The sequence below is a fragment of the Cupressus sempervirens genome, chromosome 4 (genome assembly GCF_028749045.1).
Source record: "Cupressus sempervirens isolate cs-2001-9-10 chromosome 4, ASM2874904v1, whole genome shotgun sequence".
In the NCBI taxonomy this organism is placed as follows: domain Eukaryota; kingdom Viridiplantae; phylum Streptophyta; class Pinopsida; order Cupressales; family Cupressaceae; genus Cupressus; species Cupressus sempervirens.
In genome coordinates, this window is record NC_143121.1 from 464,827,808 (window position 1) to 465,116,165 (window position 288,358).

The following is a 288,358-nucleotide window of genomic DNA, read 5'->3' on the forward strand; positions in this document are numbered from 1 at the left end:
AATATTTAAACTATGTGAGATTATTGCAAGAATCAAAGCTAAACTAACATGCAACTATGCTAAGAATGCCATATGATCTTATGCTAATATGATGGAATGAGAGAATGAGACAAGAAATGAGAAGTTCTCCACAAAGCTCCAAAGAAACCTATTAGAAAAACCTGCAGCATAACAATATTCAAAAGATGAATTTTTTGAGGGGGAAAGCTCTCTCCCTTTTAAAGTTCTACAGACGGTAGAGATCAAGATGAAGATGGTGGATGATCAACGGTGGAATTTGAAAAGAGGAGTGATCCATGTGCACACACAAGTCAACCAATAGAATATAAGTTGACTTGTCATATAAGACAAAAGTCACAAAGCCTTTTTTTTTAATTGCACAATAGAAAAAAGACTTTATGTGTGCACTTTAAGTGGGTTAGAAGAATGGGGTCTTTTATTTAATTAAAAGGGGACATGTTCTTTTAATCAAATAATGAACTTAGGATAGCATAGTCAAACTATAGGTTATAATCAAATAAATTGATTATTAGCAATTTGGTCTAGGTAAATGATTAAATTAATTTAGCCAAAATGTTGAAAAGGGGGCTAATAGTCTAGATGACCATTTTTAGGTGATTACACTGTCTATGATGATTTATTTACTATATGTTCCATCCCTAATAGTCTTTCAAGGATGTCATTGACTAGAAGACTGGGGGCATGGGGCATGTTTTCTTGATTTCTGCTTGTGGGTATACTTTGTTTGTCTATAGTGTTGTAAGCATTCATGTTTGTCCTATTCAACACTTTGACTTATAAATGTATCATCCTTGACTGTTTCGCAAGACCGCACTTGGGGTTTATCCTAGTGCTTATGCCTTGATACAGGTGTAATCTTGCTAAATTAAACTTAGAAAATCTAATCACGTAGTTATCTTGACTTACATGTCTCTGATGCTTAGATTGGATTTCCACATACCTATCTGATATCGATCATATTCATATCCTCATAGTTATACTGGTGATGGTTGTATGATCTCATGATGTCCCTAATAAATGCTCAGTGATGAAATTAAGAGTCTAAATGTTATGCACTTCTTTCTGGTAAACCACTTTTCATATTAGCTTGCATTTTAGGTTCATTTTCTAGCTTAGTCTTCCATTCTTGCATATGGGGAGAGCTCTCTCTTCATCTTTTTGTGGACATATCAGCTAACTCCTTTCATATATTTCTTTATTTTCTTCTTGTTCATGTATTTTCACCTTCTTAATCTTTCACTTAATCTCTTTTCTATCTTATCATCACATTATATAAAGTTTTGACCTCTTAAATAATTTCAATGTCCTAGATTCATTTTCGGGATCAAAATCCAAATTTGAGTTCATCTTGATGGTCAAAATTGTCTTTTACAATTATACTTTCTTCTGAGCAGTTAGCTGACCTTTTGAGGTCTAATCTTTGAATCATCACTGGGGCATCTTCATATCTTCATGTCTTCATCATTTCCATACTTCATATCTACTTCAATTCACTGTTTCATGTCTAAAATCACCTTTCTACTCGTTTCGACCTAATTTTTATGCTATATCCTTCAAGGTCAACTCTAGTCAAACTGGGGCATTTTATCAGTTTTTTTATAGTCATTCTTGGGTTCTAATCATCTATCTTTCATCTTGGACATTGCTATATTCTAATTTTCTCATGTCTAGCCAGTTTTTGCATCCCCTTACCTCATTTCAATTTCGATCCCGAGGGGGCAGAAATACTCTATCACTGATTGCTACAACTATCTATTTCTTAGGAGCATTTGTTTGATCTTCTCACTTGTTCTCGATCTATCTACTTTGCTAAGTGTTAGCATTCTTCTTGAATTATGACGTCATCTTTTCCTAGTGTTTAGTACTACCACTATCAGGCTGTACATTTAGGACTTGCTATCTTTTTCTATATTTCGTTCTTCAAAATTAGATATCTATATCTATCACCACCTACTTGGCTTTCTATTTTCTTTGACATAATGTGTTCCCAGATCGATCACACATTATTCAAAGAGGGGAAAATGAAATCACCTAAAAATGGTCATCCTATTAGCCCCCTTTTCAACATTTTGGCTAAATTAATTTAATCATTTACCTAGACCAAATTGCTAATAATCAATTTATTTGATTATAACCTATAGTTTGACTATGCTATCCTAAGTTCATTATTTGATTAAAAGAACATGTCCCCTTTTAATTAACTAAAACACCCCATTCTTCTAACCCACTTAAAGTGCACACATAAAATCCTTTTTCTATTTTACAATTAAAAGAAAAGGCTTGTGAGACTTTTGTCTTATATGACAAGTCAACTTATATTCTATTGGTTGACTTGTGTGTGCACATGGATCACACCTATTTTCGAATAACATCGTTGATCATCCACCATCTTCATCTTGATCTCTACCGTTCGTACAACTTTAAAAGGGAGAGAGCTTCCCCCTTCAAAGAATCCATCCTCATTTTGAATATTGTTATGTTGCAGGTTTTCTAACAGGTTTCTTTGGAGCTTTGTGGAGAACTTCTATTTTTTGTCTACATTCTCTCATCCATGGCATCATGGCATTCTAGCTTAGCTTAGCTTTCATTTTTACATGTAGCTTAATCTCACATAGCTTAATAATGGTATTGTAACACTCTCATACATGTTTTAGCATAGCTCCACTTTGCATCTCATTCTAGCTTAATTTTCATTTGCATTGCATTCTTGAGGAACTCCTTGGGACATTTTCATTCTTGCATCTTGTCTTTGGAACCTCCCATTGCATGGTTTACTAGCAAGAAGAGTATCTCTAAGGTTCATCTGAGAGCCCTTGAACTTGAAATACACTCTCTTGCACTCCGTGGATAGGGAGCTCTAAGCTGGCATCCAAGCATTCTGAACTCATGGAATCGTTTGGATAGAAGGGTTTAGAGTGGGACACTTTCGAGTGTACATTTTAGAGTGGGACACTTTTGAGTGTATCATTCCAATATCCTTCAAGGTGTGTGTCAATTTTGATCTTGTACAATATTTCAACTACCCTCATGAAATCCTCTAAAGCTTACACTAACTTTCTATACATGAACTGTTATCCTCCATATACTCTTCCTACTACCATTTCTCTTTCATCACCCTATCAACATCTTTGAGCATACCTTTCTATGGTCTTGGCTTATCATGACTTATCTTTTCTATAGGAGCATTATCCACATTCAAACAGCTTCAGCTCTTTCTAAAAATTCAAAAAAATTCAAAAAAAAAATGAAAAAATGAAAAAAAAAATGAAAATGTGCCTTGGTGAAAACCACATCTTGTGGCACCTTGGTAGCAAAAGTAAAGAAAAATAAATTTATCCTATGGTGAAAACTACTTCTTGTGGCACCTTGGATAAGTACCATGATGAAAACTTAGCAAATAGGTGTCATGCATAATTCTTCCATCATCCATCTATCCCCTCTTCTCTCTTTGATCTTGACAATGTTGAGCTATCTTTGTATATTGGCCATCTTATCCATGAGATTTTCTATGGTGCTCTCCCATTCACTCATAGCCTCCATCTTGAGCTTTATTCTTATTGCTCTATCCCATTTCTATCCTATCTAGTTGACCCCTTAGTCTTGATCATAATAAATCAAACATGGTTCTCATAGGCCTCTTGACATGTCTACTCTCTTGGATTGCATGCTTTCATGCTATCTCTCTCATTGTCTTCCACTACTTATCCTACATGTTATCTTACTCATTGGCTTCCATCGCTTATCTTATATGCTATCACACTTGTTGGCTTCACCGCTTATCCTACACGCTATTTGTCTCATTTCTTCCATTGCCTATCCAAAACCTACTTTATATGGCTATCTTTCCCTAGCTTGGGTACTCTTGAGGAGTTCATCTTTGAGGATCACTTTCACTTGCTTCATACTAGTTTCTTATCCATCTTTGTCTATCTACCAACTTTCTGCTCCATCATGTCCTACACCTTGCTAGACATTGGGAGAAAATGATATGATCTTGCTTGAGAACTAGTGATCTCTAAAACCTTCTAAAAATTTCAAAAAATCATATATGATGCTGAAAAAATCCTAAAAATAAAAAAAAAGTCCTAAAAAAATCTGTCAAGTGGTGAAAACTTGGCAACATGCGCTTCTTGAAACCCTCGCACCTATGTCTATCAATCTCAATCATCCACTTCGCTACACATTTCCTGGCTTGGAATTGTTTCTTGTCTTTTTCTCGGGCGCATAGTTACTTAGCCTATTGAGGTATTCTTGTGCATTAGGGTTTCTTTGACAACTCACAAAATAGTGTTTCTCAACACTTCCCCCACCTTGACATCAAGTGTTTTTCAACACTTTTCAGATAGTTTGCTTACGATCTCCAATGTCGCAATATTTCTCACTATCAGAATCAAGTCTTGAAGAAATTGCCAAGTGACTTACATGCACTTTAACACTTAAACATCTAAGCTATGCTGATCTTTATCTACTTTGTGTGTTGTCTATGACGATTTATTTACTATATGTTCCATCCCTAATAGTCTTTCAAGGATGTCATTGACTAGAAGACTGGGGGCATGGGGCATGTTTTCTTGATTTCTGCTTGTGGGTATACTTTATTTGTCTATAGTGTTGTAAGCATTTGTGCTTGTCCTATTCAACACTTTGACTTATAAATGTATCATCCTTGACTGTTTCACAAGATTGCACTTGGGGTTTATCCTAGCGCTTATGCCTTGATATAGGTGTAATCTTGCTAAATTGAACTTAGAGAATCTAATCGCGTAGTCATCTTGACTTACATGTCTCTGATGCTTAGATTGGATTTCCACATACCTATTTGATATCGATCATATTCATATCCTCATAGTTATACTAGTGATGGTTGTATGATCTCATGATGTCCCTAATAAATGCTCAATGATGAAATTAAGAGTCTAAATGTTATGCACTTCTTGCTGGTAAACCACTTTTCATATTAGCTTGCATTTTAGGTTCATTTTCTAGCTTAGTCTTGCATTATTGCATATGGGGAGAGCTCTCTCTTCATCTTTTCATAGACATATCGACTAACTCCTTTCATATATTTCTTTACTTTCTTCTTGTTCATGTCCTTTACCTTCTTAATCTTTCACTTCATCTCTCTTCTATCTTATCATCACATTATATAAAGTTTTGACCTCTTAAATAATTTCAACGTCCTAGATTCATTTTCAGGATCGAAATCCAAATTGGAGTTCATCTTGATGGTCAAAGTTGTCTTTTAAAATTCTACTTTCTTCTGAGCAGTTAGCTGACCTTTTGAGGTCTAATCTCTGAATCATCACTGGGGCATCTTCATATCTTCATGTCTTCATCATTTCCATACTTCATATCTACTTCAATTCACTGTTTTATGTCTAAAATCACCTTTCTACTCATTTTGACCTAATTTTTATGCTATATCCTTCAAGGTCAACTCTAGTCAAACTGGGGCATTTTATCAATTATTTTATAGTCATTCTTGGGTTCTAATCATCTATCTGTCATCTTGGACATTGCTATATTCTAATTTTCTCATGTCCAACCAGTTTTTGCATCCCCTTACCTCATTTCAATTTCGATCCCGAGGGGGCAGAAATACTCTATCACTGATTGCTACAACTATCTATTTCTTAGGAACATTTGTTTGATCTTCTCACTTGTTCTCGATCTATCTACTTTGCTAAGTGTTAGCATTCTTCTTGAATTATGACATCATCTTTTCCTAGTGTTTAGTACTACCACTATCAAGCTGTACATTTAGGACTTGCTATCTTTTTCTACATTTCGTTCTCAAAATCAGATATCTATATCTATCACTACCTACTTGGCTTTCTATTTTCTTTGACATAATGTGTTCCCAAATCAATCACGCATTAGTCAAAGAGGGGCAAATTTAATCACCTAAAAATGGTCATCTAGACTATTAGCCCCCTTTTCAACATTTTGGCTAAATTAATTTAATCATTTACCTAGACCAAATTGTTAATAATCAATTTATTTGATTATAACCTATAGTTTGACTATGCTATCCTAAGTTTTTTTTTTTTGATTAAAAGAACATGTCCCCATTTAATTAAATAGAAGACCCCATTCTTCTAACCCACTTAAAGTGCACACATAAAGTCCTTTTTCTATTTTACAATTAAAAGAAAAGGCTTGTGAGACTTTTGTCTTATGTGACAAGTCAACTTATATTCTATTGGTTGACTTGTGTGTGCACATGGATCACTCCTCTTTTCGAATTCCACCGTTGATCATCCACCGTCTTCATCTTGATCTCTACCATCTGTACGACTTTAAAAGGGAGAGAGCTTTCCCCCTCAAATCATCCATCCATCATTTTGAATATTGTTATGCTGCAGGTTTTCTAATAGGCTTCTTTGGAGCTTTGTGGAGAACTTCTATTTCTTGTCTACATTCTCTCATACCATAGCATTTTAGTTTAGATTCATGTTGCATGTTAGTTTAGCTTCTATTTTGCAATAATCTATCTCACATAGCTTAATATTTGGATTGTAACACTCTCACCCATGCTTAGGATAGCTGCACTTTTCATATTCATTCTAGCTTAATCTTTATTTGCATTGCATCCTTGAGGAACTCCTTGGGACATTTGCATTCTTGCATCTTGTCTTTCGAACCTCCCATTGCATGGTTTACTAGCAAGAAGAGTATCTCTAAGGCTCATCTAAGAGCCTTCTTATTCTTGAAATATACTCTCTTGCACTACATGGATAGGGAACTCTAAGCTGGCATTCGAACATTCCAAACTCATGGAATCATTTGGATAGAAGGGTTTAGAGTGGGACACTTTTGAGTGTACAACTACACCTAGTTTCAAAAGATTCTTTAAACTCATGTGATATCTCATAGGATATGGCAATCAAGACTGGATGACTAAGGCTTGGGTTCCTTTTCTCAGTCTTGGGTTTTGTTTCGGTATTCAATGCCCCCTTTTCTTTTTGTGTTTTCCTAGTTTTTGAACTACCTCCTAATTTGTTTTTAACAAATCTTAATTGACTATCTCTAGGTCTATTCATGCACCGAAATGATTTATGTAGAGAAAACCTAAGGAATTAGACTAGACAAGGTCAACGTTTGACTAGACACTCTTGAAGGTGCACTGTTCCTAACTTGGCTTACTATGGTTTCATGGCTTTAATATCTCTCCTCAACTATAATGCCAAAAATATAGGGTAAAGGTGAGGTCTGTTTTGATGATTTGTTTCAAGATATAAATTGGACTTGAAATTGTTGGAAATATGGCTAAGTACAATAAGTTGGAATAGTATTAAAGTTGTCATTTATGGAAACATATAATTTGTGTAAAGATGATATTATGTTTATATGAAGTTTTCACAGACAAACATGAAATATTGTCTAAGTATCATATAGTTATCCAACAGAACAAAGATAGTTTTGATGTGTATGGATGACAGAGGTATTATTAACATGTGCATAGTTGGGTATGGATAGTACACAATGTCAAGATGACATATGTAAGTGCATGAGCTAGTACGGAACAAGCTATGAATTAAATATGAGTAAAGGCAATGTACATGTAGAATAGAGTATAACAGAACAGTGTGAGTTATGGGTTAAGGAATTATTTTGGTAACAAAATAATTACTTAACTAATTAGGGATGAAAGAGAGTAAGAATTAATTTTGTATTTTTTCATGTGTGTGAATGCTTGAAGGCCGACTAGATAGTTTTGTAAAAAGTAAAGGTATAAAGGAAAGATGGTGATATACAAAGTTATGTGTATTATGTAAGTGATAAATGAACTCATATGCAAACTATATGATGTGAATTCTAATGTATGATCAGAGGTATGCAAAGAGTAGAAAAGGAAAGATTAGATATCAAAGATATCAACATTACAAAGAGGTTTTTATATCTATCTCTTTTATATAAAGAATTGCATGTTTGGGAAATGGGCTTATCTTGCATACATTTTGTAATTGTATGTATCAACTCTTAACATGGTTGAGTCCTTTAATAAGGCCTAGTCCTCTAATAGGGACTAAGACACTTTATGTATGTAATAGACTCCTAACAAGGTCAACATCCTTAACATGATACTTTTGTTTAGTGGATCATTTTGTGTGTACTATCTCTAGGACGGTTTTCCCTTGACCAAGGTTCCCCTAATTAAAAAAATATGGTGTTATGAGTTCTCTCTATGTATGCTTATTCTTACTATTCATCATTATTAGTTTACTTTAATATGCATGTTATAAATTAATTAATAATATCTGGTTTTGGGCAAAGTTTTGTAGAATACCGATCCCCCCTCTTAGTATTCCCTATTTCTAACAATTGGTTTTAGATCCTAGTTACTCTGAAGAAGCTTAACAAATTGAGTAAGATCCCTATGGATATGTGACAGTTGTGGAAGAATCTTGAAGAAGCTCTTTAGAAGATTGATCTTCTTATAGAAGAAAGAGATAACCTGAAAGAAAGATATGAAGATGCAAAATACTACATTGGAAAATTGAAAGACAAGATTGATCATCTCAAATTTAAAAAAGGAACCTAAAGAGAAGACAAAAGATAGTGATGAGGTATCAACATTAAAGAAGGAAAATGAGATTTTGAAACATAAGTTGAAGATTATTGAACTAAAGCTAAACCTAAAGAAAGATGATAGCAAGATTGAATCATATCTAAAATATGAGAATGCATATCTAAGGTCCCATCTTACTAAAGTGGCATCTAAACTTGAATCTATCAAGATAGAGCATGCAAAACTTGAGAAGCACAACACTATTGTAAAAGGAGAGCTAACCCAGACCAAGCAATAATTATGAAAGTTATATTCCAATAGTGAGAAAATTGATTAACAGCTATATTTTTAGAGACCTTCCTATAATAAGTCTGGTCTTGGATATTTTATTGGAGAAAAGTTAGCAAAGAGATCTAAAGCAAGAAAGGAACTAGATCTAGTTATTCAACACCTTGAACCAAAGAAGATTGATCAAGATGAGATTGAATCTATTCAATCTAAAGATGCACCAAAAGAAGTTGAGAAAGCAAGTCAACCTAAAAAAAGTGATGAACCCAAGCAGACAGAGCAAGTTGAATCACCTAAGGATGTAAGGTATGAATTCAAAGGTAGATGCTTTTTATGTAATGAAGTTGGTCATATGAACCTATTACTAATATGTATTGTTATAATTATCATGGTTTTGGTCATAAATTAGAAATTGATTGTAAATAGTAGAATGTTTAGAGATACTAACCCTACAGGTAATGAAAGAAGGAGATCTAGAGAAAGGACATCATGGGGGAGAAATACCTAATGGATCAAGGATCATATTGTGTTTTACGAGTGTAATAACTTTGGACACATCACCAAAAATTGTAGAACACCAATTAATCACAATGGACCTAATTAGAGAAGAAGTGCCCCAGTATGTCAGCTATGCAACAATTTTGGTCATATAGTAAGATTTTACAAATGGATATGAGAAACATTAATAGGAATCCAAATTTAAGAGGGAACAATAACATAAATTCCAGAATTAATAATAGCAACAACAACTGTCGAAAAGATGAAATAAGAGAACATGTGGAGGAATTCAAAGAGGTATTTGTCAAAGAAAAAGATTCATCAAGTTCACATGCAGTATTCGAGGAACAAGAGTTAGCTATTGTATGTGAGTCATCCTATTTGAATTAAGCACCTTCTATTGGAGATCAGGTATCAAAAAGATATAACTAAGGTTAGAGATTGTGTTACGAGTTGTGAAGTTAATATGAGGTAGAAGATTATATGTGGAAGTTATGGTTAAGAGTGCATGTCATTTGGAGATTGCATGTGTGAGCGCAAATGAAATCAAGTTTTCTACTAATCAGGAATAGATTTTTGTGAATTGCATACTTGCACAATTAATACAGAGATCAATTTGGTAAGACATAAGCCATGCGAGAAAGATTATATGTAAAATAGGAGCATGTGAAGAGTTAAGAAGTAGTTAAGAGTGATTTGAAAATGAACTTGAAGGAGAATTTAAGTGTTTCAAGTGTAAAGATCATAAAGCCCTAAGTTAAGCATCAAAATGAGGTATTTTACTCTTAAGAAAAGATTTGATTAGTGAATTATGTTAACAAATCAAGTGTTAAAATAGATAAGTCGTTGATTCGAAATGTTGATGAGGTAGCAAGACCTAAGATGAAGATAAACCCTTTGAAACAAGTAGTTGATGATCCTAGCACTGTGTTACAAAAAAATGCTTGAAAACGTTATTCATCTTTAAGATGTGAGTAGTTGCCTAAGAAGAAAATTTAAAATTGTAGGAGAGGAACACATTTCAAAGGAATTTAGTTAGATTTACAACCAGGACATGAGTTATCAACAAGGATTTGAATACCTAAAAGATAATGACCTAGTCAAGTTTCTATTTTACTAGGAGTTTGATAATGAGGAATGGACTAAAGTAATATTCAGTAGAATCCATAATGAGAAGTTTTGGTTAGGAGATAGTATGATTGAAATCTCAGCTAACCTTATACATGAAGTTACTAGATTATACAATGAAAATAGTATACCAATAAGTGAAAAGAATGTTAAGTTAGTGCTTGATAACACTAAAAAAATTTATAATGGTAGAGGAATAGTCATCAGTAAGATTAAGCATGATGATAAGATTCTTAAGTAGAATTATTGTAGCAAGGGTGTGTTATAGCTCTAGAGAGGATGATATGGAAATTGGATTTATTCAAGCAGCCTACAAGATTTGTATTGATAGAGAAAAGGTCAATTTGTGTGAGATCCTTAGAGCACAACTGATAGAAAACCTGGAAAGAATCAAGAAAGTCAAGAACAACCAGTTTAGATTTTAATCCTTGATCACTCATATGTTTTTCCATTTGATTAAGAGATTTCCATTTTTGCAAGCTTCAATTTTAATGAGCAGTGATAGATGCACTATGGAAAAGATCTCAGAGGTATATAATGAACACCTTATCAAGAAATTCAATAATAGTGTAGATTTGATTATAAAGACTTATCAGAATAGGATAAGGGAAAGATTTAGGATCACACCATCCATGACAAAAAAAAGTATAAAAATGATATTTTCTTTATGGTGGACATAGAATAATCATACATTGAGGCAGTGGTACCTAGAATGTTGTATGTTGAGCCATTGGCTATGAAATCACTAAGGAGGAAATTGAAGGTTATGCAAAGATAATCCTTGAATTTGATAAGGACGAAGAATTTGACAGAATAGGAACCTATGAAGAGATGATTCAATTAGCTAGCCAAGCACAGCTAGAAAAGATAGCCAGGAAAAAGGTTGAGTCTATCATGAGAAAAATTATGCAACAAGCTGGGATGATAGAAAAAGATGCAAGTGAAGTGAGGAAAATAATTACTGGAATGAGATAGATTGGTCAACAAGGGATGATGTATATTCCACCCTTGGCATCTACAGGACTATCTAAAGGAGCGGCAGTGGTTGTACTAGCTACTACAATACCAATTGCACCATATGTAGCAGTGTCCCAACAATAGGCACCTATTACACTTGCAATCCCTCAAACACAAGTAGCGAAAGAAATATAAGTAGTTAAGGTGAAGAGAAAGTCAGTTAGATTGGTTAAGGTCAAGCAAGAATCACCTAACTCTCCTAGAAAGAAGAGAATGAAAGTAATGGAAACTAGACCATGCAAGAGGCATAAATAAATTATGCCAAGCATTCCAATGAAGAAGATGTGAGGTCGAGTAGAGCTTGAGAAGAAAGCAGAAAAGTAACCATAAGTTGTGCCCTCAGGAAGAAAGGCATGGAAGCCCAAAATTTAAAAGTTGAATACTGTAATCATCAATGAAGGTAATTTTGTTCAGTTGAATAAGTATTATTACTTATATATAGGAATTGATAGATTGGAGTTATAAAATGCTACTATTAGACACCTGATACTGTCTAATAAAAAGTTTAAAGACTTAAAGTATGAGATCTCAAAAGATCTTTATGAGAGATTAATAAATAGAAGGAAGAGGATAGTTGATGAGGATAAGAGCATTAGACATAATCAAATAAGGAAACTATGCCAAGTAGGTCGTAATGAGCATATGGCTAACTTGATGAAGAATCCTCAACCTTATCTTAGGAACAAGACAAGAGCCATACTAATAATGGAAGACAATTATCAAAAAGTCAATGAAGAAATAGAAAGGAGCATTATAAAAATTATGGAAAATCTGAATAAGGTAGCAGTAGCACCTTAGATTATCATTAGAACAGACACAATGCAAATTGATGACACAAAGGTCATGGTTAACACAACTAAAAATCCTTTTAAGGAATATGGTAAGAACATTGTTGGCAATATTACTAGCTACTTAGGTACAAAAGAGGAAGCAAATGAAGAAGAGGAGAAAAGAAAGATTGAGGAAGAAGAGAAAAAGAAAGGAGAAAAGGAGAAAAGGAAGAAATAAGAAGAGAAAAGGAAGAAAGAAGAGGAGAAAGAAGGAAGAAGAAGAGAGAAAGAAGAAGAAAAAAAACATAAAAGAAAAAGAAGTAGAAGAGAAGAAAAGAAAAGAGGAGGAAGAAAAGAAGAAAAAGGAGGAAGATGAAAAGAAGGTAAATGTACCTAGCTCATCTAGGCCCTTGTAGTCCTAACAAAATTAGATGATGATGATCAGACAAAGTTGATATCATCTTTGAGCAAGATAATAAAAGGGAACAAACAAGTGAACAGTTTCCAAAAATCTCTCATGAATATAACAAAAAATTTGCATGGTACACTTGCAATACAATTGACAGCTTCTAATTGAGAGGACAGAGTAGAGGTTGTGATTCAAGAATTTCATGTTGAATTCACTAACTTATCAGATGTAGCAATAGTCCAAGCCCAAATCAAGCATGATGCTCAAATGTTTGACAACATGTGTCAAAATATCAGGAATGATTTAGGAGCTCTTGATGCATGCATCAAGGAGCTAAGGAGATGTGAACAAGAAGGGAAGGAATTGCATGCCAAATGTACTATGTCATTCAATTTCACAAAGGATGGTGATAATGAGTTACAAAAGAAGCATGATGAAGTAAAGGAACTAACAGATTCACTTCTATAGTCGAGTATGAAGATTGAAGACATTGAAGGAAAGATAAGGAACACTTATAGAATTAAACATAATTAAATAGATAAAGGAAAACAAAAAAGTTCACTTCTGAGAGAACATTTATCATTAAAAATAAATACACTTGAACAACATTGGAGGATTTTCTAAAAGAAAAGACATCCTTTGACAAATTTGTATATTTAGATTTGAATGCAGTGGAGATAACATCCTATGTGTTGTGCACTTTCCTCAATATTTTTGAGGGAGTAAAGGACACATGGGAGAAGAACCTGAAGAATCTGAAAGCAAGCTTTGATGACTACATTACACACCTATGTATCTAAATGCATAAGTAAAGATCTATAATTTTGATTGTGTATAGATAAAGACACCTTTGTCACTGATGTCAAAGGGGGAGTAATATAAGAAAATTGTATAAAGTATAATGTAAGGGGGAGAAATAATAACAGATTAATAGTATGGTGTATGTAGAAAGGGGGAGTAGTAAATATATTAGGTATTATAATAGGAGATATAATGAAAGACAGTTATAAAGGTAATGATCCAAAAATATTGAAGTTTTTTTAAATTTTGCAAAAGCCAAGTTTTGTAAAGTTTTTCAACAACATTTTGGGACTTAGCCAATTTTTCCATGTGTTTCCATCGATTCCAAAGGGGGAGATTGTTGGAAATATGGCTAAGTTGGGTAAGTTGGAATAGTATTAGAGTTTTCATTTATGGAAACATATACTTTGTGTAAAGAAGATATTATGTTCAGATGAAGTTTCTACATGTAGACATGAAAAATTATCTAAGTATCAGATAGTTATTTAGTAGAACAGAGATAGTTTTTATGTATACAAATGATAGAGGTATTATTGGCATGTGCACAGTTGGGTATAGATGGTGGACAATGTTAGGATGATGTATGTAAGTGCGTGAGTCAATACAAAACAAGTTATGAATTAAATGCCAGTAAAGGCAGTGTATAGGAAGAACAAAGTATAACTAAAAAGTATTAATTATGGGTTAAGTAATTATTTTGGTTATGAAATAATTACTTAACTAATTAGGTTCAACATCCTAGATGTTATTTGGCTAATTTTTGCATCTCCTCTATCTCATTTTGATTTCAATCTTGATGGGGCACGAATATTCTATGGCTATCTTTTTCTCAAGAGAATATGCTTGACCTTTCCATTTTCTCTTGATATGTCTACTTGCTCTTACTTTGACACATTAGTGTTTTTCTTGAGTATTGATGTTGTCTATCTCTCTCTTAATGTTCAATACTGCCACTAATAGGCTACACATTCAAGATCTGTTATCTTTCTATACTTCATTCTTCAAAGTCAAATCTCTTTGCTACTTGATTGATTTCTTCATTCTTTGACTTAATGTGTTCCCAGATTGATCACACATTAGTCAAAGAGGGGCAAATGTAATCACCTAAAAAAGGGTCATCTAGACTATAGGCCCCCTTTCTAGCATTTTTGCTTAATTTATTAATCACTTATTCTTGATCAAGTCATCAAACCAATCTATTTATTTGATTATAGTATATGGTTTAACCACCTTATCCTAAGTTCTTATTTAATTAAAAGGAAAATTCTCCCCTTTAATTAAATAAAAGTTCCCACTTCCCACTTATCCTAAGGTGTGCACACATAAAACATTTTCCCTATTTAAAAAATAAAAGAAAAGGCTTTTTCTTTCATGTGAGGGACACAAAAGTTAATTCTTGATTGTGATTGGTTGAAACACTTGTGCACATGGATCACTTAGCATTCACCCTCCACCCTTGATTAGATCACTTTTACTTTGAGGGATGAGCACCTATATTGCTTTCATTTCTATGATTGAATAAGATTTAGAAACAAGTGACCGCCATAACCATAGAACCATTATAGGGATAGGGTGCACATGCCCTACAATTCTAAGCCCACCCCATTGTTTCCATAGGCTATAGGCCCTTAGAATTATAGGATAGACCCTAGGAGAGTCTCGTTCGCTCTATGCCTAACAAGATCACATAGGATTCAAGATCTTTATCATCTGTCTATCTTTAAAAGAGAGAGCTCTCTCCTCATCTCTTCATCTCATGTTTTTCATACTAATATTATGTTGTGCGATTTTAGGTACTCTTTGGAGATTTGAAGAGATTGTGGCATCATTTCATCTACATTTGTATCTCATAGTATCATATTGGCATTAGTGTATCTTTCCTTTCATGCTTTAGATTAACTCATGTAGCTTAAGTACAAGAATTTGTAACAATTCATGCTTGTTAGTTTAGCTTGCATTTGATATTCTTTTAGCTTAGTTTTAGCATTTTGTATTGCATGTTGGTTCTTAGAAATTAGCATTTTTGCTCTTGTCTTTGAATCTCGTGTTTCATGGTGCAACTTGCAAGGGGCTACATGTCTAAGCTCATTTGAGAGACACTACACTTATTTTGCACCTTTTACATATCATGAATAGGGAGCTCTAAGTCACCATTCAAGGTTCCTAAGCTACTAGATCCCTTGGATAGAAGGTCTTAGAGAATCATACCTTTTTTGTATACATGCCCAATATTTTTTATGGATAGCTACCATTTTGTTCAAAATGGCTTCAATTTCCGTATTGGTAATTTCTACTTAGCCAGTGGCTTGATGATGATAAGGGGAATATGTGCCAACTCTAATGGTATATTCATTAAGGAGGGCATTAATCAAATTGGAAGTGAATTGTGCACCCTAATCAATTACTATTTCCTTGGGGACACCAAATCTAGTGAATATAGCCTCATACAAAAACTTTGCAACATTTTTGTCCCTAGCATGTTTCATAGGTTTAACCTCTACCCATTTAGTAATGTAATGAGTACAAACTAAAATATATAATTTCCCATTTGATGAAGGTTTTATGGGTCCAAAAAAATCAATCCCCCATTTGTCAAAAGGTGTAACAATTAGCTATGGCTGTAGGGGCATTTCATCAGACTTAGTAGGCCTTCCCATTCTTTGGCATCTATTATACTTTTTAGTATACCTTACTACATGCTTGTGGAGAGTGGGCTAGCAGTAACCAGTCGTCATAATTTTGATTTTTTCTCTCTTGGATACAAAATGTCCTCCACATGTCTCATCATGACATGTTGTTAAGATGACATATATCTCATCTTCCCTAATACATTTGTGCATCATTTGGTCAGGTCCAGTGTAAAACATACAACCAGCAATCAAAGAAAAGTTGAAACATTTCTCTACTAACAATCTATGCTCCTTAGGAGAGAGATAGGTTGGTGTCCTTCTAGTAGTAAGGTAATTCTCAATATTAGCATACCATGGGTTTCGTGCTGATATAGAGAACATATGTTCATCTAGAAAGGTATCAATAATTATTGTATTGTCTTTTGGAACATGTAATCGTGAAAGAAAAATAGCTATTACATTAGCTTTCCCTAGCTTGTCCACTATGGTCAAATCAAATTCTTGCATGATAAATAACCAATGAGCCAATATTCTAGAAATAGCATGATTATTCATCAAATAATTAATAGTAGAGTGATCTGTATACACAAATATTTCATAACAAATTATATAGTATCTGAACTTGTTAAGTGCATAGATAACTGCAAGTAGCTCCTTCTTAGTGACTGTATAATTTAACTCTACTCCTTGAAAATTCTTACTAATATAATAGATTGCATGTTCAAAAACTCCTTCCTTCTACTCCAAGACAACTCCTATAGCATAATCAGAGGTATCTATATGGATATGGAATGGTAGGCTCCAATTAGGATCACGCAACACATGTATTGTAGTCAATACTTCCTTTAAATTGTTAAATGATTTGTCACACTCTAAATTCCATGAAAAATAAACATCCTTTTTCAAGAGATTGTATAATGGAGTTGCAAGTTGACTAAAGTCTTTGATGAATCTCTTGTAGTAACCACCATGCCTAAGGAATCTTCTAACATCTTTTTTTCTTTTTAGGAGTTGGCAATGTGTTGATTACTTCAATCTTATCTAGATCAACTTGAATACCCAAGGAGGAAATAACTCCTTCCTCCATCACCATGTAACACTTTTCACTATTTATAGAAATATATAATCTTGACATCTTTTAAGAACCTTTTCCCAGTTAGCTTGTGTCTCCTCAAAGGTATAGCCATATACAATAAAGTCATCCATATAAATTTTTATGCAATCAGAAGATATGTCATAAAATATACTAATGATAACTCTTTGAAAAGTGGTTGGTGCATTGCATAGACCAAAAGGTAGAATTGAATAAGAAAAGGTTCCCCAAGGGAAGGGGAAAGTAGACTTATCTTGATCCTCAAGTGCTATTTTTATTTGATTATGACCACAAAAACCCATCTAAAAAGGAAAAATATTTCTTACCAGCCAAGGTATTAAGGACTTGATCAATGAAAGATAAGGGGAAATGGTCCTTCTTAGTTGTTGAGTTTAGATCCCCATAGTCCACAAAACCTCCATTTATCTCACTTTTTAGGTATTATAACTAGAGGAGAAACCCATTAAATATTAGAGAATGGATAAATGAGCCTTGTGTTTAACAACTTTTGTAGTTAAATTTTCATTATATCTCCTAAGACTAGATTAATTCTTCTTTGAGGTTGTCTAACTAGTTTGCATTATGGACCAATGTAGGTCCTATGAGTACAAAGTTTAGGATCAAGACCTTTCATGACAATATAGTCCCATGCAAATTCTTGTTGATTTTCCTATAGCAACTTGAGAAGACTTTGTTAGTGGATTGGGGAAAGGCATTTCCTAGCATTTCATTCTTTTCCTAGATTGACTTCAACCTTAGATATATTTTTAACATGGCCACTTCAGAAAAAGTAGGTGAATGAATCCCATTAGGTACCAATGTATGAAGGCACTGAGATGTCTCAAAAAGGTAAGGTGCATTTGGAGGTGGATTGAATTCTTCTAAGGAACAATATTTGTCTTGACATGGAGAAAAGTCAAACCATACTCATTTTCTGAAATAAATATAATGATATAATCATTCTCTTATGATACCATGAATGGATTCCTTTCAATTACCATGAGTTGACTAGCTGAGTTAACTTCTAGTTCATTGTCTCCTAAATCAATTCATACAACTTTATCATCCTAGAGAAGTGGTTGAGCAGGGGAATACAAAGTTAATTTCTTTGTATTTGTTCCATTGGAGATTGTCATTTTTCTAGACTGAAAAACTACTATAAAGGCATTAGCAATGATGAGCCATGGGTCTTCCTACGCTAATAGGATAGCCAGCCAAGGTAGATTTATGTCATAAAATGATAAAGTCCACTAAATGTTTCCAAGAATCTAATGTAACCATTACATCTTCAACCATTCCATCATGTTTCATAGTAGAGTTATTGACAAGCTAAAGGATTGCAGGGGTTTCTCAAAGGCCAATGATATTAAGGTGAGATAAAACTTCCCTTATCATGACACTAACAGATGCCCCCAAGTCAACTAAGGCTTTTTGAACCTGGACTCCATTGATAAAAATAGTAACCATGGGGATTCTACGGTATAATTATTTGGGAATTGATAAATTATCCAACATCAAGTTAGATGATTGACCCATAACATATATTGTTTGAGAAACATTTTTATTCCTATCATGTTGTTTAATACAAGCTTCTCTAATGACCTTTGTATATTTTGGGACCTCTTTAATAACATTTGTTAATGGAATTGTAACACTCATCTACCTCAATTGATTAATAAGCTCTAGTACAAATATATTTTTAACAGGAATAAAAGGGTTGGCAAGCCTTTGAGGATTCTTTTCTACAGAAGTGGATAATGGAGTAGGTTGATCCTCATTTTCAATAGGAGAATTATCAATATTCACCTCAATAATGACATGACCCTTGGGTGTAGGAAGAGAATTCTCTAACCATAGGTAAATCTCATTAAGAGTAATAGAATACATTTTTGTTGATTGGATTGATTATTATTAGGATTAGGATTAGGTTGAGTAGGAAGTTGGACTTTCTTTGGTTGTAGGAGGTAGTACAACCTACTACTGAGGTTGTGGTACTATGGCTTGCTAGTTAGGCTAATTAGTTCCCTACTAAGGTGATTGTTTCTAGTTTCCTTGTGGAGGCTATTATTGATTAGATTGCTAAGGTTGCTTCCATTAGTTATTTTCCCAATTTGGATAAGGTTGATGCCATTTTGGTTAGATCAGTTCCATTGATTGGATGGTGATTTTTGCCACTAGTTAGTCCATTAAGCTTGGGACTAACTAGACCAACTATTATTCCAATTAGGACCTTGAAGTCTAGGATTGGGGTAATATTAGTTTTCCATTGATTACTATTATAAACAAAATTATGCAAAGGGTCTTGAGTCATAACTTGTCTTTGGGCCCAAGGCTTCCATTGAGAAATGTAGAGAACATCCCCAGGCTCATCTATGGATTTGAATTTAGTTGGCATTGGATGGACCTCCAGATTGGCCAATGTCTTGAACTCATAATTTCTCTTCTTTTCTCTACAACGTGGAAAAAATTCAATGAGTATTGCTTCAGCTTCATCATGCTTCTTTTTGCTCGCACGATGTCCAGTTGTGTAATAACATTATTTATAATATCTCGGTTGAAATCAAATAATAGATTAGAAATCTTGACTTTTGATACTCTAGAACCATTAATTTTACCAGGTGTAGTTCTAACTTTTCTTCCTTTCTTCACAATTTCCCTTGAGTAGTTAAGGTATATTGTCTTAATATCTTGCTAACTTCTGTGAGTGATATCACCTCCTGCCATAAGGTCCAATGCTTCAATACTTTCATCATTAACTCCTTTAAGGAAAATATTTTTTTGTGATTCCTCATTCAACTGATGTTGAGTATTCCTTTGTAGATTGACATGAACCTAGAGACATAGTCTTCTAACGTCTCATTCTCTTTCTATGACATCTTACAAATACCATCCCATTTCATATCATAACCTTTGTAATACTCCTTATACTTTGTATGAACCAAGTTCTTCATTGCATCCCAGTCAACTACAACATTTGCACCCAACCTCATTAACCATCTTAAAGTTGCCTCCTTTAGAGTAGATGGGAACAACTTTAACTTGTGGGAATTAATTGTGCAGTCATAACTCCACCATAGGATATCAAACTCAAAAAAGAAGGTTTCAAGGTGTTCAGTAATAAGGACATTGAATTTTGGTAATGCAGAAGAAGGAATGTTCTTCAAGTTATTGTTATCATGTAGGTTAGGTATAAGAAATGGAAAAGGTAGGTTGAGATTATTGAGCCATCCTTGGTGGTGGAGGTGGTATTGCTTATCTTGGTTGGTAGATTACAAGAGCTAGATGATTGTCTTGATATCCAAGTTCAAAAAAAAGGTCATTCAGGTGTGATGATGCTCCAGATGATGGTGGAGAAGGTTTAGATTGACACCATACTTGGCAAAGGCACAAAAAATTCTTGGGCAATTGATTGGTCTGGAAACTAGAGCATACACTTATGACCTATGGATTTGACATCCTTAAGTAGCATCCAAATATCCCATTGAACTCATTTAATTTATCAACCAGGGATGTAGACTTGAAATGGTATCTGCAAAGTATATTCTCTAAACCTCCTAGTTTCCATCACTAATCTATAAGAATATAAATGCTAAACTTAAGTATAGAGTTGATAAGCTTATCTAGTACACAGGAATTGAAATAAAAATAGGATTCTCCATTGTTTCCCTTTGTTTCATGAACAACCAATGGTTTAGTTACCAAAGGTTGTGGGAGCAACATAGTTATATCTATTCTAGAAAGCAATGAAAGACTACTCCTACTAATTAGATTCACTCACCAAATGGGACCCCTTGGATGAGTGAATGAATATAAACTCAAGATAAAGTGTTGAGAAGTAATAATATCATTTATATTAATATTGAACCATAAGAAATACAAACTAGAAATGAAAAATTGTATATTGAATGTTGTTGTGAATTACAATCACTTCTGAACTAACTCCAAGAGTGTGAATCAACATCTTATTTATAACATCTAGGGAAAACCAACTTCCCTAAATCTAGGATCCTTCAATCAACAAGGATTTAGAATCATCATTAATGAAATACATCAATGTAGAACACATTCTTCTTAATTGAACAAGTCTTCATCAAATGTAGCATGTCGTAACTTTGAATTTGTTCATGAGCTATTTATGGTTATATTGATCTGATCTTCTATTAAACTATTTATATAACTTGTCACATGAATTTCTCATTACTTCCCTTGACTGTGCTCCTTCTATTTCTCTTTGTCTTGTTCCTACAAAAGATTAGTACACATGCCAAATATCAAAACATACATTCATCTCAATAACTCATAGAAAGTATTAAATGTACAAATGGACTAATACTTTCTCACAACATATAGATATAGGTGTTTAACATAATAGTCCACCAAGATAACTAAGGGGGGTGGGGGGGTGAATCAGTTATCCAATCAAAACATTTATCAACCTTAATTAATCTTAACCATTCAATCAAAGTAAACAAAAACCATAACAAAATGCAGATAAGAAATTACACCAGATTTGTTAAGTAGGGAAACCCTTAATCAAAGGAAAAACTTTGGTGGGAATGATGTCCACAAAAATATTGATATATATGTTCTTTGGTAGAGAATGGACCCTGTTAGGAGTCTATAAACACATTCAATACATGAGAGTCCTTATTAGGAGACTTTCAATCCTTGTGAGGAGATTCCAACCCTATTAGGAGTTGTAGAAAGTAGAAGGACCCACTGTCCAAACAACTTATGGGGCAAAACCACTGAACTTCACTGTCCAACTGATCTCTCAACTATTCCTTGCAGAATAATTGTTTGCACTATATTTTAACCTTTTTCTTCTATCCTGTCAACTAGACCAATCACTGTAAGACCTTGTAGACTAGGTTAGAGACCTTAGATCTAAATATAAAACCTTGAATCTCAAAATAAAACCTCGGCAATAAAGTTTTCTCCGACTTCACTCTGCTCTACTTATCCTCGCATATCAACTTATTTTTCTTCTATTCCACTCTTCGTGCTTCTTGCAATCTTTCATTCATAACAAAGGAAAATGTCCTTCCTTTATACCAAATTCATAAAATAATTCCCTGAGTTAGCTATTACACCTTCTCAATTAATTATTATAGGACCTCATTAAGAACATGTTATGCTTAGCGATAACATCAAATTGTCGCCTTGTAACTTGAATAACTTTTTGTATGTTTAATATTATGATGAGCAAGCTTAGCCATGTCATCTCCAACATGTCTTCTACACACCTTTAACCTTGCATCTCAAAATAAAAAATTTGCTAAGAGATATTACAAGTTTACCAGAACATGCTTTTGTAAACTCTATCTCAGAATGATCTTCACCAAAACTTACATAACTTCTTCTGGACTTAATATCTTTTTCTCCCAAGGTTATCTACATATACTAGACACTTAGTAGTATCTCCCTTTAACCTTTCCAGTGAAAATACTCAATGATCTGTCAGTACCAACTTGATCTTTATTGATGTTCTTCTGTCAAATACCACAGAAAATTGGTAAGTTGACATCAATAACAAACACAGTCATGAATGTAACATATCATCAAACTAATGTTTCTACCATACTGCCCCATAGGAATATCATCAAAATTCATGTTTCCCATAATCTCCCCCTTTGGCATTGATGGCAACGTGGATGAAAAACATCTAGTTTCAAGAATACCAACAATTTAAGAATGTTATCTTTTCTTTTTAAATCCTCTTCATCAATCATTCTCCCCCATTGATATATGTCAATATGCTCTATATCAAAATGTTTTTCATGCTGTAATCTCTCCCCCATTGACATCAATGTCAAAGGTTTCAGCAACCATCTATCATTGCATCATGTCAATCTCTACAACAACTGTCTCTAACCTACTCAAGTATTCAAAGACATTGTTCAAAACAACATCTATCAAGAGTCCTAGATGATTCTATCCATCACAAATACTCCCCCATATAGGAAGCATCAACATTGTGTCCAAAAAAATAATAGTGCTCTGTATCACTAGACCGATGCACTCTTGCATCATCTACTCTTATGTAGGTAGGGGCATAACCCCTAGCATACCTCGCAAATACTCAAAAGTCTCTTTGGGAAGAGGCTTGGTGAAAATATCTACAATCTTCTCTTTGGTGCTTACACACTCCAATCTAATTTCCTTTTCTGCAACTTTCTCTCTCAACATGTGATATTTGAGAGAAATTTGCTTAGTCTTGAAATGCAACATTGGATTCTTAGACATATTCACTATATTTGTGTTATTGCAATGTAGGACAATAGTTCATTAAATTATATCCTTATATCCTTTAGTATCTGCTTCATTTAAATAACTTTGTTACAATTGTTTGTTGCTACAATATATTTTGCCTTTGCTATACTCTGTGAGATACAGTCTTGCTTCTTGCTTAACCAAGAAACTAACCTTCCTCCAAGAAAGAATACTCCACCGCTGGTGCTCTTTCTGTCATCCATACTACCTGCCCAATCAGCATCAATATAAGCATATAAAGTGAAATCATTAGATCTGTCATACCACAGTCTGAACTCTAGTGTTCCATTTAGATATCTAAATATCCTTTTAACTATTGCATAATGTGCTTCTCTGGGATCATCTTGAAATCTTTCAATAATTCCAATTATATTTGCTATATTTGTCCTTATGTGAGTTAGATATTGCAATCCTCCAATCATAGATCTGTACTTCTTCTACTCAATAGTAGGTGTCTAATCCTTTGTAGATAACTTATGTCCAGTTATCATAGGTTTTCCAATTGGTTTACATGTTTCCAAACCAAACCTTTTTAATAGATCTTTCAAATACTTAGTCTAAGAAATAAATATTCCTTCTTTATCCTACACAATCTGAAATCCTAGGAAGTATTTCATCTCTCCTATCATACTCATTTCAAATTCCTTCTTCATTTCTTTTGCAAACTTGTCACTTTCATTATCATCTTGTCCAAATATGAAATCATCAAGAAATATTACCAAAATCATCAATCCATCATTAATTTGTTTCTAGTATAGATTACTGTCTATCATACCTTTGCTAAATCCAAGTTTTGTCAAATGCTTGTCCAACCTTGCATACCAGGTTTTGGGTGCTTGTTTTAAGCCATACAATGCTTTCTTTAATCTGCATACCATGTCCTTATCATCTGTTAAAGGAAAACCTTCAAGTTGTTCTATGTATACCTCTTCTTCAAGTTCTCCATTCAGAAATGTTGACTTGACATCCATCTAATACACTTTGAATTTCTTATGTGTTGCATAGGCTAAGAATAACATTACTGCTTCAATTCTTTCCATATGAGTATAGGTTTTATCATAGTCATTCCTTCTTGCTGTGAGTAACCTTTACATACCAATCTTGCTTTGTTCCTTACAACTTCACCTTGTCCATTCATCTTGTTCCTGAATACCCATTTTGTTCCTATCATATTTTTGTCTACTGGTCTAGAGACCAATTCCCATGTCTCATTCTTCACCATCTGATCCAATTCTTCTTTCATAGCATGCTTCTAATAGTCATCTTTGCATGCCTCATATGCATTCTTTGGTTCTACTTGAGATATTAGACATAGTTCTTCATTGTTTTTGCTTCTTGTCATCATACCTTTATTTTTGTTGCTAATGATCTACTCTGGTGAATGACTCTTTGTCATATTCTTACCAAAAGTAGGAGTTGTCATCTCAACTCTTGGCTTAGTTCTAGGTTCTAAACTTTGTTCCTACCTTTGCTCACCTTCATTTTGTAAATCATTTTTAGTCTCAAAAAGAACTTCAACATTTTTTCTATCAATTCCAGAATTATCCTCTTCTTCGTCATCATCAATAATAGTTACCAAAGCTATCTCTTTTACTACTTTCTTTTCCATAACCAATTTAGGCTCATTATCTTTAACATCATGGTCATTAAAAAATATTTCCATACTAGCTTTAAATTCTTCATCTTCATTAGAAAGCAAACTTTTTCTAGTCTTTCTTACTCTCTTAAGGCATGTAGATGAAAAATGACCAAACTCTTTACATGTCCAGCAAGCAAAAATTTCCATACCTTCTTTCTCTCTTTTCATGAGGAGATCAATACCTTCCTTGATCTTCATGTCTTCTTCGGATCTCGATCTATCTTTACTTATGCCTCTATCCAAAAACTCGGCACTCAAATCTGTACACAATTTTAATTTCTTACCAAGAAGCCCCATCTTGTGGGTGTCCAAATTTCCTCTATCAGACTCAAGACTATCTTTTCTGAAATAACTTGCCACTAATCTCCTAAAGTTGTTAAGCTTATCCTTCAAAGACTTAATGCCAAATGTTATAAATAATAGTCCATTAAGATAACTAAGAGGTGGGGGGTGAATCAGTTATCCAATTAAAACATTTATCAACCTTAATTAATCTTAACCATTCAATCAAAGTAAATAGAAACCATAACAAGATGCACATACACAATTACACTAGATTTGTTAACTAAGAAAACCTCGGTGAAAATGATGAACACAAAGATATGTGTGTGTGTGTGTGTGTATACATACATATGTATATATATATATATATATATATATATATATATATATATATATATATATATATATATATATATATACATATACATATATATACATATATATACATATACATATACATATATATACATATATATATATATATATGTATATATATGTATATATATATATATACATATATATACATATATATATATATATGTATATATATGTATATATATGTATATGTATATGTATATATATGTATATATATGTATATGTATATATATATATATATATATATATATATATATAGATATATACATATATAGATATAGATGTATATATATACATGTATCGATATACATGTATGCATATATATCTATACATGTATGCATATGTATATACATGTATACATATAGATATATATGTATACATCTATATGTATACATGTATTCATATAGATGTATATGTATACATCTATATGTATACATGTATACATATAAATGTATATGTATACATGTATACATATAGATGTATACGTATACGTATACATATATATATACACACATATATATATGCATATATATGTATACATATATATACGTATATATGTATACATATATATACATATATATACGTATATATGTATACATATATATACATATATACATATATATGTATGTATACATATATATGTATACATACATACATATATATATATATATGTATATATATGTATATGTATATATATATATATATGTATGTATATATATGTGTGTGTATATATATATATGTATGTATATATGTGTGTATGTGTGTGTATGTATACATACATATATATATATATATATATATATATTCTTTGTTAGAGGATGAACTCTGTTATAATAGTCTTTGTTAGGAGACTTTGAATTCATGTTAGGAGATTTCAACCCTACTAAGATTTTTGCTAACCTTGTTAGGAGTCGTAGAAGGCAGAAGGACCCATGATCCAAACAACTTCTGGGGCAAGACCATTGAACTTCATTGTCCAATTGATCTCTCAACTATTCCTTGTAGAATAATTGTTCTCACAATGCTTTAACCTCTTTCCTATGTCCTATCAACTATACCAATCACTGTCAGACCTTGTAGACTAGGTTACAAACCTCAGATCTCACAATAAAACCTTGACAACAAAGTTTTCTCCAATTTCGCTTTGCTCTTCTTATCCTTGCATATCAACTTGTTTTTCTTCTATTCTGCTTTTCTTAGTTCTTGCAATCGTTCATTCATAACAAAGGAAAATATGTCCTTCCTTTATACTAAATCCATAAAATAATTCCCTGAGTTATCTATTACATCTTCTCAATTAATTATTATAGGACCTGATTAAGAACACGTTATACTTAGCAATAATATCAATCTATTGCCTTGTAACTTGAATGACTTTGCGTATGTATAACAAGTGAGCTTAGCCACATCATCTCCAACATGTCTTCTACATGCCTTTATACTAAATCCATAAAATAATTCCTTGAGTCAACTATTACACCTCAATTAATTATTATAGGACCTCATTAAGAACACGTTATACTTAGCGATAATATCAATCTATCACCTTGTAACTTGAATAACTTTTCATATGTATAACAAGTGAGCTTAGCCACATCATCTCCAACATGCCTTTAACCTTGCATCTTAGAATAACAACTCTACTAAGAGATATAACAAGTTTACCAGAACATGCTTCTGTAAACTCTAATCTCAGAATGGTCTTCACCAAAACTTGCATAACTTCTTCTAGACTTAATATCTTTTGCTCCTAAGGTTAGCTGCATTTACTAGACACTTAGTAGTATCTCCCTTTAGCCTTTCTAGTGAAAACTTTAACCTTTCTAGTGAAAATACTCAATGATCTATCTGTACCAACTTGATCTTTATTGTTGTTCTTTTGTCAGATACCACAGAAAAATGCTATGTTGACATCAATGACAAACACAGTCATGAATGTAACATATCATCAAAATTATGTTTCTACCATACTCCCCCATGGGAATATTATTAGCATTCATGCTTCCAACAATAGGAACCTACTCAATAAAAGTTTGAAGGAAGAAAGTAAAATTTACTAATATACACACATGATCTCATTTATCACGCACAAGTTCTAACTATAGCATTATATTTAGGAAACCATATTATGTCTTTAAAAACCATAACAAAGCATAGTACTTATAGATTTATACAATAAATTTGATAAAAAGTCTTTTGAACTTAAAGGAAAAGACCCTTCCAAGTAACTATAAAACCCATAAAACTATACAATTCTATATCCCTATCAATCTTGATGGAAAAGAAGAACTTTTGGATAGATTCTATGCAACAAGAGTACATAATGGAGCTTTATATCTTGTCCCAGGTACTTGGAAACTATTCCTGATAGATAGCTTTGAATCAAGATTTTGATTTCGATAAGAGGAGGAGATGCCTAATTGGAAAGAAGATGGAAAGGGGAGCCGCCTATGAGGGAGGACATAAGTGTTAGTAGGGGAAAACTTGTACAAAGGTTTAGGTTTATTTAGTAGAACTAGATGAGGATTAGATTATGTGGTGGGAGAAGATCTAGAAAAGCTAGGGTTAGAGACTTTGGGTTTAGGGAGACTATTTAATCTATCGCTTCTTCTCTTAATCACTGGGATCCAATTGCCCCCATCTTGATCTATTTTTGAGCTTAAAATTTAGGGCATTCTTGAAGGTGTACCTTTTCTATCTAATGTTTGTATTGAACTTTGGTTTCCATAGATATTTTTTGAGCTTGTGTTTCTCTTTGAAGATGTGAGGAGACTCCTTGAATCAACCTTGAATATTTTTTTCTTCGAGCTTTTAGTTTTTGATGCTCAATTAGATCCTTTGATGGAAAATCCAAGGAGGAGGATGCCTTGATGATTTCTTGGTGCTAAGGATTTCCCTTAGTTTCAATAGAGTCCTCCAAAATTTCTTGGAGAACTTAATTTTTTTTAAGGTGGGTAGTGAGAAACGATGGGCCTATCTATTTTTAGCATAGTAAGATTTTGTGCCTTTCGTTGTATTCGTCAAGTTCACAAGTTTCATAGAGCTCGCCATTTTTTTGGGGGCAAAACTCTTTTTTTAATGGTGGAGATAACTTTATTAACTAATGGAATAATTATAAAATTAAAAACTATCTTTATTTGTACATGTTTGAGTTAACTAAGAAGAGAATTAATAAATTAAAATAATTATTATATTATTTTGAGCTAAGTTTTCCTTTTTAAATTTTGCATGCTAAAAACTCTAGAGGGATAGGTTTTCTTTATTATTGTTATTTTGGTATTTTTAGAAGTTAGGTAATTTAGGGAGCCATCATGGAGAATTAAAATTAATATGTTTACACAAAGGTTTTTAGAGTCAGTACTTACAAGTTTATGATGATTTGACATTGAAGTTAAAGAATAAATTCAAATCTAAGGAGTATTTTGGATCACATGTTTTGGCTCGTGTTGTCTTAGATTTCAGCTAGAGGATTGGAGGTAAGATTTAGAAAACCTTTCAAATATTCCCTTCTAAAAAGATTATCTTCTTCATGTTTGTCAAGCAAGGTTTGGTTTGATTGTTGGAATCTATGAATTGTTTGTGGAATTTAAAGAGAATTTGAACATGGGGTTTTATTTGTTATGAGAAATGGGGAGAAAAAAATTGTTGTATTTTGTTGTATAAAAATCTGATGGCGATTCCGATCCAGAAACCCTTGTATTCAAATTAGAGAAAATTATGTTTCATAGAACTTGTCAACACCTAAGTTCTTCTTGAGAAAACTTATAGGAAAAATAATTTAAAAATATGAATATTCATCCAATCCAAGGTTTGGTTAAACTTATTTATAAATAATTTATGATATTAAACATAATTAAAAATCACAAACCAGTTGAACGCTACTATGCAAATCATAAATTAAATTCAATATTTAGAAAAAAAAAATATAGTCAGGAAAATTATATGTCAAAATATATTTATATATTGTATAAGTAAAATAAAATATATTGTATAGAGAAAAGAGTAGTTTTTTTGATACTCATGTATATAAATATGCATATAAATCAATGTAGATGTTTATGTAAAGGAATATATATGCATGTGAAAATGAACACATGGATGTTAGGAAAATAGATGTATTAATCTTGTATATATATAAAAGAATGTAGTCATGTGAAAATAATATATATAGGCTTTTATTTTTAATATATATTAATTTTCCAAATTATAAAAAAATTAAAAATTATTCAATAAACTTAGTAACATATTTAGGTTAATTTCTTTTGCATTCCCTCATAGGGGGTTATACATTAGAAGAGATGCATTTTATTTTCATTAGCATGTTTGCTTAAGTTTGCCTCACTTTTATTCTTAAACTATAAAAACATTTAGGAAGTCTACAATGAGACTCTACCCTTTTGGAGCTAGCTCAATAATATCTATGCTAGTTTTCTTTCATTTATTTTCCTTTCAAAATATTATTTTGTTGTTAGCCATCTATATCACTTTTGTCACCTTGGAGGCTTAAACTCCATGTGAGAACTTTAATCTTGAATGGCTTTGTTCCACCTATAATGCCTTTCCTATATACATTTTATTATTTCCTAAAGGATCTAAGCCAAGCTTAGAGCCCAACTCATCATCTGAATCAATAAATTCTGGATCCTTTTTTTCATTTTATTTTCTAATCAAAATATTTTAGAGAGAGCCAAGTTGCTAATATGAGTAAGGTTATTGTACATGGTAGATTCACCAATAGATTGACCTTTGGAATCATCATTATGATCGCCCACCATCTCCATAATAATGACATAATTTTGTTAAACTTGAGACTAATATATCAACTTTGAATTCACTTCAAATCTAATGACTAAGTCCTTTGGTTCTACATTAGTTTAAACGGAGTTGAGTAGGGGACTCTCTTTGTGCCTATGGGGATTATGTTCAAGCCTAATGTTGATATTGAGGATCCCTCTATTGCCAAGTTCACCAATCTAAACAAATGGGACAATAGACTTAAGTAGGGATCTACTATTTGACTCATTATTCTTTGGGTCTTTATCACTAACCTTGTCAATAATGCTCAACTCAATGCATCCTTTTATACTTTATTTGGATGTTATTTTATCTCCTAGGTTAGCATCTACACATATTTTACTACTTCTCTATGCAATATTTAGTTTAATGTTCTCAAGAACTAATCATTGGGAATTGTTAGCACCCTTGCAAGGGATAATACTAGATGCATCCAAGTTAGGAAAATTTGGAGGTCACAAGGGCTTAGTTTTGTGTACTTACTATTTGTGGTAAGTGGAGTATTGATTGAGATGGACCCTTTCTATTTTTGGAAAGTGCATTTGGTCACATGGAGAAATAATAGGTATGACTCCTATTTCAAACAACATATTTAAATGATGAGTATTTTGGGAGTTATTATATTTGTAGTGGCCACATTATTTTTAATTATTAAATGGCTTATTATAAAGTTATAATTTCACTTAAGTTAAGAGTTGAACTATCATTGGAAGGAGTCATTTATTAATTAGTTAAGCCAAGTTAAGTGAAAGTATCTAATGGAAGCTTCTAATTAATGTTGTGTAGTGAAGCTTCTTGAGTGAACTTAAATTTTGGCAAAAAAAAAGGGGCATCTGGAGGTTAGAAATACAAGCCCATTTGTTGAGAAGAATGCTTGAATATTTATTTGTTTTTGTTGCCTCTGTGGCTTTTTTTGAGATTCTGATTTTCAATACCCTTGCTAGTGTATAAGGGTCTGAATTTTGAGTTGTTATATTGGATCTACAATTGAAGAATTGTAGATTTAAATTAGAGATTTTGTTCAAGATTGCTTTGCAAATAGTTGTTGAAGTAAAACTATTTGCTAATTTCTCCTACTCTTCTAACTGTATCTAAGGAGAATTATTGTTGAGGAAATTTGTTTCATGCAAGTGAATTAGACTAGTTTGGAGGGGTTTGAAGGCAGGGATTAGAATCTACATATCTATGATTTTGTTTGGGAATAGTTGCATTTATTTGCTGGGGGTTTTCCCAACATTTTCCCAACCTGTGATTACAATTTTAGAGGCCATGAGTCTATTGTTTGGGCATGTGTTTCACCTACTTAGCCTGGTTTTTGGCATAAATCTTGCATTGCCCATTGAAAGAGGTGTCAATACTAAGAGGAGAATATAAGGGGCAATTTGGCATTTACAATTTGCATTCATAAGTGGAGATAAATCGACTATACCAGGTCTTCAAATTTAATGTGCTTGAATAATAAAGTGGTTTCTTAGTAGTAGCTAGTTGGCACAAACTAAGATATTCATTTGTTCCTTGATAAAGTTTTCTTGCATTCTCAATAGAGGATTATTGTACAAGTGCCTTATTGTTGTCTTCATATTGAACTAAGCAAATATCATTAAATAAATAGAGAAATGACTTATGGAATATCAATAGCTAGATTTATATGCAATTTGTGATAAATTATATATGACCAATTGTAATCAATTATTTCCATATTCCAATATTGTGTTTGAAATTAGTAATAACAAATAATTGGCATAGTGTATGGGAAGGGGTCATCACAGTGGTATCAGAGCAGTTTCTTGCTAGCCTGTAAGAATTGGGCTCAGTTATTATTTTGATCAGTGCTTACTTTGAAGATTGTCAGATTGATTTTTTGATTTGATTTTTAGCATTATGGATGGTGACAAGAGTTTTGGTATTCATTATACCCACAGAGGGCGTACTTCTCCACCTAGGGATGGATAATCTAAAATACAGGTATTGTGAAATAGTTGGATGTACTAGTGGATGAGCTTAATCAAAATCACAAATAGATTATCCAATTGATTTCAAATCCTGGATTTGAGCAGAGCATGATATCACTTTTTTGAAGAGAAAAATGTGATGATATAGTTATGACTATAGATGTGCGGTACATTTGTTATGAGACATTGCATGAGTTGGGCACAATTGTGGTGGAATGTGATGAGAATTCATGTCAAGTTGAGTCAAATGATGCAAATGTTGGCATGAGTTCCTAAGACAATGTATTTGATGGTGATGCAACAATAGTGGGAGTAGGAGCATACGAGGATATTGTCATATCGATAACCGCTTTTGTGTTGGTTGAGCCATCTAGCAAGGTGTTTAGTAGTATGCATACAATTGTTGATGTGTGCCTTGATGATAGTACACATGTCATTGATGATGAGGTGAGTAGTGTCGAGGCAGAGTTATGTTATAGTTTAGATCAACAAAGTGGTGAGGTTTGCTTTGTGGACAATCCTATGTTTGACATGGATGCAACATGGTATTATGATAGTCCACTATTTGAGGTTGATGTTGATCACTTATCTGAGAGGAGTTGGACTTAGTTTACACCAACTTCATATTGATTCAATTTTCTATTGCAGTAGTTGGTGATGTTCATGCTTCCACATATTTTGATGTGGCTACACCTATTGTTGATACATTTGGCATGAGTGCATATGGTTCTCCTGTAGTTGCATATTTTTTAGGGATTGTTGGAGATGATTAGGATTCCAGTTTAGTATATATTATATGGGTAGTGACCAAGAAGAACATTGTGTTGAGATTTCCTGTGGAGTTGTCTTCTGGTGATGCCCTGACTTTTACATTAATAACACAAGGTACTAGGTGCTACATTGTAGGTGATGTTGATGGTCCCGATGATATTGGCATGTAGTTGGTTCAATGTTGATAGGGATGCCACACACTTTTTTATTTGGGATCCAGGTGGAGGTTGGAGTTCACTGTGTTGCCAGACTGCTCGAGGACAAGCAATCTTGGGGAGGGAGGACTGTAATGTCTCCATTTTTGCCAACATTAGAGTTTCAAGGATTAACCTATTATTGTGATCCTCATATGCTAAATTATTGTGGATAGGGGGTCTTCTAAGGCACTGACTTGGCTTGGGAGGGTCTTGTCTTCTCCATAATTTAGTAAGCTACAAGTTAGTCTTTGTTTGGCTCATATTGGACTTTTTAAGACTTAGTTTTGTGTACTTACTATTTGTGGTAAGTTAGGTGTTGATTGAGATTGACCCTTTCTATTTTTGGAAAGTGCATTTGGTCACATGGAGAAATAATAGGTATGACTCATATTTCAAACAACATATTTAAATGATGAGTATTTTGGGATTTATTATATTTTTAGTGGCCAAATTATTATTAATTATTAAATGGCTTATTATAATGTTATAATTTAACTTTATAATTTTTCTTAAGTTGAGAGTTGAGTTATCATTGGAAAGAGTCATTTGTTAATTAGTTAAGCCAAATCAAGTGAAACTATCTAATGGAAGCTTCTAATTAATGTTGTGTGGTGAAGCTTCTTGAGTGAAGTTACATTTTGGCAACAAAAAGGGCATCTAGAGGTTATAAATACAAGCCCATTTGTTGAGAAAAAGCATGCTTGAATATTCATTTGCTTGTGTTGCCTTTGTGGTTTTTCTGAGATTATGATTTTCAATGCCCTTGCTGAAGTATAAGGGTTTGAATTCTGAGTTGTTATATTGGATCCACAGCTCAAGAATTGTAGATTTAAATTAGAGATTTTATTCAGGGATTGATTTAAAAATAGTTGCTGAGGTAAAACTATTTGCTAATTTCTCCTATTGTTCCAACTATATCTAAGGAGAAATGTTGTTGAGGAAAGTCATTTCATGCTTGAGTGAATTAGACTAGTTTGGAGAGGTTTGAAGGCAGTGATTAGAATCTATAGATTTGTGATTCTATTTTGGAATTGTTGTGTTTGTTTGTTGGGGGTCTGGCTGACACTTTCCCAACCTGTGATTATGATTTTAGAGGTCATAAGTCTGTTGCTTGGGCTTGCATTTCACCCAATTAGCCTAGTTTTTGGAATACAGTTTGCATTGTCCATTGAAAGAGGCATTAGTACTAAGAGGGGATTATAAGAGGTGGTTTTGCATTTACATTTTGCATTCACAAGTGGGGATAAATCAACTATACCATGTTCTTCAAATTTAATTTTATTGAATAATAAAGTGGTTTATTAGTAGTAGCTAGTTGACATAAACTGAGAAATTCATTTTTTCCTTGATAGAGTTTTTTTGCATCCTCAAGAGAGGATTATTGTACAAGTACCTTATTGTTGTCTTCATATTGAAATAAGATAAACTCATTAAATAAATAGAGAAATGGCTTGTGAAATCTCAATAGCTAGATTTGTAAGCAATTTTGTGATAAATTATATATGACCAGCTGTAATAAGTTATTTCCATATTCCAATATTGTGTTTGAAATTAGTAATAAAAAATAATTGGCAGAGCGTGCCAGAAGGGGTCATTACAGTTGTAATAACTTGTCTAGTTATAGGTAAATCAAGCATCAATTTCTTTCACTTTTCAATGGTTTGAAATTTTGTCAAACACTTGGCAAGCAATCTAATGACCACTAAATATATGATGTCTTAAATTTTCAAACACAATAGCAAGATGTACAAAAAACTGACCACAAATTTATTTAATTTTGGCTTAATAAGTTTTGCATATATAAATACCAAATGCTAATAAACAATTCTGAAATGATTCACATCAGCCTCTAAATTCATTCATTTGCAAACCATACAACAACATAATGAAAATGGAAAATTCTTTTTTGATTAAGTCAAAATAGGTTTTAAAGGACCCGAAACTGTATACAAAGTATCCGAAAGAAACAACTAAGAAAGCCCACAAGGAACAATGCAGCACCGAAACTACAAAATAACCTAAGACAAAAGCCTTAAAGCAAAAAATAGGGAAAAAATAGCAAAAAGACAACACCTAGATAGTTATAGGCTCTTCAGTATATCAGGGGCCTGATCAACAAGGATATTCATATTCATTGTAGAGGCTTTTAGCTCTTTGATTTCTTTGTCTTTCACCACCTCTATCTTCTTAGAATTAGCTCTAGTACGTTTATTAGAGCCCTAATCTTAAGTCCTATCCTTACAATCATGAATACTCCCCTAATCTAGTTTGTCCAACAGAGAATTGATTTTGTCTACAACAGTCTTCAATATGGAACAATTCTGGTCATCAAGTTTTTTAATAGCCTTTTCCATATGTCAACTCTATTACCCATGGCATCCATCTTTTTTTGCATATCCTTAATCAATTGTTCATTATCGATGTTCTTCACTTCCAATGGTGAAACTCTCTTCATTAAAATTTTTACTTCTTTCACATTACCATAAACCTCATAGAGTTTGTCTAGATGCTAACCAAGAGTACTCTCCCCTCTATTAGTCTTGCAAAGCTGCACAAAATCCCTCCTAGTATCTTGAATCTATTCCTTCATGGTGGAAATATCCTTTTCCATCACCCTTAGGTTACCCAATTTCCCCTTCATATACCCTTATTCCTCACAATCCTTACTCTGAATAAGGAAATCCACATCCATATCCATAGTATTTCTCTCAATATATGCTTCCTTGATGCCAATGTCATCAAACTTCCCTTGAAATCTCCCTTTCTTACCCCTTTGCATCATTTGAGTAAGAGGCTCATTATCAGAGGGAATGTTCAAGGTTTTGTTAGTCTTTTTCCCCTTGGTTTTGGTATAAGTACCATCTTTGCCTTTGAAATACTTCCTTATAACCTTCTCAGAGTCCTCAGAATCTATATCGTTCTCATAATCCACATCCTTCCCCTTAATTTTTTTGGCAAATGAGCTCCCTAGTGAGAGGTTTTTCCTATTCTTGCCAACAATCTCTACCTCATCGTCCTTTGTTTCATCCTCATAACCCTCATCCTGATCACTCCCTTCAGTATCACACTCCAAGTTTTTTTTACTAAAATGGAGCTTATCCACTTTTTTGGCTTTAAGGAGATTCATGATCAGCATCATCAAACCCTCATGGCAAGCATGATCCCCATCAGGGTCATTCTAAATAGCCAAAATGGTGTTATCCAAAGACTGCCTCAGGTAGAAGAGGAAACTAATTCTAACCTTATGCCTGAAATGATTGACCAACATAAAATGGTGCCCAAAGATTTTGGTGAAATGACCATCAAGGGTAAGGTATTCAATCATAACAAACATCACAAACTACCAAGGTCTAAAAATGGAATGCGAATTAAAATATGAATTACTAATTCTCACCAACTTGTTTCTCTCCTTGGTCATCTCTGCAAACTCATCGATAATCCAATTAGACAGCTTCCTATCCCTATAGAAATTGATCCCATCTAGCTCAAGACTCATGGCTTCAACTATAATATCCTCTGTAACTTTCATTCTCTTGTTTCTCACCAAGATACTACCATCCTTTCAAATATTGATAAACTAACAAGTAATAGATAGGTTACTGCCCTTTAACTTCTCCATGAAGCCTGTAAAATGCCCATGTTCAACGATATCCCAAATGTCAGACTTCTTCTTCTATTCCTTGCGGCTTGCAGGTTCAACCCTCTTTCTCTTACTACCCATCTTTAAACTACAACAAATCCTTACTTTCCTAATGCTCTCAAGCAAAATGGAAGACTATTTCAAAAAAAAACCCAGAGAAAACTCTTATGCCAAAAAACCCAGAATCTGCATGGTAATGAATGAGTTGTCTCATCAAGTATAATCGTTAACTAGAACTCCTCATTCTAGTGTAACTCATAATTATTTCTTAATGTCATTTTCATCATTTGATAAGTAGGAGATGATTTCCACAGCTATTCAAATTGTGATGTGAATATCAGGATTTAATCACATGGTTAAATCTTGATATTCACATCACAATTTTCATCATTGTTAAAACTCTTTGCAAACTTTTGATTTTATTGTACTCTATCAACAATAGGTCATCAATAGGGATAAGGTCACCATAATTCCATATCATCTTAGTATGGCTTTTGCATGCGACATTCACAACCTAGTTAGCCACAACATTAGTTTCTCTATAGTTATACATGGCGACACAATTCGCAAAGGAATTAATCAAGTTGCTACTAGTTTTGCAAATAATATTACAAATGGTCAAAGAAGGGCTATTAACATTAGACAATTAATAATATTAAGGGAATCCCCTTCTAACCATATTTATTCCAAATTCATACTCTTTGAAAATAAGAAGCAATAGAGAGTCGTACTAGCTTCTACAACATGATTGGTTTGCTCCCCAATCAAAATAGACATAACCCCCATACTAACCTGTTTGTCATTTATGATAATAATACCATAGCCAACAATCCCTGGGTTGCCCTTTGAGGCCCCATAAAAGTTAATCTTGAACCACCCCTGAGGTGGACAATCCCACCTAGCCAAATTTCTAAGGTTACTAACATGCTCAGAGAGTCTTATGCCTTCCAAATTCCAAATTTGAATCACTTTAGCTTCCCAATCATCTTGAGGCTCTTGACCTTTCCTCATTATCCTAATATTCTCAATTTACAAATGTTTAATCTTACAAAATAAGTGATTGGATGAAGTCTCCTTACCCCTAAAAACCCTATCATTTCTTTCCTTCCAGACACCCCAACAAACATATAGAAGGATGAAGTCCCATAAATTAGAAAGAAAAGCATTATGGGAAGGGGACTTCCAAGCTAAGAATAACTCTTGGATACTAGGGGGCAAGACCAAATTCACTTCTAGAAGTCTACAATCCTCTCCCATAACCTTCTTGTATAAGAGCAATGAATGGTTAGATGGTCAACCAACTCTTCGTCTTCCTTACAAAGGTAACACCTGCTAACAAGACACGTACCTTTCTTCATTAAGTTATTAGTAGTAAGAATTTTATTCTGAAGTAAAATCCAAAAAGATATGTTAACTTTGGGTGTCAAGCCTTTGAACCAAGCTTTAGTCCAACAAGATGCATGATAATATTCAAAAGAATTACCATACAAAGAAGAGATAGAAAACTTTCCATTTGGATTGTATTTCCAAATTAAAGAATCCTCCTCATGGACTAAAATGACAACATTCAACATTTTTTTAAGGTCATTAAGAACCTCGTCCACCCTAGATAGGTTCACCCATTTATCTTCATCCAATAATCAACAACAAAAGTCCCAAACATAGTCTTGCATTGTTCCATATACCCATTAAATTTATGGTCCTAACACAAAGCATGATCCATAATCCATATATCTTCCTAAAAATGAATAGTCCTACCATTTTCAACCTTCCGGCTTACCCCTTTATTAATATTCTTCTTTTTTTTTTAGCATGCTTCCAAACCACAGCGTCCCCTTGAGTATCCTCACTGCCTAGGAAAAGATTAAAGCCATGATCCTCCCTATTATATTTATCATTCCATATATCTTTCCATTTTGCATCTTCATTATGAAATCTCCAAATAAGCATGGCAAGTAAAAAATCATTCATGCTAATAATCTTTCTAAGACCCAAGCCTCCTTTTATGATGGGCATACAAACCTCATCCCAAGCAATCAAAGCCAATATTATCTTCTTTTCCATACCAAAGCATAAGAAAATTTTATAAAAAATTTCAATGGTTGTAACATACTTCCTAAGAATCTTAAAGACACTCAAAGCATATAAAGGCATGTTCTGTAAAGTAGATTTGAGAACGATGACCTTACTAGACTGGCTAAGGAGAGATACTTTCCAATTAGCTAACTTTGAGTGGAATTTGTCAATCAGGAAACTCCAGAAGGAATTAGGCGGGTCCAAACTAGGAGGTAATCCAAGATAAGACTCTAGAAGGTTGCCAATCTCAGACCCCATAATGTTTTTATTTCTATTCTACCTATTCTCATTAACATTAATGAAATAGATTGAGCTTTTGGTCCAATTAATAATCTGTCACGTAGCCTGCCCGTAATCCTTAAGAGCCTTTTTTATATTTCTTGCATTTTTGACTAAAGCTTCTCCCATCACAATGGAATCATCCACAAATTGATTATGGGAGCAAGTCAAATTCTTAGAAGAAGGTCATAAACCCACAAAAGGGAATGTAATTGTTGACTAATTGTTATAAATCAAAATTTGAAGTCAGTCTGTTATACTTTCACTATGTAATATAAATTGGATTTTACAAATTAAGAACCTGATCTTTATCATTTAATGTAATTACAAAGTCAAACTGAAAGTGCTTGGTCCAATTTCAATCTAGCATTTACAGTCTACCCTTACAAATGGTTACCAAAATTGATATAGAAATCATGCCAAATATAAGAACCCTTGGCATTCAAATTGTAAATCCAACACACTAAGTTGGATGCAAATCGAACAAACTGGGATATCCAGAATTAGCAAACTCCAATTTGTAGACTAAACCCTCATCCAATAACAAAGAAATTCTAATATTCAATTGTATAAATGCTCCTCAACCACAGTTAATACAGAAAGAGGAGATGATAATAAAACTCAAAAGTTCACAATACCTTAGTTGTGGATTCTCATAATTAAATCTATAATACTTTAGTTGTAGATCCCAAGCGCTTATACTTCAGCAAGGGCACAAACTTCATACTCAGAAATGTCACAAAGACAACAAGAGAAAAATGAGATAATCAAATAATTGACTAGTTTAATCATCAAATGGGATCATATTTATAATTTCCAAATGGCACAACATTTCCCAAATAAACCTCACTTAAAAAACTTCCCACAGACAACATTAAAATATAATAAAGTGTCATTATAATCTAATTTATTAATTGCTTTTGGCTCCAAAAATGACCTTTTCCACCATAACTTAATATTATTACACGTAAGGCCATTGTTTCTCATTCCCACAATTTAGAACTTTTCATCCTAGTTCCAAGGAGCTATGATATTCAAGTGACCAACAAACAACACCAATACAGATGGCAACCTCAACGTATTTAGATGAATAATAATAATAATTCACTCGTCTTATGAAAACAACTAAAGAAGCATCAAAATCAAAATTTGACAACACTAAAGTAATCCTAATGATGTAAGATGATGATGAACTTGATGGGCTGACTTACTATAAATAGACACTCCCTCCAAGATTCTTGGAGCTCAAACTAGAAGCCCAAAATCAAAACTAAGAGCATCACCCAACTCCTCTAACTCAACTAAGCTCATCAGAACCAACAAATTGACTTGCTATAAATAGTAAGTCCCTCAAATAGAGCCAAAATACACCATAGGCTATTGGAAAGCCTATAACCACACAACTAAGACCCTCAAATCCCATTGTCAGCTTAGGAGGGTCACAATGGTGAACTAGCCTGGCCAACTCTAGGAACCTACTAAAAATGGGGACATTACAGTCCTCCCTCCCTAAGATTGTTTATCCCCAAGCAATCTTCAAGCAAAATGAACATCGCAGTCCACTTGGATCCCATATGTAGAACTGCATACTATCCTTGTTGTGTACAAGAAACTCCTATGGTACCAACACCCAAATAATAGACATCAACATCTGAATCATCTAAAAATTGACCATAGGTGTTGATGAATGCAATAACTCATCGAAACTTAACCCAACTGCTATACCAACTCTATCCACACCTAAGTCTCCATCAAATTAATACTCACACCCAACTGCACTATGGAGATGGTAACAACCATAGGGACTTGAAATACTACCACCAACTCCAACCTCTATCAAATTGTCCTGGGTTTGTAGATACTGCAAGGGGTCAAACTTGCAGTTGTCAATCCCATCTACAAAAGATGGTGCTAATCCATCCCATAATAGATGGTATAAAATTGGAGCCAACCCACATCGACATGAGACCAAATCCTCTACCTATGGATCAAAAGAAAAGTGATGAGCACTCCTCATAGTGTAATGCCAATAAAAACTCCCAATCTTTGTCAAGGGCTCATCATCATCAAACTGGGAATCAAAAGACGGATCCATTCTCTAAGTCCAAACTATTGGTCAGGCAGGATCCTAGGTAATTCTCTTAGCAAACTCGACCTCAAAATCCCTGTGGGGAAGCATAGTAGACAAAGTCTCTACAATATTTCCCACCAACCTTTGAATAGCATTAAAGCCTCATATGAGAGTACCCTTAGACACTCAATATGAATCCTCCCACACATCCAAACTCTCCAAAAGATACTCCATGAAAGACACTAGATGTAGTAGATGGAAGCATCAACCCACTCCCCCATGAGCCACAACTGATCTCTCTAAAAATATGGCACTGCCAACTGTCTAATGGTACAATTGTATGAAATGAAGAAATAGATCTGCTTCAAATAGAAGGAAGTAAATCACCTTGAGAACTCGTCTCCACTGATACTCTCACCTCCTTTATACCTACTGCACCCATATGTTGAATGAATGTGTCAGCCATATTATCACATCCATCATTCCCAACTATAAAAGAAAACTCACCACCAACTACGTAATTGAATAGGGTTTGGGGTTGGTGTCGATTGTACTCACTCTAACTCCATGGTAACCTCATCTAGCTATGACTATGACTCATGAAGAGCCAACTTAGTATGCCAAAGAGAGTCCACAGTCTCCACAAGCTCTTGGGTGAGCTCAACTACCTCCTCCTCTTTCCCTAGCAATGTCTCATAATAGGTGTTATCCCACTCTAGAAGGTAATCCTTGTCAGGAACTAACTGAGAGTAACTATACTTCAAGATCCTAACATGGTCTTAAAGCACATGAAGCAGATGTAGATAGCATCTAACAAATAACATCATAATGCTCAAGAGCTGAAGAAATATCACTATCACTTACATTCAGCTGACAATTCACATGATGTCTCTGTAACCCTTGACTCCTATGCAAGCTCCCTATCTCACTAATTTCATTGTGATAGGAAATTGAATCAAAATTGCCCACCACAAGATCACTCACCACATGTGTGCTATTGTCCTCACACACCTATACATCTAAGATAAAACTATTGGGTACCTCAACCAACACCTCATCCAAAGAAATGGAAGCCCTTGCAGTATTAATCTCCTTATAGTATTAATCTCCTCACACACCTCAACTTCCACCTTAATAGTAAAATCCTATAAACACAGATCTTGAGATGCATCCAAAACCTCCTCAAAGTCATCAATTAATACTTGGCAAGGGATATTATACCTGGTGCAACTCATAGCATCATCAAATGGATCATTAGATGTGTCCATACTATCTGCATCGACATCTCCCAATAAAGCCTCAACTCTTAACACTTGACTCTGCACACATGATTCAATGTCAGGTTGTAAATTAATAATACTAGAGCATGAATGCACATCTACTAACTCTGCTATAACACCTAGATCACGACATTACAGTTGGGTGACTTCATATGAGCCTTGGTCCCACATAAGGAAGCAACTGCCTCCTACATGAGAGCAACACTATGATAGCTGACTTATAAGTCTCCAATAGTCAGTGGTAACTATGACATCAACTACCTCTGAACTAACCATAGCGACTACTTTGTGAGCCTCAACATGTTGAAGCTCAGTGTTGTTGTCCTCCACTGCCATTGATACAACCACCTATCCCTATGAAATAAATCCATCATCAACACTATGGATAGGACTAGTAGGTGTCGAACTAAATATAGGTCCATCTGCATCATGGACACTTGTCAGGGAAAACTCAAGCCTCCTTCCCGCTGACTTCCTAAAAGAGGAAACCATATACCTCATTACCGTCTCAACCATCTCTATATTTTGCAAGCTCTCTACCATCCTTTGTTGATGAAGCTTAAGTTCCTCTATACTCTCTCTCTCAAGAAATTTAATCTCTTGCTATCATCCTCACTACTCCGCCAACCCTTGGAACTACCTGGCCTCCTACTTTTGTCCATAGCTAAAAAATGCTAGAGTGTTGGTCACTCCCAAAACAATAGCAGATCTGAAATTAAAAAATATTTTCCTACTCCATAGGATGGCAGGGAAGCTGGCTTTGACACCACTATAATAAACCTGTCTAGTTATAACTAAATCAAGCATCAATTTCTTTCACTTTTCAATGGTTTGACATTTTGTCAAACACTTGGCAAGCAACCCAATTACCACTGAATATATAATATCTTAAATTTTCAAAAACAATATCATGATATACAACAAACTAATAACACGTTTACTTAATTTTAGCCTAATAAGTTTTGTATAAATAAATACCAAATGCCAATAAACAATTATGAAATGATTCACATCACCCTCTGAATTCATTCATTGACAAACCATACAACAATATAATGAAAAGGGAATTTAATTGTTGACTAATTGCTATAAATAAGAATTTGAAGCCAACTTTTTATACTTTCAACCTATGTAATATAAACTAGATTTTACAAATTAAGAACTTGGTCTTTGTCATAGAATGCAATTGCAAAGTCAAACTAAAAGTCACTTGGTCCAATTTTAATCTGGCATTCATCGTCTAACCTTGCAAATGCTACCCAAAACTGATATAAAAATCATGCCAAATACAAGAAACCTTGGTATTCAAGCTGTAAATCCAACACACTAAGTTTGATGCAAATTGAACAAACTGGGATATCTAGAATTACCAAACTCCAATTTGCAGACTAAACCCTCGCCCAAAAACAAAGAAATTATAATATTCAATTGTATAAATACTCCTCAACCATAGTTGATACAAAAAGAGGAGATGATAAAAAAACTCAAAAGTCCACAATACCTTAACTGTGGATTCTCATAATTAAAACTACAATACTTCAATTGTAGATCCCAAACCCTTATACTTCAGCAAGGGCACAAACTTCAGACTCAGAAATGTCACAAAGACAATAAAAGAAAAATAAGATAATCAAACAATTGGATGCTTTAATCATCAAAGGGGCTCATATTTATAATCTTCAAATGGCACAAAGTTTCCCAAATGAACTTCACTTAAGAAGCTTCCCCCGCACAACATTACAATATTTATAATCTAATTTATTGATTGCTTTTGGCTCCGAAAATGACCTTTTCCACCATAACTTAATATCATGACTCGTAAGGCCATTGTTTCTTATTCCCACAATTTAAAACTTTTCATCTTTGTTCCAACAAGCTATGATACTGAGGTGACCAACAAATAACACCAACAAAAATAACAACCTCAACATATTTAGATGAATAATAATAATAATTCACTCATCTTGCAAAAACAACTGAAGAAGCATTAGAATTAAAATCTGACAACACCAACGTGATCTTGATAATGAAAGATGATGAATGAACCTGATGGGGTGACTTACTATAAATAGATGCTCCCTCCAAGATTCTTGAAGCTCAAACTAGAAGCCCGAAATATGAACTAAGATCATCACCCAACTCCTCTAACTCAACCAAGCTCATCAGAACCAACAGATTGTCTTACTGTAAATAGTAAGTCCCTCAAGCGGAGCCAAAACACAACATAGGCTACTAGAAAGCCTACAAACACACAACTGAGATTGTCAAATCCCACTGTTAGTTCACGAGGGTCATGATGGTGAATTGACCTAGCCAACTGCAGGAACCTGCTAAAAGTCAGTGTTCCTTCTTAGGTTTCCCCCCTTTCTACACATGATACATAAGGCCCATAGGACTTCAATGGACAATATTACATTAACACACCATAATTGATATTCAAAATATCAATCCTTAGAGTGAGGGAAACCAAACCCCTAAAGTCTAAATATGGAAGACTTGATTTGGTTTCCTTCACCTAAGAGTATTTATAAATGGAGCAAGGGATTGGGACAAAAAAACCTAGAGAATGGAGGAACATTTTTTTATAGTTAACCATTTAGTTCTTTAAATGACACTAATCTCCTTGATAATGGCTCTCGAAGACTAATCTTGGACACAAAATACATGCAACTACCCACCAAAAAAAGTAATTCTTAATCACATTGGATGACATTTCATGTCTTTTAAAAAAAGAGGGGGCATAACCCCTTTTGAATCATAATACAAAAAAAACATAAAATTTGAACTATTTTGCCTAAACATTCAAAATCTACTTATCATGAAACTTGCGAAAATACATTCTAGAAGAGTGAAATGTTGCAAAGAAAGATGCCACATTATTTAATTGATTAATTCAAATAAAAGTACTTTAGTGGTTTCATTGTCAAGGAAAATGGTGAGAGATTTAGTGGGGGTAGAATGCACGTACCTTTTCTTTTACCATATGTCTACCCTCATTGTTCATTTTATAGTTGAACACACAAATTTTTGCATAAGCCAAGATAATTCTTTCCTCGCTAGATAAGACCTCATGAAGTAATTTTGTTTAGCATGCTTTAAATCTATACTATTAACTTGTCCATTGATAGGGATGTCATGAGGGGTAAAACAATTTTCCATGACTTCACATGAGTATAATAGTCAATTGTAGCCCTATATGATACAAGTTGGATATAACAAAGGAAAGAAATTCAAAATACAACGCAAAACATTTGGGAGACAAGAACAACGAGAAATAAAAGAGAAAAGAAGGATTCATTAAATCTTCATTTTGAGGTTTCCTCACAATTTGTGCTAAAATAATCATTAACACTTTAAAAAATAACAAAGTTGAAACTTGGAAAAGAAGGAAGAATTAAGTTGGAAGAAAAAACTTACTCAAGAAGGCAACCCACATATTAGATAAAAACAAGGCACATGTTAGACCTAATATGCACATACTTAGATTGATTGAAAAATGGGACGTGAAATGTCTCTTAGAATAAGTATTAAAGTACAAATATCTTTGGACAAGACCTAATAATAAGATTAATTGAGAGACATGTAGAAGGGAGAGAGTTTTGGAAGGTTAAAGAATATTTTTTTAAATTACAAAATAGAATCAAAGAGGTTGAGCTATAAGGTTGGAAATCCATATGGGTTTTATTTGGGATATTAGTGGTTTAGATGATGTTTATTGGGTTTTAAGTACTATTAATACATCAAAAGTAAAATGAAGATAAATATATGGAATTGATAAGGGCTTGATTATAAGAAAAAAAAATCAAAATAAAAGCTTTAGTTCCATATGAGGCACTTCTAATAGAAATATGTTTTTCTCTACTAAGTTAACTAATATAGTTTGACTCCTAGGAAATCTGAAAAAATAAAGCATATAAATATGAACACGCAAGCTTCTCAATATTTTCATGATAGAGATTTTAAACAAGCGAAAGAAGGTTTTGATGAAACAAAACAAAAAATAGATGAAAAAATAGAATATCAACTTGGAATAATGCTTAACAATATCAATGATAGAAAAACACTCATTACAGATAAATTTCACACAATTATGTGGAAAAATACTGTAACGCCCTGCCTAGGAACCCAAAAGAAATTAACCTAAAGTTTCACTAAGTTTACCAATTTTTTTTTTTGAAAGATAATAAACAACAAGAGATAACATAGCAGAAGCAATAACTCGCATACATACAACCATCCATAAATATATTACATCTCCTAAGAGTGGACCATGAGGTTGAATCACATATATAGGTTTATTAATACTACAACTAATACATGTCCAACAACCACATCATAGATAAGCCACAAGTATAAATCCATTTAAATAATATATAATTACATAAGATGCCACTTGGCATCACCATAATGCATAATCATCGTACAAGTTACAGGGTATGAAAAGCTCCAAGAATATACATCATCAATAAAATACATCATCTCATGAGATCTCTCATAATCAAGTATAATACAATAGAATATTATCATCCAACAGAAATAGAAGATCAGAAAGAAAGGAATAACTGCACAAGTAAATCTAGCAACGACATCTAGTTGTTAGATCTCAATGGTATAAGAAACATTACCACTCGACCTCGTGGAACCTAAATGGCCCACTCCCACCATGCTAAGGAGATAATATCAAGTCCCAAATGAAAATTAATCCATAATCCATAACCCATATATAGGTCAAGGAAAACCTGATAGCAATCTATCTCAAATGTACCAAGATACAATTAACATCTAAACCCAAAGGCAACAAAGACATGTAGGAAATCTACTATGTAATTGGGAAAGTGTCATCACATGAGCCAACTCTAAGGTTACCATGGTAGCCTCTTTGGAATTCGACCCCATAGTGTCTCTATGCAGCATCAATATCATTTCATACAGACAAGGCATACTAATGAGGTAAGGTCACAACCAAGCATCCTCTCTACTCCCATCCTAGCTTGTACTAGCACTCAAGGCATGGGCAAGGAAAAACACTAACCCTTATTAATTTATTTTACTCTCATTTAATGAATTATTATCACTTATTAAAACAACTTACAATGGGTTACCCAAGCAACCTCTTTAGGGCTCCGACCTCCATTGTAAGCCACTTTCCAACATACACATAAATTACCTACCCTGGGCTCATAAAAAGTACAACTCATAAAATTAAAATTTTCACCTCAGTCCTTTAAAGAAACTAGAAAGCACCTATAGATAAAACATAATATTCACCTTAGTCCTTTACAAGCAATTAGAAAGCACCCAAAGATAAAACATAGCATTCACCTTAGTCCTTTACAAGCAACTGGAAAGCACCTTAAGACCAATCACAATAATCACATCAATCCTAAACAAACAAATGGAAAGCACCAAAAGATAATTCATTGAAAACTCAAAGGTTACACTAGGAAAATCATACCATTCACCTAAGCTTTAAACAAGTAATTGGAAAGCACTAACAAGAACTGATTAAAAATCATCATAGAAATATGCGAATACATCACCATGGTCAAGTATAAATGGTCATGACCAAAATATACATAACATCATCACAAAACAAAACTCCTTAAGCCTCTGGTAAACATCTTGGCTGGTCAATGTACTAAGTCAAACCCAAAACCCAACATGAAATACAACATACATCTCACCAGAATTTAACAACTATTTTCATAGTTTATTTTGTTTTCAAAATACAAGGGTTCAATATACAAACAGGGTTTTAGTTTTCATTTCCAAAATGTCATAATTACTAAGGTTTTTGAATTATCAAAAGTAATAAAACTTTCCTAGTATTAAAAATCATTTTCATATAAAATTGAACCGTCAAGCAAAACTCGGGTTTGTAAAAAAAAAATCACTTTCTCCATTTACAATGATCAAATCTACTTTCCAATATGTTTTAATAATTAAATTCTTCAATTTAAATATTATTAAAAATTCAACAATAATCAATGAAGTATTAATGATAATAATTATTTATTATTAATAACATAATTTAGATTAAATTATTAATAAAATAATTTCTTATCTATTAATATAAAGATAATAATAATAGGCAAGAGCCTACAACACAATGGCAAATTGTGAGCCTCTTAATTGGGAGGTATTGAGTTCAAATCTACTTGAGACTAACTAATAATTGAAATAATTAATCACAACAAATAATAATTATTAACCTTGGCTTCGGCCTCTTACCGATCAAAAAAAGAAATTAAATAATTAATAATAAAAATATTTAATAACAAAATATTTAATATATATAAAAATAAACTATATTTAAAATTTATATATTTTTAAAATATTTTTAAAAATTAAAAAAACTAAAAAAAAAAAACTTACCTCATATATATTTAAAAGCTCATAGGCATTGCTATCGCAGTAGCCTGTTGATGCAGCAGGACTATCACTCGCAACCCCTTAAAAGGGAGCTAATGGTATGGAAAAAGGGAGGAGGGGAGGTGGGGGTGGTGGCCCGCCTCCCACTTAATATAAATTTTGTTTTTTTTTAAATATAAAATCCAAACCAATTTTAATGCCTCCCCCCCCCCCAAAACACCATTTTCAATTTAAGAAAAAATTATTATATATTCTTATAATTATCACAGTAATTACCAACTATGGTAATTACATATACATATATGATAATTTTACAACCTAGATCTGATAGGGCAACAAAATTTAAATAATCAAACTTAAGTCTAGTTTTCTTTTCCAAACCCTATCTCGATTCACAATTTTCTAACTCGATCCAAATTTATGAATAATGAGATTTCTCACACACATAATTCAACAATGAAGAACAATAATTACTCAATGAGGGTTTCAAATCTTAAATTATTTCATAGATGTTTTTCAATAACGATTAATTTCAACCCTAATTAAGTTCCAAAAAATAGATCTATTCAAACATAGAGAAGACATAAAGATTCCAGAGAGGAAACTACTGCACAAAGCTCACAAGATCCTACCTTAAATATGATGCTAATTGATCGAATGCTTAGAGCTTGCAAGAAAATTTCCTTCCTTTTGAAACCCTTCTCTCTCGGAAATTGGCTCCTCCAAACCCATGTGTGGAGAAATGAGCTCTAATTTATTAATAAAGAGCTTTCTCCCTTTAGTGTTTCAATTTTGCAATCATGTGAAATATTTTTTCTTAATTATTTTATTATTTTTAATTTCATGTGCACCCTTTTTGCATTTTAATTAAAATAAACTTTATTAAATTAATTCATTCTCTCGCTTATTAATTCTAAGATAATTCTAACAAAATATTTATTAATTTAACTAATAATAATATTTAGAGTTTATTATAAAAATAAAACTCCTAAATAAATTATTATTAAATTAAATAAATATAATTATGCAAAAATTAAAACTCTAATTAAATCCTTAAATTTAATTCTTTAATTTAATTAATTTCTCAATTAGTTAAATATAATTAAATTAAAATTTTCAAGCATTTTTTATTAAATTAAATCATTAAATAATCTTTTAATTTGATTTAATAATAATTGAAAATCACAACATACCCACAAAACTAAATAAGAAAACCCATTATAAAGGACATATTACTAAACTAAACTCAAGGGTCAAAATCACGAGTTCACGTCGCTTGACGAATTTGGAAGGGTAAATAATTGGCTTAGAGTTAGGATTTGGACTCAAGAATTATCTCTCCTATTTTACCATTGAGATACTGCTATATAGGGCACACTCATCCTAGCAATTCAAGGAAGTCGATGCTTGATACCTGTAATCTGCATAAAATTTGAGCATGTACATTCACGTATAATCTAAACTAAACAGACAATGGTAGAGATTGGTGCATTGTGTAGATCTCGACTAGCAGGTGACTAAGACTCCCTCCCTCAACAACATTGGAAACACCAATCATAAAGCAAAACATACAAGTACACCATACGCATGCAAGTATGGAGTAACCATAGAAACTACATATAAATCATCTATCTAATAATCATCATGAGATAACTGGAATCACTATATGAACACACATGTATCATCATCAAAATAATCATGAATGCATGAAATAACTAAGTATCAAGTAGCTCATCACATATATAAACTGAGTCGAAAATAACATTCAATCAAATTTGGTAATCAAGTGCCACTAATCATAGAACATAACCATAAAACAGGCCTAAAAGAATTAGGAAATAAAACATGAAAAGTAAACTAGGGGTAGGCATTACATCCACCCCCCACACTTAGTCTTACTCCTAGAAGCCTACAAGAAAGATAAAACTCTAGAACTCATCGTGCAGGTCCCATTCAACCCTTTCCCCTTGTAGGAGGATAAGACTCCACTGAAAATACCCTCTGATATCTACTAATATCTCCAATTGTGGGTTATGAAGCTATAGGTCTTTGATTCAAGAATTGTGATTTCCATTGAGGACAATGGGACAACTTGTGTCTGTGTTGTCTACATGAAAAAATTCTCCATCAAAACTCCTTTGCACTCTAGGTACACTGGACTATTGAAAACTACCGCCACTAGCATAAGGTGTACTTTGTGATGGTTGGTCATTCTGATTGCAGTTATTGCCTGAGAGTACTAAGAATACCTAGAGTGTGAACCACTACCACCACTTTGTGCTGGAGGATAAGATCCTCCCTATTGTTGCTATTGATCGCCTCAAGAGGAAGAAGGCATTCTACTACTACTTGTTCCTTGATTACCTTTGGACCCTAATGCTCTAGGTGCTCCCATAAAACCACCATGTCCTAAAGTGGTGTTGTGCTCTACAAGGATAGCTTGATGTACCACATCCTTGAGGGTTTTATGTTGGAAAACTTTTACACTTGCAATAAGACAATTGTTCAGACCCTGAATGAAGTGTTGAACCATCAACGGTGAGCTATCATTGATTCTTACATAAGGCATGAGCTCGTAGAATTTCTGCCCATACTCTAACACAATCATATTACACTACCTCAAATCATGGAACTCATTTGTCCTCTATTGGTGCCATTCCTCTAGTAGGAAGTATTCACAAAAGTTCTCAAGGAATAACTCCCATGTAACAATATTAATGTTCACTCCCAGTTTCTTCTCCTCAATGTTCCACCATGTAGCCCCAAAGAGCTCTAGATGGGTGATGATGTACCTTGCTTTGACATTAGAGTGGAAGTCTTGCATCACATAACATCTATCTAATGCAATTAAGTATTGCTCTACCACATATCTTGTACCAACCCTATTGAAAGGTTTGATCTTGGACCTCTATAGGTCCTTCATTTGAGCGGTCTTAGCTGACCTCTATCTATCATCATCAAGGTCTCTCCAAGGACTCCTAGATCTCTTCCTTTCTTCATTCCCAGTATGATGCGATCCCTCCTAATCAGCACCCCTTGGAGGAGGTAGGCGCTCTAAGATCATCCTCATCATCTGTCTCAAATTAGTCTCCCCTAAGTCAACATGCTCTTCTTTATGTCTCTCCTTTCTATCCTCCTCCTGCACAGGACTCTCTCTATGAGTCAAAAGAGGACTATCATGTCTATCTCTCCCATGACCTCTTCCTCTGCTTGGACTGCAACCCCCAATAACAGATCTAGTCTTAGACACCATCCTCCTACAAAACCCAAGCAAGAACAACAAAAATGCTCATAAGGTCAACAAAAGCATACCACCATAAAGCACAATCATAAGAAAATATGTTTGCAATCCAACTCAAGAGTTATCCAAGTTTGTTCCTTTTTCTATGTTTTGAGTAATTGAGTTCGAAATTCGAAGTGTTCAAGTTGCAATAGATACATAAACTGTTTAAGTTTCATTTCAATTTAACTAGTTGACATCTAGTGGTGTTCCAATATATCCAGAGCTCCCAATGTAGAAACTTGGCTCTAATACTAGATGTAACGGCTCACCGAGGAACCTAAAATAAATTAACTTAAAGTTTCACTAAGTTTACCAAACAATTTTTTTTGAAAGATAATAAACAACAAGAGATAGCATAGTGGAAGTAATAACTCACATACACACAACCATTCGTAAACATACTACATCTCCTAAGGGTCCCATGACGTTGAATCACATATATAAATTTATTAATACCAAAACTTATACATAACCAATAACCACATCATGGATGAACCACAAGTACGAATCCATTTAAATAATATATAATCACATAAGATGCTACTTGGCATAACCAGAATGCATAATCATCCACTGTGCAAGTCACGTGGTATGAAAAACTCAAAGAATATACATCATGAATAAAATACATCATCTCAAAATATCTCTTATAATTATGTACAGTACAACAGAATATAATCATCCAACAAAAATACAAGATTAGAGAGAAAGGAATAACTGCACAAGTACATCCAGCAACGACATCTAATCGTTGGATCTCAATGGTATAAGAAACACTACAACCCAACCTTGTGGAACCTAAATGGCTAACTCCCACCATGCTAAGGAGATAATCTCAAGTCTCGAAAGGAAATCAATCCACAAGCCATAACCTACATCTAGGTTAGGGAAAACTTGATAGCAGCCTACCTCAAAGGTACCAAGACACAAGTAACATCTAAACTCATAGGCAACAAAGACATGTAGGAAATCTACTATGAAGTGGGCAAGTGTCATTGCATGAGCCAACTCTAAGGTTACCCCGGAAGCCTCTCTAGACTCTAACCCCCTAGTGTCTCTATGAGGCATCAGTATTCTTTCATATAGATAAGGCATACTAACAAGGCAAGGTCGCAACCAAACATCCTCTCCACTCCCATCCTAGCCTGTACTAGCACTCAAAGCATGGGCGATGAAAAACATTGACTCTTATTAATTTATTTTATTCTCATTTAATGAAATATTATCACCTATTAAAAAAACTTACAATGGGTTACCTAGGCAACCTCTTTAGGGATCCGACCTCCATTGTAAGCCACTTCCCAACATACACACATATTACCTACCCTAGATTCATAAAAAGTACAACTCATAAATTCATAATTTTCACCTTAGTCCTTTACAAGCAACTGGAAAGCAACTATAGATAAAACATAGTTTTCACCTTAGTCCTTTACAAGCAACTGGAAAGCATCTAAGATAAAACATAATATTCACCTCAGTCCTTTACAAGAAACTAGAAAGCACCAAAAGATAATCGATCAAAAACTCAAAAGTTACACTATGAAAATCATATTGTTCACCTTAGTTCTAAAAAAGTAACTGGAAAGCACTAACAAGCGCTGATCAATACTCATCATAGAAATACGTGAATACATCACCAAAATATACATAACATCACCACAGAATAAAACTCCCCAGGCCTCTAGTAAACATCTTGATTGGTCAACATACTAAGTCAAACCCGAAACCCAACATGAAATACAACATACATCTCATCAGAATTTAACAACTGTTTTCATAGTTCATTTTGTTTTCAAAACATAAAGGTTTGGTATACAAATAAGGTTTCATTTTTCATTTCTAAAATGTCATTATTACTAAGGTTTTCAAATTATCAAAAATAATAAAATTTCCTTAGTATTAGAAATCATTTTCATATAAAATTGAACTATCAAGCAAAACAAAGTTTGTAAAAATAATCACTTCCCCATTTACAATTATCAAATCTACTTTCCAATATGTTTTAATAATAAAAATTTTCAATTTAAATATTATTAAAATTTTAACAATAATCAATAAATTACTAATGATAATAATAAATTATTATTAATAACATAATTTAGATTAAATTATTAATAAAACAATTTCTTATCTATTAATAAAATAACAGTTAGTAATAATAACATTTATAACATTAAATAATTAATAATAAAAATATTCAATAATTATTAATATTTAATATATATAAACTATATTTAAAATTTATATATATTAAAAATATTAATAAAAATTTAAAAAACTTTAAAAAACAACTTACCTCACATATATTTAAAAGCCCTCAGGCTTTGCTGCTGTGGTAGCTTACTATCGCAAAGGGAGCTGTCAGCGTGGAGAAAGGGAGGAGGGGAGGTGGGGGTGGTGGCCCACCTCCCACTTAATATAGATTTTTTTTTTTTTTAATAAAATCCAAACCAATTTTAATGTCCCCCTAAAACCAATTTCATTTTTTTAAAATTATTATTTATTTTTATAATTATCACAGTAATTACTAATTATTGTGGTAATTATATTTATATATATAATTTTTTGATAATTTTATATTCTAGATCTAATAGGGCAACAAAATTTAAACAATCAAAATTAAATCTAATTTTTTTTTCCAAACCCTATCCCGATTCACAATTTTCTAAATCAATCCAAACTTACGAATAACAAGATTTCTCACACAAACAATTCAACAACGAAGAACAATAATTACTCAATGAGGGTTTCAAATCTTAAATTCTTTCACTGTTGTTTTTCAAGAATAATTATTTTCAACACAAGGGTTTCAACTTGAATTAAGTTTCGAAAAATAGATCTATTTGGATAGAGAGAAGACAAACCTTAAATATTATGTTAATCGATCGGATGCTCAAAGCTTGCAAGAAAATTCTCTTCCTTTCAAAGCCCTTATTTCTCAAAAATTGGCTCCTCCAAACTTGTGTGTGGAGAAATGAGCTCTAATTTCTTAATAAAGAGCTTTCACTCTTTAGGATTTCAGTTTTGCAATCATGCAAAACTTTTTTTCCTTAATTATTTTATTATATTTTAATTTCATGTGCTTTTTGCATTTTAATTAAAATAAACTTTATTAAATTATTCCTTCTCTCTCTTATTAATTCACAAGACAATTTTAATAAAATATTTATTAATTTAACTAATAATGATATTTAGAGTTTAATATAAAAATGGAACTCCTAAATAAATTATTATTAAATTAAATAAATAAAATTATGCCAAAATTAGAAGTTTAATTAAATCCTTAAATTAAATTCTTTTAATTAATTAATTTCTCAATTAATTAAATATAATTAAATATTGATTTTTCTTTATAATTTTTTAAATTAAATTAAATCATTTAATTATCTTTTAATTTGATTTAACTATAAGTGAAAATCACAACAAACCCACAAAACTAAATAAGAAAACCCATTATAAAGGATAGAGTACTAAATTAAACTCAAGGGTCAAAATCATGAATTCATGTCACTTGACTAATTCAGAAGGGTAAATAACTTAGATATTTGTCTTACTTTCTAGGACATTTGACTTAGAGTTGGGATTTGGACTCAAGAATTATTTCCCCTCTTTTACCATTGAGATATTGCGATATAGGGCACACTCATCCTGACAATTTAGGGAAGTTGATGCCCGGTACCTGCAATCTGCATAAAATTTGAGCATGTACATACACGTATAATCTAAAATAAATAGGCAATGGCAGAGAGTGGTGCATCGTGTGGATCCCGACTAGCAGGTGACTATGACTCCCTCCCTCAACGACATCAAAAACACCAATCACAAAGTAAAACATACAAGTACACTATACACATGCAAGTATGGAGTAAGTAACCATATAAACTGCTTATAAATCATCTATCTAACTATCATCATGAAATAACTGAAATCACTATATGAACATACATGTAGAACACATGAAATAATTGAGTATCAAGTAGCTCATCACATATATAACCTGAGTCTAAAATAACATTCAATCAAATCCGGTAATCAAGTGCCGTTAATTATAGAACATATCCATAAAACTGGCCTAAAGGAATTTGGCAATAAAACATGAAAAGTAAACTAGGGGTAGGCATTATAAATACATTAAGGATAAAGGGAAAGCATCATCCAAGTGAATTTAATCCTACATATTACAACCACCATAAAGTCTATGCAAGGGCAAAAAGACTTGGAGAGCATATACACTCATAGTTCAATTGAGGATTAACATATAATCTTCAATGTGAACTAGGTAGATGGAAGAGACTGAAAGAAGAATGAGAGAAGTGGGTATGCATATTTTGTATAGCTAAGGCAAACGAGTTAAAGTAACATTATGTGTTGGAGCATGAAGCTTATAATGGTATTTAGCTATATATGTGGTGCTATTAGTAACTATTTCTTTACAACATTTGTTCAAGAGAAAAAATGTAACATTTGAATTAAATGTCTATGATTACCTTTAGTCTCACGACCTATTCTATTTCGTTCAATAACTATGTAATTTGTTTGAGATAAATAATAAGAAATTACCTAAAGTAACTCAAATTCTTTATAACATTATACATGAACTGAACTCTACAAAATACACTTTAAACTCTCTCTAATAATTTTGAAAAAAAATTAATCCATTTAAACTAATTTAAAAAGATACACTTTACAAAATAGAAAATACTTAAATATGATCATCAACCCTGCATATTAAATAAACTTTTTGATTTATTAGTCCCTGCCTTATATAAGGCAGGGAACTAATGTTCTCGTTAGCGCCCGCCCGCCCCCCCCCCCCCCCCGCCCCCAACTTCGATTGCGTTAATTTTATGATGGCAAAAAGCTATTCGAAGCTAAGGTTTTGGAAATTGTATTTTTAAATTTATTTCTTACATTCTAATTTCTTAATTGTCATTGGCCCCAAGCTAATTTCCTGGGGAAAATTCTCATTTTTTGAAACAAAAAAATATTGAAAAATTGCCAGCGACCTGCCCAATCTCGCATCTTTCTGCCATGGCAAAGGACTTGTAAACCTCACAGTGGGTAGTGGACATTCAAATTGGGCGATCTTGATCCTGACCAACTTGACTCAATTATCCTCTTCGAGTGTTCGGTGTGTAGGAAATTGGTGGGGTGAGCAAACTTCTACAGCACAGTGGTAGCTTCTGCAACCACGAAAGGCACTTTGTGACTCAATTGCTTCACTAGAGGCTTACTGATTTTGCTCTCCCTAGCTAGGAATGTGCAAGCCAAGCACCCAATGACCTAGAGTCCTGTAATCTACAAGTTAGGAGTTCCCTCCTCTGCCACACACAGCAGCTGCTCCACCGTGGCCTTTGCAGCAGGAGAACTGGTTTCAAACGTTGCTCTCCACAAATTTGAATTATGCTCCACCGTGGTAACCATCTCCATCAAGGCCTTAAGGAAATTCTCCTACACTTCATCCTCTTCAATTATTTTTTAATTCATTTACAATGTTTAATTTCTGAAGTATGATTGGCCGACCACCAACTTCTTAGGCAAAAAATTAAATTTTTAAAAATCGAAAAAGCTATAAAATCGAAATGGTGATAACAATGTAGTAAATGTCTACCAACAAACATATCCGCTCCCAGACAACGTGTCGACCCTAAAAATTGATCATTCATCCCAAGGTCTCACAGAAAAAAATGCTCAATTTTTTTTTAATTGGTTAGGTTGAGTGTCATGTGTTGATTATTTTAATGAAAATAACACATTTCATTATTATTGTATTGTTTATTTATTGTATAGTGGATTAAAGTGTAAGGGCATATGAACCGTCATTTTAAAAACATGCTAACAAATTCTTTAAAAAATCATTTTAGTAGTCACTAGTATTAGCAAATTATTTAAATTACCTATATAATAATAAATGGTATTCTTAAAAATTTATTGGAAGAAAAAAATGAATACAAAGTAAAAGAAAAAAATGCCTAAATGTAAGAAAAGAAAAAATATAACTCTATTTTTCAAATAAATTTTTTTTTTCCATCCACTTGTTATATCCATTAATTTTTCATTAGATCACAATAACAAAACATTTCGATAAAGAATTTTAATATATTCAAATAAATATTTTAATTTTCTTTAATTATAAATATTACAGATTATAGAGACATGATTTATATATTTGAATTACTTTGAACATATTTTTCTATTTTTTAATTTTTTTATAATAATCTTCTTTCTAAGCTCAACTAGAGCTCTTGTTTATAATAATTACTTATAGTCTAAATTATCTTTTAATTTCTAAAATATAACAGACTTTCTATATAAATAGATAGATCGTAAAAGGTACCCTTCAATTTCTGCCCGAAGTAGTAGAATAGACTCGAATAGAATAGAATCGAAAGCTCCTTTTCCTATAGATAGAATAAATTTCCTAGAATAAATTTCCTATCGGAAGAAACAATTCCGGGAAGAACGGATCAAATACGGCCATGCGGTCATCAATTTTAGATCAAGGCGGGAAGGTTTGAAAGCAAAGTTTTCTTCCCCAAAAGTCCACGCGAGGAATAATCGAGATGCTGGGATTTTGCAGCCTCATCAGAAAAGTAAAATGCAAGCGTGGAGAATCTCGAAATTGTGAACTCAAAAGCTAAAACGCCCCCTTCTCCAAATCAGTAAAATCATAAATACCCTGTTTTTGATGTTGGGTATTTTAAGAAACGCAGGCTAGCGGTGTTGACTGTTAGCGGTCGAGAAAAACCCGCGAAGTCGCTGCAGCGCGGTTGGCGGCACACAGTTTGCGTGAAGGCATGCATTTGCAGCTGGATTCTGTTTCTTTAGCTTATTTCGTACCAGATCGACTCTATTTCTATAAAATATTTTGCACCAGATAGATTCATCAGGTTAGCTTATGTAGTTTTATTCTTTCTTCTTTCTTTCTTACGACTGTGCCTAGTACAGTTAGCTTATGTTGCACAATTTTACAGGCCTTAAACCTTCGCTTTACTTGCCAAATTTACATATCTTTGAATTTGCATTCTCGTGCAGTTTGGAATACTACTATTTCGTTTTTGAGAAATTTATAATTCTTTAATGATTTGGGATCTTGCCTAAAGCATTTTGGCCTTAGATTTGAAGAATTGTTGTGTGGACCTTTTTCGTCCTTGGATTCGATTAGCTTTTGTTATGTCATGTGGCGTAGTAGATTGAATATGCGTTGGAAGGTCAATATGGACAGTAGGAAGAAAAATAGAACGTATGAAGAGCCAGTAGCTCAGTTGTGGATGTCCAGTGGTTGTGCGCTTCCTTGTCCATGCTTTTCAACAATATTTGGTTCCAAAGATAACAATATGGTCTCAAGATGGTTTCGAACACATTATCTTGTAGGACTTACTTGCTAAGAATTCATCCGGGACTGAGTTTGATTAGATAGGAGGAGCTTTGGGATATGTGCATTAGATGGTTACTAAGGTCAATAATTTTTGTTTCCCCGATGATGAGTGAGGAAGTTTTTTTGAAACGTTGGACAAAGGCTTAGTAGTTTCTATGCAGTTTCCAAAAATTTTTCAGCAATATGTAGATTGATCAAGAGTTCAGGTATTCTTTGAACCTTGCTATTTCTCTTTGTTTTATCTGGATATTTGATTGGTGTTATATTTCGGGATTTTGTAAGTCTGCGCGGGCTGGTTGAAACGTATGCATCACACCCCTAAGATGTTTCGTACCCCTCTATGGCTCCAGGTTTTTTAGTTTATTTAATAGATGGTGCATACATATTAGTGAAATCGTTGCTTTCATGCATTTCTCCGTGTCACTTGGCCAAGTTCTTTACTTATTAGTTTTGATCTTTAGTTGACCTGCTTGCTTTGGAGAGTTAATTTTCACCAACCTCCAAGACTGTCTTTTATTAGTTAATGCTTTATCTTAAGAACTTGGGATTTCTTTTCGTTCGAAGACAAGTTCACAGTTTTATTTTAGAAAGCAGAATAAAGGAATTGAAAGGCCTGTCTTTAAAGCCTCTATTCGAACATGTCATCTGACTTGAAGCAACAAGGGTATATATGCAGTCCACGAAATTAAAAGCGAGCTTAAAAATTGTGTTTTCTTTGATAGCATAGCATAGTTGTTTAAATTCTAAAAGGGCCAATATTGAAACAAAATATTCTCACTTTCCAGAGTCTGAAAGGGCCAATTCTGAAATAAAATTCTCTTAGAGACTCTGTAACCCTTTATTTTCTTGTGGAATGTAGTAGCTTGAAGATCAAAAGAACATAGACTCATTACCGATTTATAAACGAACCATATGTGAAAGTTATGGCATTCTGTGATAGTGATTTCTAAAGGGTGATTATGAGCTTCAAATTCCTGATCGCCATCTGCTCCAGCGTATAGGTTCACTCCATGCCAGTTAACTTCTCGTGATTGATAATGCATTAATTATTGGTACTTCTATTTTTTAAATGCTATGAGTCAAGTTTAGATCTAAATGGGAGGTGACCTTGTCAAAACATTTGTTAAATTACAAATCAAAGTAATCAGCAGCTGGCCAGAAGGTGATAGAAAAAGAGCAAAAGGGCAAGCTGGTTTCAGTCCTAGACATTCCACCATTGCATTGATCATTGCATCACCCTTTGACATTTGATAGAGAAAATATGGGACAACCAAGGGGAAACGCATATTGCTGTTTTGTGGACTTCAAGAAAGCCTTTCACATGGTGCCTAGAGATAATCTAGGGAACAAAATGGAAGAATTAGGTATTTCTGATGCATATAGAGTGGTTGTGCATAGACTGTATGAGAGATTTAGAGCCAAAATTAGAACTAGTGAAGGAATGTCCAAATGTTTTGACAGTGACATTGGTGTTAAGCAAGGATGTCCTTTATCTCCAGCTTTGTTATGTTTAAACATTGATCAATTAGAAGCTTGGTTAAACGAAATAGGTGGAGAAGGGGTCCAACTGGCAGGATATGTGGTGAAGCTACTTTTATATGCTAACAATTTTATTTCAATATAAAAAACAGCTAATGGATTAAAAGATTATTTAAGAGCCTTAGAATACTTTTGTCAGAAGGCAGGGATGCAGATGAAAATTACCAAATAAAAGATCACGATCTTTTCTTTAGAAAGGAAAGAAAACAAATTAACTTCCTTTTTTGAAGTTAGCCTGTTAGAAATTGGGAAAGAATACAAATATCTTGGGATTGACTTCCACTATAAGCTCAATTGGGAGACTTGTAGAGCAAAAAGGATACAAAGGGATGTAAAGCATCATATCTACTCCAAAATAGGTGCAAAAATATTAAACTTTGGGACTGGAAAACCAGGAAAATTCAGTTTAGTTTGCTGGTCATGCTAGTTGTTCTTTGTAGAGTGAAAAGGATGCAAAAGGATAGAAAGCATCATATCTACTTCAAAATAGGTGCAAATATGTTGAACTTTGGGACTGGAAAAACATGAAATCTTGGTTTGGTTCGCTGGTCATGCTAATTGTTCCTTGTGGTTGTGTGAAGTTTGGGAAGGCAGCATGACAAAATGCAGATGGAAACAATTAGAGAGAATTCAGAAACACCTAATCACAAGCAGCCTCAAAGTCAAAGCATTAGTAACATATGAAATTCATTTAGTAAAAGTAGGTACTTTTCCATTGGAGGCGTTGGCAATAACCTAGTTAGTAAGCTATTTAAAGAAGGCTGAAAACATGGATAACCAACATTGGCCCAAAATCGTGATGAAAGAGGGTCTTGACTGTAGGAAGAAAACTTGTATAAAAATAAAACAAAAATTGGCAGAGCAAATGAAACATCAAGTTGCAAGACTACCCTAATAATGAAGAATAAAAAAGTTTGTCATAGAAAAGTTTCAGATTGCCATGTGGACTAATCACATTGGTCAAAAAAAGGCTTATTACATCTAATAGTTTATCCCAACTTGAGAACATTGGGAGAAATTATATATAGGGGCAGTTATTAAAGGGAAAATAAGGCTGTTAGTAGCACAATTGAGGACAGGTTCATATTATCATGTGCCAGATAGGTAGGTGGAAGAGGCCCAAAGAGGTATGGGAAGAGAGACCTTGCATGTTTTGTAGGATTGATGCAATTGAGATAGAATGACACTTTCTCATTGAATGTGCAGCATATGAAGATATCCATGATGAGCATGAGATCATCTTGAAATTCGACAACATGCACAATTTATTTGAGGAGGATAAGATCAACCAAACCGCTAGCTTTCTAGTCAAGATCCATGGCAGGAGATTAGGCTTTGAAAGGAATATGGAGACGGTTTAAAGCTGTGAACCCTTGGTCCCTTAGGCTGATTAGTCTCGCAGATGTCATGAAAATCCTTCATTCATTCATTTAGCAAATGGGGAATGTCTAATTCTAGACAGGACTTGCAATGGTTTGGTAATTTTTTAAAAGAGTGAGTGACAAAGGCCTCTTGCAATTCAAAGTCTTGCACTTTGGTGCTAGTTTACCTTAACAGATTTGGGTAAAAATATAGATGTTGGGTTTGCTGCTTTTGGACCTCAGACATGCTCCCATCTAGGTAATTTTGCATGACAAAACAACAAAACAAAAAAAACCAAACAATATGGTCAAACTTAATAAATTAAATTAAATTATAGCCAATAGTACACCCAACTTGTGGAAATGACCCAAAAGCATTGAAATCAAAATTTATAGCACAAGAGTTATCCCAATGATGAAAGATTATAAATGAGTTTGACTGGGTGACTTATCAAAAATAGACGCTCCCTCCAAACCATCCAGTTCATTGGAAAAATTGAAACTCCCCTTGAATCATGTTGACACAAATTTAGAATGTCAGCAACATAGTTCCAAGAATCACGGCGATTCATGCGATTCACGCGATTCGGCGATTCGATTCAAGCCAAACGATTTTTTGTGAATTGGTGAATCGAATCAGCGATAAAGGGTTTATGAAATAAGTTACTCACTAAATTTCAAGGGTTTTTAAAATTTTCCGATTCATGGCCAATTCGATTCCGATTCATGGCCGATTCACGATTTGATTCGGCCTTGCCGATTCCGATCCGATTCCGATTCTTGTTACTTTGGTCAGCAACAACTGCCTAGAGGACCCGAAAATGGGGACATTATAGTCCTCCTTTCCCATAGATTGCTTGTTTCAAGAAATGCCGACACATCTCCATAACCACCAAGTAGGTCCATATTGTAGCCAAGAATGATACTTGGGTCCCAAATCATCTTGGAAGGCTTGTAGTACCATCTTTTGAAAACAATATTCTTTATGGTACCCAAACAAGAGACCTCTTGAAAACTTCCTGAAGAAAGAGAAATTAAATATTGTACCAACTTTGTCAACTCTTCAGTGAACCGTTCTCTATAAGAACCAATTTGGAACACCATAGGAGATAGTTCAAGTAAGCTGACATTGACTTCCTCACCCTCAAATGCTGAACTAAAACCCCAAGTGATTTGTGGGTTCCAAACCAGTCTTAGAAAGAACCCAACAGTATGATTTTGTGGTACTCTTATAATAGCTATGAACTTGTCTTACCAAATCTATGCTCCTATCTCCTAAGACTCAATAATAATTGAAAGGGCTGAAATCTATACCATGAAACATTTCTCGCCAATGCATGTTAGTGAGGTCCAAAACGGCAATCCTTGCACCTGATACAATTTTGGCAACAAAAAAAAATCACATAGACCTTGAGATCTCTTCTCACGATGACTTAAATGTGAGGTAGATGAATCCCTGACAAGGGGCTGATTTAGAAGATGTCAGTAATCTCAACTTTGAAGTTACCTATCTTGGAAATGCCTTGAGGTGGCAATCTAATACATCTGAGTATAGGGAGCTAAAGTTATATGTGGGCTGATTGGGAAACGGACACAATACCAATTCAAAAACTCTGTCCACAACTCCAATCTGGAGTATACAGCTGAAATCTTCACTTGGGTCCCTTCTCAAAATACAAATCTGCCATATGAAATGAAGTAATTTAATATCAAAGAATCATCAACAGGCATCCAACTCCATATGTAGACCAACCAAGGGATGTGGTAAGCAACTCTCACATGCCCAAAAATCAACATACTTGGTCGCCACATATTGTTGTTGTATCTCAGATCAGCGATTCAAATAGGATGGTAGTGATGTCATCATACCAAAACAAAAGTAGAAGAAAAATCTCATAAGGATTACCCTTTGAGTAATCACGTTTCCACATGCTACAATGTGTACCCAAGGTTGATGTAGGTCCACAAGATTTTGAAAATGTAGTGAACAGCACTGTAGGACAGGCCACTTGTCACTAAATAACCCATGTCATTTGGCTCTAATGCCAACAAATAAGCAGCTGCACTGTCATAAGGATTAGGCCCCAACATTAAATTTGCAATGTAGATGTCTTCCTCAACACCCAAAAGCAATTCATGAGTGGCTGATCCACTAAGAGTAGCACCCATAAAATCACTATGCTCATTCATGAACTGTAACATTGTCAACTTCATCTATAAACTCAGTATTAGAGAAGTCTGCTTCTTATTTTGTATGGAAAGGTGTGTTTCACGAATTTCTTTGGATTGATTTATTGCTGTTGTTCCAAAATAACCAAATTCAGTCCTTAATCATGTAAATGAAAGAGTATAATGCTACTGTCCTTAATCGCAGATTTAGAACTGATTGTACCATTTCTTTCATAACCTTGGAAAGCTTCAATGCAAGAGCACACTTGCCTAGTCTTGGCAGCCCAATCTTGTTGCACGTCAAATCTAGAAACTATGGATTTCCTTATACTCAATCTAGAAAATGGGATATACGTAATTGGTCTGCAAAAGTTCAATTGAAAAATTAAAGTTAAAATTATGTAAGAGCCTGACAGTGGACATTACAAATGGTATCAAAGCTAACATCCTGCCAGCCTGTGAATTGTGAAGGCAATTTTGTGAAGTCAAAAAAATAGATATTATAAAAAAAGCTAAGTCAAGCTATAATTGGAAAAAAACATCATTAAACTTTGGGCAAAATATGGAAGGAATTGATTGGGTTAATGACAAAACAATGTGATTTTAGAGACGTTGGAATTACAATAGGAAAGAATAGAAGTGAACAAAAATAATAATAATGTAGGGGAAGACATTCAATAGGAAATGAATAAAATACCTTGAATCAGAAAGGATAGCAGTGTCAGCTGAAACCCATACTGATAACCATTAGCAGAAGAAGAGATATATATGTTATATCAAGTACATATTATGGTACAAGGCATGCTGTCATGTAAATAAAAAATTAGAAGACACTTTCAGGTCTTTTCCTATTAGAGGCACTATCACAAATAAAAATGGTTATCGTGCTGATAAATAGATTGTCACCTTAGTTTCACTCGCTCTTTTGTTATACTATAAATTCTGTAATGCCACATATTAGTCATTTAAATAGAAAATCGATAGATAGTTAAGCAATCAATTTGGAAAAGAATATCCAAAGATCTCCAAATATACAGTAGTCATCTGAATCAGGAAAAGGCATCCAAATCATATTTAGTCTATCAAGAAGATCCACCATATTGTTATGCATACCCTTATCAAGGAAACTACGCATATATTTGGTGTCATAGAAAAAATGACAATAATAGAGTACGCTAATAATAGCAGTAAAGTCCGTTGACCACAAGGAGAATCCTACACATTTGCAGGGAGTAAGGAGGATTATTGACAGTTTGAAGAAGGTATTAAGGTCTGCGACAATTACAGAATCCTGGAAGAAGGCTGTTATCTGTCATAATAATTGAAACAAGCATGTGATGATAAATATTCCTATGCTTGGCCATAATTATCAATGAAAAACAGATACACATTAGTAATTGTCAACGAGAAAGTCAAATAAACGAGAAACATAACAAATAACACTAGGAAGATTTTATTCGAATTATGGAAATATGAGTTGGCACGATCTTGGATTTTGGTTGATTACCAATAGCAAATATAGGAAGCACAGTCCACCAAAATGATATCTGATCATCATCATACATCATATAAAATATTTAGCAACATTGTTAGTGCCCTGCCCCCCATAAAGATTAGCAAACGAATTTTGGACTGTTGACATGTATGAGAAGTGTCAGAGAAATTTAATTTTAAAATAACAAAAAAATATAAAAGAAATATAGTGACAGTCCTAAAGAGTGCGATAGAGACTGCAAACGAATTTTGGACTGTTGACATTTATGAGAAGTTTCAGTGAAATTTAATTTTAAAATAACAAAAAAATATAAAAGAAATATAGTGACAGTCCTAAAGAGTGCGATAGAGACTATATTGTAATCACTTTAACAAGGGAGAATTTACAGAAGGAGAGAGAACGGTAACAACAAACAAGAAGATATATAATCCATGGAAGGTAGAACATATAAGACTCGGACACAATAAATATCAAGAAGAGCTATATGTTTTTTCCAGCAATGGTAAGACCAAATAAGGAGATAAAAGAAATGAAATATGGATTGCGATGGCTGATAGAGATTCACAGTGATGGATACACAAAGAAGGAAGGAAAATAATGATAAAGAATGAATAAGATTCATAAATAGCTACAGCATTCGTGTTTAGTCAGTAACTAATAATGGTGGGTTAATTGGAAGTGGATACTAGCATGGGAGATTTTTCTTTCTTTTTCCATTTTGTATCCTTGATGGATATTCAAAAGAAAGAAACAGTTATGATAGTTGATAACATATGAAGCAGAAAGGGCACACATTGGAAAATTAACATTGAACCAGCATTAATATTCAACATTTTTCAATGTAATTTGCAGTTTATAAATCTAAAGGGAAATAAGAATATCATACAACCGCTCTAGCAGTATCGAGCAACAAACCAAAGTCATAGGCATACCAAAGGTGTCGATGGCAGTAAGTTTAAGGAAAAATGGTATGTACAGTATTGTTTATTTTGATTATGCATAATGACAAAGTGTTACCATTATTTAAAAATATATGCTCAAGGATAGTTGTTATTTCTAAGTTTAAAAGGAAAAGCAGATATGCGTTCTAGGAGAGGCCTATGTAAATCCAGCCAATTGGTTGTTCGAAGACATGATAGTGATCAATGATCCTGAGGGCCTTATGGACACGTCCAAGAAATGCTTAAGGGCTTGGATCCATAATACCTTGAGGGAAGCTGTTGAGTTTGGTGTCTAAGCTACCTGTTGCATCCCAACATTCTCATAAGAGTGGAATAATAACCAAGATAGCATGATCTTTTCAATTCACATATTGTGAATTACTGATTTATCTATAGGGGTAGTCTGAGGAGAGAGACAAAGGTGTATTCAGGGAGAGGCTAGTGTAAATCCAGCTAATTGGTTATTTCCAAGATAGGGTAGGGATCAACAACCCCGAGCGCCTTGCGGGCAAGTCCCAAGTGTTAATTTTGTAACATTGAAATCATACTGGTCTGATGAAACAGATCGTACAGATCTGATTATGCATATGATGCCTTTGTAAAGAAAGACATAAATATAATTGTTTAGTTCTCAAGTATGATTGACATCTCCCTTAGGGTAATCTTGTTTTAGTTTAACTATGAACAAAATAGTTAGTTTAATTACTAATTATTGTATGTCCTAATGGGCGCTGATTTTGAGAGAGCAATTTTGGCTGACCTAGAGAGGGACATGTCCCTTCTAGGGACATGCCTCGTGGGTGCCATATTTATGGAGGTTATGTTTGTGGATAAAGGACACACAACACAATCTAAGTCTTCTTCTTTCGCATACATTACCTAATACGAATTATAGCAGGATATACACATTATTGAAGAATTTTTAAGTTCTGAAAGAAGAACCAATATTCAATCTGAAATCGATCAAGACAATCTCAAGCACCTAGAAGGTATTATATCAGTTTGAATTAGTTGCAGAATTTGCAAAATATTTACATGGTATCAGAGCTCTGGTATTCGAACCTAGGCTTTGCAAATTAAGTAATCAGACCTTATACATATCTAGCATCATTCTCCTATCTTCAATAGCATATACAATCAGACCCGAGGATAGGTCTGATGAGAAAGAACACTTTGATGCCTGGAAATTTAGAATCATGATGATTCTTGAAGAAAATGATGTAAAACAATTTGTTGAATCAGCATCCAGACAACCTACAGTTGAACCTCATAAATCCTTCTGGATTAAAGGAAATAGGAAAGCCATTTAGATCATATTAGATGGAGTGAAAAATGATACCTTACCTATGCTAACAAAACATCAAACAACATTTGCTATGATGAATGCACTACTAAATGCATATGAGGTCAACAATGCAACTAGAGTTCTTGCACTAAAAAGACAACTAAATCACATACAAATAAAGAAAGGAGAATCAATGAATTCTTTCTTCCTAAGGGTTGCCAGTCTAAGAGATGAACTTACAAGTATAGGAACCATCATTAGTGACACGGAACTAACACTAATGGCTATAGACGGATTACTAGATTCGTGCGAAACATTCGCACAAGGAGTAAGTGCCAGAGACAAACTTCTTGACTTCAATAGAGTTAAAGGAGATTGCCTTCAAGAAGAATCTAAAAAACTTAAGAAAGGAGGAAAACTAAAAACAGAAGAAGAACTTCACGTTCTTAATACAAATTCCTATAAAGGTAAAGAGAAGCATTTCAAGAAGAAAAGGGGTAATCAAAAGATTGACAAACCTAAGAACGATCTATCCAAAATAAAATGCTTCAGATGCGAAAAGTTTAAACACTACAAATCTAATTACTCAGAATATTCTAAACAAGCACCGAACTGTACATACATTACTAGGGAAGAAGATAACTATGATCTTGAGAATCCTGTATTATATTTGTCACTATCAAATGAAGTCTCAAGTAAAGCATGGGTGATTGGTAGTGGATCATCTAGACATATTATAGGATACAAAGAAGCACTAGACTATATTAGAAAAAGTTAAAGGCAAAGTCACCATTTGTGATAATTCAACACATTCCGTTAAAGGAATTAGAAATTGCACCTTGAGACTAAAATCAAGAAATTCTCTTCTTCTCATAGGAGTACTCTATGTACCAAGAAGAAAAATAAATCTAATCTCGGTTACAACACTTGAAGATAATGGACATAATATTGCATTCATAGACGGTAAAGTAATAACCTAAGCTAAGAACTCAATTAAGAAAGCAAAATTGATTGGTTAGAGAGAAGGGTATTCGTATGAATTAAATTCAGAACCTAGTCGACCTATTCAAGCCTTAATTCACGAAGCTGCGAACATAAATGAAATATGGCACAGAAGGTTAGGACATCTAAATTTCAAAATCTTATCAACTATGGAGAAGATGGTTGCTAGTTTACCTAAACTTAATAAAGACCACTCAAGCATATGCAAAGGGTGCGCTCTGGGTAAGAACTCCAAAAGTCCATTTCATGATAGCACTAGAAAAGCCAACAATGTTTTGGAATTAATCCATTCAAATTTTTGTGGACCTATGTCTGTTCTTTCTCTTGGAGGATTCTGGTACTATATTCTATTTATAGATGACTTCTCTAGGAAAACGTGGATTTATTTCTTAAAATGAAAAGAATCAGAAGAAATCATAAAGAGATTTAAAGAATTTAAAACATTAACTGAAAAGTTATTAGGACATAAAATTAAAACTCTTAGAACTGATAATGGAGGGGAATCCACCTCAAATTTGTTTAAAAGGTTTTGTAAAGAAACAAGAATTAAGAGGGAGTATACTGTTCTTTATAACCCAGAACAAAAATGGGGTAGCAGAAAGAAATAATAGAACAATTATAGAAGCTGCTAGAGCTGTGATATTTGATCAAAATCTAGAATACTATATTTGGGCAGAAGACTCTTGTATTGCTGTCTATATTTAAAACAAAAGCCCTCACTCCTACCTTAGAGATAAAACTCTTGAAGAAGTCTTTACTAAGGTTAAACCCAATATAAGTCATCTTAGGATTTTTGGGTGCCTTGTATAAATCCATGTTCCAAAGAAAAGAGAACTACGTTAGAACCCTCCGAGAGGAAAGGTATTTTTGTAGGGTATAGCAAAACATCTAAAGCATATAGGATTTTCATACTTGGACAAAAAATATTGAACTTAGTAGGGATGTAATTTTTGAAGAAGATCTAGCATTCAAAAGAGCCCTAAGTTTTGAAAAACCTTCTCCTTTACCTAGTTTTGAAAGAAATATTGAAACTAAGTCTTAGAGGGAGAACATTGAAGAAATTGAAGATGAAATTCAAAATCTTAATCTTGAAGAAACTCAAAATTCTAAGAAAAGACCACTTTGGGCCATTAAGAAAGTAGAGGAAGCACAAGACTTTGCTACACCATCTAGAACAATCAGAGAAAGCAAAAGACCCAAAAGACTTTTTGGTTATATAGCAAACACGAATGATTTGTCTAAATCTAAGCCAACCAATGTTTTAGATGCTATTAAACATACAACTTGGAAAGATGCTATGACGGAAAAATACCGATCTATTATGAAAAATGATGTTTGGGAAATTGTTCCAAGACCTGAAAGAAAATCTATTGTTTCTTCAAATTGGATTTTTAAAATAAAGCATGCTGCAGACAGTAGTATTGAAAAATATAAAGCCACATTTGTAGCAAGGGGATTCTCTCAAAAAGAGGGGATTGATTATGAAAAAACTTTTGCTCCTATTGCCGAATACACTTCTGTAAGAGCAGTCCTAGCAATTGCAGCATCGAAGGGATGGAAAGTACATCAGATGGATGTAAAAAACATTATTCCTAAATGGAAAGATTATAGATGAAGTATATTTGGAGCAACCTGAAGGATTTGAAACTCATGATCCTAATGTTTTTGTTTGCAAGCGCAAGAAAGCTCTCCATGGGCTTAAGCAAGCTCCAAGGGCTTGGTATGAAAGAATTGATAAAGTATCTCACCGGCTTAGGATTCTCCAAAAATGAAGCTGATCCAAATCTATATTATAAAAGGGATAAAGATGATATGGTAATTCTGATACTGTACATTGATGATTTACTAATAACAGGTGATGATCATTTTATAGAGCAATGCAAGAAAGATCTAATTAGAGAATTCGAGATGAAAGACTTGAGACTCCTTCATTACTTCCTAGGACTGGAAGTACGGCTGAATTTTGACAAGATTTAGATATTTTGAAGAGATTTGGAATGTGGAATTGTGAGTCTATGTCTTCTCCAATGGAGACTAATCTACATAAACTTAAAGAAACAACAATTGAATCACCTTCCATAGATTCTACTCTCTATAGGCAGATGATTGGGTCCTTGATGTACTTGGTAAATACAAGACCTGATATTTGCTATGCTGTTAATGCCTTAAGTCAGTTTATGTGTGAGCCAAAGGAGATTCACCTCGTTGCAGTCAAATATATTATGAGATACTTACAAGGCACTCTTAATCTTGGGCTCAAATATGAGAAAGTTGGTTTAGATTTACATGGATTCACTGACTCAGATTGGGGTGGAAGTGTTAAAGACCAAAAAAGTACTTCAAGATGTTGTTTTAGTTTATGATCAGCAATGATAGCTTGGATATGCTGAAAACAGTCTTCAGCAGCACAGAGTTCCACAAAAGCTGAATACATTGCAGCAGTGATGGCCTCTCGGGAAGTAGTTTGGTTTAGAAAGTTACTTGTGGGATTATTTGGGCAAGCCATGAATCCTACGAATATTCATTGTGATAATTAGAGTTCCATCAAGCTTTTGGTGAATTCAATTTTTCATGAGAGGTCCAAGCATATCAAAATTTCTTACCATTATGTAAGAGATATGGTAGATAGGAATACTATAAAATTGGAATACATTTGCATTGCAGATCAGACAACAAATATTCTCACCAAACTTCTCTCGAGAGTGAAGATAGACCACTTCAAGAAAAGACTTGGTATGGTTGAATTGTAATTCATTTGTATTCATTAAATTATTAATAAAATAATTTTATTCTCAGGCTATTGATTGTTATGGGCTCCACCATTTCTATTCATTATTTAAGAGGTGACGATCTCTGAGATAATGAACACTTGTATAAAAGACATTATGAGAGATGACGATCTCTTAGATAATGTGCTAAACAATAGAAATCTACTGTTAGATCTAGATGAGTTCATGATCACATTGTGATATATACATTTCTATGCTTATGAGTTACAACTTGGATAAAGAAAGAATTTCATTATTCTCCAGAGTTTATCCTGTGTACAGGTAGATCTTAACTCATGATCATGTTGTGATATAGGAAATCCAGTACCTATGAATCACAACTTGGATAAATGAAGAATATAATTATTCTCCGAAATTTATCTTGTATATTGCATTCCATGCAATATCATTATCACTAGTGTAAGTAATAAGTCATATCATAGGTATAGTAATATGACATAGTATCATGTGTTCAATGATACCTCATGCTTAGAAGATTCAAATAGATATAGAGTATCAATCCATGCTTATTCATATTAATTGATGACGCTAGATATGTTATCTCTCAGTATGATTATCAATTTAAGAGGGAATGTTAATTCTGTAACATCGAAATCATATTGGTCTGATGAAACAGATCGTACAGATCTAATTATGCATATGATGCCTTTGTAAAGAAAGGCCTATAGATATAATTGTTTAGTTCTCAAGTATGATCGGCATCTCCCTTAGGGTAATCTTGTTTTAGTTTAACTATGAACAAAATAGTTAGTTTAATTACTAATTATTTTATTTCATAATGGGCGCTGATTTTGAGAGAGCAATTCTGGCCTACTTAGAGAGAGACATGTCCCCCTTGGGTGCCATATTTATGGAGGTTATGTTTGTGGATAAAGAATACAACAAAATCTAAGTCTGCTTCTTTAGCATACATTACCTCATACGAATTATAGCAGGATATACATATTATTGCAGAACAATTATCTCTGAAAGAAGAACCAGTATTCAATCTGAAATTGATCAAGACAATCTCCAGCACCTAGAAGGTATTATATCAGTTTGAATTAGTTGTAGAATTTGCAGAATATTTACACCAAGAAAGGCTAAGGGCTTTGATTTGTAAACTGAGGGAAACTATTGAGTTTGGTGCCTAAGCAATCTGTTAACATCCTAAGTGTTCTTATTGACTAAGAATAATAATAAGAATAAAACAAAATAAGCATCCCGCTAAGAAGGCCACCTCGTGTGGAAAACACCTGTCACTGAGGCCAAGGGGGTCCAAGCTCTGCTCTTGGGCTTAATATGGGATTGGCTTGGAATAATTCCTCATGACTTACATTTTATTTGAAACTAATATAGACACGTATGTACTAATGGTCACTTGTTTTCGCATGATTCTATTGAAGAAATAAATTTTGTAAATTTTTTTCTTGGCCCTAGCTTATTACAAATTGTAAATTGTAAAGCATCAATCAAGAATGCATGCATTATATGTCTGCACCTTGTCTACATTGTATATTCATGTATTAATGTGTCTATTTTGTGTTTTCATGCACTTACATATGTACTTCATGTATGCTTCGTGTTTTTAGGCACTAAAATGTATACTCCACGAATCTTTTATGCTTTCTTGCATCTAATTTTATGCTTTGTATGTGGCCTCTTCAAGAAAGGTTATGTATAAATCTATTTTGCTTGAGGACAAGCAAAATCTGAGAGGTGAGGATTGTAATATCCCTGTCAAAATAAGCTCTATATAATTAAAATATAAATAAAAGATTAGCAAATAATAAATAAAAGATTAGCAAATAATAAATAAATAAAATAATTATAATTTATAATTTATAATTATATTATAATATCGCATAATATGTTACGTTAATGATAAAATATGAGAATTAAATATTATCATATAAAAGGATAAAATATAGTCTTATATAGTGATTAGATTAATAAATTGAAGTGTATATATCATAGTTAAAAAATTTGGTTTCGGCAATATCTCGGTTGGTCCAAAATTTTTGAAAATCTCAAAATCGGCAAAAACTCGGCAAAAAATTTGGCAAAAAATTGACACTTTTATCGAACATTTAAAAATATACAATTTCTTAAAATATTCTTAAAAATGCATACATACACACCAAATTTGTAGAACATATAGATATCCACCATATATTAATCGGAGTTTCGAATTAAACAATGCTTAGCAGATTAACTAGTGATAGAATCATATACAATCTAGCAAAACAACAAACAAATTATAATTATAATGCATATAATAAGTAACTATTTAGTACAATTTGTGTAAAGACCTTGTCTTGGCTACTATGAACAATTTCCAATTTCACCAATTTCTTATATGATTTGGATGGTTTGGCATTTTATTAAGCTTTGCTGAGTATATAAGCAGTTTTGAAGTAACTAACACAATTTAATTTTATACCAATATTTGAAATGATTTATAATTCCAGCAAGATTTTTGTTTGTTTTTCTACACAACCTTGAACTTGCAATACCAAAGATATAGATAGGTGAAATAGATATATACATATATTGTTTAATATTCTCTCTTTTGAATTTTGGATGCGAGAAACTATAAAGAAATGACCAACATTTACCACCCAAAGTAATTGAAACACCACTTATTTAATTTATTTGCTTACATAATCAAATGAGCAAATTTAAGAACCTAGTCATGATTTTCAGAAGCTGATGCCAGTTGACTAATCTCTTGGTGCAGGCACAAATCGCAAGGTTGAGAATGCTAGAACAATTCTGTAGTATGTGATTTAATCCTTCCTTGCTCCACGTCAATTGCCAAAGAACCCTTGGACACAATTTGCAACTAATCTTTAACGGAGCCAACCTGTTCAAGCAAATTGTTCGCGCTGACACAAGCTGCAGATTCTTATTGCAAGACGTTATGCTTGAATTACCCACGTGAGTGATAGCCGGGTCCCCACACGACTGATAGAAAAACCCAAACCCTAAGAAGTATGCCGCCCAACTCTGTATTTAGTTGTGTTTGGTCAAAACTCACCCAAGAACAATTGCAATGACAAAACGTTGTCTTTAGACGTCAATCGACAACTTCAGTTGCTCCAATTTCAAATTTCTCAAATCGCAATCAGTAGGGTAAGAAAGCAATCCGATTCCTCTCTCAAATCATTAAATGATCAATCCAATCTCCAGCTACAGTGTAAACAGAAGGAGGATATGCCCATCATTATACCTCAGCAACGATTTGCAGGTGCCCTTTAGGCAATTCTTCATAATTCTCCCAAAAAAATTCTTAAAACCCTCAACCAGTATTCACAATAGAAAATGTATAATTCAAGATCCTTCTCCTCAGCCATAGAAATATAGTATGAGTATGTCGGCCAATTGTATACTTCAGCACAATTGCCAAGAATTTCTCAAATGAGACCCTTATACTCAGCAAGGGCTCACAGGTTAGAAATTAGGAAAGCCACAGAGGCACAAAAGAAAATATCTTTTTCAAGCGTGCTTTTCTCAATGAAATGAGCTCTTATTTATAACCTTTCGTTGGCAAAAGTTTCCTAAAAAAGTCCACTTCAAAAATTGTGGAAGTTTCCCAAAAGAACTCAACACTAGAAACTTTCCAACATGCTTTTTTAGAAATATCTTTTAAAATCATTATTATAATAATATAAACATTATTATAATAATGCAACTTAATGAAAATAAACTAAATAAGAGCTCATGTAATTATTAACCTGATCAATTGTAGGTGACAACGAACTACTAGAGCCATCCATTTCACGCCAAAAATAACAATTGCCAAAAATAAACTTACGAAAAATAGTAAGTTCATAATTGGGACCACCAAAACACCCTGTCAGCTCATGAGGGTCGCTATGATGAGCGAACTCCATCATCTGCGTAGACTTGCCAAAAACGGGGACATTATAGTCCTCCTTCTCTGAGATTGCTTGTTCTCATGCCATCCAGCATCGTGCAAAAACCTCCATCGGGATCCCACAAGAAGCAACTGATGTCCATGTCCTCACTGAACCAACTGAATGCCAATACAATCATCAGACCCAATAACATGACTTGCAATATAGCACCAAATACTTGTGCTGGTGAGGTAAAACTTGGAACATCACTAACAGACAAATCCATAGGAGATCTCAACACACTCTCCTTCATTGTGGCTACCCAATCATTTTGCAAACAATCCAACGTAGGCTAAGACCAACATGGGCCTTTGCAGCCTATCATGAGTGCCAATATGAATGTCAGTTCTGTCAGCTAATCCAACATGATCTTCGACTCGAAATCTATGAGAACCAACAGAAACATCTCGAACTCTTTCCCTACTCCAACCTCGAGGAAGCGCTATCTGCTGTAGAGTATTAGACAACTGTTGTAGTACACTTGTCATTTGCTGTTGTCCGGCTGCCAGGTTCCTAGATGTTTGCATTGCCTCTTTGTCAACATCAACATCTCTAACTCCGCACTCGCTTGAACTGCCTGGACTACCAACAGATGCAAACTGTATCTCAGGTTCACCTTCCCTAGGTGGAGAAGTACGTCCTCTTCGGGTGTCGTGCATACCTGGCAGAAACCTCCTATCATCAGCCATGATAGAAATATCAAATCAAATACTGATTGCACTTCAAACCAAGCATTGACCAAATTGAGCCCAATTCCCAGAGGCTGGCAAGAAATCGCTCTGATACCACTGTAAAGACCCTGTCTTGGCTATACTATGAACAATTTTTGATTTCACCAATTTCTTATATCATTTGGATGGTTTGGCATTTTATTAAGCTTTGGTGAGTATACAACCAGTTTCGAAGTAAATAACACAATTCAATTTATACCAATATTTGAAATGATTTATAGTTCCAACAAGATTTTCGTTTGTTTTTCTTCACAACCCTCAACTTGCAATACCAAAGATATAGATAGGTGAATTAGATATATACATATATTATTTAATATTCTCTCTTTTGAATTTTGGATGTGAGAAATTTTAAAGAAATGACCAACATTTACCACCCAAAGTAATTGAATCACCACTGATTTAATTTATTTGCTTACATAATCAAATGAGCAAATTCAAGAACTTGGTCATGATTTTCATAAGCTGATGCCAGTTGACTAATCTCTTGGTTGAGGCCCAAATCGCAAGGTTGAGAATGCTAGAACAGTTTTGTAGTATGCGATTTAATCCTTCTTTGCTCCACGGTAATTGCCAAAGAACCCTTGGACGCAATTTGCAACTGATCTTTACTGAAGCTGACTTGTTCAAGCAATTTGTTCACATAGGCACAAGCCGCAGGTTCTTATTACAAGACAGTATGCTTGAATTGCCCACGTGAGTGATAACTGGGTCCCCACACGATTGGTAGAAAAATGCAGACCCTAAGAAGTATGCCTCTCAGCTCTGTATTCAGTTGTGTTTGGTTTGAAACTCACCCAAGAACAGTTGCAAGGACAAAATACTGTCTTCAGACATCAATCAACAACTTCAGTTGCCCCAATTTTGAATTTCTCAGATTGCAATCAGCAGGGTAAGAAAGCAATCGGATTCCTCTCTCAAATTAGTAAATGATCAATCCAATCTCCAGCTATAGTGCAAACAGAAGGAGGATATGCCCATCATTATACCTCAACAATGATTTGTAGGTGCCCTTTAGGCAATTCTTCAGAATTTTCCGAAAAAAACTTCTTAAAACCCTTAGTCAGTATTCACAATAGAAAATATATAATTCAAGATCCTTCTCCTTAGCCACAAAAATACAGTAGGAGTATGTTGGTGAATTGTATACTTGAACACAATTGCTAAGAATTTCTCAAACGAGACCCTTATACTTTAGCAAGGGCTCACAAGTCAGAAATCAGGAAAGCTGCAGAGGCACAAAAGAAAAAATATTTTTCAAGCATGCTTTTCCCAATGAAATGAGCTCTTATTTATAACCTTTCGTTGGCCAAAGTATCCTAAAAAAGTCCACTTCAGAAATTGTGGAAGTTTCCCAAAAGAACTCAACACTAGAAACTTTCCAACACACTTTTTTAGTAATATCTTTTAAAGTCATTATAATGATATAAACATTATTATAATACTGCAACTCAATGAAAAATAACTAAATAAGAGCTCTTGCAATTATTAACCCGATCAATTGTAGGTGACAATCAACTGCCAAAGCCACCCACTGCACTGCCAAAAATAAACTTACTAAAAATAGTAAGTTTACAACTGAGATGTCCAAAACACCTTGTCAGCTCACAAGGATCGCTATGTGTAATGTCCCCTTTTTCTGGGACATTATATTTCTGTGTTGTCGGCTCACTTCGCCTAGGTTTTGGGGGCGAAAAGGTTCTTTACGGGGTTCAGTTCGAGATTTGGCCTAGAAATTTCTAGTTTTAGACCCATCAGAGCAGTTTTGGCAGGTTGTCCGAATGCTTACTATTTTTAGTAAGTAAATAGATCACAGTATTTTCGGTACCTCAGTGTTGGTTTGGAAGCGTCTTGTCGAGAGCTTTTCGACAAGTTATTTCACGTGCTTATTTGAGTTCATTGGGTTAGTTATTTTAATGCCGGATGATTATATGGTTTATTGACTAAGTGATCATTAAAGTTCATTTAACTTGTCACTTTATTTAAAAAGATACTATGTTCACTAAAGTGACTAAAGGACAAGGTGCTTTATCCCATATTGCTTAAAAGAGCGTGCATCACATTGGGAAAAGTGATAAAGGTACAACAAGCTCCACATGGAAAGTTATGAAGATTATAATATTTAAAACAAATATTAATTTGAGAGCTGGAAACAGTTATTGGTTATATCTTCGAGGATGCAAACCTTTGAAGAAGTTTTTGGAGGTTGGACGCAAACTTATTCTTCTTATAGGTTTTATCTATATTGCCAATCTGACTATTATTTCTGTTTATAAGATTGGATTTTCAGAATTGTTGCGTGTTATTGTATTGCTGTTGTATAATACAGTAACGTTATTTGGCAACTATTTGTATTAATTGCTGGTTTAAATATGTACTTCTGAATATTCGAGGAAATAAACACACTTTTCTGAGTTTTCTCGTATGCATATTTGCTGGTTATAAATCGATTAACGTTCTAGAATTTATATCAAATATTGGTTTACTGTTTGGATTTATACTTGCAAGTTTTGTATCAAGGGTTTTTGGTAAATATTCGAAAAGGGATATTACAGTGGTATCAGAGCCAAAGATCTTGCCATCTTGTGGAAGTTTATTCAGAGAGAAAAAAATCCTTTGAAGTTACGAGCTTATTATAGGCAAAAGATTTGCACACAATGAATGAATATATTATGATATAAAATTCTGAACGGTTACTTTGTGACTGGACTGCCGTAGGATGAAATCCCTAGACATTGGACAGTGGGACGTAGCCCCTAGCTGTTCTAGAAATCAATCTTTGCATGGAAAGTTAGTATCTGTACAATGAGTTCGATAGCCTTCTAATTGGCAGAGAAGTTTGTATTTTCTTCAGGTAATATTTAAGGAGGAAATAACAAGGATAGGACGTGGAAGTGGGACTGCCGTATAAGAGAAGAAGATAAGTCCCAGTCGGGTTACACAGGGAAGTTACGAGCTTTACTTCTCCAACAACTTGCAGGTGTTTGGAAGAAAGCTACATTAACACCATAGCGTCTCACTTGGGTGGCACATCTCAGACATTGTGCGGGTGACATCTCATACAGGCACGGGAGTTTATGTAGATAGCTTGCAATAACAGTATCGACCAGTGGAAAATAAAAAGGTGTGCAGCAGCAGGAGTCAAGCTTTTTGGAGAATCACGATAGTATGCTGTAGCTTGTATGACCTTTTCGACTTCAGTAGTATGTGGACTTCTACTGCGGCCTTCATCTTGAGTTAATGCCATAGGCAATGACGAGCACTCTCACACCATATCTGCAGGATTTGGAGTTGACTTCAGAGGCTTTGAATATATGAAGGAAGTTGGGGATAGACAGATAGAAGGCAGGTTGGTATAATGTCCAAAATACCAGTAGTGGTTCAGGTTGGGTGCCAAACAGAGAAGTGTTGCATTTTCGCCCAAGGTAAGATGTCACATCTGAAGTTCATTTCCTTAATACCAGTTTATACTGCCGACGCCTGTGCTGGTTTTATTACGGAGCGGAGTTTCATGGAATACGACATACTGGATTGCTAGATGGGTTTGCTATCAGTGGACATACTATTTTGAACCGTAGCATATTAGAACCGGCCTGCATGATACATACTGCTCATGATGTCGTCTTCCAAGTTGAAAGTTGGGTGTGGTCATTTGCAAAAAAAGAGACCCCGATATATGTCAATCTTCAACATTACAGAAATTTTGGTGTAGTGTTCTGTTTCCTTTCAAACTTAAGCAATGACTCTATGAGCACCTTTCCTTTAGCTCAGTCGGATTTAATAGCAGGGAGCATCGCGGGAGGATCATAGTAGAGACAACTTTTTGGAGACATTATACTACAAATAGGCAGGAGCATATGCGATAAATGTTGGTCACTCGCTGGTAGACAAAGGCAAACATTTATCACAAGAGGAGGCCAGATCAAACCTTGGGGTTAAAGTAGATGAGCTTGTTATTGCATTGGTTCCAGCTTCACGAGCTCAAGAATTAAGGTATGTTTGGCCACTGATTGTTTGAGCTGCAAAATATATCTCTAATGTTTCTAAATCTGATAGAAGGTACCTCAAGTCGTTCTGCATAGAAATACTGGAATATCAAACTGGATTGGTACTACATTTAAAAAAATTTTTCCTCCAGAGTTTATCTCTCTTGTAAATGTCATTCTTGGATACAAGTTGGTGCTTGAGTTTATCCAAGATGAAGCTAAGCCTGAAAAGATTGCAGAGGCAGCAACAAAACTACTGCCACTTATAGGAACTGTTAATTTGGAGCATAAGAGGATCTCCAATAGGCGTTGTTGGATGGGATAACAACATGTATTCCTCTTGAGGGTGCCGTATTTTTGAAAAGAGTGGTCACGTTGGGAAGCATTAAGAGTATAATAGCTGGAGACTGAAATGCCATTTCCATCCGCCCAGTCATAGTTTCGTATTCCAGCTGTGAGAGTAACAGTGGAAATGTGTTGAATGAGCATGAACAGTCAAGTTCAACAGGTGTTAAGTTGCAAAGTGCATTTGGAGTAATTTAGGAGTTGAACCAGTCCTACCATTAAGACTCATTCCAACATTATGATTGACTTGATTTCATGGTAAATGTTTGACGAAATACCTTAAGCCCAAATCATAACTCTTTGATCAGAATTTGCGAAGTTTATTATAGTGTTTGGCATTGAGTCGGAAGTAGATTCAGGAAGTTGGACAGTGCCACCTATATTTCGCAGGGTCATATCTCAGTGCAAGTTATCGGTAGGTGACAATTCAGTAGCCATTTAATACAAGTAGTAGTACAAAGCAAATTTTGATCAGTCTTTCAATACAAGTATAGAAAGACAGGAAATTGTGAAGACACAAAACATGGCTACAACAGACCTTCAAAAAATTAAGAATTCAAGGTACACTCGGGATGGGCAAGTCAAAGACCCTTATGAATGTAAAATTGAAGTAAGGAGATTGTACGATGATTATAACAAATTTCCGTCAAAGCTTCAAAAATAATTTCTTTTCATTAATTATGTAGACTTTCAGCTATAGTTGCAAAACAAGACGGATATGGTAAGGAACAAATAATATGAATTGGCTCGAGATCTCCTTGCAAAGGACAGTTACAAAAATTTGCACAAGGAAGATATCAATCAACTTGATAGTAGTACTAATAAGGGCACAAGTATACTAATAGGTAATTGGGAGACAAAAGTATCTTATAGAGCTGTTGACACTAGTCCTTCTGATGAGCATATTGATGGCCTAGGTAGAAGAGTTGACCAAACCACCAATGTTGGCAATTCCCCATCTTATTTAGACATGGAAAACACTAGCATTTTATTTGGTGACATGGAAATTAACTTGGATGAATTTTATGGTGAAACTAGGTTGGAAATTATGTCAAATATTGAGGAGAAGCAAATGGACCGCAATGTTGGCAGGATAGATGATCTAGCACACGTTGAGTTAGAGGATATATCTGAAAATGTTGTTCCCCTAGGTGATGAAAAATCAGAAAATTCTATGGAGAATAGCCCACTTGTGTTTGAAGGAGATGGTCAAAAACCATTATCATTCCTTGACTTATTGGATATGCTTTTGGTCAAAGAGGACAAGATTGTCCAAGTGTTGACGAGGATGGATGATTCTTCCAATTTGATTGAGGATCTCATGCGGAAGATTGTGATAGAAAAGAAGCATGGGAATGTATGTGGTTCACAAGTCCTCTTTTACATACTATTTTTGAAAACTTGAAAATGATAAAATATGAGTACTTGCAACTATTAATGGATAGAGATCTAGCAATAAAATTTGGAAGGGACAAGGAGAGTGAGGTAGATGAGCTATGCCTTCAATTGAGCTTAACACATTATTCTATCCACAAAGGTGAAAATAAAATGAGTGGGGCAGCCACTTATGAAGATGATAACCGTGGTTCAAGGGCACAAGAAATCTCACAAATCATTGAAGAAATTCATAAAGTGGGTAGATGTGAAGGCAAACTATGTAAGTCAATCACGTGTTCCTTGTCTGAGACTTTCTATGATGAGAAAAATTCTATGGATCAACAATTTGACGAGTTTGGAAATCCAGATTTTTATGACAGCAATTGTACATCATCACATGAGCACGTGGATAGTGATACAACAAGTGCGGATAATTTAGAAATTTCAATTAATGGTGAACCTTCCTTTTATGAAGACCTTAACATAAGCGAGGGTACTTGTGGTGAAGTAGGAAGTTCAAATTTATCCTTAGCATGCTCTGAGGGATTCTTCAGCTTTCCCAGAGATTTATCACCCAGCTCTTGTGAGATGGCCACGGCCTACTTGTTGATTGGTGATTTTTCTTTTTGGTATATTCCAGCTATTAGTGATTTGCTTGTGTATGTTGGTAGTATATTTGCTGATTCTATTTGGCCTTCAGGGGTCAATGAGTTATTTGCAGATGAGTGGGGAGAACATACACTACCCTACATTCCACATGAGGTGTCTACATTTTTTATTCAGCAATATATTGAAGTTAGGGTGAGCATTTATGATGTTGGTGATTCACCAACCACTCCTTTAATCTAGCATCATGTTGATTGGGTGATTGGCGATCTAGGTGTTAATAGTATCTTACATTTGGTGGATTATATTGTGTTGTTACAGAGTCATAGGATTATGATCTGTTTGTTTCAGCCTTTTGACAAATCAGAGTTCCAGAGATTAGGATTACTCCGGTTTTACCAGGATGATATAGTGGTGGAGTCAGATTGGTCGGATCTGTTAGTGTCATCGGTACAAATATTACAGGAGTGGTACAGCGGTATAGTGGTACAGGTATTACAGGAGCTAGTCAGTGGTATCATAGATAGGGGACGAGTTCTCATTTGGGATCCAGGTATGTATTGCCTTTTATTGGGGAGTTAGATGGGGAGTTTGGTTGCTATCATCTTGGGGTGGATATTGGTATATTGTTGAGCTCCCATCTTCACTTGACAGTAGAGACTCGCAGGGTCACTCATGGAGTGAGGCATTCATTTTGATTGAGGGTATTGGCACACATGGCAGCAACACATGGTAGTTGGTGTCTCTTTTTGGTGAGACTTGGGATCTTGACATTCAGTTATGCGGCACATTGATTCCTATTGTACTGTTTCACCATTTTGGATTTGGGAAGATGCATGCCGGGTTACGTCGGTTGAGGAGTAGAACATTGTTCTCGAGGCGATTATGGGATCCTGGCATTTGGTTTCTACAGGTATGAGCGGATTTCTTGTGGGCAAGCAATCTTTGAGAAGGGAGGCTTTGTAATGTCCTCTTTTTCTAGGACATTATATTTCTGTGTTGCCGGCTCACTTCGCCTAGGTTTCGGGGGTGAAAAGGTTCTTTACGGGGTTTAGTTCGAGATTTGGCTTAGACATTTCTAGTTTTAGACCCATTAGAGCGGTTTTGGCAGGTTGTCCGGATGCTTACTATTTTTAGTAAGTAAATAGATCATAGTATTTTCGGTACCTTAGTGTTGGTTTGGAAGCGTCTTGCCGAGAGCTTTTCGATGAGCTACTGCATGTGCTTATCTGAGTTCATTGGGTTAGTTATTTTAATGCCAAATGATTATATGGTTTACTAATTGACTATTAAAGTTCATTTAACTTGTCACTTTATTTAAAAAGGTACTATGTTCACTTAAGTGACTAAAGGAAAAAAAATGTGCTTTATCCCACATTGCTTAAAAGAGCGTGTATCACATTGGGAAAATTGATAAAGGTACAATAGGCTCCACATGGGAAGTTATGAAGATTATAATATTTAAAACAAATATTAATTTGGGAGCTGGAAGCAGTTATTGGTTATCTCTTCGAGGACGCAAACCTTTAAAGAAGTTTTTGAAGGTTGGACGCAAACCTAGTCTTCTTACAGGATTTATCTATATTGCCAATCCGATTGTTATTTCAGTTTATAAGATTTGATTTTTTGGATTGTTGCTTGTTATTGTATAGCTGTTGTACAATACAGTAACGTTATTTGGCAACTATTTGTGTTAATTACTGGTTTAAATATGTACTTTTGAATATTGGAGGAAATAAACACACTTTTTTGGGTTTCTCGTATGCATCTCTATTGGTTATAAATCGATTAACGTTCTGGAATTTATATCAATTATTGGTTTATTGTTCGGATTTAAACTTGCAAGTTTTATATCAAAGGTTTTTAGTAAATATCTCGAAAGGGATATTACACTATGATGAGCTAACTCTATCAACTGCATAGACTTGTCAAAAATGAGGACATTACAATTCTCGAGAGTTTGATCATCTCAGCAAACAAGGGGAAGAATATGGACAAGGTTTCAAACATATCTATTGATGATGAACCTCTGAATAAGACGATGGAGCAGAAAGGGAAGAATGTGCTTTCACAAGGGAAAGTTGTTGAGAAAGGGCCTAAGGAGGCGGATAATCAAAGAGACAATTTGGGCAGCGATGAGGATTACTTGATTCATAACAAGGACAATGATGACCGTGGTTATTTGAAGGCGATCTTTGGTAATCCAGGGCTAATGTAGAAGGACATTAGTAGTTTGAAGCAGCAAATGCAAGACATTTCGAGAGAGTTTGATCAGCTCAACAAAACTACTAGAGGGGAGAGAACTTTGGGACAATATATTGATAGACTTTCTGAGGTGATTGGTAATGCTAAAGAGGTTAAGAATCTTATGAAATGAGTTCCACCCTTGGAAGCCAAGAATAAAGCTTTGGATCAACTGATTAAAGATTTCCAAAAAAGGTTGGATGGTATGGATAACAGAGTGGTCAATATGGAGAAGACAGTCAAGAAACTTGTTGACCAGAATTGTTCTATTCTGAAGACCGTGACAACATTAATACTTTGTTGAACAAATTTGAATAGGGGAAAGGTCAAGGCTCCAATGACATGAAAGATGACCACAGATCCAACAAGCGTACAAGGGCTAACTCAAAAAAGATTGAGGTTGTGAGGCCAAAGAAATAGATGATCTAAAGGCCTCTGTGGATAATGTGAACATCCTTGCAGACCAGGCAGTTGATTTACTGAAGACCTTGTAGTTGTCTTTGTGCTGTCTTTTTGTTGTTTTTTCGTGTTGGTTGTTTTAAGGCTTCTTGTCTTAGTTCTGTTCTTAGGTGCTGATGCACAGTTCTTCTGGGCTTCTCCACTCTTGTTGTTATGTTCCTATGTAAAAGGTTTTGAGTCCTTTAAAACTTGTTTTTACTTAATCAAAACTATCTAGTACAATTATAAACCTATAAAAATCAAAGAATTGAATGCATATTTTTTTGATAATAAACAAATATTCTAAATAAATAATAAGTATAATATTATGAATTTATACTATTGTCAATAATTAATAGTTATTATAAATTATAATATATTATTAATAATTTAATAGAATATAAAATTATAAATACATTTATAAATTTATTAATAGTAAATGTATATGTGTGATTATAAATTTGTGTCTAATATCTATAAATACAGTATCTAAAATTTACATTATGAAATACTCTATATAGTATACACTGAGATAGTATAACTATATATATAATAAAATATGTATAATTGTATTTATAAATTATTAAGCACAATCTATAAATGCAATTTAAATTTTCTAATATACTATATAATAATATTATGGACACCATTAGATAGCAAGAAGATGTTTTCAGTCAAAACTCTCAGTCTGGCTTTTATATCAGCAATGGCCCATGTGACATTAAGTCCGAATGTGTTGTGGATAGAGTAATGGATGATAGTGTGCATGTTATTGATGATATTGAGGAAGATAACATGAATATTGATAGTCATGCCATTCTGATTTGTATGACAACAATGAGGATTTTTTACATCATGATGATACTGTGGTAGTTACAGATGTGCAAGACATTCCTTTTGAGTTACCATACGACATTGCTTAAGTGTTGGACACATTGGATGTGGATTGTGATTGGAATTCTTGTCAGGTTGAGAGATGATGCAGTTGTTGGCATGAGTTCCCAGGGTGTGCATCTGATGGCGGTGCAATGATAGTGGAAATGAGAGCTTGCGGTGATACTGTAAGATAAGTAGCTATTTTCGTCCCAATTGAACCATTGTTGAGGTGTTTAGCAATATGCATGCAGTTATTGATGTATACATTGATGATAACACACATGTTGATGATGAGGTGAGCAATGTAGAGATGTCATGTTATAGTATAGATCAACACAATGGCAAGGTTCACTTTGTAGACAATCCTATGTTTGAGATGGATGCAACATTGTCTTATGACAATCTGCTTTTTGAGGTTGATTTTGATCACTCACCTGAGTGGAGCTAGATACAATTTACACCATTTGTAGACACAATTCAATTTCCTATAGAAACAATTGGTGATATTCCAGTATCGACAAATTATGACGTGGCTACATCCATTGTAGTTACATGTGTTGATACATTTGGGATTGTGCATTTTAGAGAACAACGAGAACCCACATGTTGTATTGGGTTTTCCACTAGTTACATCCATTGTAGATGTTGTTGGCGATGAGCTGGATGACAGGGGTTACATTTAGAGCTATGACAGTTAGTGTTTGACCGAGGTGGGAGCTTTTTATCGTGAGTGAATAGGGAAGAGTATTCTTCATGCCCTGCTAGATCCACACATAGAGTACTTGATGATGCGTTAGTGTGGATTGGTTTTGAGGGTGTACTATCCTTTGGGGGTTTAGTATTTGCCATCTATAGTAGATGGAATCAGTGGTTGCAAGTTGGATTTCTTGCAGAGTGAGCACATCCATGGGAGCCTTGCAGAGGATGTTTCGAGCTTTTGTCCAGTATTTGGGATCCATCTAGTACTAGGGCTTCAAATAGGGCCCTTAGAGAAGTTTTGGGATGTATACATGGTGCCGAGTATATATGGTCTTACTTTTGACTCTCATGTGTTTGATCTTTTTTAGGTGCATAGTTAATTGTGCATGTGTCAAATAGTGTGTGTGTTAGCTCCCCTTGTGCAATTCAAGGAAGCAAGCTTTGTCAGCTTTCTGAGTTGCTTGTCTATGAGATATTCTCTCCCATGGCATCTACAATCAGATTCATTTTAGTTTGGCAAGTTTTGTTAGTTAGATTGGTTATGATGCCACAGGCACTAGTTCGTGATCACAGGGACGTTACACAATTCTACCCTTGGGTCCTGGGTGGACTATTGTTTTATTTGTTTTTGAGGTTGCTTGGGGACATACAATCTTAGGGAGGGCGGATTGTAATGTCCCTATTTTTGCCAGCATCAGAGTTTGAGAAATTAGCCTATTATTGTGATTTTCATAGGCTAATTATTGTGGATAGAGGGTCTCCCGAGGTAGAGGCTTGGCTATGGGAGAGTCTTGTCTTCTTCACAATTCAGTGTGTTCCAGTTTGGTTTTCCTTTGACTTAGATTGGACTTTGTTTGGGCTTAGTTTCATGCACCTGCTATTTATGACAAGTCTGGTGATGATTGAGAGGGACCCTTTCAATTTTAGGAAAATACATTTGATCACATGGGGAAATAATAGGTGTGACTCCTATTTCAAATGATATATTTAAAGGATAAGTATTTTGGGAGGTATTATTATTTTAGTGGCCAAATTATCATTTAATTATTAAATGAGAGCTTCTAATGGAAAGGTGTATTGATGTAGGCTCTTTAATGAAAAGTGTGAGGAAGAAGCCAAGTTGCATTGTAAAAGAAACTTTATGGAGAAAAGAATTCATTCTTGTCAATTTCTTTTTAATGACTTGTGAAGATTCTTGAGGGTTTGAAGGTTGAGAATTCTTGAGGACTGATTCCTCTTGATTTGTGCATCAATTGCTGTTGTTGTAAAGCAATTGAATCAGCATTCTAGATCTGTTTCGAGCATCTAATTCACTGCTGTTGCATAGTGAATTGTTTTGTGTCATCCAAGTAGGAGGGTTTCTTATGCATGATACATTGCTGAAGCTGAAGTTTATTTGATGATGTTTATTCTACATTGCTCGGCATCCCTTTCCCATTGATTAGTGACCTATATTACTGCCATTGGAGTGCAAATTGAATGGCTGCGTTCATTCTAACTGGGCAGTGTTTGAGTTTCTTGGCTGGAGCAATCTGCTAAAGGGTGAGATGTAGAGTCCCCTAGCAGCTTAATACTGAATTAGCTGCGCTTCATATGAGGGTTGTCTCCTATTGAGTTGGTGTGGAAATTATCGCTGCAATATATACGAATGTCAAATGCCCTACATGTTCTTTTAATTAGTTGCTTGTCTATTTATGATTGTAATAATTGCCATAATTCATTTAGCTTGCATGCCAAGTCTTTGTAGAAATGTCTACTGGCTGCAGATGCACATTTCACGTGTAAATCATATGTATGCATTTGAATGGTAAAAAAAGATTGCATTTGTACTTCAGTTCTTTGCTTGGATATTTAATAACCTTTTGCAAGCATCTAAACTAAATTTGAATCTATTAAGAGCAAGCAGAAGTAATCTGAAAATGAAGGACAGCAAGATAGAGGTTTCATGCAAAGTGTTTGACAAAATGTCAAACATCCAAAGTGAAGTAATTTGATGTTTGTTGGAGTTAGAACTGGTTGGGGGTTCTTACAAAGATAGTCCTAAGCAAGATCATCTAGGAATGACTAAGTATTAGAATCTCCATGTATCCCTATACTTTTTGTCCAAACGGCACTGGGGAGGGGGGTGCTCGATTTGTGAAAAGGCCCACAAAGTGTTATAAACATGACACAAAATGTCACTCTTATGTCATGATCTGCTTGGTAACCCAATCTAGATATCCTTAAGAAGGATTTGGTTTAGGAACAAGTCCTTGGTAACCCAATCTAGATATCCTTGAGAAGGACTTGGTTTAGGAACAAGTCCTAGAGATGGGGCAAAAAACAAAGCCAACACAAGTGCTTTAAGATAACACTTCTCTTTTACTTGTAGCTCTCCCTCTTCAAGAGGAGTACTAAAGGATGAAACAAAAGGCCCATTATGAACTAAGATAGATCACCCCAAACTACATAGGCATGAAACCCCCAACAAAAATTATAACCCCTCAACAAAGTACAAGAGGCACTTTTGTACAATTTTTACAAACTGACTAGCCTATCTCAACTGCTATAATGTTTTTAATACTTTTCAGAGAAAAATGCTTGCCAAAAGGAACATCAGAGGTTACAAACAAGTTCTTTGTTATTTTGGATTTGTTTCTAAAAGAACTTTGCCAATATTTGACTTTCTATTGAAAATATATGCCTGATGCAAGAAAGGGAAAAGTTAACAAATTTGATGCTTCAAGCAGAATCTAGAAAAATGACTGAGACAATAGTGAACTGCTCAGAAAGGTCACTTTTGGGGTGGTGCTAAGGTGATGTTGCTAATTAAGTAGGGTTGATATTGCTAGATTTGGGGTAATGTGTAGGTAGAAATAACTTGCATTTCCTAGTTGGTTGTAGAGTGGTTTGCAGGTGGGACGTGGGTGGAATCTGCCTTTAATAACAGCTTTTAAGTGGTGAGGTTTAAGCCCTCCTAGCTGGGTGTGGCTAGGGGCTTGGTCCTCTATGTCCACATGCTGCAAACTGGGCAGGCAGTCAGTGATAAGACTCTGAGATTTGGCCATTGGGGACTTTGCGCTACTTTTTGATGTCTATGATAGGTGGGACTTCTGCTGATCCACCACCCAATATAATCTTTGCCATACATTGTACCGCATGCTGAAAAACATGCTAACAAAAAATGAAAATGATTGAACTGCCAAAATTTGAACGACTATAGTTGATGTCAATATAGAAGAGAGTATTATCATACATCTGACGCAATTTGTTTTCTATCAAGTATGGATCAGACAATACAAAGAAATTGTATGATGTAAAATGGAGATGTCTACATAAAGAACTTGTACTTGTGATTGCTCTAAAAATGATGGTGTTAATAGTTGATTCATAGATTTTTGAGCCTTTAAAATTCAATAGCAAGGTTTGTTTTACTCTAGGATGCATTCTATGAAAAACATGGTAAAACCTTCCAAAAAGGAGTTACTAAAAGGACTCATAGGTGCATAAAATCTCCTGCATTACCAAATGACCTTCCACACAAGAGAAGAAGCTTGCAGATCTAAAGCTTTGAAACTATGTTGACTGAAAGAACTCATAGGAACAAGAATCTTTTGCAACACCAAATAACCTTCCACATAAGAGAGAAGCAATGAAAGAATGCTATATTGCCAATAATGGTACAATTCATACAAGATATAACATCATAATGCCCAGTGAAAGTAAAATGTCCTAAGAAAACGAGCTAGATGTGAATTGGTCCTAAAAGGGAAATTACTCAGCCGCTAAGCCTTGTTTACACCAACATATCTGATTGACAATTGGAATGACTTTTGAATGGAAAGGTCCTTAGTTCTTTCATGGTTGCGTCTGTAAGACATCTGTAATAACTTATGTAATATTCTATGTTTATATTAGACAATGAGATTATCTTATAAAGATTTTAAAATATTACATGTAAAATTGTTGGGGCAATCAAAATGTTAGTTGGGATTATATTCAATTACAGCACTAACTTGGATACGTATTTATTGCTTGTTTTTATGCTCACTTCCCACTTGCATTACACTTTTCATTCAGAAGTGCTGGTTTCCAATATGTGGGTCTTTTTGCTCTATGGCTCTATTTACTCTGATAGTATTTTCTTTCAATTTTTAATCACGTGTGAGAACTAAGGTTTTATTTACTTAATCTATTGGTTGGAAACTTTCATAATGGATATAATTGCTCAAAACAGGAAAGTCGCAGCAGGTGGAGCTACTGGAACCATGTGGACTAACATCTTTAGAGTTGTATGTACTTGTAATCCTTTTACCCGATCATATATGTTTTTTCGAGATGCAACTTCATTGAGTTGATGAAATTTTTCATATTTTCCGTTTTTGCAAGATATTATGAATGGAAATACCCATATCAAACATTGTTTGCTTGATTAAAAATTAAAATGTTTTATTCCAAGTGGCTGACAATTATAAAATATGCTTGCACATTAATTACCTTTATTAGGATGTCCCATCAGCAACCTGTTGGTTGAACTGTTGTGAAGTTTTTTTTTCATGTCTCCTCAATGAATGATTTGTTCCTAGTGCTGTTTAAGTGATTACTATTCCAGTGCTATACCATACCATTTTAAACACAGTCTTGTCAGGGCATTCATACACCACCTTTTTTATGAGTATGATATACATAATTACTAAATATATATTTTCTGGTAGCTTATTATCAGGGGGTTGAGGCATAACCTTTCATGGCGATACAATGTATTTGGTACTACCGTACTGGGGCTAATCATTTATTGCACTGTTCATCATCAATTCAAAGGGATACATGATTATGAGAATGGCAGTTAGCTTTAAGTAGCAAAATTATGCCAATCTTCCTTTTCCCATCTGCACTAGACAAACAAGTTAAGAATGATATTGTTTGTTGACTTGTGCATCTATCTACGAGTTCATGTGAGCGCACATTTACACTCACACGTCTGAACATGGATTGATGTTTGCACACACATAACATTTATATTCAAAAGGGATCACAAAGCCACATCAAGTCTGGGCACATGTATACTGTAGTTCGTACCAGAACTTTTGAGTTACTGGTAAAAAAATAGCACAACCTGATGTTAAACCATTTGTATGTGGCATATCTTATAGTCTAATGTCAAAATAACAGGTTGAAGGGAAGTTACATACTGCTTCTCTTTAATAATTTAATAAACAGAAACTAGTTATCTAATTGGGTACAGCCGTACAGATACAAGGACTTGAGTATGCTGGTATGACAATATCCGTTTTGGGGCTGGGTAGATTATGGGTAATATATATGTATGTATGTATATATTCACTTTTTAGACCAAAAGCATGAATTAAGTTCAAATAATCACATAACATGCATATAATAGTCAAAAGAAACATATTGTACTACTTTGATGCCAATTTATCTAATTTGGATATCATGATGGACATTGTTGTTCAATAGTAAACAATAAAATGAACAATTATTTATCATCGTAAATGGCATTAGATGATGGGATAGGTTAGGATGACTACAAGAAGTGGCACTGGCTTTTAAACTATGCTGACTATCCTCGTCTCAGAAAACAAATTTCATTGGGCATGCAGTGGTAAGATGCAAGTTAGCTTCCTCTAGCTTTACACCCCACAGCTTTATTGCCATTTCTCTGTAGTTAGTTTGTTTTGTGTGAAAAAAGGTGTTGGTTGGAATGCTTATAAACTAACTTTTCTACCTTTGTTGATGCTAATTGGTTGCACTTTATTGAGCGAACGGAGGAGAATGTACTTGATTCTTCATGAAGATGGACTTGAAACCTATTGAGGCAAAGTTAAAGAGTTACGATCTATAAATTTATAAATCAAATTTCAGGCTTGAAATACATTATTTCAATAATGGGAAGAACTTAAATATAGATGTTTCTATAAATTGAAATAAATCAAATTTCAAACTTGACATAAATTATTTTGATAGTGAGAAGAATTTAAAATTAGATTTTTTTAGTTGAATACAATCTTGATCTGAAGAGGTTATAGATGTCAGATGCTTGGTCATAAAGCAATTGCCAATTGTGGGCATCCTTCTTGTATTTGTCATGAAGAATGGAAATACATTTACCATCAGAGTGTACAAACTCAACAAACTCATTCATAACTACATTGACCACATCATTGTTAGGGAATAGTCTAGCAAACACTATCCTGTACCCTTTATAGAATTCAATATCTTTTTATTATGCAACTCTTTTCAACAAGGAAGTATCCTAATCCCATTATAGACTGGAGTCAATGTAAAGGCAAAAAAAGGGAATTAGGTGGTCATTTTGTTTCAACACTCAACAAGAGTTGTTAATGCCTGTTGGAAGGAAGTTTCTTCAAGATCTTGCTCTCTTATTTATGATAGTTTATATCTTTATCACTTAGTTTGTTTCTGGATTAAATAGCGTGTCTCTTTTATTGCATCACCATTTTGGATCAGACTTGCCGATCCATCAGCAGGATGTAAAAGAGTGCCTAAAGATGTGAAAAATTAAATTGCAGACTTAGACTCACTCAAGGTCATACTTGAAGGCGTGAAGATGAGAAATCACACCTTGAACAAGGAGGACAAGAAACTGAAAAAAAAAAAAAAACTTTTGAAAAAGAAAAAGAAAAAGAGACCAGTTGAGAAAATATACTAATATTAAAACATGTCACATGAAAAGAAATAATGGAATATACAACTAAATAAATATGCATAAGAAATTATAATAGTAATATATAAATATTAAATTTAACCAAAAAATATAGGAATGAATATGATAAAAAATATAATGTAGAAAATAAAGGGAAGATAAATATGAGTAAAATTAAAGCAAAAAGAGTAGAAAAAGAGTGAGGACTGTAATAATGAGATATATTATATAGTAAATGCATAGTAATAGGTGCAAGGTGAAAACAAAAGAAGAAAAATAAGTATTATCCAATAAAAGGCAAGAAAATAGATGGGTGCAATTAATTAGATAAGTAATAAGCAACTAAATGTGACCAAGTGTTAGAAAAAATGTAAATTAATGATATAAAGTTGAAGAGAAAAGGAAATATGCTTTTAATAGAAAATAAATAAATAAACAGAAATGAAAAAAGAAGCAAAAGAAAAAATATTTTGTTATATAAGTCTAATTACAAGAATGATATATGATTATAATGCAATTTAGTGTTTTAAAATTGCATCATAATAATTGTGAAATAACGTAAGAAAATAGGTCAATGATATTGAACACCGCTAGATGCTGGGATGGGGGGTGGGTGGTGGAGGTGAGTTGGTGTAAACAAACTTTTGACAGTTCTGTCATAGTCAATTACTAATTACTTTTCACATTTCTGTCATAGTTTCTCAATTACTAATTATTAATCCAATTAATTATCATTAAAATACATAATTATAAAAGGACATACACATGAACACCAGATTACGTAGAAAATCCAATGTGCGAAAACTATGGTGAGAATTTTACTCACAAAATGAAATAAATGATTGCACTGTTTTAGGCCAAAAGCCTAGAAGCTCATTGTCCCTATTGTTTTTAGGTATACTGCTAGGGAACTCACTGTTCCAAAGAGAAGTTGCACAAGAAATATAGATCTTCACAATGCTACATAGAGAGCGTACTATTTGCAGTAGACAAAGAAAATCTGAAGATGTAGGATCTCCTGATTAGCTTCTTTAACCTTTTTGTGAGATACATCATCGGCATAACTTAGTCTTCACATTCGATCCCCTCATATTTTTCAATAACCTTACACACTATCATACTTCATTCATCCATTTAACCATGCACATATAATAGTTGTCCATCGAAAATATCATCAAAGTCAGCCTTGAGAAAAAAAGCTAATATGAGTGTATGGTTGACCGTTATGAGCAAAAAATTAAATGCGGTCTACCCCAGGAGACAAAGGGGACCCAAACACGTCTCAACAAGTCTTCTCTCAATTACTAATTACTTTTCGCAGTTCTGTCATAGTTTCTCAATTACTAATAATTAATCCAATCAATTATCAATAAAATACGTAATTATAAAAGCACATACACATGAACACCAGATTTACGTGGAAAACCCAATGTGGGAAAACTATGGTGAGAATTTTACTCACAAAATGAAACAAAATGATTGCAGTGTTTTAGGCCAAAAGCCTAGGAACTTCTTGTCCCTGTTGTTTTTAGGTACACTGCCAGGGAACTCACTGTTCCAAAGTGAACTTGCACAAGAAATATAGATCTTCACAATACTACATAGAGAGCATACTGTTTGCAGTAGACAGAAAATCTGAAAATGTAGGATCTCCTGATCAGCTTCTTCAACCTTTTTGTCATATACATCATCGGCATAACTTAGTCTTCACATTCAATCCTTTCATATTTTGCAATAATGTTACACACTCTCATACTTCATTCATCCATTTACCCATGCACATATAGTAGTTGTCCATCAAAAATATAATCAAAGTCAGCCTTGAGAAAAATAGCTAATATTATTGTATAGTTGACCATTATGAGCAAAAAACTAAGTCCAGTCTATTTACCGTATGGGGTAAATGAATTAATGCACACAGACAATAGATAAGAACAACAGTACTCCTTTTATTATTTGCATATGCCAAAGACGTTACATAATGCTTATGATGATGTTACAATGATTCTGAAGGGTGTATAAATACTTTCCGAAGAACCTTCCCCAAGGGGTCCGTTGGCTACATAACAAGAACCTTCCCGAAAGCTCCGTTGGCTTCATAACAATTACCTTCCCGAAGGGACCTGTCGGCTACATAACAATTACCTTCTCGAAGGAACCCGTCGGCTACTCAATATTTACCGACGACATCATCCCCCCAAAAGGAAAAATTGTCTCCAGATGACAATTACAAAATATCTGAGACAGATTAACAAAATGGAATACATTAACTAACTAACTACAACAAGATAAATCTATTTCTGTGACACCACTTTCACATTCGTCTCGCCTGTACCAAACTGGTCTCCAAACCATGTTGCATCTGTAGCCTCTACTAACACAATACTGTTTCTTTAATCAAGCTGGTCTTGATAGCCACCCGTGGCGCGTTCTCTGCTTCCAACTCTTGGTAACTTGAGCCAAGTCTCGCAGTACTGCCTTCAACTGGATGATTAACTCCTCTCGAGTTCTCTATGCATCCCTCAAGACAGCTTCACGTCCAACACCTACTCCAAGTGCTCCAAAGTGTATCACCCCTCTCGAAAGGCTTACTCTGTTGATCTTTCCACCTCTAGCACACTATGCTTGCACAGCTCCAGGTGTCATCAACTGGTTACACTTCCCACGATTGATAACCGCATCAACTGGGGGTCTAGGGGAATTGCCCCCAGCGGGGTTGAGGGGCAGCGCCCTCGCAGGGTCCTGGGGCAGTGCCCCAGGTGTGCTCCCTGTCGTGATACAGGGTGGGGTTGAGGGGCAGTGCCCCCGCAACCAACATCAAATTAACACTCTCAAACCCACACAAAACTCTATGGAACACACCATTTTTGTGATTTTCTTCCAATTCCACACTCTTTCTGGCAACTGCTTGTTTTTTCTACCTGTTTATGTCTTTCCCTTCCCTTCGACATCATACATTATTTATTCTGAACATTTTTGATTCATTGTCGTTTTTATTTATTTATTTATTTTTAGCTCTTCCACTTCCTCTTTCTTGCAGACTCCATTTGTTCCTCTACTGGATTAGGTTAGTTATTTCTCTGTACGAACCAATTGTTCTACAAATTTCTCTGCTTCCCAGGCGGCCGTACAACCCTCTTTGCTGCTCTGCACTAGCCGTATATCACTTGATTTGCCTTACTGGGTGAATGCCATATGTCGTATGGTCTCTTGTTATCTTAACAATTTTCTCCCTTGGTTGTACACCGTGCGATAATAGTTTCCCTCTCTGTCCCTGTACGACTGTACAACACTAAATTTTATACCAACCTTGCTATGCATACAGGTTTTAAACTTGTTGCGCTGCTCACTTTTTCCTCCGTACGGTTCTTTTTCATTTTGTTGAAGATGCCGTAGGGTTCACTTCCTCTTCTTTTTTCATTGAACATCGTACTTCATGCCTTTATAAGCCCGTCACCACCATACGCTTGTCTTGTTGCTTGTTCAAACACCATATGCTATTGGCAATATACAATATGATACCGTACGGTCAAGGCCGTACGAGTGGAGTATGCTCCTTTCTTTTAAATGTTCCTTCATGCCGTACGGTGGTATAGTTGCCTTTGGATGATGTTCTCTTAATCTCCGTACAGTGATTGCATATTGACGTACATATGATGGCCGTACATTGATTCTCTTTCCTTTTTAAAATTTTTTTAAATTTTTTATATAACTTTTTTTTCATCATTTTTTTTTCTTTTTTCTTTTTCCTACAATCTATTTCTCCCTCTGAGTTTTGTCATTCTCCGACGATGAGGGGCCAATTCTGGCATGGTACATCTTTAGCTTCGAACCGTTGATTGCCTCTCGTATTTCTTGTTCGTCTAATGTCCACAACTTTATTGCTTCGTTATCACCTACCTCCTGGATTTGGTATGGCTCGACCCATTTGACTTTAAACTTGCCTTGTTTGATTTCGTTTTGACCGTCATACTTCAACACCAACTGTCCTAGTTGGAACTTTTTCAGTTTTAGGTGTTTATCATGCCATGCTTTGCACTTGTTTTGCGTTACCTACTTGGCCCATTGTGCCTGCAATCATCGCTCATCAAGTTTATTTAAGTGACATGATCTCTCCCTCAAGTTTTCCATATCGCCCAATTTGTTCTCAAAACTCGGTACCATGAATTTCGTCGGCTGCCACTCCTTGCCGTCAATAACTGTATTCTTGATTTTAGAATCTTACTCTGTACTGCTGAAGCTTTAATTAAACCCTTCCTCTTTTTTTCTTGTGCAGGCCATATGATGTGTTTTCCTTGCTGCCGACACGTTTTTGGTAAATTCGTGGTGTGTTGTAACTTTTTCTTTCCGCGCGGTCCGTTCATTGTGTTTCGTACAGTGGAATCTTTCCTTTTTTTGAGTTCTTACTTTATGTTCTTCCCTTCGGCTTATGTTGTAACCGTCTTTCCTTCTTCTACTTCTCTGTATTCCTTCGGACATTTATTTCCCCCTTCTTTCTCACCTTCGTCGACCCTTAACATATTACAACTCAGAAAGAGCTCTTAATCCTCCATCTGCCAGTGGAAAAAGGCCATTCACCGAATCCAAATCATCATCTGTCGATCCACCTTCAAACCATAGGACTATTTCCTCATTGGGTTCCAATCGCTGCTTTTCTTCATCCTCTTCTTCGGAATCAGATGATATAGCTTTTTTGCCCACCATTTGTGTGTGTAAATCAATAGTGAATCGTTGTCCCTTACTTTCCATTGATAGTGAATTCTTCTTCCAGTCATGCTTCATCTTTGCTTGTATGAGCCATCCTCGGCCTAGAATGGCATTATATCCTCTTCTCTTCAATGGGATGACGACAAAGTCGAGTAGGAACAACTGTGTTCCAATAGTCATTGGTTGTGCCATCAGGATTCCCAACGGTTTGATCCCCTGCTGGTCTGCCGTGAGTGACTGGAATGTAGGTGGCCACAACGTCGGCTATCCCAACTTCTTCTAGGTATCTTCTGGTAGGATGTTTACCCCTAAACTTTCGTTCACAATTGTGTCTGTCAGAACAGTTCCTAGAATTCCCATCTCGACAACCGCCGGATGTTGTCCGGATGTGAGGGCTAATAGCATTGGGTTCGCTGCACTTGCTCCGCTTTCCTTCTCCCTTCGGTCCATTGTACTTGCTCCACTTTCCTTCCCCCTTCCATGTTCTCCTGTTAATTTAGTAGTTGGAGCAATGTTTCTGAGTGCTGATCAGAGTTGAGGCATTGTGAACAGCAGATCCTTCCTCTTGACTGGCACTTTGGTTTGTAATATCTGTCGTACAATGTTCTGTTTTGCATAGTTTCTTGCTGAGGTACCAGTAGTGTCCTTCAAGTGTGCTTTGTCCGCCTGTGTTTCCTTCTCGATTTCTACCTTTACTTCCTCTAATCTCTTCTTTTCCTTCGTCGAGTCGGGCTACAGTTTTGCTTGCTTCCGTGTGATTGCTAGAACCTCCTCTTCGTCCATCCCGATGGTGATCAGATTCACTCTTGATTTCAGACACTTGGCATCTTCACAATCTCCAGGACTGCACCATCTACATAACAACTCCGGTGTGTTTGCCATTGTACAGTTTCGGGCAAAGTGGCCCCACAAATTGCATGCTCGGCATTGTACCATTGAGTGATCTTTCACATCGTACTGAATTCGGCTGTGGCTCCCATTATTATTGTTGGCATTGTTGTTGTTTTGGCCTTGTCTATTATTTCTATATCCTCCCGACGTGGCTCCCTCGTTACTGGTGTTTCCACTCCCTCCTAACGCAGAAGCCTCCTGGGTCAGGAGCACTTGTTGAGGTTCTCTTGTTTTTATATTGAAGGGGCATTTTTTTGTAGAATGTCCCATGATCTGGCAAATCTCGCAGAACTGGTTCTTTGGACAGGATCCTTTCGTGTGACTTTCTGTCTTACATTCTGTGCACCAGAGGTTGTTTCCCTTCGTCTCTTTCTGCATGTTTTTAAAAATTTTCATCATTTGAATCATATCCTTCTAGAGAGCTCGGACCTTCTTGCTGCCCTTTTCATCATCGTTGCTCTCTTCTTTCGAAGAAGCTTCGTCATCTGACTCATATGAGCTACTATTCTTCTTCTTTGTTCATTGCTCGATTGTATGCATCATTGTATGACAATGGCGGCACAATCTTCATCTTCTTTCGTAACTTCGGGCGTAGTCTTTCAATGAACCATATCTTTTGCAACCCGTCCGTTGGCTTACTTTCCATCTTGTTTATTAAGTCTTTTAATTTCCTGGCATATACTCGAACTGTTTCATTCTTGCCTTACTTCATGTTGTATATCTCTGCTACGATCTCATTGTCGTCGTGCAATAGTTGAAATTCGGTGGTAAACTCGTTCACGTTGTCCCAATTGGTTAATTTTTGGGGATCCGTATAAGTGAACCAATCAATTGCTACCCCCCTTAGGGTTGCCAGAAATTTTCGAACCCATTCATTTGTATTTGTTATGCCATTCACCCTCTAAATTGTTTTGCATGTCTTACAGTGTCTGATTGGATCAGCTGTTCCATCACCATCAAACTTGGGCAACTTCTCCTTTGGTCTTGCCATTATTACTTGATTTTGTGTATGGGCGCTGGTCGGCACTGCGACACCGACATTGTGCTGCACTTCGACCCCGACGCTTTGTATTCTGACACGATCGCTCTACTCTCTGGTACCAACGCTTTGTATTCCAACACCAACGCTCTGCACTACGACATTGATGTCATTTCGAGCAAACGTCTTATTCCCAACAGTTGCGTTGTTTGGTGAAGAAAGGTCTTCGTTAAGCGAACTTGTCCTTTTCGGAAGTGTATTATAGATGAAGAGTTCACTCCATGCTCGTGCTCCCTTGACACTTCGAGCCATGAGAGTTAATTTCCTTCCGTTTGGATTCTCTTCCCTCGGCGAATACAGGTTCATAAACTCCTCCATTGTTTCTTCCACCAATTCCACCCGCTGTTGAGTTTCCTCCAATAATTCCTCGGTGCTTCGGTGTTCGTCAGTAATGCGCAGAAACCTTCGTCTGCACTCGGCCTGTTGTGCCAAAATTAAATTTTCTTGCGTAGTGCGTATTCCATCTTTTCTCTTTATCTTATTTCGATCCTTTTTAAACTGATTTGGCATTAGTTTTCATTCCTCTTTCGTTCTAGGTCCATCAAGCAACGATGCCAAATGTTTACTGTATGGAGTAAATGAATTAATGCACACAGACAATAGATGAGAACAACAATACTCCTTTTATTATTCGCATATGCCAAAGACATTACATAATGCTTATGATGATGATTACAATGATCCTGAAGGGTTTATAAATACTTTCCGAAGAACCTTTCCGAAGGGGTCCGTCGGCTACATAACAAGAACCTTTCTGAATGGCCCGTTGGCTTCATAACAATTACCTTCCCGAAGGGACCCGTCGGCTACATAACAATTACCTTCTCGAAGGAACCCGTCGGCTACTCAATATTTAGCGACGACACAATCTACCCTAGGAGACAAAGGGGACCCAAACATGTCTCAACAATTCTTCTCCACATGCTATGATAAAAAAACACACATTGCATCATTCTCCAAAGCCACTCTCAAAGATAATGTGTAAAAAAACATGAAAATGTGTTCCCAATCGGCTCCAAAACATTCTTCAACACACATAATGGTACATGGAACACGACATGCCACAACACGGTCATCCTTTACCTCTTAACTCTTTCCTTTTACTATACTTGCTTTAATTTTGTTCAAACTTAGCCATCACTAATAGCTGAGTAGGCCATAGGCAACACAGATAGCATTACTGCACTTGTGACAACAAATCTCCACCTGCGAAGCACCCCACCAAAAGATATCTGAACTGAAAACTCGACAAACCATCCAACCATGTTCACCAAATAATATGTAAACTACTGTATCATTTATTACTTGTAATCCTTCAAATTTGTTCCTTAATTAGATGCCTAATGATTCTCCTTTGATGGACTGATATATATCTTAGATTTTGCTTAATACCTTCATTCCTTTAATACCACATCAAATTGTGTAAGTCTTATAAATAATGTTGAAATATGATAGCTTCGGTCAGATATATGAATGATAATCAACATGCATGATTTATATGCATGTATATATATGAGTATACATTCTGTATACTGATATATATACATACATATTGATATTGCTTGAAATTGTTTATCATTCAAATGCTAGACCATAACATCATAATAGTTCCAAGTATATTAGCAATCTATGCTTGCTGATTAGAAATTACTGATTGTGATTATTTCATGTTCCTCTTAACTTGATCAAGCAGTGGTCATTAAGGATCATCTGAAAGCAGATATCTTATCAGATTGAGTCTGATTATATCACCTTCAAGATTGATGATTTCATATATAAATTTGTTTTTAAGTGCAAAATCATTACAAATCCCGATTAGTGATTGGGCTTCATCTTAATAATGAAATGGTGCATTTGGTGGGGTATGTCATGAGCGTACATGCCTCCACTTTGTGGAGACACGGCCATTTGTGGACCTGTTCCATCATTACAATATATATATTAGATCTGATCTGCCAAGAAGAGCATTGAAATCAATTAATGCTCTGCCTCTTGGAGATCGGTCATTACCAATATCAGGTTCAGATTTGCAAACTAATTTTCAGTATTTTTCAATATTGATTTGGCATCACATGCACATTTGACAAAGATCAAGATCATCAATATATTCTGATCACTACCTGCAAATAAAGATTAGAGATTAGTAATAATCATATTCTGAAAACTGAAAAGACATTCATTGTTCTAATCTAAAATAAATTTAATCACATTTAACATGGTATCAGAGCCTTTCTAAGGAAGATCCAATTAAATTTGGGATATCAGATTACTCTAAACCATATTATCTGTTGAAATTGCAATTACATTCCATTCTTCATAATGTTGAGTGTAATCAGATTTGAGGATCGTCTTGAAGTTGCAAACAACTTTATATTGGAGAAATTTAGAATCATGATGATATTGAAAGAAAATAAGTTAGGCTCATTTGTGAAGAAAATAAAATAGAACCAGAGAATGATCTGGAGAAATTCAATGGATTGAGAACAATTAGAAAGCTATGAAACTTATAGTAGATGCAATTAGGGACCATATAGTACATATTGTCAAAACATAAGATTGCATACCTAAAGTTTAAATCCCTTGAAAGCACTATTGAAATAAACAACACTAGTAGGACCCTTGCTCTAAAGAGGCAACTTAATCATGTAAAAATGAACAAGGGAGAATCCATTAATGCATATTTCATGAGAATCACTGAACTAAGAAATCAACTATCAACAGTTGGAAATCAGTTGATAGCAAGGAGTTAACACTAATAGCTCTAGGTGGCCTACCAAACTCATGGGAGTCATTTATTCAAGGAATAAGTGAAAGATTAAAACTCCCTAAATTTGATAGGCTAACAACAGCTTGCTTACAAGAAGAATCGAGATTGATGACAAAAGGAAACAATCCGAAACCCATGAGTGAGGATATTCATGTATTAAACACAAATTCTCATAAGAAAGGTAAGAAGAAAAACTTCAAGAGAAAGAAGAACACTTATGGAAAGGGATCATCCAAGAAGAGGGAATACATTTCCCAAATACAGTGTTTCAGATGTGATCAATATGAACCCTATGCAATTGAGTGCCCTGATAGAACAAAACAAGAAGCATCCTTTCCTAAAGTTGGAAAGACAAATATAGAACATGATTTTGAGAAATTTGTTTTCTACCTAGCATTATCAAGTCAAGTATCAAACAAATTCAATACTAGGGTGATTGATAGTGGTTCCTCAAGACACACCATAGGGTTCAGAGAATAGTTAGATACTGTGATAGAAGAAACTGACAAAGAAGTAACTATTGAGGATGATTCCGCACATCCAGTAAAGGGGGTTGGAACTTGTACCATAAATTTGATGTCTAGCATCTATCTACAATTCATTGGAGTATTTTTTGTACTGGGAACACAAAGGGACGTAATATTCATTATGTTCTTGAAGACAACGGATATAGGGGTACCTTTATGGATGGAAAGTTTTGGCATGGGCAAAGAACTCCGCCATAGAGAAAGCACAAACTATAGGTATAAGACAAGGATATCTTAACAAAATTTGCATTGACATGAATCAAGCCCTTTTTCAGAGACCTTTGACTCAAATGAAATTTGGCTTCGAAGATTAAGACATTCATTTTCGTGCCCTACCTTCAATAGAAAAGTTGGTGACAAGATTGCCCAAACTAAACAAATTCATGAAGGAGCATGCAAAGGGTGTGCCCTAGGGAAGAACACAAAGGGGACATTCCAAAATAGTTTCAGTAAAACAAAAAATGTACTAGAATTAGTCCACGCTGACTTATGTGGACCCACGTCTGTACCCTCCATGGGATTGTTCTTGTATTATGTAATATTTGTAGATGACTTTTCTAGAAAGACTTGGATATATTTCTTAAGTGTAAAGAGTGGGAAGAGATCCTTAAAAGGTTTAAAGAGTTCAAATCTCTTACAAAATTTTTTTCGGGAAGAAAGTCAAAGTAATGAGAATCGATAATGGGAAAGAATACACCTCATAAATTTGTAAGGAATTTTGTGTAAACGTTTGGATTAAGAGGGAGTTTACTGTACCCTACAATCCACAACAAAATAGTGTTGTTGAGAGAAAAAATAGAACTATTGTACAAGCTGCTAGAGCAATGTTGTATGACCAGAACATAGAAACTTCATTTTGGGCAAAATCTTGCACAACAACTGTCTACATTCAAAATAGATGTCCACAGTCACATTTAGATAAAAAAAACTTCTGAAGAAGCAATCACTAGTGTGAAACCTGATTTAAGTCACACAAGGATTTTTTACTATCTTGTCTAAATTCATGCGCCTAAAGAAAGGAGGTCTAAATTAGAACCCACTAGAAAGAAGGGATATTTTGTGGGCTATGTTGAAACCTAAAAAACCTACAAAATATACATACCTAGACGAAAACAAATTGAACTCAGCAGAGATGTCATTTTGGAGGCAGACATTGCTTTCAAAAGATCAAAGAGTTCTCATGAGATTGAAACACAAGATTCCCCTCAAGATATAGAGGAGGATCCTGTCCCTAAGATTTAGAGGGAGTCTCCTAAAAAAACCATAAATTAAAACCAGACTACTCCAGAAGAAGATCCTAATAACAACAAAAGGAGACCACTTTGGGCTAGAAAGATGATTGAGGAAGCTGAGAAGTATGCAACACCAGATGGAACTCTCAATTTTGGCAAAATTTTGAGTCCCAAATACCATGCCGAAGGAAGAATCATCATGTGTGATTGTGTAAATCTTCATTGTCAAACATACTCCCACCATTCTAAACCCTAAAAACGAATTTGATGCATGCACTCAACAATCAATTTTCAGATCTTACCGACTACTTATGTTCAAACAATATACTGATCAAAAGAATGTCTGAGATTCATGATTAAAAGATTGCTATCAATGTCAAAAGTATGAGCCAGATCACAAGTGTCAGCATCAATATCAAAAGATGACTAGAAGAAATGCAATTCTTGTATTATAACTACGCATGATGAACGATGGGGGATTCATGTTACTCAAGTTTTCGAAAGGGGTGGTCTATTCAAAAATACCTACCAGCACAGTATGGCAACACCATTTACAAGCAAGAGACATGAATTTGGATACATAAAGTCACACTGGGAATGTACAAATTAAACACTTCATCAATAAAAATGGAAGATAGATTCTAAGTTTCAAAGATCAATTCAGAGCAGCATTGATCATCGACAATCTTTCTCAAAACCTGCACCACATCTATATCTAATATAGACTTCCTTCAAATACAGATGTATGGGTGTATTGATTCTCCATGGTGGTTGCCTCTTCTTGAAGATGCTGATGCAGCAACATCATTAAGGAATTTATAGCCATATGATGCAAAAGCAGTCCCAGCAGACCAACATGTATTAATGGGGAGCACATGATGATGGAACAAAGTTGAGCAATGGAAATTATGGAAGTAATCATGGAATGAAAATGATGAAGTACAGTAAACAATTTTTTTCATCAAATTCCATAGTGAAAAAGCATTAGATAGGAGAATAGGCCCCGTGGTAAAAGAATGGAAGCTTCAGATTAAACAGGCAAACCCCTAACAGCTATGAATATGGAGGTCCACATCATTTTTGAAATCCACATCATCTAGGTCAAGGCTATCTCCAAAATATTACCCTAGCCCTAATCCCGATGCTGGAATTCATCGATATTGATACAAATTAAAATTAATGGACGAATCTGTGTTTGAAGACAAGAGTGGTGATGTGCCTGCAAGAATGTAGAGGGAAATAAACTGTATATATGATTGATCATGTCAAAGCCGTATAAAGAGGATATACGATGCAATGAATATAGAGGAAGAAAACCAAATAGAGGAGTTGATTGCCACGATGAAAGGTTTTTTGTGAGACGTGGAAGGAGAATAGGAACGCAGCCTTGTTCCAATGACAAAAATTGGAAACAACGATCCTTCTATTTATCGGGGCAAATAAAGCTATTGTTCACAATAAATTCTGATAAGCAAGATGTAGTGTTAGAGAGTTGGTGACAGGCATAATATTTAGATAGTGTAATCATGTTTAAGAACACAAACATAATACAATTCCAAATAATTATAATCGATAAGCTAGAAGCAAGGAGTAACATTGGCCTTCCAGAGAAGTTCAAAATGCATCTACGCAATTGTCAGTGTGCAAGTATTGGTTCATTTGGATGACTACGATTATTATAAGATCATTGAAAGCTATATTCATAATTGTGTTTAAGAGCCCATTAGTTATCTATGCTCAAGAGATTTAATGTTTTGAAATAGTGCGATGGTTTGTAAAGAATCATCACACCCTTTTATAAATGTATAAATAGGGGATATAATGGAAAAAGAAGAAAAAATATATTTGACAAGAAGATAAGCAGTATTCATTTGTACAGAGGGATAAAGGCTTTGTAATTTGAGTTCAAATATTTTATTCTAATAATAAAATAAAAGGCCCTTCGTTTATTTTTATTGAAGGCGTGGAGATTTAAATTGCAATTGATTCGTCCTTTATAATTATTTTTAAAATTCCATAAACAATTACATGTCAGATATGTGGACATGGTCATTTATGGCATTTTAAACTCGATCATTATACATATAGTGAAATATTGAATTGTTTTCGTGTCTATATCCAATTTGTTTCCCTACCATAGGAGTTAAAGTTCAATCTGGACTAGTTTAAAATTGCGTATATATACTTGATCCATTGTGTCTTATTATTAAATTGTTTATAGTTTAAGTGCATATAACTTTATAAAGTTGTACGTGATAATCTTCATTGTAGTTGACTCTGTTGCTTGGATGAGCAGAGGAACTGGTCTTTTTATTATTGAAGTCATAAATCTATATCTTCCTTGTTACAAGCATCAGATCCATTATTGACAAATATTATACAAAACATTTAATCAATTCAAACATTCAACATTCATGAGCCAAGCAATCAGCGTTTGAGGTGAAGGTCTACCTGCCTGGGTGTAGTAGAGCCTAAAGTGCAGGGGATTCAAGGTCATTCCTATTCGTTGGCCAGAACTGAATGTGGAATCTTGTGGGAGAATTAGCAGGCTCTTGGGTTTCCAATTAGTGGTTTTGGGAACCAACACACCCAAAGGAACCTTTAGATAGAGTAAGAGACCCAACAAAGTTTCCAACTATTTTGCCTCAATGAGTGAGATCATTAGTTTAGAACCAACTAGTGTTACAAATATCCTCTCTTTTCCGCTGACCCTATTCCAGCTGGGTACTCCTTTTGTGACCAACTTGGTATTCAAATATCACACTTGACAAGGCATGGATTGGCTTTGATGACACCATTTTTGTCAGGTTCCTTTTGTTAGCTGATCGGCTTTAGGTTCTTAGAGTGAGGATGAAGCTTTTCCCTCTTCCTACTAAGATCTACCTTGATGAGGATCTCAATAAATCACAGGTGGTAGAGTTGAAACATTCCCAAGGACTTGTTGCGGAGGCTAGACACAACAGGATGTGAGTCGTTATTAGAAACCTCAGAGCTTCTATTCAGGATTCCGCTCCCCCTAGTTGGGAATCGAGGCTGCCTACCAAGGCCAAATGATGGTCTCGATGACAGTTGGGCAGGAGGGAGCCTCACTGTTGTTCCCTGCTTGTCAATTGCTAGAACGATAATGACACTTTATGGCCCTTGTCGAGTCCTTTTCAGGGTGCTATTGGTTCTATTCATATTCTTGTTGTTATAGAGACTCATGAGAGCCCTATCTTCCCTCTTCCTCGTTTCACTGGGTACCAATAGCTATCTATCTTTAAAGATGAGGTCAAGTCTTCTAGTGGGGTTAGAGGGTTGGGTGGTGTTGCTTGTCTAGTTAGTGACTACTTCTTCAGAGCAATTTTTGTGGTTCATACTGACAATTCAGCGAGATTTATGTGGATTCGTATCAATTGTATAACACCACATCATAAAGACATCTTCATTTCGGTTTGCTACTTTCCACCTACCTCCTCGTCTTGCAATTTACATAGTATAGAGTGCGGCAACCCTTACAAGGACAAACATGAGTACATCACTAGGTTCTTGACCATGGGGACATCATTATTCTGGGGGACTTTAATGCATGGACTAGAGACTTTCAAACACCCTTCCACAATTGTGGATTTGATTTGGTTTGTACTTTTGAGTTGGATCTGATCATCTTGGGTTTACAATGCTCCTTCAAGGGCAGTGGGGGACCACTTAAAGATATGGTTGGCATCTTCTCCAGCTCTATGAGTTCTCAAAATTGGTGATTATGAATAGGCTCTCTTATTTTCCTATCTTCGTATTATTCACCTGTTGGCCTCATTGTGATGATGTGAGTGTTGTGGACTACACCCTTTCTTGTACTTATTTCATTCCCTCCATTGCTGCTTCACTGTTTCCCGCTTTCCCCTAGTTGATCACGCCCTCCTCAACCTTTCCATAAAGATCTCCCCGCCTCTCACCCCACCGCCTTCCTCCCCTTTCCGTGTCGACCCTCACTCGCATTTCCTTTTGCTTTTTTGAGAGCGATGGTGATTTCCTTTGTCCTCCATCTAAGACAATTCCTACCCCAAGCTTCCTTCATCGAGTCTGAAGATGCTCCCTCCGTGTTCGACTTACTTGCAACTATGTTTTGGGAGTCCACTGCTCTCCATTTCCTATTGCACCGCCTCCTTTTTCCACAGTCCCAAGTGCAGGAAGACTTGTCCTATGAATCAATGGTTTGACGAGGACTACAACTCTTTCCACCATCCGGTTCGTTCGACCTTCTCCACCCACTCCCCCTTGATGCTCACTCAGCACTGCTTTCTTGGTCATAAGAAGCGGTTGTACTTCACAATACAGTGCAAATCCCTTTGTGGCTCTCTCCTCCAATCCCCCAAGCTTGTCTGACATAATTTGTTCCCTTCCCACCCTCCACCTCCTTCCACCTCGGATCATTGCTCTTTGGTCTAGCACACCTCCACTTTCTACGATATCCCTAGCCAACCCTCTCTCCACCTCACCCCTCTGTCGTGTTCCATCTCTTCACTTTCATTTAGCAGGAGGACAACAAATGAGGAAGGGTTTCAAGCAGAACTCTTCAAGCTTGGTATTATAGTTTTGGGCTCGCTGCTTATAGTGCTTTTCAATATAGTGGTTTGTACTAGTTTTCTTGAGTCTTGGTGGTGTCATATTATCTATCTATTTCATAAGATTGAGTTGGTCTTGGACCTTGAGAATTACAAGACCATCATGGTTGGGCAAACTTCTGCTCAAATTTACGCAACAACATCAAACACTATTTTATCCCGTTTGCTTGTTCACGACATTGCCATGCTAGGGGGCAGGCTGGCTTCCAAATAGATTTTCAGACAATGGACTACATTTTGACCCTGTAGACTATCATTAAGGAGGCTCGACACCACTTAACAAAAGTCTATTGCTTCTTTGTGGATTTCGCAAAGTATTTGTTTTTGTTGCTCGGTGCTCTTTATCAAGGGCTTAGAGACAAGGATTTTCGAGACTTTCCTAATGGCTATCATAAGTTTATATTATAGTGGGGTGGGCAGGTTTAGTATTCCACAAGGTTAATCTGAACCGATCTAAAGCACTATTGGGGTGAAGCAGGGCTTCTCTCTCTCTGCCACATTGTTTGTTACATGCATTGACGAGATTGAGGCTTCTATCCAATATTTCTCACTTGCCAATGATGGTTGTTACTTGCTCTAGTAACTAATCTCCATTCTATTGTTGACCCATGATGTGGTTGATTTGGCCTCCTCCCTGGAGGGTCCTCAATGACTTCTTGATTGTTTGGCTTCCTTCTGTGACTTGTGGTAGTTGGTTGTAAACTTGGGCAAGATCTGGGTGATGGTCTTCAACTACTTGAAGATCTCCCACCTCCACTTCTACATTCAAGGCATGGAGAGGGAGATTTCATCCTCTTACACTTACTAAGGCATTAAGTTCTTCGGACCCTGTTTCAGCTTGAGACCTGCCATGCAACCTTGTGTCAATAAGGGGTTGGATTTCTTGGCCATGCTTGAGAGACAGTGCTTCAACATCACATTTAGGATGCCACATCGAAGTTTGTCCCTCTTGGACTCCTTAGTCAAGTCGATCGAGCTCTGCGATTTTGTCGTGTGGGGGCCCTCTTTCTTGGAGCTTGGTTGGGCTTTGTTCGAGACAATTCAAACCCTTCTTCTTTGATGCACATCAGATGTCATTGCTCTACTCCTCATTACGTCATTTTGGCCACGTTTGGGGCCTATCCTTTCAAGTTCGGGGTCATGTTCAATTTGGTTTGGTTCCTTCATCATTTTTAGGGGTTTGTAGATTTAGTTGATAGTTCTCATAGATACTCGTACCTAGCCTATTGTATTTCTAAGGTGGTTGCAAGTTTTGACCCTATTGGCAGGGGCTATTGGTATGTCTAGGCCTTTGCTTTGCTTGGTTCAATGTGGATTAAGATGGATTGTCTCCACCCTTTCAGTTCTCTCTGGATGCTCTTGCTTACCTCCTTCCTACTCCATAGGAGTTGAATGGGTACGTCATACTAACATTTATAGACAATATTTTATCACGACATGGAGCAACCCTTCGGGGGGCTTTGTTTGACGATAGCCTTTGATGCAAAGCACTATTTGGATATTCAGGATGGGTTTATTGTGCACCCTTTGTACTTGGCTCGTCACTAGAATCATGCCCTTTGTAGTTCTTTGGGTTCTTTTCGAGTCGGCTCCCACTGGCTTTGTATCCAGACAAACCATCAAATTGATAGTGTGAATTGGATCTACCACCTTTGCACTTTGATGGAGGAAGAAACAAAGATACTATATATTTTACCCCATTTACAATGAGTTTAGAGGGAAGTTTCATTGTCTGTTGAGAGAGTGCAGATCCCTTTCTTCATTTTTGAGATACATCGATGAACAATGTCTTGCACTTCATCTCCAGGAGGTCACGTGGTTATGTAATCATACTTTGCAACTTCAGTTCCTATCGAGCTAGACTTTGGATCAGCTTATCACCACTTGTTTCACTTTGGTGTCCTTGGCTCAAGACAAGAATCAACTGCTTGACCTTCCTACTTTTGGTCACACCAGGTCTGTGAGGCCTCGTAGAGGTTACGCTCAACAACAATACCCCTCCTCCAACGTTATTTCTGAGATGCTTCGTGACTTACTCTTGCCATAGACCGTATCCTTCAGTGTTGGATTACTTCTCATCTAGGAAGGGCTTCTAGTCTTTCTCTTTTGGTTCTTTCGCTTTATTGCTTGTTCTTCCTTGGGCACAATTTGGTGTTCATGTTGTTGGTTATCACCTTGTTGTATGCTTTTAGTCCTTTAGACCCTTTTTGTGGTCTTTTGTTGGATATGAATATATTTAATTTACATTATCTTATCAAATGAATAAGTTAAATTGCCAATATTTTTACAATTTTTCTTGTTTTTATATTGTTGTCTGCTAGAAGGCTTCTCATTGCAAAAACACCATGGAAATAGTCTAAGTCAGAGGGTTGGCCATTTTTTTTTGGCTCCAAGTTCGAAATTCGACAAACCCATAAAAATGTAAAAAATTCACTCAAGTTCATCATAAATTCGTCTGGAACTATTTTCTTGTCGTTTTTAGGAAATGATGTAATATTCAGGTATTGTTTTGGCATCTTCTACTCCATTTTTTGTCATTTGTCTGCTCGAGTTTCGTTAGCTGAAGGTCACATGTCTAGCGTGTCGGGCATTTTTCATTTTCCTCTTCAATTGCGTTTTCCTTTTGCTACATTGATGGCAGACGGTCTGGTGTTTGCTTTAGTGTGGTCTGCGTTTACATTTTTGCTCTAGCATGTAGTCGACAGTTGACATCATAAGGAAGTCCATAATAATATTATTATAATAAATATGATTTGTATTATTAGGTTTTAATATTTTGTAATATTAAAATAATACATATTAAATATTATTTTTATTATTTTTTATCAATTTTTTTTAAATAATAAATAGCATAGTAACAATAAATAACCTCATAAACATATAATAATAATAAATAAACTCATTAACATATAGTGATTTCTTTGGATGAAATCCATAAACATATAATAATAAATAGCATATACTTATATGTTGTCAAAAATTACATAAGACAAATTTAATGTCGATTTTTATTTTTATTTTTTGACTTGTTGAACTTCATCCAGACTTTATAGTTGTCTAACCCGAACATGAACTCGAACCTTGTGACTTAGGAAATAGTAATGAAATTAACGTGAAGGGGCATCTTGTATGTTTCGTACTTTGTGCTTAATTGAAGATGGTTATGTAGTCTCTTTTTACTCAATAATTGAGTTTGTCTTTTCTTGGTAAGTCTACTCATCTTTGGCTGAATTGCATTGAGATGTTTGTGAGTACTCTTTTATTTGTGGTTATTTTAAGTTGTACTTTACATTCTTATATGCTCGTCTTCATGGACATTAATATCTTCTGTTTCTTTTTTGTAAATGCATTGGCTTTTCCAAAATCTTTAATTATGTTTGTCATTTGTTCAATATATTTGAAAATATTTATTGTTATTTAATATTTGGTGATGAATGCTAAACACTGAACTTGGGCCTGGGCGGTTTCTCTCTACTCAGGGTATTCTTTCACATTTTCTTTAGTTTTGAAATGATGCATCATCCTTCTGTTTGCAGGGAGGTCTGCAACAAGTCTCATGGTTCCAGTTTCTGCCCTCAGAGACAGACATTGGCACTTTGAGAGAGAATAGGTGGGTTACTGGACATATTATAAATCATTGATGGGTATTCCAAAAGCATTCACATAATACCAGTGAAAGCATTCTTGAATATGTGCAGTCTCTCTGTATTTGTTTTTCTCTAGCCTTTTAATATTGAGGTCTGAAATATTATATATTTGGGGATGCTTGTTAATCAGTGGAAAAATAGAGGACCGAAAAGATGCTGCTACTTTTCTGGTTCTTTCAGCACATGCCCATTTGCAAAATGATGGATTTTTAAGCACATGGACAAACTCATTTGTGGGGCCATGGGACCCTTCTCAAGGTATCCACAACCCAGGTAGGTATGATAAGGAATGGGCAAGAGATTTCTCACAAGAAGATCTTTTGCTCAATTAAAATTAATGTTGTCAATGTCATACTTACAGATGAGAAGATTAAACTTTGGCTCTTCATGCCTGGACGCCAATCAAATATCAGTACATCTGCCCAGGCTGCCACGAGTGGTCTTAAAGGTGATATATTGTACCTTTATTAGTTGTATTGCATGTTTTATTATAATAAATGTCTGTTTATGGGATAGCAGGTAAGCTTATTTTGATATTTTATTGAGTATGCTAAATAAAGGGTCCAGGGATTAATAATTCAGCTATTAAATTAAAATAAATCCTAATTACGAGAAATCAAAGTAAATATTTGAGGTTTTATCTACTTTTACTTGTGTTTGTTTTTGCAAGCCAGTGGTTGGAGCTGGGTTATGGTCTGCTCCAGGTGATTCTGAAGAGGTGGCAGTTGCCCTTTCCCAAGCATTAAGAAACCGTATTGAAAGGTTTGCTAACCATTTGACTTTTCTGGATGCAATCACGAGTTGTGTTTGATGCTAGAATTTGTTGAAGTTTTTCTCAGTTCTTGACCGTTTTAAGTATTTTGTTTTTGGACATGAACTTATACAATTGCAGAGCTTTTAGAGGACTCAATTACATGAGATATGGAGATACATTTGTTAAATGCCAATCCTTTGGTCAGGATAAATTCAGCTTCAGGTTTGCTTTTATTCCATTGCTTAAGATAGACAGAGGGAAACATCTTTCTGCACTTTCAAGAAATGTGGAACTTTTGATAGCTGATGATATTCACATGTTTGAATTGGACATCTCTTTTGCACTTAGATACTTAATTGTAGCAGTACTGTTTAGGAAAAAAAATATAATTTTTTCTTTTGAAACATGCAGTTTGGACTGGTCAATGCAACAGTTTGAACAAAGACCATTCACCATGAAAATAGGTCATCAATAGATCTGACTGTATACATGTTTTCCTCAAATATAACTCAAATATGAAAAGCTATTGTTAGATGTTAGGCACTATATGCTTTCGGTAATTCACTACCTGCTAGATTGCAAAATTGCGGATGCAATATCTTATGTTATGTTTAGGTCTCAGTGTCTAGTGTCTTGTCCTAACCTAAGGTATTTTTACCCTTTCTTTTATGTAATGTAATGAATGTACTTGCTGAGTCCCGTTCGTCTACTATGGTCATTTGCAGATGTTAATACCATAGATTAAAAAATCTCCTAGAAGTGGCTGATATCTCTGCTTCTCACGAGAACTTTTGCAAAACGAGAAAACTGTAGTATTCTAAGCAATTTCCCACAGCAGTTGCTGATAGTCACTGTAACATTCTGCCCTTAAATTTTGACAAATGCTGTTATGTATTTGAGATGGCAATTTCATCAAACAGTTCACAGGCTCCTGTAGCCACCTAAGAATTTACTATACTGTTCACTGTATTTTGAAAGTCCAGACAGACTATGGAATAACAAAGGGACATTACGTCAAACAGTTGCCTAACAATCATTTAACTGCTCTTCAAGCATGATAATATGGCATTCAAACACTGTCAATGTTAATGCACTAAGACTGATATGGTATATTTACCCAAAATGCAATACCAGTATGGAAAACAGTCAATGTCTTAAGGAGATTTAACATAAAATCCAAACTCAGCCAATACAGAGATTATTACACTGATTGTTAATTCCCAAAATGACAATAATTTTCAGAGCTAGTTTCAACCAAAATAGAACCAGAGCGGAGTTTATTACAGACCCATCATACTGGAGTTGTCCATGGAATTATGACAGAAGTTCAAACTAGTTCTTTGCTGCAAAAGCCCAGTCACTGAATAAGTGCCCCACAAGCAACTGTTACCCGACGTGATTAAAATTTTTGCTCAACTCCATCTGCCGCAGCACACAAGGTGCTCACGTCGACTTAGAAATATCCTGGTTGCTGTGCGGAATATTGTGATAGGATGGCGTGATAAACAATGCCTAAAAACAACTCACGCTAACACAAACTGCCCAGTTGGTTCCCTTTCTCCACGTGTAACTGTCAAGGAGGTGTTTTTTAAAACACAGCCAACTAGTAATCTGGACCATGGGCTGATAGAGACGTCAACACACAATAACTGTTCTGAAAGTGTATTGCCGTGAGGGTCATTGCCAAACTCGAAATGCCATATTTGCCTGTCTTACGCAAGGATTAGTTAGGGCTGTGCAATGTCTGTACCCTATAATAAGCCGTGTCTTCAAACTTGCGAATACCACTTCCAAAGCAGAATAGTGAGCCAGACCCTAGAAGGAATTCAAACCAGCGGCTAGAGAAATAGTGCAACTTCTAATTGTATTCTGACTCAGCGGTATACAGATATCTAGATGCAATTTAATCCACTAAACTGTACTGCAATTTCTCCTGTGTACAACGATTCTTTTCCAGAAATAACAAGCACTGAACTTACCCAGTTTCATGCCATTGCTGACTTGCCCACACCACTGCAAACTGAGAAATAGAGGAAGATTGGGACTACGTCCAACTCCCTTAGTGTTTCCAGACTTGAGGGTTTTCGTCCTCAATGTCTCAGACCAGTCACATTAAAGCAACTAGAACTCAGAATACTTTAGTTTATAAATTCTCTTGTGTGTTGTTAATCCCAATGCAGACCCGTATATATAGCCTTGGAATGAGGGAAAGTACAAAGAGCAAGGAATGTGGGATTAAATTACATTTTTGTCCTATAGTCACTTAAAGCTATTTATAAAGTAAGTAACTTTAAAACAGTAAAAATGACTTAGCTTTGCACATTTTAATAAAGTTCTGGAATAAATTAAATTAAATCCCCATTGTGACTAGAAGGCATCCTATTATAAACAGTTATTAATCTATTCGGATGTGGAGATAGATTAATTCTGTCGCCCGAAACTAAAATTGAGAAGGGGACATGACAAAAACTTAAGCTTTTCTCTTGAGAAATTGATGCCAAGAAGACCTTAAATTCTTAGCGAGAAGTTGGTCACTTCTCTATGATAAATGACACGCGGTAACTTAACTACTTCTTGCGCAAGCGTCCAGTAAAACAGGGATTCCTAGCATCTTGCCCAATCATTGTTTATTTTGCAATTTTGAGTGTTTGGGGGAGAGGAGAAGGATTTTGGTGGAGAGAAAGTCACTGGCAGCCTTGTAGATCTTGCAATTGGATTTGAAATCGGCTAGTTTTTACTTGAGCTACTGGGAAGGGGAAGAGGAAGATGTAGACTAGTTTCATATTGTACTTGACATTTGTATTTTCATATCTTTTTACAAAGGCAATTTGCTATTTTTAGTTTGCTTTAGAGTTCAGAGTGTCTAACTATGGCTGCCAGCCATCGGCATCTCACAAGGATGGAATTTATTACATATTGCATTCACATATATCTAGATCGGCTTGTTTGGTATGTTTATTGACACATTAGATGCATCTCCTTATTGAATTTTGCAAAAAAAAAAAATGCATTTCTAATTAATTTGTCATTTTTGAAATTCCCGATATTTTCCCAAGAAGTTATCGATTTATCTTTGATATTTGCTGGGAACTTTTTTTTGCCTCGCCGATAAGTGGCAGAGAACGATATTTTGAACTATGGTTAATACTATTTCTTTCATACTTTTTGTAACTCTTGTATACCCTTTTCTTTTATCTGCTGAACTGAATGTTTTTCTGGAGTACCATTAGTCAACTATCTTCATTTGCAGATGTCAATACAATTTCTTTCATACTTATTTTAAAACCTTTTATTACATTCCTTACACTTCACATAGGAACTAGAAGTTATTGATTTGCACAATTGGCTGTCTAGAGACACAGTTACACACAAATGACATGGTGGACAGACCATAGACACATTAGGATGACATGGTGGACAGACCACAGGGACATTAGAATATTGTAGAAACCATATTTGCATCATTTGTATAAGGAACAGTGGTTGGAAAATTGTGAAACTGTCAGTAATGGTGTTTATATTATTCTATTATCGGTAATATAGAAACAATGATTAGCTTATTTCGATGAATTTATAATGCATCTCTGTCTGGTGTTATTAAACATTAAAACATGAATATAATCTTGCAAAAGTCTGTCACAAGGGAGTGGGAAAGAGTCTGCAGTTAAGGGTTAACTGCCAAGAGCATTCTGTTCCAGTCACAATCAAGGGAGAACAGTTATTATAGAACCTCATTGCAAGTACCTTCCCAATTCCTATGTCGGGGGACTCTTGATGAATAATAGTAAACTACAACCATGGATGAATGTAGGAGAACTGTATGGAGAGAGAACCGCTGTCTTAGAGCACCTTACCATGTCTCCTTACTCCACATCCTCTATAAGTGGAATTCACATACAATTGAAGGAGAACAATCAACAGCTGTCAATCAGCCAACGGGAATGTATATTCTCTTTATTCGAACCTTTGATTTACTTAATAATGTTGCCTTATGATATAATCTTAACCTTAGGCTTATATATATGAATATGCTATAGATACAAATATCTGTAGGTTAGCATTGTGTTCATGTAGTGGATGCAGGATTCAAGCTACGGATAACATAATTAAACCATTTTTTTGGTAAACCTTAATTTATTGCAATTGTGATTAAGGGCAACTTCTAGGGAAAATTAGTAAGGGGACATTACAATTGTTGATATATGCTCCCAGAATTACAATATTTCTCCCTTGCTCTTTGAGGTTGAAGATGGGATCATAAGGATTTTGTATGAATCCATGTTGGAGGAGATGATTACGAATCTTGATGTACTAGGATTTGGGAGTTTGTTTTAGACCATAGAGTGATTTCAAAAGTTTGCATACTTTGTGTCGCTAACTAGGTTCAATATATATATTATCCCTTAGTTTGAGTAAGAGATTTTTTTTTTGAGATCTCTATTGAGAAAGGCACTCATGACATCCATTTGCTGAATTTGCCAATTGAACTATGCTAACATGCCAAAATATAATGTCCCCATTTGTTGCCAACATCACAATTTCAGGGATTAGCCTAATATTGGATCCTCGTAGGTTAATAAGGATGGTTAGAGGGTTTTCTGAGGATTGATTCGTCTCCAACATTCAGGGATTTATGGATTTGGCTTTCGTTTGATATCTTTTGGACTCCATTTGCCATACTATGTATAGTAAGTCAGAAGTAATAGAGATGGACCTTTTTAATTTTTAGAAAGTGTATTTGGTCAGATGGGGAATTATGAGGAGAGATTCCTATTTCAAACGCCATGACAATCAAACAAGTATTTCAAGAGATATTAAAGTTCAAGTGACTTAAAGTGATTTATTTAAATATTTTGATATTATTATAAAGTTATAAAGTCACTTTATGACAAAATGACTTAAGTGACTAAAAGACGAAATAGTCTTTTATCCCACATTGCTAAGTTGTTCATACCTCTCCTCATTTTAAAGTTATAAAGGAAAGCATTTGCATTGGGATTGTAACAATGAATATATGTTATTTTCTCAAATCCTAAGAGTTGCTTAAATGTGACTAGATAATTTTCCTAAGGACGAAACCCCTTACGGAAAGTAGTGAGGCTGGATGCAAACCGATGTCTCACCCTTTTATATACAGAATTAAGTTGGAAGTAGCATGTTGGGAGTTATCAGTAGACTGGAAACTCAGAGAGCTGATCACAGAACTAATTTTGAGTGGCAGACCAGAGCAATAGGGATGTGCAGATGCTGAGACAGGAAGGCAAGCAAGTCGGCATGACAGACAATTCCAACACATAATAGTAAAGGTAATTTTTGGCGTTAAATATTTTATCAGTTCGAATTCAATCACCAGCAGGGAATAGGTAGTGGAGTAGACACGAGAATGTTGGGAATAGTAGACTGACCCTATGCATGAAGCTTACAGTAGGTAACATACAGTTATTGCAGACCTATTAACTAGAGAATAGTGGCACGGGTATCATAGCGGACACCATCTCCATTCTGAAAGTAACTGGCACTAAGGGTACACGCATCAATAGTGGGTTCGGAAGGTGGCATGTATGAAGTTACAGCTGGGTTGAGCATACCATTGATGGCATTTGGCATATAGGAACAGGTGGCTGGAAGTTAAACTTGGAACAAACACCCACAATACAGTCGAGTTCCGTAGCGAAACTCACCATAACTAATCAGGTTTGTACTACACTTGCCAAAACCACAAACCAGTTGTTGTTTTTCTATATTCATTTTTATTTGAATTCAGAGTTTGTCAATGGTATTTTGTATAATTGATCTGGTGTTTACTGTTACTGTTCTAAATCAACACAATCAACTGATGTTATCATGCCCCTATTAATTGTACTTTTTTGAGGTCACTATTTTATTATTATTCTATCTATCGTATAATATCTATGCAGAGAGTTAATAAAGAGATGGCACAGTAGTACCTTTGCTTAAAATCTGTGATTGCAAAACTGTTTGTTAAAATTCCCTAGACCCAGTTAAAGTTATCAGATCAAACCAAGTAGGGGTTATGACAGTGGTATCAGAGTCTCGAACCTGCCATCTTGTTGGGTAGTCAGAGGCTCGTTCAAAGTTTAGTTCTGGAGTTACAAATGGAGTAATGGTGTTTACAGTTCTTAAATTTCTATCAGATTGGAGTAAATAAAGAAATACAAATATTTGCAAATCTGTAGGATTCTTGATATATTTTGGGCTTCCATAGTATATCTTAGAAGTTTTGAGTGCCTATGTTTGATAAAAGTTTGATCTTCCGGTGCTATTATAAAATCTAAAAATGGTGCTTAAGTTGGTTATGAGCTTGGGGTAAATTTTTGAAGCAGGAAGAAGGAAGTTGGCTATTGATGAGAGCAGTTGTACAGGTCATAGCAGCAGTTGGCGGACAAGAGAATGATCAATTCATAGATGAAATAAGGTAAACTTGGTGTGAACTTAGCTCTCCATTCTCATGGGTTATTTCAGCACAGACAGTTTTTTCCAAGCATTATTCATAGCAGAGATTGATGTGGAGACTAGAAGTTGCAGTAGCATCAAACCCACGTCCCACAACAATCACACAGTATGAAAATCTCTCAGAGCAGAGGTAATGGGCAGTGGAGAATAATAGGAGCGTTTTATATGAACTGGCGGTGGCAGTAGGAAAGTTATTTTATTTTCAGTTTATTGTGCATTTGCAGTGACCGACACTCTAATTTTTTGTTTCCTATGGACAAACATAGGAGGACTGGTAGTTCTAGAAGCCAGTGGAGTAATGAGGAATTGAGCACGAAAATGAATGCTTTGTAGGAGAGTATTTGGCGGAGAGGTTGTTGAATCCAGAGATAGTTGAGAGGACAATGGAGTATATAGTTTTTGCCTTTAGAAGGTCGATATTGAGGTTGCAGGGAAGGAAGCTTTAGTTCCCTCGATAGGTATCATGATGCAAATGTACCAGTATTTAGTACGACACTTGTTAGTCTTATCTACAGTATTGATGATGGACCCATTTCACAGAGATCAATAGATGTGTCAGTCCCCTTGATGGATAGCAGCACTAAGGTTCATCACGTTGAGGCCCCTAGAGTAGTTGTCGTTAGTGCAGAGACAATTGATGCAGTTGTTACTATTGATACTTCAGGCTCTCTTGAGGAGGGAATTATTATGGGAGATTTGTATGTGAGTGGTCATAGTGTTGCTCCAATGCGGGAGCTAGTTGCTGCGTCCTTAGGCGGGACCGATGCATGTATGGAGTCACCTAGGTATGATGTCGGTGATTTGGGTGTTACAGTAGAGTCAGTAGATGTGGGTTCATGCTCTAGCGTTATGGATTCACAACTTGGCATAGAGTCATGTCTACCTAGTCAGGTGATGACAGTTGAGGCTCTATCAGGTGATGGGAATGTAGACACTATGGACACCTCTGATGATTTGTTGGATGATGCTATGAGTTGTACCAGGTATGATACCCCTTGTCAGATATTGGGTGATGACTCTTATGAGATTTTGGATGAGTCTTGGGATCAATGTTTACAGGATCTTACTATTGAGGTGGAAGCTGAGACATGTGGGGAGATTGAGATTGTTCAACATATGCTAGCTACATTTGGTTGGGGTGCCCCAATGTCAGATGAGCACGGTGATAGTAGTCCTTCCCTAGCAGAGGTTCATGCGCTTCAAGAGGCTCTTTGGATCTTGAAAAATAGTTACTCTCAGTTAGTTGATGGCAGAGATTACCTTCTGGAGTGGGGTAGCACGAGCTATGAGGCGTTGTTAGGGAAAGAGGAGGAGGTGGTTGAGCTCACCCGCGAGCTTGAGGTGATGGTGGACTCTCTTCAGTATACTTGGTTCTTCAGGAGTCACAGTCACAATGGGGTGAGGTTACTGTGGAGTTAGAACAGGTACAATCAACACTAGTTGCAGACCTTGTTCAGTTACATATTGTGGTTGGTGGTGAGTTTGCTTCTACGGTTGAGGATGAGGGATGTGATGATGTGGCGAACACATTCGTTTAGGATATGAGTTTAGTATGTACAGAGGAGGCGAGAGCATTAGTGGAGACAGGCTCTCATGGTGATTTTCTTCCTTCTACACTGGAAGTGAATCTATTCCTTCTTTTCGTACAACTGGTAGCATTGGACAGCTGGCATTGTCACATTTTCAGAGAGATCAGCTGTGGATTGCGTGGAGCAGATAGATACTTCCACATATAATTTCTACTGTACTGAGTCATTCATGGAGTATTTTCTTGAGAGCTTGGATTTACGGGAGGTTTCATATAGTATATCTGACGATGCTCTCAGTTGGGGCTCTCGTGCTATTTGACGATTGGCGAGGAAGATTGTAGAGACCTTGGACGCAATGCTTCCCAATAGGGATTTTGTGGTTAGGCTTGATGAGAGGGTTGCCTAGGATCCTGCCCGACCAATAGTTTAGAGTTAGAGATTGGAGCCATCCTCTGATTCCTAATTTGATGATGATGAGCCCTTGACAGAGATTGGGAGTTTTTATCTGCATTACACTGTAAGGAGTGCTTATCACTTTTCTTTTGATCCACAGGTAGAGGACTTGGTTTTTAGCGTTATGGATGGTGACAGAAGGTTTGGTATTCATTACACGCACGGAGGGCGTACTCTCTGCCAATGGAGGGAGATTTTGAGATACAGGGTATTGTGAAACAGTTGGATGTGCTAGGGAATGAGATGAATCAAAATCACAAATGGATGACCCAATTGATATCGAATCCGAGATTTGAGCAGAGCATGATACTGCTTTTTCAAACGGCAAAATGTGATGATACAGTTGCGGCTTTAGATTTGCGAGAGATTTCTTTTGAGACACTGCATGAGTTGGGCACAATTGAGGTGGAATGTGATGAGAATTTATGTCAGGTTAAGTCAGATGATGTAGTTGTTGGCATGAGTTCCTTGGATCATGTTTTTGATGACAATGTAACAATAGTGGGAGTAGGAGCATGCGAGGATACTGTCATATCAGCAGCCACTTCTGTATCAGTTCAACCATCCATTGAGGAGTTTAGCAGTACGCATGTGGTTGTTTATGTGTGCTTTGATGATAGTATACTTGTTATTGTTGATGAGGTGAGCGATGTAGTGATAGAGTCATGTTACACTATCGATCAACAAAGTGTTGATGTTCACTTCATGGATAATCCTATGTTTGACATGGATGCAACATTGGCTTATGACAATCTATTGTTTGAGTTTGAGGTTGATCACTCACCTGAGTAGAGTTGGGTTCAGTTTTCACCATCTGTAAAGATCCAGTGTTGTGTTGCCGCAGTTGGTAATGTTCCTGTGTCCACAGATTTTGACATGGCTACACGTATGTTTGATACAATTGGCATGGGTACATATGTTTCTCCTGTAGCTACGTCTCTTTAAGGGATTGTTGTTGAGGATTCCAGTCCAGTTTATATTATATGGGTGGGGACTAGGATGATGCTATTTCTTGTGGGATATTCTTCTGATGATATTCTGACTTCTACATCATTAGCACAAGTTTTGAGTGTTATACTGCAAGTTATGTTGTTGGTCCTGATGATGTTAGTGGTATGCATTTGGTTCAATGTTAATAGGGGTGCCACATACAACTTCATTTCACTGTGATTGTTGGATTGCTTGAGGGCAAGCAATTTCGAGAAGGGAGGACTGTAATGTCCCCATTTGTTGCGAGCATCAGAATTTCAGGGATTAGCCTAATATTGGATCCTCGTAGGCTAATAAGGATGGTTAGAGAGTTTTTTGAGGATTGATTCGTTTCCAACATTCAGGGATTTATGGGTTTGGCCTTCGTTCAATATCTTTTGGACTCCATTTGCCATACTTACTATGTATAGTGAGTCGGGAGTAATAGAGATGGATCTTTTTTATTTTTAGAAAGTGTATTTGGTCACATGGGAAATTATGAGGAGAGATTCCTATTTCAGATGACATGACAATCAGACAAGTACTTCAAGAGATTAAAGTTCAAGTGACTTAAGTGATTTATTTAAATATTTTTATGTTATTATAAAACTATAAAGTCACTTTATGACAAAATGATTTAAGTGACTAAAAGACGAAATAGTCTTTTATCCCACATTGCTAAGTTGTTCGTACCTCTCCTCATTTCAAAGTTATAAAGGAAAGCATTTGCATTGGGATTGTAACAACGAATTTATGTAATTTTTTCAAATCCTAAGAGTTGCTTAAATGTGATTGGATAATTTTCCTAAGGACAAAACCCCTTACAGAAAGTAGTGAGGCTGGATGCAAAACTGGTGTCTCACCCTTTTATATACAGAATTAAGTTGGAAGTAGCATGTTGGGAGCTATCAGTAGACTGGAAACTCAAAGAGCTGATCACAGAACAGATGTTGAGTGGCAGACCAGGGCAATAGGGAAGTGCAGATGCTCAAACAGGAAGACAAGCAAGTCGGCATTACAGACATTTCCAGCCCAAAACAGTAAAGGTAATTCTTGGGATTAAATATTTTATCAGTTCGGATTTAATCACGAGCAGGGAATAGGTAGCGGAGTAGACAGGGGAATGTTGGGAATAGCAGGCTGACCCTATGCATGAAGCTTACAACAGGTAACACACACAGTTGCTGCAGACCCGTTGACTAGAGAACAGTGGCACGGGTATCATAGCAGACACCATCTCCATTCCGCAACTAACTGGCACTAAGGCTACACGCATCAGCAGTGGGTTCAGAAGGTGGTGTGTATGAAGTTACAGCTGGGTCGAGCATACCGTTGATGACGTTCAGCATTCAGTAACAGGTGGCTGGAAGTTAAACATGGAACAAGCACCCACAGTACAGTCGAGTCCCATAGCGGCACTCACCATAACTAATCAGTTCTGTACTACACTTGCGAAAACCACATACCAGTTGCTGTTTTTTTATATTCATTTTTATTTGAATTCGGAGTTTGGCAATGTTATTTTGTATAAGTGATCTGGTGTTTACTGTTATGTTCTAAATCAACACTATAAACTGATGTTATCATCTCCCTACTAATTGTACTTTTCTGAGGTCACTATTTCATTATTATTCTATCTATCCTATGATATCCATGCTGAGAGTTAATAAAGAGATGATACAGCAGTACCTTTGCTTAAAATCTGTGATTGCATATCAACTGTTTGACAAAATTCCTTAGACCTAGTTAAACTTATCAGATCAAACCAAGTAGGGGTTATTACACAAAACTATGTTGATAGTCTCAACCATTGCAATGGGGGCAAATATTTATATATAGTCATTATCATATTAGCCTAAGTCAGTATTTGTATTTATTGATATGAATATCTATTTTGTATATGATTTTGAAGACCCATTTGCATCTAAATAACTTTTGTAATAACCCTGACCTGGCTATAACTTGAACAACACCGATTTCACCAATTTCCCACACTAATTAGATGGTTTGGCATTTTGTCAAACACTTGGCAAACAAACTCTTCAGCATTGTAATAGCAATTGAAAATATATTTAATGTTTTTAAATTTTTGATGAGGCCAATAATGTATGTGCCTCCCTTATTGTTTGTACTTAATACTTGAATTTTTCCAATACATATGAATGGAATGAAAAACTGGCAGATAAATGGAAAATTCACAGCCATAAGCCAAATACTGAAAATGAATCAAATTACAGTCAACTCAATGAACGTCCACTTACATCCTTTATATCATGACTTCTGAAAATAACAAATTGCTCTTGGAATTGCAAATGGGAAAAATAAACCTGAATAGTTTGACACAATTCACCCAGCAGCAGCTATGACTGTGTATGCCTTTTTACAACAGTTTGCTGCTCCTCAATATGATGGACGGCTATGCAATTTGCTCAACAAAGACCCAAACACACAATATAGACCCTTGGAATTATCACGCAGCCCCTTTAATGCCAAATCACATGTCTGCTATGGAAGTAGCAGGCTCTTCAAGTTGAAATACAGGCCCAGTATATGGTTTGCATCCCCTACTCAAAATGTCTGCAGGGTCAATGGAGACCATACACTGCCTTATGAATCAATGACAGGCTGTGAGGACAAGTCAAACACTGTCCAGAACAAAAAACGGCAGCCTCTTCCAGTCCCACTATGAATTCTCCAGGACTTACAGCTCAACCCTAAAAACTAAATTCAGGCGGTACTATTTGCAAACAGTGAATCACTTCCTCAATGCATGGAATAAACCTCTCCAGCTTGCAATTAAATTAGATGTTCGATTTTGCATATGAATGCCAGATTCAAATTCCTCAAAAACCAGATTGAACTTCATAGATTGCAATTATTTCCCCAGCATTAACGATAACTCCCAGCTACAGACAGCAACAGAAGGGAGATTCAAACAAATAACCAGAATATATTGGAATCATTTTACCTCATCAGTGATCCAAAAACACTTCTCAAGAACAAACCCTTATACTTCAGCGAGGGCGCAAACTTAAAAAATCACCACAAACAACAAAAGCAAATAATCGATTGGATGCATTTCCTATCAAATTGGCTCATATTTATAATCTCGAACTAGTACGAGTTTCCAAAGTGAACTTCACTTAAGAAGCTTCCTCCACACTACATTAAAATATAATAAAGTGTCGTTATAATATAATTTATTAATTGCATTTGGCTCCAAAAATGACCTTTTCCACCATAACATAATATTTTGACACACAAGGCCACTATATCTTGTGTCCGCGATTTAAAACTTTTCATTCTGGTTCCAATGAGCTATGACATTGAGGCGACCAACATATAACACCAACAAAAATAACAACCTCAGCATATTTAGATGAGTAATAATAATAATTCACCTGTCTTGTGAAAACAATTGAAGAAGCATTCGATGTGAAATTTGACAATACCAGAGTGATTTTGATGAAGAAAGATGATAAATGAATTTGATGAGGTGACATACTATAAATAGACAATCCTTCCAAGATTCTTGGAGCCCAAACCGGAAGTCCGAAATAAAAATAGAGAGCATCACTCAACTCCTCTAACTCAATTGAGCTCATCGGAACTAATAATTTGACCTTCAAATAGAGCCAAAACACACCATAGGCTGTTGGAAAGCCTATAACCCCACAACTGAGACTCTCATCCCATTTTCAGCTCACGATGGTTGCGATGATGAACTAACCAAGCCAACTACAGGAGTCTGCTAAAAATGGGGACATTACAGTCTTCCCTCCCTAAAATTGCTTTTCCCCAAGCAATCTTGGAGTAAAGTGAACATCACAGTTTACTCGGATCGCAAGGGTAGAACTGTGTACTAACCCTATAGTGTACAAGCAACTCCTATAGCATCAACACGTAAATAACTGATATCAATGACAGAATCATTTGGAAAATGACTGTAGGTGCTGATGGCAGTAATAACACATCGAAACTCAATCCAATTGAAAGCAACTTTGTCAACTTTTGAGTCCCTATTAAATTGACTTTCACACCCAGTTGCACTGTGGAGATGATAACGACCATAAGTACGCGAATCACTATCACCAACTCCAACCTCTTATAAACTATCCTAGGTGTGTGGATATTGCAAGTGGTCTAACTTGCAGTTGCTAATCCCATCTACAAAAGATGGTGCTAACCCATCCCATAATGGATGGTATGAAATTGGAGGCGACCCATAGCAACACGAAACCAAATCCTCTACCTATGGGTCAAAAGAAAAATGATGAGCAAACCCCAGTGATCCATTGTATAATGCTGGTAGAAAAAAAATGGGAATAAGGAGACAGTTCCAATCTCTATCTCCGAACTGTTGGTCAGGCAAGATCTTGGGCAACTTTCTCAGCAAACCTGACCGCAAGATCCCTATGGGGAAGCATTGTAGAAAAAGTCTCTACAATCTTTTCTACCAACCTATGAATAACATGAGAGCTCCGAATGAGAGTACCCTCAGACACTCTGTATGAATCCTCCAACATACTCGAATTCTCCAAAAGATACTCCATGAAAGACTCTGTGCAATAGAAATTATATGTGGAAGCATCGACCTGCTCCTTGCAACCCATGCCTCTAAGAATGTGGCACTGCCAACTGTCCAATGCTACCAGCTGAATGAGATGAAGAAATAGATTCGATTCTAGCAGAAGGAAGCAAATCGTCTTGAGAGCTCGTCTCCATTGATACTCTCACCTCCTCCCTACCTATTGCACCCATATATTGGACGAATGTGTTAGCCAAATCATCACGTCCATCATCCCTAACTGTAGAAGCGAACTCACCAATGACCACAATATGCAGTTAAACAGTGTTTGGGGTTGGTGTTGATCATACCCGCTCTAACTCCACGGTAACCTCATCCAATTGTGAGTGTGACTCCTGAAGAGCCAATTGAGTACATTGAAAAGAGTCCATAGTGACCTCAAGCTCTTTGGTGAGCTCAAACACTTCGTCCTCTTTCCCTAACAACATTTCATAACATGTGCTATCCCACTTCAGAAGGTAATCCCTGTTAGTAACTAACTGAGAGTAACTATGCTTCAAGATCTTGACAACCTCTCGAAGTGCATGAACCTCAGCTAAGGAAAGACTACTATCACCATGCTCATCTGACATAGGATCACCCCAACCAGATGTGACTAACATTTGACGAATAGCATCATAATGCTCAAGAGTTGAGGAGATGTCACTATCACTCACCTTCAATTGACTAGCCACATGATGCCTTTATAATTCTTGACTCCTATGCAAGCTCTTCGTTTCACTAACTGCATTGTGATAGGAAATTGAATCAAAACTGCTCACCACAAGATCACTCACCGCATGTGTGCTATCGACCTCGCACACATTTGTAATTGAGGTACAACTACTCAGTACCTCAACCAACACCTCCTTTGAAGAAGCAGTAGCCCTTGCTACATCGTACTCCTCACATGACTCCCCTTCGTCCTCAACATAAAGTCTCTATAAATCCTGATCACGAGACCTGTCCAAAACCTTCTTGGAGTCATCACCCAATAACTGTCAAGGGGTATCATACCCACTGTAGCTCATAACATCATCAAATGGATCATCATACGTGTCCATACACCATACTATCTACATCCACATCTCCTAACAAAGCCTCAACTATTGACACCTGACTTTGCACACGACTCAATGTGAGACTGTGAATCAATAATGCAAGATTGGGTACATACATCTATTGACTTTGTTGTAACACCCAAATCACCAACATTACAGTTGGGTGACTCCATACATGCATCGGTCGCACCTGAGGAAGCATGTGATATCCCCAATCTCAGAGATCAAATTAATTAAATGACACAATATTTAAATAATAAATATAATATCTAAATGATTAATAAATAGTAACTAAGCAAATTTAATTCACTATATTAAATAATAATAAATAGTAACCAAGCAAATATATAAACATAATATAATTTATTATAAATAATTCTTACATCGAATTGACATAATATGATATTAAGTCAATCGATATAAGAATACTATAATAGTAAGCCATTATAACATATTAATATTATATTATATTTTAAATATAATGTTCTATCGATATAATACAATATAATAAAGAATATATGAGCACAAATAAAATAACAGGTATACATAATAAACTAATACATAATCTTCTATAACACTTATTATTTTCAAGACACATATATGGATAACAACAAAATCTTATTATATAATCGAAACTATTCCTATGGTTTCCATACACAATGGGAATATATGTATGAGAATGGAATTAAGTAATACACTGAAATATTTTTAATAATAATATTGGATAGAATGATCTGCTAAATTAGATTCCATTTTATTTAACCATGTTGCTAGGGATGTCGACATTATCCTCCATTCATATTTTGGTGACATTGACATCTTATAATCACTGCATTATATAATAGCGATCTATATACTTATCCGCGGGAAACCAGCTCGCCATGGACTATGCCATACAAATCATTATATAATATGGACATTGGAAGTGTAATTGAATATGGTTGCCGCCCAAACAGATTATATATTATAACCCTTCATTAGAAAATAATTAAAAGTCAAAGAAGATGACTCTTCATTGATTGAAAGGTCACGACTTCTAATAGTAGAAAATATAAGAAGGTAAGGGGCATCGAAGAACAGGGGGATTACATATTTTAATTTCTTTTGGGAACTCCTCAGCAGAGAGAAATATATATGATACATGCAATAACAGTGATAGTTGAAAGGAACCTGTGTAAATAAGACGTTCAGACACGAGTCTACTTGGCACCAGTTAAATATATAACGCTGTTCAAGGTACATCTCTTATCAAAAGAGCACGAACCTGTGTAATTGATAATCAGACATACTATCCAACCATATACATATTGTTGAGGTTCCCGATTGGCCACAACATTAGCAAACCACTCACATAATATTAAAGTATCCAATAGTTACAATAATTCTGGCTGTAGCAAAGTCTTAAAGATCATTTGTAATAGTTTCATTGGTTGCAAGATATCACTCCTATCACAGACCACAAGGGTCGTAAATTGCATATTTCAGACACATCTGAAATAGGAAGGATTAGTCTTCAAATATGTTGTCTCTTCTGCTTCTGAAGTGTATATTTTTATATTACCATAAATCTGTCCAATAGTAATATTTACTAATATTGAGTTGCAGAGGAATAAGGTAAAAGAACTCAAGTATTTTGTCCCAAAGTTCTTAGGTATCTGGAAGGGACATTACAATGGTATCAGAGCATAATCCTGCCATTTTGTGAGTGAAAGCTTATGGAAACTTACAAGAGGAGGACAAATAAAACTACAATGAACAACTTAGCAAATGAAATCAGAACATATATGGAGCAAACCCACGAGACCAACCAAACTATATTAAATCAAATGGAGAAGTCAAATCAAGCCCTCCTGCAAGCATTACAGAACATGGGAAACTCGATCAATAATTTGAGAAGTCAATCTAACATAAGAAGAGAAACTAATTCAGTCCATTCTGAAAATAACAATGTAACTTTAAGCTCCAGCCTGCCCCAACCTACATTCCTACTTAGAAGAGTAAATCTAAGAGAGGAGGAAGGGGCAAGCAACCCCTAACTAGTAGGGAAGATATTGCGAGGGCATATGTTGCTCTAGAGCCTAACATTAGAAAAGTGATATCATTTAGAGAATTTTGTGATGATAAACGAAGAGAGACGTCTAGAAGGACAATAAATGAAGAACTCAAACATAAAATTAACAAAATAAAGCTTCCACATTTTGATGGTTCAAAAAAGATTACACCGCACCAATGGTTAAAAAAATTAAACACATTTTTTATTCTAATCCTATGACAGAAGAAGAGGCCTTGCAATTCGCTATAGTGCATTTAGAGGAAGCAACACATGATTGGTGGACCCATGGGTGTATCTCATTAGAACATAAAGATGTAAAATTCTATGAAGAATTCTCCCAAAAGCTCATGAATAGATTTGATGATAAGGACATCGAATGGTATTTCCGAAAACTAACTCAACTCAGACAAATTGGAACAGTGGAAGACTATGCTCTTAAATTCCAAGAGTTGTCAGTTATGGTTCTGGACCTTTCCCAACAGAGACTTACTCATATATTTATAGAAGGATTAAAAGACTACATCAGGCACACTGTTAAACTGCATGAACCACAGAACTTGGAAGAAGCCATTAGAAAAGCAAAAATGGTAGAATCAAATTCATCAAAAGAAAGATCTAAGAATTTCTCGACAAAGATAGAGCATAGAAACGAAGACTCACGCAAAGACCAAAGAGAGAAAGAATGTTATCTCTGCAAAGTGAAATGGAGCAGAGGACACCAATGCTTGAGTAAGGAAGCCCAAAAGTAAAAAGAGGATACATTGAAGAAAGGCATATGTTTTAGATGCAGAGGCCCTCGGGGACCTAGACATAAGTGTGACAAGAAAAGTCAACTCCATAAAATTGAAGCAACACATGAAATAGTTAATGAAGAGACTTCAAAGAAAAGTGCAAATGGTGATCAAGAGAGGATATGGGAATAATCATTGAAGCTTTGAGGAGGTTCAACTTAGGAAATGTAAATATCAAACAATACATATATGTACATATTTTTATGATTATTAATAGAACTTTAATATTCAATATAAATAAAAGGAAAAAGTGGCAATTAAGGGAGAATTGCTAATGACACTCTGTTGTTAGCACCTTCCTAAGAGTGCAATTAGGGAGAATAGCTAGGGCACCCTATTGCAGTGGTATGTTAGGGAAAATTGTGGTAAGGACACCCTATTGCTTTGTAATTAAGGGAGAACCGCTAGAGCACCCTATTGCAAAATTATTTGAGGGAGAACCGCTGAGGGCACCCTATCATAGTGATAGTAAAGGGAGAATTGCTAGCAGGGCACCCTACTACACTATGGTTATGGGAGAATTGCTAAGGCACCCCACTACAGAGAAATTAACTGTTCCAAGAGCTTAAGAATTGACAAGCACTACCACTTGGTTAGTGTACCTTGGCCAACTATTCACTTTACATGATTAACATGTTCTCACCCTATCAAACTTGCACCCTTAGAGACACATTATATAGTTAATAAAACTCATTAAGGAGTTGTAACATCTTGTTCTCTGTATGTTTTCAACTCAATTGTCCTGCAAATGAACATAGACATTTAGTTTTATTTCATAAGTTGTATGCTTTTAATAGTACCATGTCAATGCAAATGTGTGAACCATTCAGCATGGAACTGCACAACGTAAACTCTCAACCCATGTACTCCGTTAGGTCCTCATCTGATCCTAAGAAGTGCACAAGCCAAAGCTGTTTTCTCTCATTATGCAGGTCCATGCTGAAAGGCTCATGGATAAGCTTTTTTCTAATTAAGTGAGCCCTCACAACTGTCTCGAGGACCTTTTACATAAACAAAAATTACATTCTGTTGTCCTGCATTTTGTCACTACAAAATGTAGGTAACAGATGAAACTTTTTCAAGCTTAGTTTCGCATTTCTCTGAGTTTAGTTTGTTATTTAATTGGTTAGTATCGATCAACTAATCAGTACCAATTGACGTAATGAATCCTTTTACTGAAGGCCTTCATCAAGTCTTTTTTGTTTTTCTGTTTGTCGAGCCTATGCTGGATTTTTGAGGCCTTCATTGTCCTTTTCTTTGCTTTTGAGTTTGCGTTTACTTGTTTTTAATCCTTTGGTTTTACTCATGTCATGTCTTTCGTTTTTCCCTTCGATTCGGTTTAACCTAGAGGTCAATCGGAGTTGTCAATCAAGATTTATGTCCATTTTAGAGCCTCAAAAGTGGACATTTTAGGTGCAACAACACGAATTAAAAATATGATGTTATATTTTCAAATTGACATTCTCTTTTTGAAAAATATAACATTATATTCACTTTTTGTTATGTTTTTAGGTTACTTTAAATTTATAACTTAAAATGACTATAGTGCATTTTATGTTATAATTTTAAGTTGAGTTGCTTTTTAATTTTTCACTTAAAGTAACTATATAACTATATAGTTTCATTTTAATCTGTGGTTTTAAAAATCAATGCTTATTTAAGTGTTACTTTAAAATGATGTTTATGTATTATATTTCATAATATGATAAATAAATATTGTTTATGACCCATTTTGTTACATTTTTATAATTCTAAGTGAATTAAATAGCTTAAAGCCTTCATTAGTGGACATTTTATATGTAAATGCATGTAAAAATTCATCAAAAGTGGACTTTTTACATGCTATTGCATATAAGGTTTACTTTGGTGGACCTTTTTTATGCTATTACATGAAAAGTGAAGTTTTCATGTCTTTGCATCTTAAAAGTGAGATGTAACTTAAAATATGCAAGTGACCCAAAAAGGTCCGATTTAGATGACTTGCATGTTTTAAAACATGTTATGGACCCAAAAAAGTACGATTTTACTTGGTTGCATATTTTAAAATATGCCATGCACCTAAAAAGGTCCGATTTTACTTGGTTGCATATTTTGAAACATGCTATGCACCTAAAAAGGTCCGATTTTGAAGATAAGCATGTTTTGAAACATGCTATGCATACCAAAAAGTCTGATTTTGAAAGGGAAGCATGCATTTGGCCTCCAAGAACCCGATTTTGCTCATAACTTGTGATTTACTTGGTGGATTTGTATGAAATCTTCTCCATTGAAGACGTTTTTCCTTGGCAATGATTTTCTTTGCATCAAGAATGGATTTGACATGTTGAAAATTGTTTTTTGGAGCTCAATCCTAGGGTACGTTTTTGAAGAAAACTCCAAATACCTCCATTTTTGCTCATAACTTGAGTTTTTCTGAATGGATTTTCATGGGATTTGTTCCATTTGAAACGTTTTTGGATGGCAATGAGTTTCTTTGCTTCTGAAATGGATTCATTTACCTCAAAAACGTTTTTGAAACTTTCATAATGGATCACGTTTTTGAAGAAATCTGCAAGAAAATTTATTTTTAATACATGTTTTTTCCTCCTAACCAAATCGATTTGGCATCTTTTGAGGATTACATTGCATTGTAGTTCATGTTTTGAGGTTTAATGATCAAAACATTTTGATCTTACAACATGAGAAAAAATGTTTTTTACAAAAAAACGTTTTGCAAGCATGAACCTTCAAAACGTTGGATCTTGGAGTGTTTTTAGGGCACGTTTTGGCATTTTGTAACAAGAATCCCTTGTTTGCTGCCCTCTCCCATTCAAATTTGCAAAGTTGGAAAAGGTCTAAAGTTGGAAAAGGTCTTTACCATTTTTGAAGAATTTTTCAAACATTGGAGCATCTTTTTCCTTCATATTTGGCACTTAATCTTCATGTAAGTAGACTTCTTCCTCCGTGCAATTTATTTCATGCTTATCTCGCTGATTTTATGCATGAAATTACTAGATGGTTGCCATTTGTGAAAATCTTTGCTATGCAAAGTGCATTTTTCCTTTAAATATGAAGTTTTTATTCATTTTCATCTTTTTGGTTCTTTCCCAAGTCCCAATTTCGAATTTGAGCTTTGAAGTGCATTGCATCTTGGAATGTTTGAGTTATTTTTGAAGGTACGTTGTTTCTTTTGTGTTTTGTTTTTTGTGCATGCCAAGTTATTTTCGAAGGTACATGTATGCTCATGGTTTGCTGAGTAGGCACGATAAGTCCGCCACGTCTCATTGTGTATAGAGGCGGAACGCTTATGAGCATATCCGCTCAGCTCAAGTTTCCATTTCCTTTTGTTTTTGAATGTCAAACAGTCAAAGTTTTATTTGAATAGAAATAAAATGTTATAGGTATGTTGAGAATTCCACCCGACAACTATCTGATTTCCTATATCATAATTATAAACCAAAGTAAATATCAATAAAATATGACCAACCAAAGATTACAGTAAGCAGTTGCTTACTCAATAATATTCACATAATTAAATGTTTTATTGACCTTGCTCAATAGACTTTATAAATTGATTAAGTGCCTTTCAAATAATAGTTTACTCAATAATTGTTACAAATTGATAAAATATTTTAAATGTCAGCTGCTTAATAATTATATGAATAAGTTTAATGTTTAGGGCATAGTTCAACTTATCGTTATCTGCAACTTATTGCTGAGGGCAAAAAAAAGATATCAACAAATATAGGAGATAAAGTTGGGAACTTCTCAGGGTAATATTGACAACTTCAAAAATTGCTTGAATATAATTGGAAATACATTTTTTTTGCAAAATTCAATAAGGAGATGCATTTAATGAGAAAATAAATGAGCCAGACAAGCTGATCTAGGTATATATAAATGCAAGTAGGATACAAGATTGCATCCTCATATGGCATGCTCATGGTTTGTAGCCTTAGTCTGATAGTCTGAACTCTAAAGCAAACTAATATTAACAAATTCCCTTAGTAAATTTATAAGCAAATACAAGTGTCTAGTTCCCAATAGCTCTAGTAAAAACTACTAGAGTGGGAGGGAGTCTAGTCCTAGAAGACTGTTGTGGTTGTAGCTGGACCTCCAAATTGGGTGTGGATAGTGCTAACACTAGCAATGCCGCCTCATTATTTGTAGCCTTCTCTCTTAGTTCCCTCATCCTCATCAATGTTATCAAATCCTATTGCGAATCCACCCTCATCCATTCCTACCTCTCCAACTCACAAATCTCATCATCTGTGAGCAATGGAGGCTACTTTTGGGATGCCCAATTACAATAGAGATCTCTGTCATCCAAATCAAGTGGATCAACTACTTTTAACTCTATCTTTCTTATGTGCAACTTAAGGTTATAATGCATACATAGTTACATCGCCTTAGGGGATGGAGGGATGGCAGAATAGGGGGACAAGTTTTTGGGACAGGGGGATAGAGGGGCCTTAATTTGGGGATGGCAGGGGGATGAAGGGGGGAGGGCTCTGAGGGACAGGAGGGGGTATATATATATGCATATGGTACTTAAAATGCTAGTTATGAAAACATTTATTGCAATATAAGATATAAAGATGTAAAAGAGTAAACACTTGAACATTGCATTGAATTGGAACATCAAATATTAAACGTAAATAGTTGAATCTGCAAATAGTCAACATCGAGATGCCCCTCATCCTTGGTGGAGATGGTGGAATCTGGTGGCGCTGCTGGGGATGGGGAGACGGAGTCCCCAAGTCCTCAATGTGTTGAAGTGTCCGGGACGCGGGGCATATAAACAAGGTCGTTGAGTTGTCTCTATGCTAGCTTGTTCCTCATTTTTGTGTGAATGGGCTTGAATAAGCTCCAATTACGCTCACACTTGGATGAGCTACATGGCTGACATAAGATAAGATCAAATTATTAATGTCCAACAAAAGACCACAAAGGTCTATGAGATTGAGAGTTCGCAACTAGAAAGCTGACAACAGTAGGAGCACCAAACAATGTTCGAGAAAAGTGAACAAAAACAAGAAATAACAAGAGATAAGAAGAGAAAGGACAAAAAAAAAGACTGAGAGTCTTACCTTGTCAAAAAGAAAGTAGTCACAAAAGGATAAGACTGTAGGTGAACATGAGCTCTAAACTGTCTCTAAGAACTTGTGGAGGAGTGTCACTGACGTAAGTAACCACTGTGAGTTTTGATGGATCTGGAATGACCAGTAGAACTAGAAGGAGCAGCCAGCCTTTTCATAACTCGTAAAGGAGTTAGGGGTGCAAGAAAAGAAAAAAGGCAGTAAAAAGCTGGTCCGAGCAAAGTCGGTAAGGAAACACAGACTGTAAAGTACTATCATGAAGTAGAGTGGATTCTTGAAGATAGAGCACAAGACACTGTTGGTCACAATAACTGAAGAATGCAGAAAGAGAGAAGCAATCCCAGAACAAATAATAAAATCTCCCTCTGATCTCATAATAGATAGGGCACTGAAAAATAAAGTGACTCTCTGTCTTGACCTTGGCTAAAGTACACAGCTTACAGATCTGTTCTCCTCTATCAGTATGATTGTCTGTTTGAGCATGAAGACGGTGAGAGCCAACTTTGAAAGAATCCAAAGAGATACGAAGGGCATGACTCCATCGTTGAGAAAGGTAACTAGGGCGGACAATAATCCCATCACTGATCTCAAGAAAGTGCTTTGCATAGAAGGCCATTCTAGGATGTAAGCCACTATGAGGGTTGGTCCAAGTAGTAATAATATACTGTTTGTAAATGTCAAGTCTGACATGCTCATTTAATTTTTGTCCAGATGGGAGGAGATGAGTAGAGGCATTCAAAGAGAACTGATAAGGAGGGAGACGATCAATATCAATCCCAATCGAGCTCAATAGGGAAGATGTTTGTGCATACCAACAATGAGCCTAAGAGCTAGAAGCGGAGCGTGCAATAGCAGTAGAGGAGCAATATGCTAGGTAGGAATATTTGTCACACTCACCAACTGAATCTGTAAAACCATGTAGACGATGAAGAAACTAAACCAAACCAAATATAGCCGCAAGACTGAAAGGATGAGCCCCAAACTATGCAAGAATGATACTGTGAGGAGTGAATTTGTGACATCTGATGATACATCGTAGATAAGATAAGATAAAATTATTAATGTCCACGACAAACCAAAACGGTTTATGGGACTGAGCATACAAACAGAAGAGCCTGCCAAGCAAAGGCACCAAACGGTGACTGAAAATGAACAAAACAACAAGAAGAAAGAAAGACAAGGTAAGGACTAAGGGTCCTTCAGTACATCTATGGACAATCCATAGTCTTCGAATGCCGTGAAGAACCCCTATAGGACTGTTGCTGCCTGTAGAGACTGGTACAATGTTTGACTGATCTGGAATGTGAAGTAGTGGAAGACCTTTTCAAACCTTGCGGAGGAGACAAGGGAGAGAAAAAGGTGGTAATGAGCTGATCAGAAGTCTGTCCCTGATGAAAGGACTGCAGGGTATTCTCTCGAAGATGGGTGGCCTCTTGAAGATAAAGTGCTAAACACCGCTGATCAATATAATTGAAGAACATCGAGAGAGAAGAACAGTCTCTGAAAAGGTAATAAAATCTCCCTCTGATCTCATAGTAAAGAGGACAATGAAATATGAAGTGAATCTCGGTCTCAACCTCTATTAGAGTACATAACTGGCATAATCGATCAACCTAATCCATATGGTGGTTAGTCCGAGCCCTGAGACGATGAGAACCAACCCTAAAAGAGCCCAAAGAAAATCGTAATGCATGATTCCGACGCCGGTAAAGATAGGCCGGGCGAACAACACCATCTTGAATAATAAGAAAATGCTCAGCATAAAAGGCCATCTTAGGTCGCAAACCACTCGGGGGATGACACCAAGTAGTGGTAATGTACTGCCTATAGATATCCTGTCTGACATGCTCATTCAATTCCTGACGAGTGGGAAGAAGATGAGCTAGGGCATGTAGCAAAAATTGATAGGGAGGAAGACGATCAATCTCAATATCGATCGAACCAAACAAAGAGGTGGCCTGAGCGTACCAGCATCCAGATCTAGCAGAAGTGTTAGATCTCATAATCTCCACTAAAGAACAATATGCTAGATAAGAGTATCTATGCTGGTTAGCACATGTCTCCATAAAACCATGAAGCCGATGAAGAAACCAAATCAAGTCAAAAATGACGGCAAGTTTGAGAGGATGAGCACCAAACTTCGCTAAAACAATGTTGTGAGGGGTGATGCAACAACGACGTCTAAACCCGCTCAATAGAAGCCCAATCAGAAGCAATAAGAGAAGCTCCCCAAACCACAGAGCCATAGAGGACTGTCGGATGAACCAAGGAGTCAAAAATGGACAACTTGGACGAAATATCCTGAAAATAATGCCTGAAGCATTGTCTCTCCAGCAAAGCCAGGGAGCCCATACCCTTATTGACTCTAGACTGAATAGCAGGTCTCAAACTGAAACGTGGTCCTGAGAACTTCACACCAAGATACATGTAAGAGGGAGTAATCTCAACCTCCTTCCCCAGGAAGAAGAAATGAAGATGAGAGGTCTTTAAACAGTTAAAGACCATAACTCGTGTCTTAGACAAACTGACCACAAGCTGTCGCTGAGTACAGAAAGAAGCAAGACCATCAAGGAGTCTCTGCAAGCTATCAGGAGAAGAGGCCAAGAGAACCACATCATTAGCAAAGAGGAGAATAGAGATCAAAACCTGATGTAAATAACACCCATCTCCCGGTTGAGAGGATTTCATAAGGAAATCCTCCAACTCATCAATATACAAGCCAAACAATGTAGGAGAAAGAGGACAACCTTGCTTCACGCCAATGGTGCTCTGAATCGGATCAGAAAAGCCCTCTGGAGTCCTGAGCCTATCAGCAACCTTTTCATAAAGTCTCAAAATAGCAGTTTGTAACATATCTGAAATTACAATCTCCTGAAGCCGCTGAAATAAAGCCAACCTAGGAACATAATCAAAAGCCTTACGGAAGTCCACAACACAACAATAGACCTTCTGAGAGCGGTGTCTAGCCTCTCAATGATAGCCCATAGTGTGAAAACATGATCCATAATTTGGTATTTTGCCCGAAAGCCAGCCTGACCTCTCGCCCTACATCGTCGTCTATCAAGCTCACTGGCTAACATGGTGTTAAGAGCAGTGGCATAAAGTTTGGCAAAAGTATGACCAATCATAATAGTTCTGTAATTTCTCGGATCAGAAGCAGGCCCAAACTTGTGAATAGGGTAAACAACATGTCTAAACCAGGAATCCGGAAACCCAGTGCAAACCACTCTATTAAAGAGTGTAGGAAGGTAAGATCCAAGAACTAAAGCACCAAGTTTGAAAAGTTCTGCCTAGAAACCCTTTTCATCAGTTGCTCTGCTGCATCTCAAAGATCTGATGGCCTCCATAATGCTAGAATAGGTGAACAAATGGTAGTGGGGAGGTGGAGTGGAGTAGAGAGGAGGCTGCTCGGAAATGTCATAAAGCGTCGTGATATGGGAGGTCAGAGAACGATAGTTGAGAGTGGAGGATGGGGGGGAGCAACGAGGGAAAAGGGTACGCCAAAAAATTTGGGGATTCTGGATAAGCATGGAGCAAAGGGTTCTGCATTGAAAAGAGGAAAAGGAACGCTTCTTATGACGAAGAAAAACGTAGATAAGAAATGCGCATATGGGTAAAGGCAGGAGACTGAGCCTCAAAGGCGACACGAACAGAGCAATGGAAAGCTTTGCACTCAGTATCAAACCATTTATTCATAGGACAGGTATTTCAACCGTTAGCTCTGAGAGAGAGAGGGGAACGGTGGAGAATAGAAAGGAGAGCAGAATCCCATATGGTAGAGGCAAGTGAATCAAACATGTCTGAGGTAGTCAGCGACTCATCAAAACTAGTGGATGACAAAATTCGCATAAGGTGATAAGTAAAGAGCTCACCATCACTCTCAGGGTAATGAAAGTGGGTAGGAAGGGAGACGGTACTAGTCGGGCTGAGCAAGGGTGGGGAAGGATGGGGTGAAACGCAAATAGAAATGCTAAGAAGAGCATGATCGTCCAATGGAAGACACGAAATGGTGAAACTGCGAATGGAAGAAATGAAAGAAGGAGAGGAAATGACATAGTCGACAACACTCGCACCACCACAGTGTGGCCAGCAGGTAAAGAGGTTCGATCCAGGAAGGAAGGATAAACCATTCAGGATCAACAACCCAGAAGACTCACAAAGCTGAAGGAGGTGGCGACCATAAACAGAGAATGGCCCAAGAACATCCTCTGAAGTGCGCTGTAGGCCCATAGTAGTCGGATCTAACTTAGAAATGCAGTTCGAATTAGAGCTACGATCATGATGCTCTTCTTAGCATTTCTATTTGCATTTCACCCCATCCTTCCCCGCCCTTGCTCAGCCCGACTAGTACCGTCTCCCTTCCTACTCGCTTTCACTACCTTGAGAGTGATGGTGAGCTCTTTACTTATCACCTTAGGCGACTTTTGTCACTTGCTAGTTTTGATGAGTTGCTAACTGCCTCAAACATGTTTGATTCGCTTGCCTTTGCCATATGGGATTCTGCTCTCCTTTCTATTCCCCAACGTTCCCCTCTCTCTCTCAAAGAAGCAATGTCTAAACCCACTTGATCGAGGCCTAATCAAAACTAAGGAGAGAAGGCCTCCAAACTACTGAGCCATAAAGAACAGTAGGTCGAAAATGGGAGTCCAAGAGGGATAACTTGGACGAGGTATCCTGAAAATGGTGTGTGAAGCACTGTTTCTCAAGCATACCAAGAGAAACCATATGCTTGGTAACTCTAGATTGTATAGCCAGTCATACCAAAACGAGGCCCAAAAAACTTGACTCCTAGATACATATAAGAAGTGATCTCAATCTCTTGACCCTGAAAAAAGAAGTGAAGATGAGAAGTCTTAAGGCAATTAAAGATCATAACCCGAGTCTTACCTAGATTAACTGCTAGCTATCTTTGAACACAAAAGGAAGCCAAACTATCCAGAAGCCTTTGCAAACTCTCTGGAGAAGAAGCAAGAAGAATCACATCGTCTGCAAAAAGCAGAATGGAGATCAACACCTAGTGTAAGTGGCAACCGTTACTAGGGAGCAAAAACTTCAAAAGGAAGTCCTCAAGGTCATCGATATACAACCCGAACAAAGTGGGAGAGAGAGGACAGCCTTGCTTAACCCCAATGGTGCTATGAATCAGGATTGAGAAACCATTAGGAGTCCTAAATCTACCCACAACTATGTTGTAGAGTCTCATGATAGTTGTAACATTTCTGAAATCCCAATCTCTTGAAGCCTTTGAAATAAAGCCATCCTAGGAACACAATCAAAAGCCTTGCAAAAATTAGCAAAGCAACAGTAAACTTTCTCCGATCTGTGTCTAGCCTCCTCAATAATGGCACGTAAAATGAAAATATGATCCATAGTCTGATAATCAGCTTGGAAACCAACTTGACCTCTAGCTCTACAACCCTTCCTGTCAAGCTCTCTAGATAACTTAGCATTGAGTGCTGTAGCATATAATTTGGCAAATGTATGCCTGATCATAATAGTCCTATAATTTCTAAGATTAGAAGCAGGACTGGTCTTATGGATTGGTTAAATCAGATGCCTGGACCAAGAAACCGGAAACCTAGTGCAAATCACCTTATTAAATAGTATGGAGAGATAGGGGCCTAGAATGGAAGCACCAAACTTGAAAAGTTCAGCCTAGAACCCCTCATAATATGCCGCTCTACTGCATCTCATAGATATGATGGCCTCATAAATGTGAGAAGAGGTGAACAAGTGACAGAAGGGAAGCGAAATGGGATGAATGGAAGGCTGCCCCAGAATGTCATAAAGAGCCATGGTGTGAGAAGATGCAAAGGGAAAGTTTTTGCAGATTTGGAGCATTTCCACCCCAATTTTTCCACCAAGCAATTGCAAGATAAATAGTAAAGAGTTAGAAAGCAAGGTGAAAACATGTTTTATGTCATACAATTGTAATATTATCTCCAATTCTTCCACAAATTATTTTACAGAATATAACATATAAAATATGCAATGAAACCCAACAATATTAACTAACAAATGAAACAGTATGCTTAATAAAAGATTCAGTTTTAACACTTAAGATTTGCTATTTTATTATAAACCAACGATACAATATCATGCATGAAGTCCAATGTTACAACCAGCAATAACAAACAGATTGGAAACATAAAAAAGGAACTTGTAAACTTAGCATGAACTCTGTCTTGAATCCACTGTGATGAACCGGAGTTTTGTCCAATTTACTAGAAAATGGCCTGAAGGTTTGCGTCCTCAGGTCTGAAATGGAAGATGTAAACTCTCCCAATGCTTCTCCAAGAGAAGCCCAAATTCTCCATACAAACAATAATCCAAGCATGCCCAAAATGAGCCCCCCATCCTTCTCTTAATGCATCAAATTGCGACTCTTCAATTTCCTCTACCCTGTCTCCTTGTTATCTTGTCATTTCGTCTCTTATTAATGCCCCTTTAATATTAAATTGACCATTTAATAAATTTACTTTAAGCTCTCATAAACCAAATTAAGTATTTGATGAATTTATTTAGAAGTCTTAATGTCCCAATAAGGGGTATTACATTTTAGTAACTTAGTTTTTATCTACTTATCATGCATGCGAAAGACACCAAAAACCCAAAAAGGGGTATTACATTTTAGTAACTTAGTTTTTATCTACTTATCATGCATGCGAAAGACACCAAAAATCCAAATATTGTACTTGTAGTTTGGGTGTAGCTTCCTCTTCTAACCAAGTCTAAGGAGAATAGCTTTCTTGTTGCATTGTGATACACTTCCATCTCGGCCACAATGAGGTCTCTCACCTCAACATCAGGTGCAATCTTCTGCATGCAATCAAAGAAGCCCTCCATGACCTCTCCATTGGGATCCCCTGAGGATGGAGAAAAGTGAAAACAAGGATTGAGGAAGTACCTCACCGCATGGATGTGTTGGTGCAGCTGATTGTTCCACGTCCTATTAGTAATTTCCCATATGGGGTCAAATTCTAGGCTGTCCCCCTTGTAGCAATTTTTGACACTCCCTTTGGCCTTATAAAGATACTCTATTGGGGTTTTCACCCCATCTATCAAGTAGAGAACTTTAATCACAGACTTCGTCACCTACAATTGAAAAGTAGGGAAAAATTATTAGAAAACAGTGACTAGAGTTAGAAATTAATAATTAAAGACTTGATTATTGAGTATTAGAAAATTAAATATTGAACTTTTGAAGCCTTCGATTTACCTTCATAATTTCCATATCACCTTCAAAAAAGTGGCTGTCAAAGATGATGTAACATTTTGTCCATCAGGCTTTTTGGAATAGCTTGAGTCTAGCCATTGTGGACTCACAAACAATTGCTTCAAAGGATTCAAAGAACTAATATCACCTTGCATTATTAAGAAATTGTTGGAAACCTTGTGGCAATAGGTCTAATTAACTCCTTCCCATGGGTGAATTCTCTCATCAAGCGGAGAACCCAAGAGTGATTGTAGATATATTTTGTTATCTTTCTTACATCCTGTATAACTGGTCTCACCTAATCCAATATTCTTATGTGTTCCAAAAGAATGCCAAGGACATGTGTTGCACAAGGAGACCAATAAGGCGTGTTATACTTATCTTGGAGGATCCTTGCACATGAACAATATGATCATTTAGCAAATGTGTCTGAAGATTTTCTAACTCTTACCAGTGGTCAAGTTTACCAACTTGATACATCTTTGACAGGATTTGAGGTTTTCACGACGAAGTCTTCTCAACATGTTCCTATGCTTTTAGTTGTACAGACTGAATCTTGCTCAATCACTACGGAAATACAATCTGGATCAATGCCAATGGTTTCCACTGTACTTGCTTTTGCGGATGAAAATTTCAGCCTGCCTGCATGGTTGAGAAAAATAACAACGAAGAGGAGGAAAGCGGTTGTTTTTTTGGACAATCTTCCTGTTAAGAAGACCAAATCCAAATCTTTGAAAGAAAAGGTTGTTTTCAGAATTTTGGTTGATTTTGATAAAACTAAATTTGTTGAAGTTGTTGAGCCCTTGGTAGACAAACCTATTGAGGAACTTACTCGTTCTGATTACAAGTTTACAAAGGTTGAAATTGGAAAGCAGTCACGTTTAAGTTGTTTGCAAGATGCTCAATAGGCATTGGCTAATGTATCAAAGAGCAATCATGAGCTTTGGGAAAAGAAAAATCAATTTAAACAAGAGGTCTCTCGTCTGAATGAGGTCATCTAGAAACAATCTTCTTAGAGTGTTGTTGTTATGTCTCAAACTTCTAAGGAGAGAAAGCTAATTGAAGCTGCCAAGTTTTGGATACAGGGAATCATTTCTGAAGGAGTTCGAGCCATTACGGAAACATTTGCAGTTCTTAGGCGTGTCAACGAGATGAATGAAATGGAGCGAAACTTAATTTCTTCTTTGATTCAAGAAGCAAATAACTTGAAGGAAATCCTTGATGATTGGGATGAAATAGTGAAATTCGATCTGGATGCCTTGGTCTCATGTGACATTCTTCCGTCACGTGAAATGTTCTTTAGATTTCAAGGGCTCATTGGTTACAAAGAGGAGACATTGAGGAAGCTGATCACAATGTTGCAGGTGGCTTTTGGAGATTGTCAAGCAATTGAAACAACTGTTGCTTGTGATTTGGAACAGATGGGATGCCATTTTATTGATGAATTTGGTAATCTTATTGCAGTGGAGAGAGTAAATTCAGAATATACAATCAGGATCAACGCTGATGTAGATTTTGAAGATTTTGGTTTACACACGATGAATAAGTTTGTCTTGTATAAATTCTTGACAAAAAACTTATTAGATACTATAGCAGCAAATTCCAAAGTTGTGTGATCAACATATGAAAATGCAGTGAGAGTAGAAGCCATATGGAAGACTATGGAAATTGCTGATCTTCCCACAGTGTGTGACATCATTGTCAAATTCAAGGCACTAAGAAACAATCTTTAAGATTGTTGTTTTTTTAAAAAATTTCATGTTAGTAGTTGTAGAGGATACATTACATGAAAAAGCATAATTACATGTAATGCGAGTTACATGTATGTAAAAGGATGTAATGCAAGTTACATGTATGTAAAAGGATGTAATGCGAGTTGCATGCAACCCTTTATTTTCTCCTGTAGTCAGACTAGGTCAAAGTTGGTTGAGTTGCTCTCACTTTTTCCTCTGCCTTTTTTTCAATTATTGAGCCTATAAAGAAGTTCCCCCTTATTGTAAAATCATCATTATCTTTATGCAAGAGAGCTCTGGAGAAATTGTGTGAGTAGAACTTTTTTTATGTAAGCACTATTCAGAGAGAAAGTGAATACAAAGGAGCATTTGAGACTTGACTTTGATTAAGTGAGATTGTTATTTGTGTGAATTGTAAGCTTTGTCTATAACTCATCCAAGTTATCTTGTGTTATTGGTAATTGTATCTCGTGAATTGAATAAAAAAGAGTTAAGAAGCAATTGGAGCTAGAGCTTTGACCAGGAGCAATTGTGGAAGTGTATAGCTAGAAGCTTTCTCTGTAGCTTATATTTTCTTCTTAATTCGCAAAATAGTTAAGTTATTCTTACTTTTAGGAGTCTTTGTGCCCAAATTGTAAAGCTTTTCCATATAGAAGTGTTACCAGACTTAGAGCCAAACTGGTACATTTTGAACTAACCTTTGAGTTAGTGAGGGTTTATTAGTATCACTGTTTTCATCTCTTGATAGAAGTGTAGTTAGAGATTCACCCTGCCCATTACTCGCTCCAAGAGTAAGTGGATTCTTTCTTGAAAGATAAGAAGAAAAAATATTGGTAACACACCTTTTACAAAATCTCTCGACTTCTTCCTTACCTTGAGTTGATCCAAGGAACAATGAGAAGGGGGAGCCTTCCTTTTCAAGTAGGAGAGACTCTATCTCACACGCTGTGGCTGGTCATCCTATTTTATGATTGGATCTTTACCCAAAATTGTCGGTTGCAAAATATCCACCCAACAAAACCCTCCCTTATTAAGACGAGACTTTTAATTCTGTTTTAAATGATGCTTAAAATTTATGGTATGAGTAGTATGACTATATGATGGTAAGATCACTACGATTACAAGTTTATGGTGTTTTTGTTATTTAAATGTGTTAATATTACTATGCTACATTCTAATTCTAACTCATATTTCATAAATATGAACATATACATATATTTTTTATTATTTTTATATGTTTTGTACTAACAAACCCAAACGAACCCAAACCCCTTTCCAAAATTTTGACGAACTGGTGAATTGGCTCTCAAACTTCGAACTTGGAACCAAACCCGAACTGGTAACTTAGCTAAAATGAGTACAAATTAGCAGGAAAGATCCCCACTGTTGCAGTTATGTCAACTGATTCCAATCTGTGCCTTTTGATAATTATATATTGAGAAATAGAAAAAGATCGTGACAGTAAACACACATTTGTAGTGGTTTGGGGGCTGCGTCCCACCTGCTGAGATTAAGGATTGCCACCCTCACTCAGAGCTCCATTGTAGATGGATGCCTATAGGTTTTTGGGTATTCACACTGCACGAAGATTGAATTTTCGATCCTCAAAAGATGTGAGAATGAACCCCACACATTGCCACCTAAGAGCATGCAACTCACATTGGAGAGGCACTGGAGATGAGTGCAAATTATTCCCCAAACTTAGGGCAAATGTAATGTACCTATGACATTTTTAATTGTCTGCAAAGTCCCAAAAACTCATATATGATTCCTCCTTTTAAAACATGTGATCACCATCCCTTCTCCATTTATTTAAATTTTGGGATTATTTTTAATTATAAATTAATAAAGTCCTTATTTATTTTAATATACATCAGATCCCAAATGCTCTTTTTATTTAAGTAATATCAACTTGGCCACTCACTTACTTAGCACATGTGGAAACTGCGTGCTTTGAAAAATGGGGCCCATGGCATCCTTATTATAGTTTATTTGTATAGTGAATTTAAATTATTCACTAGCTATAATTTATTTAAAAAATGAAAATACTATTAACTTATATTAAATTACTAAGATCTCCACTTAGGAAATATATATTTATTTCCTTATTAATTAATAAAAAATAGTTCGGAGCTCATATTGGAGCCCTAGACTATGCTTCGTGAACCAGCTGTTGAGTTCTCTAACCATCCTATTGGCCTACGAGAACTCGGTAATACTCCATCTTGCCAATTTGCAACTGTTGCTTAGAAAGGGGACACTACTGTCCTCCCTTCTTGGAGATTGTTTGTCCACAAGCAATGCACCACTGTATCCCCACAATCCCAAACATACTATATGCTACACACTCACTTCATTCACTGCTCCATTCTGAAATAAATACCATGTATCGCCAATTCTGGAAACAACTCATCAATACTCTTAATTTTTATGTGCCCCCATGAAACCATTGCTTGGATCCCACATCAAAGAAAACTTTTGTTGAGTGCTACGCAATAGGAGAAGACAACATCATCCCCGTAGAATATCCATCCGCATATAGAAGTTATCCCCGTTCTCTTAGAATGAAACCCCTTTTGCCACACAATATCCATCAAGACCCATCCAACTTGACTATCATGGCACGGTCCATCAATAAACATAATATTAACCGAGTGGTCCAAATAGTGCCAAACCAAGAGGAGTACCCCATAACCTATCTCCACCCAACAGACTAACCATTTAATGACCTCATACCACTAAAATGTCTGGGTACCCTAGTACCATTTCAGAGAGCACTGGATAATGCTGGATAGGGTAACCGCTAACCTCACGAGTGTCAAGGAACGTGAAGTCACCCACTGGCAATGCTATCGCTAACTTGTCCAGGTAAACATGTAATGTAACCAAGGACAAGCCATGAATATCGTCAACACCTACAATAAGCAAATTATCACCACTATCAAGAGAACAATCAACCCCATTGTTGAGGCCAGCAATCATACTCATCATTGCCCCGTCTCTAGATACATGCCTAAGTGCTCTAAGAACCATCTTTTGCCATCAACCATGAACTCAATCTGCATCCTCATAAAATCTTGCACAAATCTGCCCAATGGCTGCAACCACTATATGCTCAAGACTGTCTTAGTATCACCAAGTCCTACCAGACAAAATTCATACGTCAATATATTGTCGCCCATCTGTATGCTTAGCTGTGGAGCCCTTCTGGTGCAACATAAAGTGAATCCATTTGCCAATGCCACAATCTTTGGCATCTATCTGCAGCAACTCTTGTCAGGCAACCAATCTCCCATCTACAAAATTATGAGTAGCTCCGCTGTCCACTAAACAAGTCACTTTTTGTCCCTTGATCACACCATGGAGGTGGAAGGGCTGAATCATTAAACTACGTACATAGTGGCGATAGTGCTATGTGTTGCACTTTTTGCATCAACATCATTAACCTCTATCTGTTGTGTCTCACCCTCACCCTCAACACCGCTATACTCAACATTTGTATCCGGAACCTCCTCATCTACATCTGAATGCACCTTGATCAGGTGTGCCATGCCTTTCCCGAGGCACTTTTTTCCTTGCTACCATGGTTCCTTACAACTGAAATACAACTTCCTCCTCAACTCATTCATACAATATTGATCTAATTTGGGAGGTGGAGGTCGTGTGCTCTTGCCTTGTATAGAAGGCCCTTGTGATGTCTCCATACTCCTAGTGGCCTTCTTATCTTGATGATGAGAAGGTGGGGGTATTGATGTGTCTAGGTAGAGGGTGGTTTCAATAGCCTCATTAAGGGTCGCAGGTCGGAATGCACAAACCAAACCCTTAAATCTATCATGAAGTTCCTCAATAAAAAGCACAACAATACGTTTCTACGACATCTCAAGAACCATATTTCCCACCCTTTGAAATTCGTTATTGTAAGCCTCTACACATCTAGTCTGTCTAATTAGTTCTAGTTTCCTGAAGTAGAGCTATACACCCTTCCTATCAAACTTGGTGATGAGTCTTTTAGTGAAGTTTACATAGGAGTGAATGATACCATGATCCTGGGTAATTAATCTGTGATGCCACCAATCATAGGCAACCACCTCAAGTTGTAAGATTGCAAACTGAACAACATCCCTCTTCGGCATGGGTCTAAGTGATTGTAATGTCCCCATCTTTTAGCAACTAAGTGGAGTTCTTAGCTTTCACGTTCTCCAAAGGCTAAGTGGAGCATAAGAGGAAATTAAATTAATTTCCTCTAAAGTCATTAAATAAATTAAAAATTAAAAGGTGACTTTATATTTAATTAATTTAATTAATTATTGTATTACAAGGGAGAAGCTTCTAGACTGTGTATTAATTATTGGAAAGGGGGAAGCCTCTGATAATTTAATTTTCTAGAAGCACAATTAATTATTGTATTGCAAGGGAGAAGTTTCTAGAGAGTGCATTAATTATTGGAAGGGGGAAGCTTCTAGTACCTGCAATTAATTAATATTTGATTTCCTTTTAGAAGGGTGTAGGGAAAGTATAAATAGAGGTGGGAGCTTCATTGTTTAGCATCCGATGATGGTGAAATGCATTTGATAGGAACTTGGATGTACAGTTGTTCTTGGCATTAGAGGACGTTCATCCTCTCTTGTGACATTTTAGACGTCATTCCCTTGGGGTTTGGCCTTTGGAATCCATTGCTATGTATTTGATTTTATCATTTTGAGAACTAATATTATTATAGAAGCAGTTCAATCTTCAATTTGCATAAATTCCTTCTTGTTCATGTTATGTGGATTGAAATCTATGCAAAGACATTAAAATAGCTTTCATGCCCATTACAGTGATAGGTAAATATCTAACTTGTGCACCTAAGCTTGTGTACTCATACTCCCCGCTATGAATAACATACTTGATCTGCCCAAGCATGCTATCAAAGGTCTCATAATTTTCTCCCAGGCTATGAGAGGTAGTATCAGTATATCTAATGTCTTGCACAATAGGATCAAGGAAGAAGCGAATGCATGCAAGTCACAAGTTAAAAACTTCTTAAATTTTAAAATTCTTAATTCTTAATTCTTAAATAATAAAATCAGTAAATGCTAAAATCAAAAATAATTTTATTAAATCAGAAATTACAATTCTCTAAGTTTCTTACCTTATTGTGGACAACCAATTTTCATGAAGGATTCTTTGCTTCACACTTTGCATATGTTTAAAACTCAAAATATGTATATGCATTTAAAACCCCCACCTTTATGGCTTGAGACTTAAACTATAGAGTATCTCATCTTGTTGTATTTAGGTGTAGTTATAGTTTTAATGAAGGACTGGAAAAACCTACCATAGCATTAATAAATCATTTAAAACTATACTTAAAACTTCTTAGAATGATGTGAAATTTTAAATGGGGTTCTAAACCCACTTTACATGCAAAAAACTTTTTTCTTTCATGCAATTATCAATAAAAAACCCTCTTTTAAGAGATTTTTAATAAGGACATGCAATCAGGCTGGAAAACCCCACCAGTAACATGGTTAAATCTTTAATAACTTGAGCTAGACAACTCTATTTGAGATCTAAATAAGTTTGGAACGAGTATAATTTCAAGGGCTACAATCCGAAGGCAAGAACAAGAGTAAAAACAAAACACAAAAACAAGAACCCATGAATTTTGTTACTGTAAATAGTATCATCTTTAGTCTTCTGCTCTTTTCAATCAAATTAGCCAACTTTTTGGTAGTAATAACTTTTCTTTCTTTGCTGTAAAAAGTTTTTATTACTATTAATTTATTCCACAGGACAAAAAATGATCACTCATAGTCGTAGGATTAGTTAGAGCAACCTAAAATATAAATGCCTGAACTGGAACTAAATCTTGTTTGGTCTTTGCAGGAAGCCACTTTTGACTTGTGAGCTTATTTTTTCAGCTAGTGAGGAAGCTATTTTTGTTCATGTTGTTGTTTCTGCCAAGTATGTGTATTTTTCTATTTTATGGCAGATGATTAGTGGATTGATTAAGTTTGTTAATTTTTTCATTTCCCCTTTTCTTCATAATTGTTTGCTAAACTTTGCAGGAGAGTTCGGGCCCTTTTAAGTGATGACATGGAAGGGGTCTTAAAACAGCATTCTCGTTCCAATGGGACAGAAGAAAGGCTTGCTGGTAACTTACAGACACGAAATCTTTCTTGTATCTGTTTTTGTTCTTTTTTGTGTCCAGAGTTCATATCAAATGCCCATATGGGCTTTTCTGTTCAAAGAGTACTTCCAATAACTTTTATGAAAAGAGTATTATATCATTCTAATTTCTATCAGCATCCAGATGTTGCCTGGGGTCATTTGCCACTCAATTTTTTGAGTTTTCTGGTATGCGCATTGCAGTTTCTTCCATGACATTGGTTTGTAACTTTGTATACATTTAGTATTGAGTTCATGTTAGAATTTTAAGATTCCGTGGCATATCTTCACTGTTTCAGGTTTTGCATATATTATTTGATTCACTTGCTGCATGTCAATGGTGTTTTCTATTATGGTGGGATCTTGTGAGGAATTCATAAACATCTTTGTATAGTTCTACATTTGAAAGCTTATACCTCACAACTTTAAGTTCTAGTCTCTAAGTTGCTTATTTGAAGAGATTAGAACTTGGATTTGTTTCAGCTTCTGCTTTGTTGAAGGCTAAGTGAAGGATAATTAATGGTTCAGGGTGAGCTTGCAGAAAAAGATTATCTCCAGCAGTCAATTTATTTGCCAAGTGTAAAACGTATGAAGGAATCTTTTTCGACTGCCATGGGCTTTTATTGAGCCTAACCCAAGAGCAATTTAAGGGTCACCCTATTTTCCATTGTGATTTTCTTATCTAAGTTGCTGAATTGGAGTTGGTAATGGGTACAGCTATGCAGGTACAGTATGTTGGTATGGAAATATTTTTGTTTCTAGTTGGGTATTCTGGGTATGCTTGTAGAAAAGGCATACAAAAATTATAGATACATAGTATTTGCAACTTAAAAGCAGGAATTAACTATAGTGTACCACATATTATGGATACGCTAAATAATACTACCATAGTAACACTAATTCTATATTCTCATTTGATATCAAAATTATTTTCAGAATTAAAATTTTTACATTATATATCACAATTGTAAGATAAATAATTGATTGTCATGACTTCTATTCATAAAATTTAATTTTAGTTAGACGAATATTATTACATCTTTTTCTCTGTTAAATTTATAACAGTGATATCATACTGGTCTGAGAGTGCAGACCGCACCTTAATCTTCTCCCCTTGCATACCATTCGAAAGCATTATATAGTATATGCTTTGCAAATAGGATGGGTGACGATCCTTGGGAAATAAACATGATATGCACTAACTATAACTAATAGTAATGTTAGTTAATATTTGTGTTATCTCCTACATGGATGCCGATTTCTATAAGTGTGGTATGGGCCGACCTAGAGAGGGTCCTGTCCCTTTGAGGGACATGCCCTTTGGTCATGGTAAAATATGTGGGTGTTATTGGAGTTTAAGAACACACAATACATTGAAGTCTGCTCCTTAAAACAATACTCTCCTATACGAGTTATTGTAGAGACAAACAAGTTTGAGAATAGCATTAAATATTCTGAAAATTACCTTCTACATTTAGAAGAAGAAGAAGATCAAAACAACAACAAATCCTAAAGGTATTATCTCAGATCTGAACCTACAGAATTTGCAGAAACTTTACATGGTATCAGAGCTCTGGTAGTTGAACCTAGGCTCTGCAAATTAAATAATCAGACTTGATATATATCTAGCATCATTCTCCTATCTTCAATGGCATACACAATCGGACCCGAGGTCAGGTTTGATGGGAAATAACACTTTGATGCCTAGAAATCCAGAATTATGACAATTCTTGAAAAAAATGATGTAAAACAATTTGTTGATTCAGAATCTAGACAACCTACTGTTGAACCTTATAAATCTATTTGGAGTAAAGGAAATAGGAAAGCTATTCAAATCATGTTAGATGGAGTGAAAAATGTTATAGTACCCATGCTAACAAAACATCAAAGAACGTTTAATATGATGAATGCATTACTAAATGCATATGAGGTTAACAATGCAACTAGAGTTCTCACACTAAAAGGCAACTAAATCACATAAAAATAAAGAAGGGAGAATTGATAAATTCTTACTTCCTAAGGGTTGCCAGCCTAAGAGATGAACTTTTAAGTATAGGAACCATCATTAATGATACAAAACTAACACTGATGGCTATAGATGGATTACTAGATTCATGGGAAACATTTGCACAAGGAGTAAGTGCCAGAGATAATCTTCTCAACTTCAATAGACTTAAGGGAGACTGTCTTCAGGAAGAATCCAAAAAAATTAAGAAAGAAGGAAAACTGAAAATGAAAGATGAAGAACTCCATGTTCTTAATACAAGTTGCTATAAAGGAAAAAAGAAGCATTTCAAGAAGAAAAGGGGTAATCAAAAGAATGATAAACCTAAGAAAAATCTATCCAAAATAAAATATTTCAGATGTGAAAAGTTTGGACACTATAGATCTAATTGCCCTAAGAATTCTAACCAAGTGAATTGTACAGACATCACTAGGGATGGAGATAACTATGATCCTAAGAATTGCGTATTGTATTTGACACTATCAAATGAAGTCTCAAGTAAAGCATGGGTAATTGATAGTAGATCATCTCGACATATTACAGGATACAAAGAAGCACTAGACTCTATGTCAGAAAAGGTTAATGGCAAAGTCACCATTAGTGATAATTCAACACATTCCGTCAAAGGAATTGGAAGTTGCACCTTGAAACTAAAGTCAAGTAGTACTCTACTTGTCAAAGGAGTACTCTATGTACTAGGAATAAAAAGGAATCTAATCTCGGTTACAACACTTGAAGATGATGGACATAATGTTACATTCATGGACTGTAAAGTCATAACCTGGACTAAGAACTCCTCAATTAAGAGAGCAAAATTGATTGGTCAAAGAAAGGAATATTTGTATGAATTAAATTTAGAACCTACTCGACCTATTCAAGCCTTAATTCATGAAGTTGTGGACATAAATGAAATATCGCACAGAAGATTAGGACATCTAAATTTCAAAACTTTATCAACCATGAAGAAGATGGTTATTGGTTTACCTAAATTGAATAAAGATCACTAAAGCATATGCAAAGGATGCGCTCTGGGTAAGAACACCAGAAGTCCATTTCATGATAGCATTAGAAAAATTAACAATGTTTTGGAATTAATCTATTTAGATTTATGTGGACCTATGTCTGTTCCTTCTCTTGGAGGATTATGATACTATATTATGTTCATAGATGATTTCTCTAGGAAAACTTGGATTTACTTCCTAAAATGCAAAGAATCAGAAGATATCATAAAGAGATTTAAAGAATTTAAAACCTTAACTGAAAACTTATGAGGACATAAAATTAAAACTCTTAGAACTGATAGTGGAGGGGAATACACCTCAGATTTGTTTAAAAGGTTTTGTAAAGAAACAAGAATTAAGAGGGAGTATACCGTTCCTTATAACTCACAACAAAATGGGGTAGTAGAAAGGAAGAATAGAACAATTATAGAAGCTGCTAGAGCTATGATATTTGATAAAAAATTTAGAAGATTGTCTTTGGGCAGAAGCCTCTTGTACTGCTGTCTATATTCAAAACAAAAGCCCTCACTCCTACCTTAGAGATAAAACTCCTAAAGAAGTCTTTACTAAGGTTAAACCCAATATAAGTCATCTTGGGATTTTTGGGTGCCCTTTATATATCCATGTTCCAAAAGAAAAGAGGACTAAGTTAGAACCCTCCGAGAGGAAAGGAATTTTTTTTATGGTATAGTGTAACATCTAAAGCATATAGGATTTTCATACTTGGACAGAAAAATATTGAACTTAGTAGGGATGTAATTTTTGAAGAAGATTTGGCATTCAAAAGAGTCCTAAGTTTTGAAGAACCCTCTCCTTTACCTAGTTTTGAAAGAAATACTAAATCTGAGTCTCAGAGGGAGAACGTGGAAGAAATTGAAGACGAAATTCAAAACCTTAATCTTGGAGAAACTCAAAATTCAAAGAAAAGACCACTTTGGGCCATTAAAACAATAGATGAAGCACAAGACTTTTGTCATGTCCCCTTTTCTAATAAATAAAAAATAATAATCTTTGCTAAGACAGGCAGGCCCAAGAAAGTGAAGTTTCGGAAAAAGGGAGTTAATCTTTGGAAACCGTTGGACTAATAAATGATAATTATTATTAAAATATGTTTCATTAACCTCTCTTGGACGTGATTTACAGTTATGCCCTTTTTAAAGAGGTTTGGAGGCATTTTGGGGGGGATTCTAGAACTTGATTTTTGCTCATTTTTTGTTATTCTTCAGAGGCTGCCAAACCTGTGGAGAAGGAGACCCAAGAACGGGAGTTTGCAGGTTTCCAGGGAGACCCAAGAACGGGAGTTTGCAGGTTTCCAGGAAGGCTAAGGACGGGAGTTTGAAGCCATTCCATGTGCATGCTCATACAGAGTTTGCCTTTGTGCTGAACAGTGCAGATTTGTGAGTTTCCGGGTGTGTTTTTGTATGAGTTTGGTGTTTACAGTTGAGTATTTCATATCAGTGTGGGTTGCTGCTGTATATCAGACTTTTAAATGTTAAAATAGAGCTGAATATATATATTGGGACGTGATTAAACTTCTGAGATAGATTATTAGTGTTTTTGTGGTGTTTCCGGGCATATTTTGTGCTATTTCGGGAGCTCGATGAGCATAATTTTGGTCCTACATTTTCGAGCTATTGTGTAAAGGCTATACGGATATGGAAATGTCAATTTGTAGGCTGTTATGCTGCTGAAAGTTCTGTAAAAATTTTCATTTTCAGATTTATTAATAATTTGTGAAGTTGTGAAGCTTTTAGCACTATTTTCAGCATACCCGATTTGGGGTTTCTTGAGGAATTTGGATCTTTGTGATATTAGTTGTTTGATTTTAAAGATCTGATTAGAGGCGTGAAATATCATGAAAAATCAGAAAAGGGACTTTGGAATAGTTAGAGAAAGCAAAAGACCTAAATTTTTTTCTTGTTATACAACAAACACGAATGATTTGTCTAAATCTGAACCAATTAATACTTTAGATGCCATTAAAAATACAACTTGGAAAGAAGCTATGATAGAAGAATACTAATCTATTATGAAGAATGATGTTTGAGAAATTGTTCCAAGACTTGAAGGAAAATTTGTTGTGTCTTCCAAGTGGATATTTAAAATAAAGCATGTTGTTGACGGTAGCATTGAAAAATATAAAACCAAATTTGTAGCTAGGGGATTCTCTCAGAGAAATGGATTGATTATGAAGAAACTTTTGCTCCTGTTGCCAGATACACCTTTTTAAGAGTAGTTCTAGCCATCGCAGTATTGAAGGGATGGAAAGTAGATCAGATGGATGTAAAAACAACATTCCTGAATGGAAAGATTACAGAAGAGGTATATTTGGAGCAACTTGAAGGATTTGAAACTCATGATCCTAATGTTTTTGTTTGCAGGCTCAAGAAAGCTCTCTATGGGCTTAAACAGAGTCCAAGGGCTTGGTATGAAAGAATTGATAAGTATCTCATCAGCTTAGGATTCTCCAAAAATGAAGTCAATCCAAATCTATATTATACAAGGGATAAAGATGATATGGTAATTCTGATACTGTATGTTGATGATTTACTAATAATAGGTGATGATCATCTCATTGATCAATGCAAGAAAGATTTAATTAGAGAATTCGAGATGAAAGACTTGGGACTCCATTAATTCCTAGGACTGGAAGTACGACAAAATTTTGACAGCATTATACTTAATCAAGGGAAGTATACATTAGATATTTTGAAGAGATTTGGAATGTGGAATTGCAAGTCTGTGTCTTCTCCAATGGAGACCAATCTGCAAAAACTTAAAGAAGCAACAACAGAATCACCTTCCATAGATTCTACTCTCTATAGACAGACGATTGGGTCCTTTATGTACTTGGTAAATACAAGACTTGATATTTACTATGCTGTTAATGCCTTAAGTCAGTTTATGTGTGAGTGAAAGGAGATCCACCTAGTTGCAATCAAACACATTACGAGATACTTACAAGACACTCTTAATCTTGGGCTCAAATATGAGAAAGTTGACTTAGATTTACATAGATTCATTGACTCAGATTGGGGTGGAAGTTCTAAAGATAGAAAAAGTACTTAAGGATGTCTCGGTTTAGGATCAACAATGATATATTGGATATGCAGAAAACAATCTTCAGTAGCACAAAGTTCCATAGAAGTCGAATACATTGCAACAACGATGGCCTCTCGGGAAGCAGTTTGGCTTCAAAAGTTACTAGTTGAATTATTTGGTCAAGCCATGAATCGTACGATTATTCATTGTGATAATCAGAGTTCCATCAAGCTTTCGGTGAATCCATTTTTCCTTGAAAGGTCCAAGCATATTGAAATTCCTTACCATTATGGAAGAGATATGGTAGACAGGAATACTGTAAAATTAGAATACATTTGCACTGCAGATCAGACAATAGATATTCTTTGCAAACCTCTCTCTAGAGTGAAGATAGATTACTTCAGGAAAAGACTTGGTATGGTTGAATTGTAATTCAGTTGTATTCTTTAAATTATTAGTAAAATAATTTTATTGTTAGGCTATTGACTATTATGGGCTCTACCATTTGTATTCATTATTTTAGAAGTCGCAATCTTTGAGGTTATGAATACTTGTATAAAAGACATTATGAGAGATGATGATCTCTCAGATAATGTGTTGAACCGTATAGAACTACTGTGAGATATAGGTGAGTTCAAGATCATTTGTGACATAAGCATTTCTATGCCTATGAATCACAACTTGGATAAAGGAAGAATTTATTCTTCAAACTTTATCTTGTGTTCTGGTAGATCTTAACTCAAGATCAAGTTGTGATATAGGATTGCGAGTTCCTTTGAGTCACAATCTGGATAAATGAAGAATTTAATCATTCTTTAGATTTTATCCTTTGTGTATTGCATTACATGCAATACAGACATCACTAGTATAAGTGATAAGTCATATCACAAGATGGTTATATGACTCAATATCATGTGTTCCATGATACCATTTGCTCAGAAGATTCAGATAGATATAGAGTATCAATCTATGCTTATTCATCATAATTGATGATGCTAGATATGTTATCTCTTAGTATGATTATCAAGTTAAGAGGGAGTGTTAAATTTATAATAGTGATATCATACTGGTTTGAGAGTGTAGACTGCAGATTAATCTTCTCCCCTTGCATACCATTCGAAAGCATTATATACTATACACTTTGCAAATAGGATGGGCGGCGATCCTTGGGAAATAAACATGTTATGCACTAACTGTAACTAATAGTTATGTTAGTTAAGATTTGTGTTATCTCCTTCATGGACGCTGATTTCTATAAGTGTAGTATGGGCCAACCTAGAGAGGGTCATGTCCCTTTGAGGGACATGCCCTTTGGTCATGTCCCTTTGAGGGATATGCCCTTTGGTCATGGTATAAGAGGTGGGTGTTATTGTAGTTTAAGAACACACAATACATTGAAGTCTGCTCTTTAAAACAATACTGCCCTATACGAGTTATTGCAGAGACAAACAAGTTTGAGAATAGCATTAAATATTCTGAAAATTACCTTCTACGTTTAGAAGAAGAAGAAGATCAGAATATCAACAAATTCTAAAGGTATTATCTCACATATGAACCTATAGAATTTGTAGAAACTTTACATTCTCAAAGAACTAATTGGTCTTTCGTTTGATACATTGTTGGATTTTTTTTATAGTGTATTCAAAAGAACATAAAATTGGTTAAAATGAAACTTGAGTGAGATATTGGCTTTGTTTATTATTGTTTTTTTATATGTAGAAGTTTTAAAGATGACAAATACCCAACATCCATGATACAAATGCAAACAATAATAGCCAATATACTATATTTTTGTGTGTGGTACCAAAATCTTTAATAAAGGAAGTGTGTTTACTAGCAGCAATCCTGGAAGATTGCCTGCAAGATCTCATCTGATTTTTCTGATATATTTTTTTCTGTTTTGAGTTTATTTGCAAGGTTTTGTTTGAGTTTTAAATGCCAAGTTATTGTTTGGGTTTCTAACCATGAAACATATGTAAGTTACAATGTTTGATTCCAAAATGCAAATATATGAAGGACAAATAATTTATTTGAGTTTAGATATATTTATAGTAGCAATTTAAGCCATAGTTCTGAGACTCAGACTTGATTCATACTTGGCAAGGCTGACTCGACTTGTGACTCGGGTCCGACTCCTCGACAACTTGTCAGAATGAAAGAAAACCCTTGAAATTTAGAGATTTTAAACAATGTATAACTTGTTTCATGTACTCTTTATTGAATATAACTTAAAGACACTATAACATCATCAATTAGAAGCTAATTTTTTATCACATACATAAACAAGGTACATAAATGATGAATCCATCACGTACGTAAAATGTAAATGAACTAAATTGTAGTTGAAGGAAATAGAAGACAGAGAATCATATGACATAGACATATAGAATTATAAATGTTGTCAAATGTATTTGAGACTAAAATCTATGAAACCCATGAAACATGTATGTGTAACTGTAAAGTGTAAACAATACCACTGTAAACAAAAAACAAGTCCATATGCTCAGGCTGTAGCTTGAGTGTCATCCCCGGTCTCGGCCTTAGAGTATCTTGTTTGCCTTCTACAAAGGCGTTTAAGGTAGGTCTTGGAGGATAGAGAAGTTATAGCCCTTGCCTGTGAGATCGACTCATGATCAACAATAGTGCATGTGCGTGTGTTGAAACGTGCTCTATCGTCCTCCTTTTCCATAGCCATAGTCTTAGCCTCTTTGTCTACCTGGTAAACTCACTTATTGTCCTTTGCGAGGACTAGATTGGTAGCCTCAGTGAGCCACTCAAGCTTTGAATCGATCTCCTTTAGAGCGATATGAGAGGAGTCAGTGTCCAAAATTTGTCTGGTCCTAAGATAGGTTGTAATGAAGGAAGACAAGATCATTCAACCTCTCTACAGAGAACTATTACACCGCTTCGAGTGGATGTGCTCGAACATGGACCAATTGCACTCACATCTAGAATCGCTGCCTAATTGACTCAAAACATGAATGACAATGTTTTGATGATTTGAGGTCAAGGGATCAAACATTTGCCACCATCTATTTGAAATAAGGAAAAGAAAAAAAGAAGAAGTCTCATTTAGATGTACAACGTTAAGGTTAAATTACAAAATCAAAAATTAAAATGCATAACTTATAAGCCATAAACTTAAGAATATATTTTTAAATGGCTGTAATTCTATCCGAGGATTGGTGCACATCTTGCTTGAGAAAATCATCCCTTCATAAGCAAAATCACAAAGTTGCAAAACAAATAAAAATATGCATATAAATTAAAAGTAAAACTGAATTATTAAACAAGTAAATTACTAAATACTAAATGTTAAATTGTATTAAATGTACCTCCAAAGTTTCTTGAGAAGGTGTTGTCTTGTATCTATGTTTATATACTAATTTCTTTTCGTAGTCAAATCCTTTTGTTCATTCTTGTGCCATGGAACACATTTATTATGGGGTTTATGTACGTGGATAGTGGATTTATTGATTTGATGTTGGGGCCATGGTACCAAAAAAAATTAAAATAATAAATATATACATATTTGTATTTTCTAAAAGTAGGAATTGAGTTTAGAATATCACAGAATTTGGCAATGTTGTAGTGATCAAGGTTCAATCCCTTGTTAGGCGTTTTTGCTTATACGTTTTATGCCCTCATTGGGCTTTTGTGCTTTTTGATTTAACCACTTGCATTAATGCAGGCTGCAAGGGAGAAGGTCCCCTTGGTGACCTTCAATTCTATGCAGCTGGCTCTACTTAATTGAAGAAAAAACAAAAAAGTATAAAAAAAAAAACTTCAACAATGTGAAATGTGTAACTTGAATATCTTTGTATCATTATTCAATGTTACAATTATAAAAAATAAAAAATTATTGTCATACAAGTCTTCAAAAAGATCATCATAGTTGTATTATTGACTTAGTTGATGTTGCTTGCTATTTGACTCTTTCACATATGAATAAAGTTGGCAAGCTGAAACATCCAAGTTAGTTTGCTTTACTTTATTTCCTACAATTCCATTTGCCCTTTCTTGTAGTTATTTTGATTGGAACAAAAAAGGTTCAAGTTCAAATATGCATGAAGTGATCTAGTCATTTTCTTTTCAATTAGTTGTGCATCATTGAGTGGACGGTGTATGGTCTTGAATTCTGCCTAGATGAAGATGAATTGGCAGCATATTGAGGCAAAGTTAGAGAGTTATAAAATTATAAATGGAATTTAACCTGAAAATATTTGTCTTTTAGATTAAAAACTTAGTAGTCTTTAAATTTTTATTGCAAGAGGCTATAGGTGTTGGAATGCTTGGCCATGGAGGTAACACCAATAGTCAGCATCATTCTTTTTATAATGTTGAGCCAAATTTTGTGGACTATTGGAGTTTACAAAATCAGAAAACCCATTCATGCTTGGTTGCATTCTTGTGCTCTTTATTGACATCCAAATGTCCATGTATGGTGCAAGCCTTATTGACAAAGCAAGGAGATTAGTACTATAATATGTTGGAGTCAATGTGAAAGTTAGATTCTGTGGGATGGTTGTTTTGTTCCTTATAATGCACCATTATTGTCCACTTTTAGTCTACTTGCTGTCCTCTTATTAATCACTAAATGTCCTGATAGCATCAAATTACCATCAGTTTCATCTAACCCTTGAGGATGCATGGTTCTACCTAGGTTTTGCCTATCCAACATTACTCAGTGTTTGGTGAGATGCATTTTTGCCTGCCTTAGCTTAGTTCTAGTCAGTTTCACTTGCAATGACTCGTGATTTTGGCTAAATGAGAATGACAGTTGCATTTTTTAGGTGTTACACTTGTTTCCAAGGTTAATATTTGAATTGCATATTGTTACAAATATCTTGCTTATTTAAGCATTAACGTGAGACCAATACAAGCTCCTTACTGGTAATTACTTATGGAAGACCAAGAACCACTGGTTCTAATTCAGTTTTATCTAGAACCCACCTTCACATTAAAAGCCAACTATGGCAAAGGAAGAGTCATAACTTAGAATTCCACTGTAGATGTCCCTATGGGGAATTGAAGTTGAGTCTTCACAATGAAAACCCAATGTTTTTAACCAATCAAGCTCTACACTGTCGTAGTTCTAGGGATTTGGCTTCTATTTATACGCTTCCCTGTTATCATATCTGAAACAACAAGAATTGGTTTATTCTGTTTTAGGTTCTAGGTTAAGAAAACAGTAGCAAAGGATGGAGGCCTTGGATATTCAAGAACATAAGATCCATCAACAATATACACAATATCATAGTTTGCAAACTCTCCAAGTACTCCTTGAATTGCCAAGTACTCTATTTTTTTTGGCTGGGCAAGTACTCGCAAGTTTAACTCTCGCATTTTAATAGACACAAAAAACCATCGATAAAAATGTTGATGCAGGTAAAACATTGGTTAAAATGTGTTTTTTACATGCTGTTTTTGCTACAAAACCATGCATTTTCTCTTTCAAGATGTCAATTCTTAATTTAATACATTTTGTAATTGAATTTACAAAACAAACATGCTTCTTTGAGAGATTTTAATTTTTAGTTCTTTCTAAGTTGCCAAGTTTTTGCTGAGTTGAAATTTTGGACTTGCCGAGTACTCTCCAAGTCTGAGTCTGCAAACTATACACTATATGTTAGGATTCCCCCTTTATGGTATCACTTTCTACTATTCTCCTCGAGTTCACCCCTAGTTACCATCTTTTTGTCCCACCTCCTTTCATTTTGCAACTCTAATTACATCGCATGTTTGTTGCGTTTATATTACCTTTTTCCTTGCATATTTACATTACTTTATTGGTTCTATTACCTTTCATTTTGCCATAGTTATAATCTGGCTTAGACATCTGCCATAATGTCCTTTGAGGGATGAATAGATGGTTCGTCTACTTCAAATATTTAGAGGTTAATTTAGTAGACTAAATCCAAGAACATAAGTTTAATACTTTTATGTCCTGCTGCAATCACAGTTTCCAATCTTGGTGTGAATTCAGTCTCATAATCAAATTGTATATTCTGCAACATTTGTTTTATAATTTTGTGCAAAACTTTATGCCTATGTTTAAACATGTTTAATAATTGTGTTATGGAGATTTTTGATAACGTGTCTCCCAGTGCTCCCTGAGATCAACTGATCAGTTGAGAAGAACAACCATACCTCTAGACCGGCAGAGGAATATTGTCAATTCCGGCCTTATGTTGGGATGTTGATCCTAAAGACGCTATACAAATATGATGAGGAAGAGAAATAGGAGGGATTGCTTGTGGTTCTATTGCCTGATGCAGCTCTTTATAATGGCAGTATTTGAAGTGAATTAGATTTGATCTCTTATTTTGATGCAGATCAACCTGTTGCATCTGCTGATTATAGATATTCATATTTTTTCTATGTTTTTGTCATCTTATATTTGAAAATTGGATCCTTTAGGCATTTTGTTATAGTTTTATATAATATGTATGATCGTGAATGATGAAAGCATTTTTTTTTGATTTGTTTGTCTTTTATCCTAAGTTGCCGGTTCGTGGTTCGGTTCCGGGTTCGGGTTCGAGAACTGGTTCGCTGGTTCGACGAAATTTTGGAAAGGGGTTTGGGTTCGTTTGGGTTCGTTAGTACAAAAACATGTAAAAATTATATATATATATATATATATATATATATATATATATATATATATATATATATATATATATATATATATATATATATATATATATACATTTTTATGAAGCATGAGTTAAAATTAGAATGTAGCATAGTACCATAAACACATTTAAAACTTTAAAACAGCATAAACAATAACATATCAATGTATCATGGTGAGCATACCATCATATAGTAACATAATTCAATCAACTTCAACATCAAAGATGAAATATTCAAAACATTTAAAATATCAAGTTTAAGTGTCATTGTTTCACATTCAATGTTTAATAGTAACTAATAGAATGAAAATCTATTAAAATTCTGAATTTCTAGTTCTAAGTTCTTTATTCTTCATCTTCATCTTCTTCATATTCATCTTCTTCTTCTTCATCTTCTTCTTCATCTCCTCCTTCTTCGCCTATGCTATTACTTGCACCAAGGCCAATGGGATCAGCAGCAGAATCAACAATGGTATTGGCATCAAAGTTATCAAAATCATCAATTGTAAGCGCAGCAGTGGAAGCATCCAAGTCCGCAATCTCTGCATCTACATCCCACCTCTTTGTCTCCCCTTCTTTGTATTCTTGACTCTTGTGTGAAAGAAGGCGCAAGTTGTTATGCACAAATACCAGGTTCTCGGCTTTTTTTGATTGCAACCTATTGCGCTTCACCGAGTGGATGAAAGAATAGGTGCTCCAATTTCTTTCTGATGCAGAAGAACTAGCAACCTATAAAGACAACATAGGGTAGGCAATTAAAAAGGAATTAATTCAATCTTATTAAAAAATTCTTTTGAAGATAAAGTGAGCTAATTTAAAAAAAAAAAAAAACTTGTGATATAACTTTGATTGCAAGGGGCTGCAATGTTCGGAATTTTTGGCCATGGAGGTACCACCAACCATGAGCATGCTTCTTGAACCGATGACGAAGAGCATCATTACTCAGACCTGTAGCATTGACAAATGCTATGAACTCATCCATGATTACATCTCTTATATCATCATCAGGAAATATTCTTCTAAATGCTGCCTGGTACTCGTTAGACACTTCCATATCTCTGTATGGTGGCAACCTTCCTGGTAGATCACAATATTGTGAGCTATAGTATTTGGGGGTCAAGGGATAGGCAAGCAAATGTAATGGAGTGGTCATTTTGTTCCATCTTTCATCAATAATTTTTTGCACTTGTTTGAAAAAGGTCTCTTGCGGATCTTGCTCCTGCTCATTTATAACTTGCCTGATCTTCTCAATCATTGAGTCTATGCCATCATAGATCTCTCTAAGGCAAGGCCTATCCATGTTAGTGTACCTAAGCATGCTCATAATGGGCTCGGTGATCTTAAGGAGATATTCCACACGTTCCCACCATGAGTCAGCCAATAGCCTATCCTTTATTTTGTTTGCCCTTTCAGTGTTCTTTTGCTTCCATACACCCCAATTGTTGCTGATTACCATTCCTTGAAGTGCATCTTTCACTTGCACAAGTCGTCTTAAGACGATTATATGTGATGCAAAATGGGTCTCAGCAACCTGTGACATAAATTAGAGCAAAAAACAACTATTAGATACATATTTTAGAAAACTAAGAAAAGTATACACATTGGCAATTGCACAAGTAAAATATGAAAAATCAGAAATTGTCAAATATTAAAAATTAAATTACTAATTTGAGTTCAAGTTCATTTACCTTCAATAGCTCCAATTTTGAGTAGTTCCTGAAAAGAGATTGAGTCATGTGGTGGTTTGTGACAAACATTTGTATGTCCTCAGCCTCTTCATACACTGTTTTGATCCACTCAATTTGGTTCCCAATCTTTTGTAGCATAAGATTGAGCGAATGGACTGCACAAGGTGTCCAAAAGATATGTGGATATCGTGATTCAACCAACAAACCTGCTGCTCTACAATTCTTTGCGTTGTCCATTATGACTTGGACAACGTTTCTTGCACCCACTTGTTTAATGGCCTCAATTAAGATATCAGCAATAAATGGCCCATCTTTTACTTTGCCCTCACAATCCACCGCTTTCAGAAACATTGTCCCTTTAGGGGACACCGCAAGGACATTGATCAAGGGACGGTTCCTAGAATCCTTCCAGCCATCTGAAACAATTGTCACCCCTGTCTCAACCCATGAGTCCCTTATGGGCTTCAATTGATTTTCAACCCGTTGGACCTCATCATCCAACAAGGTGGTGCGCACTTTCTCATAACCGGGGCCACAATACCCTTTTGGAGTTTCATTGGCACCCCTCAACATGTCCTTCCAAAACGGAGAGCGGACAACATTAAAAGACAACCCATTTGCATAGAGGCATCTTCCCACCTTAATGTCAGCAATATCCCGAGCCTTGTTTTGAAAAGAAGTTTCTATTGGCCCCTTTCTTTTGTGTACAATGGGGACAGATTCAGTGTCAGTGTCCATTGTAGTATTGAAGAAGGGATGGTCTTGTACAATAACATCTGAGGGGGGCTGCATTCCCTTAGCTTTTTTACTTTTATTGCTACTACTACCGAGTTCTATTGCCCTGTGTCCTTCTCTCTCTTCTGCTGCCTCATGCTCTTCAATATATTTTAACACGGTGTGATTTGGTATAGGGACACCATTTTTGCCAGGGCATTTCTTGACTCCTCTTCCAGTATAACCACATAGATGGCCTACCACACGATAATAAGAACTATTTCTTTCTACATTACATCCTCGACATCTCCAACGGAATGCACCACCTCCTGGAATGGGTTTTATAATGTCTACATACTTCCATAGAGGAGAATCAGAGTTGGTTTCCATTCTTTGTTCGGTGTTGCCTATTGATGAAGAGGTAGATGACATTACTTTCGAACCTTTCCCTATGGCAATAAATTACTAATTAGATATATGTTCATAATCTATATGCAAGAAAATGACGAATTTTGAAATAATGGAAAAGATTCAAGAACTTAGAACATATGAAGATTGAAAGAGAAATGAAAAAAAAATAGAAAAACTAGAACAAAACAATAGTAAATGGAATAAGATCTTACCTCTTGGTCCTTTTCCAGCCATTGCAAGTTTGCAAATGTGTATAAATGATGCACAAACACTTCAAGAACACCAACAAGTCAATCTTCAAACTCCTCCTTGCACAACCGGATGCTTGCTCAAAAACTTATGTGCTCTCCTTCAAGGCAAAACAACCTATTTAGAAACAACAAATGACTATGAGAGAGCAAAAAACCAATTCATAACACCTTTTCAGGGTACGTGGACCCCAAAAATTATTAAAAAATGCAAATAAATAACTTTAATTTCGCGTCCGTGGGCGGGTTCTTGGCTGGGTTCGAACCTGGTTCGATTTTTCCAGACTGGTCCGCCCGGGTTCGAACCATGGTTCGAACTAGGATTCGAAAATCGAACCCTGGGCGAACCATGGTCGAACCGGACCCGAATCTCGAACCGGTTCGAACCAGTTCGAGGTCCGGATGGGGGGGGAGGGGTACCCGTGTAACTTAGCTTTTATCATGTGAAATCCCTCTTGAAGTCTAATCACAATGCTATGTATTAAGCCTCTACATGTATTTGGTGAATGCTTTATTGATGTTATTAGATGAATATATAAAATCTCTATATTTTAAAAAATTCCCTTAATTTTTGATAGCCATAAAAAATGGACAAAAAGTATCCCCATACCAGAAACCTGTCCTGCTATCCCCTCCCATCCCCTTCCCCAAAATTTTGGGTAGCATAGGACCTCATCCAAATTGTTTGTTTATGTATTAAATTCATTATTGTTCTCTCAAAAAAAGAAATTGTATACAATGTCTATTCTTTGTGGTTTTGATTGTGTTGTTGTTTGCGCTTTGGTTCTTTCACAGTACATTCTTACCTTTTTGTTTTGTGTTGTGGACAGTTTTTGTTGCTCCCCATGGTATGCGGGGAAGGCTCACAGGTTGCTGTCCTGGTGATTTAGTGAGGCGACTTCATCAAAGGTATACTAATAGTATACGTTCGTTGCCTTTGATATACTGGTTGTGGGGCATGGCATGGGAGCTTTTTCTGCAAATCATTGAAAGCAATTTTCTTGAAACTTTGAAGCTTTGGGTTACACTCTGTCCATGGGGAAGTTTTTAGATCTTGCATATAAATAGAATTACCTTGTAAATTTCTAAATTGAAGACATCCTGCAACTATGGCTTAATTGTTTCGCTCTCTCAGATTTTGTGCATAATTGGATTAAAAATTAATAGATTACTGGTTGTTGTGGCTATTTACTGCAGCAAAACGAAAGCATCAAATGATTTATCAGTAAATAGTCTGCCTTTCCATTTCAGTCAATGTTCACATGAGAAGATAAGGGGACAAAGTTGCTATGCAGAGGTCAGTCTTGGTTGCGTCGCAGGGAGGGCTGGCAGGTCAATACAAGTACTTTCAAATATGAACAAGAATGGCACCAAGCAGGATGACATAGACATTCAATCTTGTAATATGCCGATGGAGGATGAAAGGAAGCAAGCATGTGAAGATAATGTTCAACTTGGTGAAAGGACATTTATATACCCAGTTGAGGCTGTTCTTGTTCCAATGATGCCCATTGTACTTGCTAGAACTTTTCTCAGAAGGTATGTGATTTCTTGTATGGGAACTAGGTTTTCCATTTGTCATTGCAGTTCTGGTTATACTCATTCTAAATAATCAGATATGCAGATGCTGGTTAAGAGATTGGGCTGGCACATCATGGTTGGAGAACAGTCTATTAGCTGACATGTCATGCACAAGTTCGTCAATATCTGGGTAACATACTATGCTTTTTTATTTTGAATGATTGTTTTAAAATTAAATATCCTCGTGATCTTTATAGATATGATTTAACCATCTATCACTTATAACTTGGACCAAACTCTGTAATGCCAGGTTCACTTAGAACCAAGGCCATACCTGGACAGATTCATACCAGTTATTGATCCTGGTCAGGGTATGTGATAGGTTCTCCTCAGGGTTCTGCCCTCACCTGTGGGTTACATCAGGTATATCTAAGATTTAGCTGGTTTTAACCCACAGGGCCGAACAAAGCCCTGGGATAACCTGGGAATTATCATAGATTTTGGCCAATAAAAAACTTCACTGGACCTTTACTATGTACGAATCCTAAACTTGTATATGTGTGCAGATTATATAATACATATTCATATACAGCTGAACCACCTGTGCCAAATTTTAGCGACATAGGTTTGGGGAAGGAAAATTTATTTTTGATTTCTCCATTTGATGATTGTTTGCTTAATTTATTGAGGGATTATTGATTGATGGAAGGAGGATGATTATTGATTAATCTCCCTTCAATGCTTTGAACGAAATCTCCTTCATAATTATTGGTGAAAGGCTCATCACCTCTCATAAGAGTTGCATCATCACTTTTCATTACTCCCCAAAGAGGATGATATATTACTCCCCAAATTGATCTCCCTCAGATGATCTCCTCAAATGAAACCTTCTCCTCTTTATATCTTCCAATGTGGGGAGAGTCACACCTCTTCACCATGTCTTCCCCTTTTCAATAGTCACAAGTTTTTACACTTACGGTATTACCACTCTGAAAGAGTCACAACCTTTCATTATTTATGTGCTTTGAGAGTCACAACCTTTTATAATCACCACTCTTGGAAAGATTCACAATTCTTCATCATTGCTTCCCTTTGAAGAGTCACAACCTTTCATAATTAAACCCATTTGAAAGAGTCACAACTCTTAATATTTAGTAATTTTCCTTTTGAAGGGCCCATTTCCTTATTTTCTCGTTGTTTCCTTTTTCTCTTCCATTAATTCATTGTCCTTGTTTCTTCCTTCCTCTTTCTCTTTCAAATGAAAATCTCTTCTCCCTTTCTATATCTCATGTTTGAGGGAGACAAAAGTCTTTCTATCATGTGCTTTTGACCCTGCATTAAGTTAACTAAATTTTAATTTTAATTTAATTTTTTTCTTTTTTTCTTTTTATTGTTTGTTATTAAATCCTATTCAAAAAAGTAACATTACATGGTGGAAGATTACCACGGAAAATGCACTCTAATAATTTACTCTACGTATGCAATCAAGGGAAACAGTTAATATATCACAGGCTTACTGTTTAGTTCTAGTATTTTCTCATTTTTGAGAAACCTAAGCTATTTATGATTTATTGTTTTCAGGTCAATCTTTTGTATTAATGATGGCAAGGAATCCTTTGAGAGTTCATGGATTGGTTCAAATGGGTTGCACCAGCAAAATAGTACTAATAGCAATACCACCAGCAGCAGCAGCAGTACTAGCAGTACTACCAGCTCTAGTGAGAGTGATATTGAGCCAGGCATTGTCTCAGGAGAGCTTGAGGCTGATGCTGATTCTCTTGCATCTAAACAGTCTCATTTGACTTCAGCTGTTCAAATGGATATGGATGGCTCTAAATTTTTGCATGTAAGCATAAATTATTTTATTCTGTACAGTACATGCACATCCAAACAGTCACTTGGTTAGAATATATAGATCACACATATGCTTAGAATACTGTAATATCCCAGTAGGATATTATCTCCAAATTTATCTCAAATTAATTTCCAGAATATAAATATATATCTTGGCAAATAAACCAGCAGAAATAACCAGCAATGGACCAGTAAATGTTCATTAAAATATCTCAAAATACGTTATTGCATTATACATCAGCAATACAATAACCATCAACAAATCCAATCTTAAACACAATATTATAGTCAGATTGGAAAACTAAGAAAGAATCTGTAATGCAGTTGTGAACTCCATTGTGAATTCACCACAGCTGATGAATCGGAGCTACGTCCAATCCACCAAGAAGAATCTGAGGGTTTGCGTCCTTGGATTCTGAAAAGAAGCTGAAGCTTCCCAAATTTCTCCAAGAGAAATCTCTAACCAAATTAGTATCCAAGCATGCCCAAAATGAACTCCTCATCCTTTCTTTTATGCTCAAAACGGTGACTCTCTGACTGCCTTCTGTCTTTTTGTTTTATTCCCCCTTCGTCACTTTGGACCACTTTAATATATTAAATTGACCCATTTATTATTATTATTTATATTATGTTCTCATAACTCAACTTAATATTGGATGAATATGTACTTAATTTCTTAATGTCCCAAAAAGGGAACATTACAAATATCTGGAGCACATTTGTTTGTAACGATTGCATAAACTCATATTTGAATTCATGGTATTATAGGATATGTCTTTTTAAGCCATTTCCAAGAAAGAAGGTTGGGTTGCATTTTATCTTAAAAGTAGAGAATAAACATTATAATTCATTTCTTAATATCCAGGCCAATTTAAACAGAAGATGATATAGGTTCTGGAGCGATACAGACTACTAGGGCTTTCTTCTTTCAAAATTTAGGTTTGTCTATCTTGATTTACTAAAATAGGGCTGGAGTTTTACTGTTTGTGAAGCTGGTGTTTGAGAGTGGGTCAGTTTAAAGTTCAACAGCCATACAGAGTGGACAAATATTCATCTTGTACACCAGGATCTCTGATCATCTGTATATTTCTGTTTACTAGCAGTAACCCACAAAAGATACAATGCCTGTTCAGTTGTTCAATTTATTTGCTAATATTGCATCTATTATGATGTATACAATCGTGAGCACCCTTTAAGATAGCTTTGTTATCAGTAGTGTCTTTCTGCATTGGAGATGCATGTAATTGTATTCAAACTTCCAAGCAGTTGACACAAAATGCAATAACTCATTTTATTTGCATTAATATGATTTCAATCTGGTGATGCATCTTGTAAGAACCAAACTAGAGCATGCGCATAAGAATGATATTGCAGTTATTTGATTAATCTGTTACATTTGCAGGCTTTTGTTGTTTATTTTCTCCTAAAGTGTTTGTAAAATTACTCTATTTTTGTGACTTTTCAGTTTTGACATGCTAACTTTTTTGAGATGTGTTTCTTGATTCTACTTATATTTATTTGTGTACATCTGAAGACTGGTCATCTTAATTTTTACTAATACATATTTGTGTAAATCTGAAGATTGGTCATTTTTAATTGATGTTTGGTTCTATGATTGAAAGTTAAGCTATTTCAGCTTTTTTTGCCTGAACTTAACAGGCTGCTCAAACATGGAAATTTACTATTTTGCTTGTTATAAGATAAATCAATGTGGAACATGAGTGTGATTAATTTGTGATATATAGAATTATGTAAAAGAAATGCTCACTAGATGTACTGATATATAGGGTGGAAAACGTGGACGGTCGAGTGGGGCAGACTTAATCAGTGAAGCAGTAACAGCTAAAAGTGCACGGAAGGGAGATAGTGCTGAACCAGATGTATCAGGACTTGCAGGGGAAAAATCTGTTACTGGTACATTGAAATCAGGAGGCACCCTTACAGAACTGAATCCTGTGGGTATATCATCCACCACTGCTGCAGCTACTAGAAGCCCTTGGGACTGGCCTGACGACGATAGAAGCACAGGGATGGAGATTCAGACTGTTCTTGCAGAATTTGGTGATTTTGGTGATTTTTTTGAAGATGATCAATTGGCTTTTGGGGAGGTAACACATCATTCCCATTCACAGAGTTGATGTTTAGTATTGTTTTTATGAATGTTTTGTATTGTTCTTATGCTTTATTTGTATTGTTTTTGAGAATTTATAACAAGACTGTAATTGAAATTAAGACGCTTGAATGTCTCTTTAAATATGAATATAGTTAGGGACTGGAGTTAAGAATATCTGAGAGACATGCCAAACATGATTGAAAATTCAAATTTCAAAATTCTAATGTTTTTTAGGGACAATGAGAGTTCACGAATCTAAGAATTTGAAATTTCTAGACTCCTTTTGTGAATAAAGGAAAGAGTTGCCGTTAACTTAATTGAGTATTCTTCTCCTTATGGATTTATTTGTATGTTTATAACTTTGGAAGAGCTTGCTGAGAAATTTTTCGCCTCATAGTTGAAGACTCTCCAAAAACTCTTTTGACTTGCGAGTACTTCCAAATTAAAATGCCAGGGGATTTACTAGCCCAAAGACTCTAACGTGTTTTTGAAAACTCTTGGTGTTTTTAATAAAACCCTTGAGTAAATGCAAAATTTGTGAGTTTTTTAATAAAAACTCTTCCCAGTTTATATAATTTATTTTCATTGGTGGTGGTGTAATAACCCTGCTCAGTTATGGTTTAGATAAACACTGAATTCTTCACCCAATTAGTTGTTTGACATTCCATCAAACACAAACGCTAACAAACTTTGATATGACTGAGATAGAACTTATGACAGTCTTCACCTGAGTAGCGTTAATATGGTTGCTCTCTATAATTTTCTTGAAACCTTTGGCATTCAAACAGGAAATGGATCTTCTGGAATGAAATTGAAATTCTATTATACACTAACTTGCTTCACAATTAAATTCAACTAATTGCAATTTATTTGTTGCCAACAATGATGTCCATTACAATAATGTAAATAGAACCTGATAAGTTCTGTAGCTGATTTAATTAACAACAGATGGACACTCACAAAACATAACTGCAACCTCTCATGATATCGACACTTGTAATGCTGCAAACACACTTCAGAAACTGTACAACTCCTTCCAATTGCTAATCACAGCGCACTAACAGTCATACGCAGGCCTCAATAACTTGATCGCAGGCCTTCCAGGATAGTTGCAGCCTGTTGTAGAAGTGAAATACTGCCTTACACATCAACGGCAGCCTCCAATTTGGTAGAACAAACCCACAGAACTGATAACAAGTCTTCAGCAATAGATGATTGAATCCTCAGCAAACTACAAATTTGCTAAAATTCACAGTAACTCCCAAATAGTCACCAACTAAATGACTTCCCAGCCAGAGTGGAAAAACAGTAGGGAAATCTATAACTCACATTTTAACAATTCTCAGAATTAATTCACAATACCTCAGCTGTGAATTACCAGACACTTCTCAGCTCCAAATCCTTATTTCAGCAAGGGCACAAAACCACAAACTCAGAATTGTCACAAAGACAACAAAGGAAAATAGATAATCAAATAATGGGATGCTTTTCTCATCAAATGGGCTCATATTTATAATCTTCAAATGACACAAGTTTCCCAAATAAACTCCACAACATAAAACTATAATAAAGTGCCATTATAATATAATTTATTAATTGCTTTTGGCTCCCAAAAATGACCTTTTCCACCGTGACCTAATATTCTGACACACAAGGCCATTGTTTCTTGTGCCCACGATATAGAGGTGACCAACAAACAACACCAACAAAAATACCAGCCATAGAATATTAAGATGAATAATATTAATAATTCGCCCCTAATGCGAAAACAACTAAAGAAGCATCAGAATCAAAATCTAACAACACTAGAGTGATCTCTGTTGGTTCCCAAAATCGCAGATTGGAAATCCAAGAGCTTGCCACTTCTCCGGTAGGACTTCTCAATCAGTTTTGGTCAACGAACGGAAATCACTTAGATTCCCCTGCACTTCAGGCTCCGCTATATACCCAGGCGGGTAAACCTTCACCTTGAACACTAACTACCCAATTCAAGGGTTTTCTATAGCGAATTTAAACTTTACGAGTTCCTCGGCTGGCAAGGTCCTTGAACTCGATCAGAATGAAACTAAAACTGGATGCTGAATACTTGATGATTGAATGTTTTGTATAAATTTTGTAAATAATGAATTTGATGCTTGCAGGAGGAATATAGATTTTCTGACTTAAATAGAAAGACCAGTGCCTTCGCTTATCCGGGCGATAGAGTCAACTTCAGAGAATTTTTACATACAACTTCATAATGTTCAATGCACTTGTACTGCTAACAATTTTGATAATCTAGATGCGACAGACCAATTATAATGCAATCTTAAATTAGTCCAGAATGAATTTTAACTCCACTGAGACAAACTGGACACAGCTGTGGAAACAATTAAATATTTCACAACACCTGCGATGATCAAATTTAAAATGCTAACTGACCATGTCTACTTATCTGATAACAAAATCATATACAAAATTTTAAAATATAATTATGAAGGACGATTCGTCTGCAGTTTTAAATCTCCATGCCATTAATGATAAACAAAGAACATTTTTATTTTATTTAAAAAATAAAATAATAGACTTTATTACAAAATCATAATATTGCCTTTATCTCTCCATACAATAAATATAAAATACTCCTCTCTAATATGAATGTAATTCTCCAATGTGAATCCCTCCTCTTCCATCTTATTTCTCATATTATTTATATCCTATAATACCTAAAGAAATGGAGCGTGACTTTTCAAACACAAAAGTCATTTCCTTTCTTAAAAGTAAATCACACCTTTTCAAAGTAAAATCTTTTAATTATATTTTATGCTTATAATGTCTTTGAATAAACTACAGCTTTGATAATTATTCTTTATCAAACATAAACTCCACAAATTATTTTGTCACTGTGTCCTCATTGTCGACTTGTCTTTGTTTGATAATATAAATTAATCGCAAATAGTATACGCCTGTGCGTTAGCTGTGAAAGTTCTGGCATTTTATCAATATTAATTGTTCCTTAATCCTGCCGCTCATGGTTCTTGTCGTGTAAATATGCATTGGGATATATCTGGCTGCGATCAATTTCCACCATATTTATCTTCTCCTCCACAAAACGATTTGCCCTTATATTCACGAACACCAGTTCCTTATTGCAGTGTTCAAAGAAATTGTGTTTCAGACGTTATATGGCTTCTATAGGTATCGTGTAGCAATTTTTCACACATGCCAGCAACTTTGATTGAATCGCAAGAGGTGGATTTTGACTCCATAAAACATTTAGTATTTTTCCATGGACACGAGAAGAATGCGCCTTGAAAACTAATCCATTTGTCTTTTTTCTAGGCGCAGCACCTACGTATTCATTACTTAAGCCGCAATGTTTATCATCCGGAACCATACATCTTCAAACACATCTGTCGCTTTTGAAGAATTCCATCGTGTGCCCTTGAAGAATCAGATTTGGAGATATCATACGTTGAAGGCTGGACTTTCACATCTGCATCCTTTCGTGGCATTGATTCCCATATCTCTGTTGTTGCCGCCTTTGATAGTGTTCATCATATTTTCTGTGCCTTCATACCATTGAGGCCTTCAATATTTGTTATCGTTGCTATACACATATTTTTCGTTGAAGATTGCCCTAAAGAGATCTTTGATAGTCTATCCTGTCACTTGCATCTGCTCTCAAAGAGTGCCATCCACATAAGCCTTCCTAATATATATCAACTTCTTAGACAACTCTACTAACTGCGGGAAATAAGAGCAAATCTCCTCATCCTTCAATGCCTAGTGTATCAAAATCATCAAATAATCTGAAGTGTATTTAGGTCTCTATTTTATGACGATTATTCCTCCCTCATTCCCTGTACTGTGTAGACATATGGTGATATTCAGACAAGAGTTTGCAGAGTTACAATAATAATTTTTTATGGGACTGCCTTTTAATTCATGTTTGTATATTTTCCTCTGCAGATATGCTAGTTGTTCAGTTTTTTGTTTATAGTCAAAGACCTTGAGAATAACATTTGATGTTTGTGTTACTTTATTGGACTGATTGTTTTGTATATCTCCTATGGTCATCATCTTCAGCCCACCTGTTATGCATGAAATAACACAAGCAGTCACATAGGACTGTGGCCATATATATACGATTGCCACTGCATTGCTTTTTGTCATCTCTATATGTAGTATAGTAAAACAATCATTTCAAATTCTGACTTCCTGGTTCAGCCTCGGTCGCAAATAACTTCATGCTTGTACATAGTTGAGGGGTATTCTTATGCTCATGTTTATAATGTTTGGAAATTGATCTAACTTCAGAAAAGAATCTCCACTCCATTGTTTTAATTTTCCAAGACCATAGTATCCTGCTGCCTTCGTCCAACACCCCTCAAAGTACATCAGAACATCATATGCTGTAGGCTCTCTTTGGTCCACCAAAAAAAAATAAAAATGGTGCTCTTCTGAAATCATAACTGTTATCAATGTTTGATGAATGCTGACTTCATATGCTTTCTTTACCTGCATACTTCAGATCCATGTCTTATGTTCATATTAACTTGATGGCAAGCCATATCAATGTCCAATGTTTCACTGCCTATTTTTGTCTTTCAACCTCACGATGAGAAATTGCTGCTTCAGATTCTCTCCCAACTACATGTGATATATAAGGCATCAAGTGTTGCAATCGTCCCAGATAATCAACTGTGGCACTCTCCTCATCATGACTTATAGTATCTTGAAGTATATTGTTTGAATATAAGTAGTGGGTTAGATCTAAAAATTATCTTCTTGACATGGTGTTTGGGACTCTAAAATTTGCCAAAGTTTTAGAGTTCCATCAATCTCGACGATGAAAGACGAATGAACCTGATAGGGTTACTTACTATAAATAATAGTAATGAGACTCGTCGCGAGTTGGGTGAGTCGTTCGAGTCAGTGTGTCCTGACTTGGCAGGTCAATGAGCTGACTCGGCTGACTCAATTGGGTGACTTGGCTGACTCGCCTAGCTGACTCGGCTGACTTATCGGACTTGTCTAATTTTTAATTTTGGTTTTTAAAATTTTCTTAAAAAATCTAAAATTTGCTTTTGTACTAACGTAATCGATGTATGTTATGTATGTGATCAAATTACCTTCTATTTCATGATGTTATTGTGTCTTTAAGCTTTATTCAATAGTGGGTGCACGGAGAAAATTTAAATCCTAAAAAATCTCTAAATTTCAAGGGTTTTATCACTTTGCCTAGTCATTGCCAAGTTACAGGTGAGTTTGAGCCAGGTCACAAGTCGAGTTACCCTTGCTGAGTTTGAGTTGGGTCCGAGTTTCGTTACTTTGCTATAAATAGACGCTTGCTCCAAGATTCTTGGAGCCCAAACTAGAAGCCCGAAATAGAAACTAAGAGCATCACTTAACTCCTCTAACCCAACTGAGCTTATCGGAATCAAACGTCGAGTTTCCTAAATAGTAAGTCCCTTAAATGGAGCCAAAACACACCATAGGCTACAAGAATACCTATGACCCCATAAATGAGACCCTTAAATCGGACCGTAAGCTCACGAGGGTCGCAATGGTGAACTGACCAAGCCAATTGCAAGAACTTGCTAAAAATGGGGACTCACAAGTAAACTTTTCAAAGGTCTTAATTTGGGATTGCCAACCCCTCAATCCTGTTGGGAGCGTTACCCCTTTACCCCCATGAAGGGCACCACCCCTTGACCCCCATGAGGGACACTACTCCTCATTGGGGTTTGCAGTCCCAAATCCCCATTAGTTATTTGAATTTGACATTTTCAATTAAAAAACTCAATTACAATGATGGGGTGAGGGGTAATTGGCATATAATTTTTGAGCGTGCCTAGATGTTATCATCTAAGTTACCGGTTCGGGTTCGGGGATGGTTTTAGATATGCGGACCCAATATGTGGGTTTGTGATTTTTTTTTCAATTATATTTCATAAGGGTTCGTGTGTGTGTCTATATATATATGTATATATGTATCCTACAAACTTGCAAGATAGAGAGAGAAACATGAGAGAGAAAACGTGAAATGAAATGTGTTTGGAGGCTTCATATGGGGTCTTTTTTAGGGTTATAAAGGAAAAAATGAATAAAAAAAATCTATCTTTAACGCTTGTTTATGCCACAGATCTGGTCAAGGAGCTTGCTCGGACCCAACAAGGACCCCTATGCAAGCCCAAATTGGGTTCACACTTGAAACCAATTCAAGAGTCTAGGTTGCAAACGTGGTAACTAAGGTTATCATTGTACAATTGGCTCAAAATCTCTTTAAATTGGTCATCCTGTACATATGACATGACTAGTGGAAGTGGCATTTTAACTCATTAAGAGGTGAACTTGTGTTTTGGTATGTATTAGTATTACCTGAAAATTAGTTTGCACACTAATTGCCCAAGTATTGCAAATGAAAACTGTTTTCAAGGAATTGCGAATGGTTGAAGACATTTCCAAGCCATTCTCGGTCATGCAAACAAATCAGAAACCAACCTCGAAACTTGGAAATGGTCAACTCTTGTTCCAAAAAGCATTGACCATCCTTTAGACAACTAGGGATGGCCAAGTGATCTCCCTATTGTCTCGGGGACGCATAGCTTGTCATTTTTTATAATATTAATATTCACATATCTGAAGGATAAAAAAAATTCATTGCCTTGTTTAACACAAAAATAGAAAAATCTATGGAGATGAGATATCAACCATCTCCAATATAACGCCTACATTCATTCTTCCTATGGATCATCATCACACGAACCAAACTTGTCAAGAAACAATGCCCAAAAAGACTTCAAATTTCCCTTCTCGACTTATGCTGAACTTAACAAGTTTTTTTTCTCTACTACAAATGACCAAGATGCGAGGAGAAGGAAAAATTACGTAAATTCCAAGATAATTTATACCTTCCTAGTGAACAAGTAGGTTATAATTAGTGAACTAGAATGGCAAGTGCATTAGAGAGCTAATTGATGTGATCTTATTTTTTAGGGACCAAATATTGTTGTTTCCGGTTGTTATATGTCCAAGAGGTTTAATATTGCATTTTTCAATGTAGAAAGTGGATAAGTGGGTCGTTTGCCTCACTTCTACTGGGTCATTTTGTAAGTTGATGCCCACGCATGATCAAGTGTGAAAGATTTGTGAACTTTGCAAAGAGGCATTGATTTTAGATTATAAATGTTATTATGTTATATCATATGAATATATATGAGATCTCAAATTTCCCTAAATATATTAAATTCCTTTTATTTTAGTATAAAATATATATGCACACACATATATACATTTACACACACACATGCTTACATTTATACCTATTTATATTTATGTTGGAATCATTTTCCATTGTGCCAAAAGCTCAAACTGTCAATGCCTAAGGCAAATGCAAGATTTAACCCAACCCACGTGAGGTAGCTAAGTCATGCCACGAGTCCCTAGGGAGGTGCTGAGCAAGTCAACAATCCCCCCTCAACACCGATTGAGTCTTCAACACCCACTGGAGGGAGACTCGAACCCTTGACCCAAGACTCTAATAGCAATTGTTGGAATCATTTTCAGCTGTGCCAAAAGCTTGAACTGTCAATGCCCAATACAAGTGCCAGATTCAACCCTGCCCATGGGATGCAATTAAGCCTGTCACAAGTACCCATAGAGGTGCTGACCACCAAGTCAAGAACACACACACATACATATAGGCATCCCTTGCTTCGGCAAAAAATAAAGTCTTCGAAACCTGTTTTTCCAACTCCACTTCCCAAAAGCTCGGATAACATAGTTATGTATAAAGCTCTAATTTTAATATATTTATGATGGAAATTTAGTAATATAACCAACAAACTTAGTAATATGTTGTGTTTTGAAGAATATTTATCTATATAAACTGTTCGATAAAATTACCGAGTAAATGCTAATTTTTTGCCAAGTCCTAATCGTTTTTTCAATTGGGCCAAAAACGTTTAGTGGCAAGTAAATTTTTTTCAACAATGAATCTCCTTGATGGAACTTATGAAATAGAGATATGAATATTTATATGTATACCATGTAGCTTTATCCTAGGGTTAAAGAATTTCCTTTGGGGAAGCTTGTTGAAAGGAGTCTGGTACTCTTAGCATAAATAGTTGACCAGTTAAAGCACTTTTTCACTTGGTTTTTGTATCAAGAAAATGACAATGAAATATAACTAATTTATTTCTCGCAACCTAGGTCCTTTTATACCTTAGTGCTTTTCTAAAGTAATGAATTTGTACTTTCAAGTCCCCTGAGCTTAGTATGGTCAATTTTGGACAATAATAAAACTTATTCCTTCTTTATTGTTTGATTGTTCTCGAACCTCTTATCGAAGTTTAATATTATGGATTATTCTTGGGAAAAGTTCACCGATTTAAAGCCCAGTTTGCTCAGTTTCCAGTACTCGAGATTATTTATAGCATCCGAGTTTATAGTTACTGTGTTAAGCATTTATTAAATGCAAGGGAATCCTCACTTAACATAATATAAATAAGGACAGTGTAGGAGACATGTTTTAAGGTTCCTAAGATGACATAGAACTGGAAGTACTATTTATGAATAAATGACTGTAATGAATATGAGGATTTTGTTTTGGGTTATTTTACTAACTTCCCAATTTGGGTTCAGGTTCAGATACGGGTTGAGGACCTGGTTTGTTGATATGGCAAAATTATGAAATGAGGTTTAGGTTCACTTGTACAAAAACATATATACATATACATATACACAGAGATATGTAGCTTAGGAGCATGAACTATGATTTGAATGTCACATAGTATCATATAAACAAAAAAACACCATAAACTTGTAATTATAGCAGCATGATCATACCATCATAACATCACATGCTTCAAGTTCAATGTCAAAATTTAGTTTTTGTCCTCTTCCCTCTTCCCTTATTTATTTTTGTGGCACCACCTATTAGGCTTAAGAAGTTTGGAGTGTTTTCAATTAAATTATCACTGCTGCTACCCGAAACTCCTTGTACCTTTTTGTTTTCTGCAAATGGCCTATTCATATTTCTGGTTGGATAAGTAAGTTGGGCTTTTACTTGTTTCTTCTCAAATATGATGATGTGTAATTGGTGGTTGCATTATATAACTCAACAAGTTGGCTAGAATGACTGGGCTCTGGTGCAAGCGTGATGTATACCCTTGATTTTTTGGAAAGATGTTTGAACAAATTTTAATGCCAACGTGAAATGGATAGTAACAAATTGTTGATGCCATTATATTTTTTTAAAGAACTTTGTAGAACATAATGCATGGAAAGATGACATAAACTAATTGTGCAGTAAAATACATTAAACTACAAACTCTCCAAATGCAAATTACTCATAATTTGAAAACTTGAGATACAATGAAAGATGTGTAGACCTGGAAAGAAAAATTGATTGTAGATTTCAGTCTAATACAAATCTACTAGAACTGTCCATACAAATCTACTCTAACACTCCATGCCTTGCAAATAGTTCAGAAAACAATCTCACTAAGACTTTTCTACAGATGGTTAAAAGGATGGTGAAAAAAATAACGAATGAGACAACTGTAGTGTTTCTAGAAGTCACTTTTTAGGGTTGAATTGAAGGCCTTCTTTGCTGCCCTCAACAACTTCGCAAAAGAAAAACTTGTTTTCTGCACTTTTTGACCCTGGTTCACAGTCAATCCGCCTAGGTATGTCCAGGTTCGTCTCGGACAAACTGGACACCTGGGAGTAAACCCATAGTTGAACCGAGTCAGGACCAATACCCAGTGTAAACTGGACCAGTTCCAGACCTTGGGACTGGCGAACCCAGTAACTAAGTTTATTTACATTGAACTCTTTAAAATTTGTTGTTATTGATCAGTGGAAATTGAAAGATCAAGTCTGTAAGGTATGAAGCATAGTTAGCAGATTCAACCAGTCACCAAGTACTCAACAAATAATCTTGATGTCAAGTTTTCCCACTGCCAACTTGTATGCTATTTCTATTACCGGCAGAGAGTACAGAGAGGTGCACAGCTATGTAATTTACATTCCTTAAGTTCAGTGTAACAATTAATTTTTGCTATTTCTCCAGAATACAGACGGCCTTTCCTATTTTCAGAATCTCACGAGTTTGGAGAATAGTTTTTCCTTATTTCCTGGGATTGAATACCTTTTCTGTGATGCTTGGAAGGGCTATTGTATGTGTCTGCTTCCTTTATAAAACTTAAGTGTAAGTCTTCATAGAGTTAAAGAATTAATTACTTTAGTCTTAGAGAGAAGTAGATTTTGAAAATTATTCATTGAGGTTTCTGGGCTTTATAAAATTTAATTATCCTCTTCTGCCATCATGTCTATTTCAGTCCATGAGAGATGCCCATCTGAGGACAGCATAATCTTTTTCTCTCTTCTTAATTGCTTTGGTCCTCACAGTACTGCACCCTCTGCAGGCATATGTATAGTGGTTTTTGGAGATGAAATGCCAGTTGGAGGATGTGAGAAAAATTAGAATAGTGGATAACCTAAAAGGAAGGGATGTGGAGTCTATACAAAACTTTGAGGGAGATAAACTGGGACCTAAAAGCCACTCATGGAAGAAGGAATGTCTTATATTTAGTATCAAACCTTATCTACTCAATGACAACCATGACAGGCTTGAGGAGATGGTTGGGTTTATGGAGTATCTTACATGTTTATTTGAGGTAAGATGCAAAAAGAATTAGGTTCATGGATCTTATAACTTTGACACCTTTTGTACATCCTAGTACTTCCATGTACCTGAGAAACCGACCTTCCAAACCTCAACAATTGGCCTGAATCAACTATATTCATTGTGGATTTCCGACTGAAGATTGTGAGCCTAATATCATACCAATGAAGATGGTTTCTGTTTTGTCTGTATGGTGATTAGATAATGTTCCTTTGGGCCAAGATTCTGTATAATTTTTTTCATTTTAGCACTGACAATAAGTCTATCTGGGTAGTAATGCATCATAAGGTCTGACTTTATTACTTCTTTCAATAAGTTATCTCTCGTTAAAATATGATAAAATTACAGGCCCTAATAGTAGGCAGATTATATATGTGTGTGTATGTGTGCGCCCGCATGCGCGTGCGCGTATTGTGTCCTCTCCTTCATTTCTAAATCATTTAGAGAGAGGCTTGGCTGTAAAAGCAATGATTGACTCTGATGCGCCCTGCTGGCTCAATTTCTGATCACTCTGACAATTGACTAGTTTTTGATGTTTTGTTTTGTGGTTTTATGCTTATTTTGCGTTTTTGTGAAATAACTAGCAACAGGTAAAATGAAATCGAAATAATAGCAATTTGCAGAGATTGCTTATTTCATTGATAGGTAACAACAAGCATACAAATGAAATTATTGACGTTGGAAATGAAATTGCAGTTCATAGAAAAACCTGGATACCCAACACAGCTAATTTTTTTTTCAGATCCTCTTAAAATCATCATACATTGTATTATAACTGCTAGCTGCCCAACTTAATGTTGAAATGAGGCCTAATCTCAGATTGGTCTTCTCTAGAATCCAAACGCCAGCCTCTTTGTGACTCATGTGGGCCTGATCTGAGGTATGGTTCGACTTATTAATGCTAATAGTCCTGTTCTAAAGAATGCAATCTCCTGTAGCTGGCTGCTAATGGCATTTCTCTGTATTTATTCTGAAACTAATTCAAACCTCACCAAAAAACCTATGAATTGAAGCAGATTTATGACTCCAAGATGAAGCCATCATTGATTGCAAAATTCAATGGATTTTTCACCATTTGAAATTGCTGACACACTGAAAAGTTGATACTCTCTGATGCTGATGGAGTGTAGAAACCCTTGTCTCATACACAACTCCCAAATTCCTAGAAATAAGACGAATCAATCATAGCATAATAAAATCAATTTCCTTGACGAGGCTTTTACAGTAGCTGGATCCATGCATCTTTCTCTACAATTCTCTTTAATGACATGAATTTACGAATTCATTTACTTTTTAATATCATGGCATTGACCTTGGCTTATTTCGTTTAATGCTCCCCTTTAAAACAAGTCATTTAATATAATTTTGTTTCTGGATTTGATTGTGTAAGATTTGTAGCAACAACGTTCCGGATCACACTCTGTGATCCATCATTAGGATGAGAGAGAAGGATCAGTATCCTTCTCCCTCATCCTGATGATTGATCACGGAGTGTCTGAAACATTGATGCTACAAATCTTACACAATCGAATCCAGAAACAAAATTATATAATAAATGGATTGTGGAAATCTGATTGTTTTAAGTCATTTAATGTAGATTAATTACATCAATGGCCCCATTTACTTTTTACTTTATAATAAGTTATTAATAAAGTTTACCTTATTTATAATTTAATAATTGTGAACTTCTGCCATTAATTCAAATCACTTAGTCCATTGGAGAATAAGGGAACCATTGCATATAACATGACAAATTGTCCTGCCAAAAATATTAACTATGCAAATATGACTTACTATTATAAATAGTAAGCCCCTAAATAACTACTCAAGCCAAAGATGCCAAATCTCAACATTGTAACGTAACCTATTTAGGTGCCCTGCTAAAGATAGAAATCTAAACTTTCCTGAAATAGACACTTGCTATAAATAGTTAGTGTGCTAAACTGAACCAAACAAAGAGCAATCATTAACACTCTTGTCCTCTGGAATGGGAATTGGTCTCTTGTTCTAGCAACTGAGACCCTCTAATTGACTTAGTCTACGAGGGCCAATGATAGGCTAAACCAAACCATGAACCCCAGTGACCTAAAATGGTGTTTCATGCTTACTGAAATTGCTTGTCCCCAAGCAATCTCTCATATGGAGTCTCACCATACTCAACCTGAACAGAAATCACAAGTCTACCAGTATCCCACGGGTAGGACTGTGTAATGTCCCTATCATCACTAACCAACTCTTGCAACGCATCATCGATACAATTAACAAAATCTGCCAACTAAAACCATGTCAATAATCAATGTTGCAGGAACAAAAACATTATGCAAGAGAAACTCTGTAGACTGGCAGACTTGCCTCCATTCACTACACAGGATAAACTGTCATATACCTCATCTTGCTAAAGCACCATTGAACTGGGCTTCCAAAAAATTCATGCATCCAATGAAGAATTGTATGCTCTCTTTACCATGTACACCCTTGTAAACTCCTCTGCAAGGCCTGTCTAACATTCTGATGCACTAGGAGGATCCCAATCGTCATGAACACTCATCTCAAGAGGAGGATCAACATCAGCCTCAAAAAGCGGGTTATCATATGTCAATGCTGCATCCATCTCAAATTGTTCACAAAGTGAACCTCACCATGTTGCTGATCTGAGTTGTATATGCTTGAACTGTTGGAGACATGATGTGTTATACATCTTCTGAATCATATCATGCTCCTCTATCCTCTTGCCTTTCTCTCTAAATAGAGAAAGAGTGTAAAATCCCCTGTGATTCCCATTAACACATACCTCCTGCCTTGGGACCCCAATCTCATCTCCATCACAGGCAAGCTGAGGGTGAACTCTCCAATGTCTTCTAGCCATTACATACCTAGCATTGTGTCTAACTCGCCCAAATTGACTACATAGAAAATAGTCTGTAGCTTTTAGTCATCAAATGAGAGTGAGATTACATTCATGTCTAGTGCAAACAAGAGTATAACCATCTGCCACTCTGACAGACTGACACGAAATCCAATAAAGTCCTTTGTCTGAAGTCTACGTCTGCTGACAAAACTCTCATCAATGGAATTATGCGTAGCTGCAGTGTCAAGCATTGCAACACATCACTGTCCATCTACTAATCCCTTGATCTTGAAAGAAAATGCACATGGTACAGTGGTAGATAATGCCAATGGGGATAGTTTGACATCAAGACTGAACTCAAGAGAGGCTTTCCAAGCATCGTAAATATCAGAAACAACTGGCTGATCTAAAATTTCAACCTCTTCATCATCATAACAAACCCATATGGAACATAGCTTTGTCCTTAAGTCTCAATGGGCAAGTATGGCCACGATCATAGGGTTCTGGACACCAATAACATAGTTGTTTCTTTCTTGAATCCTCACGAGTTGCCGCATCAAATTTCGCCACAGATTTTTTTTCTTTTGATTAGTAACTGGTGGATGATCCTTCTCCAACGACAAAGAGGTAAATTTGGGCTAAAATTGCCTCATAGGAGCTGCACGCCCCATTCTCCTTTCTTTTTAAATAGCCACATGCAAGAAAGGCAGATCAAAAGCACTAAGCCAACCTCTCAACAGATCCTGAAGACCCTTAGTAAATAGCATGACCAATCATCTCTTTGTCACAGCGGGAACCATTACAGCAAGCCTCTGAAACTCAATAATGAAAGAATCCAAACGGCCCACCTGCCTAAGCTGAGCAAGATCTTTGAAATATGACCCTGGATCCTTTTTGTCGAAATGATCAATCAGTTTATTAGAGAATTCCTGATAAAAAATAATGAGGTTATGCTACAACGTACCCATTCCATGATGCTGCCAATTGTGGGCTTTGCCATCTAGATGCAATATTGCAAACTTAATTGCATCCACCTGTCATAGGTCGAAGAGTAAAGAAGGTATCAACTTTATTAATCCAAGCTCTAATTATGACCTTCCCACTGCCATCAAACATAGGAAGTGTGAGCTTGCTAGTGGCATGTCTAAGATCATTATTCTGGTTGCTTAATGTTCTCTCTGGCTTGGGCCTACTATTCTTTCTCCTTTGGGTCTTGAATCTGTCAAATGGAAAATTATCTTTTACTCTTTGTGGCAATGCCTGCCACTCATCATGCATAACCAAGACATAATCAACAAAAGCTCCACCTTCTTCCTCCACACTCCCTACCTTAGACTCACTCCTCAAGAATGTGGAATGTGTAGGCCTATCATAGGTACCTGCAGGAACTGCTCTCATCCTGGGGGTCCCAACTGCACTACCACACTCTTCCCTGTCATGATTTCACCCTCTAGGCAAAGATATCTGCTGTATGGCTATGGCAAGCTGCTGCAAAAAAATGGTCACCTGTTGCTGCTCTGCTGCAAGACCCCTGAATATTTCCATGGCTTCCCTATCCTCATTATTTTCTGCATTACTGGGTGGATTATCACCTAATCTGTCACCCATTGTATCCAATTAAGTTTCCAGTGATTGCTCAACCTGTTGTTCTGTTCTTCCGCTGCATGAATAATACCTATTAGGATCAAACCTCTGTGGCTGCAGAAAAACCCCAATCCTGTAGGATGGAAGGAAAACATTCAAAATGAGCCCTATTAGCTCAATCACTAAACACTTTGGCAATTGACCGGTTTTTGATGTTTTTGTAAAGTTTTTGTGGTTTTATGCTTTTTATGAGTTTTGCTGAAATAATTGGCAATATATAAAATGAAATCCAAATACTAGCAATTTGCAACAGAGATTGCTTATTTCATTGATAGGTAATACCAAGCATACAAATGCAAATATTGATATAGGAAATGAAATTTCAGTTTATATAAAAATCTGGAAACCCAACGCAGTTATTAAGCTTCACCAAAATCCTCTCAAAATCATCATACATTGCATAAGAACTGCTAGCCACATAGCGTAATGTTGAAATGCGGCCTATACTTCGAACAGTCTGCTCTAGAATCCAAATGCCAACCTCCTGGTGACTCACGTGGGCCTGATCAGAGGTACGACTGGTCTTATTAATGCTCAAAGTCCTGTCCTAAAGCTGGTGATCTCCTTTAGCTGGCTGCCAATGGAATTTCTTTGCATTTGTTCTGAAACTAATTTGAACTTCAACAAAACTACTATTGATTTAAGCACATCTATGCGTCCAGGATGAGGCCATTATTGGCTGCAAAATTCAATGGATCTTTCACCATTTCAAATTGCTCAAACACTGAAGAATTGACACCCTCCAATGCTAATGAAGTGCAGAAATCCTTGTCTCATACACAACTCCCAAATTCCAAGAAACAAGACAAATCAACCTTAGCATAATCAAAATGATTTCCTTGAGGATGCCCCATTCACTTTATAATAAATTATTAATAAAGTTCACCTTATTAATAATTTAATAATCATGAATTTGTGCCATCAATTCTTAGTTTCTGGATTCATGAGTCAGAGGCTGGATCTGGACTCGGGTCCAAGATGGATCCAGATTCGCAAGTGGATCCGGGCAGGATCCTCGATCTTGCCCAAATCTTTGAGGATCCACGCATGGATCCTTGTGAATCTGCGGCCAAGGAAGCAGAAAAATCATAAAAAGGTGGGGTCTACTTAATTTTTTAATGTTTTTTTTAGTCTAAAGTTTAAACCCTAATAACAGCCCTTCAATTCATTATGCAAGTTCATTTGCTCTCACATTTGCTCTCTATTTTGCTATCTCATTTTGCTTTCTCATAGTTTTAGAATTATGTGCATTTCTCTTATTTTTTAGTACACACACACACACACACACACACACGCATGCACACGCACGCGCACGCGCACGCGCACGCGCACGCGCACGCACACGCACACACACACACACACAGATATTTATACACGAATCATTACTGTGAAAAAAAAAACCTGAATCCACGGATCTGATTCACGTACCCAAATCGGATTTGTTTCATGAATCGGCAACTAAGCATTAATTCAAATCACCGAGTCCACTGGAGATCAAGGGAACCACTGCATATACCATGACCAAGTGCCCTGCCAAAAATAGTAACTCTGCAAATACAACTTACTAGAAATAGTAAGTCCCTAAATAACCATTCAAGCAAAAGATGCCAAATTCAAACTTTTATGAAATATACACTTACTATAAATAGTAAGTGTGCCAGACTGAACCAAACATAGAGCAATCCTGAACACTTGTGTCCTCCAAAAATGGAATTGGCCCCCTGTTTTGCGAACTGGGACTCTCTAACCGACTTGGCCTATGAGGACCAATGATAGGCTAAACCAAACCACAAACCCTAGTGAGCTAAAATGGGGACATTATAGTGATATTTGTTTGCAGATTTCAATCAGGCTGTGTTCTGTGGGACACACTTGCCACCTTCCACCACTAAAAAACCTGGCATTTGTTAGATGGGTTTCTCCCTTAAATGTGGGGATAGGGATAAGACAGCTTGCTGCTGCCCTTGCTGCCCCTCCACTGCCATGTCCAAGTGCGTGCATCCTTGCAGGTTAGGTTATGTCCCTGGGGACATTACCTTGCAGGAGGCAGCCATAGGATTCCCTGTCACCTCTGTGATGACCAATTGATGCTTGTGCAGCCCTTGAGCATCCCAAAGAGTTTCTTTGCCCCAAGAAATGGATTCCAGATGTTTATCTCCAGGTGTCTGAAATCGTTTTCAAATATGTAGCAATATAGGTTTTCCAGCAACAAATAAAGTTTTTTAAATGCATTTTCCCCATGTGTTTTCGAGCCAAAAATAGTCAGGGCATCAGAATGTTACATGTCCCTTTGGTCAACACAGTGTGAAAAGTCAACATCATGCTCGTATCTTTTTCTTATCTTATATTTGTCACCCTCAACACCAGCTTAAGATTGGTCATTGAGACCACTTATGTATAAAATCAGCATAAGTCAAGTGAGAGAGTAACTGTTTTGCATAGTCCAAGAAAGTCTAGTGGTTATTGGTTAAAAACCAGAGCATAGAACAGAACAATGAACAAATTATTTCTGCATAGAGACAATTAAAGACACTTTAAACCATTGTTGATAGACATTAACTTGTGAAGGAGATTGTACTTATATTATGTTGATCTTTGGAATTTTGAATTTTTTTGTTTTTTGGAGGCTCAATGGATACATTGTATTTATAGTTAACATAACAGAAAAGTTGACTTGCAAATTTTTTCTAATTTTTATAACCAAATTTTCAAGTACTATAATTTATATATGCTGCCACTCCCTGCTGTCCTTGGGTTCCCTGGTTCCAAAACTCCATGGAACTATGCAATCAATCGAGAACTGAAAGAACTGGGAAATGGAATTTGCATGAGCCAAGAGATTATTGTATCTTAAAAGGAGCTATTTTTCATTCTTTATATTCCAATTGTGAGCTATTTTTCACTCTTTATATTCCAGTTGTTTTTGGATTTTTGACTTATCTATATTATTAAGTGTTGAAAGCAACGATGAACAGTTTGCTTGTTTTGCTGGCATTGTTCAAACACCTTTGATACTTCTCATTCACTTCCACGATTCCATCAGTGTCTCCAGAGAGCATCAAATGCACCAGAGTGCAGTTTTTGTGATGTTACGATCAATAGCATTGTTCTGGGGATGAACAAATGTTATAAAGAATCACAGATATTTATCTCTAGCTTTGTTAACAGTTGGATTTTAAAATAATATGAATGTCTGACTGCTGAAATAGCCAGCTTCTCCCATGTGAATGGCGCCCACCTTTGCTTTGTGCGGGTTGCCCTCAAGTAAATGGCTTCATTAGCATGGAAGAAATCAGTTTGTGCTTCCCCAACTTCTTTCTCAAATAAATAATATCAACTGTTCTCTCCAATATTTTTTATTAAATTTCTAATTGGTGATGTTGGAATAACTTGGTAGTTTCATGAATGCAGTCAAATGACCTTTTGCTTCCCTTTTTCGGTGTTAGGTCTAAAACATGTTTGTCTGTTCAGTGGCAGTTCTCATCGATTCAAAGTGTATTGGTTTTTGTGTAGCTGACTTTTATCTCAAAGGCATTTGTTATATAGATCCAATCTTTATTCTAGATAATTGATCTCAGCAATTACCTGCTTGACTGCTGAAATAGTCAGCTTCCCCCATGTGAATGGTGCCCACCTTTGCTGAATTAATTGGTTATTAAAATATTTTGAATGTTTTGACTGCTGAAGTAATTGGTTTTTAAAATATTTTGAATGTTTGACTGCTGAATTAATTGGCTTTTAAAATAATATGAATGTTTGACAGCAGAAATAGTCAGCTTCCTCCATGTGAATGGCACACACCTTTGCTTTGTATTCGTTGCCCTCAAGTAAATGGCTCCATTAATATGAATGTTTGACTGCTGACATAGTCAGCTTGCCCCATTTGAATGGCGCCAACTTTGCTTTGTGTGGGTTGCCCTCATGTAAATGGATCCATTAGCATGGAAGAAATTGATTTTGTGCTTCCCCAACTTCTTTTTCTAAGAAATAATATTTACTGTTCTCTCCAACATTCTTTTTCAAATTTCTGATTGGTGATATTAGAATCACTCAGTATTTTCATGAATGCAGTCAAATGACCTTTTGGTGCCCTTTTTCAGTGTCAGGTCTGAAATACATTTGTCTGTTTAGTGGCTGTTGTTCTCATCAGATCAAAGTATATTGGCTAATTTTAACATGTCTGTTCAGGAGGGCAATAGCTATCAGTCTTACAAGGAAATTCATCCATATAGGCAGGAAAGTTAAAAAAAAATTTGGTGCTTAGGAAAATAATATGGAGGTGCAGATATGAAGAATTATTGTGGTTTTTATAATCAATCTAACTGATGATGTCCGTGTATTTTTAAAACTTTTATAACTATTGCTATGGTCATGGTCACATATGGTCTTCATTGAAATAAGTTAAAAGGCCTAATTATATGCAATTTTAGTTCTTCGTGCATCTTTTTATTTAATTATAAATTGATTGTAATAGAGAAGATTTTGAGATACACGCTAAGAGGTAGAAAAGAAAAAATCTCTGCTTTGAACTAGTTGGTTATTTATATGATAAACAAGGATTTGTCTTTATCTACGTTTAGCTTTTTTGGTTGGCACGTTTAATTTGATTTTCAGAATATCTTTAAATTGTTTGACTATCTTCTGTTGAAATTATTCTACTTTTAAAATCAGATAGAGTTCTGAGAAATGTCATGTTTTATGAATTTCTGAATGGAATGTTATAATTGTATTTACTTCTTTGTCTTTCTTGGAAGAAATATTGTCATTGCACTCATTCTGATAACTTTCCATAAGCTATACATGGTAAGTCTTATGACAGCATAATAGTTTGTAGGAGAGATAATCTTTTATGGACAAATATTGGAAACTTTTGCTTTCTGCACAATTTACATGAAGCAATTTGTCATTTAAAACTGAAAATCACCTATGTTTTATATGAAGCCTCCAGGAACTGCCGAGTCTTTTATGCTATCTTTAGCTGATTGTGGAGATGTAGTGGGCAGCCCAGATGCTAGAGGATTGGATGTATTGGATCAAATGCTTCAACCTGTTTTAGATTTTTCATCTTTAGATTGTTTTAGTCAGGATATAGAACTGGTCAAAGAGGATACTGAAAAAGACTCAAACAAAGATGCTAGATCATCACAAGCAGGGAGTCAGTCCTCAGGTCTTTCACTGGGAGAAGTTGATTCACTGCCAAAAGCCGAAGCTATGATAATGTTTGCTCCTGAGTATACACCAGTTGAGACTATAAGAAGTGAAATTGCTTCATCTATATTTAGGAGCCCGTATATTCCAGATTCAAGAAAACAACAAAATACCCAGTCAAGCTCTAATGGCTATGTCTACAGTGCTACCCCACCACCTTCTCCTTGTATGGAAAGTTCTGAACAAAAACCTGAATATGGTGGCAAAGGAAATGGTACTTGTAAAATAAAGAAAGATACAGGTATCCAACATGAGTTGAAAAAGCATTACAGACATGTGCAATCTGGAAAGCTATTGTATGAGAAGCCGTTGAGTAGCAATAATTCTTCTGTGGTTCAAAAGCGAGATTTGGCATTTTCATCTATCTCCCAATTGGTTTCCACGAAAGTTGGAATGTCTGTCCAGTTAAATAAATTTGAAAATGACCTAGGTGCTGGACTTTTAATGGGTCCAAGAACAGTATTGGCCACTGAAATTGAATGTGCAATGTTACAAGCTGCTATGTGCCGAATTCGGCATGTGCTTATGTCAAGCAATAATATTGTTCGTCTTGGTTCAAACCGATTAACAGTTGGGACATCAGCGGACCGACCACCCAATGCATCACATTTCCACGAATCAAACATTCCATCTGGAAAGTTTTCTGTCAAACAAATGAAAGAGAGTATACCTGTGAGGATTGCTGGTGATGCAGATGAAGAAATGCATGATGGACCTCGTACTGCACTGGTTGGGGTTTGGAGACCAGTGGGAGCACCCAAAGCTTCAAAATCATCTCCTCTACCTAAAAATGAGAATGTGAAGTCTTCGCCATATAATGTATCTGAAGAGGAGAGTGTAGTTTCAAGTATGCTCAAGCAACCGCTGCATGAATTTCTAGATGCTATGTCATTTCTGGTTCAACAAGCTACTACCTCAACAGATATTTCTCTTGATGGGGATTGTGGAGATGGCCCATTTGCATGGCTAGCATTTCAGGAACAACAGAGACGAAGGTTTTCTTGTGGACCTGCAATGGTCCATGCAGGCTGTGGGGGTTCTCTGGCTACTTGTCATTTCCTTGATGGTTCTGGCATGGAATTGATAGATCCTCTGGCCGCAGATGTAAGTTTCCTGCCACACAACCATAAAATTGATTATTTTTTCTATGCTTTGTATAGGCTCTTTTTGAGTTTATTTTACTTTTCTATGAACACAGTACTTTCTTCTCATAATAGTTTTTGTGTATAATCTCTCGTTAGATCATGCTAAACACAACATAAAAAAATAGATCTGATACAATAAAGCTGAAATCTTTATATTTTTAGCTTATGTGCAAATGTTTAAGGACAGTTTTTTTTTTTTTTTTTTTTTTTCCATCTGCAAAATTCTAGTTATAAATGATTTGTATTACAGTTAATCTAAGTTCTTGATCTTCTACTTTTGTATCCAATCTCTTTGATTACTTTAAGGACAGAGCATTTACATTCTTGCAGCTGGACAAAAATAATGGTAAAAAGTCTACCTCTGGAGAAATATATAGCTAGTTCTTTAGTAATTTTATTTGAAAGTGGGGATTTTATTAAAAATACGTTTAATAACATCTTGGAACAATTGACAAGAAAACTTGTTAGATCAAATAAAAAGGACTCCAATATGATCTTTTTGTAGGGGCACAATAGACTCAATAGTAATTGGGTTGATTTTGCATGGGCAAGAATTTTGAGACAAGGGTGATAGTGGAGGAATTATGCCACAAATGCATTGCAAATGGGCATAAAGTCTAAAGAGTGAAAGGACCACTTTGATGGATTACATGCACTGTTTCTTCACTAACTAAAAATGCTGTTAAGTGTTTTGGTGATAACTGCACCCGCCTTGGTCATTATTACTAAAATTGCATGAGGATAAACTTCATTGGTGTATCGAGTCTAATGCCTATGGATGTAGGTTGTAATTCAGAATTAGATTCTGCTGTATTTGCAATATTTTTATATTAACCTCCACAAATCAATGGCATTCGAAATGAATACAAATGTGACATTGTTTCCAGAGCAGATTCATAAGTTCATGGTAATAAATATGGTAAATGACATTAATCAATGACTGTAAGTTACAGCAGAGCACACGTAAGGAAAACACAGTTCTGACCTCTTTTATAGATTAATCTGAATTACAATGGCAACGGATATTTGACTCCAAAGTTGCACAGTTCTGATTTTCAGAGCTCAATGATCCAGACCAGATTTATATAGGTTCTCATCCCTGATTGGGCTCCCAGCAAGTCAATAAATCATTCTATTTATTCCCATGCCTTAATGAATGCAGTGATTGTTGTTGGGAAAACTGGGTAGTTAAACTGTTGGCATATCCGAGGGAGTTACACGGGTGCGACGGTTTGTCTCGCATCCCCCTGGGCATTATATGTAAGAACTCTCTTCATATAACGGGATATGGATATATAGAGTTACTATTGTATGTGATGATCAATGAATAAATGAAATGCTGATAGTTCTGTCTATATTCTGTCTCGAATACCTTGCTCTTCTGTCTGTATGTAATAATAAGTTCCTGTTACTCCACAAGGGTAAAGATTTGGCGCCATTGTGCCGCTGCAAATAGGCTGTTGCACCACCTACCCCATCCGTTAGCACAAGCATCCCTCGCTCACAGGAACCGAAGGGAGGAAATTGAGTGGAAACACTACTGACAACAAATCTTGCGAAATTTTGCCAAAAATATCTTCCTCTTGCAAAATTTTGCCAAAAATAACTGCTGGGAGGAAGAAGAACATGATGGAAAGCGATGAAGGACCAATCCGTGAACTTCTAAACCTTTGAGAAAGGAGAATAAAAATGACACTGTAAACTTGTTATGACAAGGTCACACAATTGACCAATGTTATACGGAAACATGAATTAATAAAAGTGTTTTGTTTAAACATGATGTTTTGTTAGACATTTGATGCCCAATTTTTTTGTGTTTTTGATAGTATATGTTTTTTTTTGTTTCACTTTTCAATAATACAACTAGTGCTAAAAAGTCTACGGCAAGCGAACTTTTAACCAAATACAATTTCCAACTAATTTTTGCAATAATTGAAACTGTAATTTTTACCTTTAAAAAGGTAATTACAACATCTTAAATGGCACCTGTATGTGATTGTAGACATTTTACAGTTGTGGCCAATGGAATGATGCCAAACATGACTCCTCTAGCAAGATCATGCCTGTGGTAGAGAAGCCATGACAAGAAGTTCAATGTACACCGATTGAATGTGTAGTCGGTGATAGAGAGAACACCCTCAGTGGCGTTGATTAATCGCAGACAAACATCTATTAATGATGTTAGGAAGACAGGCCACCAACCTACAAAATAACCCAGGCTGTAACATCACTTCCACTCAGCGCAGCCTTCAGAAAAATAATCGCAGCTTCCTAAGGATGATTGCAAACTCACAACTAATGATCGCTCCTTCCTGAATATTGATCGCAGTCTACAATTATCAGATATTCTAAATGCAAAACCTCCAATTCTAATGATAACTGCAGAATTCTAAACCCTCAGATATGGATATCAATTTGCAGAATAAGACGAAAACTCAATCCACTATACAGCAAGAAAGAATTGAGTGCATAGTCCAATTTCAGAACAATCCAATTTGCTATACAACAGCAGCAAATTGATTCACAGAGCAAAAGGAATCAATCCTCAAGAAAACTCACAACTTCAAACCCTCACAAGAAAATATCAAAAAGCAGTAAACAAGAGATGAATAATTTTTCTCATGGAGTCATATTTATAATTCAGTTGTGCAATCCAGCTTCTCCAATACACTTATCACTTAAGAGACTTCTCATTTACACTTTCAAATTATAACATGAAATAAGATGAGGTCCCTTAATAATTAAATGCCTCATTAATAACTTATTATATGAACTCCATGAATATGCTCAAACTACTGTTAATGACGACTAACTACCAGTGCCTCCTAAGTACTAGTGCCTCCACTGCACTGCTAAAAATAGAAACCACCTCAAGATAGACTTACTAAAAATAGTAAGTTTTCTACAAAAACCCTCAATACATACTGCCAACTCACGAGAGTTGCAATGATGAATTGATCAATCCTGGATATAGGAACCTACTAAAATGGGGACATTGCAATCTGGTCAAGCATAAAATTGATACACTCATATACCTCTCTAAGGTGGGTACATCTCCATCCCCATATCTGATGATTTGGAAAACTATAGTAATTAAAGAGACTGTATTTTGCATTACTCTTCTCTATCCCCTTCACCCTTACTTTCTTTGTCATGGCCCCATGTAAGTCATTCTAATCTTGTGTCATAATCATGAGTTGTTGTGGATTTTACAACTCAAGCATTCTCTCCAAAGAATGAAATATGATGCGTATATGGTCTCAATTGGTTTCAAGAACTCCTTCACAAAATTGTTGAAGAGAGCATGTGAAGTGTGGTGGTTGTAGATAAACATCTACACATCTCTCGTATGGAGTAGTCCTTTGATCCACTCAATCTTCCCCATGTCCTTGATTGCATTGTTCATGGCATGCATGCAACATGGACTCCACCACATATGTCTGTATGTTGCCTCAATAAGCTTCCCTACAACTCTACACACATGTGCTACATTTATTAGTATATGGACCACATTTTATGGCCCAATCTCCCAAATAGCTATTTGAAGCATGCCAGACTGAAAGTAAACATCTTTTCAATCCCCTACACAATTAGTTGCCTTGAGAAAGATTGGGCCCTCTAAGCATGTAACTATGATATTGATGAGTAGACTATGCCTAGTGTACATCCAACCATCTATAACTATACGACATCTAGACTCCTCCCAACATGCCCTCATCATCTCCATCAACGCACTAGATCTTGACATAGTTTTTATCCAAGATCATGTTCCTCAATTTGTGGTCACGTGGTGGCACATATGATGCTCCTCCCTTTGCAACCATTGACATCATCTCCTTAAAATTAGGAGATTGAGCTATACATAAAATGGGGTGCCATTGGCAAAGTAAACCTTGCCAATGGAATCATCTATCTATTCCCTTAGGTGCACATTGAACAAATCAGTTATGGGGTTACTTTGTATTTTGTGTTTCCCCTTTGCTTTGTGATTCAGCCAAAACATTATGAGTGAGGCCTTGAGGCCGACCTTGATATTGTTCGTTCTCTTTGATGCAATGTATGAGTAGAAATATGTGGCTTCCCTTACATCTGCTGACCCTTAATCTGCTGGATAGTCTAAATATGTTTCCTACTAAACAAGGTAGTAGGCAATGAAACTCCAATTTCATTAGGAACACCCTAAAGCTTAATTCAATTGTGTAATGCAGATTAAAAAAATTTACATGCTTTGACACCTTTTTCTTGCCTAAAGAGGAAGTGTACATTAAGTTTAGTGATACTCTCAAACCATTTTGTACCATAAATGTTGTATTTTCATTTCCTTCTACCACAACCTGTTGGTGTTGGGGCCGTTATTCTTCTTGCAAACTGTTTGAGAGGAGATTTGGGATTATAAGGACCCTAGGCCACTTTGCTAAAATATGGGAGGGGCAATTTGTAGCAAGTGGTGCACTAGCCATGTAACTAGTTTTCCCTTCCAGATTTGGCTTGTGTTCACCTCCCCATCAGGCTCATCCTCATTCTTAGGTTCGTATTCTAATTGGCTTGCACTATGAGAATAATAAATATCATAGTTTAAAAAACTGCGATATATCACTAATATTGCAAAATATAGAGAGGAAAAATGCCAGCCGATATAATCGCCAAATAAATCGTCGACGATACTTTGAAAAAAATCGCAATGCACTTGGAAAGTCAATGCATGGTAGTCAAATCTCCTCATATACACATCACTATTATGCTCTTGTATACACATCATCATCAATATATATATTTTTATAGAGCTATAAGTTGGTAAATTTATATAACTATAAGTAATGAATTGATGAGTTTATAGATAAATTTATAATATACAAATTTTAATTTATTTGAATTGGTTTTGTAAATTTATAATACTGTATAATATAGAATTATATTACTAAAGTAGTAAAATATTGTATATTAATAAATTCATTATAGAGAGTTATAAATTAGTATAAATTAATAACTGTATATATAATAAATTATAATACTGTATATTTATTCTTAATGTAATATGCATATGCATTGTTTATTAACAACATTTATAAGTTTATATTGTTTATAAATTATAAATTCATTATAGAGATCAAATATATTTATTTATAGTCTTCATAATTATTTATTAATATATATCTATAAAAATTATATATTTTCAAATGTGCAATAAAAGTGTCAATTTATTACCAAGTTTTTGGCGATTTTGAGTTTTTCACAAATTTTGAGCTACCCAAGATATTGCCTAAACCAAGTTTTTCAACTCTGATAGATATCCATCTAAACCTCACCCATAACTATGGGAGCTCATTTTGACACTACATTTCACAAAAATAAATAAATCAATAAACACATAATTTCCACCTAGGCCCTGCTTTAAAACAAAAAAAATTAAACCTCAATATTTTGAATTTTCATGACGAATTTCAAATTGTTATAAAATCTAAATTAATTTATGAAATGAAACAACAAGAAATGATATATGAAAATTAAACAACATTGAAAATCAAAATATAAAAGAAAAAATTAGTGAAAGCCAAGGACGTGCACTTAGCCCAAAACCCAACAGTACCCAGGACAGGTACTTAGAACGCCCATGTACCATTACCGCCACACCTCTTTGGTGCTTGGGGAATCCCAAACGTTTCGGGATGTCAGGTGACTCCCAAGCATCCCCTTGGAGATTGCAGAATTTTTTTTGTAGGGATAGAAAGTAAATGATGTCATTATGGTTCTTGTAGATCTGTATGCGGTCTTCAACATTGACATTGGACAATGATTGAGTTTGCTTTTGGCTTGGTTTCGTATCATATTGAGTTCGTAGGATGCCTGGAATGGAAGTCCGCACATTGGAAGCGTGAGGATTCAGATGTCTGTTGTGGTTAAGAAAACATATTTCTATCTGTAGTATTCAGTCATGAGGTTCCAAATCATGGTTGTCTTCGCTATGGGTGACTTCCATTGAACTAGCAATAATTATTGAGCAGCTAGAAAACATCATCGATATAGAATTCAAATCTTTGCTGGTATTGTTGTCATAGTCCATGTGCAACTCTTCCCTTTTGCCGTGACTACCTAATTGAGCAAGATTGATTGCAAGTTTATTGTGGCACACACTCTTAGGATGGGTCCATGGCAAGACTTGCTCAACCTTGGTGTAGAAGGTATTTGATGGAACTTTTGTAAGATGGGATCGTTGAAGATTGGTAGCTATGGTGATATGAATTTCTAATCTAGAATAATATGCTTCCTTCAATTAGTTTGGTATGAAGACTAGAGGAAATCATCTAGCATGGGTCTTATTTCCTTTGGTTAGAGCTCATATTTGTAAATTGGCGTGATCTTCTTCATTGTTCTTCATGACCAATTGATATAAATATTTATGAAGGTGTGGAAAGGTAATTGCTCACTCTTAAGTGATTTTAACGTGAGGAATGGGTCTGCTTGACAAGGTTTTCACAGTTGCACTTTTACATGTTTCATGCTTTACATCATCCCATCTTTTGAATAGTATTGTGCAAGAGATAAGATGAGATAAGATAAATTATTAATGTGCAACAAGAGACCACCAAAAGGGTCTAAGGGATTGAAAGTTACAACAGAGGAAGACCAGTAAAGAGGATGCCAAATGGCGCCTGGGGAAAGAATTAACAATCGAAGCCAAAGAGAAAAAGAAAAAAGAGAGGGACCATCTAGAGGTCCAAAGGAGTGGATGGCAGTGAATAATACCCAACACAAGTCAATTAGTCAACAAGAAGTAATCGAAAACCGAAGGATAATAATTGGGGTGAGAGGGGATCCGAGACTGTCTTCGAGTACCCCTAGGGGTGAAGGGTTGTCTATGTGTATGATCTCTACAAGGTCTCATGGATTTGGTGTGAACAGGAGTAAACTGGCCCATTGAACGCTTGGTACCTCTGGTGGGGGCGACCAATGGAAAGAAGGAAGTGATGAGATGATTAGAACCATGAACTGAGGGAGGCTGAAGCTGCAAAGTATGATCATGAAGACACATGGCCTCATAGATGTAAAGCGCCAAACACTGCTGGTTGGTGTCTCTAAAGAAAGAAGCTAAGGACTAGTAGTCTCTGAATAATCAATGGAATCTCCCCCAGATCTCATAATAAATAGGGCAGTGGAATAAGAAGTGTGACTGTCTCAACCAAACTCGTATCACAAAGCTGGTAAATCTGATTTGCGCAGTTTAGCTAGTGGTCGGTTTGGATGTAAAGCCAATGGGAACCCACCCTAAGGGAGCCCAAGGGGGTGTGCAGAGCACGAGTCCAACGCCGGTCAACATAGGAAGGACGGACAATGATCCCGTCCTAAAGGTCAATGTAGGGCTCTAAGAACTGGTAGTCTCTGAAGAGACAATGGAATCTCCCCCAGATCTCATAATAAATAGGGCAATGGAATAAGAAGTGTGATTGTCTCGACCAAACTCGTATCTCAAAGCTGGCAAATTTGATCTACGCGGTCTAGCTAGTGGTCGGTCTTGATGAGAACCCACCCTAAAGGAGCCTAGGGGGATGCACAGAGCATGAGTCCAACGCCCAGTCAACATAGGAAGGACAGACAATGATCTCGTCCTAAATGTCTATGTAGTGCTTAGCATAGGATGCCATCGTAGGATAGAGACCCCCTTTTGCCTACAGAGATTTGTTATAATGCCTTTCAAATAGGTCCAAATTGTGGTTCCAAAGGATAAAAGTCTATTTAGTCCCATTATTGCTTCACACGATATTCATTATTCTGGTACTGCATGCACATGATGGCGGCCAAGATTTTAAATCTTGTTGGTGGCCCCATTGTACTTAAAATTTATAGTAAGCTGGAAGTACTATTTAGGATCGTATCTTTGGTATGTTATGATAGCACTCACAAAAAGGTTGAAGATCTCTACTGGATGGCTCAAAAGGGAGTGGAAGGAGATTGACTTGTTGCTGATTTGCAGGTGATCAAAATAGCTCTTGAGAGTATGAAATCAGATTATTTGTATTTGCTTTCTGACAGGGATAACATTCTTAAGGTTGCTGAAATACATGTTGATCAGTTGGATAAAGAAAGGAATGAGATTATGGAGCTCAATAGGGAGCTTAAGGATACTCACGACGCATTAGATGATGCTCAATTTTCTCTTTAGGAAGCAAATAATTAGATTAGGGTCATAGATCACTCTCAGGAACATGAGGGTGAGGTGAGGCAAGAGTTTTTCAAAGAAGTCATTGTTGAGCTTGATAGCATTCAACAAACTTATGACTTGGATAGTTGTCCTAAAAGACCAAGTACCAAAGTTTCAGATCACATTCAGCTTATCGATAACCCCGTGTTTGAAGTAGATGGTGATTGGATTTTTGATAATCCTCTTTTTGAAATAAACGAGGACTCTCCTTTTGACTATCATGAAGGGGATGATTCTGATTTCAGAATATGGAAGCCTGGTACAATTCCTAGCATTGAATATGTGTCATAGGATGGAAGTGGTGAATTGACTACGTTTGTTCGTCATTGGATCAGTCCTAGTAGGGTTCCCAATTTCACACCACATAGGAGTTGGTTGGATTGTATACATCAACCTTTGGGTAGATTTTGGTGTAGTATTGATTGGAGTTATGTTTCAATCTCAAGGAATGAGTTTTCAACTTCATTCTTATTCATAATACCTATGTACTCGGAGGTTCTCCAGATTGATCATGACAGTATGATATTTGTTGCACCCAGGGTGTTACCTTCAAATCTTGAGCGGCTTGTTTATTATGCCATCTATTTAGGTCAGGTTGTCACCATCTACTACGTCATACATGGTTCATGGATACACTTCTACCTTATCATACTGGCTGGTTATGACAACAGGGTTTGGGATCCAAGTGTTGATAGCATATATCTATGGCTTATTGAGGATTTGGTTACAGCTCTACTCAGTTTGACATTGGATGCAGTGATGATCAGAGTTGTACGTTTTACAAGTGTAGCGTTCTTTTGTAGAGTTATATGGGATCTGGGGATCCGGTTGACGGAGGGACTGAAGAGGGGCACCTTGTTTCGTAGCATGGCTGGATTTGTTTCTATTTGGGCTGCAGAGCTACCTACAAACTCGTATGGGATCCTGGTACTAATTGCTTGAGGACAAGCAATTTTAAGGAGGGAAGATTTGTAATGTCCCTTTTTTGGGACATTAGAAATATTAAAGGACACAGCTATATGATATTAAAGTTGACAATGAAAGCGTGGACTTTAATTATAAAAGGTCAATTTAATATTCAAAGTGGGCTAAAGAGGACAAGGAGAGATAAGACGAAAAGCTAGATGGAAGTTGAAGAGTCACGGGGGAATAAGACAAAAGCCAGAGGGGAGTCGAAGAGTCTCAATTTGTGTATAAAAAAAGGAAAGAGGCTAATTCCTGGGCATGTTTGATTTATTATTTCAGATTTCAGTTCTCTTTTGTGAGAGTATTTGGAAAGCTTCAGTTTTCAGCTAGTATGAGGATGTAGCCCCTCGTGTTAGCAAATAGTGGATGCAAACCCATTGTCTGGGAGACATCAATTCAGGTGTTTCATATGCGTGCTTATAGGTTCTTCTTCGGATGTTCCAATCTGACTGTAAAACTGTATTTAAGATTGGGTTTTGATTGTTGGTTATTGTATTGCTGATGTATAATGCAATAACGTTGTTTTAGGAAGTTTTATGAGAGTTTGCTGGTTTCATTCTGTTGGTTTCAAACACATTTCCATATGCTTGAATACTGAATCTTATTTTGTGAAAGAACAGGTTTATGTGTATTGGTAAATCTTCTGGTTTCTATGGTGTATTGTGATACATATGCCTATTTCAAGTTCTGAATATATTGCTGAAAAAGAAATCCAGTAAATATCCGGTTTGGGATATTTCAGAATGGCTGACAGAAACTTATTACACAAAACATTTATTTTGTATATGAGTCCATGTAGCTCAATTTGTCACTCTTTTTCTTGTTTACCTTGAAGGGTCTATTAAATAGAAGCTTGTATTATTGTCCAAAATGGTTAGTAACCTTGAAGTCATTTTAACTTACTATGCTTGCCTAGTTTTCTATCTGTTCCATCACATTACATATTCGTGCTGAAGAGATTCAGTACGTTGCAGTATCCAGAAGGTTTGTCTGCTCTAGAATCTGTGACAGCAGACCATATATACTTGGTATTTATAGTGTATACTGTATATACCACTCATCAAAAAAATGTTTTCTAACAGTTATGCAATCGAACTTCTTGACCTATATTTGTTCATTCTTTTTTTTTTCTTATTAGGGCTGCTGACTTTTGCAGCAAAAGTATCTGAATTTCAATTCTTTAGAACAATCTGAAGGAAAACCTTCACATTTGACTTCATTATTGCATTTATCTAACTTACATGGATTAGTTTTCACTTAAATGTGCTTGTTTGATCATTTTTTGATGGATGCATTGTCATGGGTTTCAGGTTTCTCCAGCAACAGCACTGAGTTTGCTGCAGTCAGATGTTAGAACAGTTTTTAGAAAAGCTTTTGGGGATACAAATTCTGATGGCCCATTGTCTATTATAGATTGGTGCAGAGGGCGAGTACAGTTTGGTGAGGGGAGCCATGCAGGTGACAGTTCGTCTGGGGATTGCCCCCTAAATGATTCCAAGGAAGCTACAAGCACTGTCTCAGGAACTCTTGGAGATCCCATAACTCCACCACAGTGTTCAGCAGTTGGTTCAGTAAATCTCAAAGGTACAGGCTTGCAACAAATAGACAATCAAATTTCTGAAGTCCAACGTGGCAGCAAGAATTGGGGTATTGAAACTTTATCCATGCCAGAGAGCATGAGATTGGAAGATAGCAGTCAAAGACGAACAGCACTGGATACAGAGGGAGATCCACAAATGGGCCTGTCACGCAATAGACCAACACTTATGGCCCTCTCAGTACCTGCTTTGCTTGTTGGGTAGTTGATCTAACAAACTTCAAATAATAGCACTCCCTCTGACAGTTACTTTTGTGTTTATTTCTTGATGACATTCCTTTGTATTAATATGAGATCTCCTTACAGATACCAGGATGACTGGTTGAAGACATCAACTAGCCCTATTCAACTTTGGGAAAAAGCTCCACTTGAGCCATATGCACCTCCTAAACCTGTAAGCCCTGCCTACTTATGTGAATATCTCTGTTCTCCATGCACTTGTCTTCTTTTGGCTGTGCAATATTTTCTGTTATGGTCATTTATTTCATTTTGTCTCAGTTGTAGGATTACAACAGCGATGTGTTTGATTTCTGGATGTATATTGTTCCCAGGTTTCATACTATGTTATTTGTCCTGGTATAGATCTGCTACTTTCTGAGTCAGCTGATTTTTTTCAGCAGTTGAGTACGGGTATGCTTTAATCTTCTTGCTTCATATTGGTTGTTCTTACCTCATGGCTTGCTTTCATGTGTGTGATCTTTTAAGTATACATCATTTTTCTTTCTGACAAGTGTACTTAATAGTTATTTGATATTTTGTTCGTGACATTTTTGGTGATAATATAACAAAACTGTTAGTTTTATTAAATATGCTTTTTTCTCAAGTAACAGATTTTTACACCTCAGTTTGGTCATATGTAAAATATTATAAGTTTACATTTCTGTAAGATCCAAATTAAGATGTTCTAATTCCTTGTAAAGTAATGCCCAAATGTGAGGGGTTAATTTTGCAGATGTAATTGTATGGAAAATGTTACAGGTTGCATTGCTCTGTTCATACTCATTGCTTAACCCTGAAGCATTACGTAACAGTCATGGTGGTTGAGGACGAGAATTTGTTTCTGGCTATGGAACTAACACATGAGTTGGGACATATCATCAGCTTGAAAATGATAGGGACGAGGAATAAAATAGTGCAATGGACATTTTCTTTGTTAAAAAAGAAAATTCAAATCTTATATCGTATATTAATATAAAGAGATACATCAACCAATGTTGGTTTATGTATCCACCTTCAATAATTTTTGGCCTGCAATGTTGATTGAGTTAGAGCTAGCTGATTTAAAGTGCCTCAGAATTTTACTTAAGCCAGAACATTTTCCACCACTATTTATGCAGTGTATAAAGGAAGGAGAGGACGACAAGATCAATATGTCTTGGTAACTGTTAGGACAACTATTATTTCTGATTGGTTACCCATGATAAAATTGAGTTACACTCATGAGTTAGACAGTAGGTGATTAGTAAGTTCCTGACAGATAGTCACTCTAGAATGCTAAGTAGCCAAATTGGGTATGGGAACAGGTATGTGGGTATGAAACACTGGTACAATTGATTTTTTTATGGGGTTGGGTGTGTTTTGGATACCTCTCTCTCTCTCCCTCCCTCCCTCCCTCTCCCTCTCTCTCTCTCTCTCTATCTATATATACACACACATGTATGCCTGTATGAATGTACAACTATAAATGAAACTAAGTTTATAATGTCACATACCAATACATGTATATGACAAGTTGTTAGATATATAAATTTGTGCTGCGAAAAAACAAATTAAGTTTAGAATTCACATACAAATACATATGCCAAACAAACTATTACGAATTTCATATTTTGAAACATATCATACTCATTTAAATTCAGTTTTCGCTATCAAAAAGATCAAAGTAGAGTCTCATGATATATAGTCATTCTTTAACATAGAAATAATACTAGGAATCAGTCCATTAATCAGAACCATACAGGTCATCATCAATACCAAGATTATCATCAACATTGACATTAGATGATTAAATCCAACTGTTACTTGCACTAAAAGTATGCTGGCTACTTGACTCCTCCATTGTTAAAGATTGTACAGTAATGAAAAAATCCAAGACAGTATGCTCCGGTACAACATCCCACAACTTTTCTGCCCCTTCCTTGTACTCATCATTTTTGTAAGAAGGCACGAGTTTGAATGAACATAGACTAAATCCTCATTTTTGCTTGATACCAACTGATTGTTCTTCACTAATGGATGGAGGAGTATGTACTTCAATTTCATTCAGCTTAAGATGAACTAGAAACCGATTGAAGCAAAGGCAGATCTCATTACTGTCTCTATAATATTAATCAATCAAATGGAAAATAGTAATTTGAAAATGACAACCGGATTTAGAGTGGATAAAAATTCATAAAGCTACTTGTGATAAAACTTTGATTGTGAGAAGTTGGAGGTATGGTGATTTGTGGCCTTTGACGTACCACCAAGAGTAAGCATCCTTTCTATACTTGTCACAAAGAGCAACAGGACTATGACCAATGGGTGCTCCAAAATCAGCAAATTCACTCGTAACTACATCGTCCATTTAATTATCAGCGTAGAGTTTAGTAACAACTTTCCTAAACCCATAACATGTACTGTTTTGGGTATTTGAATGTTGTCAGTCACTGCTACTCTTTCTGGATCGATTTTCACTTCTTCCTTTCATACAATATGGCCTAGAAGTTTCCCTTTTGTAACTCCAAAAATGATACTTTTTGGGATTGAGAGATATCCCATATTCAAGGCCCTCAAAAATATTTTTTCCAAGTGTCCAGAATGGTCCTCTACCTTTTTGGAATAACCAGTAAGGTAATCTTGATAAACAACCAAAATAAAGCCAATCAGGCCTTAAAAGGTAACATCCAGCGTTCTTTGGAAAGTAGTCCCTGCATTAGTCAGGCCAAAAGGCATTCTAGCATAAACATAAGTGCCCCACAGAGTAGTAAATGTTGTCTTGTACTGTTCTGACTCTCTGACTTTGACCTGATTGTATCCGGAAAAGCCATCCATTAAGGATAATAACTCATTTCCGGTTACCTTATGTAGTAAAGCTTCTATGTTTGGAAAAGCATAATTATCTTTTAGATATGGCACATTAAGGTTTCTAAAATCCACACATAATTTGATGTCACCATATTTCTTTCTATATGGGACAAGATTTGATACCCAAGTTGAGTGCGTAATAGGTTTGACAATACCTGCATCTCTCAGCTTAATTAATTCTTCCTTCATCTTAGGTGCCTAAGTTGGATTGATAGGCCTTTGCCTTAGTCTAAAAGGTTTTGCATCTGGTTTTAGGGGTATCTCATGTTGAAATAAATCTCTACAGCTCTTCAACTCATCATAACTCCAAGAAAAAACATGCATATACTTTCTTAATAAAGAAATCAAATCTAATCTTATTGTTAGAGATAACTTCTTACCAATGAACAGTTCCTTAGGGGCATGTTCATTTCCAAGATTAATTTTTTCAATGTCTCCTTGTATTGTAGTAGATTTACTAGCCTTGAAACTTCCTTGTTCATCAAGAACCCTTTCTAGTGCTACCAAGCCCTTCGGTATCTTATTCGTTTTGAACTGAACCACCTCTTTCCCAAACAAGCCCTTCTTACTGTCCTAGTCCTCCACATACCCATTCCAGTCTATTTTTTGATCTTCATATTTTTCTTCACATGCTAAGAATTTGAGAAGGTCCCTATCATCTTCAGATACCTACCAATTCTGCACATATCAGCTATTGACAGTCTGTTCTTTATCTCTACCTACACAATCTCATCAAGTGGATTGTCAACTTTCCTAAAACCGATTAGGTCAGCAAGAAAATACTTGACCTATCTACCCACTTAATAGAAAATGCGTTGTGATTCAATCAGATTCCAAACATGATTCCTATATTGTTTCAACCTTGGATTCCTAGTTCTGAATTAATTCCTGATCTGAGACACAATTTAATCACAATAACCTAAAACATTAAGCATCTTAATTCCATATACTTTTGCAATGTTTAGTTCAATAATTAATGCTTCATATTCTGAAATATTATCAGTACATTCAAAATTCAACAAAAAAGAGTATTTGAAAGTCTTACCAGATGGGGATACAACGATAACCCCAACCTTATTTCCATCTTTGCTGCAAGCTCCATCAAAGTACATTTGTCATATATCTTCATGACTTTCCTATACATGCACTCCAGTAGGATCAATAGTTTTTAAAGCTGGTTTAGCAATGCTTACCTGGAAGTTGTCCATGTCAGACTGGCAAAAGTTGTTATCAAAATGAGAATTGAAATCTTCAACCAAATAAGGAGACCTTGGCTCTCTCTCAATTCTGATCTTCCATCCACCAACTTGTATAGCGGCATAAGATAAATCAAGTTGGACATGCCCTCCAACTAAATTTGACCATTAACTGGACAACAACATGCCATAATTTGCAAGGATCTCTATGACTGTATTATCAGTTTTATATGAAACCTGAGGACAAGCCGGGAATTTGAATTCAACATCTTTTAGGATACCAACTACATGAACTGATCTATTGTCAATTGCATAGTATTTCTCATATGGTGTATCAACTTTCAAACCAATTTCCTTCATTACATCAGCAAACATATTATTAACTGCTGCCTTGAATCAATCATGCAATTTCTAACTAGCTTATTGTTAATTAGCAAGGTCAGATAAAAAGGATCAACGTGATTGGAATTTTTATTTAATGTAGTTCCTAAATATACAATTGGTCATTCATCATTATCTTTTTTATCACTTTCATCTTTTAAATCTTCTATACTAGATAAAATCTTCAGAGTCTCCTTCCTGTAATCAGGGAATTTCATTATTTACATTAGTGGGACGAGAATGCATTACCTGAGACAATGCATGATTCATAAAGGAATGACAATCAAAAACTTGCTTACCAGGGTTCAACTTATTTGATGGCTTGGTTACTTTAGGAGGCTGCAATGTATCTTCCTGTTTTCCTTGAGTTTCGTCATTAGCCTTCCTTGATGTGTTCACTTTAGTAGTTGGAATCTTGGCAAATATACTAGTGGGATTGCCTTGGTTTGTATTGTTGGTCCTATTCCTTTGATGATATGTGTGCTTGGTCTTCTCAACAACTGCTATGGTGTAAGCTCTCTTTTCTTCGTTGGTCAACCTCCTTAAAGTAGGCATTTCATCTTCATCTGAGAATACTTTTTGTACATAACTTTGCTGATCCATCCTTCTTGAATATGAATCTAAAATATGTTCTTCATCAGAATAATCCTCATCATCCCTACCCCAAAAAGGTTCAGATGACAAAACAGTTATGGTTTGTTGATCTTCCATCTCTTGACCTTCCTCCTCTAGAATTGATTGTGCAATAACACATTGATCTGATGCATGAGGGAGTCTACAGACTTCACCCATGGCCCATCTTCAGCCATGTGATGAACATTTCACAAAGGATGAAGAGTATCCTTGGTATAATTAGGCCTCTCTGCTTTTCCATCTTTCCAATTAGTATAATAGGGGATATCATGCAATCTTGGTCTATCATTTATCTGTAATGGTGACTTCTCATTTCTTCTTTGCTTCATCTTCACGTCTTTCAACATATCCATAATTTCCTTCAAATTATTCTTCTTTGGGGCTCTAGGATTATAAAAGCTTTACACGCTTCCTTTTGCTAACCCTACTAGAAGCCTTTCTATCATTTTCTATTGTCCTGACTGTCTTAAAAGCTTGTTGTAGAGAATTGGGTCTATGAGATCTTATCTCATAATGTATTTTTCTATCAAATGCACTGAGATAGAAATCAATAAAGAAGGAATTAACTGGCCTGATACTTTTAAGATTCTATTTAATACCTTGCTGAACCTCTTGTTGAATTCTGCAACTGATTCATTCACATTCTTTTTTAATACTTGTCAATTCTCATGAAGCAAATGAGGTGTAAAGATTCTGCAAATTCCTTATCTCTGAATCAGACTTTTAATCCAGTCTTTAAATGCTGAGAATGGTCTTCTAAGAATTCTGAATATTGATGGAGTTAATTCCTAATTTTATGCAGATCCAATAATGAATATTCGACTTTTGATTGTGAGGAAGTATCTCTGATATTATTTGCAAGATATAGATACTTAGAGGAGCAGACTTTGTTGTAGCTGTGTGTCCTTAATCTGCATCTGTAACCTCCTTATATATCCTTCCTAAAGGGTATGTCCCTCAAAGGGACATAACCCTTCCTAAACTAGCACTAACTAAACTCCCTCTAAGTCAGTGATTAGAGAAGACAAATTAATAACACCTAACTAACTATGTGTTAGTTTTGTTAAGCATCATACTATTGCTTCTTGAAAAGTCGCTGGCTTTTAGGAAGAGTTATATATATATATATACTGCTAGTTTAGAGATATATAATAAGAAGAGGAGGTATGGTCTGTACTATCAGACTTGTAGGTTATCTGGTTAATATTCTTAACACTCCCTCTTAACCTGATAATCCTACAGAGAGATATTATATTTAGCAACACCAATATAGATGAATAAGCAAGAATTAGTACTCTATATCTGTCTGTTTCTTCTTAGTATGTGTTATCATAGAACACATGATACAAAGTCATATTACTAAACCCGTGATATGACAAATCACTGCTACTAGCGATATTATACAGGATAAATCTAAAGAGTAATCTCTTCATTTATCCAAGGTGTGATTTCATAGAAATTTGTATTTCTATATCACAACAAGATCCTGAGTTTTAAGATTTACCAGAATATAGGATAAACCTGGGGAATACTAAGATTCTTCCTTTATCCAATTTGTGACACATGAACATAGCAATGTCAATATCACAATATGATCTAAAACTCATCTAGATCTCACAATAAAATCTATTGTTTAGAACATTATCTAAGAGATGGTCATCTCTCATAATGCTTTTTATACAAGTGTTCATTATTTCAGAGATCACCACCTCTTTAAATAATGAATACACATGGTGGAGCCCATAACAGTCAATAACCTGAAAAACTAAAATTATTTTATTAATAATCAAAAGAGTACAAATAGATTACAACTCAACCATACCAAGTTTCCTCTTGAAATGTTCTATCTTCACTCTAGATAGAGGTTTGGTGAGTATGTCTGCTGTCTGATCTACAGTGCAAATGTATTCCAATTTTACAGAATTCCTGTCTACCATATCTCTTATATAATGGTAAGAAATTTCAATATGCTTGGACCTGTCATGGAAGATTGGATTCATTGAGAGCTTGATGGAACTCTGATTATCACAATGAATAATTGTAGGATTCATGGCTTGCCCAAATAATCCCACAAGTAACTTCCTCAGCCAGACTGCTTCTCGAGAGGCCATCGCTAATGCAATGTATTCAGCTTCTGTGGAGCTCTGAGCTACTGAAGACTACTTTTTGCAAATCCAAGATATCATAGTTGATCCTAAACTGAAACAACATCCTGAAGTACTTTTTCTGTCTTTAACACTTCCACCCCAATCTGAGTCGGTAAATCCATGCAAGTCCAAAGCAACTTTCTTATATTTGAGTCCAAAATTAAGAGTGCCTTGTAGGTATGTCATTATGTGTTTAACCGCAACTAGGTGAATCTCCTTCGGTTCACACATAAACTGACTTAAGGCATTAACTGTGTAGCAAATATCCGGCCTTGTATTTACTAAGTACATAAGGGACCCAATCATCTCTCTCTAGAGAGTAGAATCTATGGAAGATGATTCTGTTGCTGTTTCCTTAGGTTTATGTAGATTAGTTTCCATTGGAGAAGACATAGGTTTGCAATTCCAATTTCTTCAAAATGTTTGATGTATACTTTCCTTGATTAAGTATGAAACTGTCCAAATTCTGTCGTACTTACAGTCCTAGGAAGTAATGAAGGAGTCTCTAATCTTTCATTTCAAACTCTTTAGTTAGATCTTTCTTGCACTGATTTATGAGATGTTCATCACCTGTTATTAGTAAATTATCCACATATAGTATCAGAATTACCGTATCATCTTTATCTCTTTTATAATATAAATTTGGATTAGCTTCATTCTTGGAGAATCCTAAGCCGGTGATATACTTATCAATTCTTTCATACTAGGCCTTGGGAGCCTTTTTAAGCCCATAGAGAGCTTTCTTGAGCCTGCAAACAAACGCGTTAGGATTATGAGTTTCAAATCCTTCCGGTTGCTCCAAATATACTTCTTCTGAAATTTTTCCATTTAGGAATGCTGTTTTTACATCCATCTAATGCACCTTCCATCCCTTTGATGTGGCAATTGCTAAGACTGCTCATACAAAGGTATATCGGGCAATAGGAGCAAAGGTTTCTTCATAGCAAAGGTTTCTTCATAATCAATCCCTTCTTTCTGAGAAAATCCTCTGGCTACAAATCTAGCTTTATACTTCTCAATACTACTGTCAGCAGCATGCTTTATTTTAAATATCTATTTGGAAGAAACAACAGATTTTCCTTTAGGTCTTGGAACAATTTCTCAAACATCATTTTTCATAATAGATTGGTATTTTTCTGTCATAGCTTCTTTCCAAGTTGTATGTTTAATAGCATCAGAAGGATTGGTTGGCTTTGTTTTGGATAAATCACTTATGTTTTTTGTATAACCAAAGAATCTTTTAGGTCTTTTGCTTTCTTTGATTGTTTTGAAAGGTGTAGCAAAGTCTTGAGTTGCTTCAACTGTTTTAATGGCCCAAAGTGATCTTTTCTTTGAATTTTCTTCAAGGTTCATATTTTGAATTTCATCTTCGATTTCTTGTAAGTTCTCCCTTTGGGACCTAGATTCACTATTTCTTTCAGAACTAGATAAAAGAGAAGGTTCATTAGAACTTATGGCTCTTTTGAATGCAAGATCTTCAAAAATTACATCTCTGCTAAGTTCAATATTTTTCTGTCTAGGTATAAAAATCCTATATGCCTTTGATGTTTCATTATACCCTACAAAAATACCTTTCCTCCTAGAGGGTTCTAACTTGGTTCTCCTTTCTTTTGGAACATGGATATATACAAGACACCCAAAAATTCTAAGATGACTTGTATTGGGTTTTACTTTAGTAAATACTTCTTCAAGGGTTTTATCTTTAGGATAGGAGTGAGGACTTCTGTTTTGAATATATATAGTAGTACAAGAGGCTTCTGCCCAAAGATAATATTCTAGATTTTGATCAAAAATCATAGCTCTAGCAGCTTCTATAATTGTTCTATTCTTTCTTTTTGCTACCTTGTTTTGCTCTGGATTATAAGGAACAATGTACTCCCTCTTAATCTCTGATTCTTTACAAAACTTTTTAAACAAATCTAAGGTATATTCTCCTCTGTTATCAGTTCTGAGGGTTTTAATTTTATGCCTTGAAAAGTTTTCAGTTAATGTTTTGAATTCTTTAAACCTTTGTAGGATTTCTTCCGATTCCTTGCATTTGAAAAAATAAATCCATGTTTTCCTGGAGAAGTCATCTATGAACAAGATATAATACTAGAATCCTCCAAGAAAAGGAACAAACATGGGTCCACATAAATCAGAATGAATTAATTCTAATACATTATTTGTTTTCGTAATACTATCATGAAAGGGACTTCTGGTGTTTTTACCTAGAGCACACCCTTTGCAAATACTTGGGTGGCCTTTATTTAGTTTAGGTAATCCAGTAACCATCTTCTCCATAGTTGATAAAGTTTTGAAATTTAGATGCCCTAATCTTCTGTGCCATATTTCATTTGTATTTGCAGCTTCGTTAACTAGGGCTTGAATAGAACGACTAGGTTCTGTATTCAATTCATACAAATATCCTTTTCTTTGACCAGTTAACTTTGCTTTCCTGATAGAGGAGTTCTTAGCCCAAGTTAATACTTTTCCATCTACAAATGCAACATTGTGCCCATCATCTTCAAGTGCTGTAATTGAGATTAGGTTTCTTTTAATTCCTGGTACATAGAGTACACCTTTAAGAAGAAGAGTATTTCCTGATTTTAGTTTCAAAGTACAATTTCCAATTTCTTCAATAGAGTGTGTTGAGTTATCACCAATGGTAACTTCACCATTAACCTTCTCTGATAAAGAATCTAGAGTTTCTTTGTATCCCGTTATATGTCTAGAAGATCCACTATCAATTACCCATGCTTTATTTGAAATTTCATTTGATAAAAAGGAATACAAAACACGGTTCTCAAGATCATAAGTATCTTCTTCTCTAATGACATTTGTACAATTTGCCCATTGTTTGGAATTTTCAGGACAATTAGATCTATAGTGTCCAAATTTTTCACATTGGAAACACTTTATTTTAGATAGATCTTTCTTGGGTTTTCCATTCTTTTGATTTCCCTTTTTCTTCTTGCAATGCTTCTTCTTGCCCTTATAGGAGTTTGTATTAAGAACGTGAAATTCTTCATCTTCTACTTTTGGTTTCCCTTCTTTCTTTAGTTTTATGAATTTCTCTTGAACACAATAATTCTTGAGTCTATTAAAGTCCGGAAGCTTATCTCTGGCACTTATTCCTTGTGCAAATGTCTTCCATGAATCTGACAATCCATCTATAGCCATATGTGTTAATTCTGTGTTACTAACGATGGTTCCTATGCTTGATAGTTCATCTCTAATGCCAACAACTCTTAGGAAGTAAGAATTTATCGATTCTCCTTTCTTTATCTGAATGTGATTCAGTTGCCTTTTTAGTGCAAGAACCCTAGTTGCATTGTTTACTTCATAGGCATTTCGTAATGCATTCATCATATTAAAGGCAGTCTGATGTTTTGTAAGCATAAGTACAATATCATTTTTTACTCCATCCAAGATGATTTGAATAGCTTTTCTATTTCCTCTGCTCTAGATAGATTTGTGAGGTTCAACTGGGGGTTGTTTGGATGCTCCATCAACGAATTGTTTTACATCGTTCTCTTCAAGAATCATCATGATTCTGAATTTCCAGACTTCAAAGTGCTCTTTCCCATCAAACTTGTCCTCGGGTCTGATTGTGTATGCCATTGAAGATAGAAGACAGTTGCTAGATATATATAGAGTCTGATGATTGAATTTTGCAAAGCCTAGGTTTGACTACCAAAGCTGTGATACCATGTAAAGATTCTGCAAATTCCTTATCTCTGAATCAGAGTTTTAATCCAGTCTTTAAATGCTGAGAATGGTCTTTTAAGAATTTTGAATATTGATGGAGTTAATTCCTAATTTTATGCAGATCCAATAATGAATATTCGACTTTTGATTGTGAGGAAGTATCTCTGATATTATTTGGGGATATAGATACTTAGAGGAGCAGACTTTTTTGTAGCTGTGTGTCCTTAATCTACATCTATAACCTCCCTATATATCCTTCCTAAAGGGTATGTCCCTCAAAGGGACATAACTCTTCCTAAACTAGCACTAACTAAACTCCCTCTATGTCGGCGATTAGAGAAGACAAATTAATAACACCTAACTAACTATGTGTTAGTTTAGTTAAGCATCATACTGTTGCTTCCTGAAAAGTTGCTGGCTTCTAGGAAGAGTTATATATATAATGTACTGCCAGTTTAGAGATATATAATAAGAAAAGGAAGTACGGTCTGTACTATCAGACCTATAGGTTATTTGGTTAATATTCTTAACAGGTGTCATTATGATCTCCAAACTGCTCTATAAATGGATCAACAAAATCACACCTCCGGGTTATAGACCTATTAGGAAAACGCCTATACTATTCAACAACATTTTGTGTTAAGGACTGAACAAAAAACTTCATGAAGACATCTTCATGATCCTCATCCAACTCTTCAATTGTACTTTTAAGATTGATCACACACTGTTCTGTAGATTCAGTCCCACTTTCAGAGAATTTTGGGATAAAAGACCTCAATTCATTGGAAATTGGGTTTGGGTATCCTCTTAGCCCATCACAATCCAATTTCCTATATCTTTTAATAACCATTGGCTGCCTTATGATATGATTCCTTGTTCCTGGATGATGCATTCCATGACCTTGGTTATGTGATTAATATTCCCCATACGTCTGTAGATTTGATTCCCACCATAAGGATGCCCCAGATTTGCATTATGAGAAAACCACCATTCTGTGGAATACCTTTGTTATGCTGTCCTGAATTTCCACCATGTTGACCAGAGTATTTCCCAAAGCTTTCATTCTGATCTGCTCTTCCATTCCTATCATCCACGTGATCAAATAAAGGGTTCATATGGCTAGTGACAAAGCGGGAGTCTAGATTTTTCTGTGAGGGGGATCATATTTGGGTATTTTTTGTTTGGTACCTCTTGATCACACTTTCTTCTTTCTTCACTCCATTTTTCTTGCTTTTGTCTCTCCACAATTTGACTTGCTTAATGGTGAAACAATCTGTCCTCTTGTTATCCCAATCTTCTCAAGGATATGATCAGGCTGTCTCCTAAGTATCTTTGCCATTTTATCATCTTGGTGTGAAACATCAGCCATCTTCTTAAAAACTACACCCCATTGCTGCAATTCTTCATCTCCTTCCTCTTCTACCCTTTTCATTTTACATTGAGATTCTTGATCAGCTTCAGGGATTTGGAAGAACGGATTGAAGTTCTTATCCTCTCTTTCAGGACTGTTATGATTTGAGGTGATTCCTTCATTCTAACTATTCTGCCTGTTAACCCTTTTTTGAAAATTTCTATGCCCTGAAAAAAATCATGTTTGGTGCCTTTTGTTCTTTCTTTGCATTCTATCGAAGGTCAATTGAATGAGATTATTCTGTCCTTTATTTACTGATCTTCTTCCCCACATATACTTCAGAGTTAAATTTCTATATCCTTTCATTCTTTCTATACAAATCAATTTATCATTCATGAAATAATATATTTATCGTAGAGTCGCCATCGTCTTCAAGGAAAATCTAAATAAATGTCTTGGTTTGTCCTCTGTGAGTTCTGATTTGGCAGCAAGGATTCCTGTGGGTACATGAATTCAATACACTCACAAAATCAAAACTTCAAGAAACGTTAGAACTTAGGACTCGTTTATGTCAGAATCTCACAAGAAACAAATGCTTCAAAATATATCAGAACTTCTAAAAAATCTGTATTATAACAGCTACAAAAATGCCTCAATAAACAAATAAATATTAACTTCTTTATGCTGGCCTGAAATCAGAAACTCTTAAGGTTTATTTTGCAACTCTGCCCAATAGAGTCGCCAATCTGTTGGTTCCCAAAACCACAGATTGGAATCCTATGAACCTTGCCAATTCAATGATGGGATATCCAACTGGTAATGGCTAATCCGATAAGAGTTGATTGGGATGAGCTTTGTCTTCTGCACTTCTAGCTTTGCAGGACCAAGGTGGGTTAACCTACTCGTAAGCCAATTTCCTAGTCCCTAGGCTTTTTAGAGCAAATTGTTTGATTTTGGATGCAATAAAGTTCTCCTCCAAATGACAAGGATATGAAGAGCCTTTAGTCTGCACCACTTAGAATAAATAGGTGAAGTTATTGAAAACATGTTTACTTCAAAACTTTTAATGGTGACTTCAAAGTAAAATGCTTTAAGATAAGATTGCTTTGAAAATCAATGTTCAGAAATTAGAATGCTTATATGGAGTTTATGAGATAACTGAATTTTTATATGTAATGAAGTAATGTAGATATGAGTCATTAATTCCTACCACAAAACAGATGACGATCTTCTAATGACCTTAGAGATTAGTGCCTTGTTTGCTTGAGCTACAGAGTCTATCACAATGCAGATTTTTTAGATACAACTTTATAGAACAATATACAATATATTTTTTTCCTATATCATCAATTGCTCCGAATTTGAAATGTAGAAGATTAAATGACATTTGCAAATCAATGTTAAATCTAAAATGGTTTTAACTTTTAACCTCTTTGAAGAGAAGACCAGTCAGACAAGAATGAGCAAAATACATCTCTCTTTTAGATTCCTTGATTGTCAAACAATGAATGCTATGAAATAATCTTACTGTAGAAACCAAATCAGAAACGATTCACTAATTTTCTTTTGATGAGCACAAAGGACCAATCCTGTTTGAAAATATTTTCATTTCTTCCAGCAAACAAAGGCAAAATACTTTGTTATTCATAAAGAAATGATTTCAGCAGTTATGCTGCATATTACAACTCTTTTCTTTCAATCCAAATTATTGAAAATATGCTAATAATGTCGTTTTCTTTTCTTGTCCTTTTTTGTTTTTGGCATCTCTTACTTATATGTGGAACTAAGAGATGTGAAATTATTTTCAATTAACATGCCGCTTCATAACATGTAACTTAACGATTATTACATAGTGTGAACTCCAAACTTAACTTGTAATACAATCTGAATTTTGGTAAAAGACTCAAAACTAATATATTTACTTTCTAGCATAGTAACACGGGGGCGCATCCCCCCTGTTTTTGCCCCACGTCCTATCCCCCGCCACCATCCCCAAATTAAGGTCCCTTTGTCCTCCTGTCCCTATCCTGTCCCCCGCCACCGTCCCCCCACAATCCCCAAATTAAGGCTCCTCTGTCCTCTCGTCCTAGAAACTTGTCCCCCTGTTCTGCCTTCCCCCCGTCCCCCAGGGCGGTGTAACTATGCCTTGTAGTCATCCGTTTTATCTTTGAGTAACAACACAGAACAAATCTGGGCATAAACAACTTTCAACTTGGATGGAACATACGACATTGGAAGATCATTTTTGTGGAGTGCTGTGAAGTTACCTTTAGGTTACACGGTCTCTCCTCCTTTTGTTTATACATTACCATCTTCCTTATTGGGTACAATCCCTTCTTTCACACATTGACTTGTTTTTGCTCGTGCAAGCCTGCAAGTTCCCAAAGACTGGTGCTAACAAGGTGCTCATATTTGCAAAGCAGTCACCCACGGTTCAAATTGATATTGATTCGAGCTATTCATCATTCATCCTTCATTAAAAAACGCTGCCTTGGTTTAGCTTAAGCAATGCTTTTGTATTTGAATTGCGCCTGAGTATTTAAACATAACCTGAGCAAGCTTGGCGCCCATTGGATCTAATTGTAGTAGTGCAAGACCAATCACAAGCCCCCTTTCAACAATGATTATCAAACGGTTTTCCCCATTTAGCCCTTAGCTCAACTATTGCATAGAATGGATGATAACTCGAGACGTGATAAGTTTTTCAAATCCACACATCTTTTCATACATTCCTTCTTTGGTATCGTATATCTAGGACAAATGCAGTGGATGAAACCATTCTTGGTTAGGGTAATCTTTTCAAATGGCATATGTAGTTCAGAGTAGGTGCTCGATTTAAGGAATATTAGGGTCCCTTTCATCCACAATGTCATTCAATAACTCTGCATATTCATAGATACAAATTCCCTCTTTCTTAAGACGTAGATGCCTTTCCCTTACTCTCAGTATTTATTCGAACATCTGATAGGCATGAAATAGCTTTAATTTCACCATCCATATAGTAAAACCATAGTTTAAAAACTCAGTATCAGCAATATCTCAGCCAACCCAAAAATTTTGAAAAACTCGAAATCGGCAAAAACTCGGCGAAAAATTTGGCAATAAATCAACACTTTTATCGAACATTTGAAAATATAAAATTTCTTAAAATATGCTTAAAAATGCATACAACACCAAATTTGTAGAATATATAATAATTTGAAAATTGAGATATCCACCATATATCATTCAAAGTTTTAAGTTAAACAGTAATTTATACTTATAGGAAGAGGAACTTAGTAGATTAATCATTAACATACTACTAGAATCGTATACCAAAAAACAAGTAGAACATCTGAATATAAATAAGTTTGATACATAGAAGTCAAACTCTACAAAACTATTACTTTTGAATACATATTAAGTTCAAGTTTCAGTATCAATGAAAATTGAAAGTAGCAATCATAAATTGCATCTACGAGTAAAACTCAAAAGAGATTGTTGCTGTTGGGTGAGTGGTGTTGAAGTAGTTGTTGTGGCAACATCCTCAATAGCTGCCCTAATAGGTCCCTCACGCTCGACAGAAGCCTCTGATGGATGACCAAGCTCATGTTCCTCCTCACGTGCTGCCACATCTGCATCGCACTCATCTGCTTCTCTCTCAAACTCAGCTAGTTGCTCATCTATCAGTAAAGGTTCACCAACATCTGCATCCTCACCATCAGGAGGAGCAATCCAATCGGCTGAGTATGGATCAATGTCAACCAAGTCTAGTGCTTCATATGAAGCTTGCCCTTTCACCTTCTTCTCGTGTAAGAGAAGGTTGTACTTCACATAAACCAAGTCATTTAGGCACTTTTGAGTCAACCTATTACGTTTCTTTGTGTGTATGTTTTGAAAAGTACTCCAATTTCTCTCGCAGCCAGAAGCACTACAAGGCTGCAATAAAATTTGGATGGCAAGCTTTTGAAGATTAGGCATTGTGGCACCATAATCTTCCCACCACAGAGCTGCAAGGATTTAAAAAACCATTTATGATGTGGTAAAACTTCCAATAAACTTCACAAGCAAAATGAATGGTATGATAAAACTAGACATGTTCTTTTTTACCTGGTTGCAAGGTGTATCTCCTACGTTTGCAATTAGGAGAAGAAAACAATGGCCCCTCTTCCCTCTTGTAGCTCTGTAACTCATCAAGTATGAGGTCTCGGAGGTCCATATCAGCAACTAATCTTCGAATACATGTGTCCAAGCCAATTTGAACCTCTGCATCTGCTTTAAAAGTGTTGGAAAAATAGTACTTGGGGTTCAAGAAGTAGGTAGCTGCATGAATGTGTTGGTGGAGTTGTCGGTTCCACCTACGATCAATGATGTTCCATATGGGTCTATATTTGGTCTCATTTGACCTATAGAAGTGTTGAATGGCCTCTTTTGCACTATCCATGGCCTCATATAGAAACCCCATGGGGTTTTTATCCCCATCCACAATTCGTAGAACCTTCACCAACGGTTTTGATACCTAGACATAATAAAACATACAAAAATTAGCCAAGGAAAATATTTCAAAATTGAATATTAAATCATCAATGAATACTTGAAAACTTACTTTGAGGGTCTCTTCCATCAACTTTTCAAAGCTACCATCAAACACAATCCTCACAATCTTCTCTGCTTTAGGCTTCTTGGCATAAGGACTCTCTAACCATTTCTTATCAAGAAACATGCGCCTGAGGTCTAACAATGTCTCAGATATGCTTTGCAAGTTCAAAAAATTAGTAGCAAAGCATGTGACCCCTGCCCGTACAAGATCCTTACCACTAGTGTGCTCTCTCATAAGACTCAAGATCCATGTATGATTGTAGATTTACTTAGCAATATTCCTTCCATCTTCAACCACCTTCTCCACCCAACTCATTTTCCTAGATCCTCAAAAAGCAAGTCAAGACAATGGGCAGCACAAGGGCTCCAAAATAATGTGGGATGTCTCTCCATGAGAAGTCTACCGGTAGCCACATATGCCGCTGCATTATCAGTCACAATCTGGATGACATTAGCCACTCCCACTTCTTACCACCTCATCTAGCATGTTACACAAATTTTCTGCATTTTTTACTTGATCAGAGGCATCAATTGATTTTAGAAATACCAGTTGCCCCCCTAAAACAACTATAAAGTTGATGAGCGTCTTGTTCTTGCCATCTGTCCACTCATCAGATATAATAGTGCAACTTTTATGTTCCGAAACTTTTCTTTTCTCTTCTACAAGCTGATGAATATTTCTTACCTCGTCCTGTAATAATGGCCCACTCACCTCATAGGGAGTTGGGGGCTTGAACCCCTTACCAGACAAAGAAATGGAAGTTACCACTTGATCCCAATACAGACAGCATAAAGAATTGAAGGGAATATCATTGCGGATTCAAAATCTTGTAATTGCTACCTTTGTCTTATCATGCATCTCTTTGTTCCATGCAGTGCCTAGCAAGCCGGGTTGAGCACCAGGATTGTTATGTGGAACCCAAAAGTCTGCTAGAGACCCACTCATACTTCTCGATTTTCGTATTCGAGGCCCAATAGAAGAAGAACCCTCTCCACTTGTTTTTGATCTTGTAGAACTAAAAGTCCCCATTGGGGTTGCCATGGCCTCAAATGTCCTCTTTTTTTCTACCTTACTTCGTGCATATTTTTTTAGGCTTGTCAAAGCCTCTCTTGTAACCTCTCCAGACTTTCTTCACACGATGTAATATCATTGCATGGAATCTTTGCAAGATGGTATTTCAATCGGCTTATCCCTGAAGTCATTTTCTTATGGCAATGGATACATTCAACATGTCCACTGATTACCCCTGGGATCCCATGTTTCCATAAAGGATCCTTAGCTCTGCCACCACCAGTCATCTTGTAGACTTAGAGAACCTAATAAAAAATAGACGATGTATAGTTAGAAAGCATACATTATCTATTAAATATTCAAAAACTAAATTATATATCTTTTAAACAATACACTTAACGTTAAAACTTAATATTGTTATATACAAAATTATAAATTTCAACAAAACAGTCAATTTAATTACAGTAATTCTATTTTATATAACTATTATAATTCTGAATTCATATATAACGGTAAGTCAATAACAAGTCTATTTTTTAAAAGATTTATAATTTAGTATTTTAAAATTTAAATATATTATAATTTATTTATAAACTATGAATATTGTTAATATTAAATACTATTAATTTGTTAAATACTGTTAATTTACTATGCAATTTAGGTGTATTTTAAACCTTAAATTTTTTATCAAAACGAAAATATTAAAATTATAAATCATTTAATATATTTTAATTTGTAGTATTTAGATTTAAAATATAATTAAGTTTTAAAGATTTTTTAACTAAATTACAAATAGATTAAAATATACTCAAATATTTACAAAAGAAAATTTTATCCATACTTGAAAAGTGTCAACTGTAGCCTGTGATGAATGAGAGAAATACTCAATCGAATTTGAAGACGCAGTCGAATTGAAAGACCTAGTCGATTTTGAAGGCACAGGAATTTGAAGACACCATTCACAGCAAGATGAATGTTTTGATTTTGAAGGTGCAGGAATTTGAAGACGTCATCTGTAGCAAGATCTGCAGCAAGAAGATGAATGTTTGTAACTTTGTTGTGAGAAAGCTTCAGCAAGAAGATCCGCGGCAAGAAGATAGGACCTAAAACGCGAAAACACATGACTTTATCGTCCATTGAAAACCAAATTTTTTTTTTTTGGCGTTTTGCGTTGACCTGATCCACGATTTTAATTCGCGCTTTCAGCGGTATGTCGCAATTTTTATTGGGTTTTAATGCCACGTTTTTTTTATAATACCGGTGCCAATTTAATAGGCGTTTTTATCCTTTTCCTAGGCATCTCGCGAGATATCGCAGTTTTTTCGTTTTACCACAGGTATTTTGAACTATGCCGCATATCACATGATTGTCAAGATGTCTCCATTTATGGCATTGTATGGGTATGAAGCACCCAGCTTCATGGATTTAGTTTTGGGGAACAATCGAGTGCCCAAAGCTAAAAGACATGTTGTAGGATAGGATATCTTGAGGGCGCTCAAGGAGAACATTCAACAAGCTCAAAATGAGCAAAAGTTGTATGTGATCAACATAGGGTAGAGTGTAGTTTCGAGGTAGGGGATATGGTGTATTTGAGGCTATAGCTATATAGGTAGTCATTGCTCAAGAGGAGCGACGCAGAGAAGCTAAAGCCTAGATTTTATGGTCCCTATAAGGTGATTCACCGAGTGGGTGAAGTCGCCTGTGAGCTTGAGCTTCCAAAGGGCAGTCGGGTGCACAATGTATTTCATGTGTCGAGGCTTAAGAAAGCTATTGGTTAGAGTGTAGTTCCTTCTATAGATTTACTTCCTTTGGACGAGGAGGGGAAGCTCATGTTAGTACCTGAGGCTATTCTGGACACCCGAGAGAGGAAACTCAGAACCAGGATAGTGAATGAGTATTTGGTCAGATGGAAAGACCTGCCGAAGGAGGATGCTACATGGGAGAGTGAGCTGGGTATTATGCAGGTTGGATTGATATTGCTTGAGGACAAGCAATTTCAAGGGACGTGGATTGTAATGTTACTACTTTAGCAGTTGACCAACTGTGTGTGCGTTAGCCTAGTTCTACATGGTCCTGAGGGCTAACAAAGGATTTAAAGGGATCTTAGAGTATTTTGGCCTAGTCATCTCTAGTTTGGGTCAAAACGGAGTTGATTTACTCAGTCTCAGGCATACATACTATTTTTAGTAAGACAACTGGACAAAGGGGAGGCTAGTTTTGGTGATTGGATTTGATACTCCTCGGCAAGAGCTTTCCAATGAGGTATCACTTGTGCTGTTTGGAGTCCAATAGCTAATATATTTTTATGCTTGAAGTATTATTAAAGTAACATTTAATTTAGTTGTAAAATATTAAAGTGTTACTTTAATATTAAATTTTATGGGAATGTGTGCAAGTCAGAAGGGGCGCCTAAGGGAGACATAAGTAATTATTTTAATATGTTTTATATTGCACATTTTTTTTCCCACATTGCTCATAAGAGTGGAATCAATCCTCGGAGAAAGAATAAAAGGGAGCGTTAGTGGCTTCATTCGGCAAGTTGAATATGAGAAGAAAATTGATGTGTGAGTTGTAGATCCGTTCTTGGCATTAGAGGACGTCTATCCTCTCTTGTGAAATTCTAGACGTCATTCCCTTGTGGTTTGGCCTTTGGAATTCATTGCTATCAGCTTCATTAATAGACAGATTGGGTGCATTTCCAGCTCTAGGTAGATTGGGTGTTTGTTCATATCATTCCCGCTTCTTGTTGAATGCTTATGCCATTCTGAAGGGATGATTTTACGAGGATCTTGGACTGAGTGAAGACAGATTTTATTGTAGTAGCACTGTAGCGCGACACTATTCACGTTATTGTAGTGTGACACTATTCATGTTATTGTAGCAGCAAGATGGGAAATCATTACTGGAAAATTATGTTATAATGCTGGAGTAATTAGTGAGTTGAAAAGTTTGCTATGTATTTGATTTTTTTAGTTTGAAAAATAATATAACTTCAGTAGTAGTTCAATCTTTAGTTTGCATATTATTATAAATTCCTTCTTGTTCATGTTATGTGATTTCAAATCTATGCTAAGACATAGAAAACAAACAAACATTTACTTCCGGTGCCATAAATGGGTTTAAACATTTAACGAAGAAATAAAGAGTTGGATGCAAATTATTTGACTAAATTCCTATCAGCTGTTGGTTTGGTTTTTGGGCATTTCTAGGGCGCCCATAACAAAAACCCTACAAATATTCTCCAAGTTGCCAAGTTTTCACGGTTATTTTAGTTGGGTGAGTACTTTCATGTTTAACTCACAAGTCTTTGCAGTTGAGTTGTAGAGGAAAATGTGCCAGATTTAAGATGAAAACTCATTAGATTTTACACGATTCTAGGGTAAAATATCAGGATTTGGGATTCAAACGTGCCAATGATGGTTAAAATGTGTCAAAGGTGGTTTAAATGCAAGTTAAAATGTGTATTAAACAAGGAAGTTTTCAATAATTTTCTTAAAATCCTGCATTCTCCCCTCCACTAAACCTTTCTTTTCTTGGAGTCAAAATCTTGGGCTTACCAAGTCCGAGTTTGCAAACTATGTTGATACCTAAACTACTTTCTTTGTTCTAATAGGTTCTCCTGTACATGGTTCAAAATAGCGTTATTGGTAATTTATCGCTGAGGGCAAAAAAAAAATCAGGAAATATCATTGATAAGCGAGAAACTTCCCGAGAAAATATCAGGAACTCTAAATCTGTTTTACCAGACAAAAATATGTTTTTCCAATCCTGACGGAACCTTCCTTCTCTTCTTTGCCCTTTCTCTCCTCTCCAAATCTGTTTTTTCAATCAAAAAAATGTTTATCTGGGCCATCCCCACCTATAACAAGCCTGGGGGTGATAAGTTATTTATTGCAATAAAACAGAGAACTATCACTGATATTTTACCAAATTGTCTGTGATATTTTGAAACTTATCTGCAATAACTTATCTGAGATAGTTAACTTGACTTCTTGGGAGCCAAAAAGCTTATTGGAGATATATCTGAGACATTTTGAACTATGCTCCTGTATTCGATCGTAAGAACCCTTTCCCAGCTATAACTTTACAACTCCAATTTTAAAGTTAAAAAAATAATTGTTCAACATTTTGTCAAACACTTGGCTAGCAAGTTCTATTATAACTGAAAATGATGTTGGAGTGTTTGTTCTCTAAATATATTCCAATCTAAATTTTGGAACTGAATGCTAAACCACAGACTTTACCAAATAAGATTGATTGGCAACTGATTTGTTTATTCCATTTCATAATCAGAATGTTACAAGTTTAGAACCTGATATTGGCGCTCAACTTGATCACCAATACTGGAATCCAGTTTGCAGAATTAAATTCCTAGATACACACACCTGTAATTAATTTACAAAGGCCCTTAATTGCTGGCTCTTGTGTGTAGAGGCCCAATCGCTACTTTGCCACATGAATTGCAGCACATGTATAATTGCTAACAAGCCTTTCCACACCCAACGTCCGCCTCCAGCAGGTTATCTAGTTTGAACACAGATCCACACAACATGAAGTACAACTCCAGTATGTGTGTGCAGCTACAGCAAAAGAGATCCCTTGTTCCGAGTGTACATCCGGACATCGTCAAGAAGGTTTTCAAAGTGTTAGAGACTCCAGTTTGTGTTGATCTACAAAGGAGAATTCACGACAAATTGAATGAGAAAAGTTTAATCACATCAAGCTATTGAAAGACATAACACCATGGTTATCAAGGTGAATGCAGTGGTACAAAGTACACGAACTCCCAATCTTGATTGCATCATCAGGTACAAGGCCCTTCAGAATTGTCTCCTTCTCTTTCGTCTTCTCTTTTCTTCTTTCATGTTTGTAGTTGGAGAGGATGCATTGCATGAAAAAATGTAATTACATGGAATGCAAGTTGCTTATACATGTGTATGTAAAAGATGTAATTGTGAGTTGCACGTGCAATTGCATGTAACCCTATATTTTCTCTTTTAGTTATACTAGGTCAAAGTTGGTTGAGTTGCTCCCACTTTTTCCTCCACCTTTTTCTCAACTCTTGTGCCTATATAAAGGAGTGCCCCCTCATTGTAAAAATAATATTTTGTTGTATGCAAGAAAGCTCTACCACATTTGTGCAAGCATAACTTTGATTGTGTAGTACAAAGTTGGGAGAAAAGTGAATAAAAGAAGCAATTGGATTCGAAGCTTTGATTGGAAGCAATTGTGATAGAGCAAATTAGAAGCTTTGACTGTAATTTGTGTCTATTGTCTTTGATTCATGTTATTATTGTGTATTCAATAAAAGAGCATAGTGATTTAAGAAGCAATCGGAGCTGAAGCTTTGACTGGGAGTGGTTGTAGAAATATATAACTAGAAGCTTTGTCTGTAGCTTATACTTCTTTCTTAATTCGCAAAATAGTTAAGTTATTCTTACTTTTTAGGAGTCTTTGTGCCCTAATTGTAAAGTTTTTCCATATAGAAGTACAACCAAACTTAGAGCCAAACTGGTACATTTTTAGCTAGCCTTTGAGTTAGTAAAGGTTTATCGGTATCACTGTTTCCAGCTCTTGATAGAAGTGTAGTTAGAGATTCACCCAACCCATTATTCACTCTATGAGTAAGTGGATTCTTTCTTGAAAGTTAAGAAGAAAGGATATTGGTAACACCCATTTTACAAAATCTCTTGACTTCTTGCTTACCTTGAGTTGATCCAAGGAACGGTGAGAAGGGGGAGCCTTCCCTTTAAGGTAGGAGAGACTCTGTCTCACATGCTGTGGCTGATCATCCTATTTTGCAACTAGATTTTTACTCAAAACTGTTAATTGCAAAATATCCACCCAACAGAAAGCCTCTGGAAGTCACCGATGTAACTCTCCAATCCACCAGTCTGCTTCAACTGAGCCAACTCACGAAAGTATCCTCTAGATCCTTCGTATCAAATCTCTCAATTAGGCGATCCACAAAATCCTAATTTGAAGTGATTTGATCATGTCGCAAGGAAACTAACCCATGGTACCACCAGTCATGGGCAGCTCTTTCCAGATGCAATACTCCAAATCTGATAGCGTCCTCCTCAGACATTGGATGCAAAGCCAAATATGTGTCGAGCTTATGAATCCAAGCTCGAGCTGTAACTCTCCCAATGCCATCAAAGTCTTCCAACATCATCTTACTAGCAACTTGCTATAACTCAGTCTGTCGAGGTCGTTGTCTCTCTGGTCCCAACCTTGCCTTGGAATGCTCCCGTTTCTGAGTCAGGAACTTATCAAAATTCAAATGATCTTTAATAGCTTGTGGTAAAGCAGCCCACTCTGTAAAGTGTGCCAACACATCATCAGCAAACGGAGCGGCCTTAGACTCAATGCTAACCGCATCCACCTCAGGTCTCAGAAACGTAGGCCTCTGTGGCCTATCATGAGTGCCAGTATATATGTTAGCTCTGTTAGCTAATCCACCATGGTCCTCAACTCGAAGCTAATCTACATCTCTGTACCTATCACCATCTCGGGTTATCCTCGACTCAAGATCTATGAGAATCAACAGAAACATCTCGAGGTCTCTCCCTACTTCGTCCTCAAGGAAGTGCTATTTGTTGCAGAGTATTAGAGAATTGCTGCAATACACTTGTCATCTGTTGTTGTCCAGCTGCCAGGTTCCTAAATGTTTGCATAGCCTCTCTGTTAACATCAACATCTCTAACTCCGGACCCTCTTGAACTACTTGGACTTCGAACAGAACCAAACTATATCTCAAGTTCACCTTTCCTAGGTGGAGAAGTACATCCTCTTCGGGTGTAGTGCATACCCGTCACAAACCTCCTATCATCAGCCATGATAGAAATATCAAATCAAATACTGACTGCACTTCAAACCAAGCATTCACCAAACTAAGCCCAATTCTTGCAGGCTGGCAAGAAATTGCTCTTATAACACTGTAAGAACCCTTTGCCGGCTATAACTTAACAACTCCAATTTTAAAGTTAAAAAGAACAATTGTTCAACATTTCGTCAAACACTTGGCTGGCAAATCTATTATAACTGAAAATGATGTTGGAGTGTTTGTTCTCTAAATATATTCCAATCTAAATTCTGGAACTGAATGCTAAACCAGAGACTTTACCAAATAAGATTGATTGGCAACTAATTTGTTTATTCCATTTCATAATCAGAATGTTACAAGTTTAGAACCTGATATTGGCACCCAACTTGATCACCATTACTGGAAACCAGTTTGCAGATTTAAATTCCTAGATACACACACCTGTAATTAATTTGCAAAGGCCCTTAATTGCTGGCTCTTGTGTGTAGAGGCCCAATCGCTACTTTGCCAGATGAATCGCAGCACATGTATAATTGCTAACAAGCCTTTCCGCTCCCAAAGTCCGCCTCCAGCAGGTTATCTAGTTTGAACACAGATCCTCACAACATGAACTACAACTCCAGTATGTGTGTGCAGCTACAGCAAAAGAGATTGCAGTCTCTATTTGATCAAATTCAGCCCTTATCTCCAGATCGCAATCCCTTTTAAGTGATTGCTGGGCCTGTAGAGTACTTCTCCCAGCCTCTATGATGCCACACACGTAGCTTCGAAGATGCCGCTCCCTTATTGCAGATGCTGTAACGCTGCCAGAATAGGTAATGGCAAACAGAAACACCACAAATTGCACCTCCAGCTTGAAACGTAGGTCTGAAATTTGGTGTCCAACCTCCCAGACTTGACGTCAAACGTCTCTAGAGCCAAAGCTTGGCTTCCCAAATAGTCACAATGTACTGATTTGTACAGATCGAACTAAATGCAACCTCAGAATGATGTAAAGAAACACTAATAAATCCCTCAACACAATTTGCAATACAATCTCAGAATAACTTCTAGAACTCAAACCCTAGCCAGATGAAATTAGTAAGAAGACATAATTCTAGATTATTCTTCCTAGATACAGAAGATACAATGGGAGAAAGTTGGCCAATTGTATACTTAAGCACAATTGCCAAGAACTTCTCAGTCGAGTCCCTTATACTTCAGCAAGGGCTCACAGGGCAGAAAACAGGAAAAGCCACAAAGGCACAAGAAGCAAATATATTTTCAAGTGTGCTTTTCCCAAAGAAATGAGCTCTTATTTATAAGCTCTCGTTGGTAGAAGTTTTCATAAAACTCCACTTCAGAAATCGTGGAAGTTTCCCTAAAGAACTCAACACTAGAAACTTTTCAACTCGTTTTTTAGAAATATCACTTAAAGTCATTATTATAATAATATAAACATTATTATAATAATGCAAATAAATGAAAAATAACTAAATAAGAGCTCAAACAATTATTAACCTGATCAATTGCAGTTGACGACCAACTGCCAGAGCCACCCACTGCATTGCCAAAAATAGCAACAGTCAAAAATAGATTTACTAAAAATAGTAAGTTCACAATTGGGGCCCCCAAAACACTCTGTCAGCTCACAAGGGTTGCTATGATGAGCTAACTCCATCAACTGCATAGACTTGCCAAAAATGGGGACATTACAAAGATGGAGCTTATTGTCAATTGAGAAATTTAGAAACTGTATTTTTACAATCATTCCATTTCATTGTTTTAATACAATGGATTTATACTTTCCTATGCAATTTTAATAGTATCAAGTTTTGGTTGTCCATTCTTTGTTTTAGGTACTTGGGTAATCAGATCTAATGTTTTTGGCAAAAAACAATCATTATGTTCAATCTGAATTTTGTATTTTATGCTGCACAGAAGGTAACGTCAGCTACATGTTTTGAAATATTCTGAGAGTCGCCTGCTTTACTTATGAACAATTTTGGATTTTGTTTACCAGTGTATGAAGCATGCAAGCTTGGTAGTCATGCTCCTGTATATACTGAAGAGAAAATGCACTCCAATTCTGGGAAATGGGCTTCATCAGGTGTTTTGCCTGTAGAATGTCCAGCGCAGTTTCAAAAGACCGTAAACAGTTTATCTTTAATTGGTTCCATAAATGATTTTTTAATGACACTTGAAAAAGGTTGGGATGTCAGCAGCTTCCGCAGGTCTCTTGCAAAGGTGCTCAAAAGTCTTCCAATCGGTGTGAATTCACCGGGAATTCAAAAAGACACGGATAATGGCCCTTTCATGGTAAATGTTGTGCTCATTTTATCTTTTCATTGTGTATGTGTATCTTGTGCGCATGTGGGGGTGTTGATTTTGATCTAGTGTGCAAAACTGTGACATGATTTTGAATCTTAGCAATCTCTTTTTCATTTTCAGTTTTCTGCTTTCCTTATGCTTTGCAAATTAGTTTTTTTTTGTGTGCACGGGTGTTGATTTTGATCTAGCATTAAAAAGGGTGTTATAATTTTGAACCTTTGCAATCTTTATTTTAATTTCAGTTTCCTGTTTTCATTGTGCTCTGCATTTTAGTTTTCTTTTGTTGAGTGTGTGTTCATTTTGATATGATCACGTTTATAATTTACATTGTAGTTTCTTTTGTGTGTATGTGTCTCTTTGGTGATTTTGATCTAGCATGTAAAACTCTGTAACGTGATTTTTAATACTTCCAACCACCTTTGTAATTCCAATTTTTGGTTTCCCTTTTGACTTATGCTTTGTATTTTAATTTTGGTGTGTGTTCAATTTACTTTATTTGCAGTTTTGGAAGTGGGTACATTTAATGACCTGTTGTCTTGGCTGTGTTTACTATTAAATTGGACAAACCTTTCGGTGCTATTCAATAACCAGTTGATGAGGAATGACTTTGAGCTCGAGTTAGATGAAATGTTAGGTGGACAACAATCAATATGAATGTTAAGGAATTTTCTTAGTTTGATTGTTTGTCATTCTTGATAAAGATCATTTTAGTGTACAACAAGCATGCATGTGGGAAGAGCGAGTAAGTTGACAGCAAGGGGCATTTTTTTCGAGATTCAGGTTTTTTGAAAGGGGTTAAGATTAGGATTTTCAGAATCCTATAGACACGCAAAACATGCACAAACTGAGAACAATCCTAATCTATAAATATAGAGTTAAAAATACCAAAATGAGAGTTTAGATTTTTGTGGTTCCTGTTGTTCATTTTTGAGTTTCAGTCTGGGGTGTGTTGTGAGTCAACTCGGATGTGTGATAATTTGTTCTTTATTCATAATGTTTTTTCTCTTAGACCTATCCTTGGTCACGTGGTATTTTGTTTCTTCCTTCAGCTCTTTTACATACAAATGGCCATTTTTATATTTCATTTGTTTTAGCATAGCTCATGTTGCTTTTAGTTTGTGACTCATGTGCCTCTTCATTCCTTTCAGGTTCTTTATGTAATATGCCCCTTTGCCGAACCAGGTCCAATGCTTCAGACAATAGTTGAGGCTTGCAGCTGCCTTGGAACCATCATTAACCATCCTGACAAAGAGAGAAGATCATTAACCTATGGTCACATTGGAAAATCTCTGCACTGTGCCACTACTCTAGATGAATCACTGAATTTAAATGTTCCCACTCTATTTGGGTTCAGTGTTCCAAAACTTGTTTTGCAAGTCCTTACAGCAGAAACAATCCTCAAAGCTACCCGTCCTCCAGTGAGTGAGTTGGTGACTCTTAAAGAAATAGCTTTTACTGTGTATAATAAGGCTCGACGGGTTCCACGCCATGCACCTGTCTGTGACACATTGCAAGTGGCTACACCATCACTCAGGGCTCGACCAGGTTCTGTGCACATGAGCTCAACTGTTACAGGATTCTGGAAGGATTGTGGCATTAGCCGTGCTACAGGAGGAGCACCATCATTATCAAGAGACAATACACTTGATACAGCATGCTTACGATCAGGTGCTTGGGATAGCTCCTGGCAAACAAGGCATGGCGAGTCAACTACATGTGATTTGAGTGGGTCTGGAGATTCTGTTTTCCAGGATGATGTCTGCTACTTATTTGAACCTCTATTTATATTGGCAGAACCCGGTTCCTTGAGTCAAGGTGTTCCTCTTCATATGCCTGGCACTGCTACTCCAGATTCATTGAGAACTTTGTCTGATGATGCCAGTGGTAGTACACAGCCTTCAACTGCAAGTGTGCTGGGTGATATTGGGTCAAGTATTGTCATAGATGGACCAGAATCTGACTGTTTACGGGTTGGGAACCAGAGAGCACCAAGTCTCCATTGTTGTTACGGGTGGACTGAAGATTGGCAGTGGCTTATTTGTGTTTGGACAGATGCCCGTGGTGAACTGCTCGATGTCCATATATTTCCATTTGGTGGCATTGGCAGTAGACAGGATACGAAGGGCCTCGAAAGTCTTTTTATTCAAGTTCTGCAAAAAGGATGCCAATTACTGTCTCTTGCTCCTGATGTTGGAGGTGGAAGACCCAGGAATCTTGTAATAGCACGCATTGGATGTTTCTATGAACTTGAGTGCCAAGGTGCATTACTTTCTCTTTCCCTGTATCCTATATATAGTGCAGGTCATTCAACTTTCAAGACAGTTTTCTTGTCTTTTATAAAACTATTCCAAAACTCATTCTTGTTTTGACCAATGCAGAATGGCAGAAGGCAATTTCAGCAGTAGGGGGAGATGAAATGAAAAAATGGCCTGTGCAACTGCGTCGGTTTGCCCCTGATGGCACATCTGCAAGTAGTGGTGGCAGCACCATGCAGCCACAGGAAATCAATATGATCCATGACAGGACTATGCCACCTTCACCAAGTACGGCATCCTCTATGTATGGCTCACATTCAAAGACATCTAATTTCATTAAAGGAAATGTTGGGCAACCCAACACAAGAAAACAGGCTATTTCTGGACATTCACAAGAATTCTCAAAGGGTGCTTTTCAGTGGGTGCAAAACATTAGTCTGGTGGGATTGTGCATAGACCACTCTCTCCAACTACTTGCCCAGGTTGATGCGACTTCATTAGGTACTCTCTCTGTGTTCCCTTTTTCTTTCAAATTTGTTAAGGTTGTTTTCAAATAATTTAAAATGGTATGACATAAGCAGGTGTGAAAGTAATCTATAGTTCTTATTAAATAAATCAAATTGTTTAATGCTCTCGGTTCTTGGCAAAGTTAAGCATTTGTTTCTTAAATATTATTTATTCATTTTGTTCCTCTGTTGAATATGTATGTGACTGAAGAAATTTTATATGTAAATGTAACTTAAATTGAGTTTCTGATTTCTCACAGGTGGAAACCAAGGTGCTTCTTCGGGAATATCAGGCTCTACTGATGGGTTAAATCCAATAAACTTGCATGTATCATCAACTGTGTCAAACTTGTTTGTTCCTTCCCATGGTCTGCGATTTTTTCCTCCGATGCCCTTACAACTGCCAACATGTCTTACATCTGAGTCTCCACCACTGGTGCACTTATTGCATAGCAAAGGTTTTGCATTCCCTTTTGCCACTGGCTTTGTAATATCCAAAGCTACTCCGTCAATCAGGAAAGATTCCATGCAGCGTTTCACCAAAGAAGAATGGCCATCTACACTTATGGTAAACTTGGTTGATTATTATGGAGGAGCAAATACCATTCCAACTAGTCAGCAAGTACCTATAACTGCTGAAGCTATTGGAAAAAGTAAGCAAAGTAGAATACCAGTTATAGAGGCCAAAGATTATCAAGTTGAAGCTCATTTGGCATTGGAGTGTGTGGCAACAGAACTACATGCACTTTCATGGTTATCTGTAAGTCCTGCATTCCTAGATCGGCGTACTGCTTTACCACTACATTGTGATATGGTACAGCGATTGCGAAGACTCATCCATTATGCTTCCAAGGAATTTGGACTTTCAGGAATGCAAGAAAAAATGCAGTCCATCTAGTGATTGGGAATCCTCTATGCAGTACAACTTTCAAAGTTATATGCTGATGCCTTTCTGTTGCATTCTGTATGTTGACTCTTTGCAATTCAACAGTGAACTGAAACAGAATTCGTTGAAGTTCACTGAAGAAATTCTTTAGATCTGTAACAGTTTCAAATGTCTTGAGAATGCAAGTGTATTATGTATAATATATAACTCAACTCCAACAACTTTAGCTGATTATACACATGATCAGATAATGTTATTATTTGTTGAGTTTATGTATTGTAGGGTCTGTACCAAGTTTTATGTAATAACATAAGTGAATTGCACGTGAGTGCTAGTGTACAGTTCTCTCAAAGCAGAGTTATTTTTTTCTCTACTAATTTGTATCAGCTTACCAATCCTTCAAATAATCACCAATTTGTAATTGTAAATGTGGCTAACGCTCCTCCTCATAGAACTCTAAAAATTTTGGTTCTTAGATTTTTTCAAAGACCGGGTGTACTCTAAAAAGCTGAAGGGGTTTGGAAGTATAATATTTTTAAATCCAGAGGAACTATTTTTGCATTACCAAAAAAACAAGAAAAGCTATATCTAACATTGCTGATTGCTTTTAATTCTCAAACTATTGGATGAATCTTCATCTTAATCATCCATCTCGATTGTCATTTGGCAATGCATGGAAATGCACAGAACTTGTTTATTGGTTTACCTGCAAATGCCTTCGCTCTATAGTAATCTGAACTGAATACAGTATCTCATTAGCTAAAATTTATAATGTCAAGCATGTGGACTCAGTTTGTTGTTGATCTAAGAAATGAATTTCGTTCTAAGTATGTTTTGTACTATGAAGCTATAATGAATAGAGCATTCCACACAACAATAATGTAAGTATGAAAGAACAAAGCATTCCACACAATTGCACAAGTGAAAACCCAACTTATATAGAAAGCTCAATGAGGGGATAGCCACGGGGAGAAACTTTACAATATAGAACAACTTTACACAACTTGGTTTAGTACTGCAACGTAAGGAAGAAATTGCTCTGAAAAATAATGGTTTTATGACTCAAAAAAAGGTTCTCTACTCCCTGATTATGATAACAACTAGAGGAGACTACAACCTCACAATGACATGAAAAACATAAAGATGTCCACTGCAACATGATTATACCATTAGTAACCTTCACTATGTTGCTTTAAGAATCCTTCAGGTACTTTAGAGTGCAAATACCTTCAACTCACTACTTCCGGTGATTATTATACATTTAGCTAGCACACTTCCACAACTTGCACACTCTTCCAAATGATTTGATCATCCTCTTATATCCCTTGCATGCTCAAACAATCATGTCCAAGCCGTCCACATTGAAACATGGACATGAAAGATACAACAACCAGAAAGGTTGGCACCAGACATTTGTGCACAGGTAGGCGAATGCAGATCCAAAACTCATTGACATACTTCTCCAAGTCAATGCGAACTGCAAAGAAATACTGCACTCAAACCAAGTTGGCCAAAGAACCAATAATCCTCATGAACATCTCTAATTCAATCATTGAAGAGTACCTGAATGATTTATGAACATAACGCACACCACAGAGGAGCATCATATGATGTCAGCATTATACCAACACCATCTGTACATACAATTAGTTCCAATTAAGATGGCCTAAACCGAGAATGGCAAATTTAGTGACATATACAAGTCAACCAATTTTGAGATACGGCAATTCAAATCATATTTGTAGTGTTACTGAACATCTGAAACATGGAGGGAAAACGAATATGGACAATGTAGCATAGTCCCCAAATCACAAGAGCTAAGATTGAAACGTGGAGCATTCTCATTCTTCACAAAACCCACAATATTGTTATAGATACTGCCCGATACGTTGTCATCAGTAACTATTATTTGCATAATTAAACAAGACATGAAACTTCAGATTTAATAACTTCTAAGCTTTGTGAACACAACTCCTAATCCACATACGAATATCTTCAAGAATAAAGAAATGCAAAGGGAATCCCTAATCCAAAGTCATTATAATCAGTGACACAACAAAGCAACATCAATTTAGAGCATATGTCCAACAATCATTTTGACATCCAACCAAAAACATTAGCCATCTAAATATAGGTAAGTGCCATTTGCAATAAATGTTATTCAACTACATGTTTTCAATCTTAAAACTTTATATCTTCAACAGCCAATTCGGTCTTGTTGCAGTTAGCTTCACATATCTTCGCATTCAACTTCAAATATTTTCAACAACCAACTTCGCATGGCTTTAATAATCATCTTAATGTGATTAGTATCCATGAATTTTCAATAATTAGCTCATGTAATTAATATCCATATGCTTCAACAATCAACTTTTGGTCAATATCCAGGTGTGCGACAACCAATTTCATGTCTTCAACGACCAGCTTTATATCTCCTTAGCAATCAGCTTCATGTGATCATCATCCATGTCTTCAACATACGGTTCACAATCAAATCCACCAGTTTTGACATCAATGTCAACGCACAACATATTTCAATGACAATGATTATCCTTTCTCTATCTAGCAATGTATTATCAATGACAATGATTATCCTTTCTCTATCTAGCAATGTATTATTTAATGTTGCAATAAAGAAAACAATGATACGATTCTGGGAAAAATTCTCTTATGTGAATGAGATGGCTTATGCATCAAAATACAACTTGAAGATGAATGGAGATAATATCCATTCTAATGGAATCAACACACTAATCAAGTTTTTTTTAAAACTTGGACAATGAAATCAAGACCATTTGGGGAGTTGAAGTGGCAACAATCAATATTGTCATGTTTGGCAAGAACAAATGCATGTTAAAATATTAAGATATTGCTAGAAATCTCCAAAGTATATGTGGAATAATCAAGGAACTTCCTTGGGAGATGATTTGGTTTTTGACAGTAGAGGGGGATAAGGAAAGATCTAAAAATGGAGGGAAAATTGCCCACTTTGTGGCAAAGAAGGCCACATAAAGAAAAATTGATGGGCAGATAAAGTGGATACTCCATATGAAGATGAGAAAGGTGCGTTAGTTTTGTCTTCAAATGAAACAACTAGTGCATGGGCATTGGATTTTGGCATTTCTTTTCATGCCATTTTATGCTGGGAAGCTTTCAAAATGATCAAGAAGACAAAATTGGTAATGTCTATCTTGGCAACAATGGACCGTGCTACATTGTTGATAAAGGTGTGAAAGTAAAATTAAAGAAATGGAAATAAGTGGTAGTTGTGGGATGTGAGACATGTTCCTCAATTCAAGAGGATGCAATATCATTTTTTTAATTGAAGGCTTGGAACGTGACCAAAAGAGCTTTAGTAATTGAAAGAGGTATAAGCACTTTGTGCAATGTTTTCAATTTTTAATAAAATATTTTGTTAAAAAGTAAATTCCACCAAGATAACTGAGGCAGGGGGGAGGGGATGAATCAGTTATCCAACTATTAAAACATTATCAACCTTATTAAACCTTAACAATTTGAATAATATAATCAATATCCATAAGAAGATACACATACAATAACACCATATATGTTAACCAGGGAAATCCTTGAGTACCCACAAAATGATTTATTAATATAAAAGTTCCTTGTAAATGGATGGACTTTGTTAGGAGCCAATGAAATACATTCGATACATATCATTCCCTATTAGGAGACTTTGAATCCCTGTTAGTAGATTCCGACCTTGTTAAGAGTTGTGCCAACCCTGTTGGGAGATTCCAACCCTATTAGGAGTTGTAGAAGGTAGATGGACCCACTGTTCAAACAACTATAGAGGCTAGACCACTGAACTCACTGTCCAATTGGCCTCTGTATTATTTCTTAAATTAAAATAGAAATGAAATTGAACTCCTCAACTCGAACTCTTTCTCTGTCCTCTTACTGTACCAATACCACACCAAACACTTTCTCAGATCTCAATACTAGAACTTCAAACTCGCAACACACTGATCCCTTTGATCGCTTACACACATTTATCAACTTCACCTTTCACTTGTATAATTCACACTTGCACAATCATTCACATCACTTCCTATTCTTCACCATAAGGAAAATAACTTTCCTTTTTCATACATCCTCAAAATAATTCTTTGAGTCGGCCTTGAGGCTTTCCCAATTAATTATAATAGGACCTCATTAAGATATTACAAAATCATTATATGTTTTCGCAATTACAAAACACTATCAACTCACAATAAATACAATTCTTCACTCGTGTGACCTCAGATCTCACGCACTCAGTGACGTCATCATCATGCTATCTATTGTCACTATCTAACTTTGTTCATCATAATTCTATCCTTGTTAATCTAATCATCAGAAACCACTTCTCAAGTAGTCTGTTTGCACAATGTCCTCTATAATTCTTGAATAACTCTCGTATGTCTTTGACTCTCTACACGGGCACTTGTCCACTTCATCAGGACACAATGTTGAACATATCCTTAATTGTGCTTGATCTCATCATCAATATATAGTTCGAACGATCTCGTTCTCTTTTTGCTACTCTGCCAACCTTTACAGAAACAATACTATGTTGACATCAGTGACAAACATGCAACATATCAATCATGCTAACAATCTCTCCAATGCTTAAGATACTCCCCCAAAGGAGTACCATCAACATTAATGCTAACAACTAATGTATGGTTGTTGGATTTTTACATTTCTTTTCATCCCACTTTATGTTGGGAAGCTTTCCAAATTGTCAAGAAGACAAAATTGGTACTGTCTATCTTGGCAACAATGGGTCACGCTACATTGTCGACAAAGGTGTGAAATTAAAATTAAAAAATGGAAATAAGTGGTGGTTATGGGATGTGAGACATGTTCCTCAACTCAAGAGGATGTAACATCAATTTTTAATCGAAGGCTTGGAATGTGACCAAAAGAGCATTAGTAATTGAAAGAGGTATAGATGTTGTGTAATGTCCCTAATTTGTAATAAAATATTTTAATTAGGTTAGTTAATTTAAATGGTCCTACAAATTAAATAATATTACAAGGACTTAAGTAATTAATTGATTAAATTTTTTTTTTGATTGTTTAAAGGTTGAAGACCTATTTATTTTATTAAAAATAAAAGTTACAAAGTCTCTATTTAAACATACATTCATAGGAAAAAACAAAGAAGAAAACCTTCAGTCTAGCTCGAGACATAAGCCCTATATCAATACAAATTAAAAAGGGCATACCCTAGTTTCTAAATCTTAATGAAGGACATACCCTTCTTTACATCTAAACTCATACATCTTTTCACCATTTTTCTTTTTCTTTTATTGAGTCTATATACAAAGTTGGGGTCTTGGGAAGGTATTCCTTCCTTTACATCTTTATTTCTATAATTATAAGATACCTTATTTTGGTTTTGTCAAAGGATCTTTCTGATATGTATCTGCAATTTATTAGAACATTTTTTTGAAGGCTTGCCTTTGAAATGCTTTCCTTCCGTTACATCAATATTTGTCCAAATGCACTTGTTTGGCAATTTATAATAATTTTCCTTTATGTTCTTTGTCTCTTATTATGTATATCAAACAATGCTTTGTCTCAAATCCCTTATTCTATCCCTACAACTTGAAAATCACTTCAAGCTCATTGTTTATGGTTAGTTTGCAAAATTTAATCAAAACTTTCAATATATGAATCTTGAAGGGGTTGTCAAAGGTTCTATTTAGATCAAATTTTCTTTGATAACTTTATGTTTTTGCATAATTATGTTATTGTTTATATACCCTACTTGTATTTTTCTAGATGACTATGCATTGTTGTTAATATTTTATTTACCTTAATCTTCCCTCATTGGATCTTAATGTTAATTCGTTTCTATCTACAGATCCATTTAACCCTTTCTAGTATATCTATGTTTTTTATGTTTGCATTTCAAAGTGCTTCATATTACTTTAGACATATCCAATTCTAATATTGCTGAATTTTTCTTTGTTTGGAGGCCTCTTCTCTAAGTTTTAAGATGTGAGTAGGTTTGCTATAAATTTCGTAGGTCTTTCATGAATCTTTGCTTTCTACCAGGGTCTTCAATCTCATTTATCATTATCAGTCTTAAAATCAATAATCTAGTGTGTTACTAAGCATATTGTAATCAATCAATCAGACAATGAGTTTAGCAAATTACCTTTTTAATCTCTAATTCTTAATGGGTGATTTAATATCTTTCCATCAAAATTCCCATTGTTAACAATTTTATTTGAAAAATAGTTTTAAACTTAAGATAAGGTTTTTATTACTACAATTTAAATTACGCTCTTACAAGTCTTATTGTATGTGAATTTAAAAAGATTAGAAATAGGGAAATCTTATTTGGAATGAAAAAATGGAGAATCTATTAAGAGAATAGATATTGGACTCTAAACATGAAAAGTTCTCCCTTGTTGTTCTGACTGTTCATTCATTGTATTATAATCTATCTAGTATCTACATTAGATTGTTGTAGATTACTGTAAAAGCAGGTTTTGAAGGGACCCCAAAACCCTTTAACAAAAAATAGAAAGATAAAGCAAGACAACCCAACCAGGAAAAAACTTGCAACAAACTGAAGAACATTATCAAAATTAGGTTTTACAGGGACCTGAAACCACTAGAAAAGTCCAAAAACAAACTAACCCAGGTTTTACAGGGACTTGGAACCACAAACAGTCTAAACTATAAAAAACCAGAAACCAAGACCAGAGTCCCCAACCAGCGACCAATACCAGATAGGCACCAAACCGGAGAACCCACCCTAGTGCCGCTATTGCAGCTCCAGGATCAATTTAGCTACTTCCTTACCAATAGCAGCAGTCTCTTGAATGGAAACAAGATCCATAGTAGCAACAGCTTTCATAGCACTCTTCCTCGAGCTCTGCCTAGTTCTTTTAAAGCATTAAGCAGTGGTTTATAGCATCAAACATTTATTAATTGATTCAATTTAAAGTGCGTTGGTTTGAGTATTTGAGTCTTCTTGTCTACCAAATAAATTAGTAAGCTTTAAATTGTCTTTGATCTTTTTTAATGTTTATGAATTTGGAGGTTTACTGTGAATTAAAGTTGAAATGTTTTTCCATATTTTATTTGAAGAAATCAAGAATTAATAGTTTGTTGAAACATGGGAGGGCTCGAATTGTGATACAGTGTCTATGTTTCAAGATTATTGATATATTTTCGAAGGTCTAATGAGCATAGCCCTTTGGATAACTAAATATTATAATTTATTTTTCCTTATTAATTAGGTTTTCTAAAAACATGTGTGATATTTGATGGGTCGAGAGTAGTCTTGCTCTAAAAATGATCATTCAGATGAACATAGTTGTTTAAAGAAATTTGAATAGAAAATAATGGTGATTGCTTTAATGTCAATTATAATCCTTATTGTGGGGCTATACATTTCCTTGGTATCGATTTGGCAAATTATACTTCAACATTTAATTATTAATTGATTTAATCAATAAAGAGGATCAATTTTATTTAATTATCCTATGAGTTTTTTGTGTCAACGTTCTTTTGCAAACCCTTAGGAGTTTTCTCCAAAGGGGTTTTTAGGTGTGACATGTTGGAAGTTGTTAGTATGCAATTTAGATTATTTTATTGTACTGCAAATTCCTGTTGGAGTTTAGTGTTGTTCGGTATTTCAGAAGTGAGAGATCTTCCCTACTTGGCTATTTTGACTTCAGTGGGAATCAAACCTCGCCTTATTCCGTACTTTGTAATACCTTGTTGTGGATCTCACACATCCAGAGCATCATCTATGCTTGCAAATATACTTCATGTTCAGTGACAATTGTAAATATTAGTGTTGGCATGTATTTATGTGTTTGGTATTTAATCATTTTCTAGGTTTGCACTTATAGTGGCAACACTTTAGTCACACATGATACTATTTGCACTTCTTAGTGTAGGTCATTCCCACCCATATGGTCTACAAGTTGTATGACTTGTGTAGTGCCTACCCCTAGTTCTTTCTTTTGTTATATTGTCAAATTCTTTTAGGTCAAATTTTATGATTATGTGTTATGATTTAGTGGTATTTGGTTACCTGATCTGATTGATGTTATTTCATACTTATTTATTTGATGAGCTACTTGATACTCGATTATTTTGTGTATTCATGGTTGTTCTTTCGATGATGATGCTTTATATGTTTCATATATTGATTTCAGTGGTTTCATGATGACAGTTAGATGGATGATGTCTATACAATTTTTTTGGTTATGCACCTTATACTTGCATGTGTATGGTATACATGTATGTTTTATTTGATGTTTGACGTATCTGATGTGGTTGAGGGAGTCGTAGTCACTTAGTAGTTGGGATCTACACGATGTACCACTTCCTGACGTTGCCTATATATATATATATGCATATGTACATGTTCGACTTTTATGCAGATTGCAAGTACTGGACATTGACTTTCTTGAATTGCTAGGATGAGTGTGCCCTATCACAATATCTCTATGGTAAAGAGGAGAGGTAGCTCTCGAGTCCAAATCTTAAACCTGAGCCAATTGTCCTAAAATATAGGACAAGAATCTGAGTTATTTATCTTTTCAAATTTGTCAAGTGATGTGAATTTGACATTTTTACCCTTAAGTTTGAATTCATACTTCATCTTTTAGATGAGTTTTCCTATTTTAGTTTGTGGGTCTGCTATGATTTTCAATTTTTTATTAAATAAAAAAATATTAAATGATTTAATTAAACAAAAGTTTAATAAAGAAAAAATTAATTTAAATAATTGAGAAATTAATTAAATAGAGGAAATAAATTTAAAAATTTAATATTATTTGATTAATAATAATTAAATTAGAGTTGCATTTAAATAATGATCTTTAATTATTATTATTAATTTAAATAATAAATTACACTTTAAAAAGTGCTTGCACTAATTAATAAAGTGGAGGAAAAGAAAATAAAAGAATATTTTAATTAAAATGTTCTTTACCTATACATGAAAGGATTAAACAATTAAATAATTAATAATTTTAATAAAGTTGAAATATTGGAGAACAAAAACCCTAGTTGGGTTATGGTTCTTTAATAGAGGGCTTGTAGTTCATCTGGAGGACACACAAGTTTTGTGGAGCAAAATTTGGTATAAGGGCAAAAGAATTGTTGAAAGTTTCGCAGGGTTTGGATTTGCATGCGTTCACTGATTGTATCAAATTTTAGCTATCGTTTGAAGTAGGGTTCAAATTCCCATTGAATTTTTTTATTGAAAGATCTATCTACTTCGTGTCTTCTTGGGTGCTTGCATAATGCTTATTAATTTATTCTATTGATTTTTGGATAAAGAATTATGTTGTAGATATTGAAAAGAAAAACTTATTGATCAAGAAAAATTGACTGGGAAAAAATTGAAGAAAATGATTATGACTGTATTCTTTTAAAACCCTTTCTAATATAGGAAAAATTCAATTAAAGAGGATTGGAAGAAAATAATAATAAATTGAATAAAAAAGGTTTCAACTTTGAATTTTCCATCAGAACCATGTGATTATCATGAATTTTCTAAATGAAGAAAAATATTCTTCTTATATCTAAAATAATTTGGTTGCAAAATTTATTGGAAAATAAAAGATTAATTGAGAGGAAAACATGTTGTAACTAAACTTATACATGCATCTAAAAACCAACATGCTAAAAATAGAAAATTAAGTATATTATGGGTGCATGATTTGAGAAATCAAAGGTATGTGAAAATTCTTATTGTTTGTTAATTTTTATTTTTTCGTTGATCTCAGGTTGGTTTTAACAAGTGAGTGTCAACACACTTAAGCCATCTACTTAGTTCATGGCGAACTAGAAATACATGTCAAACACAACATGTAAATATTAGACCATGCTGAGTTGCAATGAGTGTTGTGTCACTCATGTGCTGAGTCACTCAAGTGCCGAGCAGATAAACCAGGCCGAGTGGTTCAAGAGCTGAGTAAACAGTGGATGCCAAGTAATGTAGGTGCCAAGTCATAGTATAAAGAACGATGCATGCCAAGCATCAGAGACTACACATGCCGAGTAACATAGTGTTGACATATTTTTTCAGTCGACTTAAAATTATATTTTGATATTTAGAAGATAAAGATGAATCTCTATTTGAATTCCCTATGCAATTACATGCAACCAATCACAAAATGGGACGGATTAAGCGACAAAATGGATGAATCTTAGTTGTAGATTCATACCTAACCCTAAGCCATCTAAGTTTTCATAAGAGGACAAAAAATCAAAACTACCTATCAAGTGTGTAAGGAGAGTCGAAGGAGCGAACAAGATAGTTTGCATGCAGATCATTCAAGGTGACTTAGAAGTTATGAAGAAAGAGTGAATTGCAGAATCAGTTAGAGAAGAACAGAGGATAGAGAAAAGGAGACAACATTGAGACATATGATTGTGCAAGATCAAGAAGAAATTATTTAGAGGTGATCTGTTATCAGGCAAGCAAGTGCCAACTACAGGATCTATGCGTGATATTTTAACAGGCGATTTCAGTCAAATCTCTTAACAAAGTAGTCCTAATAGGCTATATGAAATCCTTTAACAGGGTACTAATTTAGTTGTAAGTTGAAGTTCCTCTAACAAGGCACACTTCTAACAGGGTGTTGAAATCATCTAATAAGGTGAGACCTAACAGTCTTTGTAAGCCTTTAACAGTGTAGGCTTTTCATAGGGTAGATCATGTTTCATAGTCAAAACATTGTAACCTTCATTGGATACACTTCATTACTACAATAGTGAAGATTTGTGGGTGTCATCTTCACCCTAGTTTTACCTTCTCACTTGCAGGGTTTCTGGGTACTCATATTTAGTGTTATGTGTGTGAATGCTTACATGGTTATATGATTTAGATGCATATGCTTTACATGTTATTTCAATTTACTCATTGAATGCATGAAGTAGATGTATGGTGACATTTTTATGGGTTCAAGATTTAACTACTAATTCACCCCCCCTCTCAGAAGTTTACTTTTCCTCTTGTAATTCCAACAATTGGTATTAGAGCCTTGTTCTCTAAAAGGATACTTTGCAACTTTGAGGAAAGATCTTGAAATGGAAGTCTACAAGTTGGGAAAGACTATTGAAAACTAGGAGTTGAAATACATCTCATACTATGTCAACTGAATGAAGTAAGAGAGGAACTAAAGAAATCCTTAAGAGAAGGAACGAGATTACTATTGCGGAGAATGACACACAATACAAAGAGATAGACACTAGTAAGCTATTTGCAGATGGTGACTCCAACGAATTTGATGCAATAGTTGTAGATATAATCGAAAAGAATAGAGTCCAAGATGAGGAAATCAAAAGTCTCAAGTTAGAACAAGAATCAAAAGCTATACTACTATGTGAGGTGACTAAACAAAAGAAGAAAGCCATGGAAGACAAAGCCATGATTGAAGAAGACAAAAGAATTCTAGCCAACGGATTAGAAGAGAAGTCAACAGAGCTAACCAAGATTTCCAACATGCAATTGGATACTCCAAGTCAAATGATGAATACCAACTATGAATTGAATGTCAAGGACATTGAGATAACTACATTTAAGTCATAGAATGAACAATTGCAAAGTGACCTAAAGAGAGAAAAGGAATTTATTGAAAGTTTCAACAAGCCAAATGAAGCGATAAAATACTTTGAGCAATTATTGAGATCTCCTAAATCTAAGAATGATACATCAGGACGAGGCTACACAAGCACTGAAGAAGGAGAATCATCCAAAGTTGTAGAAGAAAGGAACACCAAAGGTAAGAACTCCAAACCTACTTGTAATAATTGTGGTAAGAAAGGACATACTGCTAATGTGTATAAGAGCAAGATTACAAATCAGAATGTCAAGCCTAAGAATATGACCCATTGTCATAAGTGCAACAAGCAAGGTCATCAGGCATGTGAATGCAGAACTAGGACTATGCATACACAAATTTAAAGGATATTGCTACAATTGTCAAAAGTATGGACATGGAGCTTTTGAATGCATATCCAAATCCATGTGGTCATCAAACAAGCCAACAAAGGTAAGAAATAATGGAAACTCTTATAATTGGGATAATTATTAGAGTAAATAATTATTATTTATCCTTTTACTTAAGTTTACTTAGATAAATGCATTTAGTTATTAGTTGTTGTCTAGGAGTTGTTGACAACACGAGGGTTTGTTTCTACTTAGTCATACTTATCTTCTCACCTATATGGAGGGTAACCCACCTCTTGTAGATGTATGCTTAGTTGTCAACCTTATCTCCTAGCTCTTTCTAGCTTATTCTACAAGCTTCCTAGAGGCCTTTATAAATAGGTTCTCCCATTGCATTTTTGTACAACAATTTCATTTCTCATTGTTGCAATATATTTTCTCACTTTGTTGAGTTGCTCCAAGCTCTTGTTTTTTCCTTCTTCCATTTCTCTTCAGCAGGTTATTTGCATGTAGGTGATCTTGGCACACTGGGATGTTAGCTTTCATCAACTTCTACATAGTATCAGAGCCTTCCTGCTACTTGTTCGTTTGAAGAATTTTTGAAGCAGTGATTCAGAGACACAAACCCTAGTTTGTTTGTGATTTTTTTCTTCAATAATGAGGAAGTGCATTTTTTTGGGGCAAATTTTTCCCAAAAAAATAAAATTTTGTATTTATACTTTATTTGTGAAAATTTTGTAAATATATATATATTTTTAACAATTTTTTTTTTTTCCAAAAAAGTGTAAATTTACTTGCTTGTTTTGTGGAGTGCAAAGATTTTGGCCCCAAAATTTTTTGATTCTTCACAGGCACCACGATTTCATTGCCCACAAGTCTCTATAGCCTCTCCAACTACAACCTTCACTGCCCCAGTAGCCTCTACCCTCGTACCATGCTTGCGACTCCTATTCTTGCTCGGTGACACCAGTGGCACCACCCTATCTAGCCACCACCATCGCAGAGTAGAACCCACTTGCCACTCAACCACCATTGCTCAGACTAACAACATCATCTTGATGTTCGACATCAGCATTCTGCGAGCTAGATTTTTTTTCTTGTGACAAGCTATTGACGGCCATATGGCCGTCAATTTTTTTGTTGTGGCTATAATTTTCCAATGAGCCTATCTTTTGGAGCAACAATTGGTTTTTGGGCCATAACTTAAGCATACTGAGGTCTTTTTTCGATCCAAAAGAAGCACCAAAAAGTTGGTTCAAAGATGGAGACAATGGTGCTAGTTTCATCTCATTGTGAGTTCATTTGAGCTCCCATGTTTAACATTGAAGTAGATGCTTGAATTTTCTTCTTCTTTGCATTTGGAATCCAGGTTATTTTCTCAGTTTTGGTGCTTTCTATAGTTTTTTCTTTGGTATTTGAGGGATATCTTTATTAGTTGTTGGGGGGGTGCATTTTCTTTTTTAATTTACTTTAGAATAAGACCCTTCTACTTTCGTCTTCTTCTCTCAATGTCAAATCTTTCTATGGCATAGCTCACACCGCACAACTATCACACCCAAAAAGCAAAAATGACTAGGCTTCTCATGTCATGTGGCCTCTTGTCATGTCTAGATGAGAACCAACCTATTTTGCTGTGCACCTTTAAGGTTCTTCAACATAGAAACATAATGGAAGAAGGCATGGGATTGATTGCACTAAACATCTTAGATAGTCTCTTATTTCACTTGGATGGTTTGACCACTCCTCGAGCTATTTGGACCAAGTTTCACAACTTGTTTGGAACAATGAATAAATTATGGGCATTGCAACTTGATGCAAAGTTGACTTCTTTGACACCTGACAACTTTCCCACCATTGAAGATTTCCTGATGAAGTTCAAATCTCTACGCATGGTTTTACAGGGATATGGGAAAAATAAAATAGATGTTGAGTGCATTTTTGTGATACTCTCAAAGTTGCAAGGATAATATCAAATCTTTTCTTCCACTTTCTACTCCAGTATGGATGCCTTGGGTACCAGACATCAGATGCCTTCTTTTGAGACATTTTGTGATCAGTTGACACAAGAATAGTCCAAGATCACCCAGATGGATTCACTTACAAGTTCATAGTCACATGCATTGCTTGCCAAATATACACAAGAGTAGAAGCCGAAGTAGATATTTGATTCGTCCTCTCACCACTCTACTAGTTCATCCTCTTCTTCTAAGAAGAAGGAGAAAAAGAAGACTAAGCTTCGTACCTATTCCTATTGTCAAAAGGGACCTCATGATGTGTCACATTGTTTCCAGAAGAGATTTGGTGGCTATGAGAAACAGATTGTCGATTTGCAAGCTCTCCTTCAGAAGAGCACTATTTCCTCTCCATCCTCTTCTACCTCACAAGGGTCTTCTTTTTATTCTTCTTCGACCTTTTCAACTTCTACATCAGATCTTGGAAAGGGTTATGCATTACGGGTTTCCATTGCATCCTCTTCACAGGTTCGTTGGATATTGGATTCAGGTGTTTGTCACCATATGACATCTTCTCAGGGTGTCTTCTCCACTATTGAGGCTTCTCCCATTCCTCATATTCTCGTGGGGAACAACACTACCCTACCAGTCTATGGGAAAGGTTTAGTTCACATCCAAGATGGTATATTTCATGATATACTATATGTTCCATCTCTGTCAACAAACCTTCTCTCAATTTCTCAAATTACACACAGTGGATCAGGGATGATAGTTGAGTTCACTACAGATTCAGTCTTCATTTGGGATTGTGCAACAAGAGGTCTTATTGCTACAAGGGTAGTTGATCCTTCCACTTTCCTCTACACCTTCTCGCACTTTGGTCCACCATCTCCATTATCAGAGCACACTTCTTCTCTTTCATAGGAGCATCATGTGGTGCAGTCAGGATACTTGAACCTTTTTATTGTTCCTGAGATCCTTATTTTGACTTCCACACCATATCCAGTTGATATTTTTTCTTTTTAGTAGGATTCTTCTTCCACTCTGCCTAATCCTCTAGCTCCATTCACCGAGCCTCCAAGTGCACTTCTTGTAGATTCTATAGTGGACATTCATGACAATGTCATCACACCTGCCTTGGGGATTCCCTTTCAGGATCCTCATATTTTCTCCTTTGAGCATCAGTTAGGCCTTCCAATTTTCCCTCTCATTCAGGAGTTCCCTTGTTTGTTCCCTTGTTTCCTCTGCATTGGAGTTTCATTGGTTCAATTCTTTCTCCAAGGGCTCTGTTATTCTGAGGGGGCTTTGGTGTCTTTTCTATCTCTCATGGGGGGGTTGGTTGTACTTATGGTTTTGAGAGAGTCTCTTGAGCCATTTCTAGTGGAAGTTGTCCTTGGGGGGTCTTGTTGAGGCCTTCCTTCCTTCATGTTTTTTTTAGCATGTTTCTACTTACCTCTTTTTGGGGTAGGGTTTTTCCCATGAGGTTTTCTCTCTTTCCTCATTTTTAGAGGTTGCATTTCTTTGCATTGTACATGGGTACCTAACATGGCCTAGTTGCCAGGACCCATTCTTCATTTCATCTTAGGTTTTGTAAGCTTAAGTGCATTCCCCTAAGTTGCACTTAAGGGGGAGTGTTAGAGTAAATAATTATTATTTACCCTTTTACTTAGGTTTACTTAGATAAATGCATTTAGTTATTAGTTGTCATCTAGGAGTTGTTGACAACACTAGAGTTTGTTCCTACTTAGTCATACTTATCTTCTTACCTACATGGAGGATAACCCATCTTTTGTGGGCGTATGCTTAGTTGTCAACCTTATCTCCTAGCTCTTTTTAGCTTGTTCTACAAGATTCCTAGAGGCCATTATAAATAGGCTCTCACATTGCATTTTTGTACAACAATTTCATTTCTTATTATTGTAATATATTTTCTTACTTTGTTGAGTTTCTCCAAGCTCTTGTTTTCTCCTTCTTTGGTTTCTCTTCAGCAGGTTATTTGCATGCAAGTGATCTTGGTGCACTGTGAAGTTGGCTTCCATCAACTTCTACAATTATAATACAAGATATAGCTATCACTACTATCAAGAATATGGACATGTTCCTGAGAATTGTATTAGAACACACTTTAGTGGTAATTACAAAAGATGGTTAAGTCAAACTACATGTTTTAGCCATTTGAAGATTGGTCACATTAGTTGTACTAGGTCAAATGCACCAAGTTGTGAATTTGATAAAGGTAAAGGCAAGGTAGATGTTGAGCACATCAAATATGAGATGAACAAGACATGGAAAAAGAAAAATGTTTGCAACACATCAAATGGAGAAGGGATCACTTCACCCAATGGGTCAAGTGATCACACCTCATCAAACTAGGCAAACAAGAGGTATGTGAGACTGATATTTAAAGGTTATATCATGCATCATTTCCAAAAGGAGATAGTATTGAAAATACTACATTAGCATAAATAAAGATGCAAGTTATTATTAGAAATTCAAGACAAATCTTTAAGTTTTTCATGTTGTTGCTGAGTATAAAAGTTTCCTATATATGCCGGATGGAATGTTAGTTGAAGTCAAGTTGCTAGACTAGTTAGTTTATGTCGAGTTCATAGTAGTTGCTGAGTGATGGAAATATCAATGGATGACGAGTGAACCCAAAATTTGGTTATTTCCAAGCTTACAACTGTGTAAGCACTTAGCATTAAATGCAAGGTTTTCAAAGGGTATATGATTGATTTGAGCTCATTTTTCATCATTTCAAAATCAATAAAGAGTGAGAAGAGCTAGAGGCAACCTGGAAATTCATCAGAAGCAATTGTGGAAGATATGTGCAATGATTCATTACCAGTGCATTAGGTTTTCTAAGGTATTTATCAGGATCTGAGCTACACAGTTTAAATTTTCATAAACCCTAGCTTGTCACACTGACATCAAGTTCAAAAAATGTTGAAGGAAAGGAAGTTTTAAATGTTCAACTAGTTAGTAATGAAGTTAAGCAGCCTATATTTAAAGTCATTCCTGACATCGCTTATAAACAAGACCCTTTTGATGCATTGTCAATGATCCCACCAAGTGTTATAATGATACAAGATGTGAGGAAATGCTACAATTGCAAGATAGGAAGCATTGATGACATGGAAATAAGAGGTTCGCACAACAAGTTGTGTGAAAATGATGTTTTGAAGGAAGAATACAAATTTTTTTAGAAAAATGGTTTAGCACGAGCCCTAGATTTTCCAAATGCATTTAAAACTGAGTGGATACGAATTGTACTAAGCTGAATTTATGATGGTTCCTTGTGGTTGGAAGGAGGACCAATCAAAATAACTAGGAGAATAATTCATAGGGTTATTGGCTACCCAACATTAGATCAGCCCAAGACACTCAGAAGTGATTCCAAGGAAATGATTGAGAAGAATATAGGGTAGTCTAGAATAAGAGAGGTATGACTGTAGATACAATCATAAATCCTCTTACCAATTTTGCTGTAAGGGAAATGTCACATAAATTCTATCAATCTGATAGATTGAATATTATACCCTACATAGCTATGGATGTTGGTTATAAAATTGTTAAGAAAGATCATACATATGATCTAGCATAACTTCGATTACAACAACTTATGGAGAACCTTGGAGCAATAAGGAAAACCAAGAGTGCACAAAGGAAGTTTGGTTCTATACTAGTTTTGATATTCTTTTATGTACAGAACACATTTCCCTCATTTGGAACAATAGGATGGAAAACTAACAAATCAGTTGCAACACAAATTGGGGAATACATTGAGGAACTAGGAGAAAATTTTGAATCTATAATGACTAGCTACTTTGAAGACTTCAAAAAGACAATGAAGCACAGACTCAAAATACCGGTTTCCTTAGTTGAGAAACATTATAATGATGTTTGTTTTCTTGTTGAAGCTGACTAAACATTTGTGCGAGCTACCACACTAAGGGTAAGATGGTTAAGACCCTTAGGTTATGAGGTCAATGTAGATAAAGCCTTAGTAGCCACAACAACTCTACTTGCAGAAGAAGTAAATAAGACTACAAAAGTTTTTGAAAATTATGAGATGGTGAAATCAAAGATTGCCATGGAATTGAAGACTACCTCTACAATCAAGAAGAAGGATAAGCTAGTAAATAAGTTAAAAGAAAAATTTGGAGAGGGTGCTGAGGAGGAAGGGGAAAAAGAAGAAGAGGATGAAGATTAAGAACAAGCACAAGCTCAAGAACCACTAGCATTAATGCAAGGCATGGAAGAAGACAAAGAAGAGGAGGAGACTGAAGGTGCCAAGGGAGAAGAAGCCAAGGAAGCACCTACTCTTGCCAAGTCAAAGAAAAGAAAGACAAAGGCACCACCAGTGGAAAGTGCAAAGAAAATTGTAAAACCAAGTCAACCAAAGCCCATTATACCAACTACAAGGGCTACCACACATGCAACTACCCAAAAGGCCAAAGAAAAGTCCAAGCAAACATAACAAGGAGGACAAGAACATAAAAGATAGAGAAGGAAGTATGTGGACAAACTTGATTCTAATGAAGAGAAGATAGAATCAGATGATAACAACAAATTCAAGGTGGTAATTCACAATCCTCTCTCAGATCTTGAGAACTTATGTTAAAATATCAAGAGCAATGTAGATTTATCAAGTTTTGGTCATGTTAATATTGATAAATTGGGTAAAGAAGAGAAAATTCAAGTGGAAGAGGCATTATATGCCATGATGTCAAAGTTCAAAACCACACCACTAGAATTTTCCAACTTAGTACCAAAAAGTCTATATGATATTGTTGAGCAAAAATGGCATTATCATCTGAATTTGGAAAGACAAATCAGGGAGACAACACTAGCCCAAGTAATGCCAGAGTTGACAAAGGGACAAATTACTAAGGTAGTAAAGAAATATGTAGTTAGGTTTACACCTAAATACAAAGCCTTTAGCATTCTCCAAAATAATATTGAAGATGTTGTTAAGAAATCAACACAAATATGGAAACTCATTTAGGGGTTAACCACTATTAAGAAAGGAGAAGTTGACTCTTCAGAGAGAAAATATAATGAAAAAGATGATGATAAGGAAGATGATGACAAAGATAACATAGTTGGAGGAGAGATAGAAAAGCAAGATGATGACAAGGCAACAAGAAGAATAGAGTGTGCATGACACACAATTGCCAGGTGTCAGTCCTCCCCATGACACAATCAAAACTACTGAAACTATAAATATCAAGGATGTCTTTGATCCATTAGATTAGAACATCAATCCTCTTATTGTATAAAATTTAAAGAACCTAGATCAATCTATATTGCAAGCCAAATTATGTGGCAATTTGATTTTGGTTAGTGTAGAAGAAAACAAAAGGCAGTAACTGATGTCACAAGGGAAAAGGTGAAACCACAAGGACCACCTTCCATCATTTCTTCAGTTACTAATGTAAAACCTTCAATTTAAATGATAGTAGATTCATCTACCAAGGTTGATACAATTGAGAAGAAAGCAAAAGAAAAAGATATCATTGCAGGACAATAGAAGGAAATAGGACAACTAGATTCATCTATACCTAAAGCACAAGAACAAGGTGCAAGCCAAGTCATAGTGATAGACTAGGGAAAGCTTAAAGAGGTAGAACCAAAGGTGAAGTAACAAGTGGCCATCCAAGCACTAGTAGCTTTACCAACAACTAGCATTCCTTCTACACAAACTCTTCAGAAGCTGAGCATAGATGCTACTCCATTGTAGATCTCAGTGCCAATGCCAAGCTTATCAAAGGTTGAAAAGGTAATATACTATGGATACATAAGTCTTGATGAAGAAATTGTTATTCCAAAGTATTATTATGATACTATGACATTGGAACAAATAGGCATTTTATAGAAAGCCTTAGAAAGGGAAAAGCATCAAGAAATGTTTCAGAGAGAATATAGGCAGAAGCAAGCACTTCAAGACATCAAGGAAATCTTTCTAGATACATTTAGTTTGCCAACTCTTGAAGAGACCAAGCCACTAATAGAACAATTGAAAAAAATAACGGAGCAGGTCAATGATGAAGACCTTGACACAAAAGAAAAACTATTAGAATGTTATGAAAAGAAGTTTCAAAGCAAGGTAAATGAGAAAATATCTAGTGAGATAGCACTACAACAAGTTGAATTGGAAACCAAGGTTGAGGATGTGAAGAAGGTACTTGAGAATATATTCTCATTGTATATAAAACTATGCAATCCTACACTCTTCACCCAAGAGACCAGAAGTCACATTTTGAGCTTGGAAAGTCAAATATCTGCATTAGGTGCAAGACTACCTACAAATCTAGCTTAGAGTGAGAAACATTTTAGGATGTTTCTTTAGACACAAAGTCAATTAGCTGTCTTAACAGTAGATGAGGCTAACATTAGAGCCAAACTGATAAGCATACAAGCTACCCTTACCCCACATATGGAGATAATGCATAAGGAGCTAGGCTATGCTGTAACTCTATTGAAGAAAGACCCCAATCTTTCTACTTTAGATGGTTTAGTACACCTTGTTGTCGAGCTTGTAATCCAAATTAAGTCATTGTATGTTGCATGTGATAACTGGGATGCAACCCTAAGGATAATAATGGATGTCCATAAATGTTTTTTGGACAAACACACCATAGGTGTATAGCCCATTTGACATAAGTGTAAAAAAGGGGGACAAATATAATATGGGGGAGTGTGAACAAAAGGGAGAGATAAGAAAGGGGAGCATAGCAGCAGGGAGAATGCAATAGAGCAGAGATATATCATTGGGGAGATATACATTTTTGAGGGATAAAGAGCAAAAATGGACATATATTAGCTAAGGGAGAGCATATCAGATGAAAGAGTATCAGTACCACAATGCATTGAAGTCAAAGTGCATCAGCAGAGACACATTTTAATCAGAGAGGAGCACAAAATTTTGGATACAATACAGACATAATAACTCAGGGGGAGTTATCAAATTTTGAGGTATGCAAGTTATTGCAATTTTTTTTTTGAAATTTTGTATATAAGCTGAGTCATGGATATGTTATGCTTGAGAGGTTAAGGATAATATTGTATATTCAAGTGTTTTTGACACTCATGTCAAAGGGGGAGATTGTTGATCTTAGATTGGTTTTGACAAGTGAGTGTCAACACACTTAAGCCATTTGCTTAGTTCATGTCAAACTAGTAATACATGCCAAACACAACATGTAAATATTAGACAATGTCGAGTTGCAATGTGTGCCAAGTCACTCAAGTGCCAAGGAGATAGACCATGCCAAGTGACTCAAGAGCCGAGTAAATATTGGATGCCAAGTAATGTAAGTGCCCAGTCACAGTATAAAGAATAGTGCATGTCAAACATTAGAGACTACATATGCTGAGTAACATAGTTTTGACATATTTGTTTGTAATGGCTGAAACAACTACGTAAACTATTTTTGAACCAACTTAAGATTATATTTTGATATTTGGAAGATAAGGACAAATCTCTATTTGAATTCCCTATGCAATTACATGCAGCCAATCAGAAAATGAGAAGGATTAAGCAGAAAAATTGATGAATCTCAGCCATAGATTCATACCTAACCCGAAGCCACCTAAGTCTTCTTAAGGAGGAGGAAAACCAAAAACTATCTATCAAGTGCATAAGAAGAGTCAAAGGAGTGAACAAGATAGTTTTCATGCAAATCATTGAAGGTGACTTAGAAGTTATGAAGAAAGAGTGAATTGCATAATCAGTTAGAGAAGAACAAAGGATAGGGAAAAGGAGACAACATTGAGAATCTGATCGTGAAGGATCAAGAAGACATTGTTTAGAGGTGATCTATTATCAGGCAAGTAAGTGCCAACCACATGATCTATGCTAAGACATTTTAATAGGTGATTTCAGTCAAATCTCTTAATATAGTAGTCCTAACAGGCTGTATGAAATCCTTTAACAGGGTGCTTACTTAGTTGTAAGTTGAAGTCCTCTAATAAGGCACACTTCTAACAGGGTGCTTACTTAGTTGTAAGTTGAAGGCCTCTAACAAGACACACTTCTAATAGGGTGTTGAAATCCTCTAACAAGATGAGATCTAACAATCTTTGTTAAGCCTTTAATAGGGTAGACCTTTCATAGGGTAGATCATGTTTCATAATCAAAACATTGTAACCTTCTTAGATACACTTTATTACTGCAGTAGTGAAGATTTGTGGGTGTCATCCCCACCCCATTTTTACCTTCTCACTTGGAGGATTTTTGGGTAATCGTATCTTGTGTTATGTGTGTGAATGCTTACATAGTTATATGATTTAGATGCATATGCTTTACATGTTATTTTAGTTTACTCATTGAATGCACGAAGTAGATATATGGTGAAATTTTTATGGGTCCAAGGTTAAACTACTGATTCACCCCCCTCTCAAAAGTTTACTTTTCCTTTTGTAATTCCAACAATAAATATATAATTTAAATTTTGGATTTATTTAATAAAAAAGAAAAAAAAAAACTTTTTTATGATTAGTTATTAATTTGATTTTTTTTAAAAAAAATGTATTAAAAAATGTATTATTTATTTATTTTAAAAATTAAATAAATAAATACTATTTATTTATTTTAAAAATTAAATAAATAAATACTATTTATTTTATTATAAGCGATATTTTAATATCAAATACTTTTAAAATTCTTAGTAGGATATAATTTATTATATATTTATTAATGCAAGTAGAGTTACAAATTAATAAATATATAATTGTGATTTATTTATATTTTATAGGAAGTTATAGTGGAGTTCACTATATAATCATCTAGTTATGAATATTTAATTTTATGAGAGAAATTGTAGATAACTTAATTAAAATTAAAATTTCAAATTTGAGTTATCTCTAGTTGCATTGTGAATTAGGAAAAGTAAATATTAATATTGACTTAAATAAAAGTCAAATTAATATTTTAGAAATAAAATTGATATTAATATTTACTCTAAAAATGTTTATTTATGTTATTAATTAAATTATTTATGATTTAAGATTATTTAAATTAATAACATGATAATGTTATATGATATTTAATATGCATAAAGAGATTTGACATTTAAATACTTATTGATTTAAATAAGTATATTAACATAACAAAATTATATTAATGTGTATATTCTTACTTTACTTTTAAACACATCTTTATGACTAGACTAAAGAATAGAAAATGAAGGAATTAAACTATATGGTTGAAAATTATGTGTTTTCTTAAATATTCTATTTATAGTCTTGTAATGTTAATTTTTGTGATGATTTTCTCTGTGAGTTGTTTAGTTGGTCAAGTTAGGATGTGCACTAGAGGCATATTGAGATTTCTTTTATAATTCTTTGACTAGATGTCATGATGTACTTTATGATTTGAATTGAAATTTATGTGTTATGAGCTTTATGCTATTGAGCATTTATGAGAGCTTGGGTTTTGAGAACCAATGTTTTTTTTGGGTTGCTTGTTAAGGAACCAAATTTGATTAGTATTAATTTTATGGTATAGGACACAAATGTGGCTTGTGCATTTTGGGAAGGTAATCTATGCGCATGTCTATGAAAGTGGCTTGTAATGGGGCCTGGGGCCCAAAGTGGCTGCCAGGGTAACTCATTGTAAGTTCTGTAACAAGTAATAACATAGTAATTTAAAATATTTAGAAAACATTAAAAAGATAAGTTAGAGCCTCACCCATGTCTTGAGTGCTTGCATAGGCTAACGATGAGAATGAGATGATACCTTGTGAGAGGTATGGCTAGTTTTTTTCATCTTCATGAGAGGGTATTTTGGTTCCACATGTGTCACGTTGGGGGTCCAGGGTCTAGAGTGACCAGTCCATGGTAACTCAATGCTTGAGGGTGTGGGGTCTAATGAGAGACCAATCCAGATTAACTCAAGTAATTTAAACATGTGATGACACTTCTACTATGTAGCTCGAGTCTCCTTCATGGTTTTTAATATTTGCCTCTAGTGGCATACTTATTGGATATTAATTTTGATGGTGTATTTAATTTGAGTTGTTACTCATTGATTGGATGCCATTTATTGTTGATAGTTGATTTTTATTGATGAGTGTCATCTATTTATTGGTGGTGTACTTATTGTTCATGATCTATTTTTATTGATGATGGTTGTTATCTGTTGATTATTGTTCTTGGACATGTGGCCTTTGACTTAAGGTGGACACCTTTCATTGACTTTATCTTGATTTGATACTGTATTATATTTGGTATATGGATGTTGACTTAGTGTGTAATGTTGGTATTGAAATGAGTGTCATTTTGATTTTGATAATCTCTTCTTCTTAAGTAGTTTGTGTTACCCTTGAGGTAGTTTTGGCTATTAGGATTCCTTTCCTAGGAATGTTTTATGATTGATTAACCATTTATGGATCATTCATTATCTTCCCTACATGGTGGGAGTGTAAGCTTGGCTAGGTGACCACATGGTCAAGAGGTAGTGTCTGCTTACCATTTGGGTCCTCCTTAAATTTGTGGATGTTGGATGCTCATTGGTGTAGTGTACCCTTTATCATTCTTATTATTATCTTGGAGGCTTCTATTCATTTGATTTATCTATGTATCATGTATTTTGAGATCCTATGGAATATTGTATTGTATATTAATATACTTGTATATATTCTGACATACCCTATGACATGTGTTGTGGATATTATTCATTTGATGTGTTCTCATTGTATTAGTTGTAATCATGCATTTTCTTATGAGATGATGTATCTGTTATTTCTTTATGATCATGAACATGTGCTTGAGACTTAAACTAATTATTATAAAATTTCTTAAATGTGACTCAACACAAATGAACCATTAAGGAATAAATTTTTTATTGGAATTGCATATGTGTGATTGTTGTGTATTTGTATATTGCTTCTGCATTGTTACTTTGATGTTGTTTAAACTTAAAAAAAATATAGTTCAATAAACATTGTAACATTGTAACCATTTTAGGCATAGGGTTAGGATAAATTTTCCATTTTACCTTAGATAATCTCTAGGTAATTCTATTCTTACCTTTAAAAATGACCCTGAGGGAGATCACACTTGCCATGAGGGGTTAATGGTTTTAATAATGAACCTTCTGAAGTCAAAAAAGGTGGATAGGCCCAAGCAGAGTAGGAAATTACTTGATTATGAGACTGAGGGTACTGATTCTAAGGAGGATTTTTGATAAGGAAATAGAGGATGAGGTGGATAAGGTTGATATAAGGAAGAGAAAGAAAGGTGATCTGGGAAGCTTTTCTAAGAAGAAAAGGAAGGAAAAGGAGAGGGATTCGGAACAAGATAGTTATTATGAGGAGGAGCAGAGAAAGGGTTTTGAGAAGAGACGAACTTGGGAAAAGGTTTCAGGAAATAGGGGAAGAATGCTAAAAGGGATTTTTTCCCCTTTGATGATGAACTCTTAATTAAGAGGGTGGAAGTAAAAACAAAAAAGGAATTTGCTCAAGATGCGGGTGATGACAATGATATCAAGGAGGTGGACCTAGATAGATACAAATAGGAGGAGTAAGAGGATTAATTTGAACATAACAGGGAAAAGGATGACCAAGGATTCCTAAAGGAAATCATGGGTAACCTAGGGACAATGATGAAGGATATTGGTACCCTAAAACAACAAATGCAGGATATATCAAGGGACTTTGATCATCTCAACAAGACAACAAGGACAAGAGAACATTGGGTCAACACATTGATAGGGTCTTTGAGGTTATTGGCAATGTAGAAGAGGTTTAAAACTTGATGAAGCATGTGCCAACAATTGAAACCAAGATTATGAACTTAGATTAGTTAGGAAAAGATCTTTAAAAAAGAATGGATGGTTTGGATTCTAAAGTGAGTAACATGGAGAAAATAGTCAAGAAACTGGTAGATCAAAATTGTATTATTTTGAAGACTATGGCTAAGAACTTCAACTCCCTGCTGAACAAGATGGAACATAGTAAAAGGCCAAGACTCCCCTGTTGTGAATGAAGACTAGGGCCCGAGAAAGCACAAAAGTGCTAATTGCAAGAAGACTAAAGGAGTGGAAGCAAAAAATTTGCATGACATGAAAGCTTCTATGGAAAATATGAACATCCTGGCAGACCAAGGTTTGAACCTATTGAAGACTCTATAGCTATCTAGGGTTTGTCTTTTTTCTTTTATTTTGCTATCTTTTGCTGCATAGTTGTACTCTGGCCTCCTATTTGTTAGCTTTTTCTATCTGTTCTCTTTTGGCTATGAGGCCTTCTCTTCTTTGAGCTTTTATATTCTTATTTCTTTGATACTTTGTTAAAGGTTTCAAGTCCTTTAAAACCTATTTTTACATAATCAAAACATCTTAGGTTTATTTCTCTTTGGTTCTTGAGCAAGGCATTACAACTTGCAACATCCTCTCACCATTGGTACCTTCTTTCCCACCATCGTACACCCCCACTTAGCACACACACACACCCAAACTTCCTCTATATGACATGTAGGAGAAATCATACAACATATATTCATTGCCACTTTATAGTTCAAAATTGCTATAGTATACTATCATTTATAGTCTGATCGTACACACTCATTGTACACACTATCAATCTCCTCTTCACCATAATCTCCTACCATACATCTTCATTTCCTTTGTATGCCATTTTGACCTCCTATTTCCATTTACCATATATAATTTCACTCACTAACCTTGGTAGGTGGGGAGGATTCTGTACAACCTTGTGCATACCTAGGTTCCTACAGTAGAACATTAAAGTGGTATCAAAGCTGGTGATTGTGCCAGCCTATTGGGATAATTAAGAGTTTGGGATTGGATCACACTATGGAACCCAATGATGCCATATGGCCTCTATCTTAGTTTCCAACCGATTGAGACACATCCATTGTTTAAATACTCCAAAAATGCTTTTGCATGCAAATCATTGGATGGTTAAGTGCATGATGACAAATACAAGGTGGCCGATGATATCATTTACCATAAAGGAAGTTGGTACTAGAGAGAAGGATGAAGTAAAGGATTTTGAAAGAGTATACTTGCACAAATATCGTTGAACCAACACTTGACGATCAACTGGATCAAAATATTTATTTTGCTAGTGACCCTCTACTTAAGCAAGCTCCAAAGGTAGTTATTCATCTTCTAGGTAATGTAGGAATGATTGAGGATTGTTTGCACAATACATTTTTACAATTGGTTGAATATGGAGTTTACCCTTTGGCTATGCATGAGGCATACATGATTTCCATCTCTTTATGTGAGAGGCATCCTTATGGAAACTGCAAGTTGTACCTAAACTATGAGATCCCTGAAGAAATTTATGAGAATGATGGTATGATTATTGAGATGTCTCAATGGGATCCTAATGGCTCTGGGCATGGATATGTTTATATCAGAGTGCATAGTGAAATCTTGATGGATGTTTACTTTTCTTGAATACATCCAAGTGCGTGTAGGTGTTCATAATGTGACATGAAGACTTGGTTGAAATCTTGGAGTTGTAGTGGAAAATTTGTTTGATGATGGACTAATTGAGGGTAAGCGATCTTTGGATGGTGAGGATTTGTAATGTCCCCAATTTTTAATAAAACATTTTAGTTAGGTTCTTTATTAAATGGTCTTAAAAATTAAATAATATCACAAGGACGTATTTAATTAATTGATTTAATCAATAAAGAGGCTTAATTTTGTTTAATTATCCTAGGTGTTTGTCATAGTGACATTCTTTTGAAAACCATCGAGAGTTTTTTTCAAAAGGGTATTTAAGTGTGGCATGTCAGAAGTTGTTAGTATACAATTTTAATTATTTTATTGTACTATGAATTCCTATTGAAGTTCAATTTTGTTTTCCATTTTGGTAGTGAGAAATCTTCTCTACTTGGCTACTTCAATTTCAGTGGGAATCAACCCTCACCCTATTCTGTACTTTTTAATACTTTGTTGTGAATCTAGCACATCAAAAACATCATCTCTATCTACAAATATACTTCATGTTTGGTGAGAATTGTAAATATTTGTGTTGGAATGTATCTATCTGTTTGGAAAATATCCTATTTATATTTGGTATTTAATCATTTTCTAGATTTGCACTTGTAGTGACAACACTAAAGTCACACATGATGTTATCTTCACTTCCTTGCATAGGTCATTCCCACCCAACCCATATAGTCTACTAGTCATATGACTTGCAACATCCCTTCACCATTAGTATCTTCTTTCCCACCATTGTACACCCCTTCTTAGTAGATGTACACCCAACATTCCTCTATATGACATGTAGGAGAAATCATACAACCTATATATATTGCCACCATATAGTTCAAAGTTGCAACAATATACTACCATTAATAACCAATTCGTACACATTGACCATATGAACTATTCATCTCTCATCCACCATACTATACCACCTTACATCTTCATTCCCTTTGTATGCCATTTTGACCTCCTATTTCCATTTACCCTACAAAATTTAATTCACCAATCTTGGCAACTGTAGGGAGGATTTTGTATGGTTGCATTGTGTAGATGTGGGTTTCTGCAGCAAAAAATTATAGATTATAATGTCCCTTACTGAGTAGAAGGGTTGTATAGGTTATCAAGGAATCATTTCTTTGTATTACCAGGTTTGTATGATATGATTGAGTGAGGTGGTATGAGGAAATGGATGGTTGTAGATATAGAGAGAGGGAGATGTCTTGAGTGTATGTAGTTACAATCATATGAGGAGGAGTAAATACAAAGAGGTGCACTTATTGTGTATAGTTAAAATTATTAGAAGGGGAGAAAAGATGGGTATACAGAGAATGTGATGGAAGGGGTATATGATTTTTTGGAGTAGTACAGTGAATTTGTATGGAAACACAATTATGATTTATCTTTCAAGTTTATTGCAAAGATAGATGGATGCAGAGCTTAATATTGTTAATTTAATATTAAAACACATACCAATTGCAACTGAACCAAAAATCACATGATCATCCAAGTTGCAACGTACATTAGATATCTTATTTTTAGGCCCAATAAACATAATACTTCAATATACACATGCATTGATAAGATCTAAGCAGATACAAGAAATCACCAGATGATGACAAGCAACAATTTGGCACACACAGTGAGATATCTAAGTGATACCTCCAGTGACAAAATAGGTTGGCATTACACCACTGAAACTACAATTGGCAGAATAGGGAGCATCTTCCACCTCTAAAACTATGCACAATGATCCCTCAACCTTTAGCCTCTGAAAATACAAAGAAGAGTCAAATCTAATCCATGATGAATTGCAATGCTCAACCATCACTTTATAAAGGCCTCTAAAAAGCATCTAGAGATTTAAAAATACATACTGACAATATTATTTATTTTATTATTTTATTAATTTGGGTCCCATATTAATTAATTAATTAAAGGTTCTTTATTTTTTAATTTTTTATGGCATCGATTATTAAATAATTACACTAAAATTATGGACATCAAAGATCCTCACCCCCTAAAGATTGCTTATCCTCAAGCAATCTATAATTGAACGAAAAACCATCAACTCCAAGGTCCCAAACCAACTATGCATAGGGTATATGTGAGTCAAAATCATACCTTGATTGTGTCATACTGTCAAAAACCTTTCATTGCACCATTATGATATAATCACCCTCGAGTTTGAAGACACAAGGATCCCAATATTTTGATCATAAAATACATTAATGACATAAGGATCATCAATCTCTTCTAGAATCTCATAGTATAGGTGGATCTTGTTTCTCTTGCCATGAAGTCCCTCAAATGAAAAGATTGTAGTTATTATCATCGTAGGATAGACTCTAAAAACAATCAATGGTAGAAATTGTTCTTGCACATGAGTATTGGTAACACATACACTTTTAGGTTTTTGATTCCCTTAATGGAACTCTAGATTGTTATCCATATGCTCTAGGATATTTATAGCCTTTCCCTCCTTCCAAACACTAACAATATTATGTGGGTCCACTTAAAAAATGCACTAGTTGTCATCTTGTTTTAGATTTGCAATTTGTTCTCATTCTCTATCCTCAACAATTTTTACAACGTCAACCTTTTGGTTGTCTTGATACTTTTTTTTTTGTTATCTAAAGGGGAAATTATAATCTTTTTCTTGTCCATATCCTTTGATGTCTGTATGAATTCATCCTATAGCCACTTATCAATCTCCCACTTTTGATCATTGTTGAAGAGTTTATAGTGCCCAGATGAAAAATGCTTCATTCATAGCTCTATATAATCCTTCAAAGATATGTCCTCCCATCCACCAATCACCCAATCTTGCTTGATTTTCTTCAATAATTGAACCAAAGTAGGTGTTTGTGATTTGTGACACTCGACCCTTGGAGTGAAAGTTGTCATCAACAACCTTGTGCCCTCCAAGACATTAAGTATTTTATTTTTCTATTTGTGGAGCTTTTATTGACTTCTTCTTAGCTCTCTTAGTGCATCAACCAAATGATCACTTGGTAGCATGATTCGAATTAAATACCCAATAGGTTGACAAGATCAACAACTCTGATACCACTAGAATGTTCCATATGGAGTAGAAGGGTTGTACAGGAAGTTAGTGAATGATTTTTCCTATATTACCATGTTCGTATGGTAGGATTGAGTGAGGCTATACAAGAAAATGAATGGTTTTTGATGTACATAGAGGGAGATGTCATGGGTATACATAGTTGTAGTTGTACAAGGAAGAGTAATGATAGAGAGGGGTGCTTATGGTGTATAGTGGAAAGTATTGTAATGAGAGAGAGGACATGTGTGAAGAATGTCATGGAAGGGGCATGCAATATTTCTGAAGTAGGACAATGAAGTTGTATGGAAACATAATAATAATTTTCCTTTCAAGTTTATTGTCAAGATAGACAGACCCTAAGGTTAATATTACCAATTTAATATTAAAACATATATAAATTGTATATGCACTAAAGTGGTATGGTGAACTTGTATGGAAACATAATAATAATTTTCCTTTCAATTTTATTGCCAAGATAGAAAGATGCAAATGTTAATATTACCAATTTAATATCAAAACATATACAAATTGCAATAGAACCACAAATCGCATAATCATCCAAGTTACAAGTTGGTACATGAAATATATTATTTTAAGATCCAATAAAGATAATACTTTGATCTACATATGCATTGGTTAAGATCTAAGAAGTCAGAAGAAGTCATCAGCTGATGAAAAGCAACAATTTGGCACACATTGAGATATCCGAGTGATACCTCCAACAAAAGAATATGGTGGAATTGCACCACTAAAACTACACTTGGAAGAATAGGGAGTGTCTTCCACCTCTAAAACTACACATGATGATACCTCAACCTTTAGCCTATGGAAATACAAAGAAGAGTCAAAGCCAATCCATGATAAATTGCAATGCCCAAACATCTTTATAAAGGCCTCCAAGAAGCATCTAGAGATTCTCAAATACATGCTGACAATATTATTCATTTTATTATTTTATTAATTTGGACCCCATGTTTATTAATTAATTAAAGGTCTTTTCTTATTTTATTATGGGACCAATTATTTAATTACATTAAAATTGGTGACATCACACTTTGTATGTACTAAAGAGTCACACTAAAGTGTGAACTATGATCATGGACATGGACAATAGGACCAAACTTTGACATGAGAGGCTGAACATATGAGCAAGAAAGGTTTTGAAATTTTAGTAAAATATTATCAAATTCCAAGTTATAAATTTAATTTCTTAGCATTATGTGAGCATTGTTTCTATGAAAATGGATGAGGAAAAATTTCTCTACTACTAGACACAAGAAGAAACAAGGCCATTAGAGCGTGTACACTTAATTATTTTTGGTCTCATAAAGGCAACATCTATTAGTGAGTTGAATTATTTTTTACTTTTGTTGATAATTGTACTTGAAAGGTTTGGGTTTGTGTGTTAATATGAAGTTTGGAGTATTTGACAAATTTAATTTTTTTAAAGCAATCACTAAAACCAAATTGACAAAAAAATCAAAATGCTTGAAAAAAAGATGATTTATAGAGTTTTGTTCCTTGGAGATAGTGATGTACATTAGACCAGAATTCATTCCTTTCATCCATAAAGAAAACACTTAGAGATAAAAATAAAAAATCTTGGAGAAAGGTTACTATTACTAAATTCCTACTCATGCTAAATTTTAACTCTAGAATACTATCATTTCAAAAAGGTTTCATACAAATGCACATGCCTATCTAATACCTACATTCAATTCATCTCTATTGCAAATTATGTTTCAATATGTGCCAACTGAAAAATGTAAATATTATTTGTATCAATCATTTAATGATATGTATAATTGGCATTAAGATCTGATAAATACAACAAATAAGATGAATATAATAATCTCCCACACAGACTATGAGAGTAGCTTTCACCGTGAAGAATGATCCTATCCTATGCAAGTAAAAGTTTACAAAGAGATAAAATAAAAGAGTATAAGGGTCATAAGGAGCTAGTCATTTCTTGGTTATGACTGACTAGTTTCTTGTTTGTGTTTTGATTGATCCATCACTTCATCTTTCCAAGGTTTAGGATCTTGCAATAAAAGAAAAAAATGGGTTAGATCATACGATCTAAGAAATACCATCTCACCTTCTCTCAAATTCACAATATAATACCCCTTTAATAATAAAATTTAATATTAGATCATTCTTGAATATATAATATAATAAAAGTTATAAGAAAGAAATATTTATAAGCAATTGATTAAACAGTAAATGGTTATTTAATAATTATAGCATATATGTATATGTTAAACATTTTAATTAAGTAATTGACTCATATCAACTAGGAAAATAAATTAATAATATAATCAAAACTAAAAAAAATAGTAAAGGTTGATTTTATAAGAAAATGGTGATCACCATACACGTTGGTCATAAATTAAGGACCCACCTATAAAAAATTCACGACCTTCCAAATAGGTGTATAGGCTATATATAAACCCATGCCACCACAAATGTAGGGGAAGGCATTGAAGAATAGTATCATAAAATACCTCTAAAAAGATAACTAAAAATATCCAATCCATAGCTAGCAGGAGAATTGGACGAAATAGAAGTGTAATGATTTGAAAGGAAGACTATCAGTCACAATAGACTCATGCTGATATAGGGATCAAACAAATAAAATTTATCAGGCAAATTGGAAATAATAGTGGTTTCATACACCGCATGCCAAGGTAGACCCACCATATTAGAAGCATAGATATAATAAAACTAGCACTTGCACCCAAAGGAGCAAGGAGTACAATGATAGTGACAAAAGGTGCAAGTTTATATAAGATGGTTGTCCAAATATATATATTTTTGTTAGAAATTTAATATAATACAAAAGGAAACTTAAAATGTCAAAAAATAAATTAAACATTGTTAATTTGAAATATTTTAATTTAGTTATTCTTTTATAATAAAACTAAAAGAAATGTAGAAGAGGGATACAAAAGAAAAGATAGTTAAGTTGGTATGTGTTTTTCCCACAAAGTAAACTATATTGCAAGAAAAGACACTTTTAGAGACTTTTTTTGTTGTTGCAGTTTTAATATACTATTATATAGTACAAGGTAATGGTTAGATTGGTTTTGAAATAAGAAGAAATGGAGCTATCTGGTTCTCCTTAGCCTCTTGCTGGAGCTCCATTTGATCCTCTTGGTCTTGACCATTATTGATGTTGTCCTTTCTAGTGTTAACCACCAGTCTAGCTTTTTCCCTATCTTTTCCATCCTCTTCTTCCTTCATAACTCTGTCTTTGATCCAGCCAGTTAAAGAAATAATGTTGTTGTTAATGGAGCTTAGCAACGATATCATCTGGTTCGAGAGATTATGATTGTAGATTATGAGGTTGTAATCCTTCTCTCTGCCAGACTGAGCCTCTCACCATTGCCATCTCTATTATCAAAATCTACTCCATTCCTGTTATCCTCCATATGACCCACCTACTCTTTGACCTCCTCCAGCTCATGGAAAAGCCACTTGATTGATTAGAAGTTATCAATCATAGTGTTACGGGCATTGTTCAAGAGGTTCAGCCAAGATTCCCTAGCATTATCTGAAATAGCCACAATCGCTGGGTCTATGAGTTCATCAAGCTACTCCTCTTCTTGGTTATTCACAAGGACCTACGGGTTCATGGCCTCTCTAAGAATGCCCATTTTTGAGGTCCTAACATTAAAGTTTTTCCTAGTTTTCCTCCTGTCTTTAACTTGCACCTCCCCACCCTCAGTCTTAGAATCCATTTTTTGCTCCTCAGGTTGGGCTTGAGTATGGATAGGAGAAAGAGGCAGCGAAGACATATCCCATTCTTGCTGCATATTCTCATCCTCCAAAGCCTCCCTCTTGCATTTCTTGCCTCCTCAATCTTCCTTATTTACCTCCTACATCTCCTTTTCCTCCTCTTTTGTCTCCACATCCTCCTCATGATCACTATCAACCCTCACATCCTTCACATGATGCTTCTGCCCATGGGCCCTAAGGCTTTTCCTACTTGGGGGAATGGAAGAAGGCAAATTCTTGACCTGAAGGGTGACAATTTTATCTGTAAAAGAAATCTTGCCATCCTTAGAGCTAAAGCTCTGGATATCATTGGAGTTTGAAGAGAAGCTGGAGCTTCCAGAGGTCACATTCTCAGTCTGAGGGGGGGCATTGCTTATGTTTTGAGCCTTAAAGTGCTCATAAATGAGCAATAAAAGCCCCTCATGCAGAGCAGGGTTATCAGTGGGCTTCTTTTTGAAGCTAACCACTGCCTTGCTCATGGAAGTTAACAAGTCAAAAGGAAAAGAAATTTTACTACTATGTGGAAAATGGTTCAAAAGAAAAAAGTGGTGGGTACGAGCCTGATCAAACCTAGGGTCTAGAGTAATGTACTCAATAACAGCTCTCAGAATATTCATCCCATTTGTTGATACTATACAAGTTTTTTTGTCTAAGGATTTCAAGGGCATTTAGGTTATCACTAGGAACAAACCCCATTTGTGATAGTTACTCTCATTCTGACTCATTTTGACTAATCTAAAATCATACTATTTTCCTTATTAGAACCCATTAATTAAATAATTTTTATGGATCACTTGAACAAATCAAAGTTTATGTCAAATATAACAATAGTACATTGAGATGGAGAATTTCTTTTTTATAGGTATGCAATTGCAATTTTTTTTTTGTGAGAATTAAATGTGGAGACATAGACCTACCTGACCTATCTTCTAGCCTCCTTGCGATGTTCTATGTAACTCTAGGCTATGCATGTATTGATATTCTAGCTTCAAAACTAACAAAATCCAATCTTTTAGATGAAACTAAGATCCAAGACAACCTCAGATAAAAATGATGATAAACAACCTTCGAAATTATTTGTTATAACCATTTTGTGTATCATTTTTCCCACTACTTTCAAGCAAATATCAAGAGATGTAGTAGAGAACCCATTTAGAAGCCTTTTGACTTTGGTCACACAAGGGGCTTCAACATATATTATTAGCATCTACTTCTGGGAAGCTGAAACAGGTAAGAAACACTTGAGAGTTTAAAAATTACATATTAGAACACTATTAAATGTCATATAATTTGTTTCTTTAGTGTAGAAGAACAATAAACCAAACATAATTTAACATGCATAATTTTCTTATGACTAATTTTAAATAATGTCCAACCAAAGAATCTTCCAAACTTGTCCCATACATTACAGGCCTACCTTGTAATCAAAAAATTGTAATCTCACATCATTTTGTGCACTAACACATACTCATATGTGATTTTATTTGAGTCTTTCATGAACTCCTAAAATTTAAACTAATAAATGTTAAAACATAAAAATCTATTTTTAATAACCGATAATATAAGGTGTATGTTGAAGCTTAAGAAACACACTTGTTCAAGTGTGCTTGACAATAAAGATATGTGTCTTTACATATGAGAAAACCCAAACAATTTCTTATTTTCTTCCATTGGATAACATATTTTCTTAATCCATAGGTTTACCTATGCCTAATAAAAAACTTCAAAAATGGGTGATATTACAATTAATGGAGGGTTTTAATTTCACGGATTGATATGACCAAAATAATAATATATTGTAGGTTTTTTGAAATTGAACTATTGATAGTCATTTATATTCTACCTTGTGCAACATTTTTGTACCATATTTGAAACGTTCTTCCCATGCATGCGATTTCAGTATGTCCATGTTAATCAAAGTGTAGTACAGTTGGAAATATAGATGAAGTAACTGAGAGGGGGGGGGGGGGGGGGGTGGTGAATCAGTTACTACAAAAATAAATCCACAGATCCCTTGGATGTCTAATAAAGTAGTTATTGTTGTCACTCGGTAACCATATAGAAAAATACTAAAGCTTGCTAGATGTAGTGTATGTTATCTTTAACAGATCGTAAGGATTCACAATGATTAACATGCAACCATAAAGAAATAACATGAACACATGAGACACTAGATTTAATGTGGAAACCCAATATGGGAAAAACCACCAAGTAACTAGCTACTGATTTTCACTCTTCTGAAGTAAGCCCTATTAGGAGCCAACCTAGTTAAAGGTTACAAAGGTTACAAAAACACTGTTAGGTGTGACCTTGTTAGAGGATTTAATCACCCTATTAAGAGTGGCCTTGCAAAAGTTCTTTAGAACAATTTAATAGAATTGTCACCTTGTTAGAGGATTTACAAATGGCTATTAAACCAAGTTTGTTAAGAGATTTAGGAATCACTACTACAATGGTGAGAAAGTAACAATGAAATGACCTGAATGAGATGCAACTAAATTGCTGATATAGATCTTTGTTCTACTTCACTAGATCCTTCTTGATCAAATAAATCTTTGCTGCTCCTCAAGGATATCTGACCATCCTCCAAACTTTTCTCACACTTTCCTCTTCAAACAATCAATACACTTGCATGCTCGTTCATTACACTTTAGAATTCTCAACTTGACCTTTTATTTATACCTTACAAATTATCAAGTCAGCCCAATTACAGTTTACAATTACCAATAATCATTATCTCAGTCAGCTACAATCATTACTTGAAACAATTAAACTTTATTTCCCAAAACAACAAAATCCTTCATTGGCCGACCCTGCTCGGTAAACACTGTTCCTAAATTTTTTTCCTGTGTTAACCAATAGAAGCTTGGTTAACACTACAAACCCTAAAAAATCCTTTGGAGATCAAGTGAACTTGGTAAACACTAACTTTCCTTTTTTAACCTTGTGAGCTTGGTTACCATTGACTTTTGTCACAAAATCCTTCAACGTTTGAGTGAGCTCGGTATACATTGTTTCCACAGAGTAATTTTTAGGAATTCTTGGTAGACTCTAAAATTTTCTTTGCTAACCAATTGAGCTCAGTAAGCACTATCTGCCAACTGATATGACATTTGTGTAACATCAAAGACAACACACAATTAAACAATTGTAGTCAACAATCTCTCTCTTTGGCATTGATGGTAACACAGCATGTCATAACACAATGAAATTTGAAAACAAGTCTTTCTCTGATAGAAATTTTCTCCCTCTTAGATTTTATGCCACAAAATTCTCTAATGTAGTAATCTCCCTTTGTGAAGGAATTACATAGCTTCTTTTCAAATATCAAACTCTCCTTCAAAAAAATTCAAATTTTAGAAAGATATGAAAGTAAAATTTCCCTCTTTGACAACACATGCCAAAGACAACACATAGAAAATGAGTAATAATGTACCTTGAGTACTCATTCATTTATAATGTTTACATGACTATGCTACATCAATTGATAGATCTTCAACTTGGTTCCTGTTGATGCATCACTAAAACTTTATTTTAGTGAGCTTCAGATAGGGGAATGACCCTTAACTTACCTCTTAGATACAAGAATGCATCCTTAGGTAATGGCTTAGTGAATATTTTTGCAATCTATTCTTTTGTATGGACATATTCCAATCCAATTTCCTTGTCTTGCACCAATTCTTTGACAAAGTGATATTTTATTGCAATGTGATTGGTTTCGGAATGCATCACTAGTTTCTTTGATATGTTAATTGCACTTGTATTATCACAAAACATAACAACTGGTTCTTTGATCTCAACCTTCATACCTTCCAATAACTATTTGAACCAAATAATATTAGAACAGTTCACTGCTGCTGCAACATATTCTGTTTCTACTGTAGATTGGGATGTGCAATTTTTCTTTTTACTTGTCCAAGATACCAACCTCTTTTCAAAAAAGAATGCTCCACCACTTGTACTCTTTCTGTCATCAATGTTTCCTGCCCAATCAATATTAGTAAACACTTTCAAATCGAGATTTCCTCCAAATTTATACCACAATCCATAATCTTCAGTGCCTTTCAAGTATCTCAAGATCCTTTTGATTTCCATCATGTGATTTTTTTGAGGTTTTTTCTGAAAATCTTGCCACTATACCAAATACAAGAGCAATATCAGGCCTTGTATGAACTACATACTGCAATTTTCCAAACATTGATCTATATAAGGTCGGATGTACCTCTTTCGAATCATCATCTTTGGTATAATTTAGTCCAGTACATGAGGGAGTTCCAACTAGTTTTGAATCTTCCATACCAAACTTCTTGAGTATCTCCTTGATATACTTAGATTGAGTGATGTAGATACCATTCTTGCTCTGCTGAATCTGAAGACCAACAAAGAATTTAATCTCACCAAACATAGACATCTCAAATTCCTTGTTCATTTGTTCTGAAAATTATTTGCATAGATCATCATTCCTTGTAAAAAATGTATCATCCACAAATATTTCTACCAAAACAATCTTGTTATTTGGTCCTTCCTTGATGTACAAGCTATTGTTATCATTAGTTCTCTAAAAACCAATCTGAATAAGGTAGTTATGTAATCTCTCATACCATGCTCTAGGGGCTTGTTTCAGACCATACAATGCTTTGTGTAATTTTTAGACCATGTCCTTTTTGTCTGGATAAAAAAAACCTTCAGGTTGCTCAATGTAGACTTCTTCATCTAGAATACCATTGAGAAATATAGATTTGACATTCATCTAATATACCTTAAATCCTTTGTGTGCAACATATGCAAGTAGGATCCTTACACCTTCCAGTCTTGCAACAAGAGAAAAAGTCTCTCCATAATCAATTTTTTCTTCTTGAGAGTAGCCTTTACATACCAATCTAGCTTTGTTCCTTGATACTTTACCATCTTCATTTAACTTATTCCTGAATACCCACTTAGTTCCAATGACATTTTTATCTTTAGGCATAGGTACACGAGTCCATATTTTGTTCTTCTCTATTTTCTCTATCTCTTCATTCATAGCCTCAATTCAATTTTTATTTTCCAATGCATCTTTGACATTTCTAAGTTCAAAATCAGCAAGTAAACACGTACCTTTTAGCTTACTTCTTTTCATAGTACCTTCTAATTTATCTCCAATAATCTGATTTGGTGCATGATGTCTCCTTACATACTTGGCTAATATAGGTTCCTTGCCTTTTGAATGAATTGCATTGTCATCCTCTTGAACTTCAACTTCAGGTTTTGGCTACTTTGACTTAGTAGGCATTGGCTGAGTAGCTTTAGAATGTGACTCGAGTTCTTGCAACTTGGTTTGAACTTCTTGCAACTTGGTGACTGATGAAGACTCGGGAATAGAAGTCTCTTGATTAATAGATGTATCTAGCACTATATCAAGTTCAATGAAAACAAATCTCTTGTAATCTTCTAGTTTCTTTTTGCTTTCTTCTTCAGTCCTTTCTACCAACTCATCAACTTTCACTTGTGCACTTTCTATGATTTTGTGAGTAGAAAAATTCAAACATCTATATGCCTTATTCTTGCAAGAATATCCCAAAAATATGCCTTCATCATCTTTCACATCAAATTTTTCTTTTCTAGATTCTTTCAAGATATAACATTTACTTCCAAATACTTTTAGGTAACTTACATTGGGTTTATAGCCATACCATAACTCATAGGGGGTTTTGAATGAGTCCTTCAACTATACTCAGTTCAAGGTATGAACTATAGTGCTAATATCTTCCTTCTAGTATTTGATGGCAATGTTCTTTTCAATCATTAGATTTCTTGCACAATCCATGATAGATCTATTCCTTCTTTAAGCTATTCCATTCTACTCAGGAGTTCCAAGAACTGATACCTGTCTTTTGATTCCTCTTTCAATGAAAAAGTTATTGAATTCATGGGAGATGAATTCACCATCTCTGTCTGATCTCAAACATTTCAATCTCTTCTCTATTTCCTTTTCTATTCTAGCCAAATACCATTTGAACTTCTCAAGTTCTTCTAACTTCTCTCTCAGATACATAACAGTCATCATTCTAGAGTAGTTATCAACAAAAAGAATGAAGAAATTTTCTCTAGTATAGCTCTCAATTCCAATAGGTCCACACAAATTAGTATGCACAATTTCCAAAATATCTTCAGACTGATAGCTTTTACTTTTAAAGCTAGTCTTTCCCATCTTACCAATCTAACAATTCTTGCATAGACCAACATCAAATTTCTTTATACTAGGAATGCCTCTTACTTTCTTGAATTTGCTTATCTTTACCATGTTATCAAAATTCACATGACATAACCTTTTGTGCCACAACTAACTTTCTTCAACTTGAGCAATAAAACATGAGCACTCACCAAGTTCAAGATAAAACAAGTTACCTTTTTTTTGTATGCCTGATCTAATTAGATTTCAGTTGTCATGCAATAGTCTTGCCTTTCCATGCATGAATTCCACCTTGAATCCAAAATTGATTAGCTATGCCACACTCAAAAGATTATGTTTTAGTCCTTCAACCCAATAGGCATTATCACATACAAGTTCTTTGATTATTGAGATTCTGCCTCTTCCTTTTATGCAACAAGGTTCATTATTTCCAAACCTTACACTATCACCATCATAGTCTTCACAATGTTCAAACTTTTTTTTTTCACTAGTCATATGATGAGAACAACCACTATTTATGATCCATGTATCATTTTTTCTTACATGAGAGATAAGTTCCATCTTATCTTCCTCATCATTATCAAATTCATCTTTCATAGCAATGTAAACAATTTCATCCTCACTATTATCAGAATCCTTAGAGTCCTTAGCCATAAAGCATGTTTTCTTACCTTTTTCCTTGAATGATTTGAAGTATTTCTTGCCATTGCACTTATGACCTTTCTTCTTATCCTTGCTTTGCTTTTTTGGGCACCTAGCTGCAATATGACCAATTTCCTCACATGAAAAATAGATTAGGGGAACCTTACCTTTGTATTTTCCTTTTCCTCTAGAATATTTCCTTGCAAGTAGAGCTTCAACTACTTCAAGATAACTGTCAGAACTCTCCTCAGATTATTCTTCACTTTCTCACTGACTATACTTTATTTTCTTTCTTTTTCTTTAAGTGAAATCTTGGCTTCAAATGCTAATTCAATGTTCTTGGAAGCTGGAACATAATTGTCATAGTTATCTATTTCAAATGCAATCAATCTTCCTACTATGGCATCCAAATTTATCTTATGATTTGCTTTAAATCATCTTTCTTGAATTGTAGATACTCTAATTGCATAAATGGGAATCAAAGTTCTAAGAATTTTAGTTAAAATTGTTTCCTCCTTGATGTCTCCTCTAGAAGCCTTGATTGCACTGACACTTGCTTTGATTCTTTCAACGTATTTGACAATGTTTTCATCCTTTCTCATCATCATATAATCAAATTATCCTCTTAGACTTTCTACTTTGGCTCTCCTCACATTGTCATCACCTCCATAAATTTCCTTCAGTTTGTTCCACATTTCAAAGGCAGTTTTGCAATCCTTGATATCATCAAATTCTTCATAGCTTAGGGCTGATGCAATGTCTATCATCATGGTGTTATGAGTCTTCTTCTTAGTATCATTGATAGATAATGTACTAGAAGGAGTTGTATATTTTTCATCAAAATATTTCAATCCTATATCTCCAATGGAAGCTAGATGGAGTCTCATGAGACCTTGCCATGCTGAAAAGTTATCCCTATTAAGCCTTGGAATTTCTTCTTGTAAGACATCCTGATCTTTAGCTTAGATCCTTGAAATCCTTCCTGCAAGCACCAAAAGCTTTGATACCAATTGTTGGAAATATAGATGGAGTAACTGAGAGGGGGTGGAGGTGAATCAATTACCACAAAAATAAATCCACAGATCCCTTAGATGTTTGATGAACTAGTTACTAATATCACTCGGTAACCATATAGAAAAATGTTGAAACTTGGTAGATGCAGTGTATGTTATCTTTAATAGATCTTAAGTATTCACAATGATTAACATGCAACCATAAAGAAATAACATGAAAACATGAGACACTAGATTTAATGTTGAAACCTAGTAGGGGAAAAACCACCAAGTAACTAGCTACTGATTTTCACTCTTCTGAAGTGAGCCTTGTTAGGAGCCAACCTAGTTAAAGGTTATAAAACACACTGTTAGGTGTGACCTTGTTAGAGGATTTAATCACCCTATTAAGAGTGGCCTTGCAAAAGGTATTTATAAAAATTCAATAGAATTTTCACCTTGTTAGAGGATTTACAAATGGCTGTTAAATCAACTCTGTTAGGAGATTTAGGAATCACTGCTACAATGGTGAGAAAGTAACAATGAAATGGCCTGAATGAGATGCAACTGAATTGCTGATATAGATCTCTGTTCTGCTTCACTAGATCCTTCCTAATCAAATAAATCTTTTTTGCTCCTCATGGATATCTGACCATCCTCCAAAGTTCGCTCACACTTTCCTCTTCAAACAATTAATACACTTGCATGCTCCCTCATCACACTTTAAAATTCTCAACTTGACCTTCTATTTATACCTTACAAATTGTCAAGTTGTCCCAATTATAGTTTATAATTACCAATAATAATTAGCTCAGTTGGCTACAATCATTACTTGAAACAATTAAACTTTATTTCCCAAAACAAAAAAATCCTTCATTGGTTGACCTTGCTTGGTAAACACTATTCCTAAAAAGATTTCCTATGTTAACCAATAGAAGCTTGGTTAACACTATAAACCTTGCAAAATCCTTTGGAGACAGAGTGAACTTGGTAAACACTAACTTTCCTTTGTTAACCTTGTGAGCTTGGTTACCACTAACTTCTGTAAAAAAATCCTTCAATGCCCGAGTGAGCTTGGTAGACATTATTTCCATAGAGTAATTTATAGGAATGCTTGGTAGAATCTAAAATTTGCTTTGCTAACCAACTGAGCTTGGTAAGCACTATTTGCCAATTGATATCTACAATCATTACTTGAAACAATTAAACTTTATTTTCCAAAACAACAAAATCCTTCATTGGCTGACCTTGCTTGGTAAATACTATTCCTAACAAGATTTCCTGTGTTAACCAACAAAAGCTTGGTTAACACTATAAACCTTGCAAAATCCTTTGGAGACAGAGTGAACTTGGTAAACACTAACTTTCCTTTGTTAACCTTGTGAGCTCGGTTACCACTAACTTCTATAACAAAATCCTTCAATGCCCGAGTGAGCTCGGTAGACATTATTTCCACAGAGTAATTTCCAAGAACGCTTGGTAGACTCTAAAATTTGCTTTGCTAACCAACTAAGCTTGGTAAGCACTATCTGCCAATTGATATGACATTTGTGTAACATCAAAGACAACACACAATTAAACAATTGTATCCAACATAGTACAAATTTTAGATCTAAACAATTGAACATTTTGAAAAATAATTGTATTGCGAATTTGCTCATTTATGATCATGATTTTTTTATAGGATGCACCTTGCAAGAGATTTATGCTTGTTCATTTTCCTTCCCACACATGGAAATAATTAGGTAGTGGAATGACATCATAAGTGTGTAGATTTTGTTAACACATAGTAAAAAAAAAAAATGTATTAAGAGAAGATATTGTAGAGAAGGAAGTGCTATCTTAGTAACATGGAAAAATTGCTCTATCAAATGGAAAGTCTACACCTGTACACCATGGCGTTGTGAACATATGAGGTTAGAATTGTATGTAAAGCACATAGTATATACATAAAATATGAAAAGTATTTGAAACCATTAAAGTCATTGTTGGAATTTGGTAACATTGTTTGGTTATTGCAAAGATGTTGTGTCATTGAAACATTTCTTGTGAGTTCAGATGCACATTGACATTTGTGTGGGTTAAGATATAGTGAATATATTCAAACACTCTAAGGTTGAAGTGAGCTTGTATAAACACTAACCTTACATGATTTAAGTCCTAGTGTACATTCAAAAAATACATCTCGAATGAAATTAATCTTAAAAAATAAGAGAAACATTTGAAAATGGATTCACCACCAATTCTATCTCCTACAAGGTTTCTCACTACAAATATATTAGTGAAATTTAGTTTGGGGGGAAATAAAAAATGCATGCAACATATAAACTCACTAAGTCCAATAAATTAGAATAACCATTATCAATTGTCACCATATTTATACCTATCTCCCTAGATAGAGGTCATGTAATTCTCTCTAGCAGTGTCTTTCCTAGTGCATACCACAAGTACAATCAGAACTATATGCATCAAAAAAAATATACAAAAGTTGGAAGCTTCTTTTAAATTAAAATGGTTTCATGGGATATGTCAGATCTGTTAGTGTAGTTTTTTATTTTTCCTATTTTGCTAGGTTTTTCCTACACTTTTAATAATCTCACTTAGGTTAATAAAGTATGTCTTATTAGGTGAATGGTTGTGAGGTGTCACCTTCCTACATGTGAGCATCCATTAGCTATCTTAGGAAGATACTTTTGCTATCTTTAGTTTGACAAATGGTTGCTCCTCATTGGTTGGTGTTGCCACCTCCTCCCTCTTCATAGCCTATATGAGCATTCTACCTGGCTTGTATTTGCATGTCTTATTTTTGCATTCTCTTAATGCTATTTTGCTTCTAGCATTTGCATTTCTCTCTTGGAGACTAACTCTATGTTGCTATTTTGATTTTGTATCATTTGCATTCATAGTTTAAATATTTATTCTTTGCACCTATTTTCTAGGTTATTAATCTTTTCAGATTCTAACATGGTATCAAAGCTTTTCTATGTGCAAGAGTAGATTTTAGTTTCCTTATTTGAGAGATTCGGGGGGAGGCTAATAAATTTTATTGTATTTTTTTGAAAAATAAAGTATGCTGTTCTCTTGCATCTTTGGATGATCTTGAGAATTAGAAAATTTTTGACAAAAACATTTTTTCTCTGGGGTTTCAATCTCAAATCTAACAACCAATGTGAATATTTAGAGTTTTTAATTAGTATTGCAAGTTCCAACATGCCATTAATGGAATTAGGAAGCTGATCCAGCATTTTCATGTCCTCTTTTGGTTGCTAGGGTCATTTTTTGGTTGTTAGGGCCATTTTTTATTGTTAGAGGCATCAAATTTACACTACAACTACATCTTTTGTACATCAGCAAGAGAAACGCTTTTTGAGTTTTGTTCACAGCCCCGAAAAACCATTTGGGTATCTTTTAGATTTTGCATGCAATATATATATTTTGTAGAATTGAGCGTGAATAGCTACAACCATACCCCTCTCTATTGGCAGTTGCAAATTTGAATGCAGTTTTCAAATGTCTCGTTCTTGCTCATACAGACTTCAATTTTGATGATTCTTGTTATGACCTTGGCTTTTTTTTGTGCTCTATCCACTAGTGGAGTTGTTTTTTTGATTTTCATACATAATTTTTTTAGAAATTGCAAATTCTTGGCTGTAACTGTGCACAGTTCTTGTTTTGGAAACTTGAGAGGATCATAACTTCTCATACAACCTCGTATCGAGGCAATTCTTTTTTTGAAAGTGCATGATTTTTTGAGTAGATCATAGTGGTGCTATTTATTTCTTTGATTATTGTACCTAAGTTTCACTTTCAGCATATGCTCTTCATGAGGGTTTGTAATGCATTGAAATCAAGACCACTAAGTATTTCTTTCTAGTGGTAGTTGTAAATGCACTAAAATAAAGTGCCAAATTTTATTTCTTTTGGGGGGAGGGGTTTCTTTGATTAGTAAAAAGGGAGGGGGCATTGTCATGGTTGGGTTCTCTTCTTTTAAGCATTTCTTCTCTACATTTCTTCATCATGGATCAAAAAAATATGCCCATCCGAACTCCATACAATTACTTTGAGAGGAAATCACACATGATAATTCACTTAAGAAAAGTTGGATTAAATAGGATAACTATGGGACTTGAAACTAAACCTGATAAAGATGAAGATAAGCCTAAGTGGTTTAACAAATATGATGAGGCATATGGAACATTGTGTTTTTCTATTTCTCCTGACTTGCTATTTCACATTGAGTCTTTGGATACACCAAATGAAATATGGACAAAGCTAGAAACACTATTTGGCACACAAGATTCAATGAGGGGTCATATGTTAGAAAATGAATTAATTAGTTTAAGTCCTAGCAATTTCAACACAATCCAAGATTTCTTCACCAAATTGAAATCACTAAGGCTGTAGTTAAAAAAATGTGGAATTGAAAAGAAAGATGAACAACTGATTCTTAGTATTCTCTCTAAGCTAAGTTTAGAATATTCTATGTTTGTCTCTACCTTCTATGCTACTAAGGGTGCACTTGGTACTCAATTCACCATGCCATCTCTAGATGATTTTACTGTCAATCTCACTCGAGAACAGGACAAGCTAATCTAGATGGACACTCTTAAGTCCTCTAAGTCACATGCCTTAGCTACCAATGAAGGCACAAAATAATAAAAAGGACAAAGTAGTAACAACAATAGTAAGGATGAGAAACAAAATCATAGTGAGGAAAAGAAGGATCAGATACCAATTGCTTCAAAAGAAACTATTGATACCTCATCCTCTAAGGGCGATAAGCCTAAGAAAGAAAAGGTTAAATGTGCCTATTATAAAAGACCAGGTCATGATGAACATAAATGATTGAAGAAACAAATTGATCACTTGACATACATTCTTGAGAAGAATAATATTAGTGTTCTTGAGTCTATCAAACAAATTTATAATGAAGAGTCTAACAAGGCAAAAGAAAACAACAAGGGGAAAGGAAAGGGCAAGGCTCTTGTTGCAGTTGCTTCCTCACCATCCACTTGGGTTCTTGACTTAGGTGCTTCGCACCACATGGCTTCATCTAAAGAAGAAATTGCATCCTTGGAGCCATGTACTATGCCTTCTATTTTTATGGGTGTGTGTGGGAGAGGGTCTGTTGATGTGGGGGATGGCACATTCCATGATGTTCTTTTTGTACCCTCATTATCAACTAATCTCCTATCAATATACTAGATCACTCACACAGGTTCAAGCAAGAGGGTTGAGTTCACTCCTAATTTGGTGGAGATACATGAGTTGCATAGTGATTTTGTAATTGCAGTTGGGAGAGCAGATCATCAGTCATGACGCTATCTATTTTCTCACTTTTTTCCTGATCCTCCTTCATCTGTTTTGCTCACTCAATCTCATGATGTGAGTAAATTATGGCATGAGAAGTTTGGCAATCTTAACTTTCGCTATTTGCATAAGCTCAACCAGCAGAGCATGGTCACAAGGTTGCCTTCGGTTCAATTCTCAGGAGGTCTTTGCCAAGGTTGCATTCTTGGTAAGAATCCTAATGAAAAGTTTGACAAAAGTAAGGCATGGAGAGCTTCAAAGATACTAGAGTTAGTTCATAGTGATTTGGCTGGTCCATTTCAACATCCTTCTTTTAGCAGGGCTCGATATGTCCTCACATTCATTGATGACCTTTCTCAACATACATGGGTGTACTTTCTCAAATAGAAGTCAGAGGTATTTGATCATTTTCAAGACTTCAAAATTTTTGTAGAAAAGAAATCTGGGAAAGCCTTCAAGGTTTTGCACACAGACAATGGTGGTGAGTATGTCAACCATTGATTTGAAAGATTTTGCACTTTAGAGGGGATTGATTTACAACATTCAGTTCCATAAAATCCTCAGCAAAATGGTGTTACAGAACAGAAGAATAGATCCTTGAAGGAAATGGAAAATTGTATGATTCACTCTAGATCTCTTGCACCATAGTATTGGGCAGAAGCCATTAACTATGATTGTTGTATCCAGAACTGTGTTTCTTACTAAGCCTTGAAGGGAGTTACTCCTTTTGAAGCTTGGAGCCGTCAAAAACCATTAGTTAAGAACTTTCAAGTTTTTGGCTCCCCTGCATGGGCCCACATTCCTATAGAGAAACATAAGGCCTTGGATCTGCAAAGAAAACCTTGCATATTTGTAGGTTATCCAAATGGTGTGAAGGGTTATCGGTTGCTCCACCCTACTACACATGAATTATTCATTGAGAGGAGTGTTTATTTTGAGGAGGGATCTTCAAGCTCACTTTCTATCACTTCTCCAAATCCTTCTACCTTGACATTAGAGTCACTTGGAATACATGATAGATCTTCTGATGAGTCAGATTCACCTGAACAGTCTTCTACCTCTACTTCTGATGCAGAAAGTAATTTAGAGAACTCACCTCCTTCCTCTCTTAGTCATCATTCAAAGGTTAATGATTCCCCTCTAGATTCTCCATCTTCCTATCCACTTTGGGCTAGACAAACCTTATAGTCTGGAGGTGATTGAGTTGGGGATCCATCAGACACCAGGCGAACTCGTTCACAATTCTAGGATGCTCCACATGTCTTCATTGCTTCTGCCTCAAATCCATAGTCCTTTCATGAGGCTTTTGATATTCCTGAGTGGGATACAACTATGCAGGAAGAGTATAGTTCCTTGATGAGGAACCACACTTGGGATGTTGTCCCTCTTCCTAAAGGAAGAAAACTTGTTCAATGTAAGTGGATCTATCAGACAAAATTTGTAGCAGATGGGTCAGTTGACAAACACAAGGCTCACTTGGTCGCCAAAGGATTCTCCCAAGTTTTTGGGATTGACTACTCTGAGACTTTTGCGCAAGTTGCTCGAATGAATTCCATTTGAATTGTTCTTGCCATTGCTGTAGCTAATCATTGGGAAGTACATTAGATGGATGTGAAGAGTGATTTTCTTCATGGTGACCTTCATGAGGAGATCTACATGGAGCAGCCACAGGGCTTCCTTCAGGATTCTTCACTTGTGTGCCATCTTCAGAAGTCTCTCTATGGCCTCAAATAGGCTCCTCAGGCCTGGTATGCCAAGATGGACTCCTTCCTTCTATCAGTTGGGTTCACTCGGTGCCATTCTGATCCTAATGTCTACATTTTGCAACAGGGTGATTCACTTCTATTTTTGGTTTTGTATGTTGATGACTTGCTGATCATAGGAAGTTCTTCACCCACCATTAAGGTTGTCAAAGTGGCCCTTTAGGATAGTTTTTTGATGACTGACTTGGGCTTGTTGCATTACTTTCTTGGGATTGAGATCCTTCAGTCTCCTTCTGGGATCACCATCACACAGTCCAGGTATGCTCTAGATTTACTCTCAAGGTTTCATATGGTTGACTATAAACCTGCTCTGACTCCCTTCCTTTCTAGAGTCAAACTTGAGGCTCAATGTTCTTCTCCACTTGTTGATGGTACTTTATACTGCCAACTTGTTGGGAGTCTCATTTATCTGACTCATACGAGACTTGACATCTCCTTTGCTATAGGCATGGTCTCTCAATTCATGTAGGAGCCCCATGAGCTGCACTGGAAAGTAGCCAAGTAGATCCTTCACTACATTTAGGGTTCTCATAGTTGTGGGATTCACTATGTAGTAGGTATTGAGCTTGATTTGGTAGGCTACATAGATTCAGATTGGGCAGGTGATTCTAAGGATCGCAAGTCTACTTCAGGGTATAGCTTCTCACTTGGGTTAGGTCCTATTTGTTCGTCGAGCAAAAAGTAGTCTGCTATTGCTCTATCTTCTACTGAGGCTGAGTATCAAGGGGTTGTAAATGCTGCCACTGAGGCCATTTGGCTTCAACATCTTTTCACTAACTTTGGTATCTAGATTAGATGGCCATCAGTCATATTTTGTGACAACCAGAGTTCCATTCAGATCTCACAAAATCTGGTTCATCATCAGTGGACCAAACACATAGAGGTCCACATGCACTACATTTGGGAGCTCATCCATGGTCATGACATTGACCTTTGCTATTGTTTGACTTCCAAGCAAGTTGCTGATATCTTCACCAAAACCTTCACTAAGAGCAAGTTCCTTCATTTGCGAGCTTTGCTGGGGGTGCAGAATGATTCATCTTTTGGGGGGGCCTCTTCCTCTCATTCGGAGTCCTAACTTTTTTTTTGGGGGGGTCTCTTTTCTCTCTCTTTTGGGAAATCTTATGTACATGGGTACCTCATCAGGCTTGACTTGCCGGGACCCATTTCTACATCCACCTAAGCTTCACTTATGGGGGGGTGTTACTGTAGTTTTTTATTTTTCCTATTTTGTTAGGTTTTTCCTACACTTTTAATAATCTCACTTAGGTTAATAAAGCATGTCTTATTAGGTGAATGGTTGTGAGGTGTCACCTTCCTACATGTGAGCATCCATTAGCTATCTTGGAAAGATACTTTGCTATCTTTAGTCTGATAGATGGTTGCTCCTCATTGGTTGGTGTTGCCACCTCCTCCCTCTTCGTAGCCTATATAAGCATGCTACCTGGCTTGTATTTGCATCTCTTATTTTTGCATCCTCTTAATGCTATTTTGCTTCTAGCATTTGTATTTCTCTCTTGGAGACTAACTCTATGTTGCTATTTTGATTTTGTATCATTTGCATTCATAGTTTAGATATTTATTCTTTGCACTAGTTTTTTGGGTTATTAATCTTTTCAGATTCTAACAAGATCTTCTATTGTATTTTAAGGTCTACTTCTTACAATTTAGAGTAACTATAAATTATGATAAATCTAGACTACAATATTGTGACTTGAAAATCAAATACTTTCCAGAGATGTTGAGAGCTTGAAGTATGACTTTAGAGCATGAGCTCATATAACTCTTAAACTGTAGTTATTCGTACATTTTTTACAAGTTTCTCAACCAAAAGTAACCCATTCCTACTACCATTATCACAATACTAGCAAACTAAAGAACATAAAAAAATTTGCAAAGATCTAATTTTCTTAAAGTTGCAAGAATATCAATACATTATCTCAAAAATGTGTATATTATTCTTGGATGCCCACGTATTATTTCATATCTATAATAATTTCACAAATCAAAGTTTTTAGCTTTGAGCTTGAAAGGAACATGATAAAAAATAACTTCCACTTTTGTTGTAGGTTTGGTGGAAGGCTATCCATTGATCCAAGGAGGTACTTATTTATAATAGAATTGCATGAATCCTACCAAAGGTAGATGCCTAATAGTCTTACTTTTGTGTACCTAGTAAGAGGATTAGCCTAATTATTTGACTTGAATGCATGCAATTGCACAAATGGTAATTGGGAATCAAGGTTATTAAATCTTGATGGCTTCAATCATAAAGTACCTTTGAATTCAAACAAAATTCATAACACAAGAAAATTTGGGTGTACTCAACAAAATAGTGCTTGGCCTGCTTCATCCAAAAGCCCTACATTTACAAGGCAAGAGATCTTGGATCAAATCCT

General features: G+C 35.5%; 1 protein-coding gene across 3 annotated transcripts; it reads left to right on the forward strand.

The window, feature by feature from the left end:
- Positions 1 to 58,896: 58,896 nt before the first annotated feature.
- GCT (RNA polymerase II transcription mediator) lies at positions 58,897 to 237,300 on the forward strand. Of its 3 annotated transcripts, none has more exons than XM_089825525.1 (22): positions 58,897 to 59,344; positions 91,831 to 91,885; positions 113,582 to 113,655; positions 113,823 to 113,965; positions 114,054 to 114,140; positions 114,367 to 114,454; positions 114,585 to 114,668; positions 152,242 to 152,319; positions 152,424 to 152,509; positions 169,098 to 169,176; positions 169,465 to 169,806; positions 169,892 to 169,978; positions 171,370 to 171,634; positions 173,430 to 173,750; positions 193,864 to 195,234; positions 205,749 to 206,236; positions 206,342 to 206,429; positions 206,587 to 206,665; positions 232,918 to 233,213; positions 234,374 to 235,484; positions 235,604 to 235,981; positions 236,247 to 237,300. In XM_089825525.1, exons 2-22 carry the CDS (start codon positions 91,862 to 91,864, stop codon positions 236,882 to 236,884), a joined length of 6,207 nt encoding a protein of 2,068 aa, XP_089681651.1. In that variant the 5' UTR covers positions 58,897 to 59,344; positions 91,831 to 91,861; the 3' UTR covers positions 236,885 to 237,300. The 3 variants fall into 3 exon arrangements, with proteins under 3 accessions (XP_089681651.1, XP_089681653.1, XP_089681652.1); XM_089825527.1 differs by having other exon boundaries at positions 113,823 to 113,950; XM_089825526.1 differs by lacking the exon at positions 58,897 to 59,344 and adding an exon at positions 60,017 to 60,038.
- The last annotated feature ends 51,058 nt before the right edge of the window (positions 237,301 to 288,358 follow it).

What these genes read in the sequence shown, in the direction of transcription:
- GCT (XM_089825525.1), top strand. Translation starts at nt 91,862, where the DNA reads ATGTGGACTAACATCTTTAGAGTT. An exon ending in TTAAGAAACCGTATTGAAAG is followed by an intron (nt 114,455 to 114,584) that starts GTTTGCTAACCA and finishes ATACAATTGCAG; the next exon opens with AGCTTTTAGAGGACTCAATT. An exon ending in GACAGAAGAAAGGCTTGCTG is followed by an intron (nt 152,510 to 169,097) that starts GTAACTTACAGA and finishes TGTTGTGGACAG; the next exon opens with TTTTTGTTGCTCCCCATGGT.